Genomic DNA, 280,367 nt, shown 5'->3' on the forward strand with positions numbered 1-280,367 from the left:
TCAATGAACTGCTAACAACATCAAATTCCCCAAAATGACAAATGTATAAATAAGGAGATTTGGTACGATAGTCAATATGACAATTATCCACCAGAGACCAACACAACTATACAGCACTAATCGTCCTTCAACAATGAGCAAAACTCATACCGTACAGTAACATATGAAAGGCCACGGGATGAAAAATTTGCGACACAATCCAAAAGAGAAAACGAACGGCCTAGTTTATGCTAAAACAATAAAAGAATAAAAATACAAACATGGTAAACAGCAACCAACGACAACCACTAAATTAGAGACTCCTGAAGTGGGACACGCATATAGATAACAATACATTAAGATAACACGGAAGACAACTACTGAATTAGAGGCTCCTGAAATGGGACTGGCATATAAAGAACAACACATTAAAATCAGACGGAAGACAACCACTATCGAGATTCATGACTTGAAACAGATATAAAATGTTAAATCATATTTTTTTTTAAATCTCAGCCCTCCTATTTTGATCTAGATCAGTGGACTAACAAAAGTTACTCAACAGAACAAAAGAAAAAGCAGGAATACCGATTAATAAATATAAATATATAATAACCTACCGTATCAAATATTGTCGACTTTACTATTTATACGATTTCATACAGCAGCGTAGTAAACAAAACAGGAAGACACCAATAGCTCATTTTTTATAGGAAAATTGAATATCCGGGGGGGGGGGGGGGGGGGGGTCGACGTATTGACGTATATCACATGGAAATTCTCAAACTTGACCCGATGAATAATTTTAAAAAGTGGATGTCAATCCGATTTAACTTGTACAGAGGTTTTACATCATGATAGTGTCCTTTACGATTTAACATCTGCAGAGGTTTTACATCATGATTGTGTCCTTTCCGATTTAACTTCTGCAGAGGTTTTACATCATGATAGTGTAATTGAGTAGAATTTGGAATATGAAAGCTAACATAAATAAAAATCACCCGACTTTGTCTTTCAGAACAGAAAAGGTAAAGTAGAGTACGATAGCAAAGTTATTACATGGCTAAAACAAGATCGGTTCGATTATTAGAATATAAAACCATGAAATTTAGATACAATTCGTCCTTGTTTATGATGATTCCTTACAATATTACGAATATTTGCATACATGCATTTGATTGGCTAACAACTGTTGGAAGTATTCTTTTTTTGTAAATACAGTATTAATATGGATATATGCTTCGTAGAAGCATTTATGCAGCGCCTGCATACGGAGTATATATCTCCCAATTGATACGATATTCCCGGGCTTGTATTTCCTATCATGATTTCCTTGATAGAGGATTGCTGCTCACAAGGAAGCTATTAAACCAAGAGTTCTAAATGGTGAAGTTGAAATCATCCCTTAGTAAATTTTACGGACGCCATCACGAGTTGGTTGACCGTTATGGAATAACCGTTTCACAGATGATATCGGATATGTTCCTTATGTCGTAACTGCAATACCCTTCCCTTTTCACGAATGTGACCTACCGAAATAGACTATTTACCGGATTTGTAATGACATAAACAACACGACGGGTGCCACATGTGGAGCAGGATATGCTTACCCTTCCGGAGCAACTGAGATTACCCCCAGTTTTCGTGTGGGGTTCGTGTTGCTTAGTCTTTAATTTTCTATGTTGTGTCATCTGTACTATTTTTTGTCTGTTTGTCATTTTATTTTTGTCCATGGCTTTGTCAGTTTGTTTTCGATCTATGAGTTTGACTGTTCCTGTGGTATCTTTCGTCCCTCTTTTATGCATTCTTTAGTTTCGTATTGTTTGATTGCTATTTTTTAATAAAACCCTGCACCTCTTTATCGCGTTTGTTTTGGCTGGTTACGGATAGCAGCCAATCAGATTGTCTTATTTAAATCTTGCTTTGTCTGGGATAAATTTATCAACCAATCAGCATTGACTTTTTAAATTTCCCGGTTTAATCTAATCCAATAATTTCCATAAGATTTATCTTGAACAGTATGCATCCCAGCATCCCACAACATTCAAAAAGTTTGCCTTCAGCAAGCAATTTGTATGTCAAATCACGCATAATCTTTATTTCTTTTATTTTCGATAGCCGATTTAGTAAGGCAAGCTGAATTAAGTTTCATTGATTCTTATGATCGATATTTGGACCACGTTTTCTTTTCTAAAGTTGTGTCTAACTTTCTTCGTTTATCGTCATGATATGTTTTGAAATTTGAAGAATTTTACAGATACAGTGTGAAAATAACAGAATCTGAGGCCGATTTACGCAAAGTGATCTTCATGATAAAGTTGGACTTTTCAGCCTTTTGTGAAGGATGTATTTTCTGCGAGGACATTGAGGCCGTTTGTTCCAATTGTTCGAGCCAGAGAAGTTGTTGACAAATTAACGTTTTGCGAACATCACGCCATTATTTAAAGTTTTTTGCAGACTTCCAATATGAATGATTTAGATAAGTAAAAAATGAGCGATGCGGATAAGGTTTTGAAGTGGGCTGAGGCCAAAAAACTTAGTGAAGCGAAGGCAAGCACAATATTGCAACTCGGATTTGATTCACTGGAGGCGCTGGAGGAGAACCTATCTAAATCTAAATTGCCGATCGGTCAGCAGAAACTGTTGCTTAAATCTGTCTGTCAGACATTTTTACAATCAGAGGACGAAACCGATGGCGATTTGCCGAAGGGAACGAATATGGCGGACAACAGTGAAGAACTTCCGGCATCTTCGAGCGCAGGTCCGCACGCAGGCATTAATGTGGCTTCCGGAACCAACAAAGGACTTCCGGCACCCACGGACTCGGAAGTAACCGATAATTACATTCGGGAAGTACTTGGACAGCTTCAAAAACAACAGCCGCAACATAGTGGACCCGTTAGCAATAGTACAACGAACAACACAGGTAGCAGTCTAAATTTAAATGACCGTATTTCATGTCAAGAACCTCAAATTTATTTAAAATCCTTAAATAGCAGTGGAAGTTCGGTTGTATATCATGATATTGTTGATTTTTTTTCCATCTTCAGGGGGTTGTTTGAAGAGAAACTTATATCGAAGTCTGATTGTGGTCAAATAGTATTTAAATCGGGGCCCTAAAAACCAAAGTTATAAACTGTAACCATGTGTCAATGGTCAATGGCAAACCTAACCATTTTGCACAAGTTATTGGGGGATGGATTACTGGACCAGGGACAGGTCTTATACCATTTGTCTTATACCACCAGAGTTTACCAGCTGATCACTTCCCATGATATGGTATCAGTATTCTTCTATGACAGGGAGTATCGATGGCTGCAGAGTATGCATAGGTTTAGGTGGGGCACTGATATACCGCATATTAAGATGGTTTACTTGAAGCCAAGAGCAGCACGATACCCACAGCAGGCCAATATCCAGCCAAAGGGATCGGGAACTAGTACTAGAGGGGCCAGAAAATATGCCTTCCATACTTCCAGTGGTAAAGAGATTTGTAGGAAGTTTAACTCTAGATATGGCTGCACTCTTGCACTTGTAAGTTTGAGCATGCGTGTAGCAGATTTGGATGTGGGCAAAAGCAATCTGCAGGTAGCAGGTAGCCATCAGAGTTCACATTAAAAAAACTAGGCAATACAGTAAAACCTTTGCGGGTTCTTGACTTGCATGTCTGGAGTCGAGATGGCTAATGATTTTGAAAGAGAATTTTTATGAAATGAAATTGAATTTGGTTTTGACATTATAGATTGTGACCAGATCCCGTTCGGCATTGTTTCCAAAACCATCCGTCAGCTTCACCAAATAATCCTTTGTATGGAAAGGCCCATACTCAGGTTCTTAATGAAATAGAGTGTGGCAACTACAAATTCACTGCTTCAGATCCATGCATAATTAGCCCTATTGGGGTGATACCAAAGCAGGATGGGGGAATACGCCTCATTCATGATTGCATCAGGCCAAAAAGCTCTTCAGTAAATTCTCTTGTATCTGAAATTGAAAAGCAGCGTTTTCAAACCCTTGATGATGCTGCTTAACTAGCTACAAAAAATTGTTTTATGAGTAAAATGAACCTAAAGTCAGCGAACAGATCTGTAAAATTAAGTAAGAGAAGGCAAGACGTGACTGGTTTCTATAGGACCTTCCCAGATGGGCAGGAATTTACACTCTATGATACTAAGTTACCTTTTGGCTCTAAATTAACTCCTGGCATTTTACACAGACTTACTCAAGCTATGCGACGTATGATGTCTCGCAGAGGTTTTATTGTAATTGCATACTTGGACGATTTTTTCTTGTGTGAACAATCTGAATTCAGATGTAGGCAAGCACTGAATTCTCTTATGTTTTTATTACGAGAGCTGGGTTTTATGATTAATTGGCAAAAAGTGGTTGACCCTACTAGTAAACTTACATTTTTAGGAGTTGAGATAGACTCTGTCGTTATGGAGCTCCGGCTTTCAGGGGATAAGCTGTCCCTGCTTAAGCAAAAATTGACAGATTTTGGCAATAGCAAGCGTGCTATGAAAAAACAGCTGCAATCTCTAGCTGGCAAGCTTAATTGGTCATCTACAGTGGTTCATGGCGGAAGAGTATTCCTTCGCAGAATTATTGATAGCATTACGCAACTGCAGCATGATTGGCATAAAGTTTTGATAAAAGGGGATATAATGCAAGATCTTTTATGGTAGCAAAATTTTATATCTACCTTTAATGGCAAATCTTTAATTTTTGACATATATCCGGTTATATCAGTGTATACGGATGCTTGTCAAGAAGGGGGTGAGGGTCACTTTTGGTGAGATTGGTTTTATATAAGATGGGATTCAAATTTTTCTTTTACTAAGAACCTCCGTATTAATGAATAAGAGGTTTTGTCTGTAGTCTTGTCTGCGATTCGCTGGGGTAAAACTTGGCAAAATAAAAAAGTGATTGTTTACTCTGACAACATGGCCACTGTAGGTTGCATCAATAGATGTACATCACGCAATAAGAGATTGCAGGCATATCTGCGACATCTATTCTGATTCAGCCTCATATAATTTTCAATTAATTGCTATACATATCCCAGGGAAAAGGAATATTCTTGCGGACCATATTTCTAGACTTCATGACCCAATCTCATTTATACGTTGTTGTTTGCCTTCTCCACTATTTGCCAGGTATTTGGATTCCTACATGTCTAACAAATCCTTATTTTTTTCTTTTGCATAGGCATGTCAAGTACCAGTAAAGTACAAGCCCTGGACATTATCGTAGCCAATTTCCGGTGTCACACCTTTGCAGAGTCTACAAAAAAGAACTTACATGTTCTATTTAAAAATTTACTGTAGTTTTTGCAAGGAGATAGGTAGTCTTCCTATTCCCCTGAGCCAAGTCAATTTAACGAGATATATTGCCCACTTATACATGTTATAATGTGGCCATTAATTTTCTTCTATCCAAAATTATTTATCGGTCATATCTTTATTACATAAAGAAACAGGCTTACCTTCCCCTTTGGACTCCCATTTAGTGCACAGTGTCATCAAAGGAGCAAAAGGGGTTCTTGGGGATGCAAATTGTTCCAAGTTGCCCATAACATCCAAATTATTAATGGGAATTTTCTCAACTCTACGTTTTAAAAGTGCTTTTGATTTAACTTTCTGGGCAGCGTGTTTAGTAGCTTTCTTCTCCTTTATTCGTAAATGCAACCTTTTCGTACCCTCCTTGAATGATTTTGATGTTGACCAACATCTTAGTAGACAAGCAGTCTTTTTCTCACACCGAGGGGTAATTCTTAGACAAAAACTAATCATAACAAGGAGCGACTCCTTGAAATCCCATTGCCCAGAATTCCTGGTTCCCCTCTTTACCCAGCCCAAGCACTTCTACTTTGCTTTAAACTTACCCCTAAAGCCACCCCCTTGTCCTCAGCCTTTATGTATGTTTCACAAGGTAGATTAACTCCATTGACATATTGTATATTTTTATTCAGACTAAAACATTCGTTGTCACAAATTGGCATCAGCCCTGACCAGTATTATGGGCATAGTTTTTGAAGATGGGGTGCCTCTTTTGCCCTGGAATGAGGCATTCCTACGGAGTTAATACAGGCTCAGGGAGACTAGAAAAGTGATGCTTACAAACGCTATATAGACCCTTCCCATGACCATAGGTACATGGTTATGGATACTTTTGAAAGCATATTCAGAAAAAAATTGATTATTATTATTATCTTTAATTCTATGTTTTGTACATATGATATCATTATGTGTGTTCTTTTTAGTGTTGCTTAACTTAAGAAAGTATTTATAAGGGTCTTGCTATGCACTGCGAACTTTATTACTCTACTGCTGTGTCCTGGCATTAAAATATGCTCCTTTTTGCATTGCGTCTTATTGTACCTACATATGTCACCAGATGCTGCGTTGCCTAGGGTGGATGCAGATTAGGGGGGGGGGCCTCTTAATAAATATATTTTCAAAACTATTTTTTTATGATGTAACGAGATACGTTAATATTTTGAAATATGTATTTTAACAAAGTTATTAGTCTTTCCTTTTATGCTAAAACAAGATTTAAATCTTAATAACTTAAAAAGATTGTTCTTATCTATTTATCAAGGGTAACAATGTCCTTGGCTTCACATGCACAACGAATCATTTTAAAGGGTCATATCAATTATATAAATGTAATAGGGTGATAAATATGATAACAAAGTTGACAACTGTATAACTTTGTTTGTGTGTTTTGAAAGAACAATCTTAATTGGTTAAATTGCTTGGTATTCTCTTAGATGTTACATTCGATTCGTTAATGCATGTTTCTAGGGGGTGCTCGTGAAACTGGATATTAGTTACAATTGTATTCTCTTTAATGGGATCGAATAATTGACACACTGACGTGTCATAGTACACAAATCTGATATTCATTTATTTTAAATATTGGATGTTTATAGCATTAATCAAAGAGATCTAATTAACAAAATTAGGGGTAGTCAAAAGGTGTAAATTTAATAATTGGATTGTATGAATTCATTCACTGTCTAATTGTTATAATTACATATCTAATAACAAAATAAATAAATTAGTTTTCTTGTATAATTTTTTAATGAAGCAAAAAGGAAAAGAAAAAAAACCATACATATATAACCCTCGTTCCTCATGTGTCTTATAGATAAAAGTAATACATACAGGAACCTTGTAGAGGTTAAAATATTATGAAAAAAAAAAAACACTAACGCGACGTTGCCAACAAGACACTGCGTGGGCCAACAACGACGTAGTGATATTAGTATTTTTCTCTTCAAAATAGGATTATTACATTGGAAATTTTAATCGATTTTAAGGCCAAATTAATGAGATTTAAAACAAAGATTAAGTCTTGACCTGATCTCAATTTTAAATCAAAAGTGTTATACACATTGTTACCAGTTTTCTTTCCCATGGACACTTGAACTAGATTATAAGTTTATTCGACGATGGAGTGACTTGATATTTGGATAAAATTAAGATGTCTGCTGTGGAAGTTGCACAGTTTGGGGAACATCCTCATAATATCCCGGATCCGTTACCATGTGGAAATTATGTCGCCAAACAATTACGATGTGCATATGATGATAGTTCCAATCTCTTCCCAGCATCTGCTGGTTCCCAGAGATCCTACAACAAATATGCATCCGTCACAATGCAAGATTTCTTTATCAAGGATTTTCAGGAAAATGATCCCGATTATGACGACGCAGTAAGTTTATTTTAAAGTTGGATAACTTAATTGATACAGTGCAAGACATGTGTTCTGATATGGCATTGAAGTAATAGATACAAGTTTAATTTAATATCACTTCTTACTAAAATGATGCAGTTTAACATTTTTATGATTTTCAAAAAATCTGTTTTCTTTTTAACCAAACTTTGTACAACTGTAAGCACTTTTACGTTTAAAACTGAAGACCCATTATAGATTATCATAATTCTTGTTAAGAAAGCTGACAGGGAAACCATATTTCCCATTCATTTATCCGTCCGAGTATATTAAAAAGAAAGTATATTTTTCAGAAACGCGTTGTTAGAAAAACTGTTATGGATCAGAATTGACATACCGGGGGTATATCATGTGTTAATAAATTTGTGATCTTTCAGTGTAGCGTAGTCGCCCCAGTATTCTTCTAATGAATGCTATTTTCTCCGCCTGCCGAAGCATAATAGTACTGAAACTCGAAAAAATGCAGAAATTCAGTGCTCAATATCACAATTACTTAAGTGTTGCTATTATATCAATTAAGTTAAACATTGTATGGTATCATTTAAAGTAATCGTACCCATCTTCCTTTATTGAACCCATAAAAGTTGTGAAAATATGAACGAACCCCCACTTTTTCATCGTTCTGGCTCATGGTTTAACAGATTGTCTTTAGTGCATAACAAGTAAAATATGACCATTATATCGACGTCAGTTCAGATATCTTAAGTTGAGGTACAAACTGAAAATATGATAGGGAATGAAAACAGTTGGGATCGAAAGTTCTGTAAATGAGACCAGATACCCGGACTAGGATAAGCACCTCATGAATTACCAGCCATGTTATTATGTAGTTGTATCCAATAGAGTTTGTCACAGCCACTATAACAATATCAGATAGGCAATAGATAACATATGGAATCTATGAAGGAACAAACATGATTATAGCTTAATAGCAGATGCCCTAGCTATCATTCATTTTCTGATTGCGACAGTGCAATTTGTAAAGTGTCGACTTTAGTCGTTCAGTCATATGCTGGAAAAGTTTTTAATTGCTACTATTCAGGAACGGGTAGTTGACAATATGTTAATTTTAATCTTCGCGTTTACCATATATTCTAGTTTAAGTTAGTCAATTGAATTTTATTAAGAAGATCAACCTCATTTCTTGCCACATTAGTATTCTTAATTTTAAGTTCACTAGAATTTATGATAATACCTTACCATGTTCTCCTTTTGAACCTTGTATTTTCACTAGTAAATAAATTTTAGTCTTAATCGGCCATTTTGTTTGATCTTAAAATCACCTAAAAAGTCTGAACAATAAATTATTCAGTGATAACCAGTCTTTCATTCAATTTTCAGACTCTTCCACTGTGGTTAATTCGGTACTGTTCAGACAAATCACTTGCAGTCATTTTAGTACTGTTCAGTAGTTTTTCAGACAAACTAGTATGATGTTGATATTTACAAGAAAATAACAATTACTGAACAGTCTGAACATAGACTGCAAGTGAATTGTCTAACATTAATGAATTTACCGCAGTGAATAAGTCTGAAAATCGATTGAAAGACTGAAAATGACTTAATAATTTAAGAGCTGTTCAGATCAAAATGACCATTTCATATCAAAATTAGTTTACTGGTGTATGATATCTCAATCAATGAAAATATTATATCATACCTGTTGAGGACTAAAGACAATCATCTGTCGAACCAAGAGTCAGAACGATGGAGAAGGAAGGTACCATTACAATATCTAACAACAAGTTGATAAAAGTAATACATATGAACTCATAATAGATACCGAGCTTAACATGTTTATAGGAACCTTGTAGTAAATAATCAACAAGGCCTATTGAGTGAAAGAAGATCATCAATTACATCTGATAGTGAAATGAAAATAACTTGTTTAATATAGTCAGTACTTCGGTGTTGACATAAATTATCATTGATATGGTCATAATTATAAATTAACTGTTTACAAAACTTAATTTTTTTTAAATACTAAGGCATTTTTACCTCAGGAATAGATTACCTTAGCTGTATTTGGCAAAACTTTTAGGAATTTTTGGTCCTCAATGCTCTTAAACTTCGTACTTTATTTGGCCTTTTTAATTTTTTTTATATTCGAGCGTCACTGATGAGTCTTTTGTAGACGAAACGCGCGTCTGGCGCAAATACAAAATTTCAATCCTGGTATCTATGATGAGTTTATTAATGTGTATTTACTTTGTATGTTTGAGAAGTGTTTGTGCATATCCTGTTTTAATGGTTACAAGAATGAATCAGCTAGTAGGAGACATATTGGTATAGTCTTTTTGGATACCTACTGTCTGTTGATATTGACGATATCTACACAATATGCCAAGCTCTTAGACTTAATCGTCTTAGTCTATTAAAGATGCATATTTTTCAACGTTGATACTCCGATTTATTGGTGTGCATAGATGCAATGCAATTCGTTATTCCAAGAGCTGTTTTAAAATGCATCAAATTCCAGCCTATGTCGTGAAGTCTTAAGAAATTTTGTGATAGTCTGAGGGAAAGTATTGCGAATTGTACAAAAGTCATTTAAAGAAAATTCTCTGTCAAAGTCTATAGAAAAAAAGGAAGAGACATGTACACACTAATTTCAATAACTGGTTTATCTTCTGTATTCAAATGTACTTTGTAGGTTTTTTTTCTCTTCAATTTTCAAGAGTCTGTACCATTTTTGTCTATAGCATCACTTAGCATTAGCGTAAGATTTCGAATGGGTTGTCTTTCTTTATCCGTGAATAAAACAAGCACCTCTTCATTAGTATCATTCAGATCAAAAGCTAATAATGAACCGACTTTAAAAGTTAAATATCTGATTCAGTATAATCTGCTTGAAGCAGCAGTTTGATTGGAGTTAAATGATGCATTAAACCATTTTGATGTCGATAACAAATTGACAATCAAATACCAACTTAAATTATTAGTAAAGTTTGACTTTAGTAGTTTTTTTAATCTATTAAAAGCTAAATAAGCCTTTTTGAAGGTTTTTAATAGTATTAATAAATCGGTTAAATATCTTAGTTAAGCACGGTACATAGTTTTTATATATTTAGTGAGTGTACCTGGAGAAAAAAAGACAGTACTAATATTCCTCCGATACGCTGCATTTCAACTGACCCTTGTTATGCTTTAAAACTTTTTACCTGTTTTGGAATCATCAGTTGAAGTCACATCTTGTTAACATGTTCTGGGCTACTGGTTTAGATTTCATGGTTGGTATGGTTTGTTATTCTATCAACTTCGATGGGGTAGATGTGTTCATGTTCAATATAGTCACCAAACTTTTAATAAGTTAGTCAGAGGACATCATCAATAAAGAGGAACGTGAAGTTTAAGGATAATTCTAGCTTCTTGTCACTCTTCATAAGAAGCTCCTATATGATACAATTTGGAGAATTTTTTTGTTTGAATCAGAATGATTTTTTACAAAGAATGATTTATCCCTTCCTAAAACAAGATAATTGTACCTACGTTGACCATTCTTTATAATACAAGTAGGACTAACTCTTCCAATCTGTCTTTAATTTTAGAATGGGGAATACTATAGTAAAGGGTAGAGAAGTCAAATGTTTTTTTTTAAATTGTTGCAAAGAGACTTAGAATGTATTTGTATTGTGTACCCTAACAGATCTTTGTCACTTACAATTTTCTGCTATATATTTCATATAAAATTATGTGTAATTTTCGTCTAGAAATTCGCAATCAAATTAAATTGTAGAAAATTATAAATTTCCTATCAGGAGAAAACAAAAACAACTGATGACAAAATTATAACCAAATAAACAAAGAACTTCAGACAATTGAACGTGTTTTAACACCAGTTTGTTAAAATACAACCATAAATGCCTTAAAAAACTTTTTCGAAAAAGAGATTGAATATGAAATATATAGCAACAAATGTACGCGACGAATTATTACTTATGGTAATATACTGTACACTTTGGTCAGCCTATCTGACAGTAAGTTATAAATCAAATTCCTTCCGAAATGCTCGTTTGTAAACAGTAAGAAAATTCATTGTGTAAGTGGCATTACGCTGTGTCACAAAAGAAAGTCGTTAAAAACTTGAAGTGCATCGGCGGCGGCGGCTTCTATTTTTTTCCTGAAATTTAGATTTTTTCAACGATAGAAATTGAGACTGATACCAAACTGATACCAAATGAACATTGCCTTTATTCGAAACTATATGTGTGATATTTTCTTAGAACTCATTTGTGGATTTTATCTGGAATTTTCTTCTATAAATGCCAAGAAATGCACAAATCTAACGCATTGAAAATTACATTTTTTGTCAAAAGCCTTTAAACGTTCGAAATTTGTAAAAATAAAAATAGCGATAACCGGAAAGGTAATAGACATTGAAATTAGATTATTAGTTGTGTACAAAGAATGTGGATGCCATTTTGTTTAAGTGTTTATTGCTTGTATACTTATTTCCTTGTTTGTCCGTACAATTGTCTTGTGTGTCCGTACAATTGTCTTGTGTTTTCGTACAATTGGCTTGTGTTTTCGTACAATTGTCTTGTGTGTCCATACACTTGTCTTGTTTGTCCGTACACCTGTCATGTTTGTTCGTATATCTGTCTTGTTTGTTCGTATACCTGTCTTGTTGCCTTTAATTTGTCTCGTTCGTGAATTTTTCTTTGGACTTTGACTTATGATTCCAATTTCACACAGTTTTTAAGCATCTTTCACTCGTCAATAACATAATTTTAAACATTCCTTGTTATGGCTATCAGAAGCAATATCATGAATCTCAGTTACCTCTAATAGCTTCGAGTAGAATATATAATATGTATATATAGGACGATAACATGTTGATTATATATGAATATACCCTGTTTTGTAAGAAGACCCGGAAAAATTCTGACTCCCAGCTAAACAGTGCATGTTCTTTATCATAAATGCGGCATGTTTTCTGGAGAAGAAGAAGTCGCTTGTAAACTGTCGGGAATCAACCACACTACCTGCAACATTCTGAGAGGGCAAGCTATCACGAAAACACCATGGTTTTCTTTTACTTGAAGTGGTTTAATTGTACACATATAGATACAAATACTAACTGTATAACTGTCTTAAAGCATTTACGTTTATTGATTGAATGATTGATTGATTGATAATAGTTTGCTTAATGTGTAGTAGCAAATATCACAATGTATTCAGGACGATACAACCTAAAGATTAACAATGTATATAACTATTACGAGTGTTGGGTAGAGGTTAATAATCATTTTCAATAATACAACTACCACAAAATTCCTCTAATAAAAAAATACATTAATAAAGGCCTACACATGGTCTTCAACAAAAAAAACAAATGCCAATACTAAGGCGGCGTAAAACAAACGCCAATTTATCAAACAATTAAAAGAGAAAACCGACACCTGCCAACAAAATTCTTAAAAGGAAAACTTGACTCTGCAAATATCGGTATTACATAAGACAAAGACACATGTACAAGTAAAACAATACTAAATGATACCAGATCATAATTGCTCGAAGTTACTGAAAGCAAGATTAAAGCTAATATGATTTTAAATAATTAATATTATTTTTTTAAAATCGCTCAAGTATTCTGAACTTTGTAAAGGATTAATGATAAATCTTCCTTATGAACAAAAATATCGTGCGTCGATCTCTTGACAATGGATAAGACGTTGCTAAAAATGACATATGAATGCTAGACTGGTTGCAAACTGTGAAATAAAGTAACCACATGCTCAAATCCAGAAGAAATCTCATTTTTGCAGCTTCAAACTAAACTAAGTTCCATCTTTTTTTAAAATGACCTCAGATAATACCCTTTTAACCTATTTAGTTTACTGGACGCTTTACATATGTATTACTCGATGATTGTTAACCTTTGGAATTAGAAATAGTGTCCCTTTTACTGCTATCGCTGTTTACCATGGACAATGAAATAGTTCACAGTTGCGTAGCAGCCACATCAACGTAACCCCTCCTTATGTTTATATTAGGGCGCATCCAAGTCTATTAATAAATTCCGGGCTGCGCTATTTAAAAAATACTAAACCAAATTCTTTATGTACACCGGCTCTTTTGTGCCATCAATGACCAAGAAATTTTCTATTTAAGTTATTGAACACATCAGTTTGAAAAGCACAACAGCTGTTTTATACACGCTATGATTAAGATTATCTTTTAAGTTCCAGTCCATCCTGAATGACAATCTATTACAAGTTGCCAAATCTGCCAGTCTTTGATATAGCTGAACTGATTAACGACATATATTGCCCGTTTAATACGATTAAAGGTTTTCGATTTCACTGATACTATATTTTACTTTGTAATGTTTTCAAATCCTTTGAAGCCTTTAATCTTGACTACAAAGATATGGGCTTAACGCAAAACTTTCGCTAGAAAATATACAAATAAATAAGGGTGACAAAATATGTTCACTCTCAAAAGAATTAAGTGAGCCGAATAAAAGCGTTGATGCACGCTTTGCACTTCCATTTGACCTTTAATAATAACTATGTAAATAAGGAATAACATTTTTCAGAGTGAAAATAATCTTTAGTGCATTTATTCTGTTTGTGCAATTATGGCAGGAATTACAAAACTTCCTCCTATACCAGAAATACGTTTTACTGTGAGTATCTGTGTGTGGTTTAAAAGTTTATAGAAAGAATCGAAAACTTGTATATGTATTCGTTGCATAGGCAATTATGATTAAGAACGTGTTTTACTTTTTAGAGAAATCAAGATGAAATTCCCGGTAGACTTATGTATACATTTTGCTCATAAAAAACAGGAAATCAGGAAATCATGTAAAATTGAAAAAAAGTCAAAATTTGTCACACTTTTATTTTCAAAATTAGTAACATATATGTATATAGAAATAAGAAGAGGTGATATGATTGACAATGAGAAAACTGTCCACCGTACGGCCTTCAAATGAGCAATATGTTTGGATAATATGTTGGATATAGATATATAAATGTACATAATGATTTTAGAAAGTTAAAATAATGGTAAACAGTATGTAGAGTTTTGGTTAGTTTTTTTCTCAGCCGTCGGTCAGTTCGACTGAAGGTTCGTGTACGTTTCTTGTTTATTGTTGAAAGCCTTATGGTGATTTATATTTGTTTACAGCATTGTCCTTTGATTATCACCGCAAAGCTTGCCTATATGTTTTGAAGATAACATCTGCCTGTTATAATTCGTCCAGACCATATGAAAAGACCAGCAATTCAAATGTGCTTTTTAAAATAAGAAAAGCTTTGATCGTCCTTATACATTCCTGTTTACAACTGATCTTTTTATTGGATAAAAAAGAAATAAAAAATATTTATTCAATAACACATTTCAAATGTAATCTTTGTAAGACAATTATATTTATTAATATATGCAAATTTACAAACACTTTTAAATGATATCAATTTACAGAGCACAAATCTTGTAAGTATTTAAAATATGTGTATTTGACTGCATGGTATACATCATCATCTAAGTCGTTCATTGTAACTGATGTGTGCATATATTATATCATGCATGCTGATCAGTTTCTTGCGCATGTTCCTTTTCATGCTTTGATAATGCATCATATCAAATTATATCTCATATTTTCATGCTTTATTGCAATTTGCAAATGGCTAGATTTGTCATGTCGGTGTTTGTTTTAATATCAATTAAACTGGGCTACTTTTTGATATTTTTTAATATCATATACATATGAATTACTACATGCGTCATGCAACCATTCTATTTTGTGTCTAAAACAACTCCCACTTTAACAGAAAAAATACAACTGCATCTTGTTGAATAATTCAGTTGTTATTGCCATTATTCAGAACCTATAACCTAGGTTGTAACCCGTTGTACCTTTATAGTTCTCGAGGCCTGATGGTGCAAATTGTAATACAAATGGTATTATATTAACTAATGTTAAACCAGGTTTCATGTTAAAATTAATACTAGTAGTCGAATATCAAATCAATTTACGTAAAATTAAGGAAACATTTTTGTATTCCTTATTACATGTATTTCATGAGTGTGAAAATGCTCCCTTTGGTCAAGAGTAAGGTAAATAAGGAAGACGTTTGTTTGTAACAGTCAATAGAAAAGTAGATAAGAAAATAGAAAAATAGATAAAAAACACTAATTACATTTCTACCAATCTTTGGGAAATTGTGCAATCATAAAAGAAAAATCTATGGTTAATGACACCAACCTTCATCAAACACGACTGCCATCGTAACTCAAAATTTACATTTTTGTAAGAATTCAATACCCCAATATTACGTTGCGGCATGAGTATTGTGGTTGTGGAAGCATTGGATGGCATTCAGAAAAATGTAACGTGTTTTTACAAAAATTTCGAACAGCTTTTCAATTATTGTAAATTGAAAAAAAAAGTAAAGCATCAATTCGATCAAACTTATTTATAAATTTATAAATATGAATAAAAAGAGGTTTTGTGTTGATGGTATATGTCAATGAAACAGTCTCGCAACTACACAGCAAAACCAAAGGCCAACACAGTAACAGTCTTTAACAGGACAGTAGCTGGTGTCTATACAGCGCGTCAAACTGTGTATGCAATTGTTGTGAATAAATTTAGATTTATCAAGGATCTCTTAACAACCATAACTTCCACCCACATTAGACGAAAGACTTACAGATACAACAAACCACTGACGAGGTTACTTGTACATTAATAACTACATGAGATTGTAGATATGCTAAGTTAATATTAAAACATGTAGAAAATGTGAGATTTAATACGGGTCTTATTTTCCTTAGGTCATCAAAAACCATGGCCTTTTAATGTTAACGGTTTGTTTTGTCAGAATGATTTACATTTCTGTTTTGATCGTATTCCATGTTGCATGTTGTTCGGTAAGCCACCGATCATTCATCTTTTGTAGGATTTTGGGAGGGCATGTTTTTTCCCTTAAACAAATTGTGTGGTTTTAAATTTCTTGAAAACGTGAGAGGAAAAAAATGTGTCAGAAAGGAAATAGATAAAAGTATGTTTCCACAAAAAAATAGGAAAAGATGGAAGGGGGGGATGTTATCTTCTGAGTTTCAAAAAAAAATCTTATTCCTGTATGTTATGAAAAAATAGGTGTTTTTTTATATTAAAGTTGAAAAAAAAATGGGTGCCCCGAGAAGGATCCCCGTGCCTCATCCCCAATAGATGGTCAGTTCACTAACGTATACCCAGATCGCCTTTTGGCCACTTTCCAGAGTGGTAAATGTAATTTAGTAGTTTGGTAAAATACTTAATTTGTCAATTAAAATTACTGTTAAAACGATACAAATAAACTATTTTTTCTTTTCATCAACATGAAGTGTTCATAAAGTGTTTACCTTCATGAAATCATATAATTAATATAAATATTTCCCTGTCAATATTGACTTGACATGAAATATATAAATTGATAAATAATTACACAGAGCTTTTTAATGATAGGAAACTTAATATGCACAGTTTATATAAAGTTCTGTCAACCTTGAAATACATTTATGGTATATAGGCATTTAGGATGTGAACAGTTTGGATTAAGACATCCAACTGTTTATTTCAGGACAGGTTTTAAGTTTTTCTTGTAACTGATTTTTGGAAATGGTTCGACTTTTCGATTCTGAGGTATGAGAATTTTCTTCTTCCATATTGAGTTACAAAGAATTTTTCTAAAGTAATAGGCAATTACTTTTTTTATTCTCTATGTTTTTCAATCACAATGTAGAATGAGCGAAGTGATTTTCATATTGGAAATATTTTCGAACAAATTTATTTGTTTTCCCTGTTAGGATATATATATTGTTTGTTTGATTTAGATTTATCTTACACACATACAAATGTTAAATCTGCAATAAGTTCCTAAATTTAGAAAAACTGAAAATATTACAATCTTTGCTTTTTACTTGTTTTGTATAGATTTGTGTTTATTTGCAAAATTTTTTTTTTTTATATAAAACTAATGAGACGGTGATCTATAATCGCTTACTTCCACGTCATTTGAACTCTAGTGGATAGTTATCTCATATGTAATCATACCACATCTCCTTATTTTTATATGGTTACCATTGAGACATCTGTCCACCAGAAACCAAATGCAGATGATGTTTAAAGATATAGATAACCGTACTGTCTTAAACAATGATCAAATACATACCGTTCAGTGGCTTATAAAAGGCCACGACAAAAATAAATTGAAACAATTGAAAAGAGAAAACCAACGGCCTAATTTGTGCTCTGAACCATAAATGAAAGCAAATACGGGTTTGAGGTTTGGTTTTGAAGTTTTGCTCTACCTGAAAAATCTTAATATTTTTTACGTTAATGTTGTTTATAAAGCACGTAAATTTAGTACGATTCATGTAAACTAATTCAACCTCTGAATAAACTTATTCTTAAAGGATGTCATTGTTATCATGAAGATCTTTGAATAAGGTTTGTATCGGTACTAAAATTGTTTTTGTTTTTGTATATTTTGGCATTGCACAATGTCATGCTTTTTTCAGACTGTTCATGACGTCTTTACACTCAATTTGTTGGATGTGTACTGATTGATACTTTAGTCTGGGAGAACATTTTTTACTTATAAGTTGTTATAAGCTTTGAAATTGCTTTCTGTAACAGCGGGTACTCTTGGATGGGTACGTTGTGATTATTTTGTGTTAGTTGTGTCTTTATGTTAGTTGTTTGTGCTTCGTGTAGATCTGATTAGTCAAGCCATTTCCGACTGATTTTTACAGTTTGTTCTTATATTGTGCTGTTACACCATTGGCAAAGGTAAGGGAAGGGTAGAGCACTCGCAAACATGTTTTACCCCGATACTTTCTGTATATGTCTGTTCCAAGTAAGGAGTCTGTGATTCAGTGTTAGTGGTTGTTTGCTGTCTGTTATAACTGTTTTTCGTTTATTGTAAAGTAATGAATTAGGCCGTTTGGTTTTTTTCGTTTGAATTGTTTCACATTTAGCCATGTCGGCTCACTTCATATGCTCAATTCTGAACGTTTTAATTAATCATAATGGCATAGATCGTTTTAAAATATTACATTTTTAAAGGTTGTTAGTTTCAGATTTAGAAAAAGTGAATAAAGGACAATTGTTGGTTTTTTTTTATTATTGTTTTGTATAAACGTATGTAAATCATTACAACGACCTAAGCGATGGTTGATATTGGACAAGAGTTTACCTGCACATCAGAGAAGTAAAACAATATATTATCTTCCAAAGTATTTAAGTATTCGTTTACAAAACAGAATGCACATGTTTGACCCTTTATTCCTGGTTCTCTTAAATAGTAAATAGAACGCAATATTCAAAACAATTCAATAAATCTCCGTAATAAATTCACAATTGTAAACTTATGTTGGTGAATGGCATTGAAACAGCTCAAATAGAAAATGCAAAATAAATTATAGCATTTTTTTATGGTGTATAAAGAATAGAGAAGCTTTTTCTTCAAGCAAAATTATCTCATGACTGAATGTATATGCGAATAATTTGGCACATGAATAAGAGGCGTATTAGGAAGGTATTACTGGATATAAGATGTCCCGTAAAGTAAAATGTATAATACTGGAGGATCCGTAATACTGTGCGACTATAAAGTGTACCTTTTGTCTAAGATGGGTTCGAGGGAAGTTTCTTGCACGAAGCCTTTTTTTTTAAATCAAAACTACCTTTCTATGCAATGAACATGTATACATCAGTTAGTTGCAAAAAAAAGATGCTTTATTGACGCCACTGGTAACAACATATAAAGCAAACTCTTTTTTATCATTTACATTATAGCTATCATTTGCGTGTTCTCTAGGAAAATTTTTGTTTTATCAAACATAAACTCAGTCGGTGATATTACCGGTATTACAAGTATATGATTTCAATAAAAATAGCAATTATTAAATTATAAAGCTTTGGTTAACATTTACAGGAACCATTCTTGTTAACACAAATGTGTTTATACTGGCCAACACTTGCTTTCGTAGGCTATCAGGCTATCAAAACGTATGTTATTATAACCATAGAAGTAATTCCATGTTATAACCTTAGATTCTGGGTTACATTTAGGCTGCATATTATGCTTCTAGTTTGGTCATCTGCATTAATTTAAAAACTTTGCAGCTGTAATATATGAATACTAGTATGCCAATCAAGAAAATGGCTTATCTGGTTCGTTGCATCGGTCTTTACACCATCAGGATGCATTAAATATAACAGCACGCTAATGGACAGTCTAATAAAACGTGGTTTATAATTATATCAACTGGTGTTATGGTGCGTTGTAGTGCAAATAATCCGTCAATTATTCTCATCCCTTCCATTTTCCAATTACATTTTCATACAAAAGCGTTCAGTTGTGTTACAGTGAGGATGTACTTCTTTAAAAGATTGCAAGACCCCTTTGATTCCCCTAGTTTATTTGCGTTTAAAAAAAGAGTTTTTTTTACGACTCTTAATTTTCATTGAAAAATGTGTAACATTTAAAGTGCACTAAAGTTTCATTGATCCAAACTATTGTATGATTAAATGCCTGGTTTAAATATTTTACTTGTTCAATTGTTTAAGTGGTTCTTGAAAGGATCGTTAATTGTTTGTTAAAACATATGAAAAAATAATTATATCTGAGATATGGATAAAATCGACATTATTGATTATGATATACATTTTAAAAAAGGTTCCAAAGGGAAATTGCGTATTTAATTGCATAATTCGTTGTTTATTTATGTGATCCTTAAATAAAATAGATTACTTGATTTTAGAACTATCACATAAGTATTTTTTTTTTTAAATCAATTGTATTATACATGTTATAAGATCAAAGTTTTAAGTTAAGTAATAGTTTGTTTCGGTGTTTTTTTAAAGCTACGGTTAGATAAAAAGAGGCATTAATATCAATATCCGAAAATTGCCGATCTACAAACTGACTATAAAATAATACCAAAACCCGTTTCTTAAATTTTAACTTGCTCATTTCCATTTGATAAAAAAAATGTCCAGATGTTAGACTATATGATTCTTATATTTCAGCCGTTTCAACGAAAAAGAGAAACAGTAGCTGATGTACTCTTGAAACCTCATGCACAGCAAGTAAGTGAAACTTAGACATTAAAGTAAAGAGAAAAATACAATAGTATACTAATACTTATCAGAGGCGGATTTAGGAGGGGCAGGGTTCCCGGGTCCCCTTATTGAGCTACATATATGATAAATGCATAAGACTTTACAGGTAGCACTACAAACATGGGCTTGCCAGACCCCCCCCCCCCCCCCCCCTCCCCCTTTAAAAATTCTGGATCCGCACCATGTTTGAATGTGTAATGGTTACTTGTAATGACGAAATTTTTTTTTAATCTGTTCGATTGATGTTTCTGGACCTACCTTCAGCAGAGACAAACATGGTCAAAGATTTGAACAGCAAAACGGGATATAGATAAGTGCATGGGGATATGTGACCAATAGATCAGAATATCTCTCGATTTGATTTTGCCTTTTGTAAAGTAACAATATCTAAGTTTAATTTGAACATGGTCAGGTCAGCGTAATATTTCTCAGTTCCTCCAAAACGAGTAAATTATATACTTTCTCTTTTAAATTTGATATTGATAATATAAATCCCATACTATTCTATGATGATTTAAAAGGCAAAACTCCTACTTTTTAACTCTAAATTAGAAAACACATGCGCAGTCAAGCGTATTTCAACAATTATATGTGATTAAACATAGTTCCGAATGGCTGTATGACGTAGATATAATCTGGTCCTTCAGCGGATAATTGTTCTACTTTTGTCGCTAAGATACCCAACAGATAATGTGTACATAATACAAGAATAAAGCTATCTTTTTGGTGGAAACACACAACTCAAAGGTGAAGAAGGTAGGCTAGATTGCTTTTATGTGCTGCAATGTTTTTTATAATTATATCTCTTTAAACATTTAAACTTATTGTTTATTTATTTTTAACTTCATGTAAACATTTGATTTAAGAATCGATTGTACACATTTAATAAATCCAAAAGATTACTAGCTGAGCTGCCTTTTAAATTTTCTCAATATGATAAGTGCATTATTAAAATAATCAAGTTATTTAGACAGATATATTGCATGTGAACACTATGCATTTCAATTATGTCAGAAACTGTCCATCCTTAATTTATCTATACATACAGAAAAGCTAAGTTAAACACATTTTTTTAAATCTATGCACAGTTTATGACAGAAAAACGAACGATAGTCGGATTTTTTTTTAATTTCATATTGTATTGCAATTGGCTTGTGTTCTGCATTCATAGTGCAGAATCCAAACGTCAATCATGCAGAACATTTGAAAGGTAAGGGACAACTCTTAACCCTGAATTATAAGAAGTACCAAAAATATTGGATAGTACAACAGACCACACCAGCAATCAACAACCGACTGTTCCGAGAAAAAACTACAACAAAAGAAAATCAACAACAAACAACACATGGTCCATATAGTCTGACTTGGTGCAGACACGAAATGGTATTAATTTTTGATTACCTGCACACAAACCTTCATCGTTGCCTTTATAGTCCTTGTGCATTAAAAGTACAACAAAAGCGCAATAAAAACACTACACATATCAGCTGAAGTAAGAAAATACTTTTAACAATTAAACAGAGTACATTTATTAGTTATTTTAGAGGCTGCAAATTAGTTACACAAAAACACCTTTAATGTTTGGAGATGACTGTTTCGCTGACAGTAATTCCTTTACAGACCAATTAAATAAAATAAGAAAGATTTACGCACTATGTCATTTACTTGGTTGAACGTTACGAATATCTGTGCCACATATGACCACAGATGTGTCATACCCAAAATCCTGTCCTCCTTTCTCACTATTGCTGATTATGAAATTCGACCTTCGATTATCGAATTATGATGTTAAAATCGACGGATTCCAGTAGCGAAGCAGGAACTGGTTACCCTGCAAAAGCTCCTGCGTACATCACTGGGTTTTTTTTTAAAGTGGTGTTTGTGTTACTCAATCTTTATACTAGTATTTCTGTGCTGTCTGTTCTGTTTAGAACTATCTTAAGTATGTTGTTTTCTTCTTACTTTGTTTCGCATACGTTTTTATTGAGACTAAAAACTGTGTAGAGCAACTTCTAAATTTGTCAACCCCTTTTAAAAATTCTACTTAATGTAATTTTATTAACCGAATTAGTCATCCTAGAAAATTGTTTCATTGAAACGAACGCATACAATAAATTAATACTAATCCTAGATTACGTAATGTTAAATAAAGCCTGATTAGTCTACTATGTTATATTCATAATAATTCATAATCAACCGTAATGTATAATGACTTGTCATCAACACTGAAAACAAATATCGACCTAGTTATTGTCGTATTCAGTTAGTCCGGACGATTAAAATTGAATTTGAGAATGAAAGAAGAGAAATTGGTATTTTTTTGTACAAAAAAAGAGTAGACTAAAGTCCGTGCAGTGGATTTTTCTATGTGTATCTTTTAATAGTTTTCTTTTATTTTGCATAGTCGGGGTAAGATATAAACACTCAAATATTATGATAAGCGTAAAACGACTTATTTATTATTTTGTTTCTCTTCGACTAATGAGTTTTGTCACCTTAAGTATCTTAAGCCTCATTTTGATACACTAATATCGATTTAATTTAATAGTCGACACAGCCACAACAGGTTAGTCACAAGCCGCCATATGGAGAACAATTCCCCAAATGAATAACAATCCCTCAATGGAGGAATATTTTGTTAGTGTTATAAACGAATAAAAAAAAAAAAATAGCCGAGTCTATTTATTTAAAAGTTGCAAGTTTATAGAAAAGGAAACAATTTTTCCAACTGAACCATTATATTATTTTGGTTTTAAAAGGGTTAGTCGCCATGAAAAATGCCAATTTAACTTTTCAGTACATCAGTATAGGACTATTCATCTTTTTGGAAAGTTTATGCATTTTTTTCATAAATTTGTGCCATTTGAAGAATAAAAATAGTGGATAAAAAAAAAGTTTTTTCACTGGAAAAATATCCGTAATTTGAGGGATAGTTACTCTAAAAATTACAACTATGACTAGTTTTAGCAAAGGAAAAGGAATGGTAAAGTCACTTTTTGGTCCCTTGGTTTCGAAAATCAAAACGTGTCATAAATCCGCAAATAAATAGCATCCTTCACATGTTCATAAGACATTATTAGCCTGTCAGATATCAGTACAAAAAATGAATTTTATTTTAAATTCTGTCTTATTTGCATGAGGGCCTCAAACTTCTTGCATTTAGTACAAAACTAGCCTTATTTTGATAATTAAGTTATGAGCTAAGGTTTACCTAAGAAGATTTTTTGATAAGAGGGGGCCATCCATCAATGTGCGGTTCGGGGAGCATAGGTTGACCGTGCCAACTTTCTATGTATTGTCTCGACTACCTAAAAGAAAACTCACGATACATAAGTCGTTAATATATTTAGACAACAGCATAGAATGTTTACACACTTACGAACCCTTCATTATTATAACATTAGACGATTTAAACATTTGATAAACGATTTTCGTTCAAAGCCTATCAAAATATGTTCGTAATTCAATGATATGAAAAAGTTTGTATTAAATTAATAGTTAATGATTTGAGTCATATTCGTAACTAAGTGACGCGAATTCCTACAAGGTTGAGATCTTTAATAAATTGTTCTATAGTTTAAAACTTTAAACATTAAATTCATATCAATAGATATGTTTTCAACTGTAAAGGACAGGTTATTTAAATATCTCAATTTATTTGGTATTATACAAGATCACAAAAAATGTATATATGTCAGTTTGATAGCACGAATACTACAGCTATTTAATACAAAGTACAAATCTTATAATATATCGAAGCTGTAAGTAGAAGATATAATAACGTCAATTTCTTGAACCTTTGAATTCAAATATCACAAAGCATTTTTTATCTACAAAATAATACCTTTCAAATATATATTTATAAATGAGCAAGAGATTACCCAAATCTTGTCACAAAGTGTAATACACAGAGCTATTTATGTAAATAAAGTATATCATTTCGAGAAAGGATTATTCTCGTGTTTAATGTATCCAAACTGTATTTTTGGGGGGTCAAATATGAATTAGGGCATGTGTATGATGCACAGTGACACAACATATGATATTTCTTCACATACATGAGAAATTATTATATTTGGAAAGAAATGAGAAATTTTTTTTCTTAATTTTAGTGTCAAATACTAGCTTATCTTTATATGAACCGTTCTGTTGTTTACCAGTAGCTTCCTTGTGTAAGAACAATCAAGTAAGGAGCGCATTTTTTTAAGATTTTGATATACTATAAAGACTGATCTTTTCCAAATAGTCTTCATTATGGCTGTGAAGAATGCAACCAAAGACTGTTACTGATAAGCATCAAGCAGTTCAAATATGGAACCAAATATGACATACACAATGATTTAACTCTTTTTCAGATGTTTCATAGCTGGAATGTACCACCCCGTTATGTCGCCAGTGACGAGGATACCTTTATTACAGGTTTGTCGCTTGTTTTCGTGATCTTTCTATTCGTATTTGGTATAATCTGAATATTGTTGGTTCCTTATAGAAGCATGTCATCAACAGAATCTAACTCCCTTTATTAAAACAATTTCCCTTGCTATTTTTTAACCAAAGGTTTGATGGTTAAAGTTTCAACTTCTGCATCTCAACATGATTTAATTCCCGCACCTGTGGTTATATGAAAATGTGTGATCATATTTTTTTTAATCTTTCGTCTTTTAGTTGTCCTTACAGTGGTATCAGTAAATATTTCCTTGTAACCACTGTTTTTCTTCGTTCTTTGTTTATTTCTTTGATCTACGTCGTCTTTATTATGCTTTTTTGATACATGAAACCTTTGCAGGCAACTACTATTATCTAGCATACTCTTGTTGGTCAAAAGTTTACAGCGAAAAGGCATATCTAACTTCTGATCTGTTACTTGTCTACTCTCCATTTTAAGTGATTTTTTTACACACCTGTTAGGAACGTCACTCTTTAGGGAGCTGCCTTTTGATTTTTATGGGGGGCTAGGATGAAATTTGAAAAAAAAGCAGGACAGAAGTTTTGAGTAAAAAAAAGGCAGGATGAGCAACTTTGCAAAAACAAAAAGGCAAGATGACAATTTATGTAAAAAAAGTCAGGATAAACTAATAAAAAAAAAGGCAGGACCGAATAGAGTGAAAAATAAAAAGGCAGGACAGAGATTACAACTAAAAAAAATGCAGGACCAAATTTTTCATCCTAGCCTTCGTTTACAGTTTTACGTATAAAGTCAAAAGACATTTATCCTATCAATTAATTGCAGAATATGTTCAGTAACATCGTTAGAACGGGCTCTTGCCATACGAAATATAATAATGCGAAATGGTTCGCGTAACCAATATCTTATATATTGTATTACATTGTGGTACGTTTTTGTTTGGATATAGTAACCATATGTCTTTTCTAAGATAACAGCATTGTTGACACAGAACTGAATTGAATGACGGAAAGGACATTCGAAAATCATATTCTTTTTCAAACATCTCCTCCCCAGATAATGAAAAGTGGGAATGACTAACTACATTGTACATGCTAGCTTAAAAACACAAAGTCATGCAAATTGATTAAATCAGGAAGTTGGAGTAGAAACTCACAAAAAGCAGGTCTCCTCACTTAGTTTCATTTGAATTCAAATAACTTGAAATGACAGCGATTAGGTAGAAATATCCTAAAGAAAATGATTTATCTTTTTATAATTATTTATTATTTAGGTATGGTTCCAGAAGAACCAACGATAGTAACACCGCCAGCACCAGAGAGAATTAGTCGTCAAATGTCACGTATGTATCTATGTTTTCCATTAAACTGATAGGCCTGGTAGTCATGAAATAAAGGAGATATTTGACACCATCATTTACCCAATAAGTAGAAATAAGCTCTGAGCATTTGTCATATAATTATTATCTCTAATTTTCAAAAGAAAGTATTGGGTAACAGAGAACAGTTTAATTTAACAAAATGTAGGACTTTAAAAAGTGAAACAGTATATATAAAAAGGAGATGTAGTATGATTATCAGACAACTTTCCACAGACCAAAGGACGAAAATGTAAACAAATATAGGGTACAGACCATCTACAATGAGCAAATCCCATACTGTAGGGTAATCTATGGATACCCCAGCATGACTAAATGTAAAACGATTCAAAGGAGAAAATCAATGACCTGATTAATGCTAAAAACAGCAAACGAAAAAAAAAATGACACAGACAGCAACCAACGACAACTAATAAATTACAGGAACCCGACTTGGTACATGTACATGTACATAAAGACAGTGGTGGAGTAAGGCTTGTTTATATCAACTTGTATCATATCTGTTTTTGACAGTTTGTTCTTATGTAAAGCTGTTACGCAACCATCCCAGGTTAGGGAGGGGGTTGAGCGCTCACAACCATGTTTAACCTTGCCACATTCTGTATATACCTGTCCCAAGTCGGGATCCTGTAATTCAGTGGTTGTCATTGATTACTGTCTATCATATTTGTTTTTCGTTTATTGTATATAAATCAGGTATTGCTTTTTCTCGTTTTAATTGTTTACATTTTGTCATGTCGAGGTCTTTAATAGTTTACTATACGGTATGGGTTTAGACCTAAAAATGCTTACATCTACGTCATCTGGTCTCTAGCGCATAGTTGTCTCATTGGCTATCATCCCACATATTCTTATTTTCATATTAATAAATAGACCCATGTTCATTAGAGACCAATATATATCTTCATCTAAGTTTCATATAAATTTCAGGGGACAGCAATGATGTTAAACGTAAGATGTTAAAATTTGTTATCTAAATATACATTACTGTTCACATACTTATACAATGGTGGTAATGTATATGTATATATATTATTATAGCGTAGGCATGTAATTCTAGCTATCCATCCATATATATGAATCGGAACAAATTGACCTAATATAATCTCCCTCTCTCTCTCTCTCTCTCTCAACGAAATGTGTTTAAATTTGTCATCTAAACATACATTACTGTACATATACAATGGTGGTAACATATATATACGATTCTTATACAACATAGACATGTAATTCTAGCTATTCATTCACATATAAGAACCTGAATTGACTTAAAGTCATCTCTCTCTCTCTCTCTCTCTCTCTCTCTCTCTCTCTCTCTCTCTCAAAGTATATATGATGCATGGTTTTTGTGTGTAGTTAGTTAAATAGCTTAGTTATAAGTTATTTTGTCTTTCTTCGGCATTTAATTAAATGATTTTAATTATAAAATCAGACCACAAGACAAGACTTTGTTTAAATTAACTTTTAATGAGTATGACATTGCTTAAAATTATTGTCAAGGGGTAACTGGCATATATTTACTAAGAAATAATAAAAAAGTTAAATAAAACACGAATTATTGCGAATTGGTATGCCTTTGGGGCAATCCTAAAATCCTGCTCCACATGTGGCACCCGTCGTAAGATGTATTAACCGGGACAGAATAAGCAAATAAATAAAATTCTGCAACTTACACTATGCAAAACAAAAAACCATTGAAAACAATAAAGGTAATAATAAGACCGTCAAGAGAACTATCATGTATTAGATTACAATCAATGTATAACATCTAACTAATATCCAACATAACTAATGAATACCTATTGTATTACAGTACCTAACATTAACTTAAGAAACAAAAAGGCTTCTGCTAAAGGAATAACAAGAGAATATACCAAAATTCAAGACAAAGGCCCATTACAGATGACTGCCGTACCTACTGTGTTGAAACCTCAAAGATCCCGTACTGATTTGATGAAACCTTCCATACCAAACCAAACAAATAAACCAGAACCATTTGTACGTTCAGTTACAGACTTAAAACCATCTGTAATTAAGAAAACTGAAACAAATAATAATATGGAAGAAATAAGAAAGGTAATTAGATTTTAAACATTTTTTATATCACTTATATTATAAAGGAAACTGTTCATGCACATTTCCACATGGTAATTTAGTATCAAATATCTCATGTAGATTTCTTTGTAAAATAAAAATTCAATATTTGCCGCTATTTTTACTGGTGTTCTTTCATAAGTAAAAAGAAGAGCATTCCCAATGAGCTAACATTTTGTATCTGGACCAATATTGCATTCCACACTTTTTGATATGCACTAGAGTGGTGCCGATTAAAATTGTATTTACACACAATCAGAAAAGGAATAAAGGTAGATGGCAAAATGGACATTTTGTCTATACTGTATTCATCAGGCTTGTAGGAATTAAACGTAAATCATCGATGTTGCTGAATTATTTGGTACTATATTATAAAATAATTATTATACTGATACTGAGGAATATTTTCCGTCACAGTATATCATATTGCACTCGCAAGCTCGTATCGTATGATATACTGCTCGGGACAATATTTTTCAAAATTAATATATATAATAATGCAATAGCTCTATATATCATACATACAATTTTTATATTTGACCTAATAATGGCCATGGAACTTCGAAAATTACAGTTTTCTACTCAGTTTGCAGTCGTTCTTTGCGATATTGTGCATGGTAAGGAATAAATAATTTATATGAGAGAGTTTTGATCTGGCTGACATACGTATAATCATAGACAATTTCAAGAAAATGACGGTTATAGGCTTCGTTTTCTATCTTCAAAGCATACTCATTGAATTGATTCTTTGTAAATAAATTTTATTAATTTTAGATCCTTTATTAGCGTGAACATAGTTTACGTGCGTGCTTTGGACCTAATTACAGGTACATGAATCACCTGGTCAGTTTTTTTTTTTTTCTGATTTGGTTCCAAAATGGTCTTTAATCTCCACTATAAAAGTTATCGTTCATAAAACGTATAATCCCTTTGCCATTCTACAATTGCATTCTGCAGTGAAGACACTTTAATCAATAATAAATGTGTCGTGACCATTACATTAATAACGACGTTTTTTGGTTTGCTAAGGTTTTGCAGCAACCGATTTAAACGATTGTTCATATTCCATTCCGACAATAGAGTTTCAATAAAACACTCACCTAATGCAAATTTCATGTAACTAAAATTGCTTGTTTATTTCATGTCATTCAGGAGTTCCAAAAATCACTACAACCTCATACAGTAAGAACGGCTGAACACTATTTTAAATTGGCACCACAAACAGATCGCAAGGTGATTGAACGCATTCTCCGTATGACTGAAAAGAAACATCAATTAGACAACACATTAAAGAAGACTCTACTGCCTGATGCAAAAGACACTGTGGAAAAATGGTTAGACAATGCTACTGAAGAAGGTATATTTATGTACTAACGTCCAGTTCTATTATTGATAGGTTAAAACAATCTTATTTACAGTACAATTCATTTTGTATAAGATAAGTTCTGTCTGTATTACATGTAATTCGAAAGAAGAAAGAAACTAAAGGTATCGGTCACCTGTTATATGTGCCATGTCCATATTTAAGTATTTGTATCTTTTTATTGATTGAAATACCATATCTTTTTAAATTGTACATACATGTGTGGTATTTACTATACATATGAGAGTTTGCAGTAAGCAACCATGTCCAATGTTTATTGGAGACCAATTCTTGGAATTTCTTTTCGATCAGTAAGAACAAGGGAATCTTTTTAGTGTTTTACAATCATAAACCGGGTAAAGTTTAAATTGGGCAAAACAATGTTTAAATATATCAATTGAAAATAATAATCAAAACTTGAATTTTTTCTTGCAGAAAGACAAGTCGCTTTGAGATTTTTCAATTCACTTGCTGGTAGTAAATTGATGGGTATATCTGTTGCTGAACAGAAAAAGAGGCTCCAACAGGTTATTAAAACATTAGAAGAGTAAGTCTTATTCTGTATTTGTTTCGTGGTGTCTTCCACCACTTTTATTACCTTTCCAATTGAATTTTACATTATATTTAATTTTTAAGTTCAAATAAGCAAAAGGGATAGTGCACTGTAAATTACAGCATAAAATGTTATGAAATAATTTTACTCATTATCAAAAAGTCAAATAAAGTTATGTAAAATGCGTATAATAGTTTCCTTGGAACTCAAAAGCGTGTTAAAGTAATACTGATGCTACACATGATCTGCTTTTTATGTATCTGTTATTTATGACAATATTGACAAGTGTTCGTTTCATTTCTTTTCAGTGGGGATGGTAAAATCGAAACGTCAACAGAATATAAACCACGACGTAAGATGATTCCGAAAGGTAAAGGAAAATTTAACCACATTCGTTTACTTACACCAAATACCAGGAGTAACCGATGGATGCATACCACGTGGCATCATTTGCCAGAATATAAAGAAAAAAGGGTGGAAAACTCGAGTTCTCATTATATAAGACCACATGAGCCGGTACCTCGCCATTTTGTGATTCACCCTGATTGGGGATAAAGATACGTTCATTCTAGTGACATAACAATCTGTGATATGTTTGTTTAATACTTTATATTTTATTGCATTTTAACTTGTTGAATTTTGTAAGTTTATTCCTGTTAAATTTCTCTTTGTTCGGCTGATTTTGTATTATTCAAGAGAATGTACAACCTTATATATGAGGTTCGTTGACTGAACCAATAAGCTAAGCTGTGTTTTGATCAAGGGGATTTTATATCCATCTTATCCTTGACTATATACATCTTTGATTGACAGAGGACTACTAAATTCACTGAGTTGTGGTTTTTCTTTTGATGTTATGACAAGGCTATGAATAATACAATATATATTAAGTCACAGATTACTTTATCTTATTTTTTTATATCGTTTCATTCAAGTTATAACTGACACTATGACATGAAGTTTTATGTTATAAAACATCATTCATGATATGGTTATAAACTGCAATAATTTAATTATGGATGTAAACGTCTTCTGGTTGGCTGAAAGTTTTTTGTCTATCAGATCATAAACATAATTTTGTCATATGACCGTGACGTCATCAACGTTTTTTTAACGATTTACTACTTAAAAATGGAATTTAGAATTAAATTATAAGTCAGAAATAACATCAGATATGTGGTGCACACTAAATAACCCGCGTAGTGTGTTATTTAAAAGTGTGCACCACATTTTTTATGTTATTTCTTCATAGACTTAATAGACAGAAAAAATATTACATTCATTCCTTAAATAAATAGCACACTGATGCATTTTCCTGGATAATTCACGTATATCTATCGTGTAAGCATCACTTCATTATATTTCCAAAATAAAAGAAGAATGTGTCGGAGGACACGAATGCCCCACCCCCTCAAGCTTTGGAATTTTCCAAGTTAAAAAGGGGCATAAGAGTTTCATAAAATTTCGATAACACAAATTTTCCGAAGTTATAAAGGGTCTTAACTCTAGAACAGTAAGTGACTAACTGCCCAAATTCGAACTCTTGGCTGTGAGTTTTGATTCTTAGCATTGTGTATGAGTTTCATAACGTTTGGATGTTGAAAACTTAAGTTAGAGTGCAGAAACGAAAATGGGACGGACGGAAGGAAGGACGGTCAAGGGTAACATTTAATAGCCCTATTGCCTACGTTGGGGCATAAAATGGTTATAACAAAATTATCTGAATAAGCATGCATCAGTCAGCGTTTCACAAATAAAGCTGTACTCTATCATGGTCACGAGAAGAAAAACTGCAACAATCAGTTCTACAGTCATAAAAAAGAATTAACAACAACAACTCTTTTACTTGAAATTTAGGCGCCTCGTATAGCCATTTTTTCGGTACTCAAATAATTATTAATTATTATTATGTAAAAATAAGAAGATGTGGTATAATTGCCAATGAGACAACTCTCCACCAGAGACCAAATGACATAAAAGTTAACAGCTAAAGGTCACCGTACGGTCTTCAACAATGAACAAAACCCATACCGCATAGTCAGATGTAAAAGGATAAAAGGCCTCGAAATGACAAATGTAAAATGGTCCAGTTTCCAAAAATGTGTAATTATGTAATTGCGCTTAACATATAAGTTAGGTTGCTTCACACAACCCAAATTAGAATAATGTTAATGCTAAAAGTTTGTTGTCGGTCTATACACAACGGTGCAAGTTGAACTAAGTGCCTATTTTTGTTGTTTTAAAAAAAAAACTTCAAATATGAATAAAAGGTAAAATTCAATGAGACATGATCGTTTTAGAGGAAAAGAAAAGTTTTCGACTATAAACTGATGATGGACGGAAGTGGGCACGGTAGAAGCCAACACTTAACCCCCAATTGGCATCGATAAGCTAACAGTGTTTTTTTTTTTATTTCATTTAATTGTTATATTCAGATCTAAAGATTTAATTTGAACAATAAGTTTGATGTATTGATTTTTGACATAGAGATACTGGTCTGAAATAAAATTTAAAAAATGGTTACAAGCATCGAACCCGTCATGTTGACGCGTCCTTCTCATGGAAACAGTCAATTGATTAAACATTACTTTCTGAATTGGCGTAGTTAACGCAAGGTATTTAAGGGTTATTTACAACATGTAAAAATCAACAACAACAAACAAACAAAAATGCATGTATACTGTATATAATGTTCACTATCGTATTTCAACCGATACCCATTTATGAAAAGCTGACCAAGGTGTAAACTTTAACGATTATTCGACCTTCTTGAAGAAGTTGAATTGTGAGAGCTGTGTCGCGATTTGCTTCTAGAATCACTTGAAGGTCTGAACATTTGTGATCTACGAGATGTTTCTGTTATGACTGCTGATCCTAGTTTAGATATGACATGCGCTATTTGCTGAATACTTATAAATGTAACCGAGAGACGAGAATTCTTCATTTGAAAGAGAGTTCTTCCAATTGATTCCTCTATTTCATTGCACTGTTGTCGAATATCTGTTAGCTCTGATAGAGACTGAATTGGTTGTGAACATTCATTAATTGATTTAATTAGCTTTTGGTAGTGTTCGAAATTTGACCTTTTGTTTTCAAAATCGTGTATTTCCCTCTCAAATTGTTCTTTAGTTTGACAAAAATGATTCTCAATATCTAGTTCTAAATTGGCTTGTAATGAATCGATGTAATTATCTAGATCCTTTCTAAACATCTTCACTGCTTTCATGGAAGAGTTTCGTTGTTTTTGTATGTCTTTCAGTAAATCTTTACGTTCTTGTAAAGTATCATTTACTTTAACTAGCAAATGATCAATTGTCTGGTGTAAATCCGAAGTTATGCGTGATTTGTGTACAATTCTTGCAGCTTGATCGATCGGGATAACATTACACACTTTGTGCATCCGCTTCCAACAAATCGAACAACACGAATTCAAATGATCCATACAAAAATGAATTACGGGGTTCTTCTCATGAAATCGACAGTGCTGCGATTTATAAATTGAATCTGGAATATCTCTGATATTTTTAATTGGAAACACTTGGTGTTTTACTTTTGTTGATGTAACTGTTTTATGATAGCTTTCATGGTTTTCACATAATGCTTGCGCACAGTAAAAGCACCAAAATGTTGCCTCATTTCTTTGAACAGATGGACACAGACTACATTCCCTGGACTTTTCTGCTTTCTTTGAGAGCAGAGTAGCCGAAAGTGTGCTTGTTTGTAAGCTTTCAGCAAATTCTTTCGGATTATCAACAGATCGGAACGTTGCAGGAGTTTCACAAATAGGACAAGCTACTGTTGGAGTCTGACCTTTCGACTTTTTCTCTCTTTTAATTCTTTTGACGAAATCAGTAATGCACATTTCGCAAAATGAATGAAGACATGGAAAGTTTTTTGGAGCAAACAAATCTTTGTTGCAAATTTCACATGTAGTAAGATCACGTCTCTTTGGATTTTCGTCATCTTTAAATGTACATTTTGGTTGTTTCTCGTCATCTTGTTGAGTTATTTTACTTTCCACCCTTCCTCTTGCCATTTGAGTCTCCATTTTGTTTAGAATGTTTAATCCACATAATAATTTTATGAAAATTTTGTGTAAACTATGCCTATGCAACACAAATTCTAAACAAAATTCATGAAGGGAAACGAAGTGTTAGGGCTTTTTGTTTTAAATTTAGTTCTTTGGTTCAATAATTTGTTAAAATATATAATTATAGAGAAAGCTTCAAATTACAGTTATGAATAAAATCAGTGTTCAGGTAAATGGTCAATGAACAACAAAGCTTATTGTGATTTTTGACATAAATCAGAGTCGGATAGTGGTTTGACATTCTATAAACCATTCTCTTTTCCTAGGAATAACAAAATTAATCAAAATCATTTTATTGGATTAGTAGGAAAATAAAAAGAACACAAGATATATAAGAATAAAACTGAACAAATTCCTGGTCATTTTACATGAGCAAAACCCATACCGCATAGTGAGCTATAAAAGGCCCATAAATGACAAATGTAAAACAATTCAAACGAGGAAACTAACGTTTTATGTACAAAACAATAAACGAAAAACAAATATGTTATACAACAACAAACGACAACCAAAGAATTACAGGCTCCTAGTTTGGGACAGGCACACACAAAAAGCAGCAAACCATGAATAAAAACCAAACAAGAAAAGGAAAAGCGCTTATATTCAATTGTATTGGTATCACAGAATACAAAAACGTAATTAGAAAAGGCAATAGTGAAAAATACATTTACTGTACAAGTTAAACGTTCGCAGTAACTGAAGCAATCCCAAATAATTAATCTATGAAACAAGACTCCATACGTTCTGATATCAGTCACTGCATGTGTTTCTAAACAGCAACGTCATAATTAGTGTAAGAAGAACATGTTGTAGTGCAATGCTCGTAATACCTCATTGAAAAAAGTTCCAAATATAGGGAGGAACAAATTAATTATAACATAAAAGAGAGGCGAAAGATATCAAAGGGACATTAAAACTCATAAGTCGAAAATAAACTGACAATGCCATGGCAAAAAAAGATAAAAGACCAAAAGACAAACAACAAAGTATTTCTTATTTGTAGTATACATGCATTAAGAAATGAAGAAAGATAAGGTCAAGCTTTTCTCAGATTTTTTTGGACTCTGTTGGATAGTTGTCATTGGCAATCATGCCACATCTCCTTATCAATAAATAAGCTGTCCAAAGTCAGGAGCCTGTTGTTCGGTGGTTTTGTTTGTTGATGTGGTTCGTAAGTGTTTCTCGTTTCTCGTTTTTTATATAAATTAGACCGTTGGTTTTCCTGTTTGAATTGTTTTAAACTAGTCATGTTGGTGCCCTTTATAGCTTGCTGTTCGGTGTGAGCCAAGGCTCCGTGTTGAAGACTGTACTTTAACCTATAATTGTTAACTTTTTACACATTGTGACTTGAATGGAGAGTTGTCTCATTGGCATTCATACCATATCTTTTTATTTCTATAACGATCAAAGGCAAACATTAGTCCAACCGAACTACACAGAAACTTTACAATTGAATAACAGCTCGGACATACTATATTGTTTGTATACTATTTCCAGATAACAGGAATAGGGAGAGAACTCGCTGCTCTTATAGCATAAGTAGTTCCTGTTCCACCATCGGCACTCGTTATTGTTTTGAAAATATTGTATTACAAATTTAAACATATACTTGAAAAATGTGTACATCTAAATCATTCTTCGCTACGTTATTATCTAGTATTGTTTTTCTTTTACCTGTGTTATTGTTGTCTATAATACCGATATTAAAGAGTTGGGTGCTTTTTAACTAAATTGTAATCGCACGTACTTCAGACAATGATTTATATTGAAAAGGGGGAAACATTGAATCATAAGAATGTCTAGTAATTTCGGCTACATGTTAATGTATGTGCCTGACCAAAAAAAAATTAGCATAGACTTTAAAGATTTGGAATCAACACCAAGTTCCCGACAAAAAGCATTAAGATTTAAAGATTATCTTAAGAGTACTACAGCCATAGTTCGGGGTTTTTCAAAGCTAATGCTTTTTTTTAACGAAAATATTATCATGAAATAAGGCATTCGGGACCCTAAACACGGATTTTTAATTCCGTTACTGTAATTTAGTGAAGGACAATAACTCATATTCATTTAAAGACCCCCAAAACATATATCTAAAATGTTTCTTTCCGTAATTACATTTTACCATAACCTCGCAGTATTATATATGGAACCAAGCAATAGATCTGGCGACAAGAGACCCATAATGTTCTTAAGCTTTCTATGTTTTAGCTTGTAATTTTTATATGTTTCTTTAATATTATTTGTCGCACACTTAAATTTTAATTACAACAAAAAATAAAATACGCAATACTACAAACAACTTATGAGCTTTAATGCAATCCTTAAAAATACCGAAAATAAAACCAAAATGATAAGAAAATTCAATCTTTATCAATTGTAAAAAGAAAAGAAGACACCAAGGGGCAATAAAAATCTTAATTCCAATAAAAACAGACATCAATTTCAAAACGGCAAAAAAGACAAACAATAATAACAAATCATACAGAAAGCAAAAAGATTGAGCAAAACGAACCCTTCGAAAAAAACCTTGGGTTAACTTTTGTGCTCCAGAGGAGTCGGCAGTTCCTGCTTCGCTTGTCTAACCCGCCATGTTAATTTAATTGATGAGTATAACTGTTATCGAATATCAAAACTGTATGGATGTGTTAGTTAGATACAGACCTTGATTGTTCCTGTTTAATGTCTTCCCTACTTTAATGGACTTGGTACAATTTAAAGCTAGAGATATTGTATAAGACACGTGAATATTGTTGAAGACTTACTGTAGCCCTCTATATTCCTTTCGGCTATCTTTCGTTTGGTTGCTGTCTTATTGACATTCATTCACATCTCATTTTATTCAAAGAAACATAATATTCTCGCATGATATAAAAAAAAAACATGAAGGATTACCAACTTCGTCTTTTGTTGGTATTGGAAGCATATGGAAATATGAAGCTCATGTGATGTCTAGTGTCATATATGACTTTGTAAAATAAATAAATATAAATGATTTAAGCAAGCTATCGTGTTGTGTTACTGCACGACCAACAAGTGTCAATATGATCGATTGAATGCTACCGGACAAGTCAATAGCCGACCAAATAGAGACAATACATAATGATCCAAACATTGCGCGCGTAGTTTTTGACTACCATGCAACTATCCAAAGACAGAAGAAATCTACTTGAATTTAAAAAAGGCAATGGTAACCTCTGATGAAAATATCTTAATTTTGTATAAAAAAGACAACAGATATCTAAGAAACTACTTTAATAGTGGCACTGAATATTGCACTTTCCATTAAAAGATACAAAATGCTAAAAACCCTTATAAATATATTTAAAAAAAACATGTATAAAATTTATCACAGAAATAAAGCTATATGAAATGTTGATTAAAGTTTACAAAGCTTGCTGTCAAAACGAACAACTTGCTCTTCTACTGGAACCTCTTTCTTCCAGACAGGAGGTATAATACATTGGGCTTCACCTAAACGAGGTCTCCATACCAGCATCTGAGCACTATTGGCATTTGGTGGCATTAAAGAACATCTAGGAATCGGAATATTGTTTTCTAAAACAGTGGGCTGCTTTGGAACTACAGAGGTGACAAGTTTGGCCCTTGCGCCGAGAGCTTTCTTTGGGTCAACATTAATTTCCAGTTTCATATTCCAGCGAACGGTTTTCAAAATATAAGCATTTTGAGTTGTCATGTTCCATGCAACTAACCATACATAAAAACTCTGGTCACGAATAATATGACTAAGGTTTGGTTCAGTTTGGTTACGGTTAGATGGGTTTCTCCAAGTTACGTGAGGATGAAAGTTATCGTTCATGGCGATGGTTGCAGATTGGTACATTTTGCAAGGCCCTTCAAAAACAACTGTTTCGTTTCTTGAACCGTACCATGGGTAATGATGTCCATCACAATCGCTGATCATTGATTGCTGACCACTTGTCAGCTCTGGAAATTCCCAACTTGTGCTAAAAATAATATAAACGATTAAATCCTATATCGATGTACAATTGGTTGTAGAATTGACATTTTAACATTTTACCTGACTGCATTTAGAATAATAGCTAAAACTAAATCGATTCTTCGATTGTTTTATCTGTAAATAAATCTGCTGTGCATTTCTTTCTGTGTGCAATATTCTTGTGTGCATGCCGTTTTGAAAAGATAGTAAAAATTATATACCTTCTCTTTTACAAAGGCTTCATGCAACTTTAAAAAAAATTCTCGAAGCAAGTTGAAGAGTTAATTTCCTTGAAGGGAATTTTGTTGCGAACTTCGATCTAAATTGTACAGGCTTTCACAATTTTTTTCGTATTTCCATTTTAACGAGAGACAATAAGATTTGAAAGAAGATTTGTGTTTGATGTTGTGAAAAATGTGGGAATATTGCATATTGTAAAAACTGCCTCCCTGTGAAAAATACATCAGGCAATGAAAGACAAAAAAATAGCCAAATCAGTGTCAACTAGCATGTGCTTAAGCCGAAAACAAATCCTGAAAATTGACATGCGATTAGGCGGATCCAGGGGGGCCCGGGGGGGGGGGGGGGGGAGCCCCCCCTTTCGTGGAAAAAATTTGGTTGATTATATAGGGAATTACTGAAGCATGACTGGAGCGATAATGAAACAATAAATAAATTATTTGATTAATTAAACTATCTATGGTTTTATATTCTAGATTGCTTTTGGATTAAAAAAAAACGAAAGTAAACTGTTTTTTATGTTGTTTCTCATTTTGAAATGGAAAAATGAAAAAACAAATTGCAGTTTAAAAGTTTTCGTACGAACCAATTTTTACAATTCGAAAAAATAAAACCCGATTTGTTTTCATTTTTCATTTTTTTTTTTTTTCTTATTTTCAAATTAAAAAACCATTTTGTGTTCTTCTAATTTATCTAAATAACCACTTTGTTCGTTTTTCCTTTTTTCAGAATTAAGATGATTTGATATAAAAAATGAAAACTATAAACATAGTTCGATTTCATTTTTCAATTTGAATATAAAAAAATCAATAAATAGTTTATAAAAAAAAAATTGCAAACTTAGCTCGTGGAGATGTGGAGTGTTCGTCTATAGAATGCAAATCGGGGGCACGAAAACCATGACTGTACGTGCTCTCCATGACGACGTTACAACAATTAGTATGAGTATAGCAAAACGATTGAAAAGCTTGATTTTACTCGTATAATTTCCTAGTATTCTCATTAAAATATAGTTTTTATAATGCTTCAATTGATAGTATAATGGTACTTTAGAATTGAATGCTTCTTTTTGTAAATTTATTGGGTGTAAAAGCGTTGACCGAAGTTCATTTTGTATGAAGCGCGGAAGCGCTTCATTCTAAAAATGTGCGCACGGTCAACGCTTTTACAACCCTATAAAATTACTAAAAGAAGCATTCAATACTTATAATTACATTTTTTTGCTAGGATCATGAAACACGATTTCTATCAAGTTTTCTTTTTATTTACCTGTGCACTTTATTGTGGAAGCTCGTATCATCATGAATGTTACATTTCATTTTGAAATGAAGGTTAATTTTAGAATGACGCGAGATTGATGTTAGCCAATCAAAATAACGTATTATAATGAAACATACATGTATTGTAATTATTTCGTATTATTAATACATAATCTATTCGTCCCAGTTGTAGAAGCTTTGAGCTTGTGAACATTTGTTGGATATGAAGCGCATTGATAGACAATTATTTACAATAAAAAAATATTCAATAAATTTTATTATTTTTACTTTATAGTTTTGTTTTATGAGGAATTAGCAACTATTTTAATTCGATATTTTACTATTAGATGTACTTGATATAGGACAAAGTCAACTTGATGGACCTTTTCTATAAACCATTTCCCAAAAGAAAAATAAACCAAGTGTTAAATTTAGTTATATAACCTTCAACTTGTAAACTTGTTTACTAAAAGTAGTAAAATATATTAATGCTTACTCGTTAAAAACAGAACATTCGATTGGAAACATATTTGGTATAAAATTAGAGCTGTTTGGGGTTGATTGACAGATTAATTGTTTTTTTCTCTACGTTCATGAAGTTGCAAATATTGCATACATATTCAGGATACGATTTTAGATAGGTGATATAGTTGGTGAAAAGAAATGAGGATTTTGAATAAGGAAAAAGCTGGTGGTAACAATTTAGCGCTACCACTTTTGGATATTTATTAATTTAATATTTATCCGATTTATTGTAAAAGCTTACACGGTAAAACTGGACAAAGTACTATGAAATACAGAATTGTCCTGTTTATCTTGAAACTTATCATTAATTTTGCAATTAGCAAATAGAATGACATAACAATTTCTGATAAGAGTGCACTGAGGACCCAAAAAAAAATTTGAAATATATGCCCTTTTACGAAGATTTATACCGGTACTTATTGTCTGTATTTACTTACTATCCTTCATCTCCGTATGTGTTGTGGAACATCATATCTGTACAGGCCTGTATCCAACCAACTTTCCATTTCTGCTGCTCAGTCATCGGGGCTAATTCAATAGTAGCACTCACCCTGAATACAGACAAGTTGGTTTAGTTATACTGAGTTTTTCTAAAAAATAACTTAACGTTATTTAAAAAGAGTACATGGATTTGATACTAGTACTTTATTATTTTGACTGCAAGTCATATAATTAACTATTTTCAAATCCATTACACTCGTAGTTTCTCCGCCAAGTACAGTACAGTGAATCAAAATGTTCAAAGTTATCCAAATGATTGGGAATTGAATTTGATTTCATATTATTATAAATCTTGCTGCAGAGGGTGTCAATATTGTTTGTACGCCTATAACGGCATATTAGGAACCTCGTCAGTAGGAAAAATTGTGTTTTATCAATATTTATATGGTAATCTCTGGCATAGACACTTGAGGGCGTGGCCTCATTATTTTCTGTGTCATATGTATTTTCAATGAAAATTTCTTCATTCAGATTTCATCTAATTTTATTTTACGCGCTAAAGAGTTATTTTCATGTCGTTCTGGTCACAGTAAATCAGACAGAAGCTTTATTTAGATCTGGGACTATTATACTAATATATTATGTCCCAGTTTATAGTCGATACATATACTAACAATATCAAAGATTTTAAAACCGATATAGATACTGCACTTAAATAAAAATTACATACATGAGACATATCATGCAAAATACAGATAAAGTTAAAACATATACACTTTTAAAAACATACTTGAGGGGGTGACACGGGGTGCTCATTTTCCAAATACCGCTTTTTTTCTAATTTTTTACACCAAGAGTTCCAAGTGGTGAAGTTGAAAATATCCCTTAGAAAATTTTACTGACACACCAAATAGCTAGTCAGGCTATATAAAAATTAAAAGAAAGTCTGCAGGCCTTTTTGACACCGATATTTCAATTAAAATATTAAAGAAACAAGCGGATACATTCGAAAGCAACTGGACAGAGCGTCATTTTCATATTGAAATTAAAGAAATTAGGGGGAGGGTCATACAGGCGGACAACTTTTTGAAACGCCACGGTGATCACAATCGAATATTTCTATATAAAACTAAAACACAATGAGATATTGCATTTGTCACGGAATATTTTCGAATGATGGGGCCGAATCGACTTGAGCTGTATCGTCTATATTACAAGAAGCTTATATATGAAGTACATTGTAGTACTGTCCCTCTAAAATACTGAAGCTGAAATATTAATAAAAGAATCAGTATTTTTTTTTTTCATAAAAAAATAAAATGTAATTCCTTTTTACTTTTTTTTTTAAAGCACTACATTTAGGTCTATCAGTTTCGTCAAGGTTAAAACTAACCTGAAATTGGGAGTTCTGTATTTAAGAACAGACTGTGATGTTTCATCCACCACTGTAGGCTGTTTTTCAATTCTTGCGTTAAGATTAAGAACTCTAATTTTTTGGTGGATTTCTTTCAAATTGTTGATTCCAATTGCAGTCTCGTTTAACCAAGCCGATGACCGATTGCCCATCTCTCTTCCTTCCATCGGTTCCGTGCGGTAAAAGAAAAATGCGGTCGTGTCTCATTTATTCACTTTTATCCGCAAAAGGTTGCATTCGTATTTGCCGGTCCCGAAATTCTTTGGGTTTTATTATGACGTCACAAAGGGAATTCCTTCAAGAGGTTTTAAATTTGTTTATAATCAAATATATATAAAGGGGTGATTAGTCATATCTAGCAATTTCGTATTGGCTATGCAGAATATTAGTTTATTGAATAGGAAAATGTAAGATAGAAGTTTTAAAATAGCTATGGTAACAACTAAGTAGTCTATTTATAGATAGAACTACCCATAATGCCTTACACAAGGAATTCCCGGATACCGTGTTTTACCTGAGCTTGCTCCATTTAAAATTAAAGTGTACAAACGAATGAATAATTCACCCAAGAAGCATGTCAGCAATACAGAGACGTAAAAGGCGTGGTAATGCATCAAGAAGAGAAGTCAATCCAGAAGAAAAGTTGAAGAAAGCGATTGATTCATTCATGAAAACAGTCACTACGCTTGATGATGAGTTGACACAGCACTGTGGACTGTGTGCCGATGCAAACCGACCCCTAGGGAATTTAAGACCATTGATGAAGGCTCTAGAAATATCATGTCATGGTATTCCTTGGATTTTCGGTACCATAGCAGTCCTAGTTACAACGCACATACCAGAACACTTTGAAATTGCAGTTAATCTATTGATAGGTACATATCATATGTCAATACAAGAATTATCTCCCTCCACTTTTTATTCTGTGTTTGCTGTAGTATTGTTCCTCCGTTGAATGTTGAATACACAAAGTAATGTCCACTTATATGCTCTGTATATAATTTGAAACACCATTTAGCAAGACTTATTATAATAAAAGAAAATTCTAAATAAAATAAATATTCAAAGATCTCTTTGACAATGTTTGCTGATGAGATCAATACCATTTTTTCAAGTGTTTACCACATTTTTTACTGCAATTCATGAAAATGGACAAAATTTGAGATAAATTATTGCAATGATAGTAAATACTGCATTGAAATAATGCTAGACATCAAAAGGAGGATGGGCAATAAGGAAAAATAGGCCCCATTTTTCATGCTATTTTTGGCCCATGCTTGTGGAACTTAAAGATTTCAGATAAGCTTCCATTTTCTTCCTGTTGACACAGTAATGGCTTGGAGTCTAAATAGCCTTTTCAGATGTTAAGTTTCCTTGATCAGTATCAGATTTTCTTTGAATGAAAATACTCTTGCAAACAAAGGTATAACATTTTGAGACTTTTAAAATAATCTAACATTTAGTAAAGCCGGTATGATATCAGTAGAAATGTCCCAACATGCCTCATTTGAAATTTAAAGAATGTGACCACATCATCAGAAGTTTTTGTATTTTCTGGCCGATTACGAATTAGCAGACAGAAGATTTTTATGCTTTTTTTCTGTGTTTATTCTATGACTAATTCATTTAATTATCTATTAGTCCCAGGTTTATTCCTGTAATTCTTAATTCTTGGCTGTTGTTTTAAAACTGAACTATGGTATATTTTGAGTTTTTCATGTTTTTGCTTGTTCAAAATGGATGAAACTAGAAAATATAGTTATGAATAAAAAAAATATTGTGGAAAGTCTTTAGTTTTACATGTTTTTTTTACATACCATAAACAAAAGACCAGGTGATAGGGTCATTTTAGACCCCAAAAATTATGAAATGACAGTCGAAAGTTCACATTAAAATAAATATTTTGTTGATCCAACGGGGAGGTACTTTTCAATTGCCAAAACTGTCTATGCATTAAATAAACCATTCACAGGATAATATCAATAATTTTAATATGACACGCGTCCTTCGCTTTGTAAACAACAGCATGATAAAATTCTCGATATATCTATACTAAGAACAGACTCAGAGATGTACATATTAATGGCTGTTACTATTTACCTCCGACATAAATCCACATGTATCTTAACCTATGTGCAAACACTATGTGGATTTCACTGTTTTCAAATTGAAATTGAAAAAGGAACTACAGAACCGTTATTCCTATTGTAATGCACAACAAAAAGAATTAATGCATAAGATCTTAAAAAATGTTTAAAATCAAAATAAAATAAAATTCAGCGAAATTTCATGAATGATCTTGGCATGTTAACGTCATGTCATACGAATGAAAACTACCAAGCTGAAGATTATTCCGTTACGTTTATACTCTAAATTTGGTTAATATCGCATTGAAATGGAGTTTTGGTGTATGTGTTGTTTCATTTTCTATTCAATTACATCTCTCGCACATTCATGGATTTCAGCAATTCAACATGGCGGCTCACTCCTTAGTTAAGACATGTTAAGTCAACTGTGGATTTGACAGTAAATAGTAGCCAACGAAAAAAAAATGTTTGGGTTAAAAATTATAAGGATTGAACACATTTTTTCTAGTGGTTATTTACATGTAAGAAGTAATTCATGCAAGCCTTAGATTTATTTGAAATTTGTAGCTTTTATCTTACAGGGGGGAAATTAATAGAACAGCCATACACACAGCACTCTTACCTTCGCTTCAGTTTTTCAAATTACCATATTTGTCCTATTAGAATCGAAATAACTGTAGCATACAAATAAATCTACAAATACTATCATAAATACAGCAACAATTTAATCTTAAAATAAAGAGACAGAATACAAAGAAGTAGATTATAACTGAGCACATCAAGATATCAGTTAGATAACTTGGCAGGAATTTATGTATATGATTGATTGATTGTTACAGCATGTTACAGTGGCAACTATTGCATGCATATATGTAGAAAGAGGGTGTATTTGATATTGGTAGAAATTTTGCCTGCAACAGGCCACTTATAGTTTTGGACCATCAAAGAGTTTTTGTAAGGATTTATTCACATGCAGAGAGAGTCTCGCTCACTGTCGGATTTAAAGTCTATAAACTGAACCAATGTGGCTGTGTATTTATATAGCCAAACTGACACCACACTTTAGCAAGGGTTTTAGTGCTGGATAAGAGAAGACCATTAATGACCAAAAAAAAAACTGATTTTCTATACCCCAGTCAGCTCTTTGGGTCAAAATACATGTAATGTACGAATCCCGCAAAATAATTTGGTTAGACATCTAATTTGCCTATCAATGTTGATAAACAAATAGGTTGAAAGATAGACAGTGAATAATTATTTCATAACTTAAAAGTAAAAGAATATGCACCTCAAGCACAAGAAAACTTTTTACAACCAAACCCTGTATGAGAAACAAAATCTGTAAAAATGATTTGATAAAAGAGTACATGAATATTAAATCTAAGAGCGATTAACTTGCTCCTTATGCCTGGTGTGATGACCCCTGAGATGTAATGTATTCAATGCAACTCTACAGCCTTTAGTATGCCTTACTCAACAATTGCATCTCATATTTGAAATATTGAAGTATAGTTATACTATGTAATAATATATTCACAATGTTGACACTTGGTTTTTATAAATTTTAAATGGATTATAAATAAATTTTCTTTTTCAGTTCTTCTTGGAGATTTGGTAATTGTAGCACTGATCAAAATTCTTTTTCAAAGGCAGCGACCACAACACAACAAGAATGACATGTTTGCCACAGTATCAATAGACCACTATGCATTCCCATCAGGCCATGCAACAAGGGCAGCCATGTTGGCATATTTCTTTGCAGAAAAAGTCTTTGCAGATGCAGCAACAAAAGGAGTAATAAGTTTATGGGCTATGTTTGTGTGTATGTCTCGTGTTTTGTTAGGAAGACATCATGTGTTAGATGTACTATTTGGTATTATTATAGGAATTTGTGAATATAAAGTGTTAGCCTTGTACTGGTTACCTCAGCAGCTGTGTTTGAGTATTTTAGAACCATTTTTTGGTCATTTTCATTTATAACATTAAACTATTATATAAATTGAAAAAATGTTTATAAATAGAGATGTGCATTTTTCCAGTATGACAATGTATGATACAAATGATTATTAGACATTATATTTAAAATGAAAATAAGGTTACTGTTAAAATATACATATAAATTACAATAAAGAAGCTTATCATATTAAAAAAACAAAATCTCCTACTTAAAAATTTGTTTTAATATATATATATTCCGGTGTGCTACCTCTCTATTTCATTTGGCCACATCATGAATATGTAATAATGTTGTATGGTCATAAAAGATGATATTTTTCATAAAAACCATCAAACTGTCACATGACTGTATTTTTTCATTTTTGTCATTTATTCATATTGGTACATGTACCTGTATATCAATGACATTGTGGTTTTGATACACAATTGTCTCAGTTTTTGTCGAGCCTGCGACTTTTGTCGCAGAAAGCTCGACATAGGGATAGTGATCCGGCGGCGGCGGCGTTAGCTAACTTCTTAAAAGCTTTATATTTTAGAGGGTGGAAGACCTGGATGCTTCATACTTTGTATATGGATGCCTCATGTTACGAAGTTACCATCAGTCACATGTCCAATGTCCTTGACCTCATTTTCATGGTTCAGTGACTACTTGAAAAAAAAGTTCAAATTTTTTGTAATGTTAAATTCTCTCTTATTATAAATAATAGGATAACTATATTTGGTATGTGCTTACCTTGCAAGGTCCTCATGCCCGTCAGACAGTTTTCACTTGACCTCGACCTCATTTCATGGATCAGGGAACAAGGTTAAGTTTTCGTGGTCAAGTCCATATCTCAGATACTATAAGCAATAGGTCTAGTATATTCGGTGTATGGAAGGACTGTAAGGTGTACATGTCCAACTGGCAGGTGTTATCTGACCTTGACCTCATTTTCATGGTTCAGTGGTTATAGTTAAGTTTTTGTGTTTTGGTCTGTTTTTCTTATACTGTATGCAATAGGTCTACTATATTTGGTGTATGGAAGGATTGTAAGGTGTACATGTCTAGCTGGCAGGTGTCATCTGACCTTGACCTCATTTTCATGGTTCAGTGGTTATAGTTGATTTTTTGTGTTTTGGTCTGTTTTTCTTATACTGTATGCAATAGGTCTACTATATTTGGTGTATGGAAGGATTGTAAGGTGTACATGTCTAGCTGGCAGGTGTCATCTGACCTTGACCTCATTTTCATGGTTCAGTGGTTATAGTTGAGTTTTTGTGTTTTGGTCTGTTTTTCTTATACTGTATGCAATAGGTCTACTATATTTGGTGTATGGAAGGATTGTAAGGTGTACATGTCTAGCTGGCAGGTGTCATCTGACCTTGACCTCATTTTCATGGTTCAGTGGTCAAAGTTAAGTTTTTGAGTTTTGGTCTTTTTTTCTAATACTGCATGCAATAGGTCTACTATATTTGCTGTATGGAATGATTGTAAGGTGTACATGTCTAGCTGGCAGGTGTCATCTGACCTTGACCTCATTTTCATGGTTCAGTGGTCAAAGTTAAGTTTTTGAGATTTGATCTTTTTTTCTAATACTATATGCAATAGTTCAACTACATTTGGTGTATGGAAATATTTTATGATCTATATGTCAGTCACGCAGGTTTTATTTGACCTTGACCTCATTTTCAAGGTTCATTGCTCAGTGTTAAGTTTTTGTGTTTTGGTCTGTTTTTCTTAAACTATAAGCAATAGGTCAACCATACTTGTTGTATGGAAGAATTGTTAGCTGTACATGCCTGCCTAGCATGGTTCATCTGACCTTGACCTCATTTTCATGGTTCATTGGTCAATGTTTAGTTTACTTGGTTAATGTTAAGTTTATGTGACAGTTGTATTAAAGCTTTATATTTAGGACTATCAACATAATATCAATGATTAGTAAAGAAGGCGAGACATTTCAGCGTGTGCAGTCTTGTCTGTCTTATCTTTTATATGTGTATATAACATGTATAGGAGAAACAATTAACCACTGCTTCCAGGTATCACAGTATGTCATCAATATCTTAAGTTTCAATTCCTATTTTTCTAGATTTGGAAGGTATTAATTGGTATCAGTATTCAGTACAGTATAAAACATTCTGCTTGTACATGTCTCATGATTGTATGATAAGAATATCTTTGTTTGAAGCTACTGACTGTGATCTAGAGTCCTTGGCCTTTAACCCAGTGACATTGGGATGATAGATATTTTTCTGTCATGAAAGAAAAGCTTTCCATTCTGATTTTGAAAAGATTAGATAAAAGGTTGAACTGTGGTTCAAAAAGCCTTTTTTCCTTTATTTTATTCCTCCTATAGCCATGATAGTTGTTGTAACAATGACCTCTGACTATGTGACATGAAAAATATACCTTTTTCTCTGGAAAGGGGTGGGGCATTGTCCTCCAGTTTTATAAAAAAATGTTAAAATTTTGGAATTAAGATTTAAAAGATGCTATCAGCATGATCAGTTACATAATTTTCACAAAAGAATATATTTATTTAGCTGTTGTAATGTAGACCTTTTTTTCCAGTGACTAACCAAGATCAGTTGATGTGTTTATCTCCATGATGGTCGTTATCTGCCCAATTTTGATAAAAGCTGAATGTATGATTTGGAAACAGAAAATTTCCAATTATTTCTGAAACGACCTATGACCTAAAAACTAGAAGGGATCTTTTTGTCTCTTCAAGGGACAGTTTGGTTAAAGATAATGTCTGAAAATAATAATGTTGATTGTGGGATGCCATTCATTATAATGTAATTCCAGTTTGAAAAGTTGCACTCATTATACTAGTCATATTTTATTCAATTGATTTCATTGGACATTGCTATAATCTTATTTTAGGGAATGATGTTCAGGAAAAGTATTTAAATATTGTTACTGAATTCTATTCATCTAATCAATTTACAAATGTATTACAAACCATTACTGATTATTTGACATGAAGAGATATTTTTGAATGTAAGAATCATTTGTTACATGAAGATTTAAGACATGTCTGGTCAGGTTAAATATATGAAGAAATATGATTAACTATTATATGGTTCATTATTGTAACCATTTTCTGTCGACTTTGTGTTGTAATGTTCTACATCATAATGTTTTAGTTAAATCTCTGTCTTTAAAATACTTGTTTGTATGTCCATTTTCCACTTTTTCATGTTAATGGATAATTATCTAAGTGCTCAGGGTATTTATTAATGAATATTTTTATCATTGAAATCCATACCTTTCTGTATAAGTTTCAGGAGTGGACAATTATACTTTGTGACACTTTTCTGAACCTACTACAAATTTTAGTTGCCAAATTAATTTGAAACCCGAAAAACTAATTCATGACCAAATTAAAGGAAACCGGTACATCCTGAAGCGTTTAATGAAGTAGGGAATGAATAGTGAGATCTATTGCCAAGTAGATCTGCTATATTTTTCACAAAAAATGGAGTTAGTGATATGATAGTTTAAACTATTTGCTCCACAAGAGGGAGTATACTGCCGATTTCACCCTCTCATTTTGTTCCTGCATCTTTCCATCTGTCACAATTTTCCAATTTTCCATTGTATGTTTCTAAGCAACTGAAAATTAGGACATCATGATAGTTGGAATCTAGCATTTTAATTCTTCTTTGGGAAAAACATTATCATTCTTTACAAGATTTTCACCACATTTTTTCTTATCGACTACAGATTTTTTTCGTATTGTCATTGTACTGTGCTTGTTAAGAGGGTTGTCAGTCATTTTCAATGTACCTTGTAATTTAGCTGGTTCAGTGATTATGGGTATTATATCTCCAGATTTAAATAGGTATATTTAGAGGAACTTCATAAGAACAAAACATCCACATAAAAGAATGTAATTTATACTTTCATGTATACAGAATATCACATGCTGTTTGGAATATTTATGCATTTATGCAAACTACTAGATAAACTATACTTGTTTTAACAAATGTCTTTGCAACAGCTTATTCAGTTTGAATTTTATTAAAGGTAAAACAAAAATAAAAGAAAGCTTTGAGGTCGTTTTTGAGATACAAACATTCAAAATTGACTACCGGTAATTTTTTTGCTGGAAAATAATTTATTTGTATTATGGAATGTCTGTAATGAATAAAAAGTATAGGTGGATTAACAAAAAATTTTTTTTTTTATAAGGACAGTGCCATAATGAGCAATGCTTGTTTGTTTACCATTATTAACTTTAAGAGTGAAATATTATTATATGTATAACTTGGGATAATGGTATTATTTGTCTCAATTTGTAAAACAATTTCATCAATCATCATAAATCATAGGCTTTCATATGAATTTTGACTTTCATTCAAAATGAAGGTTTTGTATATGTAGACTTTTTTTCAGTGGCAAAATTCAACCAACTGCTTTGTTGGCTACCCTACCTAGCTTTCTGTAGTAGCGAATCCATTTTATTTGACCATGCTTCCTTTTCATGTTGTATTTAGTTGTTAACCAATTGATAGCTCGACTATGCAGGTTTCTTCTACTGTGTTTTACCTCAAAACATATGGTATAAATAGACATACGGGTGTACACATGTAAAACTGGTTTAACCCAGCCAAATTTTGTGTCTGTACCAAGTTAGACTATTTGGACCATGCACTGTTCCTTTTTGTATGTCTTTGTTTGTATGTCAATTTTTTGGGAGGAGTTGGTAGTTGGTGTGGTTCGTTGTATTGTCCAATATTTTTGGTAATTCCTTTTATTCTTTTTTATGTGTTTTGTTTATTCTTTTTAGAATGTTTAAATGCATTATGTCCAATAGAACATTCAATGTGTTTGCAATGTAACTCAACCACTTGCTTGGTTAAGAAGAAGATATATAGTGATTGTTGTGTCTTTTCGTTCATTCACAGTTAGTATCCACTAATCCTCTTAAACCTGTGACTGGATTTCACTTGAAAACTGAAGTACCTGAAGACATCATGCAACTGTCCAATTTTCAAAAAAAAATTAAATAAAATATTTTTTTGGTTCTTATAGCAAAAGATTGACATAGCCATATTTATACAAATAGAGAAACCAGGTAGGGATTTTTTTTAAACTCTGCTATAATATTATTTCTTGAATTTTATTTTTCAAGCACTACATATAATCTGGGTAATGATATGCAAAAAAGGAGGAGGAAAATGGCCCTATGGATTTTATCAAAGTCTTGGTGCTGTTTAAGTTCACCCCAAATCTAAGGGCTGTTCCCTTAAAACATACATGAGACCCAGGGAAGGCACTTCAAAATCTCAAGTAAGGGTGGGTGTTTTTGTAGTGAAAATGTTAGAGAGATTTGCCTCTATAGGTTTTTACCTCATTTTAAAAGTGTCTTCCCTGGTTACTATATGTGTTTTAATGGAACAGACGTAACATTTGTTTTGAAATTTATTTATTGTAAATGCCCTAAATGCTCAAGGACATAACCAGACGAAAAGAGCTTTTTTTTATATAACCAGTGTAAATAGAACACCACAGTATTCCAGATATTACTATTTCATTAGGATAACTGATGTAGCTCCTATCTTTATTGTTATATTGTAATAATTACATTACATATATGTTTCATTATAATACGTTAATTTGATTGGCTAACAGCAATCTTGCGTCAATATGAAATTAACCTTCATTTCAAAATGAAATGTAACATTCATGATGACACGAGCTTCCACAATAAAGTGCACAGGTAAATAAAAGAAAAACTTGATAGAAATCGTTTTTTCATGATCCTAGCAAAAAAATGTAATTATAAGTATTGACAGCTTCTTTTAGTAATTTTATAGGGGTGTAAAAGCGTTGACCGTGCGCACATTTTTAGAATGAAGCGCTTCCATGCCTCATACAAAATGTACTTCAATCAACGCTTTTACACCCCAATAAATTTACGAAAAGAAGCATTCAATTCTTAATTGAAAGTCACTCATAGTCAGAACTGTGTACATACACGTTTTCACATTATCATTAAAAAATTTTGAATGATCTCAAAATCTAAATGATCTACTTATGTGTTAAATGAGATTTAATTATATCATATTCATATTATGAACTAATTTCGTAAGTTTTTGTTGTGGGTAATGGATCTAGGACATTGTCTAGTCATAGGAAACTGTAGATTTTGTCAGACTATGTGTTTTGAACAAACAAGTGATGTTACTTAATGTTAGGTCAAAAATGATATGTGTTTTCCAGCCAGATACCATGAATACTGGCTAAATCACTAATGTGATTCAAACAACCAAGAAAAAGTTGTTCTATATATTTATATAACCTCTTTGAAAATATCCATGTAGAACGATTTACCTATAGCTTCAAAAGTAAACTTTTATTTTTTCATGTATAAACAAGTATTAATTTTTTTGGAGGGAAGATGTCAATTTACCGGTACCTAGATTGACCAGCTGACACCAAGACATTAAGTTTTAAATGTATAATACATTTTCACTTTATAATTCGATTGTACAATTCAGATGCTACACTGATTTGTTTGGTTTTTTTTTCATTTCTCTACATTTTATGTTCGAAAAAATTTTCCATCAAATGTTAAGGTAGTAAATTAAATTAGTTTCTTCTATTGACATGGAATAAATAAAAACTGCTTAATGTCTATGTAATCTATATCTCATTTGAGATCTGGCATCTTTTATTAAATAAATATTCAAACAAAAAGATGTATTGTGCTTTCATCTTTCTTTGCACACTGAAATTTTGTAAGACATAGAAGTATTTGTATGTGGCCTTTAAAGGCAATGCCCATCATTATTTACGTGCTCATGATCAAATTAATGTTCACATGTATCCATGTAAACCAAACTTTTTTTACTGCTTGCATAAATTGTTTTTCGTGCTGATTTTTAAAATTGTTACTTTTGATAATTTGTGTATGTCTGTACAAATGTGAAACATGGTGTACATATTTGATTGGTTATATGACTGGTACAATTATAGCAATAAAAATTAGGAATATTTTAATGTTTTATTATTTTATTAACTCACTTGGCCCAATTTGACCATGTAAGCATGTATGGCAAATCTGTTGTAAATTTTACAAAAATGTTCTCTGAAATCTTTAGATTAAACCATTTTGGACCACATTTTGGTGATTGTTGCTTTTTTCTCTGCAATTACTAAACCTTTTTGGTCTACATGTTAACTTGAAGACCTCTAAATTCTATCTTACTCAGATTCTTACAGGCAGATTTGGCTAGGGAGGGTAAAAGTTACTTGTGTAGTCAACCTGTTAATATGCCTACTCTAACACTGGGATATTTTTCACAAGAAAATTCATCGAAATCCAAAACACCATAATCCTGTACAGTATGTGTATGGTATATGACAATTTTCCTGCAAATAAAGCACATACTGTAAGCCAGTATCAAAGCTTAGTGAAAAAAAGTAAAGAAATGTTGGCTTGGAGAAGCTTTTTATAGCTATCGTAACACTGTTCTTTGACTCTGATTTAAATTATTACTGATAGGGTCAGTGTTTGATTAAGATGCCTTGTCCACCAAATTTGGCAAAAAAATTTAAGAACCTATGTGAGCACGCTCACATACCCCACGACCCCACATTGTCACCGGAGAAACAAAATCTCACCAGATTCCTAAGTTCATATGTTCATATACATATTATGTCCTTATTTTCTAAAAAGTGTCATATAATTCTGTTGTGTTGTTTCAGAGGAATTGCGATGACAAACTGTTGCAGTAGTATATTGAGGCCAAAATTATAAGTTCAAAGGGGCATTACTCCTAGAAAAATAGTTGAATCATTATTTCCTGTCTATATGCGCATATACATAGTATGTCCTTATTATCTATAAAGTTTCATGAAATTCTGTTGTGTGGTTTCAGAGGAGATGCGATGCGATGACAAGAACAGGACTGACGGACGGGTCAAAAACATTATACCCTACGGAACTTTGTTCTACTGACAAAAAATCACAAGGGTCTTATTCCTTCCAAGTATCATACAGTTTGGTGAAGATTGGGTATATGGTAAAATAGATAACATATAAACACAAACCTTTAATTTTAGTTTACCAATAATTGCTGTGTCCATGATTTTTATACGACCGCAAAAAAATTTTGCGGTCGTATATTGGTATGACGTTGGCGTCGTCCGAAGACACATTGGTTTTCGCACTCTAACTTTAGTTTTAAGTAAATGGATCTCTATGAAATTTTACCATAAGGTTAAATACCACAAAAGGAAGGTTGGGATTGATTTTGGGGGTTATGGTACCAACAGTTAAGGAATTAGGGGCCAAAAATAAGCATTTTTGTAACTTCCAGACATAACTTGTGTGATAGTGTATGGATCTCTCTGACATTGTACCACAAGGTTCCATATCACAAAGAGATTGCTGGGATTGATTTTGGGGGTAATTGCCTCAAAATTTTAGGAATTAGGGGCAAAAAACAAGCATTTTTCTAGTTTCATGTCAATAACTTGTGTGTAAGTGTATGGATCTTTCTGAAAATGTACTACAAGGTTCCATATCACAAAGTGAAAGCTGGAATTGAGTTTGGGGGTAATTGCCCAAAACGTTTAGGAATAAGGGGCCAAAATTTGGGGGTGGGATTTTTTTTTCCTTTTTTTCCTTTTTTTTCTTTAAAATATTCCATTTTAAATTGATCATTTCTGATTTATATATAAAAGCAAATAATAATGATATGGTTTGAATAGGTAAATTAAAAATTTTTAAGTTCTTAGACCACATTCATTCTGTGTCAGAAACCTATGCTGTGTCAAATATTTAATCACAATCCAAATTCAGTGCTGTATCAAGCTTGAATGTTGTGTCCATACTTGCCCCAACTGTTCAGGGTTTGACCTCTGCGGTCGTGTCAAGCTGCGCCCAGCGGAGCATTTTATTACCTATTGACTTATAAATCAATTGGGATATTCTTAATCCCGTAAAGCATTAACAACACAGGCACTTGTCTCTGAAAACAAAATCATATATACCTTAATATAACACTATTATATTGAGGTTTGTATGATTTTTATAGGACCACAAAAATTAAAAATATTTTGGTCGTATATTGGTATCACGTTGTCATCGTCGTCAGCGTCGTCCGAAGAAAGATGATTTCCAGATAATTACTTTAGTATAAGTAAATAAAAATCAATAAAATTTTAACACAAGGTTTATAACCACTAAAGGAAGGTTGGGATTGATTTTTGGGGTTATGGTCCCAATTGTTTAGGAAATAGAGGCCCAAATAAGCATTTTTGTAGTTTCCAGACAATAACTTGTGTTAAAGTGTATGAATTTCTCTAAAATTATACCACAAGTTTCCATACTACTAAGGGATGGTTAGGATTGACTTTGGGAGGTTATGGCTCAAACCATTTAGGAATTATGGGCAAAAAAAGGGGGAAAAACAAGGGTTTTTCTGGTTAAAGGACAATTGAGACAATTTAAAAGTAGTGTAAGGGAGGTAATCCAAATCAATTTTAAAGAACAATGTTTGATTACCTCGCTTACACTGCTTGTAAATTATGTATTAAGAAATGATGATTGTCTTGAGGTGATTAGCTATCAATTTATTTTTAGCAGTTACTATTAATTAATATTAATTTTAGCCATGACTATGTATGTCATTTTATATTTTAAGACTTTTATGATGTATTTAAATTGGTAATTATGGTTGCAAACTCCATTAGAAATTTGAATTGAGATACTGACCATATCTTGAGGGGAAAGAATATTTTTTGAAATAAGGAAAAGGGAGGTGGTGAAAAAAATTGGAGGGGGGACAATTATTTTCATTTCAGATTTCAGAAATTAAAAGAAAATTTCTTCAAATATTCTTTTTTGGGGTTAATATTCAACAGCATAGTGTATTGCACAAAAGCAAAAAACCGGGGTAAAATTATTTTTTTTGGGGGGGGGGGGGGGTTAATTCGCAACAGCATAGTGTATTGTACAAAACCAAAAATTGAATATAAATTCAAATCATATAACCAATTTGAAGTTCTTTGGCTACAGTTATTCTGTGTCAGAAACCTATTATGTGTCAAAAATTTAATTACAATCCAAATTCAGACCTGTATCAAGCGTGAATATTGTGTCCATTTTGGCCACAACTTTTCAGGGTTAAACATATGCGGTCGTATCCAGCTGCGCTCAGCGAAGCAATTTATTTTTTTGGGAGAAAGTTGGACAAACGGTTTGAAGATAACATGTGGAAACCCAATCAGTCTCTCAAAAGTTCCTTTTACCTTTGACATATTGGCTCAAAATTAATAGCAGTTTTCCTCAGCCATATTTGCTTATCATACTTATAAATCTGCTTATTACCACCATACTTAAATATGTTGCTTTATTTTGTGTTTTTATGTAACTTATTGCTTTGTTCTTTTGTATTGTATTGTTATGCCTTGTATATCAGTTAAAAGGTCATTAGAGCTTATGTTATGTCCTTGTTTGTATACTATCATCATGTTACTATGCCGACTCTAAATAATGCTAATTTATTATCATTTAGTAATTTGCTCACCCTAATATCGAAATAAGTTTAGTAAAATTTTGACTTGCATATGGTTCGAAAGATAACCCAGAAACCTTAGTTTTGCCAAAATGTCAGTAAATGATAGCTGCTGTGGCATTGACTTTTGACTCGGTGACCCCAAAATTAATGGGGGTCTTCCTTAAACCACATGGGACATTGCCGAAAAAAAGCTTGGTAAAATTTGGACATATGGTTCAAAAAACAATCTTTGTCCACATTTCACTCTATCAATATAGCGACTATGGCCTTGACCTTTCGACCTATCAACCCAAAAAGATGGGGCATTATCAAGAGGGGGGTCAATGGGTTTAACTGTTATGCTGTTTTGGGGCAATTTAATTCTTTGTTATCTGTTATTCTGAAAATGTATTTACTGTTAGCTGTTATTGTCATATTCCTTGTTAGCTGTTATAGGACTATTATTTTTTTTGTTGTCTGTTATTGTGAGAATGTATTTGCTGTTAACTGTTATTGAAAATTGGAATGTTAGCATTTTGGCAGCCAATTTTCGGTAGAAATTGAAAATCGTTATACATTTGGGTCTAACCACTAGTAATATGGTGGTCCCTTATTCGGAGTAGGATTCCAGTAACATACACATCATACAAACATATTAAAATCAGTCGGGTCCAGGACCATTCCAGTATATCTTATTATAATCCTGTTGTTATAAATTCCATTTTCTATGAACATGTATTTAGTGTTACCTAGAATTGGTTTACTCAATATATAATTATATTTTGTTATGGAATACTTTTTTCAGCATTTATTTTTGTGCCTTAAAAGAAACGTCGCGGCACGCTGGCTTGTAATTTAAATAGTGTGTGTATTCTTAGAAAAAGAATCACAGAGCTGAGTCTGTGTTCCAGACTCAGCTCTGTTTAAAAAGGTTTTTCTGTCGTATGGACCTAGGCCTATCCTCATCAGGTATCCCTCACCATATGTTTTCCTTTTTGTAATATAAAGAATTGTTCAAATTCCATTTTCATGTTCCCTATATCCCCATACGTAAAAATTAAATTCAAACAATTCTTAATATTACAAAATGGAAAGCATATAGCCATTATATCATACAATATCTTAATTGTCATATAAACATAATTAGTTTGTGCAAAAAACAAAAGCAAAAACAAACTTAATATAGCAAAGAAATAACAATTCTAAAAGAAAGGAACACAAGGGAAAAATTTATATAGCTAGACTAAGAGGATACATTGTATCTCCGTGTTATGATTAATAAAATGCTCCGCAGGGCGCAGCTTGATACGACCGCAGAGGTCGAACCCTGAACAGTTGGGGCAAGTATGGACACAACATTCTAGCTTGATACAGCTCTGAATTTAGATTGTGATTAAATATTTGACACAGCATAGCATTCTGACACAGAATGAATGTGGTCTAAGAACTTAAAAATTTTAAATTGGACATTCACCTATTATGGTCCAATATCCAAAATCTAAATACATGGTTAGATTCAGCATATCAAAGAACTCCAAGAATTCAATTTTTGATGAAATCAAACAAAGTTTAATTTTGGACCCTTTTGACCTCAATGTGGACAAAGTTGATAATGGGGCCCAAAAATCAAAAATCTAAATACATGGTTAGATTCAGCATATCAAAGAACCCCATATATTCAATTTTTGTTGAAATCAAACAAAGTTTAATTTTGGACCCCGATTTGGACCAACTTGAAAACTGGGCCCATAATCAAAAATCTAAATACATGTTTAGATTCAGCATATCAAAGAACCCTAAGAATTCAATTTTTGTTAAAATCAAACTAAGTTTAATTTTGGACCCTTTGGACCTTAATGTAGACCAATTTGAAAACGGAACCAAAAATTGAGAATCTAAATACACGGTTAGATTCGGCATATCAAAGAACCCCAATAATTCAATTTTTGATGAAATCAAACAAAGTTTAATTTTGGACCCTTTGGACCTCAATGTGGACCAATTTAAAAACGGGGCCCAAAATCCAAAAACTTAATACACGGTTAGAATCAGCATATTAAAGAACCCCAAGAATTCAAGAATAAAACCCCATTGAAATTGGTCAAGAAATAAGCAATTTATACGAAGTATCTTCTTTTGCACAATACTGTGCAATTGAATATTTCTTGCTATTGCGCAATATTGTACAATTGACAATTTCTTGCTATTGCACAATTATGTGCTGTTGGATATTTCTTGCTATTACACAATACTGTGCAATTGAAGATTTCTTGCTATTGCGCAATACTGTGCAATTGAAGATTTCTTGCTATTGTGCAATACTGTGCAATTGAAAATTTCTTGCTATTGCACAATACTTATTATATAATAATTAACACATCCTGTTTGGTGTGCATCTCCTACCATATCATTATTATTTGCTTTTAAATATAAAACAGAAATAACCAACTTAAAATGGAAAATTTTAAAAGAAAAAATAAAATGCTTCGCTCGGCGCAGCTTGATACGACCGCAGAGGTCGAACCCTGAACAGTTGGGGCAAGTATGGACACAACATTCAAGCTTGATACAGCTCTGAATTTGGATTGTGATTAAATATTTGACACAGCATAGGTTTCTGACACAGAAAGAATGTGGTCTAAGAACTTCAATTTTTTTAATTTACCTATTATGGTCCAATGTCCAAAATCAAAATACATGGTTAGATTCAGCATATTAAAGAACCCCATATATTCAATTTTTGTTGAAATCAAATAAAGTTTAATTTTGGACCCCAACTTGGACAAACTTGAAAAATGGTCCCATAATCAAAAATCTAAACACATGTTTAGATTCAGCATATCAAAGTACCCCAAGAATTCAATTTTTGTTAAAATCAAACTAAGTTTAATTTTGGACCCTTTGAACCTTAATGTAGACCAATTTAAAAAACGGGACCCAAAATTAAAAATCTAAAAACACGGTTAGATTTGGCATATCAAAGAACCCCAATAATTCAATTTTTGATGAAATCAAACAAAGTTTAATTTTGGACCCTTTTGACCTCAATATGAACCAATTTGATAGCAGGCCCACAAAATAAAAAATCTAAATACATGGTAGCATTCAGCATATCAAAGAACCCCATATATTCAATTTTTGTTGAAATCAAACAAAGTTTAATTTTGGACCACAATTTGGACCAACTTGAAAACTGGGCCAAAAATCTAAAATCTAAATACATGTTTAGATTCAGCATATCAAAGAACCCCATATATTCAATTTTTGTTGAAATCAAACAAAGTTTAATTTTGGACCCCAACTTGGACCAACTTGAAAACTGGTCCCATAATCAAAAATCTAAACACATGTTTAGATTCAGCATATCAAAGAACCCCAAAAATTCAATTTTTGATGAAATCAAACTAAGTTTAATTTTGGACCCTTTGGACCTTAATGTAGACCAATTTAAAAAACGGGACCCAAAATTAAAAATCTAAATACACGGTTAGATTTGGCATATTATAGAACCCCAATAATTCAATTTTTGATGAAATCAAACAAAGTTTAATTTTGGACCCTTTTAACCTCAATATGAACCAATTTGATAGCGGGTCCACAAATAAAAAATCTAAATACATGATTAGATTCAGCATATCAAAGAACCCCAAGAATTCAATTTTTGATGAAATCAAACAAAGTTTAATTTTGGACCCTTTTGACCTCAATGTGGACAAAGTTGATAACGGGGCCCAAAAATCAAAAATCTAAATACATGGTTAGATTCAGCATATCAAAGAACCCCATATATTCATTTTTTGTTGAAATCAAACAAAGTTGAATTTTGGACCCCGATTTGGACCAACTTGAAAACTGGGCCCATAATCAAAAATCTAAATACATGTTTAGATTCAGCATATCAAAGTACCCTAAAAATTCAATTTTTGTTAAAATCAAACAAAGTTTAATTTTGGACCCCAATTTGGACCAACTTGAAAACTGGGCCAAAAATCTAAAATCTAAATACATGTTTAGATTCAGCATATCAAAGAACCCCATATATTCAATTTTTGTTGAAATCAAACAAAGTTTAATTTTGGACCCCAACTTGGACCAACTTGAAAACTGGGCCCATAATCAAAAATCTGAACACATGTTTAGATTCAGCATATCAAAGAACCCCAAGAATTCAATTTTTGTTAAAATCAAACTAAGTTTAATTTTGGACCCTTTGGACCTTAATGTAGACCAATTTAAAAACGGGACCCAAAATTAAAAATCTAAATACACGGTTAGATTTGGCATATCAAAGAACCCCAATAATTCAATTTTTGATGAAATCAAACAAAGTTTAATTTTGGACCCTTTTGACCTCAATATGAACCAATTTGATAGCGGGTCCACAAATAAAAAATCTAAATACATGGTTAGATTCAGCATATCAAAGAACCCCAAGACTTCAATTTTTGATGAAATCAAACAAAGTTTAATTTTGGACCCTTTTGACCTCAATGTGGACAAAGTTGATAACGGGGCCCAAAAATCAAAAATCTAAATACATGGTTAGATTCAGCATATCAAAGAACCCCATATATTCAATTTTTGTTGAAATCAAACAAAGTTTAATTTTGGACCCCGATTTGGACCAACTTGAAAACTGGGCCCATAATCAAAAATCTAAATACATGTTTAGATTCAGCATATCAAAGTACCCTAAAAATTCAATTTTTGTTAAAATCAAACTAAGTTTAATTTTGGACCCTTTTGACCTTAATGTAGACCAATTTGAAAACGGAACCAAAAATTAAGAATCTAAATACACGGTTAGATTCGGCATATCAAAGAACCCCAATAATTCAATTTTTGATGAAATCAAACAAAGTTAAATTTTGGACCCTTTGGACCTCAATGTGGACCAATTTAAAAACAGGACCCAAAATCCAAAAACTTAATACACGGTTAGATTCAGCATATTAAAGAACCCCAAGAATTCAAGAATAAAACCCCATTGAAATTGATCAAGAAATAAGCAATTTATACGAAGTATCTTCTTTTGCACAATACTGTGCAATTGAATATTTCTTGCTATTGTGCAATACTGTACAATTGACAATTTCTTGCTATTGCGCAATATTGTGCTATTGGATATTTCTTGCTATTGCGCAATACTGTGCAATTGAAGATTTCTTGCTATTGCGCAATACTGTGCAATTGAAGATTTCTTGCAATTGTGCAATACTGTGCAATTGGAAATTTCTTGCTATTGCACAATACTTATTATATAATAATTTACACATCCTGTTTGGTGTGTATCTCCTACCATATCATTATTATTTGCTTTTAAATATTAATCAGAAATAACCAACTTAAAATGGAAAATTTTAAAAGAAAAAAAAAAGGAAAAAAAGAAAAAAAAAGAAAAAAAAAAATCCCCCCCCCCAAATTTTTTGAACCCCCTTATGATTCATCACCCCCAAACTCAATCCCAGCCTTCCTTTGTGGTATGGTACCTTGCAGTACAATTTCAGAGAGATCCATACACTTGAACACAAGTTATTGTCTGGAAACTAGAAAAATGCTTATTTTTGGCCCCTTTTTGGCCCCCAATTCCTAAACGTTTCGGGCAATTACCCCCACTCAATTCCAGCTTTCCCTTTGTGATATGGAACCTTGTAGTACAATTTCAGAAATATCCAAACACTTACACACAAGTTATTGTCATGAAACTAGAAAAATGCTTCTTTTTTGCCCCTTTTTTGGCCCCTAATTCCTAAAATTTTGAGGCAATTACCCCCAAAATCAATTACAGCCTTCCCTTTGTGATATGGAACCTTGTGGTACAATGTCAGAGAGATCCATACACTTACACACAAGTTATTGTCTGGAAGTTACAAAAATGCTTATTTTTGGCCCCTTTTTTGCCCCTAATTCCTTAACTGTTGGTACCATAACCCCCAAAATCAATCCCCACCTTCCTTTCGTGGTATTGAACCTTATGGTAAAATTTCATGGAGATCCATTCACTTAAACTAAAGTTAGAGTGCGAAAACCAATGTGTCTTCGGACGACGCCGGACGACGACGACGACGACGACGCCGGACGACGACGACGACGACGACGACGAAGACGACGACGCCAACATCATACCAATATACGACCAAAAAATTTTCAATTTTTGCGGTCGTATAAAAAAGGAAAAAAAGAAAAAAAAGGAAAAAAAAAAATCCCCCCCCCCAAATTTTTTGAACCCCCTTATGATTCATCACCCCCAAAATCAATCCCAGCCTTCCCTTTGTGGTATGGTACCTTGCAGTACAATTTCAGAGAGATCCATACACTTGAACACAAGTTATTGTCTGGAAACTAGAAAAATGCTTATTTTTGGCCCCTTTTTGGCCCCTTTTTCCTAAACGTTTTGGGCAATTACCCCCAAACTCAATTCCAGCTTTCCCTTTGTGATATGGAACCTTGTAGTACAATTTCAGAAAGATCCATACACTTACACACAAGTTATTGTCATGAAACTAGAAAAATGCTTGTTTTTTGCCCCTTTTTTTGCCCCTAATTCCTAATATTTTGAGGCAATTACCCCCAAAATCAATCCCAGCATTCCCTGTGTGATATGGAACCTTGTGGTACAATGTCAGAGAGATCCATACACTAACACACAAGTTATGTCTGGAAGTTACAAAAATGCTTATTTTTGGCCCCTTTTTGGCCCCTAATTCCTTAACTGTTGGTACCATAACCCCCAAAATCAATCCCAACCTTCCTTTTGTGGTATTGAACCTTATGGTAAAATTTCATAGAGATCCATTCACTTAAACTAAAGTTAGAGCGCGAAAACCAATGTGTCTTCGGACGACGCCGGACGACGCCAGACGACTACGACGACGACGCCAACGTCATACCAATATACGACCGCAAATATTTTTTGCGGTCGTATAAAAACTGGTTGAGCTTCTTTTATATATCAAAAAGATTAATTTACTAGAAATTTTTATTGGGAGATTTCCCAATGAAGCTACCTTGGCTTTAACCAAAAACATGACTTTTCCTGCTTTTTCGCTAGGTCTTCTAAACTTGAATAAGGTTACCATTACTCTTTATAAGAGTTCCTAGGAATTTATATTCTAATACATTTTTCATCATATTACCATTGTAGTTATGAAATGAGCTAACACTTTTGGCAATATGTGGCTGTAAAATCATGGTTTTAGTTTTATTTATATTTATAGTAAGTTGCCAATTTTCACTGAAACTACTAAATTTATTTATACTGTTCTGCAGACCTTCTTTACTCAAAAGTAGATCATCTACAAAAGATAGTGGTCCAAGGGTTGAGTCTACTAGTTTTGGATAACAAAAAATTATTACCATACATTGAGAAAACCATTTCTATAGATAACTCTAAATACATGTTCATAGAAAATGGAATTTATTACAATGTATTAAAATAAAATATGCTGGATTGGTCCTGGACCCGATTGATTTTAATATTTCATTTACTGTTATCTGTTTTTATCCTTTTTCAATTCCTTGTTATCTGTTTTAAGCCAAATCAATTTGCTGTTTTGCTGTTATTGGATCCCCCCTTGCCCCCCCTTATCAAGCTAAATATAGTAAAAACAATTATTCCTTATGGGTCAATAGGTTTTTGTCAGGAAACCGGCGAAGAGTTGCTGTCCTGACCAGGACAGCAATATTCATCATATCTATTATAAATAAACTTAAAATGAGTCAAATAAAAATCCTGTCCACATGCACAACAATATTTGTCAATCTGATTAAAATTCTGATCCATCATGACACACATACTTATATAACCAATGGGATGTATGAAATTAATTTACTTTGACATATTCATTGACTAACATTTATTCCTATGTCGGAGGTCAGAAGAGAATATTTTAGTAAGTGCATTAGCTTGATGTTGAGATGTTTAGAGTATTGCTATCTCCCATAAAAAAAAGGTTGCATGAACCATTATTTTATATTCCATCTACTTTTATTGCAGTTCATATCGCATATACTAAGTGACGTATAAGGTCAAAAAACACTGTACAAGAATGTGGGATAGTGAATATATTTGCTTCCTACTATAAAGAGGGAGAAGGCGTCAATAAAACACACCACATCATGACAAAAAAAAAGAGCGGCATAAAGCAAAACAACAGACTACAAAAATTCCCTAACTTAAGATTGAGCGATACAAACCCCGACGAAAAAAGGGTGCGTTGGAAGCATACGCAGTTGCTGCACCAATGTTGGCACCTATCGTGTAACTTATTCGTAAGTAAAAATTCGGTATAAACGAGTCCCATACAATATGTCACAATCGAGGAAAACGAGATTGAAGCCTTGACACTGAGTTAAGTAGTCATCTGTGAAACAAGAATTCCACAACTGTCAACCAATTCATGATGACGTCCGTTAAACTTTCGAAGTCACGACTTCTAATTTACCATTCATGATTTGGCATACTTGGTTCAATAGCTTTATTTTAAGCAGCAACCCTCTACCAAGGGAATCATGATCAAACACAGGAATATTGTATCAACTGGGAGCTATTTACTCTATTTGAAGGCGCTGCTGGACTGTTGCTACACAGAAATGGAAATTATGTCACTCATTGACTTCGTTAAGTTTTTATGTTCGTCAACAGATCTCATATACTTTTTGACCTACAATCATATAACATGGTGAAATGGTTCATCTTATTGTTACACAAGCTTCCCACTAAAGAAGGTCACTGAAATATATCTTAAGCATCATTTGACCCCTATTGTTTCATTCACTTCAGATCTCAAGTACTTAGCGGTCGTCTACTCAATTTGATTAACGACTGGTGTAAAATACATGTTTGTCAGTGTCGAATATCTGCTTACTCGGACTTTTATAGTGTTTCACATGCAAGTGCAAATCTGAGACATTAAGTGACCAACAATCATGCAATGCTGTGAAAGGATGTATCTTGTAGAGCATAGCGTCTACTAAAAAAAGTATGTCAACTTCAATGCTTTACAGTCTACTGCTGCTATAATTTCTAAGATGAACCTTACACTAAAGTTACACCGCCATTGCAGAGTTCTTGTTATAATGATAGATTAAAGAAAAGCATTGAAGTGGAAATACTTTTTATAGCTGCTGACTAAATAAAGTCTTTCTATTATGCACTTTTTTACAGAAGTGAGGAATAACTATGTTTTTTCAACATTGAATAAAATGTTACACAGGACACAGCTTGATACTACCGCAGGTTGACCCCTGAACAGTTATGCCAAGTATGGAAATTACATTCAAGCTTGATACAGCTCTGAATTTGGATTGTGATTAAATATTTGATACAGCATAGGTTTTTGACACAGAATGAATGTGTCCAAAAACTGAAAAATTTGTAATTGGACTTTTACCTATTATGGTCCAATATCCAAAATCTATACACTTTGTTAGATTCAGCATAACCCCCAAATTCAATCTAACCATCCTTTTAATTTGTAGTATGGAACTTTGTGGTACAATTTCATACAAATACATACACTTTTTTCCAGTTATTGTCTGGACACCAGAAATATGTTTGCTATTGGCCCCTTTTTGGCCCAAAATTCTTAACCAGTTAGGGCCATAACCTCCAAAATCAATCCCAACCTTCCTTTTTTTGGTATGGAACCTTGTGGTACAATTTCATAGAGATCCATACATGATGACATCAACATACCATTATGAAATGTGCAGCCGTATAAAAATTCAAAGTATGGGAAACAGAAAGTAGATTTCTGACAGATCTGATGCTCTCTCTTTAAAAATTATAAATGTCAAGCTGATGATGAACTGGGAAGATGTGTGAGGAATAATTTTAAATTAAAACAACATAATGAAAAATTTATAGTATCCGCAAACAGTAAGTAGGTCATTCTGTGTGGCAGTACATGATAACTAGAGGCTAAAGAGCCTGTGTTGCTTGACAAGGTCTATGTGTATCTTCAACATTGTTAACTACAATGTAGAATAGATTTCATGACAAAAATCTGTTTTTTGTTGATCTTGATTTGCTGATCATTTTTTCTGTTAACAGTTGTATGCAAAATTTTTACCAACATCTGTGACATAGCCCATTTACTGTTCCTTGACCTTAAGCTGAACTGACCACTTGCAAGAAAATTGTTAAAATATTGTGGCGTATGGTAAAAGTAAAACCCATATATTAAAACAGTGGCAGATCCATAAATTTTCATTAGGGGGCACCCTGCCCCCCTAAATCCACCTCTGTAAAAGATTGAAGGAGATAATATATGAAACATTTCAATATCAAAACATAGTTTAAAATGAAATGAATTGTATTTTTATTCATCACAAAATATATGTTCAATTCCTAAGATGATAACAGACAGCACTTTTAAATAATAAATTGAAATAAATGTTATTATGTTTCCATTGGTTCAGCTCGTACAGTTGTTCTAACAACATCAAAATCCAGCTTCTTCTGTGTTGTTTTCAATACTGCAGTTGTACCTTTCTTGTATCTATATACTCCTTGTCTGAATAAAAAGAAAAACAATGAGTTACTTAGGTAGTATCAAATTATAGTGCATGAACAAGAATTTATAATCTTGTCATGGAAATAAATAGAATAACCATACAGTGTCTCGAAATGTAAAATTTATTTGTACAAGACTGAGAAACAGGTAGAAAGCAAAGTCTTGCAGAGCATTTCTATCCTGTTTTGAGCAGAGTGCAAATACAATTTGAAGCGGAGGACATAAAAATTCTATGAACCTGTAGTCTCTATTAACGTCACAAATAAAACTCTACATTTAGTCATTATCAGCGTCTAAAACAAGGCAATATACGGTCAGTGATCACAAACGAATATATGGTCAATGCAATTTAACTGCGCAAATAGCACAGTTGCAGTTTAAATGTAAATACAATGGTTTTCAAGATGCTGTTTGCTAAATATTAATATTAAAAATCAACCAAGATATCTCCTTTTCACTTATACAAAAATTCAAATCATTTAAGGATGTTTCCTAGTTATATCAGCATTAAAGTTTTAATCATTTTGAACTCCTTATTCTATTTTAATAGGATTTGAAAATTTTGCAAAGTATCCTCAACTTTCTAAATCCTTGTTTCTTCTTAATAGATTTTGACAGTGAAAACATCTATAGAAAAAGTATTTACAAAAAAGATGAAAAAGAACTCGTGTTTCCTGCAAAGTTTCTAAATGCTTATTTCTAAATTAAACACACATTTTTTTTCTGGTCTAGTACTTCTACTACTAAATGTCTTTCAATATATAACATCTATTTTGGAACCTTGTTCTTTTTAAACTTACTAGTGAACTTCCTTAAGGAAAAAAAAAAAATTTCAAACAAAAAAGTGTACATGAGCACAAACGAGATGTTGGTAGGGTTAAATGAGATACAACAACTAAATACGTTTAACATAACCCTATGTCTGTCAGAGTTATGATTCTGTCCCATTACTTGCAATGGAACACTCCTGGCAAATTTTTAAAGGTTCAGAAAAGAATATATTTTAAATTACAGAAAAAAATGGGATTATTTAAATAAATAAAAGTTTCAAATAACAATAAAAAAGGCAAAAGACATGAAGAAACTCTACATTATTAGCATATACTTATTAAACCACATGTCCCTGTGATTAGGGAGAAATAATTGAATTTTCATTGGGGCATGGATTTTATTTGAAAAATAAATCAAGAATCCAAAACATCTACACTTTGTGAACAACGTAAATTTTGAAGATATGGTGAAAAGTCAGGATGATTCAGTAGTAGCAGTCAATGTTTTGGTTATTGTTTGATATTAATTTTGAAAAAGTTGGGATTGAGCTGCTCATCATTTTAAAAGATTAATATAATGTGTGTTATTTGTCTTTGTCTCAACCCAGATTTAAGCTTTGTCTATGTATATTGACTCATGATTTGATTTGTTCTTCCTTTTTTTAACCATTTCATTGCAAGTCTAGCTTTGTAAAGTGTTATTTATATAAAATAGAAAAGCGCATAAGAAAGGAAAAACAACATTGCCAAAAAAAAAAGAGGCAGTATTATTTAGAGCCAGTGATTATCCAAGGCAAGCTGAATTGTAGTTGTCCTACATACAAGTTACAAGTTAAGCATTGGCAATTTTAAAGTTTTTTTTTGCAAAGGCCAAGGGAAGAAAAAAACGCCAAGAAAAATTTATCAAGGAAGGGGGGATGGGACTTATCTAGTCATTCCAACAAGAAGCACTGGAAACATTGTATTATTTCTTTTTAAAACACATTACTGGTGAATGCTTTAATAGATTTTAGTTATAACAGAGCTCAATTGTTTATAGAAAAACAGAAATTGATTTGAAGGACTGTTCCTACATAAAGTATAACAAATAACAACAAAACAAAAAATTAATATGATGAATCTCAACATTTAGATTACTGTAAATTCAGAAATTATTGTGTGCATTTATTATTGCTTTTTTTGAAGAATGGACAAAAATGTGAAATCAATTATTGCGATTTCAGGAAAATATTTGTAGACATATATGTACCAGATATCAGAATGTGAGTTCTTATTATTGCGATACTCACCCAGTCGCATTATTTGCATTAATAAAAACCTCACAATAATTTCTGAATTTACAGTACTTTACATTGTACAATACCTACCATAATGAATGTGTTTATCATTAGTTTGAAATAGACTAAAATGTTTCTTTTATATTTTCTGTATTGAAATACCATATAAATTTACTTAAGGGATCACAAAAGATCTTTCACTTACTCTGTTCATGTCATTGATGTTAAAATCCAAAGAACAACCGCTGATATCATAGTACAGGATGGTATGATTTCTAAATAATAAGTAATTCAATAACAGGAAGCCGTCTTTAATGTGGTATTTTTTGGTCTAGTTTTTCTTGCATCTGTATTTATGTTGTCTTATGCTATTATCATAGTTTTAATAGTGCTTGTTTTGATAACTTTTGAACTGATATGTAAGGCATATTAGTGTATATTTACCTTCTGTTATTCTAGTCATGCCAGTGATGGAGATTTTAAAGGGAAAATACCAGGAGCTTAAAAAACTACCTTACATGTTTATATGCCTGCTAAAAAAGTGACAATCTGGCAAGACAATAAAGATTTCTTGGGTAATGTTAAAAATTGAATCAAGTGTAAGCTGGAATTACCTCTGTCCTTTAAGATTAGCTTCGTCATAAGGTCTTAAATATTCTACTTTATCTTTAGTGATCACACATAAGTCAATATTGCTACCAGATCCTAAATCATTGAAGATACCACCAGCAATGGCATTTCTTACTAACTTCATTGCATCTTCTTTCTGGAAAATATAAAATTCAAAATTTAGTTAATTCAGGGGGTAAGTTTGAAAGAGGATAGTAAGGTTTTACAATTGATTTGATGTATTGTAAAATTCTCATTTGTAAAACTATGGATAAAGCCTTGGAAATTAAAATATATCTAATTGAGCTAATACTCTTCTGTTTGTAAAATACTGACAACAAAAAAGTCTTTGAATTGCAAACCAACAGAACTAAATTAGATTATGCAAAAAATTGAATGAATGTTGACAAATGTAGATGATTAAGGGGGTAAGTTTTAAAGCAGATGATTTGATGCATGAAAAGACTAAAGACACTCAAAAATCTAATCTCAATATAGTTTATTTATTCTACATTGGCTAGAGGTATAGGGGGAGGGTTGAGATCTCACAAAACATGTTTAACCCCTTTGTTAGTCTTGTATGTGTTTTTAATTTTAGTTCATTTATATGTTTCAGGGTTTAAAGTGACGTCCATTTTCACTGAACTAGAACACATTTTTGTTTAGGGGGCAGCTGTAACCCGCCTCCGGGTGCGGGATTTTCTTGCTGTGTTGAAGACCCATTGGTGGTCTTGGGCTGTTTTCTGCTTTTCGGTCAAGTTGTTGTCTCTATGACACATTCTCCATTTCCATTCTCAATTCTATCTTCTCAAACAAATCTGGTATATTTGTATTTTTACATTTTCATTGCATGTATTCACAGTATTTATAATTGTAATATTAATTGAGTAAATGACCAAACTCACTTTACACTTAAAATTATATAAAAATACCTGTCCAATATGTATATATAATTATAATATTAATTGAGTATTTGATAAAACAGTTTAACATATAAAAGGTTATACAAATACCACTATGTATGAGTTGTGAGGTAGATGGGAAGATTTTCTAGTGTTTATGTTATCTACTTTTAACCTTAATATTTCTATCCATTGGAGTAAAATGCATGCATACTTTTAAAATAAAATAACTAAGATTTTAACTGGAATAATGTCTACCTCCATATTTGGTTTAAAACCATCTTCAAATACAGCCATAGCAGCAAGGGATCCAGAACCTAGATAATACAATACAAATATTATTTATATTTACATTTTCTTGAAGCAGTGAACAATTTTATAATGAATCCAGAATTCAAAATCTCAGGATAATCAATTGTACAAACAGAAAACTTGGTCCAGCCCCTATGTCTTTGACAGTAGCAATAAATCTTATAAGAAGGTTGTATGCCTATTTTACTTCTGCACTTTGCAAGGGCTCTTCCATTAAAATGTGGGAGGATAGAAAGGGGGAGTTTTATTTTTTGACATGGTTTGTGTCTTTTCTGGTTGTATGCAACATTAAACACAGTATGTTGTTTGTGTGGGGAATAATGGAAATCCCTTTTATCCCTCCCACATCCATTTAAATGGAACAGCCAGAGAAGTGTACATTTTAAACTTAATGAGATTGTGTAAAATAGCAAGTAGAAATAAACAGCTGCGCCATGAGCGCATGATATGCCCGTCGTCTTGTGTGTGAATTTTTATGCAATAAGCATAAATAGTTTCTGACATACGGCGTGACATGCGAAAACCCCCTTTTTTTTTTTACAAAAAACTCAATATCTCTAAAATAAAATTTTGAATCAAAACTTAAAAGTATACAGATCTTAAGATTAATATAACTAAGAAGTGTGTAAAATTTTAAGCAATAATCATAAATCGTTTTTTGAGATACGGCGCAACATGTAAAAACGACCCTTTAAAAAAAAAAAAATCAATATCTCAAAAATAAAATTTTGAATCAAAACCAAAAAGTATTCAGATCTTTAGATAAATATAACTAAGAAGTGTGTAAAATTTTAAGCAATAATCATAAATCATTTTTGAGATACGGCGCGACATGTGAAAAACCCCTCCCCCTTTTCTTACAAAATACTCAATAACTCAAAAATAAAATTTTGAATCATCACCAAAAAGTATACAGATCTTAAGGTTAATATAACTAAGAAGTGTGTAAAGTTTTAAGCAATAATCATAAACTGTTTTTGAGATACGGCGCGACATGTGAAAAACCCCTCCCCCTTTTTTAACAAAATACTCAATAACTCAAAAATAAAATTTTGAATCATCACCAAAAAGTATACAGATCTTAAGATTAATATTACTAAGAAGTGTGTAAAGTTTTAAGCAATAATCATAAATTGTTTTTGAGATACGGCGCGACATGTGAAAAAAAACACACACCTGTTTTAGTTACTAAGTCCCGTAACTCAAAAAGTTTTAATCTTATTTTCACCAAAAAGTATACAGATCGTTTGACCATCATAAGAAACAACTATGTTAAGTTTCATGAAATTTGGATAAGTCATTCTCAAGTTACGGTGCGACATGTTTACGCCGGACAGACAGACGGACAGACAGACGCCGGACATTTGTATAACATAATACGTCCCGTCAAAAATTTGACGGGCATATAAAAATTATTGATCTTTATACTTAACCAAGGGTCCGGAAACTGTCATATTTGCCAGTCATGACCTAAACTGAAAGCTGTTTTGTCCTAAACGATAGATTGGGATTTAGGACAAATTTTATTTTTTTACAGAAATAATTTCGGTCATTTCATTGAGATCCAGTTTCTTAATCGCCATTTTGCACTTGTTTTGTTTTGTTATCCCTTTCCTGTAATAAAACTGCCACGCCAGTATAGTATGATAATCCTGAGGACTCTCCTAATAACTATATTAATGCCTCCATGAAATATTGGCTTATGATCGCTAATCACTTTTTACCCGTTTTTAATTCACACCTGACATTGATCACAAGCTCAGTTCTAATATCATAAAGAAGTTAAAATTCCATGACAACTGTCTCCATCATTTAATTCCTTTTCAGCAAAGACAATCGTCAATTCTGATTTAAAAATTAAAACTTAATTTAATTTACGTAGAAAAAAGTAATTTTTCACGAGTTACAAATGTGCTTTATTCACTATGCGTAAAATTGTCTTCAGCAGATTAGACACTTAATCGTAAAATGCAAAATGATTTCATGCTAAATTAAAACAATTGCAACTATTATCTGAAACATTCAAATACTATTAAAGTTTCTAAAATTAAAAAAAATGTGATTTCCTGTCAATTTGATAAACACAACGAATCCTGGAATCCAATGAAGTATTGCCGCAAAATTTTCGGTTTTAATTTCATCTTCAAAATCAAAGGAAATGTTAGCGATGTCTGAGAACTTAAGCATTTTGAGTCATTAAAATCATTTCAATTTTAAACTGTTGCCTTCCCTAAACTGTTCTTGAACGTTTTTAGAATAATGGTAAGAAAATTCATGAAGTAAATGCGTTGAAACAGTCAATACAAGTTCGTTGATGCTGTGAATCTGGTGTGATTTCGACAATTTGAAAAAGGGCACCAACATTTAAGTTATCTGAAAATGACTGAAATTGTGTGAAAATTTTTTTCAGATCCTTGTACTTAACACAATGGAAAAAATATATAATTTCATATGTCACCACAACATTTTTTAAGTAGACTGGTAGGTATACCTACCCATTGTAACATAGGGTAACTTGTCTGTAGATCCATGAGGGTATACACTGTATAAGTGTGGTCCAGTACTGTCAACTCCTCCCAGTACCAGGGCAGCACTGATGTGACCATGGTATCTGCACATAGAGAACAATGTATTTTTAATCTCCACTTCTTTGATTTAACATAAAACACATATTATGAGGATGTAAAAAAAATGACAAAGTTTTTCATACTTTGCCAACATGTACATTGTGTAGTTTATATCATGCTATCTGTAAAAACATAATAAAGTTATAGGTCAAAGTTTGTTTTCTAGCCACAGGTTATGAAAAATTGGCACATTTTGTAAGGATTATACAGGGTAACAGCTTTATAATGTGAAAGGGAAGAAACTTAATGTAAAAAAATCTAATATGAGAAGGGCGCTCTGATAAATTAATGTAAAGAAAGAAAAAAAAAAGGGAGGAGGGTCACTGTTATCTCCCCTTATAGGCTAAAGTTTAATAATTTTTATCATCAAAAAATATTGCTTTTGTGTAAAAAGTCGTAATGATAAGATAAAATTACAATGTAAACAGTTGACATAATTTTCTTCGTTTAACATTGCTTGAATAAAAAATGAATTGCATCCGTAAAATTTGCTTTTATCAAATTAAAATTTTGACTGATTGTTTTCTGCTATTTTCAATCCAAGAATAAATGTTTTTTTTTTATTGCTAACAAATAAAAAGCCCACAATGATGGAATAATAACAATCAAATTGCATGACTCTTGAAGTGATTCTATGTAAAAATAATTCAGTGTTAAAACTTTTATGGAGTCAGGACTAACTTCTTCTGGATCATCAATTGTTGACATTCATAATAATAATAATGCTGTAAAGAAATTGTACTTCAAATTTTGTGAATTTTGTCTTTCACTTTTTCAAGTTACAATTATGAATTAAAGCAAATAAAGGGTATATGTCAAAGACACAAAAAAACAAAACAAAAGGCATCTCAAGGTCATCAAACTGTCTGCTGCCTCTACACAAAATTAAGATAACTAAGGTCATTCCACCCATTGTTTACCTTGACGCTTGATCATTGTAATAAGAGAAGTAACATACAAAAATATCCATGAAATCAGTACAGAAAAGGCACTCAACTCTAAAATACCTGCATAACAACAATACTTAATTATAAACTCAGATAAGTCTAGCTCAAATGACTTAACCTAATGATACTGAAATATTGCTGTTCTACACTCTTAATGAGTCTGTTTTGGTATGATGTACATAATCTAGTGTTAATTTCAGATGTTAAATTGCCTTTAAACTGTTGTTCATAAACAATTCTTCCAGGTAATGGTTATGTTGACCTTACTATATGCTTTTTGCCCTTGCAAATTGTTAAAGGCCATATGGTGACATGTATGTCAACTTTTGGGAAACCCTTTGTTTTTTGGATTGCTGCCTCAGTGACACCATCCATAAAGTATGAGGTATGATAAGAGATATTATTTGACAACTGAATAGATGCAAAAATGGTAAAATTATTTAAGTTTTTCCAAAGCATGTAAATTTTATTGATAAATGAGCAGGTTGATAAAATCTGTAAAATTTAGTACAGAAAGGTCACTTGTAATGTATGTCTCTTAAAATCTTCTAAAGCATTATTTTAACAAGATTGTGATAAATAATAATTTTAAACCTTATTTTTTATAAATTTATAGTTTTTTTAGCAGGGTTCTCACTAGGAATTTTTCATGGTGAGTCCTGGGACTCATCACTTTTAGAAATGGTGAGTCCCAATAGATTTTGATGAGTCCAGGATGGATGTAATTTTTTGTGTCTTAATATGATGAAATAAAACTAAAACAACGCGTGTTGGATAGGTAGTTTTTATTATATCAATAAAAGTTATGATCTCTTAAGTTATTGTTCATTACAACATGTATAGACTGCCATTTCCTCTCTTTGTTTGGTTTAGTTGGTGTAGTGACTGAAGTTGTTGTTTCTGAAGATCTTTCTATGTCTATCAATTCTTGGTGTAGTGGGTCATTGACTCTTGGGTCTTTTACTTGGTACAGATGATTCAATGTCATCAGGTTCCCTTTTGAAGGACTTTAACTTTGACTGACTCTGACATTGTGATACTGATGTCATTTTTTTTTAACAATCCAGTATTTATAAGAAATTGGGATTGCATGAACACGGACTTGTCAGTCACAGTTCATATTAATTATTATTAATCAATTTTAATTATATTAAATCATTGAGTTAATAATCACTTGATGTTCGCATCATGATAATTTTTATAATCTTTGATAAAAACAAGCAAATCTAAAGTGAACACCGTAACCGTAAATCATTTTTTAATCGGATTTGTTTCAATTTCAAAACATTTTTCACCTTTGTTTACGATCGCGATGTTCAAAATGCACAATACGAGAAAAATGTTAAATCATTTGAAGACCAGTAAAATTATTCTTATCCGTAAAATATTTAATCTACACTGTTCTACGATCTATTTTATGAATAGAAGCAACAGTTAAGAAATTCTATATCATTTCTTTTCAAGTTATCAAATTTTTTTTACTTTCTTTTGTTTCAATCGATAAGTACGTGATGTTCAACACGTGGAAATATTCAAGCTTTTCAAATACTCGTAAAATTTTAAAAAATCGGTAACTATTACATATTTATAAATACGTTTAATTACAAAAATAGTTATCAGTCAACAAAAATATTTATCTACGCATTACTTCATTTTTCAACATCGACTTCCGGTTTAGTTTCCTGTCTAAACAATGTCGACGATCATGAATCTTCTAGGCAAAACGATGTGTTTGGGACTCAGGGGATACAAGGAGGACGCGTCCCACGGCCTCACAGGTTTAAAAAATGATGCGTCCAGCTCGATTTTCATGAGTCCAGGACGAATATACGCGTCTTAACAAGAACCCTATTTTAGGATTCACAGTTTCTTCTTTTAACAAGTATAAAATATAGGTTGACAGTATAAGTGTTTGGTTAAGCCACAATGCCCACATACAATGCATTTTGACAAAACAGTATCATGCATCTTGCATATATATATGTATATAAAAATGAATTCATATCAATGTGAAAGAAATATGTAATGAAATATTAAAACAATATACATGTAGTAATACACATTAGAATCCTGGATTGTCTTATTTCTGTAACTAACCTAAACAGCATCTGTTTGAGAAGACGATTGGCTGTACACACACGAGGAATTCTGTTAGTATTAAGACGATGAAGTTCAAGCTGAGATGAAATCATATTAGTGGTCATTTCTGTATCAGCAGCAGTTCCAGCTCCACAACAACTGTAAAATACATAAACAAATGTATACTCTGTGCATTAACCACTAGCTATTTTTATTTCCTGAGTATGCATTCTACAGCTTGTAACAATATAAATACAGATCTATCCACAGTTATACCACCTGATGCTCCAATCTTTTTACCAATATTTGGTTAGGGCTGTTCCAAAATTGATCGTGGTGGTGAGGGGATGGGAGCAATCAAAATAGTTAATTGTGGGGGATGTATTTTCCTTAGAATTATTGAAGAATTATATGTTAAACGGAAATTTTATATTGTGGGTGGTTGGGTTCTAACAAAAGTGTCTCCAATGCCAGTGCCCCCTCCCCAATGTGTTTGATTCTCGAACTAGCCTTTTTTCATGTTTTTCAAAAAAACAAATACAAATAATAAATCAATTATTTTGAACGTTTCCCAATACCCACATATAATTTCTATTCATAAAGAAGAATGCATATTTGGTAGATTGTGAATTTAAAATGCAAAATGGCTAGGTTGAAGTTTCTGTAGTATTTTGAAGCAAATTTTTGTGTATTTTCATTGAAACTAAGATATCACTGAAATATTAACCTTTTGAAAATAGGCACTGTTCATTCATTCATACTTGAATAAATAAAATTAACATACTATATATTTGGTGATATGTAATGGATTTTACTGCAGTTTTTGTCAGCTACAACAGTATCTTCTGTGGCTCTGGTATCTGCTCCTAGTACTACACCATCCTACAATTATACAGTAAGGAAATATACTGATCAAAGATAAGTAAGTTCATGTTCATGATATTGATGGCCATGAAAATCCATGAATATGCAACTGATAGTATAGAACCAAATCTGCAGAAAAATATTTTTTATCATGTTGATTTGTCATGCCAAAACAAAACAAAATTTGTTATAAGGATGTTTACAGTTAAAATTTAAAATAACAATATTTTCTACTTTCTGTACAGTGACCTATAGTGTTTAACTTTTTTGTCATTTGGTCTCTGGTGGAGAGTTGTCTCATTGGCAATCATACCACACCTTCTTATTATTATCTTGTCTTAGAAATGCAGTACAATTAACAAGAATTTGAAAACACTTGTGAGAAGTTTATCTAAAATGTATATTTTCATTTAAATATTGAAAAGTAATAGGGTTGCTAGGCAATTTTTATATCATCGCATAGGAAAAGGATTAAAGGGTTACAATATACTAAGGCAAATAGGAAAAACCTAACATCCTTTATAATGTAATCTTAGTTATCATGTCATTATGATTTCATTGCAATTATTAACTGTGACTCAGTTTTTGATTTCAAAAACATTGATCCCATTCTATGACCATTATATTTTTTTTGTAACAGCATGTATCATCATTTTAACTCTTAGAGTCTTACATCTTTCCATATTGCTCACAAATCATGGGGATTTTTCTACCCAAAATTAACAGCAAAATATTGACCCTTTCCAAATTTTCCCCCATTTTCCTCAATGCAGATATAGAATAATAACCTACTGTAACTATCTGTTAGAAGTGACAAATGTTATTAAAAATATCATTTGGGTGGTGATTGTTTTGATTATAAAATGATAAATAAACTATATTTATTCTAGCATATACATGTACTATAATACATAGTTATGCCTTATGGGAACTGTCATGACTGTCAGATTTTCAGATTGATGATTGCTGAATTAGACATTGATCGATGCTTATATTCTAAAAATATCTCAACTCCAGTCTTTGTGAATAACAGCATTCTAAGATATCTATAGGGCCTATATTTTAACTACATTGTATATATGCAGGAAGAGAATGCATATATGATATAATATATTTAAAATAAATGGAGAATGTGTCCCCATGGACACAGATGATGCCCCCACTTGCATACAACATTATAAAGGGACATATCTCAAGAACAATAAAAGTGATGCTACCCAAATTTGTACTTGATCTTAGTTTTGTGGTAATAAGTATTGTGTTTAGGTCTCATGTTTGGTTGGGGAAAACTTAAGTTACAGAACAGAAACTAAAAATTTTGCAATTTTTCGATTTATAAAGGGGCATAACTCAATAATGGTTAAAGTGACACTACCCAAATTCAACTTGATCTGTGTTTTATCAGTGGAAAGCAAAATTAAACATTGCATTGATTGTAGTTGATTCAACTATAATCATTAACAAAGGAAGATAACTCCAATTTTAAAAATTACTTGAACAATGACATCATTGATATTTTATTTTTAGAAAAAAAATGAAAAATTTAGCAATTTTTCCATTTGTAAAGGGGCATAACTCTGAAACAGTAAAAGTGACGCCACCAAAATTCAAACTTGATCTGTGTATTGTGGTAATAAGCATTGTATATAAGTTTCATAACATTTGGTTGAGGCAAACTTAAGTTAGAGAACGGAAATGAAAAATTTTGCAATTTTTCCATTTATAAAGGGGCATAACTCTAGAACGGTTAAAGTGATGCCACCAAAATTCAAACTTGATCTGTGTTTTGTGGTAATTAGCATTGTGTATAAGTTTGATAACATTTGGTTGAGGCAAACAAGTTAGAGAACGGAAACCAATTTTGGGACGTACGGACGGACAAGGGTAAAACTTAATGCCCCCTCCACTTCAGCGGGGGGATAATAAAAAATACAATTAATCATGTTAATATTACATTAACAAATTATCAAAACCACTAGAGACAAGATTTGACATGAAGAAAAGAATCCTCTTATTTAATAATTTATATGAATAGATTATATAAAAATGTTATTATTGCTATCATGCTCATAAGTAGTGTTATATTCGATTGATTGTTGTTGGCTGTATGTCTGTTGGCAAAATTTTTCATGAATATTCAGGCTGCGAATTAAATACGTGATTATACATAAGTGAAGTGATAGTGAGCTAAACATGTTATAAGTCCACTTGTCCTGCAACTACATGTATGAAAATAAATCCTTAAATTCTCACCTTATAAATAACACCACAGATTGTTGTTCCTGTCTTATAAGCAGTTGGTGGTTTAATACCTTTTTGTTCAAGCAATGAATTTCTGGAAAAAATCAATGTACACCATTTTAATTCAACAGTTATATTCATGGCATTGCTATGGCTTTCCATATATATACAAACATACGTGTGTATTATCAAATTCTAGTTTTTGGGATAAAGGTTGCATTCATGCAATCAAAACCCTTATGTGGCTGGCATGATAGTTATCAATTTTCCAGATGTTATCACTACTTTTGATATACACAAAACATAGTGCATTGATGACTGAGCACAACATTCTCTACATCCTACCTACATGGAACGGGGACCCAATTATTTCCCCCATTCATTGCCATTACTTCAATGCAATTTTTTCATAATTGAGGGCCAGATTTTTTATTTCCTATATCAGACTGCAAAATTTCAATTACTCAGTCATACTAGTAGACCCCTTCATGGTTGCTTAGAGAATTCTTGAAGGGTCATGACTGGCATTTAAGAGAGCAAAATTGTTTTGAGTATTAAAATAATAGGGTCATTTTATTTATAACTTCCTGGTTAAATCGAAAATAAAATTTGGACCATTTACTCAGACAATTATCCACAATGTGTGGTTTCAGAGGAGTTGCAATGACAAACTCTAGCAGTAGTATATTAAGGTGGCTCACCCCAATAAGGACCCCCGGTAGAATTTTTTTATTTTCACATATTTTGTGGATTTTTTTATGCTGAATCCAAAAATGCAAAGAAAAAAGGGGGTCACCAGGCTCGTTTTCCCCTCAAATGGAAGCGAAATGTGCGATTTTGACCCTATTTCCAAACTTTTACACCCTTTCAACAATAACGACTACATCAAATTCAAAGACTTTTAGAACCATGTCAGTATGATTATTATGTGAAAAAACAATTAAATTTGAAATGTAAACGTTACCCTTGGTTGTTTTAGACTTAAAAATCCTTTTATTTTCAGATTTATGTCTAAATTTGGCATTTTTTAATTTCAGTTTAAGGCTAAAAATATTGGTTAAATCGATTTTTCGTAAAATTTCCCCGGTAGATTTTTTTTTAAAACGGATATGTCAAAGCTATGAACTTTTCGAGCATTTTAAGGTAAAATAAAATGGGGGTCACCAGGCTTTTAAAAAAGTTACGAGCTTTTGTTTAACCCCTCTACCCCATGAGGTCTGATTTCAATGCACTCCATTAATTACTTTATTGTGATTTTTTTATTAATGTCTTTGAATAAATAATGTTTGTAATTATATCAATGGGCGAAAGCTGAATATAAATGTGATGAACATTTTACTGTTTGTTATAAAAAAGCGAAATTTTGATTATTTTGGTGAAATACGGTAATTTTGTCTGGCGCGAGTTGTTTCCCTCTAATCTGGCGCCATAATCGGACAACAGAAATTTCAGGGTCGCCATTGCTGAGCAGCATACTGCACTGATAAATACGACCATGTGCATGAATAACAGACATAGTGGCGAATAGACAACGATGAAGGTAGAGTCATTACAAAAGAAAACATAGATTTTAATATATTAGACAGCCAAATGTTATCAGTATCACGAAAAATACAAAGTGGGGGGTTATCTCAAAATACTCGATACTGTAGAAAATCACTGCGGCTGAAACCTTGCATGGGCTAAATTTCTGTTCTATGTATAATCGTTATAGCTGGTATCTTGTTTATGAGTTTACTTGACCCTTAACCTGTTAACTGGCAAGTTGTGAACATGTATAGCCTGTTTTGAAAAAATATCCGTGTCAAACAGTCAGAGGAGGGGATAGTCATGTTCAGCATCTCATGATCTGCGCTATCGTTAGCGTCAAGTGAGTCTTGATTTTATATCATCATTCGTAAAATATAATTTCGTAGCCACGTTAGGGAGCTACCATTTGATATTTATGGTGGGGCTAGGATGAAAAATGTTGTTCTGCTTTTTTTTTTAGTTGTAATCTCTGTCCTGCCTTTTTTTTTTTTACTCTATTCGGTCCTGCCTTTTTTTTTACTAGTTTATCCTGATTTTTTTTACACAAATTGTCATCCTGCCTTTTTTTTTTACCCGTGTTGCTCATCCTGCCTTTTTTTTTACTCCAAACTCCTGTCCTGCCAATTTTTTCAAATTCATCCTAGCCCCCCCATAAAAATCAAATGGTAGCTCCCTTAGGGTCAAATGAAGTTTAATATTTATCGTTATCGTCTATAATGACTAGTAAAACAGGTTGGGAACAAACCCTCTACATGGTGTTTATACCTGTATAGAGGAATAATCCTTCTATAGAGAGATAAAAGAGGGGTATTTTTGTTTAGACTGGATTTAAAGCAAAATAGGGCAGAATGGCATTTTCTAGTTATATTTGCTATAATCTATAGCACTATATATGCATCAATTATTGCACTTTACTGTATTCTGTATTTCTTTACCAAAAAATGGCCTGGGATGCCCAGTTTTCTGCTAAAGTGACAGAACTTGCAATCTATTGTATACCTATCTGAACACCTGATCAACAACAAAAGGGACATGCAGTAATGACCTTTAAATTTTTTTTATGTTAAATCTAACAATAGAAATTCTGTTTAGTGAGGCATAACTGAGTGGAATTTACCTGATCATCACAGCTTTCAATTATGGTGTACAATAGATTGTATATTCAGTCAGTTTAGCAGTAAACTGGGCATGTGAAATGAAATTAAGTACATCAATTGGTGCATCAAATGTAGCAGGTTACTGCCATAATAAGTAGAAAATGCCATTCTGCCCGATTTTGCTTTAAATCCAGTCTAAACAAAAATTCCCCTCTATAGAGGGATAATTTTATCCCTCTATAGAAGGATTATTCCTCTATACAGGTTTAAACACCAGTGGCGGATCCATGGGAGGGGGGTTCCGGGGGTTTGACTCCCCCCTTTTTTTTTGACGATCAATGCATTTGAATGGGGACATATAGTTGGAACCCCCCCTTTATCCTGGGTTAGGAACCCCCAACCCCTTTTATAAATGGCTGGATCCACCCCTGAAAATCATATAGAGGGTTTGGTCCCAACCTGTAAAATGGGGTACCCCATAACTTCCCTCGGACAGGGGTTCATGATTACCACTCCCTATCCCCAACTCCCATTTCTCTTCCCTTTTACTCTAAAATTTTCTCCCCTAACTTCTACTTCCATCCCCCTTGCTCCCAGACAAAAAAATTGCAAAATATATTTCCCAGATTATTCGTCCCCCCCCCCCCCCCTCTTTTCGAATTCTTGTCCTTTCACCCAAAATCTTGTTCGCTCCAATTCACGTTCATCCCTTTTACATTCCCACCCTGAGTCTGTTTGTACTCTTCCTTTTATCTAAATCATGCTTTTGTTAGTATAGTTCTATAACAATAAAATAAAGATATATTAAGTTTATTTTTATTGTTTAAAAATAAAGTGACTCACACGAGATCTAAGGTTTTTTTTCTATTTATAATCTTCATAAGATTTACTTCTACCAAATTGGTTACTTTTATTTTCACTCAGACCAGGCTAATTAACGCAGACTACACGAATGAATTTTATTTTTACAGGACATTCGGTCTGGAAACAACCTAGCTTTACCAGACTGAATGAAATTTTACCAGACCAATTTTTTTTACATCTAATTGTATATTATCCGACAAAATACAACAATCTTATGACTTGTTGTGCCCTACTCCTCGCCAAAATGCACAAAAACAAAATCATGTGACAAGAGTGTATATTTTGATGAAAGTTGTGCACAATTGCTTGAATGCATTTCACTGATAAAGAAAATTAATGTCACATTTTATTGGATTTTGACATGAAAATTATTTGTGAACTAAAAATAATTTTGAGTTTTTGTATAAAATATTTCCTGTATCTTCTTTCATTTTCATATATCTTTTGGTTTTCAATTCTAGTGTTTATATTTCATAGCTGTATTTTGTGAACCTGCTTGGATTTTTTTTTTATGTTTCTATTGTATTTGATCGGCAAACCCGGAAATTGACCTTATCCGTTCCCGGAATCTGATCCGGTATTGTTTATATTTCCGGTTGATGGATGCCATTGTTGTTTTTGTCAGTCAGATATGTTTTTATTCGGATTTACACATTACGTGTATGCAATTTTCGGCATAAAGCTAGCGGTTGAACAAAATAAACATCGCTGTCATGAATAATAAAGATGAGAATGAATTTTGAGATCGTTTGGGAATTTTGCTCCCAATATTGGGAAAAATGTAGGGTTTTTAAAAAAATCCACGAAAAAAACAACACCGGACATTCGGACCGGAATTCAACAAAATTTTACCAGACCTATCCATTATTCACCAGATTTGTCCGACGGTCCGACGTATTTCGTGTAGTCTGTTAACGGTAACGGACCTGCACATGATACCCCCTTTTCTCACTTCCTGATCCCTCATTCCCATGTTCCCTTATCCCTGTCCACCCGCTCAAGTAGTCCTATAATATATGAACTCAGGGGCATTATTTTCTATTTCTGTTTCCTTTTTACTGATTTTGCTATTTTTCTTCTTTTTTTTTATTGTCAATGTGCCTCCAAAAAAAAAAAATGAAAATATCAGCATGAAAACGTTAAATAGTGAATATATAATGCAAAGGCATATATTATAGGACTACCCGCTCAAGGGGTTCGATTGTTTCGTTTGTTTTCTTGAGAATATATAAATGGCCTGATTTGTAAATTATAACCACTACAGTACGAGGCAATACGTTTTATTGATGGATTCGTCTTGATCACAATTTTTTTACAATTAAACACCCCCCCCCCCCCCCCTGTCTCTTTTGTATAAAAAATTTCATAACGTCAAGTATCAGGTTTAAACATACACGTAGGGCTTATCTTGTTGACCAAATAACACATACATTTGAGTTGAAAAATTCATTATTGTTTTGTGCTTAGTATTTTTAAACACAAAATTTGTATATCCCATATTCCAAACAGGTTACAAGACACCTCAGCATAATTTGGTTGACGAGGAGTACAAATGTAGCTCAGCTGCATTTTAGAATTTTTAGGCATAGAAATAACTTGTCCCTGGCATCGAAACAGCATGCCCTGAGAAGTCTGTATTCAACATACATTGTATATATAAAAACAAAATCACTATTTACACTTGCTGTGCATGTAATTTTATTTTGTTTGCTCATTACTGTTGCCACAAATTCTTCATTTTTTTACACCGTAGTGGAGTGGGCATTAAGTTTTACCCTTGTCTGTCTGTACGTATGTCCCAAAATTGGTGTCCGTTCTCTAACTTCAGTTTGCCTCAACCAAATGTTATGAAACTTATACACAATGCTTATTACCAACAAACACAGATCAAGTTTGAATTTTTTTTGGTGGTGTCACTTTTACTGTTCTAGAGTTATGCCCCTTTACAAATGGAAAAATTGCTGAATTTTTTGTTTCTGTTCTCTAACTTTAGTTTGCCTCATCCAAATGTTATGAAACTTATACACATTACTTATTACAACAAAATTCAGATCAAGTAAAACTTTGGGTAGTGTCACTCTTACGGTTCTTTAGTTATGCTCCTTTATAACTTTATATGCAAGTGGGGGCATCATCTGTGTCCCATGGACACATTCCCCATTTATTTAAAATATGAACTACATTATGCTTTTAAATGTCAATCATGGTTGATTTTCTGACAGAATTACTCTGACATTTAATTTCAGGCTTCAAGTACATGTAAGAGGAAGGAGTGATTTGTTGTGAAAGATCCTGGAATGTTCAACTTTACTTGGAAAATATTGGCAAAGAACTGACAGAATTTACACGAGAAGCCAGTATCATCTTGTCTTGCAATTGGGAACTATATGTAAAGTGCAGAAACTTAAGAACAACATTAGAAGCCAAGATCAACAATACTTGGAACTACATGTATAATCAAAGTACTGTCAGAATCCATATGAGAGAACCCAAGATCATCTACACTTGGTGTCTATATGCAAAGTGTTGTCAGAATCCACTTAAGAAGCCAAGATCAACTATAATTTGGAACTATATGTTTTAGTGCTGTCAAAATCCATAAAAAAAAAAATCCAAGATCAAAAGGACCTACTTTACCTACCTGTCCCAATGATGAATACAGATTATTGAGTCTTATAAAAAACACTGATGAAGAATATTGATATAAAAATAATGAAAATATAGAGCTGATCAGCTAATGATTGTACATGAACATGATGTATACATGTCAACAATTACTAGTATATTGAAATTTACAATGCTAATAAATGTTTTATAATTTTGATCTCAGACATTTTAGGAATAAAAATCAAAAATGTTTAAAAAAATGAATTTTAATAGAGCTTTTTTTGCTGTCTGTAGGGAATTTTGCTGCAAACACAATTCATGATATGCAAACTGCAATATATGCAGTTGTCTTTAATACAGAAGGTAGCTATGAGATTTGTATATTTTGGAAATCATAATATCAAGTGGCAGTTGTGGTAAATGCACATGCCTTTGCCTCATCTTTTACCTCACCAACCCCTGACCTAAATTGCCACTTGAATTATTTTACATCATTTGGCATTTGTTTTCCATCCATATGCTATTCAGTTTCTATTTCAAAAGTTATATTTTCTGGATAAAAGGAGAAATAAAATACAGTTTTGTTCAATGAGACAGTAACCAAACAAAACAACCAAAAGAATTATATATTGTCTGAGAAAACTTGTGTCTCACTATTAACTGACAACATTTTTACCTACTGTAAATTCAGAAATTATTGCGTGCATTTATTATTGCGATTTTTGACCAATGGACTAAATTGCGAGTTTAATTATTGCGATTACAAAAAAAATCTGCATAAAGATCTATAATTCAGTTATCAAAATGCAAGTTCTTATTATTGCGATATTCACCCTGTCACATTATTTGCATTAATAATAATCCAGATTAATTTTGTTTTGTAAATTTAGATATGCACTCAAATTAATACAAATTGCTACAAAGATCTCAAGCACATTTCATGGATCAGTGATCAAGGTTAAAGTTACCTGATTAGGGTTGTTTATCAGATACTGGTAGCAATAGGTCATTTGTCAATGTCATGTTTTTGTGTTTTTGTCTGTTTTTTTCTAATACTAAAAGTACATGTAGTAGATAAACTATGTGTATGCAATGATTCACAAATGTAAGGAGTACATGTCTGTCTGGCAATTGTCATTGACCACATTTGCATGGTTCATTGGTCAATGGTAAGTCCTCTTTTAACATGCTACATTGTGTAATCAATGGGTTATTATATTTGGTGTATGGTATGATTATTAAATGTATATATTGAAATATTAAGTAAAAAGATGTGATATGATTGTAAATGAGACACTCCACAAGAGACCAAATGACACAGAAATAAACAACTAAATTTCACCATACGACCTTCGACAATGAGTAAAACCTATACTGCATAGTTGGGTATAAAAGGCCTCCAAATGACAAATGTACAATTTAAAACAATTCAAATGAGAAAACTAATGGCATATTTATGTACAAAATAATGAATGAAAAACAAATATGCCTGTCTTGCAGGGTCTATCTGAACTTAACCTTATGTTCATGGTTTTGTCTGTTACTGGCATACTATATATATGTTTAAAATATTTGGTTGATGGGGTGATTGTAACAGAGGCGGATTTAGGGGAGGGCCCATTGGTTGATTATATAGGGAATCACTGAAGCATGACTGGAGCAGGCCTCTCTTAGGCAGTCACCCCCCCCCCCCCCCTTTCATGAAAAATTCTGGCTCCGCCACTGTAAGGTATGCTTGGATTGGTTTATCTGATCATTTTCATGATCATTGATAATATTATTTTTTTCTGATACTTGTAGTTAAACTTTATCTTTAGGAATATCAACATAAAACCAATCATGAATGATGATTAGTAAAGCAGGTGAGACATTTCAGCTTGTGCACTCTTGTTAACACAAAAATTACATGGACTGTCGCTAGAAAATGAATGGACAATGCATGCTTGGTATGGACAAAATTCCTCCTTTTTACCATACGAGGCTGTGTATTTATCTCGGGTAGGGGTGGGGGAGGGGCACTTCCTATATTCAAGGTGATGGGACGTGCCGCTGGAATAGGTCACCTTTTCAAGCTTGAAAATATGTGAAAAGGTCGGGAAAACTATCAAAAATATATGATAAGGTCAATAAAGTTTCCATAACTTCTTCGTCTGTCATCTTTCTTGGTGTTCCCGGGTGTGATTTTATCAACCTAATTTTCTCTTTTAACACTTTGGTATTCTAGTCTTACATTACACTACATGAAACCCAAGCATTATAGGGAAAAGGTTACATTTTACCTACGCAATATATGAAAAGGTATACATTTTTGAAATATAAATTTTTGAAAAAGGTGGGCCCCAGCGGCACCCCTTATCAATTAAGTATTGAAGTGCCCCCTCCTACCACCCCCCCCCCCCCCCCCCCCCCGGGAGGTATTTATACACCCAGCTGTATGAACACCCTGCCATAGCAAGGGATTATCTGTCAGATTAGGGAAGTCATATTTCTATACCCTACGATATGAAAATAAGGAGATGTGGTATGATTGCCAATGAGACAACTATCCACCAAAGTTCAAATTTAAAAGTCAATATTCAAAAAAATTGCATCTCCATATTATCATCATAGGCCGATAATTACGTTTCTTTGCAGCTAGCAGGTGGGTCAAACCAGTGTTCACACATCATTAAAAAAGTTGTCATGCATATTTCTTGCCGCAATGACACACTCCACTTTAATTTTTTTAAATCAAGAACTTTCCTTATTAGCTTCCCTTTTGAAAAAAACGCATGTCAAAAAGTAAGACAGAAGTTAAAGTTTGCCAATATCACCGACTATTATAGCGTCCCTGTGTACTGGGCGGAGTTTTAAAATTACAATCCCAACTTTTCCTGAACCTAGTAAGTAGTATAGATTTTGTGTATATATAATGTCTTTACCTGGTAGTGTTTGGAACTGCCCGGTAGACTGCGGATGTGTGTCCTAGGCAAAATCCCGACTTGGTCAAGCCAAATATTTTGCGCCGCAAAGCATGTGGTATTGAGGGATAATAGCATATACCGATATATAAGGCCTGAATACTAGTAAGGTCCCGGTTGCTTTTGACCAATTTTCATCTACATGATCAAAGGTTGAAAACTGCAAATTATTGAAATGTCCGGTTTTTTTTCTGCGTAAAACAAAAAATGTGTTGCTCGAGTTCCGTTAGTCTATTATAATAACTCATTCTTAATCAATTATTTTAGTTTTTACGCTGATATTTCCTCTTTCTTTTTTTAATGCGAACTCTGTTGGCATATTGATCGATACAACAGAAAATAGAAAATTAACAATAGCAAAATAAGTAGAAGGAAAATATTATAAATAGAAAACATTGGCCCCGAGGTCTCATGTTATAGTACTAGAGTTCCAAATTTCATAGAATCATGATACGAGAAAATTTGTTAGTCTAAGATATTTTCGTGCCCATTATTTGATAAAGTATATAAATCTTTAAATAAAAATGTTATGTGTGACTGTCAAGTATTTAGTCTTTGTTTGAAAATTGTAATGTCCAAAAAAAATTTTGGAAAATAAAAAATACTTAACTATTATCAAAATTTTGCAGTGTTAAAATATTTCCCATACTCCGGAATTGTTATGTTCAAAAATTTTTGGCAAATACAAAATACGTAACTATATATATTATCAAAATTTTGCAGTGGGAAAATATTTCACATACTCCGGAATAAGATCCCAGCAATACTTCATGTACTTGGAAATGAAGATATTTCAAGTAAAAAAGAGATTTATGACAGTAACAAAATGTTATAAAACGCCAAAGGGATAAAACGGTTAAAAGCTCATTAGAGCTTATGTTGACTCTGTTTGTACACTTTGCCGACTCTAAATAAAGCTTATTTATTATTTTTTATTTATTTAATATTTATTGCGTGCAGATGAACCCCGATGCCGTTATACTATAGCATACTATATGGGTTTTACTTGTTTTTGAAAGCCGAAAGGTGACATGCAGTTGACATCGCTATCCTTTGTTTACGGTTAAACATTGCGTCATTGGCAAAATATTTTCATATATATACTAATACATCTAAAAGGCATCTTTTGATATATTCAACCAGTATTTAAATGAAAATAGGGTGCGAACGGATCCAAGGGGCGAACGTGTAGGGTGAGAATGTGTATTTGGAGCGAACGCACCAGATACCGTCGTACAAGTCAATATTTATATTTTCTTTTTTTTTAATGTTATGCTTTAATATATCATGTATAATTCTGTCCTTTTTATGTGAAAACTGAACAAACCACTTTGTAGTCCTGACCGTACGTATTTCCTGTTTCACGGTGGCTTTTGTAGAACGTTTTGCATGGTTTGTTGACATCGGGAAAGGGTGCTTTCATACACGTCCGCGTTCCAATGTCGTCAAAACTATTTTTGAGAAAACCCCTCAAGGCGACCGTTTCCAAGGCGCTCGTCGTTAGTAACATGCGTTAAAATATGCGCACTGTTAAAGGGCCGAGCCACCTTAAGGGCAAAATTCTAAGTTTAAAGTGGATTTTTTCAAGGTAAAATCCGAATTTTGTTTGATCAGGGAAAAACCTGAATAAAATAAATAAGATGGAAGAAGCCAAACTGTTATATTTCTTTCGCCAGTCACGATTTTTAATCGCCACAATTTTTCTTCTTTCGCAAAATGCGAAATTGGCAATCGCCAGGGGATACCCCGATCATGATCATTTTAAATACATTGGTTTGATAATTGCATATAATTAGTTGACTTACTTTGACACATTTATTGTTGGTAAACACAGACCTTTTTATTTAAAGGTAAATAAATTTTTATTTCCTCTGTTTTTTTCATATTAGTAACAGGGTTCACCACAGAACGAAAATCAAGGGTGTGGGAGGAAAGGTCAACAAAATACAGATGATGTGTAGCGTTGGATTGCATTGCTCCACTGATACAAATTGACCTGATTTGCTGCTAATTTTGTGTCCTCTAAGTTGTTTGCATATCTGGGTCAATCATAACTGCCAACTTTCACCATTTAGGCATGAACTACACGATCTTGACCCCTTGTCACCATTGCATGATCGTGATAAAAGCTCTAAAACACGATTTCAGAAATTCTACACGAAAAAAAATGATTATTCCCGATTTAGAACTTTTCCCAAGGGAGACAAAAGTGATCAGCCAATAAAAATCGATGTTTCTTGTGATTATTAGGCATTGCAAACATGATAAATTTTGAACTTGTTTGGAAAATTTAAGTTGTTTTCCTCTGTCTGTATGTCAGAATTGTAAAAATCGTGATCATGGCAGATGAATTTTCATCTGCAAGAAGGTTCTTACACAGCTTAAGAAGAAAAGCATGGCTGATTGACAAAATTCAAAGATGCAGTACTACATAGGAGCTTATGGATGTTACACTTATTGTAACAGTCAAGGGTACTACTTGTACAAGTAATCTTTATTTACTTGAAGAAGTAAATAATAATATACTTATATAAGCAAATTACAAATGTATAATGTTTGAATTATCTCCCCTTAATTTTCTCAAAAATTTACTTGTATAAGTAATTTTTTTTTACAATCCCGAAAAAATCTCAAGTTTTGAGATGTAAAAACATGCCTTAAACAATTTTTCTCAGGTTAGCTCATAATTTTTTATTAGAGTTCAATGTTTCATCTCATTAATTCAACAAAGAAACTAATTGTGCAAAGATCTTAATTATTTGAGCAAGGCCTTCAATAATTGCCCCTATTGGGCTTGTAAATGAGCAGTGTTCTGAAGATAACCATATGGCAGATTCCATATAAGAAATTGAAATGTCTGTCAAAATGAATAAATAAATAAAAATAATAATCACTGTTATTTTAAAGATAATCTGTGGATGTTTTGAGGAATAATGATGTTAGAAGAAATTATAAAAATAATTTTTGGATATGATTGTTTCCGTTTAAAGTAGAAATGATTAAAACAAGTTGAAAAAATGCAAAAATTTTGACAGAATTAACTCCCATTTTTTTACACAATGTTTATGTGTTGCAATGCTTTATGTTGACACTTGTATACTGGTATTTACTAGTGTAGTCTGGTTATTCAAACATCCCTGTTCCCAAATTTGTTACTTTTTTTAGTCAAAAACATCTGTGATATATTTTTTTTCAATTTCAAATATCTTGCTTTATAGCTCAGTGTCTGTCAATAAATCTTATGTCAGGAACATCGCTGTAAAAACTTTCAAAATCATTGTAGGTTCCAATATATGCCAGTTAAAACTGTAAGTCATGCTGTGCATAAGAAAAAACACATGTTGATTCTTTCATTTAACTTTATTCAAGCAATAGTTTTAACTTATATGTTTCCTACATAAGATCTGTCAAACTTTTTTTCTTATGTCTGAAACATTTGAATGTGCTAACAGTTAAAGTTCTTTGACCTGTAGTGAAATCTTGTTTGATGTTAGGCTGCAGTATTTTCCAGGAGTTTTAAAAATGACTTTCAACTAGGATTTGATTTCCAATGTCAGTCAAAAAAAACAAATATATATTGTCTGTCAAAATATCTTATGTATGAAAAATCTTATGTCAGAATCAAGTCTGTCAAAATCTTATGTCAGAAACTCAATTTGTCTGTCAAATCTTATGTCAGAAATAATAAAGTCTGTCAAATCTTATGTCAGAAAAAATAAAGTCTGTCAAATCTTATGTCAGAAATAATAAAGTCTGTCAAATCTTATGTAAGAAAAAATAAAGTCTGTCAAATCTTATGTCAGAAACAATAAAGTCTGTCAAATCTTATGTAAGAAACAATAAAGTCTGTCAAATCTTATGTCAGAAACATAATATTTAAGGCTTCGTTTATTTAAAAAGGATGATGCTCATAATTTTTTTTTTGGTCAAATTGTCTTTATCTTTATTAGTAAAGCATGTATTCAAAAACAGAAGTTCATTGCTTATGATTTTTGCCTAACGTGCTTATGGGAGTTGTTATACTTTCTTATATGGAATCTGCCATATAACAGAGTGAGATAAATGAGCTTTTCATTGTCCATGAAATTACACTTAAATGATTAGTAAAGACATCTGCAAAGGACAGACAATTAAAAATTCTATTAGAGCAAAGAAGTCCCAAGACATTCAAGAAAAGAAGATAGGATGACTTTTTTACTTGTATAATATAAGTAAAAAAATCTGAATGTCTAAGGGACATAACTAAGCCAAAAAATAATTTACCTATACAAGTAAATAAAATACACTTGTATATAAGTATCCTACAAATTTACTTATATAAGTATATTAATATTTACTTAATCAAGTAAATAAAAATTACTTGTACAAGTAGTACCCCTGACTGACAGTGTTGTCATTATTGTAATTAAATTACCAGATCATTTGAAGTACAATGTACTATCTTTTATTTTTCACTAGGAATCAGATAAAAGTCCTTCTTTGTGCACATTTTTAAATTGGAAAAGTCAATAATCACTTTAATATAATACACAAGAAAATGTATCCTGATATTCTAGCTACATGTTCATCTTTTCTACACAATAATATAAGTACTAAAATCATGCAAATAAAAAGAAGAAAAGCTTATAAGCTCATCATCATATACCATATACAAAATAAATTGCTTCGCTGAGCGCAGCTGGATACGACCGCAGATGTCCAACCCTGAAAAGTTGGGGCCAAAATGGACACAATATTCACGCTTGATACAGGTTTGAATTTGGATTGTAATTAAATATTTGACACATAATAGGTTTCTGCCACAGAATAACTGTAGTCAAAGAACTTAAAAATTGGTTATATGAATTGAATTTATATTCAATTTTTTGCTTTTGTGCAATACACTATGCTGTTGCGAATTGACCCCCTCCCCCCTAAATAAAATTGACCCCATTATTTTGCTTTTGTGCAATACACTATCCTGTTGAATATTAACCCCCCAAAAAAAATATCTGAAGAAATTTTCTTTTTAATTTCTGAAATCTGAAATGAGAAAAAATAGTCCCCTCCCCAAATTCTTATTAACCCCCCCCCCCCCCCCCCCCAATTGTTTTTCACCTCCCCCTTTCCCCTTTTCCAAATAAACTGCTTCGCTGAGCGCAGCTGGATACGCCCGCAGAGGTCCAACCCTGAACAGTTGGGGCAAAAATGGACACAATATTCAAGCTTGATACAGGTCTGAATTTGGATTGTAATTAAATATTTGACATAATATAGGTTTCTGAATAAATGTAGTCAAAGAACTTGAAATTGGTTATATGAATTGAATTTATATTCAATTAAAGATTTCTTGCTGTTGTGCAATACACTGTGCTGTTGCCCAATACTTAGTAAATCTGTTGTCAGACTATAAACAAATAAAGTTCAATTAATTCTCAATGTCATATCAGAAATTTATGAAAATGTAAAGGGAGCTTACATCAATAGATATAAACAATTCACCAAAGTTTCATGAGAATTGCTGAGAGCATTTTTGAGTTACTGTCAGAAAACTGGAAAATCCCCCCTTTTTTAATGAATAAAATCCCACAACTCAGAAATGTAAAATCTAAAATATATAAAAATCAAAAGGGAGCTCATGTCAATAGATATAAACAATTCACCAAAGTTTCATAAGAACTGCTGAAAGCATTTTTGATTTTTTGTCTGAAAACTGGAAAATCCCCCTTTTTTTATGAATAAAACCCTGTAACTCAGAAACGTAAAATCTAAAATATATAAAAATAGAAAGGGAGCTCATGCCAATAGATATAAACAATTCACTACAATTTTTTGCAAGTTGGTGAAAGCATTCTTGAGTTATTGTCCGAAAACTGGAAAATCCCCCTTTTTTTAATGAATAAAACCCCATAACTCGGAAACGTATAATCTAAAATTTATGAAAAACGAAAGGGAGCTCACGTCAATAGATATAAACAATTTACCAAAGTTTTATGCAAATTGGTTAAAGCGTTTTTGAGTTAATGTCTGACATGTTGACGACGGACGGACAGACGGACGGACAGATGGACAACGGTATACCATAATACGTCCCGTAAACGGGCGTATAAAAAAATCATTCCCTCAAGATATAGTAATAATCTCAATTCAAATTTTAATAAAAGTTGCAACCATAATTACCCTTTTAAATACATCATACAAGTCTTAAAATATAAAATGACATACATAGTCATGGCTAAAATTAATATTAATTAATAGTAACTTTTAAAAATAAATTGACAGCTAATCACCTCAAGACAATCATCATTTCTTAATACATAATTTACAAGCAGTGTAAGGGAGGTAATCAAACATTGTTGTTTTAAAAACTTGAATTGGATTATCTCCCTTAGACTGCTTTAAATTGTCTTAATTGTCCTTTAACCAGAAAAAAACTTGTTTTTCCCCCTTTTTTACCTCTAATTCCTAAATGGTTTGAGCCATAACCCCCATAGTCAATCCTAACCATCCCTTTGTTGTATGGAAACTTGTGGTATAATTTCAGAGAGATTCATACACTTTAACACAAGTTATTGTCTGGAAACTACAAAAATGCTTATTTGGGCCCCTTTTTTGGCCCCTAATTCCTAAACAGTTGGGACCATAACCCTTAAAATCAATCCCAACCTTCCTTTAGTGGTTATAAATCTTGTGGTTAAATTTTATTGATTTCTATTTACTTATACTTAAGTTATTATCCGGAAACAATCTGTCTTTGGACGACGCTGACGACGACGACGTGATACCAATAAACGACCAAAAATTTTTTAATTTTTGCGGTCGTATAAAAAGATATGACCCTTTTTCTAAAGCACAAAACAGTGCACGCTAAAAGCGAAGCAAAAAATTGTAACCTTTGAAATTGTTGTCACGCACTAAAACATCCATGGGGATTTTCAAAAGTTGGCAGGTATGGTCAATATCCCTAATGTGCCTCAAATTGAAGAACACAAAACATGAAATAGTGTGTAAACAAAAAATCTCTGTGAAGTGATATTGGACATGTTTCAATTTTTAACAAGTGACTGAGCTTTTAAACCATTTGTGCTGATTTGGAGAGCAGAGGACCATAGAATAAACATGATAAAGGTGTAAAAACTAAAATTATTAAATGTATGCAAAAAACTAAATTTTCAAAGAACTTATTGTGTGAAAAAAGGGATTTTTTACCAGGAGAAGCAGCATCACAAAAGTCTTTTTGGGGAGTGCTAAATTATGGAAAACCAAATCTCACTTCGTACCCCAAAAATTTAACCACATATATGAAAAAGTCTCAGCTTCGAAACGAGTCATCATACATATTTAAGTTTACGATATGGGCATCTAGGAATTAAGGAAAAGGATACCATTATCGCCTACCTGAAATGAATTGCGCATCTGTACCCATCTATCTAATTTGAAGGGGGAATCTTGCATAACTGGTCCTATTAGTGCTCACCACACTTTTAAGGAGCTATTAAACAGGGAGAAGACCCAATAAACTCAGACTTCAGGGAGAAGTGCTGAAGTGTGATCCTTTTTTTTTTATAAATTCAAGCAGCTTCCTTTCATGGCAATAGAAATAAGGAGATGTGGTATGAGTGCCAATGAGACAACTCTCCATCTAAGTCACAATGTGTAAAAAACAATTATAAGTCAAAATACGGCTTCAACACGGAGCCTTGGCTCACACCGAACAGCAAGCTATAAAGGGCTCCAAAATGGCTAGTGTAAATTTAATAAACATTTCAAAGTTTAGATTTAATTTCCAGTGTTCCAGCTAGGATTTCAAAAGGGCAGAGAGCCAATCACAAAAAGGGCACTTTAGCACGCTGATTGATAATTCAAAAAGGGCACATCAAACATTGTCCTTTACATGTATTATGTAAACAGCAGGGATTTCAGCTAGAAGTTTGAGGGCTTTAGTCACTTTTACGTGAGATGAAAATCAACCTTATTTTGGGTAACAGTAAGGGACCAAGGACATATAATACTAGCTATACATATGCCCAAGTCCTTTAAGGACCAGGATCTCTGAAGGACTTAGGCATGCTACAAATGTAGGTAGTTATTGCATGATTTGACTGATGTGATGCTTAAGTATGAAGATTAGAAGAAGGATCCAGAAATCTAGTTCACAATTTCACTTCAGTAATTTTCATGGGACATTCCTGATCAACAAAAATTGGGTTCCTCTATTTTAAAACCAGGAATCACAGCAGAAATGAAATTGTAATGACTATTTCACTGCATAATCATTATGCCTGTAAAAAAAGTTTCAATCGATATTTGGAATTCATTTTTATAAACTTGGACACGATTAAAATGACAGTATATTCTAAATTCATCAAGAATAGATCACGTTTACTTTCGATTTTTAAACAAAATGAAAACAGGAAGTGACAAGAGGATAATAAATTTAGAATGAATCCAGATTCATCTAAGGATTGGTTCGTGTTTAACAAAAAAGCAGGAAATTATCATTTCTTAAATAAAGTTGCTCAGTAAGAAATATATTGTCTCTCTCATTTAATTTGATACTAAATGATTTCATATTTTTTGTTTTAGTGTCTATTAAATTTACAAGAATACGTTCATGCATGTGCAGTACATGATAAAGAAAGCACCTGTTTTGACTTGTGAAAATATTTCTGACTGTTTTGAATAAAGTTTTATCTTTATACTCAAAATTGTCGAAAGATTTTGATGAAAAATTATATAAAATGTGACGAAACTACGTCAAACAAGCTGCAAATAGTGATCGTTTGGGAAATTAAAATGCAAACTGTTCAGGGGAAAACAATTTTGTATAATGGACGAAACTACAAAAACATCTATGGATAAACGAACTGCAAATTGTGGTCTTTTGAGAAATATTGAAATTGAAATACCGACTGACCAATTTTACTGGGAAAGATAATCCTAATGGTCAATTATGAGGCTCATTAATTAACGGATAATTGGATTAGTGACCCATCTGATGGCGATAAGCGGATTACCTGTAATCACAACTTATAACACCTGCTGTAAATGTTACATGTAATTAGCTGAGGGTCATAAACTTGTAAGAAACATGAAGGCAGGTGGAATTATGTAGAATTTTCTTCAAAATAATACGACAATAAAGTCATAAAGTGTTTCTCGTTTCTCGTTTTATATATAGATTAGACCGTTGGTTTTCCAGTTTGAATAGTTTTACACTAGTAATTTTTGGGGCCCTTTATAGCTTGCTGTTCAGTGTCAGCCAAGGCTCCGTGTTGAAGACCGTACTTTGACCTATAATTGTTTACTTCAGAGCTCCAGATAAGCTGCGTATTTGCGTGATCACGCAATACAAATAATTAAAAACCCAATGCAATTGCCCATTGCAGGGTTCAATAACCTAATTAATTCAAAGGAAAACCCAATTATATGCCAAAACCATGAGTTCTTAATGCTTTTATTCGCTATCGTTTGCGTTATTTACCCTTATCTGATTACAGTCGTCGCGTAAATCTATTTTTATAATATTTATAATTGGAAATGTCCTTTCGTTCTTAAAATAGAGCCCTGCATCAAGTAGCTGTAATGGGTCCCTGTTGGAATTTTCCGTTGCTCAAAAGGTACACGTGTTTATGAAAACATTTCGATCTTCTCAGCGTTTATCCAATTAGCGTGTGACATGCTGTCATATTTTTTCGAATTGCTTGGGATTTATCATAACATACAATGAATTAAAACGAAAGTAAATGTCCGATTAAAATATTGAATAGAAGCATGTTTTCGGCTTCTTTTTGATAGCTGAGGGAAAGTTATGATGATAACCAGACTCAGCTAGTGATTTTAGGAAGTGTCCATTGAACGCACAGGCGTGTTTGAAGGTACGAGAACATTGCTATAGAACGATAAACACTGGGTTTCGTCAAAAACGAAATCAGTTGGAAAAAGTGAAAGGCCAAATCAATTATGACATGATATGTAGTTGGAAAGCATCGGAAACCAAAAGTTCTGATAAGGGACAACTTAACCCAGATTAATGTAAATTGAATTAAACAAAAACAGTTTATATATTATTTTTTTTCATTTTAGTTGATGAATGAATACACATATCCGTTTTTTACGTCAAATTATGCAGCTTGACACTTTCTTTGTTTTGGTCTAATTGTTCTGGATGCTTAAGATAGTTGTCTTATTGGCAAGTGCAGTATAACATTGTCATTTATTTACTTGATGTTGCAGAATTATTTGTAAATTTAAGTTGAATGTGGTCTCCATCATTAAACCACCCTATAAATTAAAATCTCAAGGTTTTGGGGTATATCTTAAATCTTGGAACTACTTTTTATTTTTATTAAAAAGTAGATCTGGCAAATAGGTGAAAGGACTGGCAAAACTTTCTTACAGCACCTAAATTTCACATATATTACATAAAAATCTAAACACTTAGCCACACCTACCCCAACTATAAACTGTAGGGTGATCATATGGGATCTAGAAAGGCAATTAGTTACTGTCCAACTAGTGACACCAGCTGCAGTTTACATAAGTTTTGAGAAAATACAAAACTGACAGAACGTTTAAAACGGGACACAAATTAAACGTACAATGTACAATTGCTCGTCAGTGAATAAACCAAAAAAACAGCTAAGCACATATACAAAGAAAGAAACACATTTAAGATGGAAACACATCTGGGGTTGATATAATGTGATTATAACATGCCTAAATATTCAATATTGTGTTGATGAAAAAACCCAATACATTAAGGAGCTTGGTGGTGAAAAACCCATTTGATATTTGCTTGAGGGGTGAATTGGAATTGATAATGCAATTAAAAAACTTTATCACCCAATTACATAAAAAAATGGTGGGTAAAAAACCCCAATTTGTGAATTCATATCTGGAGTTCTGTTTACTTTTATAAATTTTGACTTGGATGGAGAGTTGTCTCATTGGCACTCATACCACATCTTCTTATATCTATGGACTCATGAAAAAGGGCAGGGTGTCTTAAAAAGGTCACAGGGCGTCAGAAAAAGGGCACAGGTTGTCATTCGGAAAAGGGCGCGCGGACCGCCCTGTGAAAACGATCAAGCTGGAACACTGATTTCAGTTACATGTACATCGAAGACCACCAGGTTTGATAAAAATGATAAAAGAATTTCAAAATATAAATCATTGAGCATGTTGAGTCTTCCAGAATTTCAAACAAGTCTGTTCAGAATAGTAAAATTCATATTAATACACATGTTCATGTATATATAAAATGACAATCTAAAATAATTAAGTTTGATTTCTTGACACTCAATAAAGCTATCCTGTGGCTACTTGATGCTCTCAATTATATTGGTCTTCCTGATTTTTAGCTGCGTAACCGTAGCTGTTACAGGGATCTCCATGGATGAAAATGTAACGATGGAGGAACTTTCACAATGACAAAAGTCCGCGTCTACGGTGTGGCGTGAATGAAAGTATTTCATTCCTCCATTTCCATGTAAGGAATGGTGAACAGACTGATATTTATTTCATTATAGAATAACCAATAAAATGGCAATATTTTCATTGTCATTTGTAACAATTCCAATGCCAAGCATGCATGGCTCCCCCTTAGCAGCATATTATAAGACAGAGAATGACCACAAGCTGACCTTAAGGTTCCCAAGATTCCAATTTCAATTTTATGCATGAACTGCCCCACTTTGCCTGGGATCATTTAAGTGAAAACACATACCTGCCAACCTTTGAAACCTTCAAAGAGGGAGATCTCCCTCTCAGCTATGACAGCTGAGGGGGAGATTTTGCGCGAACGACATTTTCAAGCTAAATATATGACCTCTACTCTTATTCATCTACAAAACACCAACTAGAGTTAATAAATATATTTTATTTCTTTAATTCATGGATGTAATCTATACAAGGTGTTTTTTTCCTTTTCAATACCTTGGAGTCTCATATAACTCATAACATTCCATATTTTGATTTTGTTGTGAGTCTCACACTAAGCATGCTTTTGAACCATGTACAGACCACCAGAAGCAACTGAAAAGTTAATTGAACATGATGTGCACAATAAACATGCATTGTGCCGAGTGAACTTGGTCGTAAAAATTGAAATTTATCATCCAATCTGCTTGGTCCAGACAAAGACCAAAGACCTCTATCTTGTTGGAGTTGACATAGCAGAAATGATTTTCGATTACTAATAAATCAAACATAAAAACTACTGACCATTTGAGTTTTCAAATGATCGCCGATTGTTTGTTTCTTTTTATTGACAGTTAAGAAAAATCCTGAGAAATACGAACGCGGGTCATTCTGGGTTAAAATATCCGAAAGTGGGAGATTTTATACTCCCGCGCGGGAGCGGACCAGCAAGCTGGAGATTTCCGGAATTTTGTCGTTTGCGCGGGAGACTCCCGCTCAAAACGGGAGGGTTGGCAGGTATGGAAAACATGTCACAGCCATAGGACAATGTGACTTAAAGATATTTACATTCAGCTGTCAAATTTTTTAGTGAAAAGGCATCAATTGGAAGATTTAAGTGTATAATTTTGCAGACCAACAGCTCCCAACACAAAATACATGAACAATGCTGAAGGGATCATTATTTATGAAATGACTCTGGGTTTTTTTCTTTTAAATTGAAAATTCTAAAAAATGTGGACAGTAAAAATGGCACACAAAGTTGCATAGTCATTGCTTGTATTGTAATTTTCAAATGAGAAGATAATCGTATCCAGGGTACAGAAACAAAGGGAATTTATATTTGGACATAATGCTGAAAAGGCATCGTTTGAACGTTCATCATTATTGTATCTAAAAATAGTTAAACCTCTGGCAATTGTCAAAATTAAATCCACCGGTTGGTAACTCTGTGAGGGCAGCCATCATCCAATATTTCTATCTGGAATCTTTCAGCGTTTTAATCTATGCATTATAGTATTCATTAACTGGAAACCAGATCAAGCATTCGCTCGGAACTCTTCTTGAATTATTCTTAAAAACTGCAATTGTGCGGGAATTTTTCTTATTTTTCTCTGACCAAGAACTTGAAGAAGTAATGCAGAATATTTATGCAACAACGAAATCATTTGAGTTTATAATTTCGTTTGTACATTTATGCTTGTTTGTTTGAACTCTACCTGCGTTATCAAAAAACTGCAGTTACACTCTTGAGTTGTTGCAAAATATTGAAATATTGAACCAAACTATAAAGGCACTGGCTACGGTTACATGGAAATGTAACAATAATAAAATAATTATTATTACATTGGAGACTAATTGCCAGAATACAGGGTTGGGTAAGAAACCGATTAATTACGAATGTAACAATAATATTTGTGTCTACGGTTACATTGCGTTATTATTACATTAAAGAATGCCACGATAATAAAAATTTCTTAAAACTTTAACCTCTGTAGTTTTGTTGCTTAATTCTTTGATATGTACTAGATAATATTTGTAATAATGATAATAATAATAATTTATTTATATTCAACAAAATGTGTTTAAATAGTTTTAAGTATTAATTGTTTTGATGTTCTTAACATGCTTAAAGAAACTGATCCAGTTAAGTAGTGCCAGGGTCAAAGGCGAAAAATATAGTTCAATGGTTCGTTGTTAAAAACTTAGACTGAGAAAAATGTCCACTTCTAAGTATTTAACTAAACACTTCAGTACCCTTATTACTGTCATTATACTTTGAACAATGAATAAAGTGATTCCTATTACCAAATTTGTTTTGGGTGAAAAATTTAAAACTTCGGATGCGTTTAAATCGAAACATAAACAGTATCTAGACTCAAATTTTTATCTTAAAAAAAGTGCAGAATGGAATTGAACTATATGCAATACAAACGTGTAAAATGCCACATCACTGGTTTCTAATGGCTGCTTGGATCGAGTGGTTTCACCAACAATGCGTTGGACTAAAACATGCTCCAAAAACAACATACTGGATTTGTAGAAACTGTCATTGTAAATAAGAATTTCAAAAATTGTATGCAATATTGAAAATATCAAATAAAGATTTTAAAAATTGTATGCAATTAAAAGTTTTCAAATTTTATTTTAATAAATATTTCTAGTCCCATCGTACATTGCAGTATATTGATGACGATGTAACAATAACGCAATGTAACCGTAGACACAAATATTATTGTTACATTCATAATTAATCGGTTCCTTACCCAACCCTGCATTCCGGCAATTAGTTATTTTATTATTGTTACATTTCCATGTAACCGTAGCCAGTGGCAACTATAAATTTATAAAATTTTGTATCACCCGAAACTGCTACACCACTTGCACTTGTCTCTGAAAAATATACCTTTATATCTATATAACACAAGTTACCCATCCTGCTATTTGAGAAATGACACTTGGTTGCAAATTCGCTATATTTTGATTGATCTTTCTGCTACAAGGGTCACAGGCAAAGTGAGCGTGTTGCTCTAAGATTCTCGACTAAGCTCTAAAGAAGCTCCAGGGAGAAGTTTGTGTAGCCCTCGATTTTCAAAAAAATTCCCAATGTTGCCTCACAATTTTTGAAAAATTCCCAATTCAAACGCTAATGATCCTGATACTCGACAAAATAAACATGTTATCCCTGAATTCAGCTGATAGCCAGACAGGGTGCTGATTATAGAGTACTACGTTGTATAAGCAAGAAACCAGGGAAAACTCGATTTTGTGATGTTTGTATATGTTCAGCCTTACTTGTTATTGAAAATATAGAGTGCACCCTTTTATACGACTGTATAATGTTATGATGTCAGGGTCATCGTAGCCATCATCCAAAGACATTTGGTTTCCAGACAATAACATGAGTATAAGTGTATGGATCTCTGAAATTGTACCACAGAGTTCCATACCTCAAAAGGAAGGTTTGGATTGATATTGGGGGTTATGGCCCAAACCGTTTAGGGAAAAGGGGCCAAAAACAATATTTTTCTGATATTTTTATGAATTGCTTATTTCTTGACTAATTTCAATGTGGGTTAATAAACTATTTTCATATTACGGTCTTTTGACTCAGGATTATATAATTTTTTGACAGGGTGTCTAATCTGTGGAAGGACATCCTGGTACTCGGTCAGGTAAGAGCAACCAAAAGAAATAAAATCAAACATATAATCGGTACAAATGGTGGGGGGAGTTGACTGTTTGCCGATTATTTTTTCATGTATAGAAAAAACAGTGCCCCCCCACCCAATTTGTACTGATTGAAAGCTTGATTTTATTCTTTACATTGCTCTTACTAGACCGAGTTGGAGCAATGTTCTACCAAAGAGTAGGTAACCAGTCGAAAAAGTATAAACTCTGGAGTCAAAAGTTGGTAATATGAAAATGGTCTATTCAAAGTCATTAATTCTTAGGGTTCTTTAATATGCTTAATCTAACCCTGTATTTAGAAATTGGATTTTGGGCCCCGTTTTTTAATTGGTCCACATTTAGGTCCAAAGGGTCCAATTTAAACTTTGTTTAATTTCATCAAAAAATTGAATTCTTTGAAGCCCAGTTTTCAAGTTGGTCCAAATCGGGGTCCAAAGTTAAACTTTGTTTGATTTCAACAAAATTTTAATATATGGGGTTCTTTGATATGCTGAGTCTAACCATGTATTTGGATTTTGGGCCCCGTTATCGAATTGGTCCACATTGAGGTCCAAAGGATCCAAAATTAAACTTTGTTTGATTACATCAAAAATTGAATTCATGGGGTTCTTTGAAATTCTGATTCTATGTAATTACATTTTGGATATTGGACCATAATACATGTAATAGGTAAATGTCTAATTTTAATTTTTTTTAGTTCTAAGATTACATTCATTCTGTGTCAGAAACTATGCTATGTCAAATATTGAAACATAATCCAAATTCACTTTTAATTCAGAGCTCTATTGCACACTTAATATTTGTATTGCATGTATTGTATTAATGAGGAATGATATTTTGGAAATTGTTTTTTTTCTTCATTTTTTTGCTAAAATTTTTTGAGGAACTTGTTGTACTTGGATAAGCTGAATCTAAACATGTATTGATTTTGGAGATTGGACCATAATCATCATGATCATGATAATAAGTAAAAGTCCAATTTCAAATTTTTCAGTTCTTTGACCGCATTCTTTCTGTGTCAGAAACCTAAGCTGTGTCAAATATTTAATCACAATCCAAATTCAGAGCTGTATCAAGCTTGAATGTATTGTTCATACTTGTCTCTGCGGTCGTATCAAGTTGCGCCCCGTAGAGCATTTAATTCTCATTGTTGAAGGCCTCTATATAGTTGCTTATATTCATTTATTTGAACTCTTGTAAATAGTTGTCGGATCATTTTATCCCATTGGCAGTCATACCATATCTCCTTATTTTTTATATAGGGAGTGTTGATTACAATATTAATGACATATTCTGTGTTATTATTCATGTGGTCAGTTCATTCACCTGACCATGCAAAATATAAACTTAACTACCAAAAGTCTGAATCATAATAAAAAATGATTCATTGTTCATGTTTGTTTAAGAGATTTAAAAAATTCAAATTTAAATCTGTTTCAGGAAAATATTTGAAGAATTTATCATACAATAGAATTGAGAATGGAAACAGGGAATGTGTCAAAGAGACAACAACCCGACTAAAGAGCAGAAGACAGCCCAAGGCCACAAATGGGTCTTCAACGCAGCGAGAAAATCCTGCACCCTAAACCATAATGTCTACTAGTTAAGCAAAATGGATGCCACACTAAACTCCGAAACATGCAAATGAACCAAAATTTAAAAAAACACACAACACTAACAAAGTGTAGAGGATCCTGGCTTGGGACAGGCGCAAAAATATGATGGGGTTAAACATGTTTTTGTGAGATCTCAACCCTCCCCTACACCTCTAGCCAATGTGGAATAAACGAACACAATAAACACACAGCAAAACTCAGTTTAAAGATAGTCCAAGTCCGATGTTAGAATTGGTAACAGAAGAAACTTAAGCAAAATGGCAATGATCAACATAAATGAACAGTATTTATGTTGTTGCCATACACCCTACGTTAATTATTGAAACTTAGCATTGTTTGTATCAATAAAATATAAATTGTAATTCATTTCTTATTTTGTACAGGTAGACAGGTTGACCTCTGTTATATAAAAAAATGTCTATCCTCGGTGAGCATCCACAGAAAATTACAGAGAAAAGTTTGAATTACCTGTTAAGCCTTACACGACTGGACATAGAAGGTTCGTCGATGACCAGACTAGCAGCATTATCAGTCATTCAACAGTTAATGACAGTAGATCCTACTGGTGATGTGAGAATTCTTTTTTTAAGCAATGGGATTTTAGAACATATTTTAATGGAATTTGATTTTGGTTTTGAATCTGAAGAGAATTCCATTTTTCTTGAAGTTTCGTTAAATATTTTATGGAATTTATCAAAACTTGCTGTCTGTCCACTACAGCCCCTGATTACTGAGGTGGTCATTCGTAGACTTGTTTTACTCTTTGATTCAACATCTTCATTTTACTCATTCTCATCACAGTTTACGTCAACAGTGAAAAGCCTTTGTGAAAATAAACATTTAGTGGGACATGTTTCACCATGTACGTTATCAGTTAAAGTGAAGGAAGATATTGCAAAGGCTACAAATGGTATGCTCAGTACTGTTAGTAACTTTCCAACTGAGGTTCATGTCTGTTCTTTGTATGACACAAATAATCCTGACAATGAAATTAATACAACAGCACATCTTGTTTCAAACAAATTAGCATGGCCATTAAATACAAAAAGTAAACCTAATCAACAGAGAGAAGATGAATCTGAGGATGCTTGGAAGGATGTTTTAGTGACAGAAGTTATAAGTGGGCCATATTTTTGGGCTCATATTGGAATTGAAACAATTGAAAACGTGAGGAAAATTCAAAATCTATTGCTTCTGGAATATTCTTCAGGCAGACTCCATCGAGTGTCTTGTGTGAAAGGTGACTTGATAGTTGTTGCAAAGGAAACAGATGGTGAAGTATGCCTTTTCAGGGCCGAGGTGTTGTCAAGAAAGCCACAGGAAATAAGGGCATGGGCTCTGGACTATGGATTTGTTTTTGATATAGCAGCAGACAATGTGTATGGTACACCTAACGATTTAAATATGCCTCCACAGATAAAGCTTTGTTCAATTCAAGGTATGTTGCCTTAATTAAAACCTTATGATTTGTGTTTACCAACTTGTCAAACAAAAATGTATTAATTCTATATCATGTATTTTAAAGGTTGTCTTGTCAAAAAATATTTAGAAATATCTTATAAATTGTAATACATTTTTTGTGTAGGTTCATTTAAAGATGTCATTTTTATCAACTTTATATTATTTAAAAAAAAAAATTTATTGACCATGTATTAAGTAAACAGTATATAAATCACAAAGCATATATAGTGTGGTATAATTCATCCAAAGCAAAAATATATATCATTTAATTTTTTTCTTTTATTCTGATTTCAAAAAAAGGAAATAAAACAACATTTATTTATCTGTTGTAATGTAATGCACATTAGTATTTAAAGTGGAGAATTAAAAAATCTATACAATTTTTCATTGTTTTTTCATACATGTAATATAATAAATCATTGTAAATTGAAGCAATATGAGTAAGCATTGCTAAATGTGCATGTTGTAAAGTGATACATACATGTATATATATATAAAAATGATCAGTTACATTTGTATTGTGTTATTTTGAAAATTAAAGAGAATCCTACTCTCAATGGAAACAAAAATTTCAATACTTGGACTTCTTCAGTTATGTGCTTGTTTTACAGGAGGTCATGAATTTGCTTGCTTATATTTAAGTCACTGTACATGTGTACCTAATTACCCTTCTAAATTTTATTGAATTCCCATTGAAACTTTTAAAGATATGTTGATATCAAACTTCTCCATTCTTAAAAATTGCTTTTTTCTAAACTGTTACTTTTAGCATGTTTAGTCTGTTTCCATGATAAACCAGTTATAAAAGATAACTTATTTTTCTTATATTGCCGGTGACCCCCAAAAATTATTCCAATTTTATAAAATAGAGACATCAAGCTTTTCAGTATGAAAAATTTGAGCAACTTCTGTCATTTTTTTTGCTGTAAATATTCAATCAAAGAGGTTTTATGTCCATTTTCCCTATATATCCAGTGTTGAGAAATTAGCCTATTTGCACCCATTTTCAGAGGTCGAAAAATCCCTTGGATGGCCGGCCGTGACCCACAAATTTTATTGTATTTTTTTAACCATGCAACAAAGTATTAAATCCACAAAGTATAAGAAAATTCTGTCATGTTTTGCTATACCCCTGAAGTACCTTACACAATGTAAATGATAATTCATTGAATGAAATTGTTTTTATGTAGGTGTACAGGCACAGCCTAGGGACTCATTGATGGTAAAGTTGTCAGGAGCCATTTTATGTAATCTGACACAGAAAAGCATACCAGCAGGTAAAAATACTAAAAGAACTATGGAATCAAATACTATAAGAAGTGCACACAAAAAAATGGATCAGTCATATCCAGGGCTTCCAAAAAATATTTGAGCCAGCCGGACATTTTTTTTTGTCTCATCCCGATTTTAATCCCTTAAGACTTAGTAACAAAAGGCAACCATAGTAATCAGTTGGGCATCATATAAATTATGACTGACGCAAAAACAGTATTTGACTTGATTTTTAAGTCTCCCAAACAAAGTTTGGGAAGACTTATTGTTTTTGCTCAGTTCTTATTATTATTATTATTATTCTTCTTCTTCTTCTTCTTCTTCTTCTTCTTCTTCTTCTTCTTCTTCTTCCACCGCTTTTAAATTTGAACTTGTCCGCACCCGTTCTCCAAAACCGCTTGTCGGATTAACTTAGGGTTTCACAATATGTTAGACTAACATGTCTAGTGGTGCAATCAGGGTTTTGTTTTTGCAATGGGGTTTATAAAGGGGTACTTTGAGGGGCAAAAAGAAAAGAGGGTTTTACTATAGAACCCTATGGGATTTTATTTTTTAAAATTTTCAAATGATTATAAATTGAAAACCGTTCGTGATAGACACAAACCTTTTTATTGAAAATGTTCTAAATGATAAAGCCCATTAAATGAAATACAGGGTTAGTCCCCAGGGGTCACCCCCACCCCCTGCCATTTAAGAAAGTTCTAATACCTTGTAAGTGGTCAAGATCCCCACCCCTAAACCATATATACTCTGGTTTGTCATGCTAAGATGGTTTGAATGATATACAGGGTTAGTCCCCAGGGGTCATCCCCACCCCCTGTCATTTGAGAAAGTTCTAATATCTTGTAAATGGTCGAGATCCCCACTCCTAAACCATATATATTCTGGTTTGTCATGATAAAGCACATCAAATGTTATACAGGGTTAGTCCCCAGGGGTCACCCCCACCCCCTGCCATTTAAGAAAGTTCTAATATCTTCTAAGTTGTCAAGATCCCCACCCCTAAACCATATATATTCTGGTTTGTCATGCTAAGATGGTTTGAATGATACACAGGGTTATTCCCCAGGGGTCATCCGGACCCCCTGCCATTTTAGAAAGTTCTAATATCTTGTAAATGGTCGAGATCCCCACCCCTAAACCATATATATTCTGGTTTGTCATGATAAAGCACATCAAATGTTATACAGGGTAAGTCCCCAGGGGTCACCCCCACCCCCTGCCATTTAAGAAAGTTCTTATATCATCTAAGTGGTCAAGATCCCCACCCCTAAACCATATATATTCTGGTTTGTCATGCTGAGATGGTTTGAATGATATACAGGGTAAGTCCCCAGGGGTCATCCCGACCCCCTGCCATTTGAGAAAGTTCTAATATCTTGTAAATGGTCGAGATCCCCACCCCTAAACCATATATATTCTGGTTTGTCATGATAAAGCACATCAAATGTTATACAGGGTTAGTCCCCAGTGGTCACCCCCACCCCTTGCCATTTGAGAAAGTTCTAATATCTTGTAAATGGTCGAGATCCCCATCCCTAAACCATATATATTCTGGTTTGTCATGATAAAGCACATCAAATGAAATACAGGGGTAGTCCCCAGGGGTCACCCCCACCCCTTGCCATTTAAGAAAGTTCTAATATCTTCTAAGTGGTCAAGATCCCCACCCCTAAACCATATATATTCTGGTTTGTCATGCTGAGATGGTTTGAATGATATACAGGGTAAGTCCCCAGGGGTCATCCCGACCCCCTGCCATTTGAGAAAGTTCTAATATCTTGTAAAAGGTCGAGATCCCCACCCCTAAACCATATATATTCTGGTTTGTCATGATAAAGCACATCAAATGTTATACAGGGTTAGTCCCCAGCGGTCACCCCCACCCCTTGCCATTTGAGAAAGTTCTAATATCTTATAAATGGTCGAGATCCCCATCCCTAAACCATATATATTCTGGTTTGTCATGATAAAGCACATCAAATGAAATACAGGGGTAGTCCCCAGGGGTCACCCCCACCCCTTGCCATTTAAGAAAGTTCTAATATCTTCTAAGTGGTCAAGATCCCCACCCCTAAACCATATATATTCTGGTTTGTCATGCTGAGATGGTTTGAATGATATACAGGGTAAGTCCCCAGGGGTCATCCCGACCCCCTGCCATTTGAGAAAGTTCTAATATCTTGTAAATGGTCGAGATCCCCACCCCTAAACCATATATATTCTGGTTTGTCATGATAAAGCACATCAAATGTTATACAGGGTTAGTCCCCAGCGGTCACCCCCACCCCTTGCCATTTGAGAAAGTTCTAATATCTTGTAAATGGTCGAGATCCCCACCCCTAAACCATATATATTCTGGTTTGTCATGATAAAGCACATCAAATGAAATACAGGGTTAGTCTCCAGGGGTCACCCCCACCCCCTGCCATTTAAGAAAGTTCTAATATCTTCTAAGTGGTCAAGATCCCCACCCCTAAACCATATATATTCTGGTTTGTCATGCAAAGATGGTTTGAATGATAGACAGGGTTAGTCCCCAGGGGTCATCCCGACCCCCTATCATTTGAGAAAGTTCTAATATCTTGTAAATGGTCGAGATCCCCACCCCTAAACCATATATATTCCTATTTGTCATGTCTCGAACATTTGAATGACGTATACGGTCAGTCCCCAGGGGTTCCCCCCACCCCCAATGTTCTAATATCTTGTAAATGGTTGAGATCGCCACCCCTAAACCATATATATTCCTGTTCGTCATGTAATGAACATTTGAATGACGTATAGGGCCAGTCCCCAGGGGTTCCTCCCCACCCCCAATATTCTAGTATCTTGTAAATGGTTGAGATCCCCACCCCTAAACCATATATATTCTGGTTTGTCATGCCAAGATGATTTGAATGATATACAAGGTTAGTCCCCAGGCATCACTAATGCATATAACTTTACTGGACCAAACCAATTTTCAATGGATGTTGCCCAATGTCAGGCGACCCTGGGAATTACGAATTATGGGAGCTTCGTTTGGGAGACTTCGTAACAGCATCCTGTTACATTCATTTCTTGTTTTTAATATAAATTCGATGTTCTGGTGTCAACTGTTAAATTGACAGTCAGTCAGGGGTACTACTTGTACAAGTAATCTTTATTTACTTGAAGAAGTAAATAAAGTATACTTATACAAGTTAATTATATAGTTTGAATAATCTCCCCTTAATTTTCTAAAAAATTTACTTGTATAAGTAATTTTTTTTTACAATCCCACAAAAATTCTCAAGTTTTGAGATGTAAAATCATGCCTTTAATAATTTTTCTCAGGTTAGCTTATAATTTTTGATAAGAGTTCAATGTTTCATCTCATTAATTCAACAAAGAAACTGATTGAGCAAAGATCTTAGGTATTTGCACAAGGCCTTCAAAAATTGCTCCTTGGGGGCTTGTAAATGAGCAGTGTTCTAAAGATAACAGACAAATGAGATTTTCATTGTCCATGAAATTACACTTAAATGAATAGTAAAGACATCTGCAAAGGACAGACAATTAAAAATTCTGTTAGAGCAAAGAAGTTCTAAGAATTCAAGAAAAGAAGATAGGATGACTTTTTTACTTGTATAAGTAAAAAAATCTGAATGTCTAACATGTCTAAGGGACATAACTAGGCCAAAAAATAATTTACTTACACAAGTAAATAAAATACACTTGTATAAGTATCCTACAAATTTACTTATATAAGTATATTATAATTACTTCTTCAAGTAAATAAAAATTACTTGTACAAGTAGTACCCCTGACTGACAGTGCACCATTCAAAGTGTGCAACATCAGCGTTCTAATATCTGCCTAAGACTCTTTATTTGTGCAAAATTACGCTGTCAGTAACTTCACTTTCGTTTTTGAAAGTACATTTTCCTCATACCGGATGATGACTTGACAATGGTAAAACACGGACCAGAGACAGATACATAATTCCCTGTACGTTTACAAAGCATGATTGAGTTAAAGTTGCTCTTTCCGCGTTATTTCTACAGGAAAATACTCGAAATGAACGTTAGATAAAGGTAAAAAGTTTTCTGGTAATCTGAATCTTGTTGACTAAATTAATCAGATGCAAACCGCTGAAATTTAATAAAATAACTTTTAATAGACCGATCAATGTCCGGTACAAAATAGTTTACCTGTTGCCTGAACAGGTAAAATCAGCTGTCAGAGAACTAATTATACTTGATTGTAATGAGAGGGTATTAAAGTAGGGTTTGTTTTGATAGTAATTATTCAGTCAAGGTCGTAAAACACTTCCAGTAGTAGTAGTAATTATTCATCATGTCACTTTTATAACCGGAAATGTGTGGCTGTTTAAGGCAAGAGGTCAGGTCAAAAAATGAAAAGATCGCATGAACTTTAATTTTTTTCTGAACTATGTTATTAAAATGTCCGTTTCAGCCTCGACACAACAAGTCATTTATATAATTTATCGGACTTGTCCGGAAAATACGACCATTCTGGAAGCCCTGGTCATTTCTAATATTAAGGTTCTATAACAAATGTAAATGTACATGTATAATACAATGACATAAATCAGTTGGGTAAAACTAAATTAATTTTTTCTTAATGACAGGTGTGCAAAACTTGTATTCTGTTCACCAGTCAGGGGAATTACTGAAATAAGTGATTTTTAAATCACTCATTTAAGTAGGAAATTAGAAATTCTGTGATTTTGTAGTTTTACCAAAATTTTAAACACAGGGGTTTAAATTATATCTAATTAGTAGTAAAATTGAAAAAAATGGACCTTTTGCTTCTTTTAACATGTTTAATAATGCCGCTACAATGACAACAACACTTAAGTAAGCTGCATCTTTTATTCTCGACATGTTTCGCCGATGGTCCTGATGACGCCGATCTAATCGGCGAAACATGTCGACAATAAAAGATGCAGTTTACTTTAGTGTTGTTGTCATTGTAGCGGTATTTGATTTTTTTATCTGACAACCCTGCATACCATCTGGTATCCACTTAAGGGAACTCTGCCAGCACAAAACATAGGAGGCGTTGGTTCAGCAGCTCTTTATTTATATGTTTAATAATACTAAAATGCTCAAGTAGCAAGGTTTATGCCTTTGATGAAATCATTCATCTGTGAATTCTAAATTTGTTGAAAAAATGCAATAATGAAGGCTTTACATTATGATCTAATACTTTTATAACAAATTTTTCCTGTAAAATTGAGAGTATTTTTCCTGTAAAATTCAAGATTTCAGCTTTCAGTTTATGTAATATAATTTTACTGTTTGTGTTCAAAATTAAGCTGTTCGGGGGTTGTTGAAAATAGTGGGGGGTAATATAAAATAAAATAGTACTTAAAGAATTGATTTTTTGGAAGAAAATAAAGGTTTGATACTTTCATGTCATAAAAACAAACAAATATGTAAAAAAAAAAAACCAAAATGACATAAAGACAAAGCACATAAGCAAAAATGAAAGACAAGAATACAAAAAATGATCATATATTATATTGACAACAATGTGTGAACAAACCAAACAGACATAATAGGTAAAAATGTCAAAAATTGGGGTACAGCAGGCAATTTTGTGTTATAATCTTAATCACTAAAAAAAAAAAAAAATATGTCAACAAGAAAAACAAAATGGCATACAGACAAAGCACATTAGCAAAAATGAAAGACAAGAATTCAAAAAATGATCATAGCACAATAATGCAATGGTGGGATTTATAAGTAGGGAGCCACACCAAAAGAATATTACCAAAAATGGACTAAACAGTAAAGGCTAAAAATATACAGACGATCATCCACAGGTTGCTTAGTTTCTAAATTTTATCTGATATAGTTAATATAACTAGAACCTAGGAGTAAAACTCCCATTTTTTTTATCTTTTTCTCCAGTTGTATATCCTATTAGAAACATGATATATATAAATGTAAATCCCTCAAAAATATAAAAAATAAAAACAGTAACTTTTGTCTCGCCTTGACAGAGTCAAAAAACGAGACTTAGGTATGCTGTTTCCGACAGTGTCTGCTGCAGAGTTAACAATGTATTAGTTTGTGATTAGGTCAATTTATGGGGAACCATTTGTGGTAGGTCAATGATATTTGGTATGCAGTTGTATTAGCATTGGCACATCTCATTTCCATGGAGATTAATTTGCTCCGCCACTTCAGTCATGGTCTATTGACTTTGAATGTTTTGCATAGTTTACATGTTAAAGTTTGTGATTAGATCAGTTTAAGAAGAACCACTAATGTTAAATCAAGGATAGTCAGTCAGGGGTACTACTTGTACAAGTAATTTTCATTTACTTGAAGAAGTAAATATTAATATACTTATATAAGTAAATTTGTAGGATACTTATACAAGTGTATTTTATTTACTTGTATAGGTAAAAAAAATTGGGCTTAGTTATGTCCCTTAGACATTCAGATTTTTTTACTTATACAAGTAAAAAAGTCATCCTATCTTCTTTTCTTGAATTCTTAAGACTTCTTTGCTCTAATCGAATTTTTAATTGTCTGTCCTTTGCAGATGTCTTTTCTAATCATTTAAGTGTAATTTCATGGACAATGAAAATCTCATTTGTCTGTTATCTTCAGAACACTACTCATTTACAAGCCCCCAAGGGGCAATTTTTGAAGGCCTTGCACAAATATTTAAGATCTTTGTGCAATCAGTTTCTTTGTTGAATTAATGAGAAGAAACATTGAACTCTAATCAAAAATTATGAGCTAACCTGAGAAAAATTGTTAAAGGCATGTTTTTACATCTCAAAACTTGAGAATTTTTGTGGGATTGTAAAAAAATTTACTTACTGTGGATTCATTTATTTTCCTGGGTACCAATTTTCGTGGATTGAGGAAAACTTGCATATTCGTGGATATTTAAATTCGTGGTTTTGGCAAAGTCTGCATACATTCCTAAAGAAAATTTGTAATTCGTTGAACATTTAAATTCGTGGTTCCCCTGTACCCACAAAATCCACGAAAATTAGTATCCAACGAATATTAATGAATCCACAGTATACAAGTAAATTTTAAAATTAAGGGGAGATTACTCAAACATTATAATTAACTTATATAAGTTTATTTTAGTTACTTCTTCAAGTAAATAAAGATTACTTGTACAAGTAGTACCCCTGACTGATAGTATTAGCATTTGCAAGTGTTCTTTTCCATGGAGATTATTTGGCCCAACTCCCTATTTGACTTTGACATTTTTACATTGTTTACAAGTTAAAGTTTGTGTTTAGGTTAGTTTTAAGGTAACCACTTATGATAAGTCAATGGTATTTGGTATGCAGTTTTTTAAGCATTGGCATTTCTAAATTTTCCATGGAGATTATTTGGTCCTGCACATAAAGTCATGGTTCATTGACTTAATTTGAATGTGTTGCATAGTTTACATGATTGAATATTGCCATTTGGATTCAATATTTGCATTATACTATCAAAATGACAAAATGGCGAGACATATTTCTGTGTTAACAGTTTATTATGTCTCCTGAAATGAATGTACAATGTAGCACACATTATACCTATGGATGCTCATCGTGAGGCATTGTAAAAAGTATAAAACAATGGAACTTTACATTTCTGAAGGCATTGAAGCTTGCATTGATAATCCATATTTTGACAGGATTTACCTGACCATGACCTAATTTTATTGCTCATTTTGTTTAAAGTTTTTTTTATGTGATGAGGTCAGAATCTTTTTTACTTAAAAAAACTATTTGTCCTTCATGTTCGTAGAATCACCATCGATTGATGAACATAAAGTTTTCTTGATAGGTCAGTTTCTCAAGTACTGTTAAGTTGTTAGAAATTTTTAACCCCCCTTTTTTTTACCTGCCAGTCAGGGGTGATATGTATACAAGTAATTTTGTTAGATGTAACTGGTACAGGTTATGATTTACTTGTGTCTCATCCATTTTGCTGATATTTAGCAAATAAAATATGTTTAAACTAAAACAGGTTAGTAATTTTGTAGGTAGAGTTTTCTCCCTTAGTTATCCAGACATTTTTTACTTAATTAAGGAAGAGGGTCCTATTTTTTTCTTTTCTTGAATTTTTCAGAGTAATAGAGTGTTTGATATTTTGTCTTTAAAAGTTGTCCTTCTATTCATTAAATTACAATTTTGGAACCATACTTTGCCACAATCATCATTGTGGTATCTTGTTTAAAAATGTGTCAAATGATTCCACCTGCCAACCAACATAGCAGACACGGCTAAAAATAGAGTGTAGGAGTTAAATGCAAGTTTTGTCCATTTACTTGAAAACTGCTATAGATAGTGAACACATTCAGAATGTTGAGATCTGCCAACTTTCCATTTATCTAAGATCTGTCAGACTCCTTCTTTTAATAGTTATTGCCCATAACTGATGAATTTTACGAATTTTGTTCATTTTTTTTACCATTATTTTGAAATATTAAATCGATAGATAGAAAATTTGAAAAGTTAAGATTTTTTGTAATATTAATTTCTCTCTTATAATGAGTAATAGGATAACTATATTTGGTATGTGCGTACCTTGCAAGATCCTCATGTCTGTCAGACAGTTTTCACTTGACCTCGACCTCATTTCATGGATCAGTGAACAAGGTTAAGTTTTCGTGGTCAAGTCCATATCTCAGATATATGACATAAAATTTTGGGAGAAGCTTATGTGGAGATTATTCAAACCTCAAAGAGAAATTTAAATCTGACAAGTTTACTTACATGTACATATCAAGTAAATAGTACTTACATCTTCAAGTATATAGAAATGACTAGTATAAGTATTACGCTGACTGCCTTGTTCGCCCATACAGTAATCATAAAAATAAAAACTATAGAAAAATGACAAGGTTTTCTGTGTAATAGTTACATTTTGAGATGAAAAGTTTAAATTGATTTTAAGAAACTTGAAAAAGTACTTTTTCATAACCAGTGCAAGCAATCTTTTGCAGCATACATGTAGTGCCACTTTAATTTTTACAAAATTATTGATAACTGGTAGGTGGTATGAATGACATTGTAGTTTTGTTTATATCTGGTTACAGGTGATATTATATTGAAACTCGATGGTTTTGAGACATTACAGAAGTTTATAGAAATAAGCCCAGATCAGGACACCAATAAAGAGGTTCTCAAATTGATCACAAATTTGTCATTTGGTGAAAGGAAGAGGAAGAAATGGCTAGATACTGATATAATTCCAGTTTTACTTGGCAAGTTATTTATATTGTAACAAATGATATTACTATTGAAGTATTTATATATGTATTGGGTGTCTGTCTGTCCGTCTATCCTGACCAATTTCTTTTAAGCCAAAGTATGAATTTCATTGAAACGTTCACGTAATCTTTATTATATGTAATGTACTTGTGTACCGTTCCTACTCACTTATTAGTCGGAAAATTGGGAGTAAAATTCATAATCCAGAGAGGGGGACCGACTAATAGACGAGATCTAGCGACCAGAGGAAAAATCCAAGCTTGAGAAAAGTGGTCAGGAGTGAATTTCCTGGTCAAAACTACGTTTTTGATTGCCAAACCTATATAAATCAATAAATAAAAAGTTTTTGTTGAAAATAAATGACTACAATACTGTCTTTGTGTTTTATTTGTTCTTTGGTAAACATTTTCTGCAAATTCGTGTTGAAATTCTACTGTTTCCGGTTTGTGTATTGATTTTCATGGTCACATGGTTTTCCTATAAACCCAAAAGAAGAGCCAAGAACCAAAAATGAAAAGGAGATAACAATGTACCAAATATGTGAAAGGATGTTTTCAGCGGAGTTATTGTGTCATTATTGTGATATCATGATATCAATTCAATGCTTATAAATCATATAATAATCAAAAAATAATTTTAAGATTCATTCCCAAAATCAAAATATTATTCATTAAAGTGTCTCAGGTAAACAAAAATTACAAAATTGATTGACAAGCCAATATAATCCATTGATAACCCCAATTAAGAGACAAAGAGTTGTATTTACTAAAGGTGTGAAAACTATCAGTGATAGGTAAACAGATGACACTAATGAGTTGGAGTTAGTTATTTTAATATATTGATTAGCTTCACCTAATTTTTTCAATCCTTTAATCATCACAATATAATAAGAATTATGAAGTGTACATGCTCATTTAACACCAAGTTATGTATGCTGTTAAAAATATTTTCATCAAGTGTTGATTGAATTTAAATTTTTCAGGTTCATATTGGTTTATATTCGCTTTTCTCAAACAATAGGTTATTAGTCATACCCTACAAAATCATTGATGCATTATGTAAACAACACTGCATGGCTAATCTAACATTTGAACAGTGAACAAAACAAGAGAAATGAATACATCTTTATTATTAACAGCAATATAAATTATCATGATGAGCATCAACTAAATTCAAACCAAACAAACATTAATGCAGAAATGAATATTATTCCTGGATTTGCATTGGTTTTACCGGCGTTCAGTTACTGTCAGCTGAAAAAAAAATGCCCAAATTTTGTCCGACTTATACGAGGGTCAAGACTAAATCCTTAGAATTTGGAGCTGAAAAGGGCCCCCGACTTATAGTAGGATCGACTATTAGGCGAGTATCTACGGTATCTTCTATTTTACCTTTGATTAGAATGATTTGTTAGGTTTCCCATACCAAAACATGACCCTTTCATACTATAGTTGATGAATACTGTAAACCAACTTATTTTTATGGAAACTTTATTTCACGTTTAGCCCTTTTTAGCCCACTTCAGGATTTTCAAATTTATTTGATGTATTTAAATAAGGGAAAATCAAATTTTAATATATTCACATTATTGTTCTACTCTAGAAAATAAACCGCTCGCGAAAATTAGTTGGTTTACAGAATCCCTCATCTGCAACTCCTCCTAAACCATTGATTGGATATCAATCAAACTTTTGAAGATTCTACATGAAATAATGCCCTTGTGCACCTTATTTTTACTCTTTGATCAAAATGATTTATGCGATTTCCAATACAAAAACATGGCATTTGTACATGTATGCACCTGTCCTAAGGAGCCTGTTGTTCAGTGGTTGTCTTTTGTTGTTGTGGTGCATTAATGTTTCTCGTTTCTTGTTTATTATATAAATTAGACCGTTGGTTTTCATGTTTGAATTGTTTTACACTTGTCATTTTGGGGCCTTTTATAGCTTGCTGTTCTGTGTGAGCCTAGGCTCCGTGTTGAAGGCCGTACTTTGACCTATAAATGTTTAATTTTTACACATTGTGACTTGGATGGAGAGATGTCTCATTGGCACTCATACCACATCTTCTTATTTCTACTTAGTGCTTTTATATCATAGGGAGTGACGGGGTGAATATCTCCCATCTGTAACTACTCCTTAACCAGGGAATGGATTTCAATCAAACTTTCACAGATTCCCATGACATATTGTCTATGTGCACATCTAATTTTACTTTTTGATCAGGAAGATTTCTGAGGTTTAAACTTACAAAAGGCACATTCTTAAACTTTCAACAACCAACTTTGGCAACCAAAACGCACTACCTGGCACATTCTTCAACTATTAATAACCAAGTCTGCCAACTTAGACACATCAACTGGCACATTCTTCAACTCTCAACAACAAAGTTTAGAGACCAAAACACAACAACTGGAACATTCTTCAAATTTCTACAGACAAGTCTGGCAACAGAGACATACCAACTAGCACATTCATAAACTTCAACAACCAAGTCTAGCAACAGAGTCATACCAAATGTCACATTCTCTAACTTTCAATTATCAAGTCTGCCAATATAACTATACCATCTTGTTCAATCTTTAGAATTTAGCAATCAAGTGGCCCAAGAACACAGTTATTTTGTAGTGCATTTCTTTTAGACAGTAAAGGCAAATTAAAAAAATAGCACTTGCTCTATTTCAATAAGATTTTTACACTGTAGTGTACTACTTTTGGAACAAATTATATCAAAATTATTGAGAAGTTTACCAGCTCTAACTCAATATATGGAAACAAGTTTTTGTTACGAGGGTCTATCTAACTCAATATATGGAAACAAGTTTTTGTTAAGAGGGTTTATCTAACTCAATATATGGAAACAAGTTTTTGTTAAGAGGGTCTATCATGTCTATAATTTAGTTTGACAGCTTCAGACAATACTAATTTTTTACCGTTTTTAACTTGACCAAATCACTACCTTACCTTAAAATTCATGACAGAATTTTTTTTTACATATAACTTCATACCTCTACTTACTATTTTAGGCAAAATATATATTTATAAACAAATAAATTTGGAAGGTGTATGAAAAAGATTTGCCAGTTAAGTACTGTCCACACTAGGGGCTATATTTGTAGACAACTAAAATCAAAGGACGATAACTGTGTCCCAGGACCAAATGCTGCATACTGATGTATTAAAACAACATTTTTCAGCTTTTCACAACAATGTCTTGTTACCTATCAAGACCTATTAACAACACCTGTATATATTTGGGATGGTAGATGTGAAAAAAACTTGACCAGTGTCTTAAGGCTTTTTTAAGAGCCATCAATAATAAACAAAAAGAGTCATAATTGTTGTTGAATAATTTTAACCTAATAACACTTGATATATAAAAAGAATAAAGACATTTCCAAAGAACATATTTATATATAAATGTAATCAAGTTGTAAGTAATCTTTCAAATACCTTTTAGCTAATAATGTTATAATTTTGCACTTTAAGTATTTTTTTACTTCATTACTTTAGGAAAGACAATGGACCAAACCAATAAGCTGACATTGCAGAATATTTTATACTGTCTCACTAACTTGATCGTCCGATGTAATGAAGCAAGAGCCAGGTTTTATCACAGCCAAGGTATGTTGTCAAACAGTCGTAAGTTTGAATATGATGATAAACATATTGTTCCTTATCTCTATTTATTGTGTTTCCTTTGACAATTGACACAAATGCACGAATCAGCAACCTTGGGTTAATCCTTTTGTTGTTATTTCATTATCATTTCTGATTGTAAATGAAAAAGTATGTAAATCTTTTTTTTGTCTAGCCTGAAAAATAAAGGCAACAGTAGTATACCGCTGTTCAAAATACATAAATCGATTGAGAAAAAAACAAATCTGAGTTACAAACTAAAACTGAGGGAAACACATCAAATATTAGAGGAGAACTACGACACAACAGAAACACAACATTAAAATGTAACACACTGAGACAGAGCAATCCATCATTCTGTCATTGTTGGCAACATTTAGGTTCAGTCTGTTGTTAAAAGTTTTTTTAGACATCAAAAAACTTTGTCAAGCCTTCATGGAATTTTATGAAATTTGGACATAAACTTTTTTATGACCAACAGACAGTAAAAGTTGAACATGGCATTGTAACCCCTTGGATATTAATGACCCTATTAGCAATGATTGTTATTTGATGTTTTATTAATTTTGTTATATTCCTTTGATCAGATAGTCTTACTCATGTACTTGGGTAATCGAACCATACCTTGTAATTAACTAAGTTTATTATTAAAAAAAACTTTCGTTTTATTAATTAAAATATTTTCAATACTGTGTATTGCCAAATTTTTGTAAATTTTAGAATTTGCATACAAGGCTCTGTAAAACATTGGGATTTTTGTTTAAGTGAATTTCATTTGATTGCTTAATAGTATTACATTATTCAAGAATGAATACAATGTATTTGAAGACTTATACATATACTAACAAATAGGTTAAACTAAATTTATTTATTTTCTAGGTATAGATACTATTTTAACAGTCATCATTACTTCTCAAGGAAATTCCTCTGTACCTCGAGCTGCCATACATCTTCTTAAAGCTTTTGTCCAAAGATTAAATCAAGCATCAACAGAATATTTACCAACCAACTTGTCACTTCGAACAGCAAAAAATTCAAACCATAAATCGTGAGTTCAGACTTTGTTATTTTTTATTTGAAATTTTAAATTGGCAAAAAGAAGCTTCATTTAGATTTTAAGGATTTATTTTTGTTTTTCCAGAATTCTGAACTTTTACTTGCATATAAACAACTTCCAAAAAAAATGTCACAAAAAGTTTATTTCAGCCAATCTTAAAAAACTTGTTTTAATATAATTGATGAAAGTTGTATCTTGTGTTGCTTTTCTCCATTTATTGCAAAGTAGATAACACTTTATGACTAGTTTAGGACAGACATATCATGGTTTCATAATTACTTTTTGGTTAAAGATTGCATGAAATGCAATCAAAACCTTATGGTACTGACTTGATATCTATATCTTCCAAGGTTTATCACTACCTTTGATGTTCAAACAAAATAGTGCAGTGAAGTGATCATTATTTAGATCCTATCCAGTCTATGTCATGTAATTTATTGATGATATGTTGTTATTTGATATTTAATTTACAATATGATGTGTATTTGAATTACAATACTTGTCAAGAAAACATTTTTTTTATAAAATATTACTTTAATGCATGGTGTATGAATCTGTTATAAAAATAGGTTCATCTACAAATGTACAATCATGAACAAAGGATGTTAACTGAACTCAAATTTTAAAATTTATAGTAAAATACAATTCAGTGTTTTATTTAAAAATTCACAAAATTTTAAAATGAATGCAATCTTTACCCTTCAGTGCTCACAAGCACTTTGATTTACTTATCCTATTCAGACGCCAGTGGGACATAAAACCACAATGCTCTCATAATGCATATAATCTATTTTGGAATCTCAATTCTCATTCATAATTGAAAGAATATATATTTGAATATCATACCATAATAAACGTCTTACAACAGCTCAGGACAGTCTAATCTTTAACATCATACAATATATACCTATAAGGAAATATCTCTTTACTCAAAAGTAGTCTGTTTGAATTTCAGAAAATTGTAAATGCACACACCCACACAAAAACATGTTTTAATACTTATTACATGAAATAATTCTAAACCTACACAGCTACTTTTGCATAGGTACTATTTCTGTACTGAAAATCTGTAGTACTGGAAATTTACTTTTAATATTTAGTACTATTTCTTTACTTTAAAATTATTGTAATATTAAGGTACCTTTATTTCACAGTACTTGATTTGTACTACAAATTTTAATACTACAAATTTTCGGTACAGAAATTATACCAACAGTGATCACAATATTTCATGTTTGAGAATTTTAAGAGATCGATCTGAAATAGACAAACTTTCAAAATGCTAAAACGGTATTACCAAAATCTGTAGTACCTTAATTTCAAGTACAAATCAAGTACTGTAAAAGATAGGTACCTAAATACTACAATAATTTTAAAGTAACAAAATAGTACTTACTACTAAAATTAGATTTCCAGTACTACAGATTTTTGGTACAGAAAAAGTACCTTAGCAAAAGTAGCTGTGTATACATAAAGTAACATTTAATATATTTATACACAATGATTCTGTCAATAGATTAAATCTTCTAAGAATCTTTGTTCAAATTATTTTAATAATTGACAGAGAGATCGACAAACTAATTCAAGAAATGTCTGATGTAAGATTGAAGAGAGGAGAAATACAATATACCATTCCAGAAGACAGACTTAGTCATGTAAGTATACACTTTTCCATCATTTATCCATCTAGAAATCATACATTTATATAAGCATACACTTTGTCACATTGGTAAATACTTATTAGAATAAGGAGTGTGAAACAATTTAAACTAGATAACCTATGGCCTGAATTATGATAAAATAAAAAAAAAAAAAAATATGAGACAGCAATCAAGGACTGCCACTGAATTACTGGCACCTAACTTAGGTTTAGGCGAATAAAGAATGTGGCACGGTTAAACATGTTTGTGAGAGCTATTGTGTTGCTGATTTCATTTCAAAGTTAGTCATGTACTATGTCTATGTTATAATACATTAGACGTGATTTAACACAATTCTTATTAGATAAAAGCGTTAGTCATGTAAGTTCACACTTATTCAATTTCAATCCAGAATATAGGCTTAGTTACATTTTATGACGCCCACTTTTGCAGTGCCAATTTTTTATGTTAAATGCTTACTTTTTAAGAACTTGTTAATTACTGTCTCATCGAAGTCTCTTTTGTCTCTTATATACTATCTGATAGATAAATTTAAAGAAAGGTATAAGATACCAAGGGAACAATCAAAACTATAATTTGAAGAAAAATATTACATTGGTATTTTGAATGATAATTGTTCAATATAATTATATATATCATGTATATTAAGCTACATTGTGAATTTTCTCCTTATTTTTGAAGGTTTACAGTGCATTCTACACAATGTGGATCTTTGGTACACAATGATTGTACTTTTAGTTCTACATTTTAGGCACTCAACTCATTTCGCATTGAACATTTGAGGGGGATTCAATATCATTTTTCCTACTACTTATTTTATAAAGGAGGATGGCAAATATTATTTTTTTAAAGAATTTTTCACAAGATGATCAGGAGGAAATGCGATCTAAATCAGCTGATATTGGACAGCACCCTCCAACTAAACAGCAGTTTCTTGATATGATAGAAGGTAGACAAAATTCAGGTTAGTGCCATTTGTTTTACCATCTTCAATAACGAAAAATTGCAATATCCCTAGTTTTACTAGTTTAGCCTGACAAAAATGATGCATCTTCTACGGTCAAACCTCTGTTAGTTCAAATTGAAGTCACTTGAGGTTTAGAGTTACACCATTTCCCTGTGGTAAGAGCTATATTAAGTAGGATTTATGAGTGATTTACATCTTAACTGTGTACCTTATACTGTCAATCTGGTATGGTAGATTCTTTGTTGTAAAAATGTTTTTATCTCAATTTATCTGCATTAATTTTTCAGTATTGAACTACATATAATAGCTTAGAACTTTGCAGATAACATTACATACAGTCTGACGTTATTTTCTAGACATCAATTACTTTGTTAACCTTCATGGAATGTAAGAAACTTGATCAATAGTTTTCTCATGATCAAGAAATATCATATGAAGAAAAAAGTTTGAATTTTTATTTTTTGTTGTATTTTAGTGATAAAAAAATTTAGTTTTTTGACAGCCAACATAACACTGACAGCAGCAATTGCAGGGGAGACACAAGATTCCATGGAACCCTTTACAAACAGTTCAGAATTGCTTTTGTACATACAAATAGAATAATGTCATTTTTTTTTTTTTTTTTGATACTGACTTTATCAGCAAGAATATCCAGATGGAAATATACAAATTTGCCGATAAAGCAGTTTAAGAGTAGTAAATTTATTATAGAAGAATGTTTTTTTTTTTTGTTCTGTTTCAGATTTAGATCCTGTACCAATCAATGCTTGTGCAAAGAGCTTTGACAACAAGAAATATTTTATAAAAGGTAAACATTGGTATCATCATTAATTTTCAAAACTATTAGATATTTGCAATTATGAAAATCTAGAGGTTTTATGCCTGGCAGTACTGTTAAGATTAATCAGAGGATTTTTTAAGCCCCTGCCATAGGCATCGGGGACATTAAGTGTTACCTTTGACTGTCCTTCCCTCCGTCTTTCCTTCCTTCTGTCTGTCCATCCCATTTTCGTTTCCTCACTCTAACAAGTATTTCTCATCCAAATTTATGAAACTCCTACACAATGCTAAGAACAAAAACAAGCAGACAGAGTTTGAATTTGGGCAGTGAGTCACTTTATACCGTTCTAGAGTTATGCCCCTTTTTAACTTAGAAAATTGCAACGCTTGAGTGGGGGCATTCGTGTCCTCAGACACATTCTTCTATTATGTGTAGGATAGAAAAAATTTAGGATATTCCTTCTTGGAAGTCCTTTTTCAGTTCATAATATAGATTGATGGAAAATGAAGTTGTAGATAGCAATATGATCAATTTTGTGTCTCAAACTCCTCCTAAACCCCTGAGTACAATTTATTGAATTTTTTTTACAATATTAACCACATAATGCTATTGTGCACCTCTTTGTTTTTAATCCGAATAATTTTCCCATTTTCCTTCAGCAATTTCAGTTACAAACTACAGTACTTATGCAATAATATCCTGTTCTCCTCCTCTTCCCCTAATCAGAGTTTGATGAAATGTTTTTTTTTGAATTTTCACCATATAATGAAAAAGTTCACTTAATATTTGGAGTTACCCTAACCAAAACTAGAAATTTGCAAGGGTTGGTGGTATGATTTTGTGAGCTTTGCTCATAGCACCTCTAGATATTATTTTAATTTTCAATGGAGCACAGACCTATAGATTTTAAAGCAAAAGATTCAACAGATATAAGTTATTATGTTAAAGTTTTAACATTTGCATGTTACCTTATTTACAGTAAATTTAGTGTTAAAACTTGAGGATACTATAAATAGATAAATAGGTGTAGTAAGGCTTCTCTCATTAGGATTGGTTGATATATATTATTCAACACTTATACCCACAAATTATACTGAGAGTCATAAAATTCACTCCCTCTGTGGTCTTGTGGTAGCTTACTGGACTAATGTGCAGAAGATTGTTGGTTTAATCCCCAGCCTGTTCAAACACAATACTTAAAATGATTAATATTTGAAGCTTCTTCACCAGGAATATGACATATAGGACTTATAGCAAAAACTGGTTGGCTCAGAGTCAGAAAAATAAGTCTGAGTAGAGAGATACATCTTCCTACAGACTGTTGCCTAATGAACTAGCAGATTTAAAATATGACTCATCCTTTCTGTATAGTACAAAGCAGGGATAGGCTGTTACTTTACTAAATTTTATTGTTTCACATTTTTCATGTCGGGCCTTTTATATCCTTCTATACAGTATGGGTTTTTCTCATTGTAGAAGGCCGTACAGTTGCCTATAATTGCTTACATCCACTTCATTTGAACTTTTGTGGATAGTTGTCTCATTGGCAATCATACCACATCCCCTTAATATTATATATAACATGTTGTCCTAAATATGCATGAAATATTTACTGCTGGATTTTAAGCATCCATTAATCTATCATAAAAGTTCTTTCATTTTACAGACCAAACAGTTGACATCCAGACAGATTCACTGCACGAGTTGAGACCAAATAAGACTTTGTCTACTGTATCTGCCTCATTAATAGCCACTCATGTCTGTGGAATGCTTAACAATCGTAAGTTCATTTTATAAGTCAAAATAATCCAGCAAAGATACCAAAATTGTATGCAAGGTGATATTTATACTAAGAAGATAGGAAAAAATGTTATCCTATCTTAAAACTTGTTATACAGGTTTGGTAAATTATGATACCATATTAAAGTTGGACTGCAGTTAATAATTTACAAGGATAACTGTATATAGACAAGGTCGTATTCCTCAATAACTAATAGGTCAATACAATATAGTATATGGATTTGTTAGAGAGTATACATCTGTCTTACACATGATGTCTTATTTAACCTCATTTCTAGACCTCAGTCTCAGATGAAGTTTTCTGAAGTTAATTGTGTCCTTAATATCTCATAAAGTCAACACCTGAATATTTGGTGTTTCTATGGTTGTGTTTGCTGTTTTTAGCCATATCCTTTAGAAGTGTCACTCATGTAATTATCTGTTGAAACTTTTCTGTTTCACATGGTCCAAAAAGCTTTGAAAGAATAAAACAGTGAACTCAATATGCTTTTGCAAATAAATTATGTTTTGTTGTCCATAGAAAGGAGTATCTAATGCAAGGACAACATTTGTATTTAAAACCGTGTTCTGTTTACTTCAGCACACATGTTTTTCTTACAAATCAGGTAATTCAAGTATTTCAGTATTATTGATATTTATTCTTGTTCATTAATATTAAGCTGCCTCTTGCATGTAGATGTAAATTTAAAAATGGAAGTTGAAGATCACTACAATAAACAAGTATAAAAAAAATTATGAGTGGCTTAAGCCTTTCCACCTGTCAGAAATGAAAATTAAATTTGACCATGGTGATTTTCATAATATTTCAGGCAAAGGTGGTGAGATTATTTTTGGATTATCCACAATATCAAAGGCAGAAGGATTAAAGGCATCTAGGGATGATCGAGATGAGTTTAGACTTGGTGTAGATAGAATGATGACTAATAAATTATCTCCCCCTGCCCTGCATTATTTGTTTGACATGGAGTACCATCAGGTTGTAAAAGAGAAGGAAGATACAGGACAATTAATACCAATACAAGATTTGTACATTATTGGTAAGTATGGCTGAAGTGTTGAAGGAATATAAAGTAAAATATGCATAACTAAAATGTACTAATGTCTCAACTTGTGAATTTAAAGCAATTATGAAAAAATAGGTATTGATTTCATCCTATGCACAGATTTTTGGCTTCGAACAAATTTAGAACTCGTAGAAGAATACAAAAATTATGCATAGTTGGATAAATCTGGAAATTGATAACTACAAAATTTACCCCTTTCATGTTGAACAAAGATTTCTTATTCTTAAATGATTTTCAATCCATTATTTATTGACATCATTATTACAACCTACCTTGAAATTTTTTTTTTCTTCATACAATTAATAAATTGGTATATTACTTTACTTATTTATGTTCATGATGTTAGCAGATATTGAACTTGCACATTTAATCTTGACCTCACAACTTTTTATACTGGTGTTCTTTACCATTACTGTTGTTTAAGCCTTCAAAAGCAAAATGGGGTGATGGGTATTATGAACTTGGACAAATTCTGACCAAAATTGTGAAGTTAGCAGCCATATTTGCACATTAATAACCTATAGAAAAAATGTGCTTAAGCCCATAATATACTGTTAAAACATCAATTTTTGTTGGGTTAAAATTTTGTGGGTTTTGTTTCGCTTGTAACGAAAGTTGTAAAATTTTTGTCACAGAATGTAAGACATAGGGATTGCAATCTGGCGGCATCTGGAATTTGTAAGTCTTTTTTTAATCAAGAAATAACTTGTTTCAGTAATCAGGATAAAGCCATCAAAAGGTATTTTATATACAATGAGGAAAGACGATAATAGTTATATCAGATTTGGTTCTACTACCTCGCCATTATCTATTCAGGTAAGTAAAGACAGGACTCAGAATTGGTAAATGCCAACTTATCATTTTTATATTGTCCATAAATTAATTCTTCTTGTCTGTGATGACTTACTTAGGAAAGATTTCTTTTTCTTTTTCTTTTCCTGCATTATGCTGTATGTATCTTAGTCCTCAATGCCTTATGCTAAGTTTTCTAAATAGGCCCATTTTAGAATCAGTACTTACAATTATGAGAGACCTTACATATTTGTATTTAGTAGTATTGTCATTTGTACATCATAATATCATGCATTATATGAGGCTCTGTCTCCTCAGGGTCTTATGATAGACTAATGATATATGTATGAAGCTATTCATGTTTGTAAATTTTTATCTGTTTAAGGGGAACCACTCATGGTAAGAAAATGATATTTGATATGCAGTTGTATTAGCATTGGCATGTCATTTCCTTGGAGATAATTTGACCCCACCTCCTCAGTCATGGTCCATTGACCTGCATTTTTGTTTGTTTGTATTTTACATCATTAAGTTTGGGCATTTAAAGGATGAGGTTCACTTTGGGAGAATATGACCTTCAGAATTTCTACTTTATCATAAATTTCAAATAGGCCATACTTTGATTTTTCAATGGATCTATTAATCCTAAGTAAAACAGATATCTTCATGGTAGTATATTATAGGCTGCAAAGTCAATAGAGTTTGGAGATGTTGTTGAAAAACGAAAGATTGTGAGCATTTTCAGATCTTAAAACTTTCAAGAGAACCTTTGCTGCAATTAACTATCAAAAATGTTCTGTAAACATAGGTGCCAAGGTTATATTGAATCCCTCAAAAAAGTATTTTCCTGATCATACAGGGGTTGCAGCCAAAGTTTATATATACTTATAACTGTAATAAATCTTTGATGAAAAATTGAACCAATAGTGACGTTATAAAATGAGTTCTTCATAATTAAAGGGCTATATCTTTGTAATTATACCCCACGCAACGAGTTGCGCAGGGTATAATGTTTTTGACCCGTCCGTCAGTCCTGTTTCTTGTCATCACAACTCCTCTCAAACCACACAACAGAATTTCACGAAACCTTTTTAGATAATAAGGACATACTATGTAGTTGTGCATATCAACAGGAAATTACGATTCAATTCTTTCTCTAGGAGTTACGCCCCTTTGAACTTATTTACTTTAATGTACTACTGCAACAGTTTGTCATCGCAACTCCTCTCAAACCACACAACAGAATTTCATGAAACCTTTTCAGATAATAAGGACATACTACGTATATGTGCATATCGACAGGAAATTATGATTCAATTTTTTTTCCAGGAGTTACGCCCCTTTGAACTTATTTGCCCAATATACTACTGCAACCTTTTGTCATCGCAACTCCTCTCAAACCACACAACAGAATTTCATGAAACCTTTTCAGATAATAAGGACATACTACGTAGATGTGCATATCGACAGGAAATTACGATTCAATTTTTTTCCAGGAGTTACGCTCCTTTGAACTTATTTGCCCAATATACTACTGCAACCTTTTGTCATCGCAACTCCTCTCAAACCACACAACAGAATTTCATGAAACTGTGTAGATAATAAGGACATACTATGTAGATGTGCATATTGACAGGAAATTATGATTCAATTTTTTTTTTCTGATACAATTTTTTTTTTCTTACACTTATTTTATTTCTCCAATGACAATGTGGGGACGTGGGGTATGTGAGTGCGCTGACTAATGTTCTTTTATTTTATAATGTGTTATGCCTAAAAGAAGTTTTTTTTGTCTTGCCTGCGAAGTAAGTCGCTGAAAGCGAGACAAAGATGTTGTTTTCCCGGCGTCATTGTCATCAGCATCAACAATTGTTAAGTTTTCTGCTTAAGGCAGTTTGATAGGAACTACTTGTGATAGATCAATGATATTTTCTATAAAGATGCATTATTATCAGTACATATCAGTTCGATGACTATTTTGAGGTCCTGCCCCTATAGGTCATGGTCTAGTGACTCAATTAATTACCTATTTTAAATGTTAAGTTTTCTGCTTAAGCTAGTTTGATAGGAACTACTTATGATAGACAATGATTTTTTCTATAAAGTTGCATTACTATCACTACATCTCAGTTTGTCAACCATTTCGAGGCCCTGCCCTTTAGGTCATGGTCAAGCAACTTTGAATTAATTAGCAATGTTGCTGTCCATCAGATTGTTTTTTTTTTGAAATTTTTCTGTCGACAGGTGAGACATGTTTCTGTGTCAACAGTTTATATTATTATTATTGATCATGGTATACCACAACTATTTATATGTAAAATGTGTAGTATGTAGCCAGATTAAAAAAAAAGACAATTGTAACCATTTAAGAACCTAATCCTTTCAACATTTGTATTACCCCTTAAAAATAACATGAAACATATCTCTGTCAGCAGTTTAATTAAAAAGAACATTGATACAGCTTTGATAATTTGTTTGCTGTTGCATTTACATCCATAGAATTAGGGACTCCACTCTCTTGGGTATGCTTTGACTTGAATTTTTAAATAGTCCAAATTAGTTGTGTTCATAAAAAAGTATTTATTGTAGACAAATCTGTTATACTATTACATAACTTTTCATGCTTGACAGCACAGGTAGTGTTGGAAATCACCTGGAAAATAATAATAAGTGTTCAGTCTTAATTTTTGGATGCCTTCTACCAATTCAATTTTGGAGCATTATTGGAATGTTTATTTATGAAGTTTACTTAAATATTTTTTTTGTTAGGTGCACATTTAGGTTTAACTGGCTCAATTTTCATATACAGCAATTACTTGGATTGAACCCATGTTTTTTTCATGAGCAACTATCTTAAAATAAATGAGAATATTATATTATACACTAAAAGGGATTTTCACTGCATATTTTCCTGGGTTGGAAAGTGGCCATTGTTTATGATTGACCGAGATCTAAAAGAGCAATACAAGCTCTTGAAAGCTTTTAGTTTATTTTAAAAAATCAGATAAAGCCAGTGAATTTATATATTCTTGTAACATTTCTAATTAACTTTGACTAAGTTTTATTGGGAATTTTAAAAATATTATATATTCTACCTCATTCAAAAGTCAGAAAATTGTCTGTAGAATTTATAGAATTTTGTATTTATTTTACACTGCAAGTTCTAACTAGCTAGAGGCTCTCAAGAGCCTGTGTCGCTCACCTGATTCTACTTTGGTTTTGGAAATCATGTGAAAATAGATTAAAATCATAACAGATACCCTAATAATGAGTGAGGCCAAATTTGGTTTAATATTGGTCCTGTAATTTGATAAAAAATTCTGGTGGCCATCTTGAACAGTAAATCGGCAACAAAGTAGCAACACTTCATCAGCACCTCATAAGAAACATTTATGCCATGTTTTGGTTTCATTCCATTCAGTGCACCTCTAGAAGAAGCATTTGTATGTATTTCCCATAGGGTCTTATGTTAAAGGAAATCCCCCCCATTGGCGGTCATCATGGATGAAGGATCAGCTTCAAAGTAACAAAACTTAGTCAGCACCTCATAAGGAACATTCATGCCATGTTTGGTTTCAATCCATTCAGTATGTGGTTCTCTAAAAGAAGACATTTGTATGTATTGTCCATAGGGTCCTTTGTTAAACATTGTCCCCATCTGGCGGCCATCGTGGATGAAGGATAAGCTTCAAAGTAACAACACTTGGTCAGCACCTCAAAAGGAACATGCATGCCATGTTTGGTTTCATTCCATTCAATGGTTCTCTAAAAGAAAACATTTGTATGTATTTCTCATAGGGTCCTATGTTAAACTAAGTCCTCCGCTGGCGGCCATCTTAGATTATGGATCGGCTTCATAGTAACAACACTTGGTCAGCACCTCATAAGGAACATTCATGCCATGTTTGGTTTCATTGCATTTAGTGGTTCTCTAAAAGAAGACATTTGTATGTATTTCCAATAGGGTCCTATGTTAAACTAATTCCCCCACTGGCGGCCATCTTGGATGATGGAACAGCTTCAAAGTAACAACACTTGGTCAGCACCTCATAAGGAACATTCATGTCATGTTTGGTTTCATTCCACTCAGTGGTTCTCTAAAAGAAGACATTTGTATGTATTTCCCATAGGGTCCTATGTTAAACTAAGTCCCCTGCTAGCGGCCATCTTGGATTATGGATCGGCTTCAAAGTAACAACAATCGGTCAGCACCTCATAAGAAACATTCATGCCATGTTTGGTTTCATTCCATTCAGTGGTTCTCTAAAAGAAGACATTTGTATGTATTTCCCATAGGGTCCAATGTTAAACTAAGTCCCCTGCTGGCGGCCATCTTGGATTATGGATCGGCTTCAAAGTAACAACACTGGGTCAGCACCTCATAAGGAACATTAATGCCATGTTTGGTTTCATTCCATTCAGTGGTTCTCTAAAAGAAGACATTTGTATGTATTTCTCATAGGGTCCCATGTTAAATAAAGTCCCCTGCTGGCAGCCATCTTGGATTATGGATCGGCTTCAAAGTAACAACACTTGGTCAGCACCTCAAAAGAAACATTCATGCCATGTTTGGTTTCATTCCATTCAGTGGTTCTCTAAAAGAAGACATTTGTATGTATTTCCCATAGGGTCCCATGTTAAACTAAGTCCCCCGCTGGCGGCCATCTTGGATTATGGATCGGCTTCAAAGTAACAACACTGGGTCAACACCTCATAAGGAACATTCATGCCATGTTTGGTTTCATTCCATTCAGTGGTTCTCTAAAAGAAGACATTTGTATGTATTTCCCGTAGGGTCTTATGTTAAACTAAGTCCCCCGCTGGCGGCCATCTTGGATGATGGATCCACTACAAAGTAACAACACTCGGTCAGCACCTCATAAGAAACATTCATGCCATGTTTGGTTTCATTCCAGTCAGTGGTTCTCTAGAAGAAGTCCAAAATGTAAAAAGTTAATGACGACGACGGATGATGGAAAAGTGATGAGAAAAGCTCACTTGGCCCTTCGGGCCAGGTGAGCTAAAAAGGACTGAATGCAAATCATAAACCACTGTCTATCAAAGAACTGATAGGCTGTTGTGATCATAACTACAATGATATTGTGAATATATTAAAAATTGTTTCTTGTTTTAAGAAATTTAACAGTCTTTTGACCTATAATAAAGTTGTATTTTATTCTTTATACAGGATTTAAGAAATTTGGTAATATTAGAAGAAGAGGACAGATACAGATTACAGATCATAGAGCTACGACATAAATTGCAAGAACATTCCCTATAGCTGTATTTCAGAGCTCAGTTTCAATGACAGTGATACCACTGATCTGGATTCTTGTGAACTAAAATAACTACATGTACATGTAGTACATTGATAGGACTTCGTTATATTGTTGTTTGATTGTCCCCCATGACAAGCTATAAATGTATAACTCCTTCCTTTTTCTGAAATAAATTTTAAAAGGGTTTTAACGTAGGGGGTCTCAAATGGATGCAGAAATGTTAAATTTTTTTTTTCAGCCGATTTATGGCATGAATGTCTCACAGATAGATAAGATTTTAAAGTATATGGAACCCTTTAAAATTTAAAGAAAAAGTGTTTATTGACCTTGGACAGATAAAGTATGTGGGACATTGGAACAATTATAAAGTTTTTTTGTGACTATGGTTCCAAAAGGTTTTTTTTTCAGTATTTATAGGACCTTCAAATTATTTTGCTCTGTTTGAAATTGGACATAAACATCAGTCAGTTGTGTGCATATCTATTGATGCCAGGGATGTGATATATCCTTTGAGACTTGACTGTTCACTTACAGTGCTTATCCTAAAGTCTTTGCCCTTTCACAATACCAATTGCTAAAATGTTTTACCAAAATTGCAGTTTGAATTCCTGTCTACTATCTGATCAACTGGTAAAACAGTTTAGCTCATAGCTAGTGAAAAGTTGTAAGTATGAAGTGCAGTTTAATAAAAAACTATACTTACAATCCTGAAGAATTATATCGTAAATTGCATTGCATTTGCTCTCAAATCTTCATTTCTCTAAGATATTAATAAAAAAATTTACAGAACAAAAAAAAGTATTTATTTAATTATTGCCCTTGGACATTGGAACTCTGTTCTTTTATTGGTTCTGAAATAGTCAAATACTTGGGTACGGGAGGCAACTCTTGATATTCATCTCATTATAGATGTACGAAAACATTGATTTTAAAGAATATAACTGACTCGCGGGAACGAAAAAAAGGAAAAATTTAAGAAAATTCCCATGTTTTCACAATATTTTCCTGAACCATTTAAGCTATGTTTGAGCATGTTACTGTGTGTGTAATAAAAATTGGGAATTTTTTGTTATTACCTACAAATTAGTCAACATTGTCAAATTGTCAACAAACCCCTTATAGGAGTTATTTCCACTGAATGATAATTATGTCAAAAAACTATTATTGATAGAGAGAAACTTTAAAGGGCAAAATAAGAACTACATTTAAGTCAAAATGGCCAAATTGTCAGATTCATTAAAACATTAATTGCACAATATGCCAATTATCTCGAAATTATATATGATTCATAGTGTTTCGTAAATTATACCATAGTTTTTGTTGAAACCCCCTGTCCATAACCTCACAAGACTAAAATTTTTCAGAATAATATATTATTATTACCTTTAACACATTTTATATTACATGTATTATTTGGCCTAAAGTATATTTTTTCTCCAATTAATATATATATATTTATTTTTATCTATTTTTGATTCAGCCATGCTGGATCTATGTGATCACTCCGGATTTGGAGATGGTGCAGAATTCTTAGATGAAGAAATATCATGAAACTAATAATGTGTTTTTATGCTTGAAGAAACTTTATACACCATTTTGATTATTTATTGCCAACTTTTGACATGTTATTTGCCCTTAAATTAAAAAAAAGATTGGACTCAACCGAAAGGATTCACACAGGCGTTGGTTCACCAGACGTAGTTTAAGAAAAGATTGGTCGAACAGCTACTTTATTTTAGATATATACTTGCATATAGTCCCTTTGAAAATCAATATTTATGATAAATTACTGTTGATTAATTAATGTGAAAAAGTAATATGTATAATTTAAGCAGTTGATGAGAATTATGAAAGTATTTTATCAGTATCTTATGCTTGTGTAAGTAATTGAATAAAATTTGATACAAGAAATGTATAGATATCCAAGTTGATTTCCACACTTTTTTGAAATGCTCTTATTCCAATTCTTTTCTTAGGCAATTAAGACTACTGAAAAATATAGTATGATAAACTGTCGCTATTTACAAATAATTTCCCTCCAAGGTGGGAGTTTATATTGGAACCACCAACACTTTAATGTCCATCTTAATTGACCACATTTAATATCTCATGTATTACATAATTGAATACACAATAATATTGACCTCAAAAGTAGACCTATAATCACTTGATTTACACTACATAAAACTATTCTGTAAATTATTTCTCGATGATGAATAATTAAGGATAAAAAAGATGCATGTTTTTGCAAAGAAAAAAACCCAAAAAACCAAATATGTATGAAAAAATGAAAGCAGGGTCTATTTTACTTGTAAAATCAGTGTTATAATCATCTGATATTAGTCAATAATTTATGTGATTTATATTTAAAATTATCATTAATTAGCTTGAAACAATAAACAAAATTGCATAACTCTAACCTGGGGATTTTCTGCAATCTAATTTATTTGTTTATTACCCATTATAATATTGCTATTCAACAGTGTAAGGAATTGTACATGTATATTTGAATACAGGAAATTATTTTATTTCTATGAAGAAGGAACACCAATTTAAATAAAAATTAGTTATTTGATATTTGTTGTTGAAAAAGTGCATTTTCAATACCTGTTTTCTAAAATTATTAAAATCTTCCTTTGAAGATTTATGTAACCAGTCATGCCATAACTATTTAATTGAAAGAAAAGGAAGATATTAGAAATCATTGCCTCTTCTAAAAATTGAAATCTCTAAATAATTGGTACTAAAATTGAGAAATTCTCTATCTTTGGGCAATTTTTTTTTTAAATTAGATTATGGAAATGAAATAAAACCATTCATCTTCAGTGTGATATAATATTTATCAAAAATAAATAAATGATTCTAAGATGAGTTAGAAAAATTGCATACCTATACTTAAAAATAGAAATATTCCCAAAAGCAACCATTTCCAAGTAAATTTAGGGAGACAAGCTTGTTTTATCAACTGATAAAAACCCCATTATCTTTCTGAATTTAATGCAAGAGTTATATATCAAGGTTTTTGTTTGTTTACCACAATACCTGAGAATATTATTTGAAATTATGCACACAACTCTTCCAGTCTTTCCATCAGTGATTTCAACTACTTTGATTGTCAGAAGTACCATAGAAGAAGTACATTTTTACTGAGAATTGGGGTGATTTGAAAAAAGAAATAAGTGAAATAATAATGAAAATGAAAAATTTCTACATTCAATTCCAGTGTTGTCTAATTTTTTAGCTCACCTGGCCTGAAGGGACAGGTGAGCTTTTCTCATCACTTGGCGTACGACGTCATCCTCGTTAACTTTTTACATTTTGAACTTCTTCTAGAGAACCACTGAATGGAATGAAACCAAACATGGCTAAAAGTTCCTTATGAGGTGCTGACCAAGAGTTGTTACTTTGTAGCTGATCCATCATCCAAGATGGCTGCCATCAGGGGACTTCGTTTAACATAGGACCCTATAGACAATACATACAAATGTCTTCTTTTAGAGAACCATTGAATGGAATTAAACAAAACATGGCATGAATGTTCCTTATGAGGTGCTGACCAAGTGTTGTTACTTTGAAGCAGATCCATCATCCAAGATGGCCGCCAGCCATGGACTTCGTTTAACATAGGACCCTATATATATATGGACAATACATACAAATGTCTTCTTTCAGAGAACCATTGAATGGAATGAAACCAAACATGGCATGAATGTTCCTTATGAGGTGCTGACCAAGTGTGAATACTTTGAAGCCGATCCATCATCCAAGATGGCCGCCAGAGGGGGACTTAGTTTAACATAGGACCCTATGGGAAATACATACAAATGTCTTCTTTTAGAGAACCACTAAATGGAATGAAATAAAACATGGCATGAATGTTCCTTATGAGGTGCTGACCAAGTGTTGTAACTTTGTAGGGGATCAATCATCCAAGATGGCCGCCAGCGGGAGACTTCGTTGAACATATGACCCTATGGACAATACATACAAATGTCTTCTTTTAGAGGACCACTGAATGGAATGAAACCAAACATGGCATGAATGTTCCTTATGAGGTGCTGACCAAGTGTTGTTACTTTGAAGCCGATCCATCATCCAAGATGGCCACCAGAGCGGGTCTTATTTTAACATAGGACCCTATGGGAAATACATACAAATGTCTTCTTTTAGAGAACCACTGAATGGAATGAAACCAAAACTAGCATGAATGTTCCTTGTGAGGTGCTGACCAAGTGTTGTTACTTTGTAGCCAATCAATCATCCAAGATGGCTGCCAGCAGGGAACTTAGTTTAACAAAGGACCCTATGTGAAATACATACAAAAGTCTTCTTTTGAAGAACCACTGAATGGAATGAAACCAAACATGGCATGAATGTGTCTTATGAGGTGCTGACCAAGTGTTGTTACTTTGTAGAAATCCATCAACCAAGATGGCTGCCAACGGGGGACTTAGTGTAACAAAGGACCACAAATGTCTTCTTCTAGAAAACCACTTAATGGATTGAAACCAAACATGGTATGAATGTTTCTTATGAGGTGCGGACCAAGTGTTGTTACTTTGTAGCTGATTTGTCATCCAAGATGGCTGCCAGAAGAGGGAGTAAGTTAAACATAGGACCCTATGGGAAATACATACAAATGCTTCTTCTAGAGGAGTACTGAATGGAATGAAACCAAACATGGCATAAATGTTCCTTATGAGGTGCTGATGAAGACCTTAATACATGTTTCTTTATAGATTGAGATATACTGTAAACTGCAAAAATATCAAGAAAAGAAGATCTACACATAAGTCAACATGAGCAAAATTGTCAATTGACATCTTGTTGGAGTTATTGTCCTTATAAAGTAATTTTCTACAATTTCAATGAATTTATTGGTAATTTCTGTAAACTTTACAAAAGTCTTCTGCTTTTGATTAAATTACGGGACCAATATTAAACCAAATTTGGCCTCAATCATTATTAGGGTATCTGTTATGATTTTAATCTATTTTTACATGATTTCCAAAACCAAAGTAGAATCAGGTGAGCGACACAGGCTCCTGAGAGCCTCTAGTTTTAAACATATGATATTTGATTTCCCTTGGTTTCTTCACTTTTTAAACACAAATTAACATTTTGAGCTCAAATCACTTATCCAAAGTTGTGATGGTTGACTCTAAATGTCTTACAAGTTGTTTTAATTAAAAATGAGATCAGAAAAAGTATGGTCTGCCGGCCGTAGCTAAACAAATGGCTGAATTACAGCACCACAGCACCGACGATGCTTTAATATGTTGTTCTGGGAGCAGTTTTTTGTTCATCTTTAAATATAACAGAACAACAAAGTTGGCATAAGTGGGTTCGATTCCACCCTAGTCATTCAGTTCCTGGTGCAAAGCGGGAAGAGTGGCTACCTGTTGTTTCTCTGTCTAAAAATTCAGGCGGTCACGGATAAGTCTCCTGGGATTGCTTTTTTTTTCTTAGTTTTTTTCCCGTCAAAGTCAAGATATAACAAAACAAAATTATGATATAATTGTGAGAATTATATCATTCATAGCTACGGTAAAATTTTGGGTTATTGAGATTTATACTCTGTGGCTGCATTTCCGTAGGTTCCATTGTAAAGCTATAGGTTAATAGATAGGTATAAATTGAAACAGTAAATATGATCATCAAAACAAAAATATCACTAAATAAGATTTACAAGAGAGTCGAAATATACCAGAGGGAAAGCAAACTGACAATGACGACAAAAAACAAAAAGATCAGATAAACAACAGAATACACAACTGTACATAGAAACAAAAGACTGAGCAACACGAACCCCACCAAAAACACGGGGTGATCTCAGAAGCTCTGGAAAGGTAACCATATAATAAAAATAAGCAAACATAAATGGAGTTCAGGTAAAATTAAATATCAAAATCGCATATTTTACCAAGTGAACCTCTTTTTTTAGTTCACCTTGCCCGAAGGGCCAAGCGAGCTTTTCTCATCGCCTGGCGTTCGTCGTCGTCATTATCGATCGTTCAATTTTACAAACATCATCTTTGAAACTAATGGGCCAAACTTGACCACAATTATCATTGGACTATTTGATAAATAAAAATGTGTCTGATGACTCCACCTGCCAACAAACATGGCTGACATGGCTAAAAATAGAACATATGGGTAAAGTGCGAGTTTTGTCTACTGCTGTTAGATTTTATAGATAGATAAAATCTGACACGGCAAAATTTTTCAGAATGTTGAGATCTACCAAAACTGTCAGACCACTTCTATAGGAGTTCTTGTCCTCGAATGACGAATTTTACCATTTTTTTCCCTTTTTAGCTCACCTGGCCCGAAGGGCCAAGTGAGCTTTTCTCATCACTTGGCGTCCGGCGTCGTCCGTCGTCGGCGTTAACTTTTTACAATTTGAACTTCTTCTAGAGAACCACTGAATGGAATGAAACTAAACATGGCATGAATGTTCCTTATGAGGTGCTGACCAAGTGTTGTTACTTTGTAGCCGATCCATCATCCACGATGGCCGCCAGCGGGGGACTTAGTTTAACATAGGACCCTATGGGAAATGCATACAAATGACTTCTTTTAGAGAACCACTGAATGGAATGTAACAAAACATAGCATGAATGTTCCTTACAAGGTGCTGACCAAGTGTTGTTACTTTGTAGCTGTTCCATCATCCAAAATGGCCGCCAGTGAGGGACTTAGTTTAACATAGGACCCTATGGGAAATGCATACAAATGACTTCTTTTAGAGAACCACTGAATGGAATGAAACAAAACATAGCATGAATGTTCATTAGGAGGAGCTGACCAAGTCTTGTTACTTTGTAGCCGATCCATCATCCAAGATGGCCGCCAGCGGAGGACTTAGATTAACATAGGACCCTATGGGAAATGCATACAAATGACTTCTTTTAGAGAACCACTGAATGGAATGAAACAAAACATAGCATGAATGTTCCTTACAAGGTGCTGACCAAGTGTTGTTACTTTGTAGCTGTTCCATCATCCAAAATGTCCGCCAGTGAGGGACTTAGTTTAACATAGGACCCTATGGGAAATGCATACAAATGACTTCTTTTAGAGAACCACTGAATGGAATGAAACAAAACATAGCATGAATGTTCATTAGGAGGTGCTGACCAAGTGTTGTTACTTTGTGGCCGATCCATCATCCAAGATGGCCGCCAGCAGGGGACTTATTTTAACATAGGACCCTATGGGAAATGCATACAAATGACTTCTTTTAGAGAACCACTGAATGGAATGTAACAAAACATAGCATGAATGTTCCTTACAAGGTGCTGACCAAGTGTTGTTACTTTGTAGCTGTTCCATCATCCAAAATGGCCGCCAGTGAGGGACTAAGTTTAACATAGGACCCAATGGGAAATACATACAAATGTCTTCTTTTATAGAACCACTGAACGGAATGAAACCAAACATGGTATGAATGTTCCTTATGAGGTGCTGACCGAGTGTTGTTACTTTGAAGCCGATCCATAATCCAAGATGGCCGCCAGCGGGGGACTTAGTTTAACATAGGACCCTATGGGAAATACATACAAATGTCTTCTTTTAGAGAACCACTGAATGGAATGAAACCAAACATGGCATGAATGTTCCTTATGAGGTCTTGACTAAGTGTTGTTACTTTGAAGCCGATCCATCATCCAAGATGGCCGCCAGAGAGGGACTTAGTTTAACATAGGACCCTAAGGGAAATACATACAAATGTCTTCTTTTAGAGAACCACTGAATGCAATGAAACCAAACATGGCATGAATGTTCCTTATGAGGTGCTGACCAAGTGTTGTTACTTTGAAGCTGATCCATCATCCAAGATGGCAGCCAGCGGGGGACTTAGTTTAACATAGGACCCTATAGGAAATACATACAAATGTCTTCTTTTAGAGAACCACTGAATGCAATGAAACCAAACATGGCATGAATGTTCCTTATGAGGTGCTGACCAAGTGTTGTTACTTTGAAGCTGATCCATCATCCAAGATGGCAGCCAGCGGGGGACTTAGTTTAATATAGGACCCTATGGGAAATACATACAAATGTCTTCTTTTAGAGAACCACTGAATGCAATGAAACCAAACATGGCATGAATGTTCCTTATGAGGTGCTGACCAAGTGTTGTTACTATGAAGCCGATCCATAATCTAAGATGGCCGCCAGCGGAGGAATTAGTTAAACATAGGACCCTATGAGAAATACGTACAAAAGTTTTCTTTTAGAGAACCATTGAATGGAATGAAACCAAACATGGCATGCATGTTCCTTTTGAGGTGCTGACGAAGTGTTGTTACTTTGAAGCTGATCCTTCATCCATGATGGCTGCCAGATGGGGACAATGTTTAACAAAGGACCCTATGGATGATACATACAAATGTCTTCTTTTAGAGAACCACATACTGAATGGATTGAAACCAAACATGGCATGAATGTTCCTTATGAGGTGCTGACTAAGTTTTGTTACTTTGAAGCTGATCCTTCATCCATGATGGCCGCCAATGGGGGGACTTCCTTTAACATAAGACCCTATGGGAAATACATACAAATGCTTCTTCTAGAGGTGCACTGAATGGAATGAAACCAAAACATGGCATAAATGTTTCTTATGAGGTGCTGATTAAGTGTTGCTACTTTGTTGCCGATTTACTGTTCAAGATGGCCACCAGGATTTTTTATTAAATTACAGGACCAATATTAAACCAAATTTGGCCTCACTCATTATTAGGGTATCTGTTATGATTTTAATCTATTTTTACATGATTTCCAAAACCAAAGTAGAATCAGGTGAGCGACACAGGCTCTTGAGAGCCTCTAGTTGCCAATTACTTTGAAATCGTCAGTCGACTCCTTATTGGAGTTATTGACTTTTAATGACGAGTTTTACCATTTTTTTAATACCGTTTTTCCCTATTATCTTGAAAATTATATTCTAGATACTAAGATATATACGCCAAAAATGATTAACAAGACAAGAACTAGAAATAAGTCGACATGTCCCAAATCGTCATTCCACTCCTTATTGGAGTTATTGACCTTAAATGGCGATATTTGCCAATTTTTGCAATTTTGTCTATTTTCTTGAATACTATAATAGATAGGTAGAAACTTTTATTGGCAACGTTGATTAGCAAGACTAGATCTACAAATAAGTTAGATGGTCGAAATCGTCAGTCGACTCCTTATTGGAGTAATTGATCAATTACACATTTTTACATTTTTTCCTATTAACTTGAAAACTAAAATAGACATATAAATACTTTGAATAGAACAAAAGCTATCAGCAAGACAAGATCTACAAATAAGTCAACAAAACACAAAAGACGACCACCACCATCAGACACACAAAAAGATTGAATTATGATACTATTAAAATTTTGAAAATTTTAGATTTCAAATCACTCAAATATGAGGGTTCCTGCGCGATATATAAGGCCCTATCCATTAGTCAAGACTATAAAAAAAAACATGAATACTTTTATTATTGCAAGTGGAAATTTTTAACTGCAGGTAAAGTAAAAAAAGTCTTATCAATGAGTTTTATCCATTTTGAAAAATATTAAGTTTTATAATTTCTTGTCAGACGGATGTGTACAGTGTAAATACATGTTCTCTCTCCTTTTGCCATTTTACCTTTGTTTTATTTAATTAACATTTATAACTATATTAACAAGGTAAGTTAAATTATTTTTAAAATAAACGCATACATTTTTAAAGCGCTGACCCTGCAAATAGGGTGGACATCCAATAGAAGAAGATAACCAACTGCCAATCATTAAGAAAACGAAAGGACATCTTCCAAACAGCTATAGGAAAAATAGAACAGCACATAAGTATAGGTACTGCCCTCAGGTAATAAACTCTTTATAGGTTCTATGTACCACCCCCATACAATAGATATAGATTCAATGAAGAAAATGAAGAAGAATCTAGAGAAAGCAGCTAGTTTTGAAAACCACACAGTTTGGATCGGAGGGGATTTTAACTTACCAGACATATCAAACGCCAAAAAGTCAAAGAAAATGGCAAAAACAACGAAATTCACTTTATATATCACATAACAGATAGAGGAAAACAACACATTGTGCCTCTTTCTTACCAACAAACCTTCTACAATATACAGAACTGAAGTCTGTCTAGGGATTTTGGATCATGATATTGTTTGTGCCGAAGCAACAACAACACCAGTTAAATAAAATCAGACACCAAGAAAAGTGTACCAATATAAAAAAGCAAATTTTGAGAATATGAAAGCTGAAGCAAAAAAATCTTTGAGACGACATTAGTAAAAAGTTGGAGGAATCTAAAGATAATAAACATATTAGATATAAGAAGATGTGGTATGAGTGCCAATGAGACAACTCTCCATCCAAGTCACAATTTGTAAAAGTAAACCATTATAGGTCAAAGTACGGCCTTCAACACGAAGCCTTGGCTCACAACGAACAGCAAGCTATAAAGGGCCCCAAAAATGACTAGTGTAAAACCATTCGAACAGGAAAACCAACGGTCTAATCTATATAAAAAACGAGAAACGAGAAACACTTATGAACCACATCAACAAACGACAACCACTGATCATCAAGTTCCTTACAAAAAAACACATACCACAGAGAACTATTAAACATCAACATGGATACCCTAAGTTGGATAACATAAGAATTGCGTAGGATGATGAGAAAAAGAGACAGATTGTACAATAAGATTAAATATACAGGAGACAATGGAAAAATGAAAACAGCATATAAAAACCTTAAACACCTAGCCCAAACAAAGACATGCAAATGCTACTGGAACTTTGTATCAAACATAGAAGCACTTGACGACAAACCAAACCCAAAGAATTTTTTCTCTTTTCTAAAATGCATGAGAAAAGAAACAGCTGGAGTACCACCTTTAAAACACCAAGGAGTTACATCAAATGACACACTCAGTTTACAAAGCAAATACATTGAACTATCAATTCATCTGTGTTTACCGAAGACAATCGAACTAAAATGTCAGATATGGGAAATGAATACCACAACACAATGAATGACATCGACATCACTTTAAATGGAGTAGAAAAGCTGCTTAAAGAACTTAACCCTAACAAAGCAAGTGGGCCAGACCAACTCACCCCATGAATACTGAAAGAACTTTACCACGAACTAGCACCAACAGTCACTTTCCTATTCAATAAATCGACGTTTCTAGGACAAACACCCACTTCACAGACCATCTAGGCACTACAATTCCATGGCATACACCATCTTCATCGAATTCTTTCCAAGAACAGTAATAGCCTGGAATAAACTACCGGACTCGACAGTGAAAGCTCCCACAAGACTGATTGCGTAAATGATGGAATGTTTTTCTCCTGCATCACCTGTACAGCATGCACCGTATTTTTGACTTTATCAAAATATTTTCAGTGTAAATAGGCATTACCGACACCTACGCACACATTAAGTATTGAGAACTTATCAATGGGTTTGATTACTATATCTAAGAAGAAGAAGAATTGCTGAAACATTCAGTTGACTCTTTATCATATATAAACTACTGATATTTTAATATCGTATGGATATGGACCAAGAGCATGGCAAACAAGTCTATATTTAAACTGACAACAATAAACATCGTTTAAGGTAAGTTTTGATTGTAAAGATTCTTTTCTTATTTTTAGTGGAAATACACATATATATATAGTTAGAACTGAAAACTACAATTGAAATAAATAGGAATGTAATTGAAAATAATTTTCAGAGTAAACTTTTTAAAACTTGAAATTTTTAATGGACGCTTATCTTGTTTACATTAAATTTTATGACCTAACTATGTGTCACAATGTGAAAACTATTATTACTGGGTATTTAAGATTTTTTTTAATATTTCAACGAGGCCACTGATTTCTGAAAACCTTATAATTATCCTTATAAAGACGACTTTTAAATGTAATTAACTTATTGAACGAAGTACCAGTGACACAGTCTGGTCTTTGTAAAAAGGGTATTTAGATGTGTCCTCATTTGTCTAGCATTCTTAGGTTTCGAATGTCCGATAATCAAGTATGCGAATGAATTTTATCTTATACTAAGAATTGATATGATAGTTTTTTGCATACGTGTAACGAGCGGAAGTAAACTAGCTATAAATTCACACCAAGGCTGATATGGGGTTAGCCCGATTTTATTGTCTAAATAAACATTAGGATTGGATACAAGTTATAACAAATTAACATAATCCTCTCCAAATTATTACAATATACAAAAGTTCAAGATGGCAGAAATTATATAAGTCAGTACAATAAGAAAAATATATACGATATAATATGTTTAAGCAATAACAATTGAATACGGATACATATACAATAATCGTACACTGTAGGAAAATACAAAATCTATTTGACGAGCTAAAGAAACAGAGAGAAAAGCGAGGCTCGCCGTATGGTCGGTTTTAGGACTGAAATTGTCCACCTTAGACCCTGAATAAGAGCGCTAAACCTGTACTATTATGAATATATGGGTAAATTAGGCAACTGAGAAATATGCTGGTCCGACAACCCCGAGGTAGTAACGAAAGATGACCTACTTAAAACTATCACTGTTCAGGTGAAATCATCTGAGGACAAACTGAACCACCTTCTTTATAAGGTAACATTATTTGAGCGAACTGGCTTTATAAAAGCACAGGGAAACAAACCACTTTGAAAAGTTTGCTAAAAAAGAATTCCCTCAACTTATCAACATAATGGGGAATCTTAATGATGAAACCTTAGCAAAACAAATATTTGGAACAGACGTGACAGATGCCAATAACAATGGCAGTTCCACTAAATCATCACCTATTATAACTAAGAACCAAGAAACAGCAACTAAACAAGTAGACACAAAAAAGCACTGATGAAATTCAGCGCCTTGAAACCAGTATAATACAGTAATACAGTCACTGTAGATGTCCCAAATGCAGGATAAACAAAACACAAATTTTGACACAATGAAAACAGAGATAGAGCAGGTCAAGTTAATGATAAAGTGTAATAAAACAGCTGATGAACCAAACACATTGTTACAAGCAGCAAAAATAAAGTAATAACACTTAATGAAAGATTAAAGAACAAAAAGGAAGAGATGAATCATCTCCATATGACCAACCAACAACTAAAGGACACTCTTACAAAGACAATAGATGACCTTAATATCAAGAAATGAAACAAATGTTTAATGGAAAAACTCATGAACAAAGGTGAGGAGATAGAAAAATTAAATACTAACAACAGAAACCTAAGTGGAAAAGTAGATAAACTTTTTGACCATAAGCTTAACCTTAAATCTCCACTGCTTATATTACTTGACACACAACAGGCAGCACAAGTAAATACACGGAATATGTTGACTTTATCTATGACAGATACCTCACGCCTTGAGCAAGCATCCATTCCGAAAGTCCTAATGAGTGGTAACTCCAACCAGGGACTTTCTGTACTAAGAAATATATAGTATAGACTGTTCCTACTCCAACATTAATGGAATCAAAGTATACACAGTGACAAACGCAGCACAAATGCATAAATCCACCAAAAACACCATAGGAGATGCAACTGCATTCATCACGTAATATGAAGACCAACCTAATCAACTGATCATGCATATTCGTACGAATGATCTGAAGAAATATGACCCTGCAACATGTGTTGACAAACTAATTCAACTAGTGCATCTCATTGGAAGAAAATAGACCGAAAGCTGTAAATGTCTTATTTCTTTAGCTACACCATGAGCTGATTATATAAAACACCATACCAATGGGGTAATAATCAATGCATTGATCAAGCAGAAAATATCTGAATGTCATCTTGTTATCTTGGTTGAACACACCAACATGGTATCCGGAGGGAATGTCATAATGTCACCGTTATCGGATGACATAAACCACTAAAACGACAAAGGAACCTCGATCTTAGCTAACAACTTAAAACATGGCATGCATAACTCTCTAAACATTCCGATACCTCGTTCCAGAAGCAGATCCAGAAATCGTACTCCAAACAGTCGACAAGTAGGACGCGGTCGTAATCATGGCTTGATGGAAACAACACGCCGAGACTGAACTCAATTATAACAATTTAATAGGGAAAATTATTGTAAAAAAATAGTGTACAAGCTTTTATCTTTATTTTGTTAAGTGTATTAAATTGTTTCAATAAGTTTTTTTTTTAAACGAAAGCATCCTACCAACCTACCAACTTATTTGTTTAGTTACATTATTTACAGAAAAGGTGAATACAAAAATCAGTTAAAAAGAAAAAAAAACAAACTTTTTACTCATTTAATATACTGGAGTTACTTACTCCTCTTTAGCGTAAAATTAGCTTCACCTTGATTTATCAATACCAATACATTTGTATTCATTTAAAACTTTTGAATTGTTTTCTATATACTATTAATAATCGTTTACATTTTTTATAGTAGTAGGAAACTACATGTTTGTTTTATTTTCTTTTTTTTCTCCTACCGTCACCTGTGGACAACCAATAAAAACCAGACACGACTTTGTCATTTTCAACATTGAAAATGAGTACTTGGAATTTTGGGGGCTCCTTTCTAGGGATATTGATAAAACCCATGAAACATCATTGCACTCTATGATAAGTTCACTACTTCCACAGTGGACAACAGTGAAAATGATTATACGCTGCAATGGGCAGAAATCCAAACAAACACAAAATCAGCCATTATTGGTTCCTACTACCGACCGACGAATGCAAATATAGAAGCACTACATAACCTCAAAACATCCGTATCAAATGCGATTGAAAAAAGCAAAGATAAACCTTAAATCTCGCTGTGGAAATCAGGCTTCCTCATATCGAATTGGAGAACAACACGGTCTAAATTGGAAAAGCACAAGCAAAACATCAAAAAGAACTTCTTGAACTCATTGAAGAAAAAATTTGGCATGGAACAACTACAATTAAAACCAAGTCGTGAAAATTACATCCTTGACCTATTTCTGGTTAACCATCCGAAGTCTTTTTTAATTCATGTAACACACTTCCTTGAATGTCTGATCACAACATGATAGTTCTCGATATAGACTTAAAACCTCAATATAACAAACCAAAACCAAAAGATATATATATTTACAAGAAAGCAAAATGGAAGCCGACATTGTTAATTTGGGCCTGGACATCATCAATCGTAACACCTCGGCTGAAGACAAATGGACCAACCTAAAATAGAGATTAGATACAACACTAAATCATAATGTACCAAAGAAATTCACAAATAAGAGACATAGTTTACCTTGGTTATCAAACAATGCGAAAGAAAATCAGGAAAAAAAACACAAGCTGTTCCAGAAAACTAAACAGACAGGAAATCCTGAAAAGTGGGGAAAATTTATACTACAATGGCGAGTCACCCAGAATTCGGCACGACAAGCTCACTGACAAAATGTCAACAAGGTACTTGATACCGATCCATTAAGTTAAAACGTACTGACAGCATATTTGTAGCTGGAATTAAAAATAACGGAATACTATACCAGGACAGAAAAACTAAGGCAGAGCAATGAACGAACAATGTAAGTCAGTCTTTACAAGAAAAACGCGTCAGACCTGTTGCCACAGACTCAGGAATCGAAATATACCTGTATTAGAAACATAAAAATCGATGTTCAAGGAGTTTAAAAACTACTTAAAAAACTTAAATACCAACAAAGCTAGTGGACCAGACGGCATTGCAAACAAAGTACTAAAACTATGTTCAATTGAACTAGCCCCAGTAGTAAGTTATATGTTCCACATTGTTTGTCTGTTGTTCTTTTTCTTTTTAAGCCATGGCGTTGTCAGTTTATTTTCGACTTATGAGTTTGAATATCCCTCTGGTATCTTTCGCCTCTCTTTTTCAACTGAGTCAAGATTCAGGTAAACTTCCATATGACTGGAGAAAATGTTAACATTAGCCCGATATTTAAAAAAGGAGATAGGCATACAGCGGCAAAGTATCGACCTGTATCGCTTACATGTGTTTTCTGTAAACTTCTTGAACACTTAGTTTGCAAACATATCCTGCACCACCTATAGAGACATACTATACTTACCTGACTTTAACATGGCTTCCGTAGTGGCCATTCATTTGAAAGTCAGCTTCTTATACTCTTTAGTAAATATGCACGACATCATGAAATCTTTCGATGACAAGAAGCAAATTGATCTTAATATATAACACTTGACTTTAGTAAGGCATTCGAAACTGTACCCTACCGAAAACTACTACATAACATAAAAAAAACTATGGAATTGCAGGGGCGGATCCAACCATTTTAAAAAGAGGGTGCCAACCAAGGAGAAAAATATCCCCATTCAAATGCATTGATCGTCAAAAAAAACCCCCAAAAAAACGGAACCAAATCATTCCTAATGCAAAGTCATCAGCGAGTCGTTGTCCCCGGAAGGAGAGTATTCTTCGTCTTGCTATGTCGACTCAGGGGTGCCACAAGGAACTGTCCTTGGGTCCTTCTTTTTCTATGTTATATAAATAACTTACCGCTCTGTGTAGAATCACAAGTACGTTTGTTTGCCGATGACTGTCTTTTACACAACACCATGAATTCACTACAGGACCAACTTCAAATACAGGAAGACGTAGAATCATTGGATAGATGGACAAAAGACTGGGGAATGCGTTTTGACACTAGTAAGTGCTATGTCATGTCAATTCACTGTAGCAGGTCCCCGTTAACACACACTTATTGTCTCGGTAATCACATTCTAGAACAAGTCATTGAAATTCCGTATTTATGAGTATTCATTAGCGATAATTGAAAATGGTCATCTCACATAAATAAAATCTACAACAAAGCAAACTCTACATTTGGATTTATCAGAAGGAACCTTAAACACTGCAACAAACATTTCAAAGAAACTGTTTACATTTGTCTTGTTCGATCAGTTCTGGATTACTCATGAACTGTTTGGGACCCATATCTACAGAAAGATATGAACCGCATAGAGAGCGTACAAAGAAGAGCAGCTAGGTTCGTATGCAAAGACTATAGGCATACAAGGAATATCACCTCCATGATGAGGACCTTGGATGGAAACCTCTTGTGGAAAGGAAGTGATAATAGCGTCTTGTACTACTGTACAAAATAGTTAACGACCTGGTAGCCATCCCCACTGAGCATCATACTGAATTTGATAACAGACCAGGCAACAGGAACTTCAAACCAAAAACTATTGAAAATTTTATCATCAAATACTGACATTTACGATTATTTTCCCCAACAAACTATAAACGATTGGAACTCATTGTCAAACAGTGGAAAGTTTTAAGGCAGTTATCTCGCGCGACTAGTTGAAACAGTGGCGCGCACACATATCCTGGATAAGTTGTACTCAGCAATTTTGAGTTCATTTCAAGTATTATACAGAATCCAGGACCAAACCTTCATTGACTCAATTTCAAAATATGCTCGTAGAAACCCATGTGGGTTACAATGCCAATATAAGAAATGTTGGCCCTTTTAACTACTACCCTGTATGTAAATCCATCACAAAGGCTAATAAAAGACATTATGGCGGACTTGCAATTTTGAGTAATCCTCACTTAAATCATGCGAACATTAAAAAAAAATGCTAATACTGATTATCAGTGGGTAAAATTAGAAAAAAAATCTTTGGCTCTCACAGAGATCTATATATTTGTGTTATATATTACCCACCAGTGACATCCACTTACACTAGGTAGGAGATATAGAACTTTTTGAATGTCGTGAAAATGATATTGCATTATTGATAAAGACGCTGATATTCTTCTTTGTGGCGATTTTAATGCCAGAACTGGAACACACCCTGATCTAATTATGCAAGATGAAGTGGACAATCCTAAACTATATTGGAAGTTGATTAATAAGTTACAAGACAAAGATCATGATTTTTCAGTTAACAATATATCACCATCTGACTGGCTTGATCACATTCAAGGATTAAGTAAGCCGGTTAATGATAATTATTTAGGTAGGGTAAAACATCTTAAGGAGAGTTTGGGGTCTGCTGAGATATCTCAGAAATGTTTTATTCGAACAGCGGTATACTACTGTTGCCTTTATTTAATGATTAGAATTAGATTTTGTAATTACTGATACTGTAATTATCAATGCCATCTCGAAATTAAAATGGAACGAATCACCTTGGTTGGACAATTTAACAAATAACATGATTAAATGCAGCCAAAGTATTTTAATTGGTTGCTTCAAAAAATATTCAACTCTTGTTTGAGTTATGGCACATATCATGAAAATGGGCAGAAGGATAAATTACACCCTGACATAAGGCTAATGATATTCTTGATCCAATAACTATCGTGGTTTAACTATAATTAGTTCAATAGGGAAATTGTTTAATTCTGTTTTGAACTCCCGTCTTGACAGATTTCTTATCGAACACACAATAATTGATGGCTGACAAATTGGACTGAATCTACTAGATATTGGAGTAGGATATTCATTTTACCACATTAAAAACATGTATGAAGTAAGCAAATCGTGTGTAAATGAGACTTAACTAACAGCTTAATTTCAACACACCTTGGGGTAAAACAAGGAGACAACCTTAGTCCAAACCTCTTCAAGATCTTTATTTATAATTTGACAAATTATTTTTAAAACTCTGCATGAGGACCCAGTATCAATAAATGATTGCGATTTACACTGTCTTATGTATGCTGACGATATTGTTTTATTATCGACATCTCCAAACGTGTGTTAATACATATAAATATTTGGGTATACATTTTTGTGCATCTGGCTCTTTGACAGTAGCACAGAATGCATTGTATTAAAAGGCACTAAAAGCCTATTTTAAATTGTCTTAAGATTTTTTATCCATGCATCCTCCAGTCAAAACAAGCATGCATGTATTCGATCATTCCATCAAACCCATCCTTTTATACAGTTTTGATATATGTGATGCCTTTAACCCAATGTCTGCTAAATTTAGAAATGAGATTGTTTCATTTGACCATATTTACTCTAAATTACATGCTGAAAAACTTCATACTAAATTCCGTAATTTTACTCGTGAAGCTCCAAAAGAAAGTAATAACTTTGCTGAGCCTGCCAATATATTTTATCATGCTTAAAGCAATGATAAAATACTACAGATTAGAAAAATCTGGCACTTACTTCCCATTGATCATTATTTAATGCTTTTAAGAATCTAATAAATTGTATGAGTCAAAGAAACTGTGTGGTACATGTTGTATAAAGAATTTTTCTCACTGATCAATCATAATCGTTTTACATCCTCTGACAGGGGTTAACCAATAGACAACAGAAAACTTTAAATTGCCATTTTGAAAGATTAGGATACAAATCTCAATAACCACTTATAAGTGAAACTATGTACATATGCTGCTTGTAAATCTAATTTTTCTTGCGAAAAATATCTTGATATTGTTAAAAAATTTGAAGAGTCTAACAAGATTTCGCATATCTGGTCACCATTACTTATAGAGACAGATAGATATGATAATACTCGTCGACACAATAGAGTATGTCAAAGATGTTGTAGTAAAGAGGTCGAAGATGAAAAACATTTATTTTTTAACTGTGATATAGTCTATCTGACAAACAAAAAAAGATAATAACAATGATAAATAATTGATGAAAGAATTTTAAAAATCTAGACCCTACCAACAAAACTGATATGGTTAATGAATAATGAAGATGACAAATTGTTATCAGAACTATGCATATAGATATAGGAAGATGTGGTATGAGTGCCAATGAGACAACTCTCCATCCAAGTAACAATTTATAAAAGTAAACCATTATAGGTCAAGGTACGGCCTTCAACTCGGAGCATTGGCTCACACCGAACAACAAGCTATAAAGGGCCCCAAAAAATTACTAGTGTAAAACCATTCAAACGGAAAAACCAACGGTCTAATCTATATAAAAACGAGAAACGAGAAACACGTATGAACTACATAAACAGACGACAACTACTGTAATCAGATTCCTGACTTAGGACAGGCGCAAACATTTGCAGCGGGATTAAACGTTTTAATGGTACCAAACCTTTGCTCATATTTTACTTTATTTCTTTGTGTATTGTGTATTTTCACTAAAACTCGCATGTTTTATAATAATTATTGTGTTATGATGTTTGTGTATCTTATCTGACAAGGGCCCATGATTGGCAAAATAAAATAATGTCTAAATTATGAATGCTTAATGTTCGATGTCTATATATAACAATTTTCTAGAGTTCCTTGTGAATGGCATTATTGACGACTGTCACTATATCTAGATATTTTTAAATATTATTAAATAAATAGAACAGAGTGCATTGTGATGAAAACATGTTAAATTCATTGACAATAACATTTCTATTATATCAGTTTTGTGTTGAAGATTAAGATTTTTACTCCCCAAGTCCTTATAAATTCGTGTCAATTTTAATTCTAATGCAATTCTTTTGTATCAATGGTTCTGATTGGATGACACTAAGCGTAAAATTCTCTATGTCCTTGTCTGTAACTAAGGAAGCCGACATTTTGAATTGCGGAATGTATTGACATGCAATTTTTACAATAATAAGCAAAAAAACTCACATGTTGCACTTAGAAATCTTCTTTTAATCAATTTTAATTACATTCTGAAGCGGCCAAGAAGCCAGAAAACGCCCGGTGTTTACGTTTGACGCCGGAAGCATACCTATGACGTCACCTAGTTTAGGGGCCAAAGAAGATAACATCTTTTCGCGGAATTTTCTTTAATGAGAATTTTACACTGAAATAATGATTGAAATTGAATTATGTACTTGTTTTGCATTAGAATAGAGATAACTGTATTGTATTTGAAGCTTTGCGGACAATACAATACAGTTATCTCTTAATTATCTGTCATTATGGACTAAAAACTAACAATTGAAAAATGCTCTGAATTAAAAAAATACATGTGAATGGTTATGTTGCACATATGAAACATGTACAAAACAATTTTAAAGAGTGATATTTGGAATTCTTATACACTTTTTTAAAGGCATTTGTTTAAAGGGTAATTAGTTACGATTTAGACAAGAAATTAAAATACATTTTTTTGTTTGTTTCAAGTATCAAGGACGTATATGTCCTTGCAAGTAATTTTGAAATAATATTTTGTCCTAAGCAGTCAGTTTGGCCCAAATTTGTCAAAATAAGCTAAAAATCATCGCTGATGTATTATTTACTTGCAAGTGAATAATTTAACCTCAATTGAATTCGTATTCATGTGACCTTCAATTTAACCCTTTAGCTGGAGATGGGTTACGCATGTACTAGGCGTGTTCAGCTATTAAAATGAAAATAATGTTAACATTGAAAGTGAAACAAGGGTGAACCATTGATCCACAAAAAATCGTTCTTATAGAGGTAAAAACGATGATTAACATATTTTTTGAACCAACATCATAAAATTGAACAGACTTAGAAAAAGCCAATTGCACGAGCTGGCTATCTATTTATATTTATGTTTATATCGGGTTATATGACCGTCGGCAATATTCAGAGGTCACCTCGATAGTTTATTAGATGGCGTCTAGACTAATATACGCACGAAATGCTGATACATATTATAGAGTCCATGCATTGTTAGTCTATCCGAATAATTTTTGCAAAGAATTCCGCTCAAGCCGGTGCTATGGGCCGTCTCAAAACTTGCAGTTACATGTAGGTGAGAGTTTTTTTTTAGTTATTTTTGCTCCGTGTTGAAGGCCTCATTGTGACTCAGAGATGAAGAACAGCAATAAACACGCTGTTCCTTTGCTTTTTGTATTTTTTGCTGTGCATGTACTGATTTTGTGTCATGGATGGATACTCCATATTCTTTGTTTTTCTATTGTTAATTGTTTAATTTAGACTTTTTGTAATTTGGATTTACGTTTTAGCATGTTATAAATCAAATGTGAGAATTTGAGTCAAATCGGTGAACATAAATTTGAAAGCTAATGCCCCTTTGACCTTTTTTTTCGCAATTCAATTCATACTTTATCATAACACAATTATTTTGATTGTATCACTCATAGATAACTTGCGCTGTTTTTTTTTTTTTTTTTAAATCCATCAGATAATAAAGATCTCGAACAAAAACAGGACTTTTTAGATTTGAAAAAGTATTTAATCGAATAAAGATCTCAGTTAAATGTAAAATTTCTTTCATTCAAATTATTCCGGAAAAAACTCAATATATTAGAGATCAAGGACGTATAATGATAGCATATATAATGACTCGGACCGTTTGCAAAAATTGTTTTGTCTGTTCTTGTAAAGTCACATGATGGGTTTTTGTGTTTGTCATTTGTTGTAATTCTCCGCCCTTTTAGCATGGTAATGGTATATATTCTGGAACAGCGCGAGTCAAGTACCAGGTATACATTCCCGGTAATGTATGTTGCACAATAAAGTTATGACATGATATAATATAAAATATAAACTTTCAAGTCCGATTAAGACAAAAACTTGAACACGACATTTTAAAATGCTATTCCAACTGTTGTTTTTCAGTGGATCAATTTTCCTAATTGAAGGTAAGTTAAAGTTGTAATTAATTTTAATATAAAAAAAGTTACCTACCCTTAGTTCCCTTTTGATCTCCATCAGTGGGATAACAAACGTATAGTTATATTAAAAAAAACGTACAATTAATACCGTTCAGAAAAAGCACTTCTCTGTAGATTACCGGTACTGATAACAACAATACAGATGTACAAGATAACAATTCTCTCAATAAACTAAAATTGCAGCATCAAATAGTGCTGTCATTTACTGAAAGTAGCCTCATATTACTACATATATATCTCCGACAGCGCCTCGGGATAGAATTCTTACAGCAACTTCATACACAGTGCAGGAAGACGCGATCTTGTGCATTGCCATTAGTAAATTTGTACCGAATTTTAAGGTAAAATGATCTCAAAAATTACAGACGCTATATGGTTTAACAACAACAATAAGCCCGTGTCAAAAAATTATTAATTCGAAATGATAATATGTAGTATTGGAAATTAAACGTTTTATGCGTTTGGTAATCATTACCTTTCATTTTTTTAGGGACAATTTTCAGAATACATGTTCCTATCATTGTTTTGTTTTTGGACTTATTGACAAAAAGTATTTATGTTAAACGTGGTTCATTTCATTTTATGAAATTTCCTTTCTCTTTTTATGGTCCGTATTAAGACCAGCTCAATTCCAAATTTCAGGACCTTTGCGCTTTTTTACCTGTAACACGAACGGACATCTGTGCTCCAAAAATATGGACATTTGCGCTTTAAACTTTGATACACCTATGTAAAATTGACTGGAAATTTGCGCTTTTTACCTAGTATAAAAGTTTAACTGTAAACGGAATTATCATTTTGACATGTATGGATGGAAAATTGAAATTTAGCAGCTGTATACTATTCATGGATTTAAAAATGAAAACTTTATTCATCTTGTGTTCATTCTTTTGCCTGGAAAGTCAGAGGAACTTTTCTTCGCAAAATGTCTGTACCAAGTCAGGAATATGACGGTTGTTTACCATTCGTTCCGTTGGTTGATAAAGTATCACGTATGATTTTGTCAGTTTTTATGGACTTCTCCCAAAGGAAATGTGAGCTTTTGCCATCACTTGGCGTCCGTCGTCGTCCGTCGTCGTCGTCGTCCGTCCGGTGTAAAATATTCCAAACATCTTCTCCTCTAAAACTACTGAACCAATTCCAACCAAACTTAAGCTGAATGATCCTTAGGGTATCTAAAATAAAGTTGTGTTTTATTTTCTGTTTCGTCAAAAAACATGGCCGTAATGGCTAAAAATAGAACATAGAGGTAAAATGCAGTTTTTGGCTGATATCTCAAAATCTAAAGCATTTATAGCAAAACTCACAGGAGTGAAAGTGTTCATTAGGTAGAGATCTACATGCCCTGAAATTTTTAGACAAACTAGACAACTGATTTTGGGGTTATTGCCCCTGAATTGACAATTTTAAGGAAATTTTGCAGTTTATGGTTATAACCTTGAATGTTATAGAAAAAGATAAACAACAAACAGCAAAAGTGTTTTTCAAAGTAAGATCTTCAAGTAATTCAAATGATCAAAATTGTCAATTGACCCCTGAAGGAGTTATAACCCTTTAAAGACATTTATTCTTAATTTATTCATCATGTTTGTTAATTTTCAAAATTTATGAAAGATTAATGCAAAAAAATTTCAAATGACCGATTCAGGCTCTTGAGAGCCTCTTGTTAATTTACCTTGGAGTTCGGTATTTTTGTTATACTTCTTTCTGCAATCTTTAAAATTGAGAATGGAAATGGGGAATATGTCAAAGAGACAACAACCCGACCAAAGAGCAGATAACAGCCGAAGGCCACCAATGGGTATTCAACGCAGCGAGAAAACCCCGCACCCGGAGGTGGTCCTCAGCTGGCCCCTAAATAAAATTGTGCACTGGTTCTTTGAAAATGGACGTCACACTAAACTCCAAAACATATAAAGGAACTAAAATTGAAAAAAACAAACAAGACTAACAAAGGCGAGAGGCTCCTGACTTGGGACAGGCGCAAAAATGCGGCGGGGTTAAACATGTTTTGTGAGATCTCAACCCTCCCCCTATACCTCTAGCCAATGTAAAATAAAGAAACACATAGCAATACGCACAGTAAAACTCTGTTAAAAAGAAGTCTGAGTCCGATGTCAGAATAGGTAACAAAAGAAACTAAGCAAAATGACAATGATACATAAATTAACAAAGGACTACTAGCAGTTACTGACATGCCAGCTCCAGACCTCAATTAAACTGATTGAAAGATTATGTCTTCATCATATGAAAATCAGGTACAATCCCTTCGTTAGAGGTTTAGTATCATACCATCATAAAATATATGAGAAGAACATAACCCTTATTATGCCAACAACTGGTTTTAGAATAAATGTGTTTATTTCCGATGCAAAGACCCTATGAGTGAATCAATATTAATACCAAAATATGCAATCCTTAATGATCTGCCAACAGTATCTAACTATATCCCTTCCGAATAAGTCTGTTTAAATGTTTGGTTAGCTTTTGAGGTGAATGCCGACATTTTTGTGCTTTGTGAAGAATATTACCATAAAATATTGGATGTGAAATACCTGAACGTATAAGATGTCTGCATATTGATTTATATTTACGAATGATGTCCTTGTACCGATGATAAAATTTAGTAAATGTTTTGACTAGTTTGTGATATCAAAAACCCTGGTGTAATAATTTTTCAGTAATACAGAGATTTCTTTCGTTGAAATCAAATACGTTGTTACATACACGAGCGAATCGAACAAGTTGAGATATATAAACACCATAAGATGGTGACAAGGGAACGTCTCCATCTAAAAATGAATAATTAACAATAGGAAATGAAAAATCATCTCTTTTATCATATATTTTGGTATTAAGCTTCCCGTTAAAGATATAGATATCAAGATCCAGGAAAGGGCAGTGTTCATTGTTAGTATTAGCTTTATTTAAAGTCAGTTCGGCAGGATAAATCTCTTTAGTGTACATACTGAAGTCGTCATTATTGAGAGCAAATATATCATCTAAATATCTAAAAGTGTTATTAAATTTTTGAATCAGATGTTGCAATCATTGTTTGTTTAAGCCATTTTTGAATTAGTGATGACCTCAACTTGATTTTTAAACCAACGGCTGTTCATGTTGACATTGAAGAAAGAGTCGTGGTTAATATATAAGAATTTATTTCTTTCCGCCCTTTTGAAGTATTTTCGTTTGGCAAAAGTTTCTAGTTAGTACTTGCAAGTGAATACAAAGATTTTTTTCAATACTTTTCCTAAAAAATAATTTTCAAACGGAAGGAGATATTTTCACACGTTTTTTTCAAAGTGTTCCTTATAATTTAAAGGATTTAAGGAAATCCCTAAAATGAATGCGATTTTTTGTGTGTGAAATCATACAACTTTTGGTAATGAAAAGCTGTAGATATTTTTTGACAATGCAAATGCATATAGAAAAAAAATCTACCGTTGATTGTTTTCTTTCAACTTTGATTTATCAAACGATTTTAAAAGAATAAAATGGGGGTCCATGTGCTCATTTTGTAGTTAGAAATAAAAAAAATAGTTTTAGAAATCTAGCGGGAATCCCATTTTCCTTGTTTTGGCGGTTAATTACGTCACAGTGTATTCTTAATGCGTGTTCGTTTTCTTCGCAAATACTTTCAAATTCACTTAACTGATAAGATGATTTAAGTGATTTTTTCGAATTTTGGATGCTTAATCGTTGCTCGTTGAAAAAACAACGTGCTAAATTTGGATGCATTATTATCTACCAAAGGTTATGGATCCCAGAACAATATGTAAGTGCGCAATGCTCTCGGTCAATACCTTTCTTTTCAGCTGGGTTCGATCTTAAACTTTGCCGTAGAGAATTGACGAGGAGAACCGAAAGCTGGAGATTCAGATTTTCGAACATAAAACATTCTGGATTTGTTCCTAAATGTCTCTTTTTAACACATATTTCGTTGCACGTCACAATCTCTATAAATTGGTCCAAAATCAACTTAAAGTGCACCGCCACCTAATTTCATTTTTTTCAATTTCAGTTTTTTACCCTATTAGTAACTTCAGAATTTGGACATAAACCATTCTGGAGTTGTTATAAAAAAGATGCGCGTATGTCTCATCTGCTACAACACCTATATAGTCGTTCACCGTAACAATCTCTAAACAAATGGTCCAAAATCCACTTAAAGTAACAACATAAAACATTCTGGAGTTGTTACTAAGCTACTCGCCAATGTCTCTTTTACAACAACTATAGGTCCTTGTCCTTCAAAATCTCAATAAATCGGTCTAAAATCAAATTGGAATGCACCCTTCAGTCTTAGTGTGCTAATGTGTTACCATATGAACATTGTAATTTAGCTATTAACAGTGAAAAATCAATATAGAAAACAAAGTAAACATACCTAACTGAATGTATTGTTGTTATTTGTTGTTGCAATATTGAAGTCACAGTACATAGAGAACGCGAAGGCGCATTTCATAGAAGACACTGTTTACACAGTGTGGTTAATGAATGCCTATTATCGATTTATTTCGTTAGAAAAGAAAGTTTTGTTTAGTTTAAGCATATTTTGTTTGCATAAACACAAATTGGATGAGACACAAGTCAAACAGACTTATGAAGTCTTCTTCATTTAACATATTTAACAATACAATATATATAAAGGCATGCATACATTACATATTATTTCAACATTTGTATAAATTGGACAGAAAAAATAAGTGGCACAAAAGAAGAAGGACATAAATTAATAAAAAACAAAAGAAAAAACAAACAAACAAACAACAACAACTAAACTTAGATGATGGTGTGTGTGTGGTCATGTTTTACTATCTAAACAATAAGGAATCTATTCGACCCTCTAATAAACTCAAAAACATGTTTAAAGATATTTTCATTTTGCCCCTGAGTAAGTAAACTACTACCCGAGGTTAATAGTTCTATATTTAATGGACAATTATTTGGTAGCCAGCTAAGATTTTCTAAAAGCTTACTTCGTTTTTCTTAATATAATATACATTTAAAAAAGAAATGATGCGAATCTTCGCGATATACACCGCAGCGGCAAGCTGATCAGAAATAGTATTAAGTTAGCAGAACATCGAAGAGTAATGTTGAGAAAGATTTGTATTCTTTATGAAGAATTGCATCCGTTTTGTTTTTAGATAACTTTTTCGTCATTTTTCAAAGATTTTATGTCTTCTCATAAATGTTGCGCCATAAGGGAAACCTGGGCCAATCTGGTTTCTCAGCCCCTGCTGCTCCAGTTTGACAGTAGAACGTACAAAGTTACAGTCATATTTGTATATTGAAGGTTATCAGGTCTACACAATGATGTCGGCTAATAGGAAGCACATAACACTACGAATAAATGAAGGTGGTAATAGAACCATGAGACTCCTAAAGTGGTAAGGGTTAAATCAGGATAACTACTCTATCTTTTAAATCGTATGTACATTTTTAAAAAAGTGTCGTAAATGAATGGGAAATTAAATGACATTTTAACGACGAACTTAAAAAATAAATAAATAAATAAGCTTACACGTTGCTTTACACCAATTTGCACGAAACACATTGAATGATAGACATATTTCGAGTTCTTTTTTTATGAATGCGTTAAGCCGGTTGACCAATGTTATGCCACTTAAATGACCTTATTGAACAACCGAATTTTACTGTGACGTAATAGCATAAGCATTGATAAATTATTCATGGACATGACTTTCGATGTTAAAAATATGTTATTTGGAGTAGGCCCTTATTTAAAAGGTAAAAAATTGCCACCTTAGGCGAATATGAAATTTCTTGTTCAAAGACTACTAGTAGTCGAACAAGTTGCTTTCAGTAAAACAGCAATAACAGTAGTTTTCCGACCGACACGAACAAAGACAAACAAGCAATTTTTTTCCAAATGTTTGGTTGAAATGTTTCACTCAACAAGGGAAGTGAGGGGTTCCAAATCAACCAACGGCTACGAATGAGTCTGAAAATCAAATGACAACGAAGTTGTGAATGACGGTCGACAAATTGAGACATAAAGGCCACACCCAGCATGCAGGCAGGTTGCAGTTGGGCCTTGAAAAAAGTATTCAGTATATCAGTTCGGCGAAACAGACATTCCGGTCAGATATGGGATTTACATGCAAACCCCCCCCCCCCCCCCCCAAAAAAAAATACGCCAGTTTTTTATTCACCATGTTCGTTTAATGCTGAATAATTCTGTTGGATTTTTTTTTCTTATAGCAAAAAAGGGGACACGATAATTGTTTTCATTACAGATACGGCCAGAATTTTTGTTTAAGGCAAAAATCAGGGTCAGAATTTTTTCTCTAAAATATCTCAGACTGCCCTATCAAATCAAATGTTCCGTACCTTAGACTTTAAATATATCTAGAGCTTACTGACTGGGGGTCATTATTCAGCAAAGTTATTAATTGGCTGGGGCGTGTGGGGTTAAACATATTTTCGTAGGTAAATAATATTGCCGTGGAACTTTTTTTTTCATGAGAGTGTACGGTGTAATAGAGTATTACTTTCTGTTGAGTGGAAATATGAAATAGAAGTCAATACGTTCTTGCTCAATCCTTTGTCGCTTTGAAGGCGTCATGCTTGTCATCCTCCGCCTAAGCAATGTGTTACTGTAATTTGAATTTCAAAATGACTGAGTGACTGATCAACACCACCATAGCGAAACACATGACTGACATAATCAATAATATATTACAGTAAATACGAGCGAAAAATATCTTTATAAGTAAAGAATTGTCGCTTAAAAATTAAATACACAACCGGGAAATTGTAAAGTTCACGAAGTCTAGTCTGATTCATCATTTTACAAAAAAACAAAAAAAACTTCAAGCAAAAAGGGGGGGGTGCGTACGCCCTCTACGCCCCCCCCCCCCCCCCCCCCCGATCCGCCACTGATAACGTATTGACTTAGTGAAAGTCCTTAATTTAATATTAGATATTAGATTTGTAAATAGCGTAAGTTTGAAAGTGATATTGACTCAATGATACTATTTTTGGAAATGATACGGACTCGATGTAACTATTATTGGAAATGATATTGAGTCGATGTTACTATTTTAGTAACATGGATTCAACATAATTTTTAAAAATAGTAACGTCGAGTCAATATGTCAGAACAGTGAAAAAATACAAAATATATATCGGAAACACGTGACCAAATAAACCAATGAGAAACAAGAAAAATCAAACCATATGTAATATTCACCAATAAAGATAGTCCATGCCAAAAAAATCATTTGGAATAAATAAAGGAAACAGTAGTATACCGCTGTTTAATAGTCATAAATCGATTAAGCGAAAACAAATCCTGGTTGCAAGCTAAAACCGAGGGAAATACATCAACTATAAGAGGAAAACAACGGAACAACTGGAACACTGAACTGCAACAAAAACAAACGCGAACAAACATAGAAACGAAATATTTGATAACAGCTACCATAATTCTGACTTGGTACAGGACATGTTCAGAAAAAATGGTGGGTTTAACCTGGTTTATGGCTAGCCAAACCTCCCGCTAATATGGCAATATTAAAAATACCGCCAAAATGACAACACTTAGTCTATGTGACAGGAATACAGTATAAACAAACGCAAGAACACTCAGCACAGAGAAATACATCAATAAATAATATGATAGTACATAATTACATGTAAACCGCAGAATAACAAGGGAACATCCAATGAATTTACGACAGCACACCAGGACACCACAAACGAAGTATAGGATACCGATTGCGTCGAATTTGATAGACATCTTGATTGTATGATAAACCTGAAAGTCATTCGTAGCTAAAACAAACCGAGAAAAGAGGAAAACACGAAGGTGAAAGGGATTGTAGTCAAAAGAAGGCTAGAAATATACGTAATTAAATATTTGTATAAATACCACAAAAACTGATTACGGTAAAATTAATTTTGCAGTCGAACTCATGCGGAAAACAAGTTATGAATTTGAACTTTGAACTTCGTGCTGTGATCACGTACATGTAAGTCGATTCAATTTAGGAGTATATAAAAAGAATGTTAGAAAATGTAATTTAATGAAATAAGATTTTCGTTTACAAATGAGAAGGGAATAGCATTATATGCGTAATGGATGTTTTAGATATGGTGTAACAATCACAAAAAACTGATCAGGGCAAAATTAGTTTTGTAGTCGAATTGTACGACTGTTAACGACCATTGAATTGCAAAAAAAAGCGGCAAAATGTAACAATATGTAGATCTACTGTTAAAAGTACCAACCAACAAATAATACCCACTACTGGACATACTATTTTATTCAAGCTTTCCTTATGCAGCCAAAATGTTACGCTCGTGCTACTTAACCCTATTGAATCCTGATTGAGTATAGAATGGGGTAACCCATATAACGATTAACAATACAATTTTCTTAAATAACGTAAACAAAAAGTATTTTAATCCATTTGACCGAACGGTAGCTGACAAATGCAATTTGAAGAATGACAATAACAAATTAACCAGACGGTAATGGCCATTCCTACCCTTCTAACTCAAATTATTCCGTGACCTATATATAGTCATAAATGACTTAAGTGCGCTTAAAGTCATCAACAGCTCAGTAATCAGTGCTTCGGTATGGACATGATTTTTGACAAGAAAATGTTAAAAATTATTATGAAACTAAGGTTCCAACTCCTTCCCTAAAGGCAAAATTGATGGAGATGAATTTGGCTATACTTTTAAGGTCCTCTTTTACTTGGTTATATAGCTTCTCACGCCTTTATATATTTATACGTTTTTGGTGTTCAAATGTTGGGTTCCGGATGCATTCCTTATGAAGGTTAATACAGGAAAGCGCTTCGGACTCACGAAATTTGTAAAGTTTTATTTTGTGTAACAAATCTAAACAGGAGCGACTTAATATTTTTCAGGACAAAGCATAATCATCAGTTTAGCCGGTAATGGGTCTACTTCGCACCAAGGTCGTGTGGAAATTACAAGAAACAACATCACAGGAACTGTATGTAAAGATAAATTCAATGATAATGCAGCAACAGTTGTGTGCAGACAACTAGGTTTTCCGTATGTAAATAATGAGTGTTTTACAGGTTTGAAATATATAATCATCGAAAAATGACCCATCTTGAATTTATTATTTTGAATCAGTCAGTGCATTAGAATGAAATTTTGAAAGAAAGTACGAAAAACATTAATCAATTGGATATTTTAATTCCAAGCACACGTCGCTATTTATATAACTACCACTGGCTCCATTCCACTTATATGAACTGTTGGCGCATTGAATAAGCTCTCTAAAAAGTGCTTCGATATTGCTATTATTATTTGATTAATTTCGGTTAAAACATTTAAAAAGTTTATTCCGATAACCTTTGTAAATACAATGGTATACAGAAAACACTAGTAACACAGTCACCCTCTGACACAATAATGGTGAAACATGGGGTTTCCATAGAAATATTTAAACATGTACCGGATTGTCTTTAAAATAAAAAGATTAATAGCAAAGTAATAATTTAACGAAATAATGTTCCCTTTTCACATTTGATTAGAATAACTTGCTTTCATGTATAACACATGTTATTTAAGAGGTGGTATTTAATTTTTGTGTATACTATGAAAATGTTACAAGTTGACATTGCAAATCCCTGACGGAAAGTTTACCTTAGAGTTTATTACTCGACTAAAAATTAAAGCAGAAAAATGATTTCCAGATAATAGCACAATAATTTCCAACAGCTAATTTCATGGCAGAAAATACACCATGAAAATAAGTTCATTTATGGTAATTCGATGTAAAATATCCTTTTAGATAAGGTATAAGATGGGTTATCATAATTACGTATACACTCTTTTTGAGAGGACAAATTTGTCAATATATGTCTAAGCTGCACATGCTTGAAAAAAGTTAATTGCGTAGTGTATTTTTGAGCTTGATTATAATTTCATACAGCAAATATTGTATTCATTGACTTGTTATCATACATTTATATTATGCTTGCTTGAAGTTCCAGTATGTGTTCAAACAAAGTAAATACACATATTTAAGAACTATATGAACCAAATTTTTGTTTTGTCGATATTCTGAAAAAAAAATTTAAATCAAATATTTTCGTCGGTTTCTATTCTGAAGTTTTTTGTTGTTGTTAGAGGTGATGGAACAGCTATAAATGATACAAACAGGTTTGGAGCAGGTACTGGACCTATATGGCTAGACGATGTTACTTGCGCAGGAAATGAACGAAATATTGAACAATGCACATTTCGAAGTTGGAACCAGTCAGATTGTACACACAACGATGACGTGGGTGTGATCTGTAGTGATACATCTCCAACCTCGACTCCTACTACTAGAGCACCTATAATTGTACAACCATCAAACTGTACACAGGCAATTTTTTCCAACGTGTGTTTAACGTTTGTGCTCATTACGTGAAAACTACGTTATTTCCACGTGTGTATCACTCCGTTTAAACGTTTATATCACCTGTATTTGACACACACAAGATTCTCACGTGATAATCACGTTTTAATCTGCTCACGTGATATTCATGTTTAAACGTAACGTTATTTTCACATGTAAATTTTTTAACGTGATATTAACGTGTAAATATTGTGTTAATTTCACACGTAAATTTATAAACGTGATTTTAACGTGTAAATATTGTGTTAATTTCACATTTAGATTTTTTCACATTATTTTAACGTGTAAAAGTTTTGTTATTTCACGTCTATATTTTCACATAATCGTGATGTGATTTTCATATTAATATCACATGAATAACATATGTACACGTAAGTGCAAGTTATTTTTGCAATGGCTATGTTGGATTTTCATGTGTTCAGTGAATATTTAAGGTAATGCATCTGTCATATAAATTTTACCTTAGTACAACATGAAAATTCACCAATTGCAAAACATGAAATTGTAAGTGTTTTGTATGTTGTTTACTGTAAAATATAATTCCTTCACATGGGTTATTCTGAATTAACAGACTAATTAGAAATATACATTGTGCTTTGTTATGCTCTAAATGAGTCTTCCTTTATTTCCTGTTCTATTAAATTATAAAATCTTCCTTTACTTCAAGTTGACAATGGTTTTCATTAGGATCACAAGAGATATATTCTGTAACAATTCTTTTTAAAAGAAATAAAACTCATTTCATGTTCTGATATCTTCTTTTCACAGTCTTGTTGTTATAATGATTTACTGCTGCAGACACTTATTTCCTCTTTTTATTCATAGAAGATGTATCACTCTGTCAATTTTCCCTGCAAACATAAGAAAAGTAGTAAGAACAAAGAAATTATAATAATAGCTTATTAATTTTGTCGTTGAATTCTACTGGTACTGAACATGCTCTAAATAGAAGATGCAAAACTACATCATATGAATGTTTTAGTTTATGATTATTTTATTCGAACAATTGACTTAAATTAGTAGTAAGGATCAGACACAAGTTTTACTTCTGTATACAATAGGATAATAATATTATATTAAATTGAGTATGCATAAATTTTGCGCCTGTCCCAAGTCAGGAGACTCTGGCCTTTGTTAGTCTTGTATCATTTTTAATTTTAGTTTCTTGTGTATAATTTGGAGTTTAGTATGACGTCCATTATCACTGAACTAGTATACATATTTGTTTAGGGGTCAGCTGAAGGACGCCTCCGGGTGCGGGAGTTTCCCACTACATTGAAGACCCATTGGTGGCCTTCGGCTGTTGTCTGCTCTATGGTCGGGTTGTTGTCTCTTTGACACATTCCCCATTTCCATTCTCGATTTTATACATACAAAATTATTTAATTCTAACATGAGTATAAGTTAACCAATTTGAAAATAAAATGCAAGGCTCAGCTTGATATGACTGACCACAGAGGTATATAGACGCACATACCAAATATAGTTATCCTTTTACTCATAATAAGAGAGAAATTAACATTACAAAAAATCTTAACATTTTTTTAAGTAGTCACTGAACCATGAAAATGAGGTCAAGGACAATGGACATGTGACAGACGGAAACTTCGTAACATAAGGCATCTATATACAATTTATGAAGCATCCAGGTCTTCCACCTTCTAAAATATAAAGCTTTTAAGAAGTTAGTTAACGCTGCCACCGCCACAGCCGGATCACTATCCCTATGTCGAGCTTTCAGCGACTAAAGTCGCAGGCTCGACAATAAAAACTACATTTATGGGATTTGAAGGAAGAAGTGATGAAAAAGCAAATGAGGATGAAAATTGAAGTTTTGAAGGTTAAATCCAAGATATATTACCATACCCAATGAAATAAGAAACTGCTTGGACATTTATATATTTAAATATATATGTACAATGACAAGACTCAATACAAAGTTTACAGTAACACTGAAGAATGACAAAACTCAATGCATGCCTGATACAAAGTTTACAGTAATACTGAAGAAAATTTTGTGACGGTCAGATTGACGGGACAAAAACAATAATACAAGTTCTCTTGGTCTGCTTAGATAATGAGGCTGCATGGACAAGCTAATATATAGCCTTTATTTATATCTTTAACCTTTTAGTCATTTCAGGATATCTGCCTAAGACCATTCTTTGGTAATCTCGGATACATGTACCCGGTACATAATATTCACGAGCAGAGACAATCAAATTTGAATTGTTTTACATTTGTCATTTAGTAGCCTTTTATAGCTGTCTATGCAGTATAGGTTTTACTCATTGTTGAAGGCCATACAGTGACCTATAGTTGTTAATGTCTGTATCATTTGGTCTCTTGGAGAGAGTGTCTCATTGGCAATCTTACCACATCCTATTTATTTTACATTTGTATTGACACTTACAATGTATATTGAAGTCTTTTGTTTTAACCAAAAGATGCCTCTACTTGTTTTGTTGTTTGTTCGGGTGCTGATTCATTGAAATATAGACGACATTTCTTTTCATTTATTCATCTCAATCGTTTGACCGTTACAGCCAAGTTAATCAAGTATAAAATAAGTATATAATACCTGCTGCTTTTACTTCTTCTCCTTATTGAAAAAGTACATTTCCTTTGTTAATTTGTTTTTTTCCCCCAATGAGCTCCTCAACAATTTTCTCTGTTCATTAACTAAGAACTTGGGAACTTGCTGTATCCCTAAAAACATATCAAATTATTCAATTGATGGAAAAAAATCTTTCATTTTTATAATGGTATTATTTATTACACAATAGAAATATTACTCTTAAATATTTGTTTACAAAAAAAAAAATTTTATTAGCACAAACTCATCAACAATAAATGGTTAAGGCTCATGGTATATTAATTACATAGTTGATCATACATAATAAGTATTGCAAATAATGACTATATTAATATGTAATTTTATAAACAATGATTAAGAATTAGACATATTGACAATTTTATAGAGTTTGTTCTGCTTTACGCAGGTTCAGACTGTCTGAAATGAAAGAGGAAGTCAATTTTAGGATTGTGTATGAATTATTATTTATTATTATAAAAAGATTACATTATTTTCATTTTTTTTGAAATTTTGTAGGATCAACGTTTATATTTGAAACTTTTTGGTAAAATATGGCCCTTTTAGTTGAGTATTTTTCACAATGTAAAAGAAAATGTTTTTCATTTTCAATTTTACATATAGCATAAGTTTGTAGTAATGTCATAAATGTGTAAGCTAAACATAAAATAAAAGATAGCTGTTCAAAGCTGACTGACATGATATCATCAATTAGATTTAACCCCCTGAAGTACAAATTAAGGAGAAATTACAACTGAAAATATCGTTTAACAAGAGAAGAGAATTATCCTGTCATCAAGACAAAGATTGAAGAATCCAACTAAATCCCACATCCCCACTTTTTCATCCCAATATGAAAAATTCCCTTTTTTTTTAACCTCGATATCCCACAACCCAAAAGCGTGTCATTCCCCTAATGTTCATCTGTACTAATATCAGAGACAGATTTAATGCGCAGCCTCCCCCCCCATTTTGTGGGCTTTACCTTAGGCAGTCAATGCCCCCTTTTGTTGGCTTAACCTTAGGCAGTCAATGCCCCCTTTTGTTGGCTCAACCTTAGGCAGTCAATGCCCCCCTTTTGTGGGATTTACCTTAGACAATCAATGCCATATCCCCCACCCCCTTTTATAAAAATTTATGTCATTTATGGATCCACCACTGAATATGGAAAAAGAGTTCATAAATCGGTTTGACTTGTGTCTTATCGAATTTGTGTTGTTATTTAAATAAAATATATGTTTTAACTAAACTTTAGTGTAGCCTTAGGCTATTGGCTTAGGGTAAAAAAAATCAGAAAAAAAACTGTAATTTTATCGAACTTACCTGCACTGCATGCATATTTTTAAAGTCACAAGTACACAGTACAGTAGACCCGAGACAGAACTTTTTTTTACTTCTACAGTTCCGTCATTATACAGTACACAGACTCTCAGTCTGTCAGTTTCATATGGACTGTTATCACATTGACAAGGAGATTGCTTGCCAAAAATAACCGCGGGAAATACCGCACACCTTGAAACATTTCGGAATCGGTGTGTAACCCAGAAGCGGAATCAATTTATTAACATTGTTTTGTTATCCAGCTGGTAGCTTAATATAATTTAAATATTTAGTTTAATTAATTATTTGAATATTTAAACATGAAATACAATCGGTAAATTCAGTTTAAATGAGAATTGATGTGCTTCGTCTCTCAGAGAATTATCCCGTACGGTTCACAGAAACGAGCGTCTCAGACGACACATTTGGACGACACACACATAAATACAAATGTACTAATGAGTTATATACAAAAGTGACATAAAATTACCAGAGTGACCGAAAGTACAGAGAGATTATAGTGTCAAGTTGACACTTCTAAAGACTAAAGACTAACACCACAGTAGTGGCAATGGAAAGTAATGCAGATACTCTTGAAGATATAACAGGTATATTTCATTTCACAATCCCGTTATGAAGGTATGTGTACAATAGTTAATTAAAACGTACCATTCCCTGAACAAATACAGTCTTCATGAAACACTTGACTGCCTGAAAATTGGAAAAACCCGTCATAAACTTTTAAATTCCTTTAAATTTAAATCATTTAGGGCCTATGGTTTGTGACTTGTGAGTCCTTTTTCATTAAAATTTTACTGTCCTGACAACATTTATACATGCCTGGGCCGTATGATTTTTATGAGTTAATCATGAAGACCAAATGATCACACTAATAGTCAGTCAGGGGTACTACTTGTACAAGTAATTTTTATTTACTTGAAGAAGTAAATAAAATATACTTATACAAGTCTGGGAACAATATATATGTTCCTGTACAAGTTAATTATATTGTTTGAATAATCTCCCCTTAATTTTCTAAAAAATTTACTTGTATAAGTAAATTTTTTTTACAATCCCACAAAAATTCTCAAGTTTTGAGATGTAAAATCATGCCTTTAACAATTTTTCTCAGGTTAGCTCATAATTTTTGATAAGAGTTCAATGTTTCATCTCATTAATTCAACAAAGAAACTGATTGAGCAAAGATCTTAAGTATTTGCGCAAGGCCTTCAAAAATTGCTCCTTGGGGGCTTGTAAATGAGCAGTGTTCTAAAGATAAAAGACAAATGAGATTTTCATTGTCCATGAAATTACACTTAAATGAATAGTAAAGACATCTGCAAAGGACAGACAATTCAAAATTCTGTTAGAGCAAAGAAGTTCTAAGAATTCAAGAAAGAGCAAAGAAGTTCTAAGAATTCAAGAAAAGAAGATAGGATGACTTTTTTACTTGTATAAGTAAAAAAATCTGAACGCCTAAGGGACATAACTAGGCCAAAAAATAATTTACTTATACAAGTAAAAAAAATACACTTGTATAAGTATCCTACAAATTTACTTATATAAGTATATTATAATTACTTCTTCAAGTAAATAAAAATTACTTGTACAAGTAGTACCCCTGACTGAATAGTAGGCCCCCCTAATACCCAACTTTTGAAAGAAATTACCACAGGCACTAGCATTTTGTATATAATTTAATCTCTGTAAAAAATAAATATCTTCTTTTAAGTTTTAAACTGAATTTTACTGTGCGTATTGCTGTGTGTTTCTTTATTCTACATTGGCTAGAGGTATAGGGGGAGGGGTGAGATCTCACAAAACATGTTTAACCCCACCGCATTTTTTTGCCTCTCCGAAGTCAGGAGCCTCTTACCTTTGTTAGTCGTGTATATTTTTAAATTTTAGTTCATTTATATGTTTTGGAGTTAAGTGTGACGTCCATTTTCACTGAATTACTCAATTTGTACACATTATTATGGAGGGGCCAGCTGAGGCCCACCTCAGGGTGCAGGATTTTCTGGCTTCGATAAAGACCCATTGATGGCCTTCGGCTGTTATCTGCTCTTTGTTGGGTTGTTGTCTCTTTGACATATTCCCCATTTCCATTCTCAATTTTACTCAGACTGACTCAGAGACGTCATATATAATGTCTCTGATTTACTTCACCAGTATAAAAGAGAACTAAAGTTAGTATTTATAGATAAATTATTTTATATTTATATATCTATTCAAAATAAAATTATGAAAAGAAAAGTAGAGATTATTGGGATTTTTTTTAATGTCAGAATATCATGGATAAAGCCAGAGGATTCTGAATATCTGGCAAAAACTCAAAAACATGAGGAACGAACATCCTTAGACATAAATATATGTGGGTTTTGATTTTTACAAGACTTCAATAAATAAATAGGGACTTTTTAACATATTCAGCTGCAGGTACTGAGGACCTACATGTATTGATCACTTACACTTATCTGTCTGGAGTGGTATATAAACTTCACATGTCTCATAGACATACACCACACAACTCATTTTATTTCACCAGTTAAATATATGTCAAGATTGTTCATGATCATAGAATGACACTTGAGTTAATTATCAGGCAATTACCTTTCATTGTTCCACTTATTAATATTTACCACACAATTTTGGTAGTTCACTGTAATGTTCCCAATTTAAAGTTTGACAGACTATGACAATAACTGTATGTGTAAAAAAAATACTTAAAATTTATGCATTTCTTTTTTCTATATGACAGATAATAAGCAGGGCATGAATGAAGTATGGAGGATCTGTTTGAAAATTCAAGACATGAGAAAGAAAATGACAGGGAGAGATGTCCAGTTCAACGTGACCAGGACAATTCAGCAAAGTTCCAACAGATATGTATGCACTATTTCCATTCTATGAAATGTAATGCATTTAACAAAACAGTGTGCTTTAAAAAGAACAACATGCCTTTTGGCTTGCAGCATATGTGCAGAGGAAGAATAGATATAATTTGTTGTACATTAATGCTACAATGTTCTGAATGTTAGCATTAAATATTTGCCGCTGGACAACTGAAGGACGTTATGTAATGCATACAAAAATTGATAAGTCAACTGTAAAAGGTGATAAGAATCGAATAATCATTTAAATGTGTAACTATATATACGGTACATATACAAATGTACCTAAGAAGTGACTAAACAACATGAACAATAGATATATCTTGGAGCTATTCAGGAATTATCTAACAGGGTCTTTTTTTACACCAACCACCCGTAATATAAAAATTTATTTTACTTAATGAAGTATGTTTCTAAAGAAATTCTAAGGAAATTACAACCACCCCAATATAATATGACTACTTGGCATGACATCAGATGCAACTCATTCATTTGTCATTGTTACCTTTAAAAAAATAAAAAATGACTTATAAAATCATGTCTGAATCTACAATTTTTAACATTTCATTTTATACTTTAAACAAATTTGATATGAATTTGGAGGGCTTGTAATCGTGCAGTCCTTTCGCAGCTGTTTATTAAATTTTTAACACACTGTACAATTAGATTGCATAATTGGAATCATTATACCAAAAAAACTACTGTTAATGCTAATAATAAAAAAAAAAACTAATGGACATTTATTGATTCATTGATGTCTTTATTTTCTCATAATTGAGATATTGAATGATTAATGTTTAGCGCCACTTTTAACACTATGGTGCTATTTTATGGCATCCAGTTTTTATTGATGGAGGAAGCTGGTGAAAACCATGACCTTTGGTAGGAAAACTGACAATCCTAGTCAATTAAGATTGGAGTTAAGTTCACTTGCCACGTGCAGGATTTGAACTCACAACCATAGTGTTGACTGGCTGCTGGCTGGTGATACAGAAGTTCGACTACTTAAGACTACTCGTCCAAGTTGGCCCCATATAATCGAGATATAATAAATATATATATACAAAATTAATTAAATATCACACAACGAAAGGAATGTAAAATAAAGAAAGAAAAAAAGAAAGTTTTATACATACACACAAAGAAATATTTAAGTCACTCAGCATAAAATCCCTATGCAATGATGTTAAATTTTAATGATAACATATTACATGTATATACTGTTCATATTATTAACATTACTAAAGATGATTATGTGACATTTGTTTGTCAGTCAGTAGAAGGAGGCATAATATGTGGACTAAAGTTCATGTTCATGTACATTTATTTGAATATTTATTTTTCCAGAAAAAATCTGAATTTGAGGCAAATATATACTGTCATGTACATGATGTATATATATAAGATGGATAAAGGACATGATACTTTAGCAGTGCTTCAGAGAATCACATTTGGTGACAGAAGTTTGTAGTATTTTGGTTGTAATCAAGTTATTAAGCTGAAGGTAATTTAATAGTAAAACAAGAAATGTTTCCTATTCAAGTATACTAAAATAAAGTTTGATGTTTAGGTCAGAATATGATAAAGTTCTTTTTTTTTTGTCTCCCTTTCGATTTACTTACATATTTTCTGGCTTTTTTTTTGTAAAGTACTGGTAAAAGTCAAAATTTGTTTGGTAAAGCACCATTTAAGTTCAGAACATGTTGTATATATAGTATATTAATAATTTAGATAAAATAAAAATAAAAAATACAATTATTTTATCTATTTACCCTATCTTTCTGCCAGGAGACAGCAAATAAGTGTATACATTTTTTGGCTTTATTGTTCAAAAATGATGTTACAAAACATAACCAAATATTGATTAAATCCTTCATACTGCAGGTTATTTCTATACTTGCATGCCTGAAATTAAGATTATAATCTCATCAAACATTACTTTTCAAGTAGATAATAATATATTGTCAATTATATTATAATAATTGAATATTAGAGTTTCAGTAATTCATATATTGTCTTATTGACAGCTCATTCAAATTAAGATATAAAGTTATGAGGGTCCGGTAATTGTAGATTTGACCATGTTGACAGCAACAATAGCTTTAAAGATTTTGACATAAAAATTGAACAGTAATCTGAAACTGATACTCAGAACCTTGAGGAATATCTAGAATTTCATTTTGTTTATAAAAACTGTATACTATACTTTTTGATAGCCCTTAGGAAAACATTTTCTTGGCTTATTTTCATTTTATGAACTATTTGAGTATTTCTTAATTCATTGACCCAGATTTAAATAGAAGGCTCAAAGGATTGAGATCTAAAAAAAATCTTTAAGACTTCCAGATGTATGTATGCCTTTCTTCTCGTTATTGCTTTGTTTGATCCTGTTCCTAAGCACGTATTGACATAATGATGTTATTTTTTTTTTAATTTACAGCTTCATAGTAAAACAGATCTAGGCTACACCTTCACTATTCAAGTCAGACTTTAAAAGGAAGCCTTTTTTATTGATAGCTGAAGATGTAAGTAAATACATTAATATCTTATTTGTATATTGTACAAATTAAACAAAGGAAGAATAATTAAGAAATAATTCGCCTTTTTCAGAATCTAAAGGATTATGGGTAATCTAATTGTTCGTACACCAAAATGAAAATAACATTACCTCATTGGTTGAATTTCTATTGTTTAGAACTTTTTAAACCAATCACAACGTTTTGGTGTACGCTTTCGAAAATATTACCCAGAACAGAATGCATTTATTTAGAGTCTGAAAGGGCGAATTAAACTGGTGATAATAGAAATATTAAAATTAGGAGATGAGGTATGATATTGCCAATGAGACAACTATCCACCAAAGTTCAAAGAAAGTGGATGTAAGCAATAATGGGCAACCATAGAGCCTTTAACAATGAGAAAAATCCATAATGTATAGTCCGCTATATTTAAAGTTCAGTCTTTGGTTAAAGTTTTTTTTTATTTATCAATATATGAAACCTTTATCACGGATTATCATGTTGATGCAATTAAATGACATTTGAATAGTAGATTTTAATAATCGAGATGGGTAGAAGATACCAATGGGATATATTCAAACTCAAAGGTCGATTTACAAACTGACAAACGCCATAAAACAAAACAAAAAACGACTAAAAGACAAGCAACTGCATACACAATGTAGAAAACTAAAGACTGAGCACCACAACGGCACTAAAAATCTTGGTGATCTCAGATAATGCAGAAGGGTTAGCTAATCCTGCTCCACATGTGAAACCTATCGTGTTATTCCAAAAAATTATCTTTGCCAAGTTATACTAAGTCATTAGACATCAGGCAACTAGCAGATTGGTTATTGACTCTTAATCTAACACTAAGATATCACCATATTCATCAACCATCAGTAATGTAAATTTTTAACAATTAATCAATAAATCTTGACCTAATGTGAAGTTTTGAAATTTGCTAATTTTTAACGAAAAGGATAGACAAGACAGTACCGGTACAGTAAAAACAACACAGACATTGAAAAATTAAGAAACATAAAGAACAAAATTTTGTCTCCTCTTTTTCATTATTTTTGTCTTGCCTTGAAAAAGCTAGATCTAGGGGTGCTGTTTCAACAATGTATAAGTTTGTGATTAGGTCATTTTAAGGGAAATTGAGATATAATGAATATATATATACAAAATTTATTAGATATCACACAACAAAAGGAATGTAAAAAAAAAGAAGAAAGTTTTATACATACCGTGAAATGATACAGACAATGAAATACTAAAGTCACTTAGCATATAAGTTTGTGATTAGATGTAAGAAGATGTGGTATGAGTGCCAATGAGACAAATCTCCATCAAAGTCACAATTTGTAAAAGTAAACCATTATAGGTCAAAGTATGGTCTTTAACACAGAGCCTGAGCTCACACCGAACAGCAATCTATAAAAGGCCCCAAAAATGTTTGTCAGTTTAAGGGGAACCTTTAGTGATGGGCCAATGATATTTGGTATTCAGTTGTATTAGTATTGGCACATCACATTTCCATGGAGATTTTTTGGCCCTGTACATTTAGTCATGTTTTTTTTATGCCCCCGCAACTGAAAGTTGGGGGGCATATTGTTTTACCCCTGTCCGTCCGTCCCATTATGGGTATATAGTTAATCCGCATAACTCCTCCTACAGTTTGAATCCTAGGAAGTTTTCACTTTGCTGTCTGTTTGTACATATATTGAAGGTGTGCATGTGGTCAGGGTTTTGATTTTTATTAATATTTGCTCTTTTGGGAGATAGTTGAACTTTGTCAATTTTTGGAGTATTTACTTTCATAAGAGAGCATTTCCAGATAACTCCTCCTACAGTTTGAATGCTAGGAATTTTTCACTTTGCTGGCTGTTTGTACATACATTAAAGGTGTGCATGTGGTCAGGGTTTTGATTTTTATTAATACTTGCTCTTTTGGGAGATAGTTGAACTTTTGTCATTTTTTGGGTGTAAGCGTTTAAATGTTATAGTTATTTTAAAATAACACTTTGCATCTGCGGGGGCATCAATTGTGTCTCCCAGACACAATAATATCTCAAAGAAAGTCCTACATTGATTTTGTTATAATACAGTTACTTCAGAGTGGAGTCACTTTGTCTAGTTTTCATTTCAATTTTACACAGGCAAATCACCACATTAGTTATGATACATATAAAAAAGATGTGGTATGATTGCCAATGAGACAACCCTCCACAAGAAACCAAATGCCACAGAAATTAAGAGCTATAGGTCACTGTACGGCCTTCAACAATGACCAAAGCCCATACTGCATAGTCACCTATAAATCACAAATGTAAAACAATTCAAACGAGAAAACTAACGGCCTGATTAATGTACAAAAAAATTAACGAAAAAAACAAATATGTAACAACAAACAACCACTTAACTACAGGCTCCTGACTTGGAACAGGCACATACATACAGAATGTGGCAGGGTTAAACATGTTGGTGGGATCTCAACCCTCCCCTTATCTGGGACAGCCGTGTAACAGCACAACATTAGAACGAACTAAAAAAATCAGTTGAAAAAGGCTGAACTCAACAGATGGATACAAATAGAAATACATACAACAAAAACACAGAGTGGACGTGGATGGGTACTTGTACATCCCAACAACAAAAAGACACTTAGTACAAATCTGAAAGTGCAGATACTGACAGCTAGTTCAAAGCCAATAACAACTTAAAAAAAAAATGCATCTAAGAATAAATTATCAATCAGTACACATCCAACATCTAATGGATTTAGTGTAAAGACATCATAAACAATCAGAGAAAAACATGACCTGGTGCAATGCCAAGATACAGGAAATGACAGATTGTAGATCCATGAAAGTGCATATGTATATAATAATAATGTTTACTAGGGTTGTAAACTATAGATATATTGAGAATTTTATCACATTGTTGTTTACAAAGCAAAAGCAACACTCATATTAGAAGTAAAATAAAGCTTTCATTATGTATGCCTAAATAAGATAATATTATAACAGTAAATAAAATTCTTTTTTTTATCCTTTCAGATGAAGAAACTTTTAAAAGAGTGGAGCATTTAGAAGACGGAACAATCAAATATTATTTGTTACTATTTCAGTAACTTTTCAAATGTTAACTGTTTAGAATATTCTTTAATATAAATATAATTGAATTTAATGTGGAAAGTGTTTTGTTTTTTTTAACATTTGGTAACATATGCCTCTGTTAGGGACAATTTTTTAATCATAAGCTGATTATTTTTAGATTTGTCATGGTAAACCTGCAAGGGACACAACTCTTGTAGAATGAACATTGTAAAATAGCTAGTCTGTATTGAATTGTTGTTTGGTATACATTTGGTTTTGCATTATTTGTTGTGCAATTTCAAATTCGACTTCTTTTCAAAAATTGTATAAATTTAAAATGAAGCTGACTTTGACATTGGTATTCATACTTTTAGATTTTTTATGAATTGTCAAACAAACAAATTATAAAGCAAGAATTTCAAACAAACAAAAAAAGAAATACTAACAGGAAGATTCGAAAGGTTTCAAACATGTAGAAATAGTCTCATGGTTTAAATAAGATTTGGATTTATATATATATATATATATATATATGTTTTAATGGATGCTAAACATCCAGCCACAAATATTACATACATATTCAGGATGATAACAGGTTAATAAAACATGCATATGAGGTAACTGATAATCAATATAAGACAATTTATTGATGTATAACTCACTTTTACAGTACTTTTACCATAAAGAACCAGAGAAACATCTTCAAATAGAGATGACCAAGAACAAAAAATGATATGTCAATGAGTGCAACAAAGACAATATTTCATTTTTCCTAGTGGCTGCTTCACATAAAAGTCTTTTTGTATTATCACGTTTATATCACGTGGCTTTATATTAAACGTGAATATCACGTTGTATTATCACGTTGATATTATGTGGATTTATATACAACGTGAATATCACGTGTGACGAACGTTTATTTCACGTTGTGCTCACAACATGAATATTACGTTTCTGCTCGTTTCACGTTGTACTCACGTGGTGTGGAAAACGTGAATATCACGTGATTCCCATGTTAAAATCACGTTGGAAAAAATTGCCTGTGTATGTTTAAAAGTCATTTTGCATGCATCATTTTTTCATTAATCAACTCATAGAAACCAGAAATTGGCAATGATAATGTTATTGATATCACAAATGCCTCTAAATTATGAGGTGTTTTTTTTTCATCTTCTGCATTTTTTTATTTGATAAGACTTCTTCATTATGCCTTATAATCGTTTCAACTTATATTTCAGATATTATGGTTTATAAGGTACTGATTAAATATTTCAATTGCAGTCAATTCAGATTTCCTCTGTTACAATTTAGATATTTCATGATCTAGCACATGTGATAACAGCTACTGAAAATATTGGAAGCCGGTTGAATATATCTTAAGGTTACAATGATATGATTGGTCGCACTAACATTCCTTACTTGGTACTGTGTATAGACAGCACTGTACTTCAACAAAGTTTTTAAGGGACGCAATACATAATAGCATAATAGCATGACTGGTATTTTTATATCTCAATAAACCATAATTTTGACGAAGAGGATTACATATGCATAGTTTATACAACGAATAACAAACAAAAAGAAAACAACAATTAGTACAAGACATTTCTTCATCAAAAATAAGATTGGACTCACATTAGAAGAAGCCTGGAGTACACACAGCTTTACTTATGATTTGATAAATTTGCAAAGTTTAATAAGCTTTTCTTCCTTTTTTGATGACATCATTAATTTGTATTCTAAAATATTTTGTCTGGTGTTACTATATCTTTGTATCTTATATTTTATTTCTTGTTAAAAAAATGGTCGCTGTAAAGATAAAGTGAAACTCAAATCCAGTTTTATTTTTAATTCAGAGCACACACTTTCTGTTTTGTCTGTTCTTCCTATACCGTCTGCTAGCTTCAATAGTTAACTTATGGTTTGTTGTTCTTAAGCTGTAAAATTCTACTAGAATTTTGTGAGACTAAATATCTATATAAACTTCCGAACTGAAATTATCTTTAAAGACTCGGTAATTTACAGCTTTGGACGATTTTTCTTACAATCAATGCCAATTTTGTTCAAATTTATATTTTTGGTTTCTATTTTATATCTGTTAGGCAGCAATCTAAAAATCATTAAAGTGTTTGTGTTTGTCATATATGGTAAATTTTAAATATGTTTAGGTTATCGAACCATATATATAAACCGTTCTTTATTCACATTTGGCAACTGATAAGGTATATACAATTTTAGACAATTTTGACTATTTCCTGTCCAAATCAGAGTGATATCCTTCTATTTTTTTATGTCAATTTCTAGATGATATATCCGATTGGGTTCACTATATATATCATATAAGATGGTGTAGAAGTAAATTATTACACATTTTAAACGGACATTTTTTTCTTGTTCAAATTACCAGATGTATCAGATATTTATAAAAATAATTACAGTTGGACTTAAATCTGCTGTAAAATGTTTTTAAAGACAATGGTTTCCAAAAGTTAAATGTTTCACTTTATATTCAGAATTCAAGTTCTCTTGTTTTCAAATTAAAACAGAGTAACTGCTTTACTAAGTTTGGCTTTCTATATTTTTTGGTACGAGGACCAGTTGCTATCACTTGTAAGCCTATCCATTAAAATGAATAAAATGAGTATCTAATCCGAGTATCAATGCAATACTTATGTTCATGCTTTATAGATGTGTAAGCTGACAAAAGTGCACATCAGTATGCACATCAACCCTCATCACAGGTAATACACTTCTGTATTTTGTGACAAGAAAAAAAAACCACGAGTCCCCACGTAAATTCGACAGGTTTTTTAAAAAATCTAAACTGAATAAGAATTTATGTCTCTTGAAACCAACAACGTGCACATTTACTGTACTATTCAGAAGCACAACGGTTGATTGGTATACTCCCGTTTGATTAATGAGCAATAGGTATCATAAAAGTGCATTTGGTTATTCGAAGACAAGCTCAGGTATTGTTCAGTTAGAAAGCGTTCAGATTGTGAAAGTCAGTTACCCCATACAAGGATTTCGGCATGTTCCCATGACACTACCTATTGAAAGGGGCACTAGCTACGAGATATATAAAAACATTAAAATGTTGGTTTTTTTTTTTGTCAATCATTAACGAAAGTGAAATAGTGAAGTAATAATTCGTTTTTAGCAGCCAGTAACGTTTTGTTGAAAAAGCTAAAAAACATCGATGATGAGTTTTCACTTGCAAGTAAATAATTCGACTTCATTGAATCCGTATTCATGTGACCTTCAATTTAACTCATTAGCTAGAGATGAGCTATTAAAAGGAAAAGAATGTCAACATTGAAAATGAAATAAAAGTAAATCATTTGATTGAGTAATGACTGATTCGATCGACAAAAACTCAAAATTATACAGCTAAAAACGACGATTAACATATATTTTTAACCTATAATATGAAATGAAACAGACATAGAAAAAAATCTAGTTGCACGAATTCGCTATCTATTTATATCTATAATTTTGTTTATATCGCTTATATGACCGTCGGCAGTCTTCGGAGGTCAACTTGATAGTTAATTAGATGTCGTCTAGACTAAAATGCACACGAAACGATGATAAACTTTTTCGAGCCCATGCCTTGTAAATTGTTTATTTTGAACTTTTTATAGTTTGGATATGCGTTTTAGTATGTTATAAATCAAATATGAAAATTTGAGTCAAATTGGTGAACATGAATTTGACAGCCAATGTCCCTTTAAAATCGATTTGAAGATAACCGATGATAACATAATTTTTATGAATACGGTACGGTCTGTTTTTTCATTTTTTATTACTTGATATTTATGCATTACATGTTTATTTTAGTACATGACTTCGCTTTGCAACATATAAACGAAACTGTAATGTAAAAGTCTCAATAAACATGAGTTGAGCTACTTTAAAATGTCATTAATTATCTTGTACAATTTTCTATCAATTCAGGTAATCCACAAGTCGGAAATCTTAACACACGTCTAATCGGACCAGACAATTTAATCGGAGTAGGATTTGTAGAGATACTGAGAAACGGTCAATGGGGATCGATATGTGACGATCTCTGGGGAAAACAAGATGCTCGGGTTATATGCCATATGTTATGCTTTGAGTAAGTTGACGAAACAAAATATATATTGTGACAGTGTATTATAATATAAGTGTCCGTAATAAAAAGAAAAAAGAAAACACGGTATCCAACCACCCCAAAACGAAAACATTAAATGTATAAGAGAGAAACATTAACAGTTAGTTGTCTTTATTTTCAGTCCTGCCATTGCTCAAGCAGGTGCACCTATAGATATTGATCATGGTAAAGTTAACGTAAGCGAAAGATTTCATCTCGATGATGTAGAATGTATCGGTAATGAAACTGACATCGACCAGTGCAAAAACTCTAGTTTAGGAAATCACAACTGCGACGTCGCACAACAGGAGTATGCCAGCGTTACTTGTATAAAACTTCAGGATACACGACTAGCCGGTAAGATCGTCTTATTACTTGATAAAAATATAAAATATCATGTATGACGTTACACAAAAAGAACCCTCCATTTATTCATTTTTAAATATCTGAGCTTGTTAAGTCCAGGAATTAAACGATATTGGTTATAACATTTTGAATTTAGAAAAAAATATCCGAAAATTTTACAGTAGAGCAGGAATAAAAAAACTTAATCATCCTTCTTTACATGGACATAATGTATTTTTAACTTAAATGTTTACAGTTCATCAACTAAAACTGATACACAAAAAGGAGTAAAACTTTTATATGGACGAAATCATAATTAATAAATATATCGTTTCCCGTTAGAAATTTACAAATTAAATAAGTAAATAAGTTTTTAAGTAATGTATACATCTCATTAATACATGTAATCCAAACAAGTCTAGCATTAAAACATCCTTTCTATTTGTAATTAAATGTTAGATCCAAAGCTTGATTAGGTTCTGTCAATGTGTTTGTGATATTACATCAAATATTTTTTTTTATTGTTTTATTTCCTATGTATGATGTTTAAAACCAAACGACCAATAATATTACTTAATAGTCGAAATAATTGAAAATAGCCATGTACACTGATTATAATAAAATGATTGATTGGTCCATTTATTCATTGGTGTTAACTCTACTTTCAGCACTATTGTGCTATTTCGTGGTGGTCAGTCTTTATTGGTGGAATAAGCCGGAGTGCCCAGAGAGAATCATCGACCTTCGGTAGAAAAAACTGACAATCCTAGTCAATTAAGATTAAAGTCCAGCGCAACTGCCACGTGCGGGATTCGAAATCACAACCTCAGTGTTGACAAGCTAGTGATATAGTAGTTCGACTTCTTAGACCCACCCACCACCGATGCCCTTATCAATAAATGTTATTAGATGTTATAAGTAATTAGTTACATCTACCATAGTTTGTTATTTAGAAAGTAGAAATAATTTTGACGTAAGAAACCACAAACACAGATGTATTTGTAACCCTAGGCCTCGGAACACATTTTATTTAAGAATCAATGTATGTTTTTCGGACAGCAATTCTCGCTGTAATCTTAAGGTGACAATGATGTCGAAAGTATCACTTTTATCTGAAACAATTTAATACATTATAGGGAGTAAACATAATTATTTCAAATTTAACGGTATCACGTTTCAGGTAGACACAAGGTCTGATGAATAAGTTTTTTTTTTGTATTTACTGTTGTATGTTTAATTTTCTTTCGGTGCTCTTCTGTGCTTCGGATGCTTGTTTCTTGAAAGGTTTCACTTTGTGTACTGTAACTAATAATAAAGTCATTGAAACCCAAATAAGCGCATCTGAAATAAAAACAAAACAACTTCCAAATATGATAAAAAAAAATCCCTTTTTCCATAGTAAATCACAAAAACACTAAAAAACAAAAGCTTACGTAATTAATGATGCATGGAAGTTTTTCTCACCATATTTTTTGTTATTTGGTATTATGAAAGCACATTCGATATATAAATATAATAGCATGAATTCGAATCCCGGCGAGGGAAGAACATAAATGTGCCTTCGCAAATTTGCAGAGTTAACATTGTTATGCTGATATTTACTTCTTTACAACTTGGGCACTTCCAGGCAGGGTACCAACAAATGCGACTAAGAGCATATACAATGAATAGTGTACAATGACATTAGATACACATAAGACAATATCATAGTTAAAACTCGATACCCTTTAAAACAAGTCACCTTTCATGAAAGACATAACAGCATTATATAAGATAAAATCTCAACATTTAAAGATCACAGAAATCTTAGTGCACACGCAAATCACAGTTAGCTTAATTTTCTAAAATCGAAGACCTGTAAGTGTACATTTCACTCAACATCTTTTTTACTAAAAGTGTCCACATGTTTACAAACATTTGAATCTACATGATAAAAATATTCACCCAGCAGTATGTTTATTTTATCGTAGGACGGTAACTCTTTGAAGCAAAAGTCAGGGGAGTCAGTACTTAGGTACTCATTTATATCGGCAAAAATACTTATTTTGAATAGGGGTATATTCAGAACATTCGAGTATGAAGTGTTCCACGAACTCCTCATGCATAATTACATGAACACATTTGACAAATGGGTGTCTCGCTCAAATTCATTCTATACAAAACTTGATAGATTTTGATCGATAGATTTCAACGCATTTAGAAAAATGTATCTGTTGAAAATCAGATATCTTTTTGATAGACATTAGAATATGATTTTCAGGTAAAAACTCTCTGAAAATGCTGGTGAATTAAGTCCTTTTAACCAACAGATCAATTTGATTTGTTCTCAAATAAAAACAATTGGTAGACCTCAATATGAAGTATCATGTTTATATTGTACAGTTATTAATGTTTCTCTCTACCTGCTTACACTTTCTACCATATATTTCTTTTAAGTTGACATCTGTTAATCATTCGTGAAAAGTTATGTTGAGCCAGAACACAATCCATGCCGCCACAATTAGTTTACAAATAAGATAATAAGGTATAATTGCCAGTGAGACAACTAACCACCAGAGAACAAAAAATGACTTAGATTTAAAGTAGGTCAGCGTACGGCTTTAAACAATGAGCGATATCCATACTGTATAGTGAGCTATATAGTTCCCCGAAATAAATAAAAAAACGTGAAATGATTCAAATGAGGGAACTAACGGATGGTTTAATGCTAAAAAGAATAAACGAAAAACAAATACCATATGCGAACATAGACAGCCACTGAATTATGAGTTCCCATCTAGGGACATGCAATCAGAATATGGCTGGGTAAAACATGCTTAATATGCGAGCACTCACCCTTCTCCTTAACCAGGTTGTCTGCTTTATCTGAATCCTAAAACAGCAGTTGCCGTCTATATTTGTCTTATCTCAGATCTCGTTTGTTGCCTACTTTAGACCATAACTTTTCACCCAAAATATTTAACTATAAACAAGCATTGCAGGACCTTGATTTAGAAAAATACTTAAAAAACCCTCTGACACATGACTGTTTCCAATTGCCTTATAATAACAGCCCCTCTGGCCATGTTATTACTGGGGACGTAAACATAATTCAACATGAAAATCTCCGAAAGGTGATTTCTCATGGTCCTAAGTTTAGAGAACCCAAACACATCAATTGGAACCATAACTTCAAAATAATTATTGATTCCATTGAGAACTACGCTAGAGCATGGGCTAAACGAGAAGAAGTTGAACTGGACACTTTGGACACTTGTTACTGGAACAAAACAATCAGGTCTCTGATAAAACGTCGCATTCATAAGTTGAAAAACTGTGTGAATGATCGACCAAAGTCCGTTTTCAGAGACAAAGAGGCTGTGAAATGTCTATCATCTCTTCATGATAAGTATGTTGTTGTTCCTGCGGACAAAGCTTCAAATAATATTGTCTTTGTATGTTAATCGTACTACTACGAGTGTCTTGTAAAAGAATTAGGAATAAATGAGCACTCGGGTAATACCACATACAAAAAAATATCATTTGACAAGGATGAGATTTTGGCGAATCATAAGTCCTTCATGACTTCAATGAACATTGCATTGACAAACAAATTGGAGGACTTACCTTGTTTGTATTGGATACCTAAGCTTCACAAAATTCCGTACAAACAACGGTACATTGTCGGCTCATCTGCATGTTCGACTAAATAATTGTCCATTAGATTGACAAAAATTCTGTCAGCAGTGAAAGAGGGACGAAATATACCAGAGGGACAGTCAAACTCATAGATCGAAAACAAACTGACAACGCCATGGCCAAAAATAAAAAGACAAACAGACAAATAATAGTACAGATGACACAACATAGAAAACTAAAGACTAGGCAACACGAACCCCACCAAAAACTGGGGGTGAAAGAGGGTCTTCAGAAATACTGTGAAACTGTTTACTCGCGTAGTGGTATTAACCATATGTGGATTTTAAAAAACTCTTAAGAACTTCTGGATAATTTTAAATCTCGATCTTTTTCTGAAATTAGTTCTATCAAAACTTTTGATTTTTCAACCTTGTATACCACCATTCCCCATGTGAAATTGAAAAATCGTCTAAAAGAAATAATCTACAATACTTTTCAATATAAAAATGGTAGCATACAGGTTTTTTTCGTCCGCTTTAATTTCTGATTCACCATAGACGTTTTGAAGTGCTAAACTGAAATTTATTCCGCGAACTTTGTGTTGTATACCTAAGATAGCTGAACTGGTGTATCACAGAACGTCAATATATTCAATGTCTGAAAAAAAACCCGATTGTACTTATTGACAAATCCTGTAATCTTTCGATCGAAAAATAATCTTTCCATAATTGACCGCGACCTGCAAAAATTTAATATCGCCGCGACATGCACTTTCCTGCTTAAAGTCATATGAAATGAAATGAACCAATGCATGCATATATACTAAACTAAGTCTTCTAAGCACTTTTTATTACTTTTATTACAATAAAAGCAGTAATGCATATAAAAAGAATGTCATTCAGTGAGTATTGATCTCAAACTTTAGCTTCTAATTAATCTTCCGGTTTGTTGATGAAGTTTACTGGATAAAAAAAATCGACATTGACAAACAATCAACACAGAATCAGGGATCATGTGAAAAGTAAGTGAGATGATAGTGTGATGTCATTTTTTTTTTCTTCTATATTTTCCATGCGTTTGTTTTGTTAATTAAGGTAGCTCTACAGTCTAATGAAGATTTTTTAGTGATTTTTTTTATCACATTATTTTAAAGTTTTTATCCAATTGAACAATTTGTAAAAATCCCAAAGTCATTATGATGTCACAACAGGGAGTAAATTAATAATTAAATTATGTATAAAGCACATGGCAAACACTTTATATATACGAGCATATGGGAGGAGCTAACCATTCAATCATCTGTTGATACCAAGTGTCCAGCTGTTAAAAGAAAAATAATGTGGTCTTATCTTATTATGTTGCAATCAATCTTAATTTACATAATAATGGAGGTAAACAAGGAAAATTCAAAAGAGAATAAAATGTTGGGGGGGGGGGGGGGACTAAAATCTTAAGTGAAGGCATATATTATAGATATAAATATGCAAAAGTAGCTTAAACAAAATTATGAATGCCTCTAACAAATTGATTTGTCTCTGAATCTGACACCGGCAACAATCCTTATTCTAGACAAATCACCTCGATAAAAGTTTTTTTTAACTTGTACTATGAGAAGTATCAGTTCTATTTTGTAGAGGACAGTAGGTAGTATGAAAGTATTTTTGTATTGCAAAGATTTAAGTTTCTAGTTAATTTCACAGAACCATGTTTTTCTTTTTAAACATTAATAACAATTATTATTTCATAATGAAAATTATGTAAAATATTGATTGTATGCAACTGATCACTATTGATATTCTCTTATCTTATACAGTCTGGACAGGGGAGGAGCTTTGGCCATATTTCATTACTACATTAAAGATGGTGGTTAAATCTGTGACGTCAAACTCCCGCCATATGCTAAATTAATGTTGTTGAGGGATGGACAGTGCACAAATAATGCAAAATTTACAGCTTAGGTGTATAAAAGACACAAACTGTGTGGTTCTAATGATGAAATAATGGTGTCAGAACACTCCTAGGGTTTTCCCAGAGGAATGTTTATATCTATTTTGCATTTATAGGGGTTCAAAGGGGGATATTCAGTTTTAAGGTGATTTTTCAAAACAATTTTTCATGGGAATTGTAATCAAAAAATGAAAATAGAATCTCTATAGGTGCCCCCTTTAGTTTGGCTCTGATATATGTGATTAAAGGGAGTATTTTCTACAAAACTGTGTCCCAGTTTTGGATAATTTGTTTCTGAATGAATTTATGGGTCTCCAAAGATGAAAGGTGAAATGATGTTTGGCACTTAGCAGTTGAATCAATACATCTTCTAATTAGAGACATATATCAAAAATCGGAGATACGTTTTGTAGCTTGTGCGTGGTCAATTAAAGGGATTGATGAAAACAAATTTTTACTACCATTTGAAATGGATGTGCTATTTCCATCCAAATAGGGAGAGCACATTTTGGTAGTTAATGAGCTATATTTTTTAATTGATCATACCAAAAAACAAAATTATCCCTAGACTAAGAAGGAATAATATTGCAGCGTTAAACTGAGTTAAAGATTATAAAAATCCATTGAGTAGTTATTGAGAATTTAATCTTTAAAGACTGTTGGTTGGAGTCAGAAAAGTCTGACTGTAGTGCTACCTTAAACATTGCCATAACAGTTATTAAAGGATCTGGTGTATTTAATAGTTTTTTCAGTATCAATTTACACTATTTACCTTCCAGTGCATGTTTGATTACATTTTAATCAAGGTTTATTCCTCGTACTGGTGATGTGCTATTACCGGATTTCTATCGAGAGGTCTCGTGGTTAAGGTCACTGCAAACGGAAAAGGCATTGGCAAATTAGAGTATCGGAAGACAATAGTTCAACAGCAGTACATTTCTGTAGATTTTAATAAGAAAAAGGATTTTCATTTACAATGAAAGACCATGTATACTTGTTTTATAGTAAACTTTGCCATTCAAGAATATAAAACACATTTAACTTTTTATTTAAATTTGAAGTTTCATATAACTTCGAGTAAATTACATTCAGATATTTGGTTCGTCTCTATTTTCTGTACGGACAATACACGTCTTGTGCCTCCTCTCGTCCTCTCGTGATAATTCTTAACAAATTTACGTCTGACAAATTCTATTACTGCTATACGCCTGGACATGGAGGACAAAATTACCACCTCGCCTCTAAAATTTTCCAGAAATTCAAGAATTTCCAGAAAATCAAATCATATGCAAACATCTCATTGGACCATTTCACAAACCATTTACAAAATACGTGATGTTTCCCCCCTAATTGACAGTGAATAGGCTTGTCAAATCAAATCTTAAGGACTCGATAAAATTGATACACCACTTTGCTTCAGATAAGAAACAAAATATCACTTGTTGTGCAAATATAACTTATTATCTTATAATGGAAGATTAAATAGTTACTTCAAGCTAACAAGTAGTGGTTTATTATCTCTACTTAACATTTCGGTAAGTTTTACTACTATTGATACAAATGCTTGCAACTACTATTATTTTCCATAATTGACATTCTCATGTGAATATCACATTGACCTTTCCTTTTGTTTTGTTTTGATTTCAGCACCGATTCCCGATTTGTATTGTGCAGATGGAAAATTCAATATTCAATTTAGTCGTATACAAGACCCTTATCTGAAAGAGGAACATTTGTCCATCTTTTCTTCTTATATCGGACCTTGCAATATGAAAATGAAAAATTCTACTAATTTTATAACAGTAACCATACCGTATACAGATTGTGGAACAAAAGTTATAGTAAGTATAGTCATCAAGTAAGCTAGAGGGTATTTGAAAAAAGTGTGCAAATTATGAGTTGATCTGTGATCTCTCGTTTGGTGCATCTTTTTATATCACTTATTTAAGAAAAACGGCGGTTAAAGTGATATAATTGTGTTCGTTCGTCCGTTCGAATTGTCGTTTGACCGCATTTAAGTTTTGTTTTCTCTTATAATCAGTGACCGGATTCTAATGGATCAAAATTCATACAAGTGAGAGGTTTATCTAGCTATAAAACCAGGTTTAGTCCACCATTTTCTACATAAGAAAATACCTGTACCAAATCAGGAATATAACAGTTGTTATCCATTCGTTTGAAGTGTTTGCGCTTTTGATATTGCCATTTGATTACGGACTTCCCGTTTTGAATTTTCCTCGGAGTTCGGTATTTTTGTTATTTTACTTTTTCTATATAAGAAAATGCCTGTACCAAGTCAGGAATATGACAGTTGTAATCCATTCGTTTGATGTGTTTTAGCTTTTGATTTTGCCGTTTGATTACGAACTTTCCGTGTAAATTTTCCTCGGAGTTCGGTATTTTTTTTATTTTACTTATTCCATGCCTAATGACTATTTGCACTTTCTATATTTTTAGGGGAACATGGTGTTTTTGCGGATTTTTTGTTTAATTTGTAACGAATGAGTCAACGACAAGCAATATTTAGGTTTATAGCCATTAATCCTATAGACTCACAACTTTTTATTGCAGATTGTTTTTTTGTTGTTGAGAAGAACACTAGTTTTTCAATTTTTGTACCGCCGCGATAAAGCGTTTTGTGCTGATGCGGCGTAAAGCAATCAACAATCAATCAATCAATTTTTGTAATGCTCAAATCTGTTGTCAGTTTTTTGTTTAGTTTTGATAATTGATTGTATCTGAGGGAATCACTATTTAATATTTAAAAAAAAAAGGACGTTGTGAATTGTAAAATTAAAAACAAAACTTCTTTGACACTATCGAAACTCATCAAACCAATCTTGTCATGATGGATCCTAAGGGTGTCAAGATTATAGTTTGTGAATTATATTAATCATCAATCAATATGACTGACACGATTAAACATAGGATATTATCAAGTAATTGTCTAATATCTTGAATGTCGTAAAAGCAGAGGAAATCTTATAACAGATATACGTTCATAATTTCAAGATCCACCTACTTTTCATTTTCGTCAAAATCAGATCAGTACTTTTAGAAGTTATTGTCCTTAATTGACGATTTGTTTTACGCATGACAACATTTTTGTCTTCTTTCCTGAAAACTGTAATAGATAAACAGAAACTGTAAACATCAAAGATATTCTGCAATTAAAGATCTATAAAAATACTAAAATGATGAAATCAATAAATGGATCACCAAGAGGAGTTATTTCTTTTTAATGACAATTTTGTACACATTTAAGTGCTTTTGCTTTCTATCTTAAAAAATATAATAGATAGACAGAAACAACTGTAAGCAGCAGTGCAAATCTGCAATAAAAGATCTACACAAAAACTCGATATGAGTTGTTGCCTTTAATTTACTATTTTTTGTACGAATATTCCCATGTTTGCCCATAATCTGAAAAATAAAAGATAGACATACACTGTTAACTGTTATCTACAGGAATGAAAAACGACTGAAATGATAAATTGGCCCATTATAGGAGTTATTGAATTACATGTCTTTTTTTTTTAATTTTTTAAATTTTTGTCTGTAATCATGAAATTTGTAATAGATGACAATAAATAACAATAATAAGAAAGAGAAACCAAAAATACAAAATCTACAGAATGTCTATATGACTGTAATGGTAAATGGACCCCTTTTATGAGTTATTGGCTTGCTTTTTTGCTTTTTTTTGGTCTTCAAAACTATAACAGCTACAAAATTATTACCAATATCAGATTTACAAAAATATAAAAAAAAAGAATCAATTTTTCGACTACTTAAAGTTATTGTCAAATGACTATAACCATTAATCCCCTTAACGTAGGAGTAATTGCTTTTAAATTGTAATTTTCGAAAAAAAATTTGAATTTGGACTAAAAAGTAGAAATATTATTGCACTTCAGTGTTTCTGTTGTTTCGTTGTTTCCTCTTATAGTTGATGTGTTTCCATCGGTTTTAGTTTGTAACCCGGATTTGTTTTCTCTCAATCGATATATGACTTTTGAACAGCGGTATACTGTAACTGCCATATCCAACTAAGTCAGACATCACGTGACTTTTGTGACGTATACTAGCCGCCATTTTGTATTATATTGCCCCATATAAAATGCATAGGTGCTTCAATAAAGTTTAGTTTTCTCATGAACCTGACCCGTTTTCTAACTTTTGCAAATCAATCCTTGATTTTCAAACATATTTCTATCAAACAATGTTGGTCCTAACAGTTTAATTTTTGATTAAATTCTGTCACTGGAGAATCGTAAAAACATGTACTTTTTCTCGTTATTTCTCCGTTGACTCAATGCTAAATGTACCGATACCCATGTCTACTTGTATAACAAATAAAGAAATTCCGTTAATAAAAATAAAACTTTGCAAATCGATTAAGTATATTCAAACATATATCTGGCGAAAAATACTATTTAAAACAGTTTAATTTCTGGGCAATTTCGGTCAAAAATCGATTTAAAAAAGTGAATATTTCGGGATTTTTCAAAATGGCGGATGATGTATATGGAAATGTTGCATCAAATCGAGGATTTGTATAGTAAGACTTTCCTTGATTTAATTTAATTTTCATGTAGAATCTCTGATGTTTCTGTTATTTTCTTTGGTGATATTTCGATATGATTGATTTCAAAATTTATTGATTAAAAAAATATTATTTTAAGTGTGACACGGGAACATTTTATTTTGACAGATATCCAGGATATACTGTTACCAGAAAATAGTTAACAATAAAATTTATAATAAAATTTTTTCTCTTCTTTCTTTTAAAAGGTTTTTTTCCTGTTTTCTGTATAATTTATCTTTCTTTAGAAATATATTTATACATTCCTTTTACAACAAAAAAATATTTACGTCCCAAGAGAGAAAAAAATCCCAACATTTATTATAGATAAATATTCCATACCTTCAAAATCCCATCACTTGACGAACAGGTGAACTCTGACTTTGGATGTAATGTTACATAACAATATATTGTCAGGTAGACGTGCAAACCAAAAGCAACCAGGTGACATTAAACATCCTGTGTATACATGTATTACCAGAGTTTAAATTTTGTGATATACAAAAGTTTTCATAACTGTTCAAATAAATATCTTCTCTTCCCCGTTTCAAACCAGAAGAAGTATGTATCATAATAAACTTTAAGAAAATATGAATATTATAAAAAAAAATCTTTAAAAAAATAATTTTTGCTTTAAAAGATAATCAAACTAATATTTATGTTTCTATAATTATTTTAAAGAAATATTTTGATTCAAATTTTAATTTAAATGAATTTTGTATTATTTCGTAAAAAATTAAACGAGATTTCATTGAATATGATGTTATTATTTATTTTTTTAATTCAATATTTTAAGCAAAATCCAGGCATTCAATAAATCGATATAAAGTTAAACTTGTGTAAAAAAATTTGTTATTGTATACATTTCAACAGAGACATATAATACAATTGCTCTGATTTCAACAACATTGTATACCCGACAATATTTATCGACAGAGTTAACGGTCCTGAACAGGACTGATATAGTTGGGTATGCTTTATAGATAGAATTTCAACTGCCAAAAACTATCAGCAATACAAGATCTATAAACAATAATGTAAAATTGTGTACATAATTGTTGTCCCTTTTCTTTAATGTGTATCATTTTATTAACTATTGTCTCAGTGTTGTCGTCTCCATTTCTTTATTTTTTTCTCACTCAAAATTCCTTTCAGGCATTAAATTACAACTTTAAATCAAATGAACGCCTAATCAAGTACGTTCGTTGTTCTATTCTGAATGCGACGGAGTTAAACATGCCGAGTTTGTGAATAATCAACCCTATCCCTAATCTGGGACAGTGGTGTAACAGCACAACATAAAAACACACTATAAAAATTAGTTTTAAAAGGCTTATCTCATCAGATCGATACAAAGCAGAAAAAAACATCAAACAAAGACATGGTTGGTAGCAAGATGATAAGGCTTTCTCTGACTTTCCATGAACCATTACCATTATATATTTCTTGTGTCACCCTTTCCATGATCAACAAGTAGGATAAGAAATAACAACATTACATCCAATGTCTACTTCTTAAACTCTATTAGACCGATTTAAAATACGATTAGCTTGCTTTTTCATTGATTGCTAAGCGTTTGCACGTTCATTTTCAGTGACCGTTTTCGTATCATTAATTTTTTACGGAATCTCATCTAATGTACAGTTTTTATTTTTTCAAATGGAACATGAAGTTGCGTTCACTTCTTAGTATTGATATAAAAGGCTAAAATAACCCCAAACTTGTTGAGTTTAACTGCTGCATGATTTTCAAAAGATATTTTTAATTGAAAAGAGTTAATATATTTTTTTACAAATACCCTGAAATATGATTATGGAATTTGTAAAAAAAAGATCTTAATTATTTCAGTGATTTTGTAAAATCCCTAATCAATATCAGACATTTTATAATATCGCTTATCAGTTCAGTGATTATACATAATAGAACCCTTAAAAGAAAAGCCAAATTTATTTAAATCCCAACTTTGCATGCATGATTTGGAACCTAAGTTTCTAAATGCTTTCAAAATTTATATACGGAGAATTTGACATGTTTAAGAAAAATATGAATTAATTATGTCGGAACCGAAGCACTGACTTCTGAGCTGATGATACCATTTGAGACTAACAGTCCACCAGTACTGGAATCAACCGTTTGTTAAAACATGAAAATAACAAATAATAAATTTGGTGCGTCCGTTGGGTAATCTAAGGTTAATAAGACTCAGTAGTTGAATGTTATTATTTATATAACTGTTAGTCATCATATTTTTCAGATCACATTATTCATCACTTAGACATTAAGTGGTCAATATTTGCTTACTTTAAGATAAACTGAATCATTCCATCTGCGAAAAAATATTGTAATATTATGAATGTCTTCTGTATGTCATAGGTAAAGATGCTATTATTTTAAAAGTACTTTTCTTTATTTTTATAGCTGAATGTCACTGAAATTATTTATCTCAACACTATAAAGTATGACTACACACTGGTTCAGGACGAGGTTGGAGGACAGATTGTCCGTGTAAACACATACAAAGTCGAGGTTTGTTGCATTTTCCCACGTGATCTTGAAATAAACAAAGGATTTACTCTCCTTCCAGAGAGCATTAAGAAGAAAGCACCTGGAAATTTCAGTATAATAATGACATTCTACAATGATTCGTTTATCACTTCTTTAAATGAACCAGTGGAATTAATATTAGGTCAATGGTTAAATGTTGCACTGAAACTGGAAGATACTGAGGGCCATCCCGATCTTAAACTTATAGTACCAAACTGTACAGCAAGACCGACCGACGACCCAGATGACCCAGTTTATTTTAAGTTATTTAGCGAAAAGTAAGTTTATTATTTCAGTAAAATACAAAACACACAGTATTGTATTTTGACGTATTCTACCAATAACTTCTCCCATGGTATGACATTATATATACAAGTACACCGAACACAACTGAGTTGTACTGAATTGTACTTTTACTTAGTTTCGTTAATTATCAACCAAACGTTTTTTTTTTAAATCTAGCTAAACACAAGGCTACATCTTAACTGCGCAACGACTTCTGGTAGCCGCTTAACATTTAGAACATGGGTTAATGATTTTATTGTGAATCTTGATATTCATATAAATGTATAGAGTAATTAATATTTCTTTTTATACAATAGGAATTCTGACAAGGTTGCTTTGCATGTTGAAACAAACTAGCATATATAATTATTATTAATCAAAAAGTGTTAATTAACAAGTATAATGTTTTGTATGAGTCAAAACATTTCCAACTGATTTTAACAGTTTGTTCTTATGTTGGACTGTCCCAGGTTAGGGGCGATTGAGCACGTACACACATTCTTAACCTGTTGAAAGTGTTGAGGCTGTAATTCAGTTGTTGTAGTTTGTTGCTCTCTTATATATTTGTATCTTCGTTGATTGTTTTCTCATAAATCAGGCCGTTTTTTCGTATAAAATGTTTCACATTAGGTCATACCGGGCACTTTACGTAGATATAAGAAGATGTGGTATGAGTGCCAATGAGACAACTCTCCATCCAACTATTATACGATATGATTTTGCTCATAGTTGGAGACCTTATGGTGCTTTGCACTTGCATTTATCTGTTTCATTTGTCAATTGTTAAAAATAAACTACGACAAAAACTCAACATTAAAAAGAAAGTTGTAAAGATTAACCGTCTCGACATATAGACACAACACAACACAGCAAACAATGCTGTTTTAAATGAATACAAACTACTAGTATCAGAACTAAAACTAAAGTAATGCTCCTACCGAAATCATAATACAATAGATGCTTACCTTTCGTTAAGCAATTTATCACGAAATATATATAAAAAGTAAAATAACAAAAATACCGAACTCTGAGGAAAATTCAAAACGGAAAGTCCGTACTCAAATGGCAAAATCAAAAGCTCAAACACATCAAACGAATGGATAACAACTGTCATATTCCTTCCTATGTAGAAAATGGTGGATTAAATCTATTTTTATAGCAAGCTAAACCTCCCACTTGTATGACAGTCGTATACAATTCCATTATATTGACAACGATGTGTGACGAAACAAACAGACATAATAAGTAAAAATGTCAAAAGTAGGGGTACCGCAGTCAACCTTGTGTCAGAATCGTAATCACTGTAAACACAAACAAATATTTAACAAAGAAACACAAAAAGGCATATAGACAAGGCACATTAGCAAAAATGAAAGACAAGAATACAAAAATTTACCATAACAGTAGAACACAATGACGGGATGTATAAGTACAGAGCCACGTCAAATGGATATCACCAAAAACAGACTAAACAGTAAAAGTCATATACATAAAGACAATTAAAAGAATACTATAACACGTTATTTAGATGATAAACAACGTCAGTACCCAGAATGTATACTTCAACACCATCGTGTATTATTTGTGAAGTTGATACGGTTTATCTATCAACAAGGTCTTGGTACCTTCCGATGAACTCTTTTAGAAAAAGGACGTGACGTTTTTTTACCTACCCTTGGTTCGTCAACTTTCTACCCAGACACTGGTGACGTTTTACGAAGTCTGAGTAGCAGTTGCAATCTCTTGAATACCGAATAAGTTGAGAAATATATATCCCATATGCAGGTGAAGTTGGTATATTGCTACTAAGGTGGGGGAAAATGATAATTTCAAAATTAAAATCGTCTTGTTTGTCATAAATTCTGGTACTGATAGTGGAATATGTCATTGCGGCATAAAATATGAATGGCAATTTTCTTAATGTGTGAACACTGGTTTGACCCACCTACTGTAAAGTAAGGTAATTATCGGTCTATGATGGAAATAAGGAGATGACATTTTTTAAAACTTGACTCGTAGGGTTAACGTGGGTATAGACATATGACTTTGTTTGTCATAGATTCTTGTACAGAGATTACTGCGTATGTCAAACTGGAGGTATAAGTCTAAAAATGAGGCGGAAGAAGCCGTGTCTGTTGTTTTTCTTTTTAATTTTTAGTTCTGGGGGATATATTAATGAAATCCAATCAGAAAAGTTTGTTTTGTTAATGGAAAGAACATCATCAATATATCTGCATGTGAAATAAAATGATCTTGCTTCTTTGATCTTCTTGTTTTTAACAAGTGTATGAAGGAACTCCGACCCATATGAAAAGACGAAGAAGTCGACAAGGAGAGACGCACAGTTCGTTGGCATAGGAATGCCGACAATTTGTTGAAAAATATCGGATAGGAAGTTCTTGATACAAAAAACCAATAAGGACAAATTCACTGAAATACACATAGGAGGACACGTTTATTTCAAATTTGCATATTTTTGTGATCATTAAGCTTCTACGAAAATATAATTCCTATTGTAATTTTTGTGGTCTGATGTTGAGTTATATATTAAATTGAAATGTTCATTTAAGAGGATGTATAGCAATCAATATTCTTAATGTATTTATCCCTTTTATATATAAACCTAACCAAAAAAAAATCGAAATTTTTTTACAGAATTGGTGGCGTAATATTCCTATCCCTTTTCCTATATCGACCAATGCGTTGTGTCAACATATCTATTCGCAATAAAACAACTACGCAAAAAGAACTCCAAACGGGGCGAGTACGTATGAGTCGACTGGGTAAATAGATTCTGCTATGGATGCATCATCGGAAGTCATTCAAAGTTTAAATCAGAAGACCTCTGTAGTTGTAACCGTCTATGAAATTAAAAAACATTAATTTTGTTTCTTATTTCAGAATTCTAAAGAAAATTCCTGATGTTAGGTTTACAAAGTAATCAGTTGAAAAACATCAATTGAATGTACGTGTGTGTCATTATTTTGTCGGTCTTCTGTGTTTGCTTTTTTGTAAACATACTTAAATATTTGTATTTAATTTCACGTTGCAGGTGTGCTGAAGATCCAACTCTTGGATTCTTTCCTTTGAATTCCACTACGTTTGGATTCCGCTATCAGACATTTAAATTTTATATGTCCAAAAATGTTTATATTCATTGTAACGCTTGGGTATGTCTAACGACAGAGAAGAACCACGACTGTGATCGAACCTGTAACTTGACAACCTCTACCGGTAGGAGAAAGCGAGATGTTTCATCCAGAGATGTGTACCAGTTGATGAGTCAGCCACTGAAATTTAAGCAACTTGGAGATAACTCACTGATAGATCGAGGAGGTGGATGGCAGGTCGATTTAGGTAAGAAATGATAATGGCTGTGAACATATAAAAAGGCAATAAACCAAGGGGACAAGCAAGGTCGAAAAGACCCGACAACATAATGGCAAAAACGAAAAAATGACAAAAATACATAGAACAAAAAGTCTACACAACGCTTAAAAGAAAACTAAAGAATGAACAACACAACCTTACTAAAAAATAACGTAAGTATTTATTCAACTGTAAAATGGCAATGATAAAAAGGATCGTTGCGAAGTCAGTTATTTGTGACATAACAGATCCGTCTAGAATACATCGATTTTCCTTTTCCTTTTGCATTTGCATAATGATTTCTATGTTAGTTAATTGGCTTTTTTATATTAGCCTTATGTATTTAGTTTGATAATATGATTAAACACAATATGTTTCAGGTTTCTGATTTGTAACCTGAACCGATTAACTCACAAACTAAATAAAAGTTCGAAGGACATATATGTTTAGATTTTGAGTTAGTGATCCAGTTAACACATCAATAACGTTCCGAAGAAATGGGTTTAATCCGTATAATTCTTTACTTAAACATTTGTTGTTTTTTTTTCAATTATAACTTTGTTGGAACCCCAATGTTCCATGCATATGCCGTGCACGAATATATTACGGTAACATTAACATACTGTGTCATATGCTATGAAAGTAGTTTGGGAAAAACTGGATTACGTTTATTTTTAAGAGGGGTAGAATAATAAGTTTTTACTCATCTTTTTTTTATGTAGTTTGATATATATCAGACATATTTGCATAACCCACGCCTACATCTCACTGGAATAACTGCTTTTTTATACCACACGGGAAAAAATGATTTGACCTTATAGTCTTCGCTGTGTACGTCCGGAACACATGCTTTAGTTATATTTGCTTAATATAATTGAAACTTATACCTATAGAATATGATTTCAGTGTCAATATGCCAAAGTTCGGGGTCGTTCCAATGATAGATGTTTTTTTATATAAAAATGCCTTTTCTTATGAATTCTTTGGTTTCCCTTGATTGATTATAATTACACTGATACTGAAAGAAGCTTATTAATTATGGGATATATAGATAAAAGTTCAAGGTGACTTCTACGGAAAAAGAGGTTTTTGGGGAAAGTTGTTCTTGGATGAAATTGTTAAGTCCTTAGTTGGTTTACAAATAAGATTTCTAAAAATTATGCTTTGAAAAAAGTGGAAGATCCTCGGTTTTAACGTTAAAGTTTAAAGTTCATAATAGCTAAATAAAAAATAACAATATGGAAATATGAGGTGCAGTTTTTGTTTCTTGGTGATTCCTTCAGGTCAAGAGATAGATTTTTTTTGGGGGGTAAAAAAATAGTAAACGGTTGAGGTCACCATTGAAATAGTTTCTGTATATCAGAGTTGTTAAGCAGGCATTTTAACACATGACAGTCATCTTTAGATTGAAATTCCTCCAGAAGCTTGGTTTCTAGATGAAATCTTTTAAAACAAAACTGTTTGTTATTTTCGGCAATGTTTAGGGCACGTGACCTAATAGCAGAGGCGGATTTAGGGGGACTTTGTGAGGGAAATTTGGTTGATTATATAGGGAATCACTGAAGCATGACTAAGCGGGCCCCCTCTTGTGACAGTCAGTGGGCCCCATCCCCCTTATGAATATTTCTGGATCCGCCACTGCATATGTCCGGTGGGCTAGCTGGGTTCCGGGGTAATTCCTGTTACTTTTTTTCAAAGTGGAACCCTTAAAGTTTTTTCTTAATGTTGGAGATCTGTAGCCAGCATTTATATCAAATAAAGTTTCAAAAATACTATCACTTCAGGTATACATTTGAGCATGTCGGGGACCATCCATCAATGTGCCATTCGAGGAGCATATGTTTATTTTGTAACACTTTGTTTTGATGAGGAGGGGTGTTGGAAAAGCTTTTTACAGACCCATAGAAACTGGGAAAACAAATATTTATGACTTTGAGTATAAAACCATGTAAATAAACTCATCACAGATACCAGGATTTCAATTTAGTATTTGTGCCAGACGCGCGTTTCGTCTACAAAACACTCATCAGTGACGCTCGAATAAAAAAAAGGGTTTAAAAGGCCAAATAAGTACGAAGTTGAAGAGCATAGAGGAAGCGACATAGGTTGTTTGTTGAGATAATAAAACACCATGGAATCTGATGTAAGATTTGAACAATAAAATAATATTGCCACAAATACTAATCAAAATTAAAGGCCGTGCGGTGATATATGGTTGTTAACTTCTACGTCATTTGGTCTCTGGTGAAGAGCTGTCTCATTGGCAATTATACCACATATCATTATTTTTATAATTAGTACATCAAAATTAGAATATTTATTTCAGCTACAACACAACGACCATCTACGTTAAGTGCCACCTCCACCATGAATATGCGTTCGACAAAACCATCAACACCTTTATCAACAGTAAACCCAACTGGAACAACTAGTAAATATATAAAAGTTATAGATGTCGGATCATCGACACCAGATGCTTTTTCTGTAACAGAATCAGCGACGATGAAAAGGACATCAACACCATCCCAACCAACTAAATCACAAACTAAAGTCCAGATACCGACCACAACAAAACAAATGGTGTCTGGATCACCAACAACTTGGAATGGTTTGACCTCTACAATAGTAAAACCAAATATTTCACACCATGTTAAAACGAAAACTTCAACTTCTTCTCCGTCTAATAATTCATTCAAGATGCACAATTCTACCATAAAACTGCAAACAACTTCAACAACTAAACCAATGGTTTCTGGTTTACCAACATCTCGGAATGGTTTCAACTTAACAACCGAAAAGCAGACATTTCAAAACAATGATAAAACAAAAACGTCAACACTTTCCCCGCCAAATAGGCCAATCAAGAGTGACAATTCCGCTGTAACAACGCAGGTTAAACTAATGACTGAAAATATCAAGAATGTTCCTGAACCTAACAAACTTTATTACGGCGGTTTTGGTGGAAAGTTTACTATTTTGTCTGAAGCTTCAAGGCCGCATGTGTCTACTTATGCTGTGATATTCTCGATGGTATGCGGGTTATTTTTAGTATTGCGTTAAGTGTGATGATGAAAACATGTTAGACGTATTTGTTAATTAATTTTTATGTGAATATGAGGTTACTCTTATGGTTGAACAATAATTATTAGACATGTCCTTTTTTGTGAGCAACTTAGTTAATTCATGTTTGTATGATACCAGGTATTACAACATTATCTTATTAATACCAAAGGGAATGAAATCAACTTTCAGATTTTGGCTTCGTAAAAGACTGAAGAGTCTTTCAGGTATTTGGAAACCTATCTCATAATGTATCATTAGTTCATCTTCGTAGAGGACTGTATTTTTTATCGTTTACACTTAATATTATCCTTATTTGCAAAAGGTTATCAAAGTATATATTCTTCTTGTCTTGAAATGTTTTAAATTTATTTTAAAGCACACTTAGTGTAAAAATGTTTCTTTACTTTATTGAATATGTATCTTTTTTTTATTTTATCTTTAAGTGAAAATGAATCTGACTGGAAACTAATAATTTAGTAAATTAACTAATTAGATTAGCTTTATCATAATATCATAAAATAACAGAACAAACCGACTAACTTATTGGGGTTTTTAACGACCTTGACTGGATAAAAAGCCCTCGCACGGTCGGTAAATCAAACCCAGGGTGGTTTTTTACTACCTTGACTACCCATTAGGGTCAGAACAAAATCGGTCTATATCTTTAATAAAATATACACATTTTAAGAAAGGTATGTGATTCATTTGTAATGCTTTTTCTTTAAATGGAGAAAATTACCTGTTTCATCTTATCATTAAAAAGAACATTTTTTTTAAATACAGAATTTTTGTATGATTCAATTTTTTTCAATTTTGCCAAATAAGGGGAAACAACTCAGATAACCTTACTTTTACTACCAAAAAGGTTTGATAAATTACACCACTTTCCGCAAAATATATTTTTGTATATTTTTAGTATATTGTTCATAGAGAGTAACAGACTTTTTTTTAGAGAAACACTTTGTGCTGCAATTAGTTACAGGTTGTTCGACAAATTGACTAGAATATGAAACTCAGTAAAAGAGGAACTATTCAAATTATTTGTGTTTAAATCGATTATACCTTTAACGTTAAAATCCAAAATTATTAGCATCCGATTTTTAAACTATTCTATACAGAAAAAACGGATCAATATTGTATAACTTCAATTATTATATCAGTAGACTATGGTACGATTTCTCAAGGATTTATTTCTGCTGCTAGACACCAATGTATGATGTTATTTGCCAAATTTCTTTAAAACCGAATCATTGTTCAGGTGTTTTAAATAACGTTATCTTTCGGAAAAATCAAAGATGATAAGAAAAAAAGAATCAATTTACAGCTTAAAAATATATTGTCATTAATTCAAATTTTGTGAAATTTGATATATACCCATCAATTATGCCACCCTATAATTTAGTACGCCAGACGCGTGTAAAAATAAGTCAAATGAATTGAATTCGAGTAAGACTTGCTAAAAAGATTTGCAACATGACAAATCACTAGTTATTAAGCAACGTTCAGTCCGTTCGTAGTTTTATGACTGATCCACAGCTGTAAATTTAGTACTATTTACTAAACACTTCGCATGCAGTTTACTAAGATTTTTTTAGTCTACTTTAGGACTGCACAGTAGTTGTCATTTAACTGTAATACCGAATTGTCTGCAAAGCTTCTGAACAGAAAGCAAACGACAGCAGGCGAAATGACTGACCAAATTAAAAAAAACAAAATATGAACGGTATCTTTACTTCTTAACTTTTAAGTTCAAACATTAAGGATGATATTGATATCCAAATGACAAATTTAGACAAACAAATTATTAACTAGTGTTCGGTACACCAAATAAGCCGTAACTATATCTGATATAACGATAATCGAATTAATACTGATGCATTAGCTGTCAAAAAGAGCGGGGAAAGATACTTAAGGGATCTTCAAACTCATAAGTCTAAAACAAACTGAAAGTGCCATGGCAAAACACGACCACGAAAAGACAAACAACAGTACACAAAACACAACATAGAAAACTAAAAGACTGAGCAACACGAACCCCATCAAAAACCGTTGGTCAAATTTATGTTTACCAATTTGAACCAAATTCTCATATTTGATTTATAACAAACTTAAACGCATATTCAAATTACTAAAAGTCCAAAAGAAACATTTAACAATGCATGAAATCGTTTAAATGTATCAACTTTTCATGCCTATTTTAGACTAGATTCCATCTAATTATTCATCGAGATGATCCTCGAAGACTGCCGACGTTCATGTAACCCAATAGTAACATATATATGAATAAACAGACAAACACGTGTTTTCGTACAATGACAATTTTTCTAGGTCTGCTTGATTTCATGTTATAAATTAAAAAAAATGATGTACAGTATATCATCTTTGTACCTGCATAAGAATAATTTTTTTGTGGGCCGGATCATTCAAATAAGTTTTATTCCTGGTGTCTCCCTGTTCCACTTTTCAATGTTGACATTCTTTTTTTTAATGAAAAAAAAACGCATGCTAAAAAATTGCGCAACCTTCTCCCCTAAAGGTCAAATTAAAAGTTGCATGAATACGGTTTCAAATGAGTTGAATTATTGAATTTCCAGCCAATAACACATCATTGATTTTTTATTTCATCTTATTTGGACGAAATTGAACAAAACTTACTGTTAAAAGCGAAATATTATTTCTACATTCCGCTTTAACAAATATTTGAAACAACAAAAATCATATTTTTATTTTTTGTCTAATTCGTAGATAATACCCCTTTAAAGGTTTCTCTTATTTTTTCAAGTGATCACTGACATTCTTTTGGATATCAGATATTATCTTTTGAGTTCATTGATCTTATTTCACAATCACTCTGTCTAAATCCATCAATTTGAAACACAACTTCAAATTCTTATGAATTCAGTTGATGATAAGGCCAGGCAATGGGTTTAACGCGAAAAAGAAGACGTATATACTCTTTTCTAATGGGTTGAGGCAGTGAGGTTGTTGAAATAAATAAGAAGTAAAACAATGAGTGGGTATTTGAATACACATGCTACATCGATCTTTAAAGACCAAAATGTTGGTAAGCACCTGTTCTTCCTACATGAAAATATGTTGTTGTCCCTGCAGATAAAGCCCTAGACAACATAGTTTTTTGCGTGTAAATCACGTTACATTAACTGCTTGATAAAAGAACTAGGTATTGACAATTCACTTTGAAACTCAACACCCGACGAAACTTACTAAAGAGGAAAGCCTGAATAATCAAAGGTTTGTTGTATGTTCCTTTCGTATTTCAACCAAAGATGCAGATCTGGATCTTCTTTCACTGTATACCAAAATTACTTCATGTGTCAATACAAGAAACTCTGTGTTGCTGGGTCTTTCAAGTGCACTATGATGCCTCTATCTGTACTGTTAACATCAATTTTATCAGCAATCAAAGCCGGGCTTCAAGATTATTGTGAAACTCCCTACTCTAGGAAGGTGTGAATCAGATGTGGATAACAAAAAATTTCAAAGCTCTGTTAGATCTAAGTCTCTTTCCTCTTGCAAAGGTATAAACACATTTGACTTTTCTACCTTTTACACAAGTATTTCCCATCCTAAACCTAAAGACAAATTGATTATAATGGGCTAACTTTGTTTCATAAGAAAGGATGGCCAACGTAGATACAATTATCTGGTTTTAGGGAGGGACAGCTTAACTTTGTAGACAAACCACTCTAATTGAAAATAACCAACTCTGAAACTGACATTATCAAGATGCTTGATTTCTTGGTTTGACAACATCTTTATTTCGTTTAAAGGACGTGTTTCTCACCCAACAATCGGTATTCCCATGGGCATCAACTGTGCTCCTCTTATTGCCGACTTGTTTCTTTATTCACTTTATTCATATTAGGCAAAATTCATACAAGAGAATCTTAGGAAGAATGAGCAGAAGCTAGCATTTTCGTTTAACTTTACGTTCCACCATATATGTATGTCTTCTCACTAAATAATTCAAAGTTTGGTGCCTATTTTGAACGCATCCATCCTAACGAACTTGAAATAAAGGATACAACAGATACAGTTTAGTGTGCTTTATATCTTGATTTACATCTAGAAATTGACAATGAGGGTCATTGAGAACAAAACACTACGACAAAAGAGATGATTTCAGCTTCCCAATTCTGAACTTTCAATACCTATGTAGCAACATTCCAACTGCGCCTGCATATTGAGTATACATCTGACAGTTGAAACGATATTCCACAACCTGCATTTTCTATTATGATATTCGTCATATAGGGTTACTGCTAACACAGAAGCTTTTAAACCAAGGATTCTAAGTGATAAAGTTGAGGTCATCCCTCCATCGGAACATCTACGAATGCTATCACGAGTTGGTTAACAGTATGGGATATCAGAGTCACAGATGACGACGGACATGTTCCAATTGTCGTAACCAGAAACCTGTTTTCTTTTCCTCATATGTGACCGAATTAGACTTATTACCGACCTTGTAATTACATAGGCAACGCGACGGGTGTCACATGTGTGAGCAGGATCGGCTTTTCCTCCCGGAGCAGTGACACATGTGAAGCGGAATCGGCTTTTCCTCCCAGAGCATCTGAGATCACCCTTGATTTTTGGTAAGGATCGAATTGACCAGTCTTTAGTTTTCTTTGTTGTCTTTTGTATATTATTGTCTTTTGGTAGTTTTTCTTTTGTCATGGCGTTGTCAGTTTTTCATCTAATTATGAGTTTGAACATCCCTTTGGTATCTTCCGCCTCTCTTTTACAATGTAGTTGCGCTGGGAATAACATTGTATATTGGGAAAAGCTGCATATAAGATGGATTCAAACTCGCTAGAAATTTTTATATTTTATCAACATCCGTATATTTCAACAACAACACCATAAATTAACATCTAACATACAAAAATATGGAATACAAACTTCAAGATTGTCAAATATTAGTGATCCAATGAAATACAAAACAAAATCATAAAATTTTTGACTAAGTCGGAAATAAAGTTAGAACTTAACTTGGTGAAATAGCGTTTAAGAAAGGTACTTCTAAGTGATCAATTTTTATAGATCTAACATATTCTTTTTTCTGCAAAATATTTGTGTAAAAAAGAAAGGACGATGATAAATGTAAATATAAGCCGTTAAACAATGTTCATTGGAAACATGATAATGAAATCCTTTTATAAATAAAATCCTAAACATAATTTCACGAAGAACCTATGTCCTTTAGATATTAATATTATGAATTAGAGAACCTTTGTGAGCACGCTCACATACCCCAACCCCCCACATTGTCATTGGGCAAACTAAATCTCCTGAAAAAACATTGAATCATAATTTTCTGTCGATATACACATCTACATAATATGTCCTTATTATCTACAATGTTGAATAAAATTCTGTTGTGTGGTTTCGGAGGAGTTGCGCTGACAAACTGCCGCAGTAGTGTATCATGTCCAAAATTCTAAGATCAAAGGGTAATCACTCCTAGAAAAGACTATGATTCATAATTTTCTGTCGATATGCACATCTACATAGTAGTTACTTATTAGCTAAACAGTTTCATTAAATTCTTTTGTGTGGTTTCAAAGGAGTTGCGCTAACAACTGTTGAAAGAGTTTATTATGGCCAAAATTACAAATTCAAACGTGCATAATGTCTTGCAAAAAAATTGAATCATAATTTTATGTTGATATGCACATCTATATAGTATGTTCTTATAATCTACAAAGTTACATGAAATTCTGTTGTGTGGTTTCAGAGGAATTTCGATGACAAACTGTTGCAGAAGTATATTTAAGCCAAAATTCTCATTTCAAAGGGCATAACTCCTTGATTTCAAAAGAGTTGCACAGGACTGACGGACAGGCAGACGGACGGTAAAAAACATAAGACCCTACGCAACTTTGTTGCGTGGGGTATAATTACACTCGTAGTCTAAAATAACATCAATGTGTTGGATACATTTTGGTTTTAAACAAATCGTCAATCCATATCAATATTAGAATGCTATAGTAAGAAAAGACAATTAAACACATTCAAAATTGTGCTCATCATTTTATTTCCGGTGTCAAATTTCACATTTGGTCAACTTTTAGGGTTAACGGGTTTGGTTATGACTAATATTTACCACTCAGCAATTACGTAATGCCTAATCACTTGATATAGTATGGGATCACTTATCAACGTATCTTTAGGAATAACACCACGGATGTCACATGTTGAGCAGATTCTGCTAACCCGTCCGGAGCAAATGAGACCAACCCTGTTTTCGATTGGCTTCGTGTGGCTCAGTTAATAATTTTCTATGAAGTTTTTTGAGATCTTGAATGATCTTCTGTCGTTTTACGATTTTTTTTTGCCCTGGCATTGTGAGTTTCTCTTCGATTTATGCGTTTTGAAGACCCCTTGGAATCTTTATGATAGTGAACACAAGCACTGGAGTTTCGTGTAAACTGAAAGATATATACTATATATACAAGCGCTGCTAGAATGTTGCTATACATGAAAATGGAAAGTTCACAACTGGAAAACATAAATCATCTCTCATGTTGTAAAGTTTTGTTTTCAACCAATTCTCATTGTCATTTTATTATTCGATGTTAGTCAAGAGATGAGACAGCTTTAACTGTATCTGACGCACCATGATATTACATTCACTCGACAGAAAATTTAGAAAGAGGCGAAAGCATTGTACGAACAGTCTATTGGTTGTAGTGCTTTAACGTCGAAGGAGAGCTAAATATCAGTAAAAATGTACGCAGTAACATGACAATTTTTCACTTATCGGGAAAAAAAAAATTATTTTTAAAGAACGGTCAGTTAAATCAATCTTTAGAAACAATGCATTGAAGATTGTTCAGTTGATCGTATCCTACTTTTCAATTTTGTATCAGGAAAAAATATAAAAAATGTGTACAGGTCACACATTTTTATACATAGAGCAAACATAACTAACGACAAGAGAAAGAATACAGATATAAATCTAAGGAAGTATATACTGTAAAAACCGAATTCAAGTATTTTACTAAATATGATAAAATTGTATGCCGAAAAATAGTAATAACAATATATTCAGGTACAATCAAATCAAAAATTAAAGACAGAGGTTTATACATGTATGGAAGAAGAGCATATATGTACCTATTTATCTGTAATGTAATAGCAGAATGAACAGGCTTCTGAAATAATCCCCCCTACTATGACGCTCGACATCAGGATAACAATACAAAGGGCAGTTATTGTCGATAAAGGGATGAAGAAGAACCAATCTATTATGGCAGCAACTTTGGTTTAAGCAAAGAGATAATCATCTGAAAAATCTTCGATGTTCTTCTTTAGCTTCAATACATTTATTATTTTTGGAACAGGTATATTAGGACTTATATGATGAACTCTAATTACGAAAACAGTCAAGTAACACACGCTAAACCAAGTATCAGTCTCAGAGTCACGGCCACATATATAACTGAAAGCTTTAAACTGGAGAATATTATTTATGCATTTGATTGGTTGATAGTACTTTTAGTACATAATACAAGTTGTAAGTTGCTATTATGTAGGACTGTGTACTTCCTCGTGGATAGATTTCAAAACATTGCAAGCATAAGTGAATAAGACATGTTAAGCAAAAGAATTTGATAGTAGAGGAAATATTGTAATTGTTATTTGAAGTATAAAGGTGGTGAATGGGTGGATCCAGGGACGGGGCATAATCCCCACTCCATTTAGTTAAAATGATCCATGAAAATTTGGCCAAGGTCAGATGATCCTGGTCGGCAGACATATACACCTTTCAATTATTACATACACCAAATGCATTACAGTATCTGCAAAACAGGCATAGCGACGAAAACTTAACGCGACCAATGAACCATGAACATATCGTTAAGGCCAGACAAACCTTGCCAGGCAGACATGTATACCTTACAATTATTCCACACGATGTATATTGTTAACTATTGGTTTTCAACACGCACTTTTCTTGTTTACCTGTATACATTGATCATATGGTTTACAATATGAAAAATATTTAAGACTTGGTACTAATGATTTTTTAAATATAGTATTTTAACGAAGACACGGATTTCTAAAAACCAGTGCAATCAACCAGATAAACAGGACTTTTAAATTTTATAAATGTTTTCAGATCAGATTTCAAGGTAAACTGGTTTACATAAGTAACAATAAAGAATGTAATCAATGTCACAGTTTATTCGTTCTATAGGTAATATTTGGATGTCTGTCAAGTATTCCTAAGTTTTAAAAATCCTAAAATCCTATAATGATACTTAATTAAACTCGAACCATGAAATTAGAAATTTTCTTTGTTTATAACAAATTTTCTTTTTATTTGTGCGCGTGTCTAATTGTCACACTTCTAATAAGCGATATACCAACTATGTCAATTTTACCTTCTAGACAAATGTATATCTTATTTGTTGTTGTTTGTATTAAAAGCAACCACTGGCAGCATTTTCGAACTCATTTCTGGAAAAAAAGTACCTTGAAACCATAAATCGTTTTAAATCAGCATACGAAAACCTACCATTTGAGACCAGAAGTGACCTCCTGTTAACCGGGATTAGGAAATTATCTCAATTATTCTATAAAAAAGACAAAGAAACCATACATTTTGGAATCAGTGTTAATAAAGCTTTTATCTGAATCCAGAAGCGATATTTTCTAAACCGGAAGTAAGAAATCATTTCCCTTATTTAAGGCAAAACTATAAAAAAAAACATATATTTTTGGAATAAAAAAACTCTATGATTTGACGCCGAAAGTAGCAGTGAATAATCCAGATGTGGCGTCTTTTTAATGAATGAAAATTAAATTGTGTAAAGACCGTCTATTATTCTCTGAACATTGGTTTTGATTTTGTTTATTTTTTTTCTTCCGCCGCTGTTTTTACTAGAACAATTGGTCTTTATCTTTTTTTATTCCTCCGCCACATTCTTTACTCTTGCTTTATTGTGGTTTCGCAAGGTGTCTCTTGTTATTTTGAATATTATATCGAACAGTCATTACGATTTTAAAACTCGCCCTGATCAACTAAACACTTTTCTGTATGGGAGTTATCTCCCAGTCAACTGTTTTTTCTTGCTATCACTTTTCATCAGACACCGTTAAAGATATCGCTTTTTTTCTCCAAAATATTCGTTACTTTCTAAGGATGATATGGTCAACTGGATCGAAGCGAAACTATTTGATGTAATAAGAGTTATTCAATTTTTCCGAGTTTATGTCGGTGTGACTCATTAACCGTATGAGGTCATTGGGCCGTACGCAGAAAATAAAGTTCCAGGTCAAAGATCAAGGTAACTGCTTGTTATCACAACTCATCAGAAACATGCAAAATTAAGGACATAATGTGTTTGTCAAATTGTAAGTTGACGCTAAATTTTAAGTCAAAGTGCTCTAGTGACTCAATGGGAGTTTTTCCCCCTTAAATATTAAAAAAAAACTGCTTGGTAGGATAAATTCTTGATCATACATATTAGAGAGATTCGGGATATTGATCTTTGACCGTGAAATTGAGGTTGATGTCAAGGGTAAACTTTACGTTCTAGATCTTGACCTTTTTGTCATGTAGCTCTACAACTGTTCCGGTTTTTATACATCATTAGCTTTCAAAGTTTCGGCTTTGAGCGTTCCTGGTTTAATATGATTTGTATACGAATGGAAGACTTATGACCTTGAAAAATGCATTTGACATCGTTTTTTAACGAAGGCTGAAACTACTATAACACATATAACATAATAACATGTGATATTGTAGTCTCAGACGAAGGTTATGTTTCCTTCTTAAACAAATTGATTTTAAATATTTGTATACAAGTTCATTAAAACCTTAATTATCAATATGGAAGGTGGAAACACCTCCGATTAGGGAACAATTGGTTTTTAATTAAATTCCATTTTTTTTCTTCACTGAATAAAACTGTATAACCGTTCACCTGGAAATATAATCTGAATAAAATAGTAAAATTCAAAAGTCCTGTTTATGTGGCTGATTGCACTGATTTTCAAAAAAAATTGTCGTTCTTTAAATGCTGTCATAAGTCATAAATGCTTAGTATTGGATGTTTACATGTTGTGAATCAAATACTTAGTAAAAAAACGTAAACAAGAAAAGAGTATATTAAAAACTTCACTTTAAAAGTGTTCCCTGGAAAGTATATTCAATTATATCCCTTTATTTATTTTGATTATTAATTTCAGCTCTTAAATGATAATTATCCGCTTTAAATAAGAAAAGAACCCCTTCATGCAAAGTTTACCTTTTTTGACTGTTCTGTTTAGAGAATGACTCTTTTTTCCAAACGTTTGGTCACGGAAGTTCGGCAATACTACAAGCAAGGTTAACCAGATTTATTATATCCAAGTGAACTTGAGCTTAATGGTACTACCGAAACAAGAAGGTCTGCTTCATCTTGATCTTTCCCTCGATATGGACACAGATGAGCGACTATAAAGTAGAATCTATGACAAACGTGATACTTCCGACTTATCAATTGTAAACTTCCCATTTCTCAGGAGTAACAAACCCGTTTACATATCTCAATTTACACATTGTTGCTCGTGCATTTTTACACTAAACTTCTTAAACAGGGATGTGCTCTTCACACAAATACTTCTCCAACAAAGTTATGAGGAAGATATACTGAAATCGAAAAAACAAAAATTAGCGGTCACTACCACGAAATAATTGCTTCACAGATACGAAGTGTATATGTCTCATTTCAGTACCGACTTGTTTTGGCGGCCCAAGGATACCAGAAAGTCGTATAATCTGATATTTGACCGATTGTGTCGTATTCCTGATTCACATCGCGGGGTGTGCGTGCAAAGCAGGCAACGCTTACCCTATCGAAGAATCCTGTCTCGCTCCTTTTGGAGTGCATGCGTTCTCTCAGTTTCCTTTATTTGTATCTCCTTAATCAATTTATGAGTTTTGACCATCGGTTAACTACTTCAGCCTACTTTCATTGAAACGAACAGTTTAACTTTACAATGGCACTAGAGAGCTTTAGGGTTGATAGAAGAAAGCAAGATGAATTTGGAATCACAGGATGTAATTATAGTAAAAGCCTTAATATTGGGAAAAGATTTGTATCTTTGTTACAGGATTTGTTTTTATCTCTATCGATTTATGAGTTTCGAACAGCGGTATACTACTGTTGCCTTTATTTACAGTGAACATGTTACGTCAGCCACACAAATTAAACAGAACATGATTGCATTATTTTGTTTAGCCATTTTATCTATCAATATCCATTCTTTTTTCGAATTTGTCAATTTCTACTGCCCTACAAGGCATCATATATGATACCTGTCTGTAGTTGAAGAATGTATAGTGACCACATGTTTTTTCTTCATTCATATAACACATAGCGATCAGAAAAAACTTTAGTGCTTTCCAAATAAATGTAAGAGTAGAATATACTTTTTTTATTTTTCTATTCTATAATTAGGTTCAAGTCACTGAAATGTAATGATTAGTAACCCAATACAAGTTCTTATAAGTTTCATATGCTAAAATACAAAAAGTGTACCCTATAAACGAATCTCACAAAAAGCTGATATCGCTTTCCGAAGTCATAGTAAGCAAAAACGTTGATGCTTGAAGACATCAATGGAATTTCATATATGATAAAAGCCTTTTAAGAACTGAAAAATACACACCGCGAAAATTTTGTGTTTATTAAGGAGTATATCAGTTAAAACTTTGTCATTACCTTCTTCAAATATCTGGTAGTCATGTTGGTTAAACGGAATAACTTTGAAGCATTTTGGAGATTTTCACACAATGACGTAATTATGCTGTGATTTTTTATGAGTTATATAGCTGTTTTCAGCCTTTTATTGATGAGAATAATTCTTTTTTAAAATACATTTATTTTTGAAATATCTATGAATATGACAATGTTCACACATTTCATAAATAAAATCCGTTTAGTGATGACGATTGAGATTAATTATTTCTCCCTTAATTGTGATTTTTCCCGTAATTTTTAGTAAAACTGTTGATTCTGACCTTGAAAAGAATGCTCCAGATATCAACGTTATGATGGAAGTATTGTATCAATTAACAAATAAAGCTGTTCTTACATTCATTTTGTTTTAACGGTTTTTATCATCTCAATAGCACCATTATCTTGATAGTAGTAAATAAGACCTTAAACAGGTTTTTTTTAAATCCATAGAATAATAAAGATCTTGAACAAAAAGACAAGACAGTTCTGGTTTATCAGTTTCTCTGAATAAAATACCGCAAATAGAAAATTTTGAAACGGATACCGTTTAAACATTTATTGTGTAACAGGTTCATTTATCCCTTGCAATATGAGGCCTATTTAAATGTAAATTGCGTTCAACCTAATAATTCCAAAACAAATCAACAGATTGCAATGAACAGGCCGTTTGCATTAACCGTATTGTCTCTTCTTGCAAAGTCACATGACTTTTATTTGGTGTCATTTGTGTTTTTCTCCGCCCTTTTGTGATGGTAACGGTATATATTTTGGAACATCGTGAATCGTGTCTTAGTTTTACATACCATGTTATATATGTTGCACAATAAAGTTGACACGATACTAAATGATGTATTCACTTTTTGTTCTGAATAAGACAAAAACTTGAACATGACGTATTAAAATGCTATTCCAACTGTTGTTTATATGTGGATCAGTTTTCCTTGTTAAAGGTAAGTAACAGTTGTAATAATTTGTGAAGAACTAGAGGTCCTTAAGAGCCTGCATAGCTCACCTGGTAAGATATACCATTTTGATATTCATGTTTACCTTTATTGCAACCAAACATGTTTGCATATTAACAAATCTGTTTTATTGATATTTATAGTAGATCTTGGTTTGATGATCTTTTTTATGTTTACAAGTTACACCTATCTATTAGTATAAGAAATAATTGACCAAATTATCAAATCGAGTAAAACAATCGTCATTTAAAAGCAATAAATCCTTTAAGGAGTTGGACAACTTGGCCCTATTGACTTACTTGTAGATCTTATTTTGCTGATGTAATAAGTGCAGTACTAAATTGCTGACAGTTACTGAAGAAATGTGACTGTGATTATTGTCCGTCTATTTCAAACTTTATAATCTGTTTGTCCTTTTATACAAAACTAACTTTATAATTCATTTATCATTGTCTTAAGACTAAATATTCAAGCAATTATATTTCTTATCTTTATTCTCTGGTGTTCTTTTGTATTTTGTTCGTTTCTGGCTAACTATGTAATTTTGCATGTATAAGATAATGGTAATAAGATCTGAAATAAGGATGGTTAAGAATCGGACAAGGTACAATGTAAGGTAACGATATCAAGTATATGTTTACTGCAACCCGTAGAGAACAAATCTTTTTTACTGGAATTTGCCGTTTGTTTTAATGTTAGATGGATTTTTAAACTAACTCGGTAAATCTGGGTTTGCATTACTTCCGAGCTATCCGATATAAAAACAATATCATCCACTTAAAAAAAATAACTCACACAATTATTCTCTATATTGGTTCCTAAGCCAAGATATCTAATTTCTTGAACTTAGTCGTCAATAAAAAGTGTAAACAAGGTACAAGCAAGGTTATCAACCTGCATTACACCAGCCTCTGCTGAGAACAAGCCAGTTAGTGGACCATTTTATCGTACATATTACCACGTATACAAATTGAAAGTAGTTTTAAGAAAACTTATTATATGATTTAAACGGACAAATCTTTAACTGACGTCGATAAAGCACAAATAAGTTTCTTTGATCATCATTTCCATATCTCTCTGAATCGTACGCAAATTAAATATGTGATCTTTATGCAATTCTCGCAATTCATTCTGCACTTGACTTATGCAACGGTTTCCGAGTGAGTTTCGAAAAGCTTAACCTTTCTTGAGCAGTGGATAAATAATACTTCTACCTCAAAAACCAACGTCCTTTCTTGAAATCGAGGTTGAAAATTGCTTTGTCGACGAACCGAAGAATTGAAATGAGCGTGGAATCATGTGTTAATACATTTAAGATAATATTAACAAAATGGTTTGTAGGTGAATTTATTTGAGGATTAAAAAAACATACAATAAAGTACTATTCAAAATCGAAATGCTCGGTAAAGCTAGTTGTGGACAGTCGATTCCAAAAGGAACATGTAACCAATACGTCGATACTTGCATGACTAAAATAATACAGTTTGACTATCAGTGACCAGTAAATGAATGACATGTTATTGTACAAACGAGGTAGCAACTTCATACTTGATAGCAGTTTTTGCAGAAAAAACATGTCGCCACCACTGAAATCGACAAATGCCAACTGGACCAGCAGTAATAGCCTGTGGTATAGGGTCTTCTGAATCAATTTTGTTTTGCAAAAGGACTCAAAGTGCGATTTTATTGCATATTGTAGGGCTCGAATGTTTTAGAACTTTTGTAAGATGTTTGTTTAAGAGTTAATATTTTTTGCGACAGTTCGGGCGGAGAAGGGGAACTTGGGACGATTAGCTGCTCAGTTTGTATCTAGATAATTTTATATTATATTCTTTAGCTTTAACTATTAATTTCAAATAACTTTAATACACAAGTATCTTGTATATTGTTTTAAAGTAGCCATGAGGTTAGGGTCCCACTTTATCTCTCAATTTCATCAAGTTTAAAAGGATAAATGCATTTGAGCTTATAGAAGTATTCAGAGAACAGGCAATTATACAGTTGGAGTTGACCTACTAATGCTTGCAAATAGTAATATATATTACAATATAGTGTAAAGTGACACCAAAACAATGACATATCGCGATGGATATCGTTTGTAAATTTATATCAAAACCATGTAATTAGTACCGAGTCTGAAATTTCTTTAGATATGACTTAACACAAATTTATTTTAATGAAAATATGAATATAATGTGCCAATGTCGTTTTTTTTTAATTTTTGTTCAAATGAGGTGACATTGAAAATGATAACGTTTTGCGGCAATTAAAGTAAGTTCGTAGTAGATTAAGTCTGATTAAGTAGCCTTAAACAAATAATGAATATAATACCATGATTTTAACCCGTCGAACCTTAACAAATGTGAAAGTAGAACAAACTCATAATTGAGAGGGGATGTCCTTATGGCTTTTTATAACAATCAAAACATTTAAATCAATCTTTAAATGAAATAAATCTGTCTTGCATACTTTTATTTTGTATATACTCTGAACTAGTTTGCCTATTTTAGATACAAGTATATATAAACCATAAGAAATTATGTTTATCTTATTACTTTCAATAGTGTACTACTCTATGACAAATCTAAAAAGGTTCGACTTTATATATTTCAGGACAAACCCAAATCAGTTTAGCCGGTAACGGATCGACATTGTATCAAGGTCGCGTTGAAATCACAAGAAACAACATCAAAGGAACTGTATGTAAAAATAGCTTCGACGATCTTGCGGCTTCAGTTGTTTGCAGACAACTAGGTTTTCAGTAAGTGACTTAGTGTTTAAAACTTTTCAATTTTAAATATAATCATTGAAATTTATCTCTCTTCGATGTATAGATTTGAAACAATCAGTTTAATTGAAAAAAAAAACATTTTTGATGAAAGTATTAATCTATTGGATATTTGATATTTCAAAGAACAGATTTAGATTCAAATATTTTATTTGAGTCTTACCACTTGTAATACATAAGCATACTGTACATATAAAGTATTATACAATAATACACAATATAATACAAACAATCTAAATAGGTAAAAAAAACAAGTGCCATTCTATAAAGAATTATGAGAGACTGTAAAATACATTTCAGTTAAAACATTTATGTAAAACATAATATTATATAAAATAACTTTATAAGAAATATTTAAGCTGGTTTTGGCCACCATACTATAACACTCGTTATTTTCAAATAAATACACAAACTTGTCATATTACCTGCATGTAGCGGGCATGATAATACACGTACAACATGTTTCTCATCTTACCTTGCATATAAAAGATGCTCTTTCATGAGTACATTTATTTTCATACCATCGAGTTCCTAATCTTAACGGGACTACTCCAAAAGCACTCTATATTATTAAAAAATATTCCTAGACAAATGAAATTCTTTTCCAAAGTAAATATTTAACAATTTACAAGTTCGTAATTTTACCCGATTTTGTGGCAGTACTCTTTTTTACCAGTTTCTATTGGCTGAAATCGGTATTTGTAATAAAACCGTTGGGTCGGTTTCACTTGTACAAGTTGTTAGAGCGTACGATCCGCCATTAAGAGAGTTCTTCAATATTGACATATTTTAGATTCAACATGTTTAAACGCGTTTCTGGTGATTTTCATGTCAAGCAATTATAAAATCAGGGAGGTAAAAAAGCTATGTTTATTTGTGTTTTTTTTTTCTTATTGCTATCGAATTTTATCATACTAGTTGTTTAATTAAAGTTTTTCTTTCAGAATCGATTGATAATATATTTTTTCAATTACTTTATTTTTCATTACGGGGTTTTCGCACTTGCGCTGTGTAGTTACCAAATTCATACGAGAGATGTTATGGGGAACGACATTGCAAACACAAAAACTGTCAGTAAATTGGAGTATGGGAAGAAATAATTCAATAGCATTACACTTTTGAAGATTTTGATAAATAAAGGATTTTCTTTGAAAATAAAGTCTATGTACACGTGTTTTATAGTTAAACTAAGCCATTCAAGTATATAAAACATATTCAACTTTTTTGTTCAATTTGAGTATCATATCATTTTAAGGGCATACGATACAGTAGCAGGGGCAGATAAAAACGTTTTTAAAACTTTTCGTGTCGTTTTCGCGACGTTGTTAATCAGAACGTTGTAATTTCGCGATGTTTCTAATAAGAACGATTACATTTCGCGACGTCGCTTTAGATGTAGTCACATTTGCGGAAATCCACTGACGTCATAATCCCGATTGCGCGAATTTGAAAAAAGTACCTGCAATGAAAATCGGCCAAATCACGAGAATTATTCCTTTATTCATTAATAAGGAAGTCAACAATATTAACTTCGAATGGGAAAAAATCAAATCCACATTCTTTATTTTGTATGTCTTTTATTTCATATAGAAAATGAATAAGAGATATGAAACACATAAGACATCGATGAGAGAGAAACCCAACTACACAAAATTTTTTTTTTATATAGTAACTTCACCATTTGGCTAACTCTAAATCGTAATGAGAATTGTACGGATAAATTTAACAGAGACTATCAACAAAATGACAAAAAAATTGCAATAAATAATGACAGCGCATCTTACTGCTCCTGACTTTGAAAAGGTACATTAAAGAGTTTAAAAAACATTTTTAGAATTTAACCCGTGGAATATATAAGTGTATGAAGGAGAATTGTCAGTTAAAATGACTTAGTTATAAGCCCCGTATCATAGACCAAAAACAAAAACGCACCCGTTGATGTGCTAAGCATATCCTCTGTGTACATATTGAGAGAGAAAAATCGGCACACAGGAATTAGGTATTTGACAGACCAGAGTTGCAACTCATTGATGTTAAGTTACTGACCAAATACGAAGTCTTTTTGTAAATGAGTTTCTCAGATAAGAAACAAAATATTTGTTGGACCAGACAATCAATGTGGTTGCACTCACTCCTAGATTGAAGGTACAATACAGAGAAAGTAATTCAATGATTATATGTACCGTAATAAAAAAAAAACCTGAAGACAAGCTTAGGTAACTTATCTATTGATACAGAATCATTAAATTTCATGCTCTAATATCGACTGCTGTATGGAATGTTATACTACACTGTAATTGACTAAGCTGACCCGATTTAATGTGGGTATGATTTTGTGTTCATGTAATGCCTATAGAGTAGGTCGTTAGTTTTCTTGTTTGAATTATTTCACATTTTCATGTCGGGGCTTTTTAAAGCTGACTATACGGTGTGGCTTTTTCTTTTTCTTTTTTTTTTTATTGTGTTGAAGGCCGTAGGGTGACCTTTAATAGCGTTTATATTCGTCATTTGAACTATGGTTGATAGTTGTCTCTTTTGCAATCATACCAAATGTCCTTATTTCTATATCATCCCCCGAACTTTATAATTGATGCACATTTTGTCATGTCGGGGCCTTTTCAATAATTAAAACTATGTTCAAGCTGTGTTGTCTACATGAATTGTATGACTAATGTCGGACAGAGAGGCAAATTAATTTTTTTTATTAAATATATCTGTTTTGTTTCCGAACATTTCTTTTCTAAAAGTAATTTACTAGAATAATTTTTCTATCCAAGTTTCGTAACAATTCATAAAGGTTTGGCAAATATGATGCTATTTTACGAGGAGCCAGCTTTATTAATTTTCATGATTAATATCATTGGTTTAAAAAAACACATTGGCTCTACCACTGAAATTGACAACGTAGTATAGTGAACGGCGGGAAAGATTTCACAACGTTGTTGCGAATAAAACTTATTCCAACGTAGTTTGGCGCCTTATTGGCAAACGTCCCGTTTGCCAATAAAAATTAAGGTTTATTGCTTTTATTGAAAAAACAAGCACATGGACCCCCAGTTTTTTCTTTTGCAATCGATCAAGTTCTGTTTCAAGAACGCTCCGCCAAAATTTTAAGAAAAAATCAACGATAGAATTTTTTCTGTACTTCTGTGTAGACGCAAAAATATTTTCAACTTCTTTATTTCACTTGTATTAAAAGAATTTAGGATATAATTATTTATTTCAACCGTTAACTTGTTACAACATGCTGATGCCATGGATCAAGGGAACATTTTACAAAAAACCCGGTTAAAATATGACTGTTCGTTCAAAAGTATTGGTACTTTCCTTAAAAGTCCTTATTTATGAAATTTCAGGGTTTTCCTTCAAATATGCAGATTTCGAACCAAATTATCTCAAAAAGTAAGTCATGAAGGTATATTTTTCTTTGCATATTTTAAAAGTACACATCGAAATTGACCTTCTACCAAAATTTCAAGAAAAAATCAACGAGGGATCTCTACTGTATCGTATGCCCTTAATGAATATGCAATAAGATTAGGTCCCTTTCGTTTTTTTAAATCACTAAGTCTAAGATCAAGGTCAAAGCTTTATGATAGACCGAAACTAGCGCAGGACGAGAGATTCCGGAAATAACTCTAGAACTTTACTTTGGATTGGAAACACACATAATTAATGAGATGAAGATTATCATATTCAATTTCAAGGTAAAGGACACAATAAACCGAAATAAGTGCAGAAGATCAACTTCACAAATAATACACGATGGTCTTAAAGTATAGATTCTAGGTACTGACGTTGTTTATCATCTTAATTACGTGTTATAGTGTTCTTGTATTTGTCTTTGTAAATTATTACTTTTACTGTTTAGTCTATTTTTGGTTATATCCATTTGACTTGGCTCGGTACTTATACATCCCGTCATTGTGTTATAGTGCTATAGTAATTTTTTGTATTCTTCACTTTCGTTTTTGCTTGTGTGCTTTGTATAAATGCCTTTTTGTTTTTCTTTGTTGACATATTTGTTTGTTTTTATAGTGATTAAGATTATAACACAATGTTGACTGCAGTACCCCTATTTTTGATATTTAAACGTATTATGTCTGTTTGTTTTGTTCACACATTGTTGTCAATACAATGAAATTTTATGCGACCTTCATACAAGTTAGAAGTTTAGCTAGCTATAAAACCAGGTTTAATCAATCATTTCTACATAAGAAAATGCCTGTACCAAGTCAGATATATGACAGTTGTTATCAATTCGTTTTATGTGTTTGAACTTTTGATTTTGCCATTTGATTAGGGACTTTCTGTTTTTTATTTTCCTCGGAGTTCGGTATTTTTGTAATTTTACCTTTTTCCGGGAATAACTCTAGAACCTCATAGGAGACGAGTTATAAGATTGAAACTTTACTCAGATATATGGTTATTTTAATGAGAGGACCCCTATTGAACTTGCGGCCATAACATCTTCGATAAAGGTCAAAGTGTTAAAAGTACACCGCAATAAGTGCACGGAGAAGTTTTCGAAGTATAACTCTAGGACCTTACTTGGGATTAGAACGATGCCACTGCTGGTGAAGGTTTTTTCCCCCGGGGTATCACCAACCCAGTAGTCAGCACCGCTGACCTGTGTTGATTCTTAGATCAATGTCATATTTGATAAAAGAAAAAGGAATAGACAAAATTGAAGCAGACAGTGATTTCCAGATAGAAACACAATAATTATTAACATCCAACTTCATGGCAGAAAAAATACCATGAAAATAAGTACAATTAGAGTTAATCAGTGTACAGTATCCTTTAAAAAAAAGGTAGAAATCAGATTTTCATAATTAAACTCTTTTCGGGAGGAAGATTTGGTCATTAAACGTCTAAGCTGTACGTGCTAAAACTAATTTTATCTTGCTCACTTAGGATCTTGAATATTTATTAAGCAAATATCGTAGACATTGACATTAGTATAAAACGTTTACCTTGTGTTTGCTTGCATTTCCAGTATTCAAGCAAAACAAATTCAAATGAAATATTTCAAGTCTGTTTCAATACCACTTTTTCTTGTTGTTAGAAATGGTGGTGTAGCTGTAATTGATGGGCGGTTTGGAGAAGGGACTGGACCTATATTGCTAGATAATGTTATTTGTACTGGAGCTGAACAAGACATTTTAGAGTGTTCATATCAGAACCAGTCAAATTGTGTACACAGCGATGACGTCGGTGTGATCTGTAATGCAACATCTCCCACCTCGATCTCGACGACTAGCGTGCCTATAACTGTACAACCATCAAACTGTATGTTTAAATTGTATTTTAAGTGCATCGTTTTTCTTATTTGTGTATTTATACAATCTAGAAATGCACATTAATCTCAGCAAAAACTTTTCGATTTAACGCGTTTTTAATTGTCTAAAATTATTATAAATATGCTAAGTCTTTTAACATCATTTTCGTAATAAAATTCGGTACTTGTGATACGTTCAATTTGTACTTTTTTATTCCCTGTACTCCCCTCATTTTACGTTTGACATGATGCATTGCTTCAAACTTTAACATGATATCGTGTTGCAACTGAACATTACTTACGTATTTCTTTTATCGCAATTAGATTTGTTGTGCATTTACTGGAAATTAGTAGTTGTAATAGTGTTGATTACTTGTAAAAATAATGGTCTAATTGTTTTATCAATTTAGGTGGTACACCAGGTAATCTTGACATACGTCTAGTCGGACCAGCAAATTTAATCGGAGTCGGATATGTAGAAGTACTGAGAAACGGTGTATGGGGATCGATATGTGACGACCTCTGGGGGAAACAAGATGCTCGGGTTGTGTGTCAAATGTTATGCTATGAGTAAGTTGATAAGAAAGACATGACACTGTGAACACCACGTACGTAGTTTTTATGCATTAACTTGGTTCTTAGATTTACCTTGAAGCCTTTGCACTAATGTATTAAAACCTAAGAATCTGTTACAAGGATGACAAAAAAATCAGATGATCCACCTCAAAGAAAAACAAACGAAAGTAATGTATGTACATAAGAGAGACAATAACAATTATTTTTCCTTGTTTTCAGTCCTAACAATGCTCAAGCAGGTGCACCTATAGATATTGACCATGCCAAAGTTCAGGTTAGCACAACTTATCATCTCGATGATGTAGAATGTACCGGTACAGAAACGAACATAAACCAATGCCCGCAATCTGGCGGAAATCACAACTGTGACGCCATACAACAGGAGTATGCCAGCGTTACTTGTATACCACTTATAAATACACGACTAACCGGTAAGAGTAATTGTCTCTATGACTCGATAAAACATATTAAAGTACATGTGTAACGTTTGACTAATGGAACCCCCATTCATTTTTTGTCAGGTCAGCATTAACAGTAAAGGTCATTGACTAAGACAATTCGTTTCAACGTTTTGACATCAGAGAGATATTTGACAATGTAGCAGTAGAGCAGGAATAAGAACTAAATTATCATTGTTTTATGGATATAATGTACATAAGTCTAAATAACTATAGTTTTATGGATATATTGTATATCAGAATTAAATCAAACCAGTCTTTATGGATTTACTGTACATCAACTACCACTGTTAAAACTACTATAAGACACTTTTGTATAGAACTAAATCATAATATCAATTATAGCCTTTCTGGTTATTATTTTTCAAATTAAAAAGGAAATAGATTCATAAACACCTCATGAAGAACAACAACCCGTCTGAATGAAAAAAAGTTGTGCAAATTTATAAAGATAATTGATAAATGCCTAGAATCGCTTTTACAACCACTTTATGTCTCTATCTTGCATTAGTATTTATATTTTGTACAATGTATGTTAATTTATTTGCGCACGTCTCTATACCATTATATTTATGAGATTAAAAATCTATAAAGGAAAATTAATTAGGATCCTCGCACGACGACATTTGGTGGTATATCATTTTATCAGATCTTTTAAGGTCCATTTTGTTTTGATTCTTACAAACGTTAAGAATTTGGCCTCCAAAACTTTGTCGAACCTGAGGTAGGCTATTGAAGAAACACATATCTTGACCAAACGGTCCCGGTGTTACGTTTTATACGATGTATTATATTTTAAAGTTATATTGCTAGTATGCAAAATTGATAGTTTGTTTGTCTATATGCTTGTTTTCCTCTTTTTAACAAACTTTAGCACCTCCGTATAGAATATGATGTAAAAAGTAAAATAACAAAAATACCGAACTCCAAGGAAAATTCAAATCGGAAAGTCCCTTATCAAATGGCAAAATCAAAAGCTCAAACACATTAAACGAATGGAAAACATCTGTCATATTCCTGACTTGGTACAGGCATTTCCTTATGTAGAAAATGGTGGATCAAACTTGGCTTTATAGCTAGCTAAACCTCTCACTTGTATGACAGTCGCATAAAATTTCGTTATATTGACAACAATGTGTGAACAAAACAAACTGACACATTAGGTAAAAATGTCGAAAATAGGTATTTTTTTAAGCGAAATTAATGATTTGAAGCTGAAAAGTAGTGTTTGAGTACTGCACTCTAAAAATCTGGTAATTTCAACTACTGTTAAGCATATAGTCCTTTTATCTTTATGTTTAAATAACGCTGACCTTTACTTTTGCATTGTCTTATCAGCACCGATTCCCGAGATGAGTTGTGCCAATGGAAATTTCAATATTCAGTTTAGTCGGATACAAGATCCCCATTTGGAAGAGAGGCATTTGACCATTTATCACCCTTATAACGGACCATGCAATATGGCAAAACAAACTTTCACTACCTTTATAACAGTTACCATACCTTATAAAGATTGTGGAACAGCCGTAATTGTAAGTATAATTATCAAATTAGCTTGAGGGTATTTGAAAAAAAGTGTCCAAATGATGAATAAATCTGTGACTTCATGTTTTGTGTTTAAAGCAAATATATGCACAGGATTTTTTTGTTTGTACACAGTTTTGATTTAGAAGAAAAACCGACATGGTTAGAAAATACAAATAATAACACCATTACAAACACAATTCCATTTTAATATTCTTGTCATGGTTAGGAATTACATAAAATAATATCATTACAAATTCAATCCCAATTTAATATTCTTGTACGTGTCTATAAATAAAACATTTTATTTTATTTTTAGAAATTTTCCTGTGATAATATAAACGTCACAAAAAATACGTCACTTTTTGTGACGTTGATCCATTCATGTGACGCGCAGTTTATATTTCGTTTGTGGTGTCCTGGTGTGCTGTCGTAAATCCATGGGAGGTGTCCGTTGTTATTCTGCGGTTTACATGTTGTAATGTACTATTATATTATTTATTTATGTATTTCTCTGTGCTGTGTGTTCTTGCGTTTGTTAATACTGTATTCTTGTCACGTAGTGTTGTCATTTTAGCGGTATTTTTAGCATTGCCATATAGGTGGGAGGTTTGGCTAGCCATTAAACCAGGTTCAACCCACCATTTTTTCTTAAAATGTCCTGTACCAAGTCAGGAGGCTGCAGACCACAATTAATTCCCTTTGTTCGTGGTCTAGGAATATAGTTCCCAAGTATTATATGGGATATTTCTTCAGCAGTATTCTGACTACTGTTTACTTTGAAAAGTTTACTGTTTAAGTGATCTTATCAGATGCATATACATTGAAATAAGTAAAACATGTGGGAAAAATTTACTGTTGAAAGTGAAAGTAGTGATGTGGCCCAAATGAAAGTAGGGTAGAATTTAGCCGTTGGCATTTATTCAAGATTCAAATCCTACCATTGGCATGTTAATAGGGCTCTCAAAAGAAAAAGCAGTGATGGATTGTCCTGGGACAAGCATATTTTGTTAGAACAATAATGGTCTATAAGCAGTTACATTTGTTTCATGTTTGAACCGGTGCAATTTTTAATTCAATTTGACTTTTTCAAAGAAATGCATTGTAACCAATGGGAAGAATAATTGTGGTCAAAGGCCATGAATATGGCAGTTGTTATCTACAATCCGTTTCTATGTATATTGGCGTTTTCTTTTGTTTTAGTTCAGTGTTTCTGTTGTTCCATTGTTTTCCTCTTATAGTTGATGTGTTTCACTCGGTTTTAGTTTGTTACCCGGATTTGTTTTTGCTTAATCGTATTATGACTATTGAACAGCGGTATACTACTGTTGCCTTTATTTGTGTATCTTTTTATATACCGTTTTTATGGACAAGAAGTTATATCGATAGTTGTGTTTGTTCGTCCGTTCGAGTTTTCGTCTAACCGCTCTTGTGGTATCCTAAATTAGTGACCTGATTCTTAGACAATTTTTAATTCCTAATTGCCATGTGCACATTCAATTTCGTTTGGGCAATTGTTTGGTTTTTCTTTATGTGTCTTGCTTTGTTTTGTTCATTTTTTAGTTTAGTTTTGTAGTTTTATGATTATTTTTTTTGTTTGTTTGATTTATAACGAATAGAACAATGAACCAGTGTTATGCAAAGTTTGTTTGATATGTAACTAATAGAATTATGAAATATGCAAATTTGAGGTTTTATACCGTAAATCCTATAAAATCACCACTTCTTGTTGAAGCTTCTTTTTCAAAGTCAGGAAAATTTTAAGCTTTACATCACTTTTTTGTAATGTCCACCTGTGTTTCCTGTTTTTTTTTATAAATATCATTGATTCTATCATGCATCTGAAGAAATTACCACTTCAAATCTATATAATTGGAATCCAATCAAACCAATCCTCCTATGATTGAATCTTGGGGTGTCTAGTTTCAAGTTTGTGAATAATATAACCCTCCATCAACAAACATGGCCGCCACGGCTAAAGCAGAACTTATAGGTAGAATCAAGTAGTTGTCTAATATCTTGTAAGCCATAATAGTTGAGAAAATATTATAAAGGTTTGAATGTACAGAACATCAAGATCCACCTATTTTTTAAAGTGGTAATTTAATTTCATCGTCACCAAAATTATCAGATGATTACTTATAGTAGTAACTTACCTTAAGGTACCACAATACAAAGATTTTTTACTTCCAATCTCCAACCTTTAAAATGATGTTACTTTCTTATGACTGCATACAAATTAATAAAAGAGGTATATATAGATAGATAAAAGATTAATCTTTTAAATGAATGCAATATTTTTGTTATGCAATCATTATGTAATCAATTATTATGCAATTAATGACAAAATCTTGGTCAGTTCACTTGAATGAATTTAGCTCTGACATCTCTATAACTACACAAGAAATTTTAACGTTATCTTAATCAACACAGCAAGAGCTACAAAAGGGTATTCAATTCTCTCATAAATCTGTAATTAGTGTAAACATCCTTACCACATAAAAGTAGAGATTATTTGATTAGGTGTAAAATTTGATCTATACATTCTATCCAAAATCTGAGACACCCTTTTGTAGATAATGGCTCTAGGAACAACATAATATAAAATAAACCCTCTCGGGGTATCCATGAAGAAGCTAATTTCAATTGAAAGTGGAAATTTCTTGTAAAAGTTTATAGACACAGTTAAAATTATAATTAATTACATAATTGTTGTATAATACTAACATTGCATTAATTTGAAAGAATACTCTGTTAGCTATCCATACATACCACTTTTATAAATTTTCAAGCATTATAAAGAAAGTTACAGCATTTTAAAACTGGGGAGTTGGAGGTATAAAATCTTTGTATTGTGCTACCTTAAATGACGATTTTAGACACATTTCAGCGTTTTTTTGTCTTTCATCCTTAAAACAATAATAAAAAGACAGAAACTATAAATAGCAGAAATAACATGTATCAGCAATTAAAGATCTATAATAATGACACATTACTGAAAACAAATTACTGAAACCAAGTGGTGAAGTTGAATTCATCCCTTCGTAAATTTTACGGACGCAATCACGAGTTGGTTGACCGGTACGGAATACCCGTTTCACAGATGATAGCGTTCCTAATGTCGTAACTACAATCCCGTCCCCTTTTCCCGAATGTGACCTACCGAATTAGACTTATTAACAGGTTTGTACTAACATGAACAACACGACGGGTGCCACATGTGGAACCGGATCTGCTTACCCTTCCGGAGCACCTGAGATCACCCCCAGTTTTTGGTGGGGTTCGTGTTGCTCAGTCTTTAGTTTTCTATGTTGTGTTTTGTGTACTATTGTTTGTCTGTTAGTCTTTTTTCTTTTTTAGCCATGGCGTTGTCAGTTTATTTTCGACTTATGAGTTTGAATGTCCCTCTGGTATCTTTCGCCTCTCTTTTGTAAATTCTTCAACAAAAACTCTTCATATTTCTTATTCTGGGAAGTATTAGAGTATTCCGCCAACTTAGATCGTTAATGACTGGCACACTGTTAAAACATTAATGTCCCTTTGGTATCTTTCGCCTCTCTTTTATCGCATCCTTAAAGGAGTGACTGCCCTTTAATGATCATTTATGTGGAGCAGGATCTGCTTAACCTTCCGGAGCACCTGAGATCACCCCCAGTTTTTTGTGGGGTTCGTGTTGCTTAGTCTTTAGTTTTCTATGTTGTGTCATCTGTACTATTATTTGTCTGTTTCTCTTTTTATTTTTAGCCATGGCGTTGTCAGTTTGTTTTCGATCTATGAGTTTGACTGTCCCTCTGGTATCTTTCGTCCCTCTTTTATGACAAATTTTAGCATTTTTGCCTAGTATCATGAATATATATTATGGACGGACAGAAACAGCAAAATATTACCAGCAATAAAAGATCTACAAAATTGTTAATATGACTGAAGCAATGAAATAACCCTTAGACGAGTTAATTTTCAAAAATGACATTTTTCGACACACTTTTTATTTTCTTTTAAGAACTATAATAGATAAACAGCAAAGAAAATCTGCAATTAACGATCTACAAAAACCTCTATATCGCTTCCTTATGGAAGTTATTGCCCTAAATTTACTGTTTTGTTGAATTTTACCATTTTCGGCTGGGTTGGACGAAATCCAAAACCGGCTTATAGTAAGGTAATGTTTGGCGGATGAGCAAGCGGGAGGGGGAATGTGGGAATAGTAGGTACCTAGTTCGTGTAATCAACTCCTCCTACATTACTCAACCCAGATCCCTAAACCTTCACTGGCAGATTGCACATATGTTGAAATTGTGCACCTGCTATTATGGAATTGTATCTCATTTTTTCTGACATGGGAATTTGTCAGCCAAATTTATGCAAGGCGGAACAAGTTTTGTGTAATCCACTCTTTTTACAGTCTACCTAATTTTTGTAATCAACTCCTCCTACACAAAGAATATTGAAAACTTTGTATATCAAAGTAACAGCAACCTTCCTGCTGTTCTTCGCCTTGAAGGGGCCTCGGTGGCCAAGTGGATAAGTAGTCCAACTACTGGATCACTAGCCTGGGGTTGTGAGTTCTAATTCCGAACGTGGCATTCGTTCGACTCCAATCTTAATTGACATGGATTGTCAGTTTCCCTACCGAAAGTCGGTGGTTCTCTCTGGGCACTCCGGCTTCCTCCACCAATAAAAACTGACAACAACGAAATAGCCAATAGTGCTGAAAGTGGCGTTAAACACCAATTTACCAATCAATCAATCTTCATCTGGGTAGTTATTTAAGAAAAAGTCTTCTTCCTTTCATAAAATTGCAACTACATTCTACATTGATAAGTCAAAAATAATACAACCCGTCCATTTGAGACCCATTGCTTGGCTTTTATCTTGAAAACAATAAAAGATAGACAGAAACTAGAAACAGCAAAAGTCTCCAGCAATAGAAGATCTACAAAAATAAAATCGACTGAAACAGTTTATTTGTGAATGATAGGAGTTGTTATCCTTAAATAGAAATAAGAAGATGAGTTATGAGTGCCAAAGAGACAACTCTCCATCCAAGTCACAATGTGTAAAAAGAAAACAATTAATGGTCAAAGTACGGTCTTCAGCACGGAACCTTGGCTCACACCGAACAGCAAGCTATAAAGGGCCCCAAAATGACTAGTGTTAAACAATTCAAACAGGAAAACCAACGGTCTAATCTATATTATTGTCTAATCTATATAAGTATCTATGTCTATATTTGACGAATTTTACCATGTTCGCCTATTATCTTGACATCTTTAATAGAATAAAAGAAACTGAACAAACAAACAAAATCAGCAGTATAAGATCTGCAGAATGCCATCATGACCAGAATGAAAATTTACCCCTTTTAGGATTTATTGTTCTACCACTATTTTCCTCTTTTTTCCTACAACGTAAATACCAGATCTAAAAAAAAAGTGCAAAAACTGAGCTATTTATCGACTACTTAAATCAAAACTGTCAAACGACTGTAAACATTAATCCCCTTTATGCAGGAGAATTGCCCTTAAATAATTATTTTGCTTTTTAGTTTTAAAATAAATATAAGAGAAAAATGCCAAAATTATTAGAAATACCGGATGAATAAAAACAAAATGAATTGAAAGTTGAGTAAATATTTTTGTTGATCTGTAATTTTTAATGTAAATATCAATATGGCTTTATTATTTTTTCACGAGATGAGAGTTTCAGGCTCCTTGAAACTTCAAGTTTTCATTTGAGTAGTTATTGTTTTAGTTTTGTCTTCATTTCTTCATTTTTTCTCGCTCAAAATTACTTTCAGACATCAAAATACCACTTTAAATCAAATGAAAACCCATTTCTGCGTTTGTTATTTCACTCTGAGCAAAGAAAAGTTGAATCAGGCCTAACTATACTTTAGAAGTCGCTAACAGTTGACCTTTAGGATCAAATTTATCATCAAAATTACACATTATGAATTTGTGGCGTCCGCATCGCGTTTCATAACAAACTTTCATTAAAACTCAAATACCGGTATTTGAAAGCTAAAGGTGTGCTAATAGCTCAATATTAGAGGAGCTATATGGCTAAAAGGAACAGGGAAAAAATAGCCAAATTCATTTAAGTTAAACGTTGCATGAGTTATTTGGAACCTTAATCTCTTAAAATGTTCAAAATTTATCTACTGAGAATTTCAGAAATATATGGTATAAATCATATCATAACCGGAGCACTCACTACTGAGTTGATGTTACCATCGAAACCTTACAGCCCACTAGCAGTGGAATCGACCTACTGGTATATAATTTGAATTTGGTGCTTTTTGTGAGTAATCTAAGGTAACTAAGACTCGGTAGATAGACTCAAACGTTAAAGGATTAATCTTTGCTTATTTTAAGATGAACTCAATTATTCTATCAGCAAAACAAATAATGTTGCACTATAGAGAATATCTACTGTATGTCATAAGGAAATATGCTTTTATTTTAAATGTAATTTGTTTACTTCTATAGCTTAATACCACTAACATTATTTACCTCAACACTATAAAATATGACTACACACTGGTGCAGAACGAGATAGGAGGGCAGATTGTCCGTGTAAACACCTACAAAGTCGAGGTTTGTTGTATTTTCCCACGTGATCTTGAAATAAACAGAGGATTTACTCCCCTTCCAGAGAGCGTTAAGAAGAAAGCACCAGGAAATTTCAGTATAATAATGACATTGTACAATGATTCGTTTATCACTTCCTTAAATCAACCAGTGGAATTAATACTTGGTGAATGGTTGAATGTTGCATTGAAACTGGAAGATACAGAGGGCCATCCCGATCTTAAGCTTATAGTACCAGACTGTAAAGCGACACCATCCGACCAGCCAAATGACCCAACATATTATACCTTATTTAGCGAAAAGTAAGTTTATCATTTCAGTAAAATGAAAAAAAAAGTATCGTATTGTGACGTATTCTACTTCTCACATAGTATGACATTATATTTATTTACAAACACAAGTGATTTGTACTGGATCTTGCTTTACTGATTTTCTTTCATTATCAACCAAGCTTATTTCGAAATCTAGCTGCATATAATGCTACATCTAATTTAATGCGACGGTTATACAAGTGAGAGGTTAAGCTAGCTATAAAACCAGGTTTAATCCACCATTTTCTACATAAGGAAATGCCTATACCAAGTCAAGAATATGTTTTCTATTTGTTTGATCTATTTGAGCATTTGATTTTGCCATTTGTTTAGGGACTTTCCGTTTTGAATTTTCTTTTGAGTTCGGTACTTTTGTTATTTTGCTTTCTATCTGCGTAATGACTGTTGGCAGCCGCTTAACATATAGAACATGGGTTAATGAAACTATTTATTTAATAAACATATGCTTTTGTGAATCCTAATAATAATATAAATATAAGGAGTAATTAAGATTTCATTTTTTTCAATAGGAATTCCGACAAGATTGCTCTGTTTGTTGAAACAAAATATTAGATATAATTGATATTAACCAAAATGAAATACACACCTGGAGGTTACGATTCTTTCAAACTGTAGTTTCAAATTTCAGTTTTACAAATCATTTTTGCATATTTTTGTGATCATTAAACTTCTACCAAAATATAATTCCTACTGATATTTTTGTGAGCTAATGTTGAGCTGTATAATACAATTAAAATGTTCATGTAAGATGATAAATAGCGAAAAAAATTCTTATGTATGTATCCAATTTAAACGTGACCTAAAATATTTTTCAAAATTATTAGATCGATTTGGTGGCGTAATATTCCTCTCCCTTTTACTATATCAGCTTAAGTGTTGTATATAAATATCGATTCGCAATAAACAAACCGCGAAAAAAAACTCCAAACGGAGCGAGTATGAGTCGACTGGGTAAATGGATTCTGCTATGGATACATCATTGAGTGTCATTTAAAGTTTAAATTAGAAGACCACTTTAGTTTTAACCATCTTAAATTTTGAAACATTGATTTAGTTTCTTATTTCAGAATTCTAAAGAAAATTGCTGATGTTTGTAAAGTAGTCAGTTGAAAAAATCAATTGAATGCGTGTGTGTGTCATCATTATTGTCGTTCCTCTGTACTTGCTTTTTGTAAACATACTTAAATACTAGTATTTACTTTCACGTTGCAGGTGTGCTGACGATCCAACTCTAGGCTTCTTTCCTTTGAATTCTACTACGTTTGGATTCCGCTATCAGACATTTAAATTTTATCAGTACGAAAACATTTACATTCATTGTAACGCTTGGGTATGTCTAACGACAGAGAAAAACCGCGACTGTGATCGAACCTGTAACTTGACAAACTCTATCGGTAGGAGAAAGCGAGATGTTTCCTCCAGAGATGTGTACCAGTTGCTTAGTCAGCCACTAAACTTTAAGCAACAAGGAGATAATTCACTGATAGATCGAGGAGGTGGATGGCAAGTCGATTTAGGTAAGGTGAAGAAATGATAATGGCTGAGAACTTCAGAAAGAGACAATAAACCAAATTGACAAAGTCAAAGAAAAACCGATAACATAATGAAAAAAACAAAAAGATGTCGAAATGACATAGAACAAAAAGTATACAAAACAATACAAAAAAAACTAAAAACTGAGCAACACAAACCTACTTAGAAAGCAGAGGTTAATCCCAGGTGTTGATTCAACAGTAAAATTACAATGATCAAAATTATCTTTGCGAAGTCAATGTACATTTGTGACATAACATATGCGGGTAGAATACATTGATTAACTCACAAATTGAATAAAAGTCCTTCGTTGTGTTAAGGTTTTGAGGTAGCGACCATGTTTACACATCAATGACCTCTAGAAAATATGTGTTTAATACGTATAATTCTTAGCGTACACATTTGTTATTTTTTTTAATTAATTATAATTTTCTTAGAACCCCAATATTCCAATCATGTGTATAGCACACGAATATATTACGGTAAAATTAACAATTTATGTACAAAGCGTACGAAAGCAGAAAATTTGCAGTATTGCTTAACGTAGGGTAAAACAAGTTAACACTATCAAGTGTTGTATATATGCAAGTCATGTAAGACTTATCACCGTTTACATGATATAGTAATGCTGGTTTATGTTTACTTTTAAAAGATGTAGAATAATAAGTTATTACTCATTTACTTTTTATGGAGTTTGATATCTCAGAACTATTTCCCTACTCCAAGCCAACATCAAACTAGAAAAACTGCTTTTTTATGTCACAAGAAAAACAATTTTGGTAAGTGTAATTTCGTCTGTCCGTCCGGAACAAAAAGTAAAATAACAAAAATACCGAACTCCAAAGAAAATTTAAAACGGAAAGTCCTTTATCAAATGGTAAAATCAAAAGGTAAAACACATCAAACGAATGGAAAACAACTGTCATATACCTGACTTTTCCTTATGTAGGAAATGGTGAATTAAACCTGGTGTAATAGCTAGCTAAACTTCTCACAAATGTTTTTTCGGATGAAATCTTGAGTTTCCGTTGCTTAGTTTAAATGAAACTTATACCAATAAAAGATAATTTTGGTGTCAATAGGTCAAAGTTCCGGGTCGTTCCAGTTATACATATTTTTTAAACAAATGCCTTACGTATACATTCTTTGGCCTCTCGTGTTTGATTATAATTACACTTACACTGAAAGATGCTTATTACTCAGAGGGTCAATAAATGAACGTTCAAGGTGTCTGCTACTAAAACAAATTGGAAGGGGAGGGGAGGATGGTTTCCGGATGATAACGTGAGTTCCTTTGTATGTTAAAAAAAAAAAATTCTAAAAATTAAGCTATGGAGAAGTGGGGGATCCTATCGGTTTAAGGTAAAAAATCAAGGTCTTAGTAACTAACAAAGGTAGGAAATAATGAAAATATGAGGTGCAGTTATTGTTTCTTTGTGATTTTTTCAGTTCCACTTGTACAACTTTAATGAAACTTGTACAAGAGGTAGGTAATACGAAAATGATAAAAAAAAAATTATGTTGGTTTTTGGTCAAAAGATAACGGTCCCCATTACAAAAAATATACAGCTATACATTGTATTGAGGTTGAAAATTGGCTTTTTGCAGACCTTTAGAAACTGAGAGTAGACATTGACTTCGGTCATAAAACCACGTAAGCGACACAGGTTTTTGTAGAGACTAGAAAATAATACACCATGGAATCTGATGTAAGTTATGGGCAATAAAAATAATCCTATCTCAAATACTAATCAAATTTAAAGTCATGTGACCTATGTTTGTTAACTTCTACGTCATTATGTCTCTGTTGGAGAGTTGTCTCATTGACAATCATACCATATATTCTAATTTTTATAATTAGTACATTATAATTAAAATATCTATTTTAGCTACAACACAACGACCATCTACGTTAAGTGTCACCTCAGCCATAAATATGCGTTCGACAAAACCATCAGCACCTGTATCAACAGTAAACCCAACTGGAACAACTAGTCAATATATAAAAGTTATAGATGTAGGATCATCGACAACAAGTGCTTCTTCTGTTACAGAATCAGCGACGATGAAAAGGACACCCCCACCATCCCCACCAACTAAATCACAAACAACAGTGCAGGCACAGTCGACAACAAAACAACAGGTGTCTGGATTACCACCAACTCGGAATGGTTTGACCTCTGCAATTCCAAACAATGTTCAAGTGAAAACTTCAACATTTTCTCCGTCTAATAGTCCTTTCAAAATGAACAATTCTACTGTTATACTGCATACAACTTCAACAACTAAATCAATGGTTTCTGGCTCACCAACATCTCTGAATGGTTTCAATTTGACAACCGGAAAGCAGACGATTCAACACAATGTTAAAACAAAAACTTCAACACTTTCCCCGTTTAATAGTCCAACCAAGATGGATTCCAGTGTAACAACGCAAGTGAAACGAACCCCTGGCAATATAAAGCATGATCCTGAACCTAACAAACTTTATGCCGGCAGTTTAGGTGGAAAGTTTACTATTTTGTCTGAAGCTTCGAGGCTGCATGTGTCTATTTCTGCTGTGATATCTTCAATAGTATGCGGGTTATTTTTAGTATTGCGTTAAGGATGAACAGATGTTTGTTGTTGGTAATTTAAGTCAAATATTAGAACATATAATTTTTAGAAAAATTTGACAAATCATACATTTTTAGTGCCTTGATGAAAACATGAAAGATGTATTTGTAAATTATTTGTTCTGTGAATATGAGGTTACTCTTATGTCTGAAAAATTATAAAACGTTCCCTTTTTCATTCTCAGATTTCATTGTTAATTCATGTGCTTATGATATTACAATATTACATTATCAATTACAAAAGGAACGAAAACAACTTTCAAAATTTAAGTTTCGTAAAAGACTTGACAGTCTTTCAGATATTAGGAAACATGTCTAACAATGTATTTATTTCATCTTCGTCGAAGACTGTATTTATATGATTTTTACTATCGCAAACAGTTAATCTAACTCATTGTTTGGAAATGTGTTATTTCTATTTCAAAGCTAACTTGGGGTGAAAATGTATCTCATTGGAAAGTAATAATTTAATTATATAATTAATTAATTAGGTAAGTTTTATCATAACATTATAAATTTCCATCATTGAACTAATATTTGCTGTGCAATGCTTTTTTTTACAATAAAATGAAACTCTGAGCAATTATTGGGACTATTTATTATGCAGTCAAATTGGCACCGTTAATGTAATTTCTACTACTGGGTCGTTTCCTGTTAGTCCTCGAGGTTATCAGTAGCCAGTACTTCGGTACTGCGTAAAAATGCGAATATTGTTTGATTGAAATTTCTTGTAATAAAATGTTGTAAATCATTTAAATCAAGGAATATTTCTCCCTCATGCAAAGCTTTGATTCCTTGTCCAGATTTGGCTATACTTTAGGTCTTTTTTGGTTTGATCAGTGCTTCGAAGTTTTTATTAGGTTTCGGATTTGCAATAATGTCGTCACTGAAGAGAAAAAACTTTTTGTCGAAATGTGCATCTGATGCAGTAACATTGGTACCGTTAATATTCGTAAATTCTGTGTTGTACTGGTTGATTTTACCTTTAATACCACAAAAAATATAGCATACGATTTTCGTTTATTTCATGAAGATGCAATGGATCGATATAGTATAACTGCAATTTATACCACTAGACTATGGTTTGAGTTCTCTATGATGTAAAAATGCTACTGGATACCAATTTATAGTCTTATTTGCCAAATTGCTTAAGAACAGATTTAGTTTTTAGTTGTAAATAAGGTCGCCTTACAGGAGAAAATCAAGAATATTGTGTGTAGGGCATAAAGTTTAAAGATAATAATAAGAAAGAATCAATTTTTTAGATGAAAATAATTTGTAATTAATTCAAATTTTGCGGAAATCGTTTTTTTCCTATCACAGATACCAGGCCTATAATTAGGTATGCCGGACGCGCATGAAAATAATTAAAATAGATAAAAACTTTCTAAAAAGATGTTTGCAACATGACAAACCCCAAGTTATTAAGCCAAGTTCAGTCCTTCTGTATATTTAAGATTTATCAACAGTGATAAATTCTGAACTGTTAACTAGACACTTCTTGAGCCGTATTTTTTTTAAGATTTGTTCAGCTTATTTTCAGACGGGACAGTAGCTGTCATTAACCTGTAAAAACAACAAACACTAAATTGTCTGAAAAGATTCTGAACATGTTTTAAATGACAGCAATCGAAATGTCTGACCAGTACTATACAATAAAAAAAAATGAAAGGTACCTTTACTTCTAAACTTTAAGTTCAGACATTTTTACAAGATGATGATAAGATCAAAACGACGAATTAAGACTTCAAATTCATTCACTAGTGTTCGGTACACCAAATAAGCCGTTAGATTATCTGATTATTAAAGTGAATATGCGGGATCTACGACAAGGTTATATTGTCTCTAATGAGTTGGCAAATTATGACACTTTTAAAAACAAAAACGACTACCAAATCAAGGATGGTGGCTGTTTTTTCGTTCAACTGATGCAAATATCACATTCCCAGGTTACAACATTTTTCAAGTGTTAAAAGAGTGCACAGCCATCATAGAATATAACTTGTTTTGGCCCTTTCATGTATTTTTGTATATGATATGGCCAGAAAAATCTGTATATCGGATGAAGTCATTTTTAGAAAGAAAAAAACGAAAATTACAGTAGTTGTTCCAATATCAAAGATTTTCCTTATTTCGTAAAGTGATCAGTGGCATTGGTTTGGATATCAAATGTTATCTTTTCAGTTCATTGATCTTATTTCCCTACCCTTACACAATACGTACAAATAAACACTATATAAATTAGTTGCGTCCAAAGCACTTTTCTGGATTTATCTTTTCAACCTGAACACTTAAAAAACTTAATGACAGAAAAGGACCGACAATTAACAGCCAAGTTCATCTAAGGTCAACTTTGCCTGAGGGGGTTGAAACCTTATACTTTTTGATATTTTTAACTGAGAATTTTAGAAGGGTTTGTTATAAAAAGGTCAGTACCGAAGCACTGACTGCTGAGCTGATGATATATTCGAGGACTTATAGTCCACCAGCAGAGGTATACAGGGTGATATCAAGTTGAAATTAAACAAAAGAAATGGAACTCTTTATTAAAGAATGTAAAAATTACTAAGTTTGAGTATTTAAATGTTTACATCTGTTTCTATGGGCTTTAAAAGTATGATGTAGGTGATAATTTAGGATTTTTTGCATCTTTTATGCGTGTTTATACTGAAATGATAGTATGGAGCTACGAGATATTTGTAAACTTTTAAATGAAAGACAAATTTTCACAAAACAGTTGATTATGGTAGGTGCAAATACATGTGGATCTTTTTGTGCATAAACATAAATTCCGCCGGAAAAATTCCATAGAAAGATAAAAGATTTATCTTTTAAAGGCATTAATTTGCATCTCTTCCCCAGGCATCATTTTTTTTTGGAGGGGGGGGGGGGATCCTAAAAACGGGCAATGATCTCTTCGATAAGAGAAAGTCGAGTACCCCTTTTTATGTTCAGACGTGTTTGAGTTGACTGTTTTGTCTTGAAACCGTATATAGCAAAAATATTTGATACAGCATCTCGCTTTAGATTTTATTAGTTTTATATATTAAGGTTACATCTTGATATAATAACATTAAAAATTCTCAGTATCAAACAGTGAAAAATATATGGGTAAAGTGAAATACCTTTCTAGCGAGTCATATGTGTTTGAATAACAAATTTTTACTAAAAGCACTTGATGACAAATTTTACTTCTGGATCTTGTCCGTGCATAACTTTTTCATTTTTTTGTGTGTGTTTTCTAGGGGAATTAGTCTTAACCTCTGACATTTTTTAGTCTGCCCTACCATGAAATATTTAATTGGAATTCTATTTAGTGTTTTTTTAACTTTCGAAATTCCCAAGGACAACCAAACAGACAAAAGTTTTAAGTTGACAAAAGGCTTAAAGGTACATTAAATGATGCAAAATAGCTAATAGATACATTATTTGTCTTTTTAAAATACAACTGTCTTCAAAGGATTGTAATAATGCTATGTGGATAAATTTATCGGTTTTTAAAAACTATATTGACAGCAAGTCAACCCTACAAAGGCTTTCATTTTCATGATTGAAAAGTTAGATGGTGTAATGGAAAACTCTTGACGAAGTAGAATCGACCCACTGTTAGTAAATGAAAATAATAACAATGTAGTCGGCATGGTCATATAATTGTGTATTGTGGAAAACTGCATACAAGATGGAATCCAACTCGCTTGAAATTTACATATTTTATTAGCATCCGTATATTTAAATGATCAACACCATAAATTAATAATAAACATACAAAAAAGTGAAATACAAAATTCAAGATTGTCAAATATAAGTGATCCAATGAAATACAGTATAACAAAAACATAAAGATGCCAGTTCTTCTTGACCAAAGCGGGGATTACATTAGAATTAAAGTAAGTCAAAAGGAGTTTCAGAAAGTTTCTTTTAAGTGACTAATATTTCTTTTGAGAGTTTATTTTTTCCCCCGCAATATTTTAATGTAAAAAAGGGCGAAAAATAAATGTAGCTATAAGCCTTAAAACAAAATTCCTTAGACACATGTCAATGAAATCCTGTCCGAAGAAATATTTTATAAAACAAATCCAAAAACATAATTTCACGAAGAACTTCTTTCCTTTAGAGATTTATTCAATTCGTAATGACGCTCTTAGAATGACAAAAAATTATAGGATCTCTTTTGGTTTTAAATAAATCGTCAATCTTTATCAATACTAGTCTGTTATAGAAAAGACAAATAAACACATTCAAAATTGTGCCCATCATTTTATTTTCTTTGTCAAATTTCACATTCGGTCAAGTGTAAGGGTTAACGAATTTGGTGGTGTCTAAGGTTTATATACGTGTCAATTGCCAATCCGCTATTGTGAGGTGCCTAATCACAGGAATCACTTGATATAGTATGTGATCACTTATCAACGTATTCAAAGGAGTAACACGACGAACGTCATATGATCTCTTTAAGAGCAGATTCTGCTAACCCTTCCACAGCACATTAGATCAACCCGGGTTTTTGATTTTTTTTTTTTTTTAGTGTTGCTCATTTTATAATTTTCTATGATGTGTTTTTTTAACATGAATGTCTTTTCGTCGTTTTTCGTATTTCGCTCTAGCTTTGTCAGTTTCTCTTAGATTTATGCCTTTTGAAAGTCCCCCTTGGAATCTTCCGCCCTTATTTCGTAAAAAAAACATCCTCTATCAAGAAAAATCATAATACGATACACAAGCACTGGAATATCGTATAAAGCGGGGATGTATACTCCATATACAGGCGATGCTGGAATGTTGCTATACATACGAATTGAAAGTTCACAACTGGAAAACATTAATCATCTTATATGTTGTAAAGTTTTGTTTTCAACCAACTCTCTTTTCATTTGATTATTAGACATAAGTCAATATGTTAGGCAGCTTTAAATGTGTCTGTGGTATCGTGATATTAGATTCATGCGACGGAAAAAAATAAAAAGAGGCGAAAAGATTGTGCGAACATTTTTCTTTGAGTGCGTTAACGTCAAAGGAGTGCTAAATATCAATAATATTTTAGGCAGTAACATGAAAATTTTACACTTATATGAAAGAAAAAGTTTGTTTTTAAAGAACAGCCAAAATTAATTCAATCGTATCCTACTTTACAGGTTTTTTTTTTTACGAAATACATGTAAATAATATGGATATAAAAATGTGTATTGTTGATACATTTGTATTCATAGAACATACATAACTAGTGGGAAAAGAAAGTTAACAGATATAAATCTATGAAAATATACACCGTAATTTACTAGTCATGCTAATGTAATACAAATGTATGTCGAAAAATATTAATAACTTTAAATTAATCTGAATATTGAAAACATATGATGCATCCTACTTTGTTCAAACTTCTTTGTCGGTCCCGAATTTGTGAAAGGAGATATCAAATACTAGTAATCAAATACATTATATGAACAAACCTTTATACAATATACACGGTAGATGTCAGAAGTTCGTTTTTTTTTTTTTTTTTTTTTTTTTTATTTTTCATTATGAAAAGGGTGAAATTACATAATACAGTATAAGACACAAATTATAAAAATTAAGTAATACATGTAAGATTTAATAAGTTATAAATGCTTGATAAATGAATTAGGTATTGACAATTCACTTGGAAACTCAACATATACCCCAACGACACTTACCAAAGAGGAAATTATGGATAATCATAGGTCTGTTCTATGTTTCTTTGGAATCTGGATCTTCCATCACTATATTGGATACAAACAACGTTATATTGCTGGGTCTTCCAAGTGATCCACGAAACCTCTTTCTAAATTATTAACATCAATGTTATCAGCAATCAAAGCCGGGCTTCAAAGTTATTGTGAAACTACCTATTCTAGAGGTGGTGTGAATCAGATGTGGATACTAAAAAATTCCAAAGATCTTTTAGAGTACATACAATCTAAGACACTTTCATCTTGCAATAGTATTAAAACAATTGACTTTTCTACACTTTACACAAGTATTCCCCATTCCAAACTAAAAGACAAATTGAAAGACTTGTTCATGCTTTGTTTCATAAAAAAGAATGGCCGACGTAGATACAAGTATCTTGTCTTATGGAGAGATAAATCCTACTTTGTAAAAAATCACACTGATTCAAACAAAAAAATTCTCTGAAACTGATATTATCAAGATGCTTAATTTCTTGATTGACAACATATTTGTTACGGTCGGACGATGTGTCTTTCAACAAACAATCGGCATTCCCATAGGAACCAACTGTGCCCCTGTTCTCGCGACTTGTTCCTTTATTCATATGAGGCTGACTTCATACAGGAACTTCTTAGGAAGACAGGAAAGAAGTTATCCTTTAACTTCACTTTCTGCTATATAGATGATGTTCTCGCACTAAATAATTCAAAATTGGTGACTAATTTGAACGCATCTATCCCATCGAACATTAGATACAGAATACAACTGATACAGTTAAGTATGTCTCATATCTTGACTTACGTCTAGAAATTAACAATGAGGGTCGGTTCAAAACTAAGCTTTACGACAAAAGATATGATTTCAGCTTCCCAATTGTGAACTTTCCATTTCTATGTAGCAACATTCGAGCAGCGCCTGCTTACGGAGTATATATCTCCCAGTTAATACAATATTCCAGGGCTTGTATTTCCTATCATGATTTCTTTGATAGAAGGTTGCTGCTCACAAGGAAGCTATTAAACCAAGAGTTCCAGCAGGTGAAGTTGCTTGACCGTTATGTAATATCCGTTTCACAGATGCTAACGGATATGTTCCAAATGTCGTAACTACAATCCCGTCCCCTTTTCCCAGAATGTGACCTACCAAATTAGACTTATTACCGGATTTGTACTAACATGAGCAAAACGACGGGTGCTACATGTGGAGCAGGATCTGCTTACCCTTCCGGAGCACCTGAGATCACCCCCAGTTTTTGGTGGAGTTTGTGTTGCACATTCTTTAGTTTTCTATGTTGTGTTTTATGTAATATTGTTTGTCTGTTGGTTTTTTGGCTTTTTAGCCATGGCGTCGTCCGTTTATTTTCAACTTATGAGTTTGAATTTCCCTTTGGTAGCTTTCACCTTTCTTTTATAAAGATATTAGAAAGTACATTGCAATTGATTTGGTTAATCAAATGCTGCTTCTAACAATTGCAACTTCTGATCTCTTTTTAACTTTTTGTGCAGGGGTTAAAAACAGACAGAATATTTCTCTTTACTTATCCAATATTTCAAATATTCTATCCCACCATATTTTGTGAGCAATATGTTCTTATGTCTTCAGTTGTATATATAGTATTTAAAAAGCCACACAATATTATTAACTGTTTTACTGTTTATAAAATCCTCAGACACACCTAAAATTACGTATTTTGCGCTAAAAGGCAAGAAAATGCCATAAATTCTAATCCAGTATATCATGGATAGCCAAAAATGTGAAAAATGTTATTGCTAAGATCTGAACAAAAAGTACATAGTTCAGTTTCTTTTAATTTGCATTTAAATAAAAATGAATTACATGATGGAATTCTATGACTTTTTTCCATTCATTACGGGAAGATAAAACCAATACTTGATTATCTTCCTAAAATAATTAATGAAAAAATGTTTACAGTATTTTGGTTCTTTTTTTAACTTTATCTACCAATTTACTTTCAATAGTGTCCAGAAGTTTCATTAAATGTATTATTATTACTGAACACTGATTATTTTTGTGCATAACCAACCTACATGAAATAAAATGAATTATTAGTGAGGAACAACGTATGCTTAATAACAATAAATGCATGTATAAGGAGTTCCAAAATAAAACACAGATTGTCATATTTGTATCGAAAAAGAGTATATATGTACATATTTATCTGCGTTGAAGTTAAACACAACAGAGTGAAATGAGATATCTGTACTCTATGAAATAATTCCTCCTACTATGACGATCGACATTAGAACAACAGTACAAAGGGCAGTTATTGTCGATAAAAGAATGAAGAAGAACCAATCCATTACGGCAGCTATTTCGGTCCAAGCAAAAAGATAATCCTCTGGAAAATCTTCGTTGTTCTTTTGATAATCAATATCTACATAAGCTTCAGAGGGATCTGTATTTGGTCCAACTTTTCCATTTGCATTCTTCTTTCCGCGGCTGCAACAACAACCCCTCCAGCATGATAAGGGAATACACATCTTTAGCATCAGAACATTTATTCTTTGTGGGACAGGAATATTAGGGCTTCTATGATGCACTCTAATTACCAGAACAGTCAGGATAACACACAATACACCAAGTACCAGGGTCATGGCCAAATATACAGCTGAAAAAATAAACTATTAACTCAGTTATCCTACCTATATCGACTACAAGGCGGAGGATATTAGTAAGACTTAGAATTGGTTGAAAATGCTTTGGGTTTATATACAATATGTAAATTGATATTCAGTAAAATTGTTTACTTTCTCATGTGTAGATTTCATAACCTCTCAAACATACGTGAATTTGATGCTAGAAGCTATCTTCATTTGTTTTTGTAATGTTTAAGCTTGTTATTTCAACTTTGGAGCATGAAAGGTGATGACGGGGTGGACCAGGGGACGTGGGTTTTGACCCCCGCCCTGTTAGTTTTACAAAATTGTGCTCGAGTACATTTTCCTAACTTTTTATTGCCTGGTCCCCTTTTGAAAATCCAGATCCTATTAAATTTCAAAACAAATTATCAGTATTCTGTTCATATCAAGGGCAACTGACATCATGAAAATAAATATAATAGAGTTATTGCCTGGATACCATGACTACAATATATTTCTTGAGATTCCATTTTCATACAAACAAATCCAAATCACATCTTTTTTCAATTCTACATAATTTATTACCACTTTTTTAGACATGGGGCGATTTGGAGCTTGACATTATGTGCAGATATTTGTTCAGATTTCAATTGTGTTTTTGTGTGCCTTTCGGTTGCTGTCACATTCACATATACCACACATCTCCTTTTATTCACATGAAACATCACAACGAACGTTCGTGTTAGTGCGGTTTAAATATTGATAACACACAAGCTATCTTGTCTGTTGATATCTCGACTTCAGCATGAAATGATTTGATCTGATATTCATTTGTGTAAAGACTTTTTAAACGTTTACTGACTGTATTATTTACTATGGAGTCCTGTCATACATCATATATGCTGTACGATTTACGCTAAACAAACTGCAAAGCATGCATGCAAAGCCAGTGTAAAGATTACTTTTATCTGGTTTAGTTAACGTATACAGATGTGCACTATTTTGTCCTATTACGAATACTTACAAAGGTATGATATGCTCTTAGACGATGATGGCATACTGTCTTGAACTAGTGTTAGTAGCACTGCTTCTGCAAGAAGAACCGTTAAAGTATATCCGACCTTTTCACCGCTGTCAACAGGAAGAATAAATACTAATATGCTGAGCACAGACGTTGCTAATATTGGCAAGATAGTGGATGAAATATAATGTGACGGATTACGTTTAATAATAATTGTAAAGTCAATGACGGAATATGATCTTTCAGTACCACCAGGCTTTACTTCTGTGAAATTTCTTGTCTCAACCTTGCTCGATTCGATAGTCCATTCCCCATTTGTCCTAAAAAAAGAATCAAATAGATATACTGCGTTCTGCACTTCATATAATTTGCGTTACAATAAATTGTATCGAAGCCTATTTCTTGATAAGTTGCAATTCAATGCCACAGGCGCTTGGGTGCAGGATTCGGATGATATTTATTCATTGTTTGCACATTTTTTTTAATCTTTATACCACAGATGAAAAAATTTTAAAAAAAGTATAATATCAATACTAACTTTGTTGAGTTTTAAGCAATTACAAATAGCTGGAAAAGTAAGATAGTTTGTAGTTCTAAATTGGACAATATTGAAAATAAATAGGTAATTAAAGTAAAGGAAACAACCAAAATCCTGTAAATTGTTTTATGAATAATTTTTGGAAGATAATTAAGTATTGGCTTTATCTTCCCGTAATAAATGGGAAATAGATTTGTCTTACTTATTTTCGGATAAAATCAACTCTGGTACATTCAATATAGAAATTATACACATTTGACAACATAATTGGAGTTTTTAACTTTAAAAAAACAAACAACTCAAGATCTTTCAGTTAGTTTTACAACTATAAACTACAGGAAAAACATTTCAGATACAACTACTATTATTTATCGATAATTAAAAATATACTGCTTTTCAGAGACGATAACTATTGGTCTTTCTTATTTTGTTGTATGAAAGTACATAATGGACAAAATGAATGGACACGATTTATTTATTTATGGACTTTTATATCGACGTAAAACTTCCTTGCTCTTTACAAATTTTGAAATAAGAATGAAATGTATTCTTATAGTGCCTTTGTCGGAATGGAAATTAGTTTTATAAGCATGCTTACATGCAAACATGCAAATATATTTAAACCCGCCATATTCTGTATCAGCCTGTTCCATGTCGGGAGTCTGTAATTCAGTAGTTGTCTTTTGTTGCTGTATATCATATTTGTTTTTCTTTTATTGTTTTGCACATACATCAGGCCTTAGTTTTCTCTTTTGAATTGCCTTACACACGATGGGTGTCGCATCTGGAGCAGGGTCTGCTTACCCTTCCTGAGCACCTGAGATCACACCCAGTTTTTGGTTGGGTTCGTGTTGCTCAGTCTTTAGTTTTCTATGTTGTGTTTTGTATAATGTTGTTTGTCTTTTTATAATTTTTTTGTTTTTCTGCCATGGTATCGTCTGTTTGTTTCGATTAGATTGAATATCCCTTTGGTATTTTTCGCCTGTCTTCTGTCTTTTGTGTCCTTTCATAGTTTGCTATGCGGAATGGGTTTTAATCATTGTTGAAGGCCATACGGTGACCTATAGTTGCTAACCTTCTACGTCATTTGGTCTATGGTGGAGAGTTGTCTCATTGGGAATCATACCACATCTTCTTATAATCATATTTTTCATTTTCAGTCGAATATAAAATATATTATTTGGGTAATTTAGAGTCCATAATTGCCGTTGTTTTTTGTCCTTTTCAACCACAAACACTTCAATGAGAAATAATTATATTCAATTAATTTTTTCAGCTTATTTGAAACCAACCGTTTGGAAAAAATTTGATTACTGGTATTTGTAACAATAAAACGTATCAGAAAATTGGTATTTCGAGTGACGCATTACAGCTAATTTCTGTTTGTATAAGTTCTAAAGACAATATGAAAAGTAAAATTATAAAGAGTATGTGCTTCACTCAATAGGCGGTAAATCAGTTTATGAAAACTAAAATGTAATTTCAACCGTTTGAATGAACTGAATTGGATTGAAATTAATTTTGTTCTAGTTGTCTGACAATAGACCGGTATAGTTTTCAAACACTTCATGGGTAATAATCACTCAGCGCGACAGGGCCGACAAAAACAGACGTGTTTCACAGTTTAAAAATGTTATCTTGCTTGCTTGCTATATTTCATATATTATGATTTCAGTAGAATTTATAAATTACTGACTATATTTTATCGACATGATATTATGTATCATAATGTGCAATTGCACTCAGAAAACGGCACTGTCCTGTAGGTATTCAATTTGAAACTTTAGTTTAGTTTTTATTAGCCTTTTCGAGGTCATGGTAATGTGTATAGAGTTGTGTAGTCTATGGGCGTTAGTAATTGTAGAAGAATTACGTTGAATGTATAGTAAACGGGCTATTTCATAGATTTTGCAAACAACTTTGGATTGTTGAACAATAACTGAAATCGAAAAAAAAAATCATGCATTTGTCTTATTTGTTTTATTTTTCTGACATGTTTCTAAATCAATCCTTTCAAAAGAGATGCATATTTGTTGAAGTGAAAGCCCATAAAATCGGCTAAAATTTTCTATACTTTAACATTGTTACATTGATAAAATAAATCCTCAAGAGTCTCAATATAACTGTTATTTTCAATACATAAGTGACATTTTCCGTTTGACATATGCATTATTTGAAGTCTTTTTCGGTATATATTCTACTATATAGATATAAGAAGATGTGGTATGAGTGCCAATGAGACAACTCTCCATCCAAGTAAAAAGTAAACCATTATAGGTCAAAGTACGGCCCTCAACACGGAGCCTTGGCTCACACCGAACAGCAAGCTATAAAGGGCCCCAAAAATGACTAGTGTAAAACCATTCAAACAGGAAAACCAATGGTCTAATCTATATAAAAAACGAGAAACGAGAAACACTTATGAACCACATCAACAAACGACAACCACTGAACATCAGGATCCTGACTTAGGACAAGTGCAAACAAATATGTATACATTTCAATTGAAATTCTTTTACTGTTCTATCAATATCCATTTTACTGAGATTTAGCCAACTTTTTTCCTAATTCATGTACTCTATACAAATTTTTCAATTTAGTTTGACACTTAGGGGTTTCAGTTCTGTTTATGGTTGATTGAAGATATTTTAATGTCAAATCTTTAATTTTAACTAGAACAAACCCGTGTCATCACGAGTCCATGACTGAATTAAAGTATCTAATTAAGTCATGCTGATTATAAGATGCACGGTTTTCTCTGCTTTCAAAATTTTTCTGTTTGAACCCGTCGACCTGGAACTTAATAATTATTGGTAACATTAATTATTTGGAAAACAAAATGGCCTGGAATGGTGTCAACAACATTGTCCCATATTATTTATATATAAAGTTGAATTCTTTGATTCGGCGTTTTTACGTTATGCCGGCTAACAAATTGAAAACTGTACCTACGCCTTATTTTACGTCTGTATTTTTAGTATTCGTACTGTCACCTTATAAAGTCATGCTGATAAAAATACTACAACCGGAAACAATATGACAATGAGTAATGACGTGGTTTAGGTGTGATTATGACCCGTGTATATAGAAAATCCCAAATACACCGTTTGGTGGTGCGCCTGACAGATGCGGAATGTACAGATTAGGTAATAGTTAACAGGTGACATATACTATTGGTATCGGATTCGACCCGAAACTTGTTAATTTTTGGAAATATTAATTATGTGGAAAACAAAAGGGTGTAATTTTTAATCAACACCATTGTCCTATATTAGTTATAAATAAAGTTGAATTCTTTGATTCGTCGTTTTTACCCCATGCCGGCTGACAAATTGGACTTCGTTATTTTAGTATTATAGATGATTTTGTTATCTGGATTAAGAAATTCAAACTTTTCAGAAATTTTTATTTTGTGACTTTTTACAGTGCGTTGAACATCGTTATAAAGTGCTTGAACATCCTTGGAAAGTGCGTCGAATATCATTGAAAAACGTCCTTAAATCTATCTCCAATTACCGATGCATAATTTTTCTTTACAACTGATATGTTGTTTATACATAAATTTCCACTTTAGTGTTAAATAACAATAAGGTCACCGACTTCGTTTTTCCGGTATATATCACTGAAAGTGGTGTTCGAAGTGAAAATATACCACAAAAAGTCGAAATAAGCGTAAAAGCATCGCGTTGTGAGCCGTAAAACGTCGATTTTTATGTTTTTCAAAGCAAACTTGGCAACAGATTGGTTAATACACCAAAAATGAAGTAGGTGACCCTATGATTATTTGATATCAATCAAACGAAAATGTATGTATCAACAACGTTTACGTATCTCTTTTTAAGAAAAATCTCTGCATTTGTAATTGGAGATTTGATGATTTTGAGACAAATCTTGGAACGTTTCTTTCCGATTGTATGTGCCTTCTATACAATTTTAGCTATTTTGAAGGAATTATTCATTAGTAATATTACAGAAACTAAAAAAGATAAATCGATTACTTTCGATTTTCAGTTATAGCTCAACGAGCCAAGGTTGTATTCAAAATTTTAAAATAATCTGTGACATAGCTCATTTACTGTACTTTGCTTGAGTCATAAATAAATGTTCAAATATCTAAAACGGTTAATGTACGGGATATGTTTTAGTATAAACACCGTTATAATTGATACAGTCATATACAGTCATCAACAATACGGGAATATAGATGCTTATTAAAATCGCTAGCACATAAGGTTTTGAATACTACATAGTTTTTAACATATCTATGAGTGCTTCTTTTAACTAATAAAAAATAATACTCCATAAGACGTTTTTTTCTAGTAAAAAGTCTGTTCTACATTCTTCAGATTGTGTGTTTTACGAACTTGGTACGTCATATGACGACTAATATGACTAAAACGTACAGGTCAACTTTTCACCAGACTATACAAACCAAAAAATGCACAATTTACAACATGCAAGGTGAAATGGAAAAGTTTTTCCACCCGTCATATAAAGTAACACTTTAAAGCTGCTTGACAGCGTTATCTAGAGGGTCTAATTAAAAACATAATGTTAAGTAATATAAGGGTTATTTCTTTAGTTATTGGAAGAAATGGGTCCAGCTATCAAATTTGATTAAGTAACCACCAATGCATAATTAAAAGTAGAAACAAACCTCATTTCTTCATATTGTACTGTTTCGTACAAAGCTGTAACAACTAACTCATTAACACTATAAGCCCAACTGGTCAGCTCAACCAAACATGATTGTTTATCAAACGGGAAGAACTGGATGTCGATGTCACAATGTACAACGAAAATTCTTGGTAGCTCCCATTCAACTAAACCGGTGTTTTCTACTCGAAACTGGAGATATTGGTCATTCAAGATGGAAACATCGGCCAGACTGAAAAAATACAGAAATGAAATAAATAGGATTCCCATCATGAAAGGTGTTTTTTTAATGAAAAACTGAATTTACTAGTAATAATTTTTGATAAGATGAAAATAACTTATTTTGTTTTCGTAATTGAAAACATGGTGTTTTTAGAATCACATTTACGCGTCTTTTACAAGGAAATACGATAAACATTTAAACATTACATGTTGTATTCCGTTGTGGTACAATTGTAAAATGCTGTCAGAAGTCTAATGATATGGGTAATGCCCGTTATCATATGTAAACTTGTAAACAAATACTGATGGGTGTAGTCACAATCTGTCCATTATGTTTACACTTATTTAATTGGTTCATCCTACCACTGTTTACTGAACGTTACGGTTTTAAATCACTTTATAGCCAATTGTTCAAATGGTGATAGTTTAAAGAGATTCACCCCAACCTGGCCAGTGTATATGGACTTTATTTTAAAACATACTTTTTTTTTCTTAGAACGAACATTTTTTGACAGTCATTAACCTAGTTGTAATCCTGATCGGACGTCCCTTCTTTAGATGAGCTATCAGTATTGGATGACCAGATGACTCAAGCCTAGAAGTATTATATTTAGGTAATATAACACACACAACCCTCTAATAAAATCATTACAATACCAATAATGTAAAGGCAATCAAAAAATATCATAGATTGACAAAATGTAAAACATTTAAAAATAAAAAAAACAAAGGATTGATGTTTTGATACTAAAAACAATAACCAAAAAGCAAATATGGCACACAGCAACCAACGACAACCACTGATTACATATTCCTTGCTTTGGACAGGCACATAAAAAAGATAGGTTAAACATTTATGTGAGCACTCAATCCTCTACTTACCTGGACCATTGGTATAACAAAACAGCAACAGAACAACCTTTAAAAATCAATTGATATGGGGCCAGACTCATCACATCGATACTAAGTACCAAAAAAAATGACAACAAAAAACAAAAACTTACCTTAGATTACTCGCATTTACTGTAAGGTAGCTCAAAGCCTAGTTTCAACTACTGTATAGATGTAAAAACTCATAAAAAATACCAGGATTACAATTTGGTACGCTAAACACACGCTTTGTCTCCATCGGACTCATCAGTGGAAATAAGAAGATGTCGTATAATTGCCAATGAAACAAATACCCAACAGAGTCCTAATGACATCTATTAATGTTTTCCTCGACTAAAATGTCAATCTGGAAGCCTTTGAACGAATTTAGAATAAAGACGTTAGAAGCATGACCTTTTGCAATGTCATCATAAAAATTATAAGGATCGCCAGGATTCACATTTCTACTGTAAATAGTGTATAACTGTGTTCTTTGTGTTATCAAAATATGGAGTTAACACGTTTTGTACTGTTTGGTCATAAAAAATATTAGATAAGTTAATAAAATCAATGCCTCTGTTCATAGAGTTTATTTAAATAAAACGCCTTTTTTATCTTCAGTGTTATCAATATGGGGAGACAGCCTTCGGTAACAAAAATAACCTTGATGATACGTGTACAGTCATAGATTGGACGACTGAAAAACGATATTGCATCACACTCTAAAAATATTATATAATTTACTCTAATTTACATTTCACCCAGTCTGCTCAATAAGTGAGGCCTACCATTATTCTTAATTATAGATAAGAGATCCTTAAGTGTAAAATAGTTCGATGTGGAATTTGTATATTACGTTTAATACGTTTTACATTAAACCTATATTACGTTGGTTTTATCAACAATATGCATGATATCAATAGAGGAAATTTTAAGTAGTTTCCCTGTCCCATGATATTGTCATTTAGACCTAGAAAATATGTTTTATATAGTCTTATTGGACAGTAACTGTTTCGAGAGGCTAGAATATTATTAGATAAATATTGTTCTTGTGTTTGTCTAAGTGCAGGCAAAATCAAAACTTTGAACTTAAAGCAAAATACGGTATATGTCTAAACGTTTGGAAATTTGGTTTTTAAAGCATGTGGCTATTCATGTTTACTTTGACGACGTGGGTGTTGACCGTAACAAGTCTGCCCTTTGATTAATACTCATCATAGACACCAGGATAAAAAAAATGTGTACGCCAGAAGCGCGTTTCGTCTACAAAACACTCTCTCCAGTAAAATCAAATAACACAGCTCATGATATGAAGGTTGTTACGACTATACACAGGAAAAGTAGATTTATCATTTTAGTATATTGAAAGAAATGAAGTAGCTTTACTTTCAATAGAATTTTGAATTTTCTAGTGGTCCATAACAGCAGGTTTACAGCTTCAATATGTGTGCATTTCATGCAATTGCGTTAAAAACAGTGTAAGGAGCTGTTGACACAAAATCGCCGACCCGACCAACAGTACAAAACTTTATACTTAGTGCAACCCGACCAATAAAAAAGTCACCAGACCCACAAGAAACAGGACGGACCTTTGTTGTCGATTGACCAACATATGTTATGTGTGTCTCCAAGACATCCTCACGTATCCTTTCTTTTTTCGATTTTGCATGACAGACCAGAAAATGTTTTTAATACGTACGAATTGTCAACGAATAACTCTGGTTTCCATATCTCTGAATCGAACGCAAAATAAAATTCAGCATCATCCACTGCAGGGTCCCATACTAATCTTTCATCTTCCCACTCCTAAAAATTAGTGACATAAAATACTTGAAAAATAAGAAAATAAATGATTGTAATCTACTAAAACAACGGTACGTCAATTATACATTTGTACTGAAACTAAGCTTGAAACTTCCTCAGACAAGTTGACTATAGACGATAATGGTTGTTCTGATTAGGTCCTAAAAGTATAATAGTCTATACCGTTGCTGGCTAATATTATTTCAGACGTACATATAGTGCACACTGAATTGTACGTTTATGTATTACTATCGCTTGGTCGGCAACGCAAATTTCGAGTACTATTATTCATTTTTTGTGTGAGAAGGACATGCAAAACCTTAAACACAAAACCTGATAGAAGTTAGGGTATTAATTTTCAGATATCAATCAATTCGCTTTGATGTCAGGTGTCCATATAATATTTCTTTTTTTTTTCATCAGCTTTCCTGTTTTGACTTTGGGATTCTTATACAGAGGTAATTGGTCAAACAATTTAAAATATGCATATTTTAAGACAACCTTTAAAGATAACACTTATTCTATGCAGACTTTAATATACATAATGAGACGCTTTTAATATGTATAAATATATCTATACTACTAAAGTAACGAGGTCCAATTTGTTAGCCGGCATGACGTAAAAACGACGAATCAAAGAATTTAACTTTATATATAACTAATATAGGGGACAATGATGTTGATTAAAAATTACACCATTCCAGGTCCTTTTGTTTTCCACATAATTAATATTACCAAAAATAAACAAGTTCCGGGTCAAACCGATACCGATACCAATAGTATAAGTCACATGTATGTATGTTCTGTATCTCCCACCTTTAATAGGAGAACCACCATGGGTTATGGTGTAAAGGAGGACATTAAACACACTGTGTCGTTACAGATTTAATGTGAGCATTTGCCTATCCAGTTTCCAAGCCTGGCAGTAAGGCAGAAAGTTAATCTTCCGCAAAAACAATAAGTACAATGCAATAAAACATGCAGTTTCCGGTTGTAGTAAGAAAATCCGGACATGTTCAAACAGAAAGAAGATTTTGAAAGCAGAGAAAACTATGCACCTTTTAATCAGCATGATTTCATCAGATGACAATACAAATACTAAAAATCCAGGCTAAAAGTAAGGCGTAGGTACTTTAAGTCAGTCACGAACCCGTGATAACGCGGGTGTGTTCTAGTGGTTATATAAGTTGAAGGACTGCAATATAAAGAATATATATTTGAGGTCTAGAGTATATGGCAGTCCTTGTCAAATTTATTCATTCCTTTTTAGACTCGGTGTTATATAGAGCATGACATATTGTATCGACACCTGTCTGTTTGTTGACTTCCCTTGGTTGCTGTCTTCAATCTGTTCTCTATTCATTTTGTTATTGTTGCAATTTTGTGCTTTTGACTCTTTAAGGGTGTCGAATAATAATATGGTGCTTAAATATAAAGACGTACCATTGAAATCCATCCTGTTAATGACAACTGCAGATTTTTTATCTCCTGCAAATAGGCAATTTACAATGAATGAACATGAACATGAATGCAAAATACAAAAAAATCATAAGCCTGCTATCTTTGATGTGTTTTTACAACTACTAAGGTCGATGCCACTGATGGTTGACGTTTCGTCCCCGAGTTTATTACTAGCCCAATAGTCAGCACTTTCGCGTTGACATGAAATATAAAGTTAAGGAGATGTGATATGATTGCCAATGAGACAACTAGCCACCAAAGTTCAAATGAAGTGGGTGTTTGATATGCTCATTTTCTTAAAATTTACTGTATATAAAATGTTATTCGAAACACTTAAGATTTTTTACCCCAGGTACAGATTTACTTAGCCGTATTTTTCACAACTTTTCGGAATTTGTATTATTAAAGCTCTACAACTTCGTATTCAATTTGGCCTTCCAACTGTTGTAAAACGAGCACCACTGATGAGTCTTATGCAGACGAAACGCGCGTCTGTCGTACAAAATATAAGCTTGGTATATTTGATGAGTTGTTAGTTATTGACAGAGTGTTTTGGTTGTCTATAGTAATCCATTATTTTAGAGTTAAGTGTTTTTCCTAGCCTGGCTTTTATTGTATGTGTTTATGTACGTATTTAAACTAACATTTTACCACATTTGATCAGTATCTTGTTCTAAATATTCTAAAGAAGGATCAGTTTAGCCTACTAAGACAACAAATATGCTCAAATGTGTTTATTGCATTTTGGAAAATTTATGTACTTAAAAAATATTTCGGTGGCAGGTCCATTATATCAAAAGATTTATATAATTGGTTTCTACATATATAATACTGAACAGCATTTCATGCAATAGAACATGCATTAGATGCAAGTTAGAAGAAGGATGAGGGTTGAACGCTCACAAACATGTTTACAATGTACCATGCCATAACCTTTATTTGTCTGTCCCAAATCAGGAGCCTGCAATTCACTGGGGTTTTTTGGTCCATGTCCGTCTTATTTTTTTTTTCGTAAATTGTATTGTTATAAATTAGGGTGTTAGATTTCTCGTTTGAATTGTTTCACATTTTTCATGTCGGGGTATTTTATAGATGACTATACGGTATGGGTATTTTTTATTGTTGAAGGCCGTACGGTGACCTTTAAATGCTTATTTCTTCGTCCTTTGAACTCAGGTGGATAGTTGTCTCATTAGCAATCATACCATATCTCCTTATTTTTATATAAGTTGATTTGTTTTATTGCGATATGTGTAACTACAAATTTGCCGAAATTGTCAATCCGATGATTGTCTGCACTTCTGTGTTGACATGAATTTTCATTGATATGATGATTTTTTTTATATTAACTGTTTACAAAACTTTGAATTGTTCAAACCACTAAGGATTTTCTACCACTTGAATAGTTTACCTTAGCTGTATTTGGCAAACCCTTTCGGAATGTTGAGTCCTCAATGCTCTTCAACTTCGTGTTTTATTTGGTCGTTTAACTCTTTTAATTTGAGCGTCACTGATGAGTCGTTTGTAGACGAAACGCGCGTCTGGTGTACAAAACTATAAGCCTGGTATCTATGATGAGTTGTTTTTAGGGTCATATTTTTAAAAAAAAATTACTTTCCCGACAGTGTTTTTCTTACGTTCAACCCCTTATTTTTTTTAGAATATATTTTTTTTAATTAAAGTATTTCTCAATAGAGATTTCCAATAAAATGACATACGTACGTAACTCAACGTACGGACCTAATGGGACTGGTTATTGCCAACCATTGAATTTGATTAAATACGTCGCTCAAGTTTAAACAAAGCATTCCAAGACTTTTGAAATCAGAATTTTCGTCCAAATAAAATAATTGTATCATGATGAAAAATGATAGAAATCTTGCATTTTTATTTATCGCGTGGTTCTCCAGATTCCCGCCTTTATTTTCACTGACATAAGATCACGTATAAACACACGTATCCCTAGGGTACCTATCATAAGATTGATTTGAGTTATCTTTCATGGTTTTAATTATGACAATTATTTTTCAATACACTTTAATTTGCAGAAAAACGCTCCATTATTCTATATTTTACATGCTTATTTTTTCGTTATCCGATGTCTTTCTTTCTTTTTTTCTTTGTCTATCGTCTTATTATAATGGTTTTGGGTAAAGCATCTTTTAGAAGGATATTTTTCTGACAATTCCAGAAATATCGAAATCAGTACGTATTTGTCAGAACTTTAAAAAGAGTTGAAAATTGAGATAAAACTATCGCTTCCATTTAATTTCTAAACATTTTTCATTTATTATTAAATGCATTGATAAAAAATTCCCTAGCTATATAGGTTTATTTTAGAAAGTGTGCTCGATTGAGGATTGTTCTGTGTTGTTTTGTTTAACGGGAATGATATCGGAGTACAAATACAAGACATATCCAGGCAAAATATTTTACATCCCTTGAAGTAAATTAACTTATAGTATTTTATCCATTTTATTGGTAAACAATCTATAGGGGGTCACCGAGTTTGTTCTACTGCATAAATCATTAACGGGAATGTGTAAGGTAAGAAACATAGAACATCAGATGATAATATGATATTAGATGTGGATCCAGGATTTTGAAAGTGGGAACTAGGCAACGTCAGGAGTGGAACATGCCCCCTCCCCTTCAAATCCGTCTTAGGATGCGGTATGCAGTCAAAATAGCACGTTTTGTTTTTTTCTTTTCGATGTTGTATTCCCAATGCAGTGGAGAAGATGACTATTTTGCGCAACACTAAAATAAAAGTATTAACGGAATGTAGGGCCATATATATACGTGTTCGTTTCATATGTATTTTGCGTATGCATATTTAGGACGAGAAGTAAATATGAACCCGACTTTGTATTGTACCGCAGGAAGACATGTCACCCTACCCGGACACATGATTCGACTCCGGACCGACCAATCTTTGCTCTTACTCCTAAATATTGCATGATTGGCAGAGAGGCAGCCAATCTTTGATTTGAACCGGGCGAGGTCATTGACAAGACCTCCCAAACTCGAGCAGTGGTGTAGCTTCTAATGACGCAATGAGGCAACCGCCTCACCAGTTTTTTACCATTAGAAAAGAGAGATAAAGAGAAAATATTTTCCGTGTATTTCATAATATAGAGATCAGAGTGACGACGGTTCAAAACGTTGACTGCTTTACTCTTTACTCACTCATTCCTCATTATTAACATCTTGAAAAAAATATACTTCAAACTTTCTTTCACAAAATGAACAAGGTAGATGCAAATATCTTTTTGAAGAAACAGACAAAGTATACTTTGTAAAAAACTTATTCAAACAAGAGTTCATAACTGTGAAACTGACATGATGCTTGATTTTGTCTTGACAACGAACTTGTTACTTTGGGTGGACGTAGTTTTCACTTGTAGACACTTGGCATTCCTACATTGTTTGTAGTCCTCTTCCTACTGACATGTACCTTGGTTAATATAAGCAAGACTTTATAGTTCACCCAGTTATTATATTCCGTGCATTTTAACAAAAGCTAGACATATAAAGCTAAAAGACAAAGTAAACTTTAATATCCCAAAATCTGTACAAAAGCATTTTAAAGGTGATACATATAATTCTGTCAGTTCTTTTTGTTATGATCAGGACCTGTCTCTAATTGAATACTGAGAATTAAATTTTTAACCAGCAGTTTCATGAAATGTATTGATTAATGCGCCCTAGAAATATAAGTATTTCATGATAAAATTCCATAAATCTGGATTTTTCATAGACAGGATCTTTGTGCCAGTATGTGACCTATCAAGAGTATGGTCAGCATACCCCCCACCACTGGGGGTGGTTCCTTGTCGTTGCGGGTTGTACCAGTATGTACTATGTACTCTATACACGACTCTATTCAACAGTATAACATGCTTAAAAGAGTCGTCCGTTTGGTTGTCAGGGATGTATATATACACAGCCACGTCCAATAGGAATGGGGGCGTTCAATCAAATCTAGTGTGGGTGCGTACATTAGCTCTACACGGTACAGAAACAGGGATACATAGGGGTCCTGTTGCAAGCCAAAATGTCTGTCCCTATGCAACATGCTCTCTTTTTCCAGGTACAATTGAAATTTGTGCTGTTATCATGGTCGACCCAGTTTACATATCTATTGGATTGTTTTGTTTTACTTGTCCTGAATATGCATGCAGTTTTCGTCTCTTAATGTCCGGCAACAACAACAATCAATCAATAAAACCTATTTGAAATTATGATTTTTTTTTGCATTTGTAAATGCTGAAAACTGTTTTGCGATTCAGATTTTCAATTAACCGTCCACTCCCTGTTGACATTGACGTCTTTTAACCAAGTTGAGGCTTTGACTGCCAAGATTCAAATCATTCGCTTCACTAGAAATAGAATTCAAGTTACGCTACTGTCGATTGATTGAAAGTTGGTTGCTTAACGTACAGTGGCAAATATTTCATATAAATAAGAAGAGTGCCAATGAGACAACTCTCCATCCAAGTCACAATGTATAAAAAGTTAACAATTATAGGTCAAAGTACGGCCTTCAACACGGAGCCTTGGCTCACACCGAACAGCAAGCTATAAAGGGCCCCAAAATGACTAGTGTAAAACAATTCAAACAGGAAAACCAAAGGTATAATATATATAAAAAACGAAATGCATAGTTAACATTCAGAGAACGTGGCATTCTCTCTAAAAGAGGCATCGCATTTAACGTCCCTACTCAGACCGGACGTGACTGCGTACTTATACACCCCGCAGGGCCAAACGGATGCCCCACTTTGGCTATGGTTTTAATGTCGGGCGGAACAGGACCAATAGTGACCATATTTCTATTCCCCTGTCACCCTTGGGGCGCATCTGTCGAGGCGATCTCGCTACCACAAGACCAAAGAAGCGGTTATGAATATGGAAGATACATATACATGTACATGTGTAATAAAAACATTTGCAACAGAATGTGTGGCCGTAAGACACCGTGCACCTTCACATGGTCACATTTTCATGTTCAGTGAACCACTTAATCCGGGTCAAACTCTAATTTGGTATATAATTTTTAAGACGTTTTATATTTTGGACGGGACGGAAGAACGGACGGACGCACAGACCAGTTTATATGATATCGCCTTTCTATCAATATTATAAGTTGGTCATAAAACTAAAATGATCATCCTACTTAGCGAAACTCCAATCAAATATTCCGTACATGTCCGTTTTTCATACGTATTTGCATAAGTTAAACGCCAAACATTTATCAAAAACAATTTGTGAATGATGTTAAATTACGCATACGTTTGCACAGACTTGCATCATTACAACTAAAGACAAGAAGTTAAAAAGTAACTGATTTATTGAAGTGCAATCATTTTTTTGTCTTAAAGATGCATCCTCATTAATTCAATTTGATAACATTCTACGGAAAGGTGACTATAAGATAGATGCATCCGTGATCTGAATTTCTACCACTGAGTAAGTATCTTGAAATAGATCATAGAAGTATGCTAAAAAAAGAAGCAAGTCGTGTTCACCTTTTACATTGTGGCGTGTTTGAAACTCTTGTTTTAATCTTATAACTTATATATCAAAATGAAAATATCATCTAGCTTCAGATTCCATTATTTTTTTTTTTTTTCTAACTTTTAATTTGATTTATTAGCTTTAAGAATTCTCCGTTTGAGAAATAAATATATGGGTCAAGTGAAATGACGAAGTAATGATCGGTGCATTTGATTACCGGTAACTGAATTTATTATTCCCTTAAAAGGTTGTTGTCAATAAAGTCATCCCGAATTTGATAACAAAATATGTAAAGAATTAAAATAGCAGATTGTGCTAATTTTTAAATAGCATCCATTTCAACAAAGTATGTGTATTCAACGAGCCAAAAAATCATGTAGTATATGCTCCCCTCCGTCATCCTTCAATGCAATAGGCCGATATATGGTCAGATAGGTTGGTTATGTCGAGTAATGTCATTTTATTGGAAATCTCTAATATGACAATACAGAACTTTCAAAGTACAACGATTTTGTTTTGATTTTTTTTTTTCAATTCGATCAAATTTAGCCGACAACCGTTTAATTTATAGGGGTTTCATGAAGTGGAGAACTTTTCTCGGAAGGAATACTAATTTTCACTAGTTGCTAGGCAGGCTTACTTATTTCACAAAAATATGTATGATTTTGCACACTATAAATCCTGCATTTTGTTAGGCAGAATGTTCATTTTCATTTTGTTTTGAGCGATAAATTCTCTCTTATTTCTTTCTGTCTCTACAATTTCAGCTATTTTTATAATTAAATTAACAGAGAGTGATGACGTCAGCTATTAATACCATGCAATTTACAAATAATCTTTTATTTCGTAGCATTTTAAATATGAACGTGTAATTCCTTTATTCCATCATCTTAAAGGGGCATTAGCTACGAGATATGAAAAAAAAATAGAATATGATTTTTTTTTGGTCAATCATTAATGAAAGTGAAATGGTGAAATAATAATTCGCTTTTAGCAGCCAGGTTTGTCCAATTTGGTCAAAATAAGCTAAGAAACACTGCTGGTGAATTATTCACTTGCAAGTGAATAATTCTACCTCATTAAATCCGTATACATGTGACCCTTAGCTAGAGATTTGTTACGTACAAACTATGCGTGTTCAGCTATTAAAAGGAAAATAATCATAATGTCAACATTGAAAGTGAAACAAGGGTAAACCATTTGGTTGACTTATTCGATCCACAAAATTTCATTCTTATAGAGGTAAAAACGATGATTCACATATTTTTTAACCTTTAATATGAAATCAAATAGAAAAATCCAATTGCACGTGTTCGCTATTTATTTATTTCTATATTTTTGTTGATATCGGGTTATATGACCGTCGGCAGTCTTCGGTGGTCACCTAGATGACGTCTAGACTAAAATACACACGACATGCTGGTGCATATTATCGAGTCCGTGCATCGTAAATTGTTTATTTTAAACTTTTTATAATTTGGATATTCCTTATAGTATATAATAAATCAAATATGAGAATTTGAATCAAATTGGTGAACATGAATTTGACAGCTTTAAGTTATCAAATAAATTCAAACATTTCAGGGGTAATGATAATTACCAAAAAGTTGATTGTGAGCAAGTGAAGTCCTATCTGCAGGTTGACAGTCTCGTCTGGTCTAACAAGGCGGTCGTAGCCGGCAGCTTTAACGGTTTTTGTTCTAGCGCTACCCTCACCATCTGAAGTCCAGCTATTAGCTTGGTGCAAAACTTTAGAGAAAATAAAGAACGGATGTAAACATTTTTAAAAAGTTGATTTCTATTGACAATTTCAGTTGTGAGATTTAACGGTACTACTATGTTTCCTTACATTGACGTCTTGTATAAAGGCCATACAATTCTCACTAGATACTGTCGATTTATTTGATTTCATAATATAAAGATACTTGTGTATGTGGTCATGTATTCAAAACTTTAGATGAATTTAAAGATACGATTCAAGAGTGTGCGTTCGTTTTTACATTATGTACACTGGGTTCATTAAACCATTCATAAACTATACATACGTAAATTGGTCTATGAGTGCAATTACTAGCAAGCTGCATTGGATCAATTAATTCTGCATTTTAAAAGGTGAACAGATTTTAAAATTCCATTATTAGAAAGACATAAGGACAATTTTCCATTAAAATATTTCACGCAATGGCCATTTACAAAAATTTCTCCAATCTAAATAAATTCACAGTATGGCAGCTTCATATGTTTACTTTCAGGTTTTAACAACATATTAAGTATTTCTGTATATGTACCTCAATTGTATATGCCGTAAAATTGTTAAAAAATTGACAGTTTGGTATACATTGGCAACTTTTTATTAAATGTCACAAAAATGTCTCTCAGGTACAAATAAATTGCTGCTGGGTAAGTAATTTTATCGGAGAAAATTTTTACTTAAATATGATTGCGTTATTGCATCAAAATTTTCTTCAACAACAAGTTTTCTAGCTAATTTGTTCAAGGAATAGTGTATAGCATGGAACAACTTAGTGACTTATGGATAAGTGTTAATTGTATGAAGTCTTTATTTGTGTATTATGTGTAGTTAAATATATATAATGTGCATCACACTCTTGAAATTTATTCCAGTATGTTTTAGCAATTTTTAGTTTTCGACCTTGTGTCCCTACCTTTTAAAGGGAATGATTACGATTAAGACTGAATTTTATTTTATTTGATATTTATTTTGAGGGTCCTTTTGGTCATATCGTTTTTCATGTGTTTCAGTTCATTTATATGATCCATGTCTTTAAATATTTGGCTTTGAGCGTCCCTGGTGAAGCTTATTCCAGAAAAGCGCGCTGAACGCAGCAAATTTATAAATTGTTATTTTATTTTTTATTTTATTTTTTTTCAACGTAGAACAAATTGAACATATCCGTGTATATGATAAATGAATACAGATATTTTTTGGAATAAATGTACTGATTAAAGATAGAATCATTTCTCATTCATAAAAGGATAAGAGCTGCTTCATATTTGATAAAAAAAAATCGTTACACAATAACCCTAACAATAATGTCATTATGTGAGAATTTTAACTGAAATAATCCTTAGTAAACATGAATTTTCTCTATGTGTATTTTAGTGCCAAAAAGGCTTTTGTCACATTTGATATCTTCTAGCAGTACACTTTTTCCTGCCTTCTATAAAATAGAAAAAGCAGCCATAATAATTGTAAGGATTTTTTAAGATTGATGGAATTAACATTAAATATGACATTCAAGTTTTTTAGCATTTAAAACTTAGATTGGAAATTTACATTAACTTACATAATGTTACTTTTACTGCGACCTAAATCTAATTAGAAAAAAGTAAAATTACAAAAGAAATCCTTTAGTTTGTCCTTTTATGCGTAGTGTATATCTCTTATATGTGTATGGACAATACTTTACAGCTTAAGGGATCAGCATACAATTTTCAACTACAGACAGATGTCATATATGATGCCTTTTAGGGAGGGAAATTTTCAATCTTCTCATTAGAAATTGACAGATTCCAAGGAGAATGGTCATTGGTAGCTAAGACAATCTTGTTCTGTCTGATATGTGTGCCAGTGGATGACGTCACTTGTTGACTAATCAACAGGATGAACATTATCTCCAAATTGAGTAACAATTCAGGAGCTTTCTATTTTCATATGGAGACAGCGTATCTATTTCTGCTGTAGTATTATCGACAGTGTAAATATTATGTTTAAAAAAAAAAATATTATTTACAAATTTATTGGAAGTAATCTATCTTACCATTGAAAAGAAAAAATAACATCCACTGGGGTGTAATCATTTTTGACATTTAAACATATAGACAATACTAATTGTATTTAATACCAATTATTTTGTTTATTTTCAGATTTGATCAGCACAAAAGAACAATAAAGGCAGAAAAAGATTAGATATGCACAGATAACTTTTCACTTTTGTAAAAAAAAAATATTTAATTAAAGAGTAACTAGATTAAAAGGAAATTGATCATTTGTAAAATAAACATGATTTTATAATGGACATAAAGGACTTTTTGTCACGATTTTAAAGGGTCGCCTTTTTTTTGAAGATACATGATATCATATTTATTCTTTGATAAGGAAAACAATGTTAATAGAATGATATAATTGTGTCCCACGAGAACAATAGGGTTGTCAATAGCTATAATATTGTTTAAATATTCGGCTTTCGTTGTTTACATGCATGATAGCTTACTTTTATTTGAATATTTCAGACATCTGTATCAGTTGCAAATTTCTCTCCAGATAGCTACAATAACTGACGACTTCAAAAGAATTTCAGGAAAAAAACAGAAGCCTCTTCTGTTTTTTTCCTGAAATTCTTTTGAAGTCGTCAGTTATTGTCCAGAATCTTATTTAAAATAAATCAATTAATGTTCAATTATGCAAATAAAATTGTTCATGTCAACAAGACAACAATATAAAATGTTGATTGAAGTATTTGCAACAATTTTCGAAAGACAACTATATGATTATAATTTACAAAGGAATGAAATATTAGAGATGAACCATCGGATTCAACATAAATCAAGAAACAAACATATTGCCTGTACCAAAGGTAATTGTTTAGGCATATTTTAAGGATGTACAATTATATCTAATCAGTAAATATTAGCGGAATGGCAAACATTGGGAAGAATTTCAAATTGTAAATTTGCATTTATAAATTCATCCTAGTATTTGTGAATTTCTGTTATTTTTCGTATTTGTACAAGGTACCCCATGTATACTATATATGGTATGTACGACCCTAAACAAACAAATAAGGATAACTTACCACAGAAGAAAACAGCTATAATCATCGATGGAAACATCTGTGACAGACATATAATTCAGTCCTTGTTATTTATCTGTTATTTGGTTAAAGTTTTACACTTATTTATTAATCTTATTTTCCATCGAATGTTTTGAAAAAAGATATTATAATTGTCCTTTCACAAAAGAATTTTACATTGCTTATAATTTGAAATTTAAATTACTTTTAAGATCTGTTGAAATTACGATTATTTTTTAGATTAGTTGAGCTCAATAGGTGCTTTTTGTTTTTGTTGTCTTTTGTGTGTGTATGGCTGCATGTTTTCTGTATATTTTCTGTTGTTTTTCTTTTTATGCGTTTATTTTATTTGGGGAGGGTATTATTTTTCTATATCATTGAAATTGTTTCCTCTGTAAATTTCAATTTTCTACATGAATAACAGGTTATGTTTGGTATACAAACAAACAACACAAAACGACAGACGACATCTAGAGGTCAATAAAGGTCTTCTTCAATATGTCAACCTCTAACCGCCCTTATTTCAGAAAAGTTGGACATGATTTTAATATAACAAAGATCTTCGATGAACACAAATGTACTGTGTGAACACTATGTCCATCTATCAGCAAAATACAAATAATACAAATAATAAAGAAAAAATATTTTCAAAATTTGGTTTTAAATATCATTTCTCAATCATAAAAAAGCGTTTGCAAGTTTCATAAAATCCTTTGAAAGATTAGCGAAGTAATTGGTGTCCCCAGTCTGTATCTTATTATCAACTGTAAAATACGGGAAAATAAAAAAATAAAAAATTTTGTTCTGGATACTGACACTGAGTGTTTTTTTTAAAGCGTCGGTCGAATAAAATTTCATGAAGGTTTACGAAGTTATTGACTTTATCCTTAGACATATCTTAAACAATAAGTTTATTTATCAAATATTTGTCAACCCTTCATATTTGATGTCTAAAAATATTTAATTCACAAACTAAAAACAAATATTGACGCCATCGACGCCAACGACGACGAAATGTGGGATCGCTATGCCTCGCTTCCGGCTCAAAAAGTCTCAGGGTCAACAAAAACGAATGGATACGAATTCTGCAGAAAGAAATGCAATAGTTTAACAACAAAGGAATAACTGTAACATTTATCAATATGCAAAACCAGTCATGTAATGATACCGTATATCTATTCGGCACACGAATTCAACTTGAATGTTCCAAATCCCTTCCTGAGCGACTGAAAAAAATATTCTACTAGTAACAAGCCCGGGTGATAACTGATGTCATAATAGATAGTTAACTCTTCAGACAATTCATGTAAAAAGACTAAGAGTCTGTTTACCTCAATATTCTCATATACTGTATCACTAGCCTGTCAACTTGAAAACTGAGGTTGTGAGTTCGAACCCCACACGTGGCAGGTGTGTTCGACTCCGATCTTTATTCACTAGGATAAGGGAACGACCATTTAACTTTAAGGAAGGGTTATGGTTTTTTCTAAAAAAATATTCTGATCCCCAATTTGATGAAAAATAGCGTCGAAAAACTAAAAAAAAATGTTCGCAGATTCAGACAAAAAACCATACCTGACAATTTCAGTCATCTTGGCGTATTTGTAGATCTTGTCTTGGTGTTTATTTTTGCTTTTTTTTTAGCTTCTATCTATCTGTTATAGTTTTTGAAGATAATAGGCAAAACATGGTAAAATCATCATTTAAGGGCTATCTTTTATAGCTTAAAAGAAAAGTGAAAAAAAATGATAAAATTCGTTATTTAAGGGCAATCACCCCTATAAGAAGTCGTCTGACAGTTTTGATCTCACTGAACAGAAGGTAAATCTCAACATTCTGGACATTTCTGCTTCAGTCAGATTTTTTCTATCTATAGCGGTTTTCAGGATAAACATGTTCTGTTTTAAGTCATGTTGCTTAGCAAGCGGTGCCGTCAGACACAGCTAGATACCCCAAGGTTGATTGCAATTGACGCAGTAGTTTCAGATGAGAAGATTTTTGTAAAAGTTAACAGACGGAGGTTGACGACGGCCGACGGATGCCAAATGATGAGAATAGCTCACTTGGTCCTTTGGCTGAAAATATTATTCTTTTTAAACTTTTTTATTACTATCTGTTAAACTATGTTATCAGTTGAAAAATATTGCAAAAAAATAGAATCTTCTTCTCATTACTCATCGCAAAAATACTTAGATGCTTGACGTAATGTTACATTGATATTCTAAAATGTCAGTCTTCGCTTTATATATGTAAAAAAATTTATTAGAAAGCTCTTTATCATACATAATTCCTCACTGTCCTTACCATGGAACAAATTCCAAAAATCTACTAAAATAAATTTGTAACAACTAAATTTTCGAGGAAACTGGTCCGTTATGGCATGTTATTGGTTGCAAAAATTTGATATTTTTCATTTCAATGCAATATCTTTTATTTAATTGATATATTTCTTCATTTAAATGCAATATTTTTTTATTTGAATGGTATATTTTTTCATTTAAATGGTATATTTTTTCATTTAAATGCAATATTTTTTATTCAAATGGTATAATTTGTAATTCAAATGCAATATTTTTTATTCAATTGGTATAACTTGTCATTTTAATGCAATATTTTTTATTCAATTGGTATAGTAGTTTTTTTATTTATATGCAATAATTGCATTGTGGGAAATTCTTTGACGTCATAAGGTCAAATTTGCAACAACGTTTGTGATTGGTCGGTAATTGTTTGGATTTCTCCCCTTTCTTTCTAAACATAAGTGACCAAGAATTAAAAAACGCGTCAGAATATCGCCCCTCAAACTTAATCTGGCGTTCGTGCGAGTCCTGCACTGGCTGTTAAAATCTTCTGGTCCTTACTATTATTTCTATTGCAAAATTTCGATGGTCAAAACGTTCGGACCACAACTTTTCAAAAACTTTCATTGTATATGGATCTATATGCAAGTATATCGTTTTTTTTTTAAATAGATTAGGCGGCACCGTTGGTTTTCCCGTTTGAATGGTTTTACACTAGTCATTTTTGGGGGGCCCTTTATAGCTTGCTGTTCGGTGTGAGCCAAGGCTCCGTGTTGAAAACCGTACTTTGACCTATAATGGTTTACAAATTATGACTTGGATGGAGAGTTGTCTCATTGGCACTCATACCACATCTTCTTATATCTATATACAACGTAAACCAGACGTTTCTCAGACTGTTTTCTTTTTTAATAAATCCTTTGCCGCGTGTTGTGTACTGATTGATACTTCAGTCTGGGAGAACAAGATTTATTTCAGTACTAGTTGTTATTAGCTTTGAGCAAACTTCCACTGAGTAATTGAAAATACTCTAATGTCGATGCTTTGTGTCTATTGTCTTAATGTTAGTTTTTTTTTGTGTGTGTCTCGTACCGATCTTTTGACTAATTGCAACTGATTAGTGCAGGTTGTTCTTTTATTGTACTGTTACACCACTGTCCCAGCTTCGGGATGGGTTGAGTGCTCACAAACATGTTGTTGTACTGTTACACCACTGTCCCATGTTAGGGGGAGGATTGGGATCCCGCTAACATGTTTAACCCTGCCACATTCTGTATGTATGTGCTTGACCCAAGTCAGGAGCCTGTAATTCAGTAGTTGCCGTTTGTTGCTATGTTATACATATTTGTGTTTCGTTCATTTTTTGTACATTAATTCGGCCGTTAGTTTTCTCGTTTGAATTGTTTTACATTTGTGATTTCGGGGCCTTTTATAGCTGACTATGCGGTGTAGGCTTTGCTTATTGTCGAAGGCCGTACGGTGACTTATAGCTGTTGTTTTCTGTGTAATATGGTCTCTTGTGGAGAGTTGTCTCATTTGCAATCATACCACATCTTCGTTTTTATATCAACCCTACCATATTCTTTATTTGCCTGTCCCAGGTCAGGAGCCTGTAATTTAGTGGTTGTCGTTGGTTCATGTCTCGACTCATATTTGATATTTTGTAAATTGTTTTGTTATGTATAATTAGGCCATTAGTTTTTTCGTTTGAATTGTTTACACTTTTCATATCGGGCCTTTTATAGACGACTTTACAGTATCAGGTTTTTGTCATTGTTGAAGGCCTTACGATTGTCTATAATTGCTTATATCCACTTCATATTTGAACTCCGGTGGATAGTTGCCTTATTAGCAATCATATCCCATCCCATCTCTTCATTTTTATATTATATACCTGACTTCTAAATTCGTGTTTTCCTGAACAAGCATGAAATATTTGTCACTGGGCGTTAAAAATTAGCAACAAACAATCAATCAATTTAAAATTGTGTTAAATAAGTGGAAAACCATTTGATATTTATCTATTTGTTGGGGTGGGGGACAGAAGGATTTCATGTATGAATATGGTTGCCTGGTAAGAGCTGAAAAATAGGCATGATAAGCGACAGATTAAAATGAATAATAATACCCTCTCTTCCTTTCCCCATCCTTCATCTATAAATTTAAACTGACCACCACGGAATAGCCCAATAGTGTTCAAAGTAGCGTTAAACACCAATCAATCAAAATCCCTTCCCTAGAATATCAAATAATCGTCCCTTAACTGTTATTGTCCGACGATGTTGTTCTTATATTTATCCAGCTTATCGTCCTACAGGGATGTCCTACTAAGGCTGTCATACCATAAAAACGTGTAAAACACAGCTCACATTCTAATATATCTGCATTCATAAATTTATTAGTCATTTAGACTAAACGACGCCATATGTTTGTTATGTGCCTCTGCCGTCTAAACAACCTATCAAAAAAGAATAGGTGGAAGAGAGCCAGAAGATCTTCCCAATGCAAAAAAAAAACAGAAATGGACTTCTTCTGGCTCACTACCGAAGGACAAAAAACGCGCCCCATTAATATGTTTTAAAAACGCCTTGTCCCTACCCTTTTTTCCCAAAAATTGGCATTGTTAAATATATATACATATATATAATCATCATTACAATGCTATTGTATTTTTATAAGACCTACTTTATTACATGATCTGGGACTAATGACATCTATCTATAAGTCCAAGCATACAGTAAATTATTATAATATGAATATGTTTCTTGTTTTCATAACCACATATGATGCTATGCATGAGTCACCATTTATCAGGACAGGAATTGGGTTTACATAGAGAGAATAATGTGCAAAAAATAGATAAGGGGAGGGACCAAACCTATAGATAACATAATAAAGAAATGATGAAATATAAAGAATACGTTGATTGTTTTTTGGTTGCCTTATGTCCAGTGGCAAATATTTCACGCATGTTTAGGAAAAATATAATAGAGATCAAAGGATAAAGAAAAGAGTGAAATGGTAAAAACTAAAAGATTTAGAATTATAGAAACGATCTTTGATCTGAACCCCCTCCCCCTCCCCTCACACACACACCATAACCATTACTGCCAATACTCGCATATATACATCTCTATACAAATATCTAAATCTGAACCCCCCCCCCCCCCCCCTAGACACCGAGGTTCTGGATCCTCCCCTGTTAAATGTATCTTATTATATACATTTTGTACGGGTCTAGATAATAGCTAAACGTACAATCCTACAATTTGTTGGATACAAATCATTAGAGATTGTATCTAATTATATTATATACTGTGTCACAAAATAAAGTTACTTATATACACCCCCCCCCCCCCCTAAATACCATGCCATAGTCCGTTCATTGTCACTTGTTACTGAGTATGTATCTTGATAAAACTTGACTCTGTGTTTTGTATGTTTAGGCTTGAAAAAAAATGGTTATCATTAAAAGAAATACCCATTGTCTATGGCATGGTATTGGTTGCAAAAAATTGATATTTTTCATTGAAATGCAATATTTTTTATTTAATTGATATATTTCTTCATTTAAATGCAATATTTTTTTTATTTGAATGGTATATTTTTTCATTTAAATGCAATATTTTTTATTCAAATGGTATAATTTGTAATTCAAATGCAATATTTTTTATTCAATTGGTATAACTTGTCATTTTAATGCAATATTTTTTATTCATTTGGTATAGTAGTTTTTTTATTTATATGCAATAATTGCATTATGGGAAATTCTTTGACGTCACAAGGTCAAATTTGCAACAACGTTTGTGATTGGTCGGTAATTGTTTGGATTTCTTCCCTTTCTTTCTAAACATGAGTGACCAAGAATTAAAAAAAACGCGTCGGAATATCACCCCTCTAACTAAGTCTGGCGTTCGTGCGAGTTCGTGCGAGTTCGTGCACTGGCTGTTAATGCCAATAATGGCCAGGTCGAGCAAAAAATGCGAGTGACATGTAATAATAATTAATTTGACACACAACCTGTTCATGGATAGAAACAGATACCTGCGTGCATGGCAAAAACGCCTCCAATGAAAACCCTTTCTGAAAAAAACCCCTCCCCCCCTTCCCCCTCCCCCCTCTAAGTCCAGATACATGTAATCATGACGTTCTCTGATGCTATATCATTTTTTACTTTTCTTGATCTTCAGAGACATTGCAGGAAGGCAAACATAAAAAAGAATAAAAAGCCTTCCAGGACGTTATAATTATTTGGACTAAGTCCCCTCTTTTTTGCTACATGTAGAAAAAAAATCACCTAATTACGACAGCAGAACCAGATCACAGAGACCCACAAGAAGAGACCTGAGCTGTGATACTCCGGAACTAATTCTTTAATAAAGACAATTCGGGATAAATTGGAACCAGTTACTAACCCATGTTACAACAATAGTCCTATGACATAGGACGTACACTGTATATGAAGGCGTGAACTTCATATGTTGGGCTATCTAAAATATGTGCTCTCATGTCTTATACCGCATATCATTTTACATTTAGGATTCGTTGCTGAGCTTTTTTAACTGTTCCCATCTCGGAATACCTTAAATAGAATTTTTTTTCAAGCCCCACAGTAGTTCAATAACTACTATATGTCTTTGCATAAATAAGTATGCAGGGCATATTTCAAAACATATTTTTTTCTTCAGGACTTTTAATCGATTTACTTTTCAATACTGCATTGGGAAAAGGGGGGTATACAAGTAACTTTATTTTGTGACACAGTATATAATATAATTAGATACAAATCTCTAATGATTTGTATCCAACAAATTGTAGGATTGTACGTTTAGTTATTATCTAGACCCGTACAAAATGTATATAATAAGATACATTTAACAGGGGCGGATCCAGAACCTCGGTGTCTAGGGGGGAGGGGGTTCAGATCAAAGATCGTTTCTATAATTCTAAATCTTTTAGTTTTTACCATTTCACTCTTTTCTTTATCCTTTGATCTCTATTATATTTTTCCTAAACATGCGTGAAATATTTGCCACTGGACATAAGGCAACCAAAAAACAATCAACGTATTCTTTATATTTCATAATTTCTTTATTATGTTATCTATAGGTTTGGTCCCGCCCCTTATCTATTTTTTGTACATTGTTCTCTCTATGTAAACTCAATTCCTGTCCTGATAAAAGAGGGACGAAAGATACCAGAGGGACAGTCAAACTCATAGATCGAAAACAAACTGATAAATGGTGACTCATGCATAGCATCATATGTGGTTATTAAAACAAGAAACATATTCATATTATAATAATTTACTGTATGCTTGGACTTATAGATAGATGTCATTAGTCCCAGATCATGTAATAAAGTAGGTCTTATTAAAATACAATAGCATTGTAATGATGATTATATATATGTATATATATTTAACAATGCCAATTTTTGGGAAAAAAGGGTAGGGATAAGGCGTTTTTAAAACATATCAATGGGGCGCGTTTTTTTTTTGTTCTTCGGTAGTGAGCCAGAAGAAGTCCATTTCTGGTTTTTTTTTGCATTGGGAAGATCTTCTGGCTCTCTTCCACCTATTCTTTTTTTATAGGTTGTTTAGACGGCAGAGGCTAATAACAAACATATGGCGTCGTTTAGTCTAAATGACTAATAAATTTATGAATGCAGATATATTAGAATGTGAGCTGTGTTATACACGTTTTTATGGTATGACAGCCTTAGTAGGACATCCCTGTAGGACGATAAGCTGGATAAATATAAGAACTACATCGTCGGACAATAACAGTTAAGGGACGATTATTTGATATTCTAGGGAAGGGATTTTGATTGATTGGTGTTTAACGCTACTTTGAACACTATTGGGCTATTCCGTGGTGGTCAGTTTAAATTTATAGATGAAGGATGGGGAAGGGAAGAGAGGGTATTATTATTCATTTTAATCTGTCGCTAATCATGCCTATTTTTCAGCTCTTACCAGGCAACCATATTCATATATGAAATCCTTCGGTCCCCCACCCCAACAAATAGATAAATATCAAATGGTTTTCCAATTATTTAACACAATTTTAAATTGATTGATTGTTTGTTGCTAATTTTTAACGCCCAGTGACAAATATTTCATGCTTGTTCAGGAAAACACGAATTTAGAAGTCAGGTATATAATATAAAAACGAAGAGATGGGATGGGATATGATTGCTAATAAGGTAACTATCCACCGGAGTTCAAATATGAAGAGGATGTAAGCAATTATAGACAATCGTAAGGCCTTCAACAATGACAAAAACCTGATACTGTAAACTGAGTCGTCTATAAAAGGCCCGATATGAAAAGTGTGAACAATTCAAACGAAAAAAACTAATGGCCTTATTATACATAACAAAACAATTTACAAAATATCAAATATGAGTCGAGACATGAACCAACGACAACCACTAAATTACAGGCTCCTGACCTGGGACAGGCAAATAAAGAATATGGTAGGGTTGATATAAAAACGAAGATGTGGTATGATTGCAAATGAGACAACTCTCCACAAGAGACCATATTACACAGAAATCAACAGCTATAAGTCACAGTACGGCCTTCGACAATAAGCAAAGCCTACACCGCATAGTCAGCTATAAAAGGCCCCGAAATCACAAATGTAAAACAATTCAAACGAGAAAACTAACGGCCGAATTAATGTACAAAAAATGAACGAAACACAAATATGTATAACACAGCAACAAACGGCAACTACTGAATTACAGGCTCCTGACTTGGGTCAAGCACATACATACAGAATATGGCAGGGTTAAACATGTTAGCGGGATCCCAATCCTCTCCCTAACCTGGGACAGTGGTGTAACAGTACAACAACATGTTTGTGAGCACTCAATCCATCCCGAAGCTGGGACAGTGGTGTAACAGTACAATAAAAGAACAACCTGCACTAATCAGTTGCAATTAGTCAAAAGATCGGTACGAGACACACACAAAAAACTAACATTAAGACAATAGACACAAAGCACCGACATTAGAGTATTTTCAATTACTCAGTGGAAGTTTGCTCAAAGCTAATAACAACTAGTACTGAAATAAATCTTGTTCTCCCAGACTGAAGTATCAATCAGTACACAACGCGCGGCAAAGAATTTATTAAAACAGCCTGAGAAACGTCTGGTTTACATTGTATATAGATATAAGAAGATGTGGTATGAGTGCCAATGAGACAACTCACCATCCAAGTCATAATTTGTAAACTGTTATAGGTCAAAGTACGGTTTCAACACGGAGCCTTGGCTCACACCGAACAGCAAGCTATAAAGGGCCCCCCAAAAATGACTAGTGTAAAACCATTCAAACTGGAAAACCAACGGTGCCGTCTAATCTATTTAAAAAAAAACGATATACTTGCATATAGATCCATATACAATGAAAGTTTTTGAAAAGTTGTGGTCCGAACGTTTTGACCATCGAAATTTTGCAATAGAAATAATAGTTAGGACCAGAAGATTTAAACAGCCAGTGCAGGACTCGCACGAACGCCAGATTTAGTTTGAGGGGCGATATTCTGACGCGTTTTTTAATTCTTGGTCACTTATGTTTAGAAAGAAAGGGGAGAAATCCAAACGATTACCGACCAATCACAAACGTTGTTGCAAATTTGACCTTATGGCGTTATAATGCAATTATTGCATATAAATAAAAAAAATACTATACAAAAATATTGCATTTGAATTACAAATTATACCATTTGAATAAAAAATATTGCATTTAAATGAAAAAATATACCATTTAAATGAAAAAATATACCATTCAAATAAAAAAATATTGCATTTAAATGAAGAAATATATCAATTAAATAAAGGATATTGCATTTCAATGAAAAATATCACATTTTTGCAACCAATAACATGCCATAATTGTCTAGATTGTTGCACATACGTTTGTAATGTTATAGGTTTTCTATGCTTTAGAACTATAATTCATGCAATAGTATGCTATTATAGATATCTGTAAATTAATGTTTTAATATGTCTGATCTTATGTCGTTTCTTACGTATAGTGTGCAGTCCTATATATATCGAATCTAACTTATAATGCATATATGTTTCGTAATATCGCTAGAGTGTTTTCCTTTATCCTTATGATTTTGATATTTGTTTCTTGAACTTCTGTGGTCGAGCTCCGAGCATACACGCAAACGTATTCCTGTGATATATATAGCAAAAAGAAAATTAAAATGAAGATTGTACATTTAGATTTTGTTCTCATAAAACTTTTATAACATATTTTGCACAAAACTATAGATCTTATAGAACATAGATCAATCGCATAGAATTCCATTATATTGACAACAATGTGTGAGTAAAACAAACTGACATAATAGGTAAAATTGTCAAAATTTGATGTACAGCCGTCAACATTATGTTATAATCTTAATCACTATAAAAAGAAATAACTATTTTAACAAAGAAAAACAAAATGGCATGTAGACATTCTATAGACAAAGTACATAAGCAAAAATGAAAGACAAGAATACAAAAAATGACCATAGCACAATAACTCAATGGCGGGATGTATAAAAACCGAGCCACGCCAAAAGTATATTACCAAAAATGGACTCAACCGTAAAGGTTAACAATATATACAAAGACAAATAAAAACACTATCAGACGTAATTAAGATGTTCAACAACGTCAGTACCTAGAATCTATACTTCAAGACCATCATGTATTATGTGTGAAGTTTATACGGAATATTTATCAACAAGGTCTTAGTATCTTCCGATGAACTTTTTTAGAAAAAGGACGAGACGTTCTTTGATATAACCCTGGATTCATCAACTTTCGGACAGTTGTGACGTTTTATAAAGTTTGAGTAGCAGCTACATGCTCTTGAATACTGAATGAGTTGGGAAATGTATATCCAATATGCAGGCGAAGTTGGTATATTGCTGCTTAGGTGGGGGAAATTTATAATTTCAAAATTAAAATCGTCTCATTTGTCATAGATTCCGGTACTAGGATGACCGCTTATGTCAAATTCGAGGTATAAGTCTAAAAATAAGGCAGATGAAGCCGTGTTTGTTGTTTCTTTAATTTCTAGTTCTGGAGGATATATTAATGGAACCCAAATCAGAAAAGTTTGGATTGTTCATGGAAAGAACATCATCAATATATCTGAATGTGAAATTAAATGACCTGGCGTCTTTGATCTTCTTGTTTTTGACAAGTGTCTGAATGAAATCCGACTCATATGAAAATAAAAAGAAGTCGACAAGGAGAGGCGCACAGTTCGTTCCCATAGGAATGCCGACAATTTGTTGAAAAAGTCTACCTCCAAATTCAACAAATATTTTGTCAATAAGAAACTCCAGCATACTGATCACTAGTTCCTCTGTGAAGCATGTTTTACCTTTCTGTTCACTATTAACAAAATATGCCGTATGGTATCCAAAAGCAATAAATCTATAGCGTATGCTACAATATTTACATTGAAAAGCATTGTGGATTATTTCTTTTAGACGATTTTTCAATTTCACATGGGGAATGGTGGTGTATTGGGTTTAAAAATTAAAAGTTTTGATAGAATTAATTTCAGAGAAAGTTTTCTTGCGAGCTGATAATTAATAGCGTTCTTAGCGGAGAACGTGTCTAATTTTGAAGAGTTCAAAATCGAGACTAGTGTATTTAGCTCCAAATACTGGACAGAAAACAAAATTATACTATCATTTTTTAGAGGTTTGAAAAAGAAAAAAACAATCGACCTATAGCTATGAACATAATTGTTCGTAATTAAACTAAAAACTAAACACTTCAAAGATTGCTTAATAAAAGAGCTTTCTTAAATTACTAAGAGAAACCAAATTGTGCGAATCATGTGTGATTATCAAAAAGAACAAATAGTTATAAGACTCGAATGTGTCGTTTTAAAGGACTATCGGTCTTTAAAAAATCTCATATTGATAAAATTGAGAATGGAAATGGGGAATATGTCAAAGAGACAACAACCCGGCCAAAGAGCAGATAACACCCGAAGGCCACCAATGGGTCTTCAACGCAGCGAGAAAATCCCGCACCCGGAGGTGGTCCTCAGCTGGCCCCTAAATAAAAATGTGTAC

The 280,367-nt window shown here is 32.6% G+C and overlaps 8 protein-coding genes and 2 long non-coding RNA genes across 17 annotated transcripts; 6 read left to right on the plus strand and 4 right to left on the minus strand.

Annotated features, from left to right (window-relative positions):
* Positions 1 to 7,185: 7,185 nt before the first annotated feature.
* LOC127728208 (uncharacterized) lies at positions 7,186 to 31,528 on the plus strand. 4 transcript variants are annotated; one of them, XM_052235437.1, is made up of 9 exons: positions 14,154 to 14,350; positions 15,148 to 15,159; positions 20,747 to 20,806; positions 25,195 to 25,258; positions 26,518 to 26,586; positions 28,436 to 28,698; positions 29,869 to 30,073; positions 30,515 to 30,626; positions 30,941 to 31,528. In XM_052235437.1, the coding sequence occupies exons 1-9, from the start codon at positions 14,303 to 14,305 to the stop codon at positions 31,185 to 31,187; spliced, it is 1,080 nt and encodes a 359-aa protein (XP_052091397.1). In that variant the 5' UTR covers positions 14,154 to 14,302; the 3' UTR covers positions 31,188 to 31,528. The 4 variants fall into 4 exon arrangements, with proteins under 4 accessions (XP_052091396.1, XP_052091397.1, XP_052091398.1 ...); XM_052235436.1 differs by lacking the exons at positions 14,154 to 14,350; positions 15,148 to 15,159 and adding an exon at positions 7,186 to 7,698; XM_052235438.1 differs by lacking the exon at positions 15,148 to 15,159 and having other exon boundaries at positions 14,212 to 14,350.
* A 6,434-nt stretch (positions 31,529 to 37,962) lies between these two features.
* Positions 37,963 to 42,805, minus strand: LOC127728212 (protein FAM78B-like). The gene is made up of 3 exons (XM_052235444.1): positions 42,542 to 42,805; positions 41,145 to 41,258; positions 37,963 to 38,690 (listed from the first exon to the last, which is right to left on the minus strand). The coding sequence occupies exons 1-3, from the start codon at positions 42,727 to 42,729 to the stop codon at positions 38,102 to 38,104; spliced, it is 891 nt and encodes a 296-aa protein (XP_052091404.1). The 5' UTR covers positions 42,730 to 42,805; the 3' UTR covers positions 37,963 to 38,101.
* Positions 42,806 to 43,063: 258 nt separating this feature from the next.
* On the plus strand, positions 43,064 to 47,038 carry LOC127728215 (polyisoprenoid diphosphate/phosphate phosphohydrolase PLPP6-like). Its single transcript, XM_052235447.1, has 2 exons — positions 43,064 to 43,437; positions 46,247 to 47,038. Exons 1-2 carry the CDS (start codon positions 43,137 to 43,139, stop codon positions 46,627 to 46,629), a joined length of 684 nt encoding a protein of 227 aa, XP_052091407.1. The 5' UTR covers positions 43,064 to 43,136; the 3' UTR covers positions 46,630 to 47,038.
* Positions 47,039 to 67,403: 20,365 nt separating this feature from the next.
* On the minus strand, positions 67,404 to 102,223 carry LOC127730305 (proteasome subunit beta type-7-like). Its single transcript, XM_052238639.1, has 8 exons — positions 102,117 to 102,223; positions 80,263 to 80,344; positions 77,930 to 78,027; positions 77,164 to 77,304; positions 73,988 to 74,103; positions 71,439 to 71,497; positions 70,284 to 70,435; positions 67,404 to 67,622 (listed from the first exon to the last, which is right to left on the minus strand). Exons 1-8 carry the CDS (start codon positions 102,173 to 102,175, stop codon positions 67,508 to 67,510), a joined length of 822 nt encoding a protein of 273 aa, XP_052094599.1. The 5' UTR covers positions 102,176 to 102,223; the 3' UTR covers positions 67,404 to 67,507.
* Positions 102,224 to 102,266: 43 nt separating this feature from the next.
* Positions 102,267 to 137,575, plus strand: LOC127730306 (uncharacterized). The gene is made up of 13 exons (XM_052238640.1): positions 102,267 to 102,341; positions 106,398 to 107,452; positions 108,666 to 108,752; positions 117,805 to 117,972; positions 121,492 to 121,602; positions 122,497 to 122,665; positions 124,239 to 124,329; positions 125,188 to 125,299; positions 126,045 to 126,110; positions 127,750 to 127,863; positions 128,693 to 128,920; positions 129,663 to 129,763; positions 134,928 to 137,575. Exons 2-13 carry the CDS (start codon positions 106,429 to 106,431, stop codon positions 135,018 to 135,020), a joined length of 2,364 nt encoding a protein of 787 aa, XP_052094600.1. The 5' UTR covers positions 102,267 to 102,341; positions 106,398 to 106,428; the 3' UTR covers positions 135,021 to 137,575.
* Positions 137,576 to 157,417: 19,842 nt separating this feature from the next.
* On the plus strand, positions 157,418 to 206,071 carry LOC127728233 (deleted in malignant brain tumors 1 protein-like). The gene is made up of 9 exons (XM_052235480.1): positions 157,418 to 157,591; positions 166,537 to 166,687; positions 167,774 to 168,006; positions 184,417 to 184,579; positions 184,737 to 184,951; positions 192,152 to 192,345; positions 197,508 to 197,911; positions 200,971 to 201,275; positions 203,614 to 206,071. Exons 1-9 carry the CDS (start codon positions 157,543 to 157,545, stop codon positions 204,345 to 204,347), a joined length of 2,448 nt encoding a protein of 815 aa, XP_052091440.1. The 5' UTR covers positions 157,418 to 157,542; the 3' UTR covers positions 204,348 to 206,071.
* On the minus strand, positions 168,013 to 172,851 carry LOC127728271 (uncharacterized). 2 transcript variants are annotated; one of them, XR_007994067.1, is made up of 3 exons: positions 172,630 to 172,851; positions 170,629 to 170,756; positions 168,013 to 168,898 (listed from the first exon to the last, which is right to left on the minus strand). It is a non-coding gene; the product is annotated as an uncharacterized LOC127728271 (long non-coding RNA). The 2 variants fall into 2 exon arrangements; XR_007994066.1 differs by lacking the exon at positions 172,630 to 172,851 and adding an exon at positions 171,964 to 172,051.
* On the plus strand, positions 172,515 to 180,511 carry LOC127728270 (uncharacterized). The gene is made up of 5 exons (XR_007994065.1): positions 172,515 to 172,568; positions 174,722 to 174,849; positions 176,202 to 176,358; positions 177,295 to 177,379; positions 180,418 to 180,511. It is a non-coding gene; the product is annotated as an uncharacterized LOC127728270 (long non-coding RNA).
* A 10,820-nt stretch (positions 206,072 to 216,891) lies between the features above and the next one.
* On the plus strand, positions 216,892 to 239,354 carry LOC127728234 (deleted in malignant brain tumors 1 protein-like). Its single transcript, XM_052235481.1, has 9 exons — positions 216,892 to 217,059; positions 219,685 to 219,832; positions 224,928 to 225,151; positions 225,551 to 225,710; positions 225,936 to 226,147; positions 227,513 to 227,706; positions 234,187 to 234,590; positions 235,833 to 236,137; positions 238,043 to 239,354. Exons 1-9 carry the CDS (start codon positions 217,011 to 217,013, stop codon positions 238,756 to 238,758), a joined length of 2,412 nt encoding a protein of 803 aa, XP_052091441.1. The 5' UTR covers positions 216,892 to 217,010; the 3' UTR covers positions 238,759 to 239,354.
* Positions 239,355 to 244,248: 4,894 nt separating this feature from the next.
* LOC127728248 (neuronal acetylcholine receptor subunit non-alpha-2-like) lies at positions 244,249 to 268,121 on the minus strand. 4 transcript variants are annotated; one of them, XM_052235521.1, is made up of 7 exons: positions 267,962 to 268,121; positions 264,745 to 264,893; positions 257,607 to 257,651; positions 256,060 to 256,166; positions 253,270 to 253,500; positions 248,078 to 248,394; positions 244,249 to 247,082 (listed from the first exon to the last, which is right to left on the minus strand). In XM_052235521.1, exons 1-7 carry the CDS (start codon positions 267,996 to 267,998, stop codon positions 246,679 to 246,681), a joined length of 1,290 nt encoding a protein of 429 aa, XP_052091481.1. In that variant the 5' UTR covers positions 267,999 to 268,121; the 3' UTR covers positions 244,249 to 246,678. The 4 variants fall into 4 exon arrangements, with proteins under 4 accessions (XP_052091481.1, XP_052091480.1, XP_052091482.1 ...); XM_052235520.1 differs by lacking the exon at positions 267,962 to 268,121 and adding an exon at positions 266,927 to 266,980; XM_052235523.1 differs by lacking the exon at positions 267,962 to 268,121 and adding an exon at positions 266,927 to 266,980 and having other exon boundaries at positions 246,942 to 247,082; positions 248,078 to 248,143.
* Positions 268,122 to 280,367: the final 12,246 nt, after the last annotated feature.

The sequence above is a fragment of the Mytilus californianus genome, unplaced genomic scaffold (genome assembly GCF_021869535.1).
Source record: "Mytilus californianus isolate M0D057914Y unplaced genomic scaffold, xbMytCali1.0.p SCAF_2, whole genome shotgun sequence".
NCBI lineage: Eukaryota > Metazoa > Mollusca > Bivalvia > Mytilida > Mytilidae > Mytilus > Mytilus californianus.

What these genes read in the sequence shown, in the direction of transcription:
- LOC127728233 (XM_052235480.1), top strand. Translation starts at nt 157,543, where the DNA reads ATGCTATTCCAACTGTTGTTTTTCAGTGGATCAATTTTCCTAATTGAA. An exon ending in AATTGTACAACCATCAAACT is followed by an intron (nt 168,007 to 184,416) that starts GTACACAGGCAA and finishes CTATCAATTCAG; the next exon opens with GTAATCCACAAGTCGGAAAT. An exon ending in TGGATGGCAGGTCGATTTAG is followed by an intron (nt 201,276 to 203,613) that starts GTAAGAAATGAT and finishes TATTTATTTCAG; the next exon opens with CTACAACACAACGACCATCT.
- LOC127728234 (XM_052235481.1), top strand. Translation starts at nt 217,011, where the DNA reads ATGCTATTCCAACTGTTGTTTATATGTGGATCAGTTTTCCTTGTTAAA. An exon ending in TATAAATACACGACTAACCG is followed by an intron (nt 226,148 to 227,512) that starts GTAAGAGTAATT and finishes TTGTCTTATCAG; the next exon opens with CACCGATTCCCGAGATGAGT. An exon ending in TGGATGGCAAGTCGATTTAG is followed by an intron (nt 236,138 to 238,042) that starts GTAAGGTGAAGA and finishes TATCTATTTTAG; the next exon opens with CTACAACACAACGACCATCT.
- LOC127730306 (XM_052238640.1), top strand. Translation starts at nt 106,429, where the DNA reads ATGTCTATCCTCGGTGAGCATCCACAGAAAATTACAGAGAAAAGTTTG. An exon ending in ACAGAAAAGCATACCAGCAG is followed by an intron (nt 108,753 to 117,804) that starts GTAAAAATACTA and finishes ATCTGGTTACAG; the next exon opens with GTGATATTATATTGAAACTC. An exon ending in CAAGAAATATTTTATAAAAG is followed by an intron (nt 126,111 to 127,749) that starts GTAAACATTGGT and finishes TTCATTTTACAG; the next exon opens with ACCAAACAGTTGACATCCAG.
- LOC127728215 (XM_052235447.1), top strand. Translation starts at nt 43,137, where the DNA reads ATGTCAGCAATACAGAGACGTAAAAGGCGTGGTAATGCATCAAGAAGA. An exon ending in TGCAGTTAATCTATTGATAG is followed by an intron (nt 43,438 to 46,246) that starts GTACATATCATA and finishes TTTCTTTTTCAG; the next exon opens with TTCTTCTTGGAGATTTGGTA.
- LOC127728208 (XM_052235436.1), top strand. Translation starts at nt 7,468, where the DNA reads ATGTCTGCTGTGGAAGTTGCACAGTTTGGGGAACATCCTCATAATATC. An exon ending in CGAGGATACCTTTATTACAG is followed by an intron (nt 25,259 to 26,517) that starts GTTTGTCGCTTG and finishes TTTATTATTTAG; the next exon opens with GTATGGTTCCAGAAGAACCA. An exon ending in AGACAATGCTACTGAAGAAG is followed by an intron (nt 30,074 to 30,514) that starts GTATATTTATGT and finishes TTTTTCTTGCAG; the next exon opens with AAAGACAAGTCGCTTTGAGA.
- LOC127728212 (XM_052235444.1), bottom strand. Translation starts at nt 42,729, where the DNA reads ATGGAAGGAAGAGAGATGGGCAATCGGTCATCGGCTTGGTTAAACGAG. An exon ending in TACAGAACTCCCAATTTCAG is followed by an intron (nt 41,259 to 42,541) that starts GTTAGTTTTAAC and finishes GTCTGTATTCAG; the next exon opens with GGTGAGTGCTACTATTGAAT. An exon ending in ACATACGGAGATGAAGGATA is followed by an intron (nt 38,691 to 41,144) that starts GTAAGTAAATAC and finishes TATTATTTTTAG; the next exon opens with CACAAGTTGGGAATTTCCAG.
- LOC127728248 (XM_052235520.1), bottom strand. Translation starts at nt 266,975, where the DNA reads ATGTCAAAAATGATTACACCCCAGTGGATGTTATTTTTTCTTTTCAAT. An exon ending in GTTATTTTTTCTTTTCAATG is followed by an intron (nt 264,894 to 266,926) that starts GTAAGATAGATT and finishes TTTTCTCTAAAG; the next exon opens with TTTTGCACCAAGCTAATAGC. An exon ending in GAGTTATTCGTTGACAATTC is followed by an intron (nt 253,501 to 256,059) that starts GTACGTATTAAA and finishes GTATTTTTTCAG; the next exon opens with TCTGGCCGATGTTTCCATCT.
- LOC127730305 (XM_052238639.1), bottom strand. Translation starts at nt 102,175, where the DNA reads ATGATGGCTGCCCTCACAGAGTTACCAACCGGTGGATTTAATTTTGAC. An exon ending in TCTGTGGTGTTATTTATAAG is followed by an intron (nt 78,028 to 80,262) that starts GTGAGAATTTAA and finishes GTATAATTGTAG; the next exon opens with GATGGTGTAGTACTAGGAGC. An exon ending in GCTAATCTTAAAGGACAGAG is followed by an intron (nt 67,623 to 70,283) that starts GTAATTCCAGCT and finishes CTTTTTATTCAG; the next exon opens with ACAAGGAGTATATAGATACA.